The sequence below is a fragment of the Thamnophis sirtalis genome, unplaced genomic scaffold, assembly GCF_051295495.1.
Source record: "Thamnophis sirtalis isolate CommonGarterSnake01/CBP01778 unplaced genomic scaffold, rThaSir2_p1.2 scaffold_14, whole genome shotgun sequence".
NCBI lineage: Eukaryota > Metazoa > Chordata > Lepidosauria > Squamata > Natricidae > Thamnophis > Thamnophis sirtalis.
Genome location: NW_028261394.1, coordinates 35,475,155 through 35,763,512, shown reverse-complemented (window position 1 = coordinate 35,763,512; position 288,358 = coordinate 35,475,155). Strand labels below are relative to the sequence as shown.

General features: G+C 39.5%; 1 long non-coding RNA gene across 1 annotated transcript; it reads left to right on the top strand.

Annotated features, from left to right (window-relative positions):
• Positions 1–47,799: 47,799 nt before the first annotated feature.
• On the top strand, positions 47,800–279,937 carry LOC148042773 (uncharacterized). Its single transcript, XR_015698471.1, has 3 exons — positions 47,800–47,902; positions 54,892–54,918; positions 279,837–279,937. It is a non-coding gene; the product is annotated as an uncharacterized LOC148042773 (long non-coding RNA).
• Positions 279,938–288,358: the final 8,421 nt, after the last annotated feature.

Here is a 288,358-nt window from a genome sequence, read left to right as displayed (position 1 = left end):
TTTAGCATAACGTTGGGAAGTGCTTTGTTTGCTGCTTATAATGTTTCCCATTGTTAGCTTAATGGAAGCGATTTGCTAGTAGTTTGGCATTCAAAAGTGAGATTAATTTCATTGGCAAGCATTTGTTGTATGGGTAGCAGGTCAATTGCCTTCTCTGTTCCCATCAGCAGTGTCACTGAGTTCCCCTCTTAGGGTTAAGTGCTTTTCAGGATTAAGAAACTTCATTAAAATGGAAATATCCTTTAAAGACTCATTGTGCTTTTGTGCCAGCTTCTGTAATGCTAATAAAGGCCTTGATCCCAGACTTGTTGAAGTCAATAGGAAATATTCCATTATTATTTTGTTTTTTGCAGCTTGGGATAAGGGCAATGGCAATTACTCAGTTCTTAGAAACTTGAGTGGGGAGGGAAGAAAAGAGAAACTCAAAGTGCCTTAATTGGATTTTTAACATGAGTTTATGCAACACTGTCAACTGGACCAAGAAACATTGCTTACCAATGTCAATATTCAGATGCAGTTGGCTAGAAGCCGATATTGGACAAATCAGACAAAAGTTTCCAAAACCAAAACTTCAGATGTTGCAAAGGATGGAAAAGCTGGAGAAAAAAACTAGTTATTTGAATCTAAAACCGCTTTCATCTTTGTTTCTCTAAGGCCCATAGTTTCTAAACAGATATTTTCCTTTCCTTCCTTCACTTATCCTATCTATAACTTTTAGAGGATTCATTATTAATATAAATGAACAGAGAAATATGACAGACTTATCACTTATGATAACTATGCATTGAAAGCGGCCAGATTGAAAGCAAATGGATTTAGTTAGGCAAAAGATGTTGAATCACCCAACCTTCAAGTGGAGTTTTATTCATTAAACTTATTAGACCACCACTACTGAAATCACTCAGCAATTTACCGTAATGTGTAAAATCCAAAGTAAAATCTGAAACTTTAAATCCAATTCTTAAAAAGGCAAAGAAAAGCAATTCAATCCAACAGTTAGGTAAAGGTAAAGATTCCCCTCACACATATATGTTAGTCGTTCCCAACCGTAGGGGGCAGTGCTCATCTCTGTTTCAAAGCCAAAGAGCCAACACTGTCTGAAGATGTCTCCATGGTCATGTGGCTGGCATGACTAAATGCCGAAGGCACACGGAACGCTGTTACCTTCCCACCAAAGGTGGTCCCTATTTTTCTACTTTCATTTTTGCATGCTTTTGAACTGCTAGGTTGGCAGAAGCTGGGACAAGTAATGGGAGATCACTCTGTTATGCGGTGCTAGGGATTTGAACCACTGAACTGCTGACCTTTCTGATCGACAAGCTCAGCATCTTACCCACTGAGCCATTGTGTCCCTTATCTTACGTGTCCAACGGTAAAAGACTTTAAAAGGCTGTTAAATGCTTTAGAAAAGGCCCACAAATTTACCTGGGAGTGCTGTCCAAACTAGAGTGTCTAGATGGAAGACTTTAGAAGGCATACAAGTCTTTAGGCACTGTTAATGAACTTACTCATGATTACAATGGGCAAGGGAGACAATAGGAAAAGTCATTTTCTGAACTGTCTTTGACTTAAGCTGCACAGGTATTTATATGTAATAACCACTTGTCATTTTACCCAGAAGAAAATTGACATATCAATGCTACCAATATTTTATAATGATATTATATCATTGTACTATATAATTTTAAGCTATGACTGGTACTATTAAGAGAAGAACTTGATTAGGTCTTTCTATGTCTGTACAATCCTATACCTGCTCTTATTCTTTATAATTGGTTTTTTTTTGGACCCTGATGTGAAAAGATTCTGGCAACATTGGGGTAGTGATGAATCCAAGTTTTGTTGATAACATCAGAACAAGTCTAAATCAGAGATTTCAGATTGCCTCTTTAGAAGTTAGCTGAAGTTAGTTCAGTACCATGGACAGGGCTAAGTGAAGAAAGATACCCAGCTATATCCCACAATGCCTTTTGAAACGATGGCTATATTCACATAGTACACTTACCCTGGTGCTTGAAAGAGTAGACTTCATTAACCTATTTTCTGAATTTCTCAATCTCAACAAGCTGATATATAGTCTGTTTACTCTGAGAGGTGAATACAACCTCTAGGCTGAATTCTAGTTTTCTTCTTTGTAGTTCAATGTATGGTGGAAACATAGAACATTACCAAGGATCTCCATTTCTCTTAAGATTGCTGGGATAATTTGCTCATGAAATCTCCTCTCATTCACTTTCATACTTGGCATATACCAGGGAGCGGCAACCTTAAACACTCAAAGAGCCATTTGGACCCATTTCTCACAAAAAACAAAACAAAACAAAACAAAAACACCAGGAGCCACAAAACCCTTCCTGAATGGCCACAAAACTAGTATATGTAGTTGAATTAAACATTCTGTCTTCTTCTGAAACTTTTCTTGGATTTAACCATGGTTGGCCAAATGGGGGTTGAAAAGCTCAATAAATCACGTGCCAGCAGGTGTTGCACATTGGAGTTTGGGTTGCATATTTTGAGCAACAGAGAGTCACAGCAGAAGGATGAAAGAGCCACATGCAGCTCCAGAGCCACAGGTTGGTGTCTCCTGTGTTACACACTCACTTGGGATGCAAATATAGTTTGCTACTTTGAGATTTAAAATTCAGCATTGGAACTTCTTTATATAGCCCAATATCCTTTCAAAGAGGACACTCACTTTCATGTCTCTTATCCCCTCCCTGTCCCTCATCTCCAAAATACAATTAAAATGTATCCTCATGCCATTTCTGTAAATTTACTGCCTTGGTTATTTCCACTGGGAGGATAGAATGTTTATTCATTCATGAAATGTATAATTTGCCTTTCCACTACAAATACTTAAGTCAACCAGCAAAGTTAAAATTCAAGATGAAATACACAAGCATAATTAGAATGATGGAGCCAATTAAAGTGTATCCAATGAAAATGAAATAATACTACAATTTACAATACTAATGATAATATAATAACAAAATCCTTTCATGAAGCATCTAGGAAAATAAGAGCTTGCTTTAAGTTAGACTATTTGTTTGTGTATGTATTGTCTGTTTTTGTCGGGCAATGTTTTTGCTGTCTCCCAGCACCTGGTACCTAAAAGCTCTTAATTGGAAATGTTAAAATTGAAACTTTTATTCTGAAAGGACATAATCACAGAGCTGAATCATGTTGAGGAGAAAGCAAATAACAAGGCTGACATGGTAGCTTTTTTACAGACATTTTGTATAGAAAGAACCTTCAACCTACCATGGTCCTTATTGCTGAAATGTGGTTTTCTTCTAACAATTTAACAAACTTCTAAAAAGAATGAAAACACAGAGCGGTATAGTATACCAAATGTGATTTTTCCATAGTGATTTTTCCTTTAGAGCAGTGGTAGTCAACCTGGTTCCTACCGCCCACTAGTGGGCGTTCCAACTTTCATGGTGGGCTGTAGGGGTTTGCTGTAACTCTGCTTTATAAATTTTATAAAGTAAAGTTACTTCCCTGCTTTATAAATCACCATTACTGTGGAACCGGTGGGCGGTTAGAAAATTTTACTACCAACAGAGATACAAAAGTGGGCGGTAGGTATAAAAAGGTTGACTACCCCTGCTTTAGAGGGTCACATGGAAAGTTTGCATTACATTTATTTATTTATTTATTTATTTATTTATTTATTTATTTATTTATTTATTTATTATTGGAATTTGTCAAACAAAAATGTGAACAAGAATAAAAGAAAAAATACAGTGACGGGGATGATAGTCACATTAGTGCACTTATGCACCCCCCTCTACGGACCTCTTAAGTATGATATAAGGTCCATGGAAGTCAACTTGTGACTATAACTGTGAAAAATTTGTAGCTGAGACAACTGAATCAGGTAGGGCATTCCAAACTTTGACAACTCTATTATAGAAATCATATATTTTACAGTCAAGTTTAGAACGATTTACATTGCATTTAAAGCGGTTGTTTGTGTGTATATTATTGCGATTAAAACAGAAAAAGCCATTTACAGGTAAAACATTACTACGTGTAATTTTGCATGCAATACCCATAGGTATGACTGCAAGTGACTCAGTTCTAAGTTATCCAAACCGAGAATTTCGAGCCTAGTAGCATAGGGAATTCTATTGTTCACAGAAGAGTGCAAGACTTTTCTCATGAAATATTTCTGAAACTGTTCAATTGTACTGATGTCAGATATATGTTGAGGATTCCAAACAGTTGAACAATACTCTAAGATTGGTCTAGCATACGCTTTATAAGCTCTAATTAGCAATACAATGTTTCTAGAAAAGAAGCTTTGCAAAATTAAGTTGTTATATCATGGTGAGAATATGCAAGTGGGGTTTAAAAGATAAAGCATGCTGCTTCTCTTTCGGACAGAATTTACCTGCGGTAGATTAGATAGTATGTTAGCATTTTTTGCTCATGCATTTCCTTATATAGGGAAAAATGTTTCTGGCAGGCGCTTCAAAATTTCTTAAGTTAAATCAAAGCTTATGAGTGGAGACTAATAAACTAAACAATAACAGAATTTGCTATGTTTCATTCCCCCACCCCAGAGGTGATGTTCTTCCGTTTTGCCCTGGTTTGGGTGAACCAGTAGTGACGGCCCACCTGCCCAGACATCATCATGTATTGTATTGTATTGTATTTATTGTATTTGTATTTATTTGTCTTGTATGCCGCCCACTCCCGAAGGACTCCGGGCAGCTCACAATAGACAAGGGAAGGGTAAAACTAGACAAAGACAACACTTTAAAAACAAAAAAACGCAACATTCACAATTTCCGTGGGGCTGGATGTTTCACAAGCCCCCCCAGCCTGCTCGAGCAGCCAGGACTTGGTGGCTTTGCGGAAGGCCGGGAGGGTAGTAAGGGTCTGGATCTCGATGGGGAGATCATTCCAGAGGGCTGGAGCTGCAACAGAGAAGGCTCTCCCCCGGGGGGTTGCCAGCCGACATTGGCTGGCGGATGGAATCCGGAGGAGACCTAACCTGTGAGATCTAATCGGTCTATGGGATGCTATGGATGCTCTGCACATATGCAGAAGTGCCGTGTATGCAAAGCAAGTGGTTCCGAACCAGTAGTGAAGGTAAATGGATTTCATGCCTCCACCCCCCCCCAATAAAAGAAGGCCCAGGGCAGTACAACAGCATTGTAAGAAGAGCGTTAAGTTTAAGAGGCTACTTAAACTTGCACCAAGTTGAACTTTTTCACAGTTGAGCATGAAGTGCTTACCTATGTGGCATTTGAGTATATTTTGTATCTTGAACACAGAAACCTTTCCAAACCAAAGTATTGCTACAACCAATTCAGTATTGTTGGCATTAACTAGCAGCAACTAACCAAATAAATCATAGCAGGTTTTTTCTTAGCCTACCTTGGGAGGTGGCCAAGGTAGACTCTCTGGCATTTTGTTTTGTTTTTTAACAAAAAATTATGATTTAGCATTGGAATCCTTTCCATTGCATATTTTAAATGAGAGATTCAGTTGCTTTCAGACTGGTGTCCTGTTTCCTCCCATCTCACCCCATTTATATTGTACTTTAGAATGGGAATGGACAACTTGGTGCATCTTTCAAAGGTTTGGGACTTCCGTTCCTAACTCCCTTGGAGATGATCAATGGAAAGGGATGGTGGAAACTGAAGTCCAGATGAACTGAAAGACATCAGATCATCTAATTTCACTGATTTCCAAACATCGCACAGTAAAGATTCTGGGATCTTGCTTCTGCCTTTCTAAGGGTGAACTCAGGAGGTGGAAATAGTTATATTTTCCAATGTATGCAAAAGTGAGGAGCGTCCCTGTTAAGAGACATATTTTTAAAAGTGCAAAACAACACAGACTAAAGAATACATCAAGAAAGTCACACTGGTAATGATGGCAATGTCTTAGCAAACAGTTGGATCCATCTATGACCATCTAGTAGTAGAATGGAGACTGTCAATGAAACAGACTTACCTGCTTCTTTTATCTCTTGACCCCCTCTGCTTCTGTAAGTTGGAGCCTAAATACTATTGTAAGCATTTACTACAGGTTTTCTTTACACAAGATGTTTTCTTTTAAAAGTGTGTCCTTTCATACTTTTTTTTTTGCAGTTCCTTGAATAAAGTATGGCTTTGAAAAGTATTCAGTGATGTGTCTATTCATACAGTTGTGTCATTTTTATTCTTGCATTTTTCTACAGCTGAACCTTTCTATTTACCCTGGCAATTGTGCCTGCATTGCAGAATTGTATTACTGAGATCCTAGATGACAAATCGTTTCTTTGGGCTGGTAAAAAAAACAAACACCCACATATGATTGTAAATGCCATCAATAGAATATCAAGTTGCAGGCAGCTTTCTCTACCATGTATCCTTCTTTTCTCCCCACCCTCTTTAAAATAAAAATATATACTGTATTCAAGCTTTTCTGAGGAAAAAATTACAATTTCTCCACTCACTATCTCCTGGGTTTAAGGTGTCCATATTTGATGCCCGCTACGATTGATAACTGAAGAACTGGTATATTTCTGCAGAAATAGTTTGTTAGTAGTACTTTTAATAGCAGCTGCTGATAATGAAATGAAAACACTTGCATCTCAGGAATTGTAGCAAGTACTGTATTCTAAATATAAATGAAAATAGTGTCTAGCAGGTTGCTGAACCTATTTGCTTTTTGCTCCTGGGAGATGATATGAATATTTATAAATTTGATGTATAAGCTTGCTATTAATAGTTTGACCTCCCTGTGGAAGGAGGGATTTATTTCAGCCCATAAGTGCTTCCAAATTTTGCTTATTAACACTCATTGGAAACATGATTGCATTTAATAAGCTTAGTTGTTGCTCAACTTTTAGGCTGACTGTTGGAATATAAGTATTTTATATGAGGTAGCTAAGATAATAAAATATAATAAATTGAGGGACAGGAGGAAGCGACAAAAAAAAATAAAAAAATCAGACAAGTTAGGGCTCTATTAGTGGTAGGAGAATGTCAAGATAGGACATCTGAGAATGCAAGAGTGCAAATTGTCTTTGGGAAAATGGGAAGAAGATGGGAGTAAGACTTCACAGCTTAACCGGGAGCATGGGAAAACATAGATGAAGGCAAACAAGCTTTTGCAACATTTTTGAACCATTATACTAAATGTACAGTGATTAAGCTGCTGGGCTTTTCAGTTGGAAAGCCAGCAGCCCAAGGTTCAAGACCCAAGCGCCACATGATGGGGTGAGCACCTGTCCTTCGCTCCTGCCAATCTAACAGTTCAAAAGCATGCAAATGCAACCACTATGGTGGGAAGGTAATAGAGCTCAATGACATCATGTTGGCCACAGGGCCACAGAGATATCTTTGGGCAGCTCTGGCTCAATGGCCTTGAAACAGAGATGAGCATTGCTCTTCCACCCATAGTCGGCAACAACTAGCAGAGTAAAATCTGCAAGGACTCCTTTATATTGATTGCAGTGATTGCTAAGAGGCTAGAAGGACAGCAACATGTTGAAGCGGGGGGGGGGGGGAGGAAGTAGAGCAGTGGTGGCAGTTATGTGCCCATGATGCTTAATAACTTTAGAGTAAAGTGATCAACTTTTTATTTTATGGCTCCCAGATTTGCCTCTATAGTGATCTCAGATCCACTGAAGCACTTCTAATCTCCGAGTGCCCTGGAGCATCTTAACTTTTGTTCCCTTATAAGAGTACGTATGATTTTTTTCCCCATCCTAAATTCTCATCTAACTTGATTGTCACAAAATGTTTGGCCACTCTGATTCCCGTAGTTTGATTTTATTTAAAAAAACAAAACAAAAATTCACCTGGAAGGGTGGGGGGAAGAAGCATGGAACCTTAGACAACACGTCCTTTCAGTTCAGTACCCAATTTCACTAGGTTGGAGGGATCCCGTGTAAAATGGAAACACTGTGTTTTTGATATCAATCTTTCCAGTGACTGAAATGCTATCCTTCCATTATCTCAATGGGCTGGCTGGAAGACCATTTAACTTAGCAAATTACCAGTCAAGCATTCTGAATTGGACACACCGAAGAACTTTCTCCTTGGTGAGAGTTTATTTCCTGTTTTTCATGCTTTCAAAGGAGATATAATAATACCTTTAGCCCCAAACTGATTATTTTGCCAGTTACTGAATTCCATAGACTCAACACTTTCTATCTATATTTCCATTGCACTGACCTTTTAGTAGGGGTTTGCCATGAAAACATATCGGGCAAACACACGAATCACACCCTTGTCAAATTTTAAACCTGGCCTGATGAGAAAGCCTTCCTTCCTTTATCTGACATACTTTCTGCAATAACCAGAGAAGACCAGTTTTGTGCAACTATGCTGCCATGAAGACATGTTAGCTAGCGCAGTTGTGTGTTGGATACCTGAAACTTCAAGGGTTCCCTATACTTACAGCATCTCCTTGGTGTACCATTGACCTTGAGCTGCTGAGTCCGGTGACCTGGGATTGTGGTGAGGGAATCAGTCCTTGAAAGCAACTCTCAAAAACTTCTCAAAGAGTTGCTTAGTTTAGGCATACGTAAAGAAAGGCTAAATATTAATGAGGGTTAAGTGTCTAGCAGGTATTGGGTGCTTGCTAAGACAACAGAGTGGAAAGTTTGTTATCTTGCAGCTCACCAGAATAAATAGGAAGAATTTGTCTAAGCAGCCTTTCTTGCAAGGGTGAATTGAAAAAAATGCAGGTTAAATCATAGGATAGGACATGTAACAGTTTAGCTTTTCAAACTATTTGGTATCATAGATGGATTTTCTTCACACCAGGCATAAGATTAGTCAAGAATTTAAGTTCCTTTTTTTCATCGATGTCCTCCATTTTTCTTTGTTCATGTTTTTATTATTTTTGTTGCATTTCTCTTTCTAATTATTTTATTTTTTTGGCATTTGTAATGTTATTGTTTGGTTGGAGTGATAAAGGCACAAAGGGTCTGATAAGGAGGAAATGTGGCTTTGCATCCCTGCAGGGGTTTTGCAGTCTTTATGTTTTGTAAATCAATGATGGTGACAAGTTGGGGAAGGGTGCTTGGATGAGGAAATGTGCCATTGGGAGGAAGAACTTGTAATATCTAGAGCAGTGATGGTGAACCTATGGCACGCATGCCACAGATGGCACGTGGAGCCATTTGTCGGGTCACGCGAGGTGCTGCCTGTCAGCTGGCCAGCGTGCATGTGCGCACTGGCCAGTTGAGTGCACCCTTTTTTAAAGCCATTTTCACCCTCCCCAGGCTCCAGAGGCTTTATAGGAGCCTGAGGATGGCGAAAAGAGCCTCCCCCCACCCAGAGGCCCTCTGGAGGCTTCATGAGCTTCCCTGAAGCCTCCGGAGTGCAAAAAAGTGGCCCTATGGGAAAACCAGAAGTTCAGGAACAGGGAAGCCTCCTGAAGGTCCCTGAAGCCTCTGGAGGGCTTCCAGGGGGCGGGGGAGGCTTTTGCCCTCCACAGGCTCCTATAAAGCCTCTGGAGCCTGGGGAGGGTGAAAAAAGCATACCAAAATGGGGGGTTGCGCCTGTAGTGCGCCCATGCGTACTGGGGTGGTCGCACATTGTATTATGGGTGCAGCATGCCCACACACGACCCCCCTATGCTCCCCCCACTTATGGCACGCAAGCCAAAAAAGGTTTGCTATCGCTGATCTAGAGGGATTCTTTTATTTAGTTAAATATGTGAAATTTGCCAATTTCACCTATAGAAAGACACACTTTGCTAATTTCAACCTAGGTGTTAAAAGTCTTAATCCAACTTTTGTTTTACTGTTCAGAATTCACTGGAAGGTCAAGTAAGAAGTGTAGTAAAGATGGCACGGGGATAATAGTGGTCTTCCTACCATCTTCTCACACCATTAATTAGAAATGTACAAAATGGATCCTTTCTATTCCAAAACAACTTCGCGACTTTCCAAACTCTGCAGTGATGCCAGAAGGCAAAAGCAGGGTTTCTTTGAGTTTCCTTTTATAACAGCACATTACAAATAACAATAAAAGGTTTATTTCTTTGGGATCGGGAGAGGCTCTGTGCATAATCATAACCTGAAACTTTTTAGTGCGTAATTGCTGAACTTAGATGTTTGTTCCGCCAGGGATGATTCTGAATTCTTAAGGACTCTTCAAACACCATTGAAGATGCTATAAAATGTGAGAACGGGCTTTGAAAATTAGAAATGCTACAAAAGCTGAATGCTTCACTTAGTGCATTATAAAATAAATGAAGCCAGAGGGATGAACCAGCCGTGGGGGTGGGGGGGGGTGAGGTTATTGTGTTGCACATACTTCATTGCTTCAGTCACCCGAGCACAACGTTGCCCTCATAAACTTTCTGCCTGAAGACTTACAGGGAAGCTGCACCCTTTCTGCCTTGCCCCACATGCTAATGGTCCACTAGGGAGCCAGGGTTCGGTTTGGTTAATAAATGCTTTAATTACAGTTTCTCTTTGTGGTGGAGAAAGAGGCCACTGTCTTGAGTTCGGCGATATTTGGAGAGACATTATTGAAAGATTCCCAGGGGGAAATACTTGAGTTATGCAGCTTCTGACTGGCTGATAATTGAAAAGTAAATATTACCCTTTATATAGATCCCTCTGCGTGTGTGTCTTAGGGTGTGGGTGCGGAGGATTGTGGGGGTTATTGTTATTTACTTCAATCAATGCTGCAAAATTCCTGTAATTATATTCTTGTTTTCTTCTCCCCTGGCCCTCGATTTTCCCGAAGTAGCATGGGAAAAGCAAAAACGGGGTTGAAAGATTGTGGCTGGATAAATATTAGTTGCCAAATGAAGTACAGCAGCAGCAACCATCCACATTTTTGCTGTTGCTCCTGCTGTGATGCTGGAAGTCCTTGTTTAGCGACCACAATTGGGATCTGCAATTTGACTGTTAAGGAAAAAAAGGTTGCTGCAGAGAAATTGCAAGTGTACTTATGAGGCTACTTCATCTTTCTTTTGCTGTACAAAGCTGTGAACATCACAAATGTGTGGATCGGTTGCAAAATTACTTTTTTAAAAAATCATGGATGGCATTGTGAATCATGACTGTCCGAGGCAGTCACTAAACAAGGAGTATCTGTTCTGGAATCGAGGTTGCCATGAAGATCACTCTGTTCAAAGTTTTGAAGAAATCTAACTGAATGTCATAATCAACTGTAAGACTTAGACCTGGGTCAGCACTAACATTTGATGAAAATAAATGACTGTTTGAGTACCATAGCACCTCCAGCCTATCAAAATGATCAAGAACGCTATGCATATTTTCCAGGCTACAACTTCAGTCTTGGTTGTGCAATTTGTGACATGTTACAATTTTGTTCATGTTACTGCTGATGCAGGGGTGGGTTCCGGCAGTCACTACTGCCAGTTCACTCGTGGCTGTGCCGGGTGTGCATTTGCTGTGCGCGCATGTGTAGTGCAATAAAACTTGCTCTGCGCATGCACCGAAGCAAAAAACAAGATGGTGGTGCCTATGGCACCGCCCAGAAACTGGTTTGGGGGCATGGCAGGCCTGGGTCTTTGTCAATTCTAGTGACCCAGACCGCCAAACCACTACTGGTTCAGCCGAACCAGTGCAAACCAGTAGGAACCCACCACTGTGCTGATTGGTTCATATATTTGTATGCATATACATATTTTTTTCAATGACATATTTGGAAATCCCAAGAATGTTGGTTGAAAAGCCCTTTTGATTAAAGCAAGAAAAAACATATTATCCTTAAACTCCATTGCAAAGCCAAAGAGCCAGCGCTGTCCAAAGATGTCTCCAAGGTCATGTGGCCAGCATTAATAAATGGTAAAGGCACACAGAGTGCTGTTACCTTCCCACCAAAGGTGGCTCCTATTTTTCTACTTGCATTTTTATGTGCTTTCGAACTGAAAAGTTGGCAGAAGCTGAGACTAGTAACAGGAGCTCACTCCGTTATGTGGTGCTAGGGATTCGAACTGCTGAATTGCCAACTTTTCTGATTGACACGTTCAGTGTCTTAGCCACTGAGCCACCGTGTCTGTTTGTAAGCAAATTACTTCTGTTGCTGATCTGAAGGTCAACACCTGTCCCATTTAGCAGCTGCACAGGTGACAATTGGTTCATATAAACCTTTCTGAATGAATGCCACTGTTTTGTTCTTGAGACAATTAGATTTCAAGAACAAGATGTGGCTCATTAACGCTGTAGGGGCTTGGTGTGCAGAATGACTCCTGCTTGGTTTTAATTTAAAACATGTCAGGGAACCCGACATCATGTTACATTACAGAACCAGCAACACCGTTACACTAAGTGGTGCTAAAAGGGTGTCTTTGGAAGGACCAACAAAGTATGATATTCATTGAGCGTACATTCCCACAGCCCCCATCTCCTGTCATAACAATGCTGAACTGTATGTAGGAAGAAGAAGAAGAAGAAGAAGAAGAAGAAGAAGAAGAAGAAGAAGAAGAAGAAGAAGAAGAAGAGGAGGAGGAGGAGGAGGAGGAGGAGGAGGAGGAGGAGGAGGAGGAGGAAGAGGAGGAGAAGGGGAAGAGGAGGAGGAGGAGGAGGAGGAAAAGGAAGAAGGAGGGGGAGAAAAATAAGAAGGGGAGGAAGACTGCACCCAGAGCTTCATCCCTGGAAGCTTTCAAAAAGAGACTGGACTGCCATTTGTCAGAAATGGTGTAGGGTCTCCTGCTTGGGGGGCGGGGTTGGATTAGATGACCTACAAGGTCCCTTCCAACTCTGTTAATCTGTTAATCTGCTGTTTGTGGAATATGCTGTTGGATGTTTCTTCTCTACACTGTAGGTCTTTCTCTCCTCCCATCTACAGTTTAAACTTTGATTATCAGCTCCATTAAAGATAGGAAAGGATGGGTGAAGAAACACATAGCTCTCCCTGATTCTTAATCTGTATCCCATAATTTGATAAATCGTGTCTTGTTTTGGACAAAATAATAACTTTCAAATGCCTTGATAAACAGACATGGAAACTGCCCTAGACAGCAAGATTTTCATGTCGTTTGCAACGTGCAGTATATGTTTACTTGCAACAATATGTTGTTGCGAAAGGCCAATTTTTCTTTTAAGATAATCCTTTTCATTTTCTGTAGTCCTCCGGCTTTGGAAAATAACCTTCTAAGCCTGATTGATTGTTGTTGTCTAGGGATTGTCCAGAGAACAGCAGCCTTTTTCATAGTATTTAAAAGAATTATGTCTCATACTTGTTATTTAACAGCAGTATTCTATGAAATTTCCAGACATGCTTTATTCTCCAAAGTCAATTTAGGATTTTGTCATCTGGTTTTTTTCATTCGCAAGATTCCATAAGTTTGAATAAGAGATTCTCACCATCATTACCCCCACCTTCAACGTATTTGCAAGAAAAGAAAGATAATTGAGGAAATTCAGAGATCTCATTGTGTCTGAAACAGTGATCCCTGTTACATTTTTTATAGTTATTGTCAGCTCTTGCAACGTTTTGATTGGCAATGAAAATACCCTCATATTTGGATTTAAATAAACAGCCTGAAACCATTATTAGATTTTTTTTAATGCAGGATCAGTTTTCTAAGTTTCAGTTACCGTTCTCTGCTCCCCTTTGCGTGTGGCTAGGAATGCAATGGCTCAGTGGCTAAGACACTGAACTTGTCAATCAGAAAGGTTGGCAGTTCAGCGGTTCGAATCCCTAGTGCCGCATATCAGAGCGAGCTCCCGTTACTTGTCCCAGCTTCTGCCAACCTTGCAGTTTGAAAGCATGTAAAAAATGCAAGTAGAAAAATAGCAATCACCTTTGGTGGGAAGGTAACAGTGTTCTGTGTGCCTTCGGCATTTAGTCATGCCGGCCACGTGAGCACGGAGACGTCTTTGGACATCGCTGATTCACTCAACAACTGCAGTGATTGATGGGAAAGCAAAAAAGGTCATTAAAACAGGGCATGACTCACTGAATGGCTGCCTTGCATATCAACTAGGCTAGGAAAAAATGATTCTTAATTCTTGATCTGACTTGGCAAATGAAATCAGTTAACCATTCCATCAAAATGAATCTCTGAAGCCAAAAATCACACAACCTTACACAGAATAAAATTGTGGTTGATGGTAATACACAGAGGATAATCAGTACGCTTTTAAAAATAATGATACTAGAGCAGTGGTGAAATTCAAAAATTTTCCATACTGGTTCTGGCAGGCGTGGCTTGATGGGTGTGGCTTGTTTGGCATGGCTTAGTGGTCATGTGACTGAGTGGGTGTGGCTTGCGGGGTCATATGACTGGGTAGGCATGGCTTGGCAGTCATGTGACCAGGTGGGCATGGCTGCACAACTGACTCACACACAATGTAAAAGCAGCTGGACTTCACACAGAATGTCCCCTGCAACAAGCAGGAACCTCACAGAGTCACAAAGAGCTCCAAAACAAACCATCACACTTTCCCAAAAATAACACAAAAGCTACGCAACTGACTCCCACACAATGCAAAAGTAGCTGGACTTCACCCAAAATGGCCCCTGCAACAAGCAGGAACCTCACAGACAATCAGGCACAGCTGATTGTCACACAGTTGATTGGTAGTAAAAAAAATGCTTAAAAAAAGGAAAAGGGCCGAACCGGTAGCATTTCACCTCTGTAATAGAGATTTAAATTAGCAAGTAGGTATTAGCCAGCGAGTTCCTTGCTTGTGTGTATGTATTTGTATGCAGAGCTGTGTGTTTAAATGAAAGTCTTATTTGAAGGAAAACAGACACATATTTGTACACAGAATAAGGCTACCTACACAACCTCCTTACTAAAATAATTTGGCTCATTACCAAACGGAAACAATAATGTCAAAAATCTTCAAAGCATCCTAAACGAGGCTTTTTTTTCAGGATAGGTAAACTCCTCCTTACAGGATAAACAATATAAACTTCAAGAAAAACACATATTTTGTGGCCAGGTGCAATTTTGAATTTAATTGTCTGGCAACGATTTGGAGTTGTTCCATTCTGCATAAGTCTGAGTCTGTTAGACTGATCACTTTTAGATGGAAGAATAAAGAATTTTCTTGGCTGACTGCATTTCTCCCTGGACATGGTTAGGAATGGATAGAAATTAATGAACATAATGCTTTAAGTGTGAACTTAAATTTAGTGTGCCAGGTCTGATTATTTGCTAGGACTTCATTGTAACACCATTTTCGGTCCTTAAAAAAAACCTTGCACATGATGACAATGATAATAACAGTTTATTTTAAAAATAGATGTATTTTAAGTAGAATTAAAATGGGAACAGATGATCTAGATTCAGTTATTGATACCCACAGGCTGTCTTCATTTTTTTAAAAGTGGAAATGTGCAAAGTATTGTAAACTACTGCTGGTTTGAGAACATGCGCTGCTGTCTTAGTTATTTCAAGAAGTTATGACATTGTGGCTGTGGACTAATATTTTGCCTCTAAGGGGAACTTCAGAATTGCTCCTGAAGAGGAAATCAACTCATTCTCTTTCAGGAAAGCTAGATTTTAGCCCAAACTGAAAAGGAAATAAAAAAGTGCCTTGCCAGTTTGTTATTGAAGTTGACAGGACTGTTTTGCATAATATATTTGTAAAGTTCACATCACCCAGAAAAAGGTTTATCTTTACTTGTTGATAGCACAAATTGTTGATAGCACAATCTCCTCCAACTCTAACCCAAAACCTAAGCCTTGCAGTTGTCCTAACACACCCTATGGACTCTTATTGACTTAGAGTCAATTGGATTGAAATGGGCGGCTATAGAAATTGAATGAACAAATAAAAATAGTTAAAAAAATATGTCTGGCAGTCAAGAAAAATGCTAGGAAGTCCATACTGTTTTCACACAGAATAAATTAGTTTTCCCTAGAATGGGCACGTGGACTTTCACTCCCAAGATTCTTAGTAATGGCATTGAGGCTGAAACATTCAGGAAATTAAAATTGTTATCTTCAGATAACTCTCAGGTTGATGAAGCTGAGTTATGAGAAGCCATTCACACGAGTCAAGTCCTTTCTGCAGATTTATTTTATTTTATTTATTTTCCATAGTTTGTCAAACATGTACAAGATAACAGTTATAAGTATAAACATGTACATGTACAAAGGAAATGAGTACAAATAAATTTGGACAGTAGGCAGAGATGGTAGGCATGCTGGTGCATGTTTGCACACCCCCTTTATGGACCTCTTAGGAATGGTATGAGGTCCACAGTAGACAATTTAAGGTTAAAGTTATGGGGGCTTGACGATGTAACAATGGAATCAGGTAGAGCATTCCAGGCGTTGACCACTCTGTTGCTGAAGTCGTATTTTCTGCAATCGAGTTTGGAGAGGTTTACCTTGAGTTTGTATCGATTGTGTGCTCATGTATTATTGAGGATGAAGCTGAAGTAGTCATAGATGTTAGTAGGTTGAAGCTGAAGTAGTTGTAGATATTAGCACAACCTAGTTATTGCTAAACCTACTTTCCCTCCCAAATCACTGTTATAAACTCTGCTGATAGCCCTTTCCATCTCACTTAGAATAAGGACTGCCAGCTTGATTGCGATCTCTTTCTTCCCAGTAAAGGCTTGAAGTATCCCTCTTGATCCAGATAAAGAGCAAAGAATGGTTAAAGTTATCAGTTTGCTCTGGTTTTCCCTTCCGGGCTCTGTCCTTTACTCAAGGAGTCGAAGGCCTTAAAGAAGGCAGATAACTCAATGAAGTCCAAGATAAAGGCTTTCCCCACTCTTGGGGTGTGTTAGATGGCAACAGGAAGTGAGCATAAGAAGAAGAGTCTCTTCCAAAGGCCCACCTCCTCAGTCATCCTTTCTTCCCTTAGACCAAGATGGAAGAGTTCCTATTCATTGCTAAGCGCAATAATAAAATATATTCTTCTTGCCCCTTTTTCTGTACAGAGAAAAAGGCAAAAGTAGGAATTTAGACAAGGTCCCCCTTTTAGATTCTCTAGATTACTTTAAATGGGGCCACATTAGGCTTAAGGACCAAAGGTTTCTCCAACCATACCTCTACCATAAATTCTAATACACATCTCCCCTTTCTGATAATTCCCTTCAGGCGCTTTCACAATAACTAAGGCTCCTGTTTTCTTGTAAGGGAGATTCTCTCCAGTAGATTTAGGGCTGAAACTGGTTCTTAAGATCTCAGTCTTTCATGCTGATGACTTCATGAGTCCAACCGGCTCTTCTTCACATACTGGAAACCATTAGGGAATCTTGACTTGGAATTTCCATAAGTGATGAAACCCCTTAGGTTCTCACCATTCCCAATCAGGTCCACTCGCATTGACCGATTTGGAAAGAGTAGAGGAGACAAGCATAACAGAGACAAATGTTTAGAGCAGTAGAGCAAATAACATTATTGATTCTCTTGAAGATAAATGGATGCCTGCATCTGCTATTGCTTTGGGGGGAATCTGTAGGCTCATTAGATCCTACTGAGCACATCCTACCTAGCAGTCTTCATTAGGAAAATGCTTTAAAATGGGAACGGGATTCTGAGATATAACATTTACACCCAGATGAAAAACAGAAAATGATAGAAATGTTTTCTCCCATCCTAGGAAGAGGTCGATTTCTCTCCATACACGTGCATGGTATTGGCTTAGTGACCCTGACAGCCCTTCAAAGGCAACATTTGGAGAGAGAGTTGAACTTCCTTTGGAAGTCATCCAATAATGGGACTGTGTCACATTCTCCCCAAGGAAATTATCCTGTTGCCTGAATTAGCTCCTTTTAAAACAATTATCCCATCCCCTAATGCAATGCTTATCCCATCCCCTAATGCAATGCTTGACTTAGGTCTTGACCAGGGGTGGGCTGCTATGGGTTTGCCCGGGTTCGGGCAAACCCATAGCTGGTTCAGAGAACCTCCAAATCCCACCCCTCGCTCAACCCTCCCCTCCACCCATCCCCTCTCCTCCACCCCTTCCCTCCCAGGAGTCTCCACGTGGTCCATTTTGGATGCGAGATAAGTACAGAGCCCTCTACAGAGGTTCAGGGGGAAAAATGGGCCTCCCAGAAGTTCTGGAAACCTGGAAATGGGCCTCTGGAGCCTGGGGGAAGCAGTTTTCATCCTTCCAGAGGCTGAAGGAAAGCCTCTTGAGCCTGGGGATGGTGAAAACACACCCCCATCATGGTGCAGGAGGCTGACACACCCGCCATGGCCAATCTCTTGCTGAAATTTTTGAAGCCCACTCTTGGTCTTGACCTCACATCTTCCTTAGTCTTTTCACAGGTTGGTCACTCTAACTGGTTTTTGTCTGGAAAGCAATTACTGCATCTCTCTGTGTTTCTCCTTCCCTACCCCTGTTTTTCACACATTTTCCTTAGGTTGTGTTTGGTAGTCAATTCCCCTTGTCCATTATGAGCTCCTGATGCTATTTTTTGGAACCTAATTTGGGAAAATTTATGAGCATCACAAAATGAAATGAAGGAAAATAAAAATGGCATTGACTTTTTTTTAACCAAGGAACTTAAGTTCCAGGACTTTTGTATGCATCGATTTAAATAATCTAAAAAGATACTCCAGACCCCAAAGTACTGTATAGCTTCTAAATAGGAGGGTAATAAGAGTTCCATTGTGCTTATTCTATTTACTCTGGCTCTTCTAAAGAGGTAATTTGTAAGCGTTAAGATTATCCCAGTATAATTTATAATTTAAATGTCAGCCAAAATGTACGCTAAAATGGAGCTGATTAATGGCAGCTTTCTGATGGCAATTAATTAGTATTTCATCCCAAGGCCATATTAAGTTCCTGTGTGATAAAGAAAAAGTTATTCAGCAGCATTTGACTAAAGTGTTCCAACTGTGCACTTGGCTTGTGCTATTTAGGTTTGAGGCTTCTCTCTGAACACTAAGTGTTTTTCTCTCTCTCATATATATACAAAAACATGACATTCAATCAAAATAGGGATTGAACAGAAGCTCTTATATAAAGCAGTATGGAAATGAATCCTCCTCCCCTTTAGCAATAATTTGAAACAAGAAGTAAGTGACAACATATCTGACTTGCATCTTGATCTTAAAAATAGTGACTGAAAATAAGCCCCGCTCCATTTAGAAAAGTGCACTCCCAAAGGATTGCAAATTTAAAAATCACTTTTTTCCCTTTTGATTGGTGCACATTTTTGTCTCCATAATGCTTTTATTTTTCCCTTCTAGTCTACACCGTTACTTCTTCTTCTTTTTAAATATACTTTAAATATTTAAGTAGACCTCTTTCAAATAATTGCTTGGGAATACATAATTTTGGTGACGTTTAATATTTCAAGATGAAACTTTTGTAAATAATTGATTTTCTTGGTTGCTTTATGTCTTCCACATTTTGAGATTATCTTTTTGAGTGGATCAAATTCATTCTGTCGAAAGTAGTTCTTTGAAAAAAAAATCTAAACCCTGTAGGGAAAGTGTTAGTCTTAGATTATGATTAATGCTAGTGTGCTTGCATTTGTATCTGGTTTAGAGAGCCACTTTGTTCCCATATGTAAATAAGTAATAGAGCAAATGAAAATTCTACTCATTGCTGGGTTTACATCAACAGAAACAGTGTTTCTTTTGCACAATAGCAATTCATTCCATTTATTTCTGTCCTGCTTAAATATCTCTAATAAAGGAGAATGTTCTACTCATTCACATCATTTTCATTTAACTTCTGTTATCATTCAGAATTCATTTCTAATGTTAACCAAAACAACCTATTCTATAATTAAACTTGTGAGAGTCAATTCTGCCTTATAGCAAAACATAAATATTTGTGTCATTTATAGAAGAATGATATGGTATGATATGACCTAGTGGATAATATTCCATCTCAATTTTATCTTTTAAGTATTAAAATGATTTGGCTTCTTTTAATTTTCATGATAGGACTTTTTGGTCACATTTCTATGTCACTTCTTATTTTGTTCCAAATTTTGGTTCACACAGTGACTTGTTCACAGTCAACAAATTAGCTTAGGGGCTGATAAAAAAATGTCAAGTGTTATATATTGTTATGTCTTGTAATCTGTAGCTGAAACCTCACTTGTATGTAAATCAATACATCTGCCTGCATTTTTGTGTTGGCTTTCTATCTTAGGTGAGTGAGTCCAATCTGAGTCAGTCATTCTGCTGGTATGAATGGAAATATTTGATTTTCTTTAAAACACTTAAACTAGAAAAAAGAGAGAAAGGAAAGAAGGAAGGAAGGAAGGAAGGAAGGATTTCTATTTTTTTACAGAGAACTTATAGGGATTGGGAGGAGATCAGAAAAAGTGTCTCAAAATTTTTCCAATAATAAGAGGTTCAGTTCTTTTAAATGGTATTATAAATGATTGTTGGGTAGGATTCAATTGTGTGATTTATTTGCTTGAAGTTATAGGGCTAGCTATATATCCATTTTGAAGGAACCCTAAAAGTTTAAGAAGGAATCCTAAAAAATGATCTTGGAATCTACTCCAACTTTGTTGGAAAGGAAACTAACCTTTAAAATTTGGTGAAGGATGATTGAGATCTACTTCTCATAAAAATTGTTAGAACATAGAACAATAAATACTTGCTTTGTTATTGAACAATCTCATAGTTTTCTTAGAAACTTTTTGGCGTAGTTTCAATCGCTAAAGTTAGCCATACTGTTGCAAAATGTCAGCAGTGCAATCGCACATGCTGTGAATCAATGCCTCCTGTTTTTGTGTTTTGTCTCACTCCTTCCAGCAAAGAGAGTATCTGTGGAGTTTCAACATGTTTCTGACATGTGTCACTTTTTGACAGATAGAACATATGGGAAAATGCACTGGCAAACTCAAATTCTTTCCATAATTTGAGATCAGTTTCACCATGAATGATGTATGGAATGTCATGTTCTTTTCAGAATTGGCAAGGGTACCCATATTTTGAATGCTGTTCAGAAGGCTTTCTAAAGACGTTATCCATTAGTGATTTCAGGTTCTGTTTCATATGACCAATTTTTATCAAAGTTGTTGATCATTCTATTTCTACCCTTGGACAACTTAAAAACTTGCTGTTGTAGACCACAGGCAGATAACAACCCTCCCATTGTTTGTCTAGAAGACATCCTAAATAGAGACAACACTCAGCGTTGTCAAAGAATCATTCATGATGGTTTAAACCCAGGCAAGAAGCATGAGTAGATTTCACCCTTGAAGAGTTTTTAGTTCTTTTATTATAGATACACAGGTAAAAAGGTAACTACTGAGGTACTAAGATAAAGTAATAATCCTACTCTTACTTAACCTACTTTCAGACTTTCTCATAAGCCTATTAACTTACTAATGGACATTTTCATTAATTTCTCTTAGTTTTTGGACTCTGTCCAGCTCACATACTTATATGTCCAGCTCTCTGCTTTTTTAATCTTCCTTTGCTCTTTTAAGAGGTTTTCTCTCCCTCTTTTCCTTCTAACCTCCTTTCACTTTCAGTCTTTTTACATGAACCTTTCTTAGAGTATTGGCTCATACTTTAGCAGATGTATTACTCTTTTTCTTGGAGCTCGTAAAAATGTGTGAATGAATTACATTTATCTCAGACTATTTTTTCCGCTACTTCTATATATCCCCCAGCTAATTCTGCTTCTTTCTGTGGGTCCCACTCTAGTTAAGTTACCCTCCTGGTAAATGTCCTAATTTATCTCTTCCCAGGCTTCTACCTTCTTTTTAAATAAACTGATACACTCCTGGTTCAAATATGCCAGTTCATTCTCTAGCAAAACTCCAAATTCCACCAATACCTGCCAATCAGTATTCAGTAATCCAGTTAGTAATCTTAAATCCCGCCTTCTAGCCACAGTTCTATCTCTATTCATCAGTTAGAAATTGGCAATTAGCAAAGAACACACCAAGATTCCTATTTCTTCTAGAACTTTTGTGAATCTAGAGTATGAGGAAGATCATGTATCTTTCATAAACGGATTTCTCTTTAAAACACCAGGTGTTTCCAGGCTGTTACAGCTGTGTTTTTCTCTACCCTCCAATTTCTACTCTTTTTATGGGAGGTTTGTTCCCCAAAAGTCTTTTGTTAAATTATGGTGGCTATTGTTATCAATTGTGATCTTGGTAATGGGTAAGCATTCTTCTGGTGGATGAGGGACATGTAATATTTTTTGCAGCAAAGTGAAAATTGGAGTTGATATAGAGATAACATGAAATAGGTAGCATTAATTCTAGAGATGTTATGTTTATGTTTTTAAAATCTTTTTATTTTAAAACAAGCATTTTTGCCTATATCAAAGCATATAGCACATTTTTTTCAATTCAATACAGATATGACTAGTAAGAAACATCTGACATTCAGTCCAAAATTATAAAGCAAGCACAAAGATACTAACAAATTACTAACAGAGAAAGTGAAAGACACCTAAATTGGCTTCAGTAAGACTCCAGATAACAAAGTCTTACATCAACCTTGTACTGAACCTCAATTCTAAAGAAAAGCTATCCTATCATTCCATCATAGATATAGGATAGATGTAGTTGAGCTATTTAGTTGAGATAGGAGAGAGGTAGATGAGCCCTGCTGGCACAGTGGTTAGAATGCATTATTGCAGGTTCATCCTGCCCACTTCCAGGAATTTGATCCTGACTGACTCAAGGTTGACTCAGCCTTCCATCCTTTTGAGGTCAGTAAAATAAAGATCCAGATTGTTGGGGGCAATATGCTGGCTCTATAAACCGCTTGGAGAGCACTATGAAGTCGTATATAAGTCTAAGTGCTATGCTATTGTTATTTAATCTGGGATCAGACTATGTGCAAAATTATTATTCCAGGATTTCTAGGTAGAAAGTGAGCATTTCACATGAATCTACCCAATTGTTCAGTTTTCCATGGTGAGATGCCAAGAGGGTAATTTCATTTCAACTGTAGTATCAAATAGTTGTTTTCCCTTTCCCCTCCCAATACAAATGGATTACATGCTATGCTTCAAGACTTATTTTGAGTTGTCTTCAAGGGAAATAGAGACATCTTAACCTGGGTTAAGATGGGCTCACTGGACTCACTGCCAAGTCCCACAAATGAACCTCTACAAACCTTAGAATTAGAAACCCCTTCTAATTTCTTGCAGTGGTACTGGGACTCTTGCATATCTGAGTTTCCTCAAAACACGAAGCCTCAACATCATTACTTTCCAGGCAAATTCCATGACTCTAGAGATACTGAATTATGTTTGCGGGGATTTGCATCCAAACTTATCCTTTCTGAAGATTGCATCTATATTAAGAAACCGTATAAAAGCTGGCAATTAAACTGTCTTATCAAATGTTTGTAGCTTATTAAGTTGTTCAGCTGCACGAGAAAGTGACAGCTCAGCAGAATAAAGGGAAGGGCAAACAGAAGCATGCCCTCACACATGCATGTATCAAAAGTCCCCCTCCCACTATGATCTATCTGGAAAGCCCACCTGTTGAGCACATAACAAGACTTAAAGCATCACAAATCAGCTATTGTAACTCATGTGTGGATTTTAGCATCTGAATTCATATCAGCAAAAATGTCCTGCTTCATTTCCCTACTGATGGAATCCATGACCTTGGGAAAATGTAGAGGTTCTTTCTTTCTCGGGAATTGTTCTATATTCAAGGTCATGCACTAGAAGTTTTCACTGAGCAGATTTCATTGTTCAGAAATTCAGAGGAAGCAGTGATGATGATGGTGGACATGAGCTTCACAGAAATCAGATGGTGATGGTGGACATGAGTTTCATAGAAATAGGAGTATGCAAAGAGCTAGGGGTGCAATGATTATATTCTTGGAAAAATAGATAGATAAAGAGATAGATAGATAGATGGATAGATAGATAGATAGATAGATAGATAGATAGATAGATAGATAGATAGATAGATAGATAGATAGATGAATAGATGATAGATGCCACATTTTCTTCTGTTCAGAAATATTTTTTAAAGAATCATAATGATTTTCCCAATGCAATGGCTAAGATTCTTGTATTTTTCCTAGATTTTTCAGTGAGTCCAATCTCCAATTTTTTCTCCCTCCCTCCCTCCCTCCAAAAGACAATTTTATTCTATCTTTAATGTATGTCAATGTTGACTTTTGTAGAATGAACAAGCCAAATAAAATCTTTCTTGAAAACCTGAACTTTTCTTTTTCTTTTTTCTTTTGCTATTTTTTCCTCCGAGGTGTACCAAAAATAATATTGCACTCTTCTTTTTTGCTCACAACAAAAAGTGATTTGTCATAACTGTTAGAGAAAACTAAACGCTAATGAAGTGTGAAATAGCGATGTGTGAATTAAATTCTTTGTAAACCAGGATGTTGAATTTCCACCTGTAATCAAGTGAAATGTTCAATTTGTTTGATATATGAATTATTATTGTTCTATCTGGGAATCTGACTGAACATGCTACTCTCATCAATGAGAGCATTTCAGGAGAAATTGGATAGGATGAAATTTGTTAATAAACGTTGCATTTGTAAGATTCTTGCACTGAGCAGAAAGTTGCACTCCAAAAGATATTATATTAGGTAAACTGCCTTGTAAACATGTTAGACTAAATTGGAGATCAAAATACGCATATTAGCAGAAAAAAGACTTACAGAGTCACCTGTAAACATCTTTCTGCAGTGATCTGTTTATAACATGTTGTCAAAACTCTTCCATTCTTTGGATTGAGACAGCCACCCCAGAAGGCAGATGCCAAGAGGGGAATGGTGATAATCCCTCAGCTATTCTAAATTTGGAGGGAATTTCCTTTCTATGGAGTTGTATACAGTATATATAAATTACATGATCTGTCATCCCTTTAAACAAGACTATTATCTCACTTTGGGGAAGGATTTTATTCTAGTGGTACTATTGAGGCAATTGTTTAACTATCAGATTGCTTCTATACACAAACTGGGGGGGATCACTTCGCCCTTGTGTTGGGTTGGCCCAAATTCCAACTGTTGAATGTCATCTCTTGAAACCGAAGAGTGGAATTTTATCTAAGTCTCTTTATTCCTACCCAGGTTGCTCATTTGGAATAGACGACGTTTCCTTCAGTGAAACACAACATGTCACAACAAAAGGTAAGTTTGAGTATTCTGTTAGTAGCCTGTTGATGTAACTTGGTCAACGTATGGCTTTGTGTTGTTGCTTGGTCACCATGAATCTTAATCCACATGAAAAGAAAGAATGGTATGGTAAGGTGAGTGGTGAGATTGGGCTCAGAAAGGATCTACCTAGGACCATACTTCCAGGTTACATTAGTTTTTGCTTTCCCACAAAACCATATAAATGCTCTATTTGGAGATTTCATTCTTCTTTTATGAAGGAGCCACAGCAGATTTTCATCAGGTTTTGGATAATGTCATTTGTCAATTCCCTTTCGTTTTACTTTTCTTTATTTTTAAAAGAGGACGTCAACATGACATTTGAAGCTATATTATTTTATGTATGTACATTTGTTTGTTAATTTGCCTGATAAAAACAAATCTATTCTTTTTTTTTTTTGGAAAAAAAAATCAGAGATTCAAGCCAATTTAATTGAGTCTCTGACTCTGACTGATTTTGGAATGGGTAAGCCTATGAAAAACTGAGGCTACTTTTAAGCAGAAATATTTGCCTTGAGAATTCAGGGTGGGGAGGAGAATGTTGGAAAGAGGACATTCTGTGGCAAACATCATCTCCTCTCTTTTGTATGTATGTTCTGATGTTGCAAACATGCAGAAAAGGCACAGATTGTATGTTATGTGATGCCATATTGCTTTCATCACTTTAACGAAAGCATCAGATCCTGCAGGTGCCTTTGCTTTTAAGAAATGTGTACAGGTGATACATTTGTATTTCTCTGCTCTGCAAAGCATCTTTTCAAAATGAAAGTCCTATTATTGGTGCGTTGATGAATTGGTGATGTTAGTGCAACACAAATTTTTGTCAGATGCGGGAACATAATTGTACTTTTTGCAAGTTCCACAAGACAGAGAGATGCCAGGGGGATGCAATATTATCACTGGAGGTTAAGGACCAAATATTTCAGTGGTGTGTGTGTGTCTCTCTGTGTGTGTGTCTGTGTGTTTTGGCAGGATAGTGGGAGAATTTCCCACAAAATTCTAATTTTGATCATTTTATAAACTTACACAAGCCTCTGTTTGTGCTGAGAATAGTTGACAAGATGAACCATGTTTTCAGAAGCAAGTTTCCCTCAATATTTTTATGTCTACAGCATTTAGTAAAGATGACTAATAAACTGAACTGAATGCATTTAATGTTAAATTGCTCTGAGATTTGTTATATCTTAATCTATTTATGGATGGGAGGCTAAGTAAGCAACCATGATGTTTACCAACTCCCATTCTCATTTTTCTTCTCTTCCCCCTCGCATTAAGATGTAACCACAAATAAAATCATGAACATCTTCTAACAAAATAGATTGAGCAGGTCTTGAGTATTTTCTAAAACATCTGATTTGTGTGGTTTTTTTAAGCTGGCATTTGAATTGATCAACAATGGAGCTTTTCTTTCTGCAATAACCATCAACTGTGTGGCTCTCATTTGTTCACCTAATTTCCCCCACTTAAAAAAGCTGAGAGTTAGCTCTGATGAAAAAAAATCAAATTTATATCTGACTTCTGCCTTTTTATATTAACATGCTATTAAGGAGCAGCAATATTCTAATGAAATATTTATTATCACAGTTTGGGAGGTGGGTTAAACAGACAAAGGAACAAAAAATGAAGAAACACACCTTTCTTTTCATCCCAAAATGTTGTGATGGCTGCTTGAGAGAGATTTAGCAAATGTTATTAACAATTAAATCCCTGTATTGTTAATGTATGGAAACTCCATGTTCAGTTGTATTGGACTACCAACCTATGCTATTTTCCTTAATATCTGGTTGTGAAGCTTCTAGATACCTCTGTACCAGGGGTGGGTTTCAGGCGGTTCGCGGTAGTCCCTGCGAACTGGTTGGTCGGCGAACCCAGAAGTAAGTAACTTCCGGGAACGCCGAAGGATCCACCCGCCCGCCCGCGTTTCTTACCCGGTTTTGACGAGTTCTGCGCTTCCACGCATGCGCAGAATGCATACAGCGCCTGCGCGATCCTCCAGGAGCAGCTGGAGCATCGCACAGGCGGTTGGAATGGGGTGAGAAACCCACCCCTGCTCTGTACAGTTTCTATGATAAGACTAAGTTGAATTTTGGTTGTTCCAACAGCATTCATACATTTTCATCTTGTAATATAGAATAGTGTGGAAAATGATTTCTGCAGTTTCACTGTTCTTCACTTAACTGGGGGTGGGGTGGGGGTGTAGCAAAGTTCTCATGAGTAAAATGTGGATTTCTTATGCTTAGTTACAAAGGGACCAAACTGTCTTTCTGAATCTTTCATTCTTCAATAATATTTTTAGTAATCTGCAACTGCTCTGCCTTCCCATGCTTCAATTAATTTCCAGGGGAAGATTTGGCCATTTTTTTAGGTCAAAATGTGAAGGCAAAGTGATAGAGCAATCCAGATCTGAAATAAAATATACCGGCAAAATATACTCAGAAACATCTTGGGAACAAGGCAGAAAGCCATAATCTTTTGTTTTGGGAAAAAATTATTTTCAAGACAGATTTCAGTTCAATTTTAGCTCTCACTCACTAGAATTAATTCTACAGTCCATAGCTGGCAAAACAGTCTTGAATCTCAATGGTGCAGTGACGTGCGGTGAGTTTTATGGCTGGTGAGGCAGCTTTTTAGACTTGTGGACTTCAACTCCCAGAATTCCACAGCCAGGCATGCTCAGTCCCGATTTAAAGCGACAGCATTTTTTCCCTTGCAAAATAAGTTTTCCCATTCTTTTTCTTCTCCCTCCCCCTCCCTCCTCCCTCTCTCCCTCCCTCCCCCCTCTCTCAAACAGACACACGCACACAGAGAACTTGGATCCCTCTCTCACTCACTCACTCTCAAACACAAACACAGAAGTTGGATTGGATATATTTTCCAAAGGCTTGAAAGCAGCTCCTCTGCCATACCCCCCGTCCTTCCCCTGCTGCCTTCCGATCGGAGCCTTTGATTGCAGGTGAATCACGTTGCCTTTTCAGTGAAGCTGGGCTTATATACTTATCCAGCTCTCTCTCTCTCTCTCTCTCTCTCTCTCTCTCTCTCTCTCTCTCTCTCTCTCTCTCTCTCTCTCTCTCTCTCTCTCTCTCTCTCTCTCTCTCTCTCTCTCTCTCTGTGTTTGAAAAGGCAATGTGGGTTCTGCATGCAATGAAACTTTTTGAATTCTTCCCCCCTCCCCACACATGTACCTTTTCCAGCTGTTTCAGAGAGGATTTTAACTCTGCCCTCATGAAAGGCCAGAGCTCTGAGTCAGACTGAGCTAGTTGCTCCCAGAGAACTCTAAAAAGCCTCTAAAAATGCCCTCTACAGGAGGCGAGAGAACACGTGCCTCATTTGCATAAGGAATTCTTTGCTTTTTAACCCTTGGTTAACTCTTAAAAGGCGAAAAATTCCTTATGCAAAAGAACCCCCTAGTTCTCTGGCCTCCTCCTATAGTTAACACTAAGCGCTGTGACTTAGAATCTGGTAGCAACTACCTTGGCTTTAATTATTTTTTTAAAAAATCTTTAAAATTCTTTCCTTTTCTCATGACTGGTGAGGCCACGCCTCCCCTGCCTCTAGTGACTGCATGTCCCTGCAATGGTGGGATTCATTTTTTTTTACTATTGGTTCTGTGGGCGTGGCTTGGTGGGTGTGGTGGGGAGAAGGATGCTGCAAAATCCTTATTCCCACCCCACCCCACTAACCTGCTTTACAGCTCTGTTCTCCTGTGCAGGGCAACAAAAGAAGATCCAGACGATCAGCTGGGACTCAGGAGACAGAGAATAGATGGGGGTGGGGCCAGCCAGAGGTGGTATTTACCGGTTCTCCAAACTACTCAAAATTTCTGCTATTGCTTCTCCAGAACCTGTCAGAACCTGCTGAATACCACCTCTGGTCTTGATTCAAAAATGACATAAAATTCATAAGGCAGTGGATTTTAAAACAGATGTCAGGAGTCTTGAGAGTTGACTAAATTGGCAATGGCAAAATCCATCCAAATATCAGAGGGGAAAAATTGCCATGCTCATAGGAAGAGCTTTCTGCTATATCTATGCACAGCCTGATTCAGAACCCTGAAGGTCTCTATTGCCGTTTTAAAATGAATTGTAGCAAATATTTTTTGAACTACTCTTAATGAATTTGTGTTAATACCCACCTCCCCCTTTTTCTGCCTTATCCTCCCAATTAATTTTTGAAATTAGCCTTTTTATGGAGTCAACCACTGTTCAAGCCTACATGGGAAAGTGAAAATGAAATAGGCCAGAAAGCTTACTGGGAAAAGGAAAAGAAAGGCATGAGAGAGATGCTGAAGATATAGAAAATAATATTTTTGTTATTCAATTTTTATTTTTATTTTTGAATAAATGTTCTTTACCTGAAAAAGTTGAGTGTAACAATGCTTAAATGATTTAGTCTTAGTTCTTCTGAATAGGTGACCGTCTTTCTTGGAGTAAAATAGAATGTGCATTACAGCCATTTAGTTGTCATTTTTAAATTCTCCAATCCATTCTGTAAAGATTTCCAAAATTTTATGAAATTGTTCACTGAGCTCAACTTTCTTTTTTTTTTTTTTTTTTTTTTTTTAACTTTTTTTTTTTTTATTTTTCTTTAAAAAAAAACACAAATATGTCATCATTTGTCAATCATTAAAACATTGAAGTACAATTTTTTTTTGTGTGTATACCCCTCCCTCCCTCCACCCCCCCACCCCCCCTCCTCCTTCCCCCCCCCCCGACTTCCCAGAACCCGTACACGGTATAGAATTTTAACTAACACAGTCTAAAATCTATTGAGAAAAAAGAAATAAAGAAATTAATAACATTCTAGATTGACCTTAGCTTCTTCTTACTGAACTAACTTTAAACAATTTAAATCATTTCTGATCTTAAGCATAGGCTAACTGGAATTTCTTAGTCCCGTATTTATTTTGTATATAGTCAATCCATTTTTTCCAGTCTCGTTTATATCTCTCATTTGAATGATCTTTGAGATATGCCGATATTTTAGCCATTTCAGCTAAGTTTGTTACTTTCAATGTCCATTCTTGAATTGTAGGCAAGTCTTCCTTCTTGTAGGCAAGTCTTCCTTCTTCCAATATTGCGCCACCAACAGTCTTGCTGCAGTTATCAGGTGCAGAGTCAAATTGGTCTCTACCACTGTAAAGTCAGTACATATACCTAGTAAAAATAACTGAGGACTAAACTTTATCCTTCTTTTAAAAACATTTTGCATGACCCACCATATTTTTATCCAAAATGCTTTAACCTTTTGGCAGGTCCACCATATATGATAATATGTAGCATCGAGAGAACCACATCTCCAACATTTAGGCTGTACATTCGGATACATAGAAGCCAACTTTTTAGGATCTAAATGCCATCTATAGAACATCTTGTAAAAATTTTCTCTCAGATTTTGAGCTTGTGTAAATTTCACATTTCTTACCCAGATTCTTTCCCATGTATCCAACATTATTGGTTCCTCAATATTTTGAGCCCATTTTATCATACAATCTTTAACTAATTCTGTTTCCGAATCCATCTGTATTAATACATTATATATCCTCTTTATATGCATTAAGCTTTGATCTCTTATTTGTTTAAACAGATTATCCTCAACTTGAATAAAACCAATTTTTTGATCTATTTTCCACCTAGCCTGTAATTGCCCATACTGGAACCATGTTTGAATTACCTTCTCCTCTTTTAATACCTCTAAAGATTTTAATTGTAATACCCCCCTTTCCGAGGTAAGAAGCTGTCTGTAAGTAAATCTGTCCTGTTTTTGTGCTGTATTCATATTTTCAATTGCATGTCTAGGAATTGCCCACATGGGTATCTTGTCATTTAATTTATATTGGTATTTCTTCCAAACCCGCAATAAAGCATTTCTTAAAATATGACTTTTAAAGTTCTTATCCAATTTTTTGTTGAATAACAGGTAAGCGTGCCAACCAAATACCAGATCGTGTCCCTCAATGTTCAATATTCTATCATTGGTTAAATGAATCCAATCACTAATTACAGATAATACCACTGCATCATAATATAGTTTTAAATTAGGTAGTTTCAGTCCTCCTCTCTCACGTACATCTTGCATTATTTTCATCTTTACCCTCGGCTTCTTTCCTGCCCACACAAATTTATTGATACCCTTCTGCCATTCTAAAAGGTTCGCATCTTTTTTAAGTATAGGTAACATTTGGAAAAGAAATAAAAATTTTGGTAAAATGTTCATTTTCACTGCCGCTATCCTGCCCAGCAAAGATAAGTGCAATTTCTCCCATTTTTTCATCTCTGTCTGTATGCTATGCCAAAGTGGTTCATAATTATGCTTATATAACTTCCCATTTGAAGTTAAAATGTTAACTCCAAGATATTTGACTTTTTTAACTACCTCACATCCTAGCATCACTCCTAATTCTTCCTTTTGTTTAATATTCATATTTATAGCTAATGTTTTGGTTTTTCCTAAGTTTATTTTAAAGCCAGACACTTGCCCATATTGATTAATCGTATTCATTAAAACCATACTGGATTCCTGCGGTTGTTCCAATATTATGACCAAATCATCCGCAAAAGCGCGGACTCTATATTCTTGCTGCCTAATCTTGATCCCTTTTAAACCATCCAAGCCCCGTATTTTATTCAACAATACTTCCAAAGTTATAATAAACAATAATGGGGACAAAGGACAACCCTGTCTTGTACCTTTTCCAATTTGAATAGAGTCTGTTAAACTTCCATTGACTATGATTTGTGCTGTTTGCTGTTGGTATATTGCTTTAATTGACTGTAAAAAATTATCTCCTATCTGCATTTTTTGCAATATCTTCAACAGAAATTGCCAGTTAACTCGATCAAAGGCCTTCTCAGCATCCAAAAATATAAACGCAGCAGGGATCTGGTTGTTCTTTCCCAAATATTCTAATGCATTAATAATTAATCTGACATTACTTTTCATCTGTCTCCCTTGTATAAAACCTGTTTGGTCCGTATGTATCAATTGTTGAATGACCAACATTAACCTATTTGCTAATATTTTAGTAAAAATTTTATAATCTACATTCAGTAATGAAATGGGTCTATAATTTTTGGGTTGAGTAGTATCTTGATCTTCTTTGGGTATCAAAGATATAAACGCTGTCTTCCAAGATGGAGGGACTTTACCTTCCGTTTGAATCATATTAAATAATTCTCTAAGAGGTTCTACCATTTCTAACTGTAAGTTTTTATAGTAAACCGCTGTCAAGCCATCTGTACCTGGTGCTTTCCCTGGCTTTAATTGCTTAATTACCTGCAGGATTTCCCCCGAGGTTATTGGTTGATTCAATTTTTGCCTGTGTTCTTCTCTAACTGAAGGTATTTTCTCCTTGTCTAAATATTTGTCTATGTCTAAACCATTAATTTTATCCCCTTTATACAGTTCTGTAAAAAATTCCCAGAAAGCCTTTTGAATCTCTTCCTGTTGGAACACCTCCTTCCCTCTGTAAATCATTTTAGATATATTTCGAGTTTTCCTTTTTTTCCTAATCTGATAAGCTAACCATCTGCCAGGTTTGTTTGCATTACAAAAAGTATTGTGTTTTGCATATAATAAATTAGTAGCTACCTGGTCAGAGATCAACATGTCAAATTGAGATTTTAATATGTTAATAGTTTCCTTAACCTTTGTATCGTCTGGTTTCCTTGTTAACTCCAGCTCTTTTCTCTTAATTTCCTCTTCCAGTTCTGTTCGTTTTAACCCTTGCTTATTTCTATGTGTTTTATTTATATTCATCAAAACTCCTCTGATATACGCTTTGCTTGCATCCCATACAAATTCCATAGATGTACCCTTATTCATATTCAAAACAAAATATTCAGATAGTAATTTTTTACAATCATTAATATAGTTTTCATATCTAAATAAATTTTCATTCAGTCTCCAAAACCTTCTTGCCTGCACTACCCTTCCCAACTCCATCCAAACTGGGTTATGGTCCGAAAGGACTCTAGCTGCAATCTTTGTTTTCTTGACCCTAGAAAGCAAATCATTAGTAGTTAGAATAAAATCAATCCTTGAAAGGGATTGATGCCTGTCCGAGAAGAAAGTGAAGTCATATTCCTCTGCATTTCTTTCTCGCCAGATATCTCTCAATTCAAAATCATCCATAATGTCAAAGAAGGATTTGGGTAACTTTGCTCGCGTCTTGGTATTTAGGCGGGAAATCTTCTTATCTCTCTTAGTGTCTATCACTCCATTCCAGTCACCCAATAGTATACAGGAACTATAGTCCCACTGTACTAATTTAGCATGAAGATTTCTATAGAATCTATCTTGCTGTTGATTGGGTGCATAAATTCCCAAAAGTAATGTCTTTTTCCCTTCTAAGATCAAGTCTAAAGCAATATATCTTCCGAAGGGATCTGCTTCTATTAATTCAGCTTTCATATCTTTTCTTAAGTATACAACTATACCATTCTTCTTTTCCATAGCAGAAGCTGCAAAATGTTGACCAAGTTTTGAATTGATCAGATATTTTTGATCAGTTGACTTGATATGAGTTTCTTGCAAACAAATTACATCGTTCTTAAACTGTTTAAGATAATGAAATATTTTCTTCCTCTTCTGTGGAGAGTTCAGTCCGTTGACATTCCATGTTAAAATCTTAGTTGTCATCTTTGGTTGGTTGAAGCATTTTTAGAGCTTCCTGCACGGCCTGTTTAACCTTAGGTTTAGCTCCTCCCACTGCTTCCAGATTTGTTGTTGTAGTTCCTTGATCGATGGCCGATAATTGTTGATACTGTTGCTTCTTAGCTTGTTTCTCCATACGTCTAGTAGTCATGCGGCTAGGTCTTGGTTCCATAGCACCTTGCACTTCTAGAGAAGAGAGATGCTCCATCTTGTCTGGTGGTTGTGTAGTTTGCTGTCTATCCTGTCCTTCTTGTGGTCTTTCTCTAGGTCCAGATGGTGCAGGGTGTCCAGCCTTCAATATATTATAATAAAAATCTCGGGCTTTCCATACAGAGTTGAGGCGGTACCTTTGCTTATCAAATGTAAATATGATGCCGAATGGTGCATCCCATCTATACTGTATCTGACGGTTTCTGAGTTCTTCGACCAAAAAAGCGTAGTCTCTTCTGGCTCTTAACATTTGAGGTGGTATCTCTTTCAAAACAGCCAGGTCTTGACCGCCAATTTGAAGCTTAGTGTTATAAGACGCTTGCAGTACCATATTTCTGAACTCTCTTGTAGTAAAATATATAACGATATCTCGAGGAAGCTGCTTCTGCTTTGCCAGCCAGGAGTTAACGCGGTAAGCTTTGTCAATTTGCCAGCCTTGGTTGGTCCCTGGTCTTCCCATCAGGCGGTCAAAAGCTTCCGATAGGATCTGTTTCAGGTTCTCCTGTTTCTCCTCACGCAGCCCCCTTACTCTTAATGCAAGCTCCATTTGTCGGTACTGTATCATAATAATTTCTTTTTCAGCATTTTCCACTTTTTGTTCCACCACCTCTGTTTTCAATGTCAAGTTAGCATTGGCATCATTAAGAACCTCTAGAGTATCTTCCACTCCAGAAATATGTTCTGTTAATACAGTTACAAGACTCAGCATGTCGTCTCTAATTTTATCAACCTTAGCCTCAAATTTCTCATACAACTCCTGTTTAAGTCCTTTTATTTCACTTTTAATTTCACTTTTAATTTCTTCTTTCATTTCTTTTATTTCCTCTTTTCTCTCCTCTCTATTATCTCTAAATTTATCTTCCATTTTAATTGTCTGTGCATTAAGAGCCTCGCTTAGATTACTCAGAAAAAATTCTTTCGTTAATACATCCCCAGCAGGGGGCGTAGGAAGCGGAGGCTGCAGCTTTGTGCCAGGCACTGAGGGTGTACCCCTGGAAGTAGAGGGTGAAGACTTCAAGTTAATATTTGGTTTTGAGGCCATTTCAAAATTTGTCTGCCTGCAGTTAATAAAACTCTATCGCCTAAATATGCAGCTTTAAGTAAAGAGGCTTTTATTTTGAAGTTTAAGGCTTGGCAAAACTTTCAGTGAGTAAACATTGTAACAAGACCGTTCAACAGATTCATCACCATTTAACTTCCAAATAACAAAGTTAATGAAGGAGTAAAATTCTTCTATTGTGAAACCAAAACATTTGATAAGCTATCTCTTTTGTTTTGAATTCTTTTGAAGTCTTGTGAGGATTAGCAAAAAGTGTTCGTTATTACCGGAGAAACCAGCCTGCTCGGCGCCATTTTAAAAGCCTCTGAGTAAATAATTTTTCGGAGGAGAAAAAGAGAAGAAACTAAAATGTTGATAAGCAATTATTGTCCTCGCAGTAAACGGATTCAGCTCGTGATAAGATTAAATCAAACAAAACTTAGAGCAGAGTGGGAGAGACCTACTTTGTCCTGCACAAGGCAGTTTGAAGTTCCCAGCACGGACAGCCGTTCTGCCTTGGGCTCGCCCCCCTTTCCTTGCAAGCACAAAAGCTGCAAAAATCGAAGAGCATTTGCCAGCAGAACAGTTTCTTCTTTCCCTCTTGCCTGAAGGATAAGAAAACCTGATAAGACGTCAGATGGAAGATCCTCTAAACAGGTACGTAGCCAGGAATTCGGAGGCAGCTGATTTTTTGCTGCCTTCACCAGTAGGCTCCTCCCAGGAAGTCCGACTGAGCTCAACTTTCATCAGTATATCTTCTTCCAGGCCTCCAGAGAAAATAATCTCTCCCCTCCATTTTTTTTTAAAAAAATTGACCTTTAATTAATAGCCTACACAATTTTGATTTAATTGGTAGATGTTGTTGGGTTTGTGATTTCTCCTCCCCCTTTCTCTTCTCAATATTTCCGGTATTAGCAATGAAGGGGGTAGGGAAGCAATTAATTAAAGAAATAGGAGGTTAACAAATGAAGGCACAGAGGAGTTATTACATTGAGTGGAAAAATGACAAGCAAGGCCTTTCAAAGTGTGGGTATAATTGTTTCCAATTTCTTGTTTGTGCGGTTTGTGTGGTTGCAAATACCATGAAACTTTGGAAGGATGGTGAAGTGAGCCTTTCGAGCCTGGAAAGGGGAAAAAAAGCACCCACAATTATAACTATTCACAGTTTGCACATGGTATTACTTGTCAACCAAGAACGTAAGGATATCTTGAGATGGTTGGGCCAGTGCGGGGGCTCCCTCCCTGCGACCAATTAGATCGCATAGATTAGGCCTCCTCCGAGTTCCATCTGCCAGTCAGTGCTGACTGGCAACTACACGGAGGAGAGCCTTTTCAGTAGTAGCTCCGACCCTTTGGAACGATCTCCCCATGGAGATTCGTACCCTCACCACCGTCCAGACCTTCCGCACAGCCCTTAAGACCTGGCTAGCCCGTCAGGCCTGGGGACAAAGATAACTGTCCCCACCCGAATGATGAATGAATGTTGCTTACTATTTTACTTCTATGTATTGTTTGTGTCTATTGTCTGTATACCCCCCCCCCCTCATTTTATGTAAGCTGCCCTGAGGGAAAAGGGCGGCCTATAAGTATTAATAAACCGGGAAAAAAAAAAACCCAGCTCACCACGGCTTGTTGCAGAGGTGGGTTTCTGCTGGTTCAGCCTGGTTCGGGCGAACCAATAGTGGTGGTGGCAGGAGGCTCCACCCAACAGCCCCAAATGTTTTTGTGCATGCAGAACTGACTAGCAGTTCGAAAGAATGCAAACAGTGCTCTGTGATGTCATACTGGTCACATGTAGAAATGTCTTCAGACAGTGCTGGTTAAATGACCTGAAAATGGAGATAAGCTCTGCCCCCTATAGTTGGCAATGACTAGCGAAGTAAAATCTGCAGAGATTTCTTTTACTCAAGATAATGAATGTTTGAAGGTGGCAAAACGATTGCTGGTACCAAGATAGTTGTTAAATTGGACTCCACTTTTTATTGATCTGGAATTCAGGCTAGAGAAGAGAAAATACTTTTTTTAGTCAAGGTATAATTATATGAACAATGGGTGTGAAATATGCTAAGGGATTTGGATATGTTCCAAAACGATAGCCCTTTTAGTAATTTTAAGCCATATTCTATAGGTTTACTTTAATGATGAACATGATGATGAAGTAAGGGTGAGGAATATTTGAGTGAAAACTGACTTTTTAAAAACATTTGGAGGGAAAGGTAAGGAAAAAAAGTGTATCAGAATGATTCTCAGAATTATAGCTTTGGAAAAATTTAATCTCGGCCTTAGTTTGACCTAGCAAGATCCTTCTAAAGTTCTTATCTGAAAAGTAGTTTATCTGATTGACAAAGCTTAAATTCGCATGGTGTCAGGTGAAGAATCTTACCAATTTCCTCCTTTCCTGTATTTCTGTTCAGGTGTGATAAGGTTTCCCAGCATTTTTCTCCAATCCCCCTCGGGATATTAGTTATGGCACTATTTCTCAACGAATCATGACCAGAGTATCTTGGTGGATTGATAAAACATTCCCGAGCAGCCCTTGATCTTTCAATTGGTCTGTAAGCTTACTAAAGGCATCATTGTTGATGAAAGTTATTGGCTAGATGTGTTAAATCAGTCATTATTTTGAAGGCCTGATAGCTGGATTTGCTTTGCAGAACACTTTAAAGATTATCTGATGCCAATATAGTTTGCTATTCCAAGGCATCATCTTGGTTGCTCCAAAGGATCCCATTAAAGCTATTTTCATTTCCAGTTTCTGGATACACATTTTCTTTGCGGCTCAACCAGGTACAGAATAAGACACTGCCTATGTCCAGCCTACAATGCAGCCCTTTCAATAGTTCCAAGAAGATTCCACAACCAATTGCATCCTGATTCAGGTGACCCTGAGGGCACAGATAAACTCCCAAATGGTCCCTGTGCTAACAACCGGATGACCAGATCAGAGGTGGTATTCAGCAGGTTCTGACCAGTTCTGGAGAAATGGTAGCAGAAATTTTGAGTAGTTTGGAAAACCGGTAAATACCACCTCTGACTGGCCCCATCCCCATTTATTCTCTGCCTCTCAAGTCCCAGCTGATTGGGAGGAAATGGGGATTTTGCAGTAACCTTTCCCTGGAGTAGGGGGGGGGGAATGGAAATTTTACAGTATCCTTCCCCTGCCAAGCCCACCAAGCCACAGAACTGGTAGTAAATTTTTTTTGAAACCCACCACTGGACCAGATGACTGCAAAGAAATAAATCCCCACATCCTATCAGAACATATCCTTCCATCTCCCCCCCCCCAATCAGAACTGATGAAGCTTATTGGGTGAGAAGCAAAATGTTTTCTTCTTCTACTGCAAAGGGGAAAAAAACCAACAGTCCAGTTGCCTTTTGGAGGGGAAAAAAAGCACCTTTGAGATAACTCTGACATGGATGACTGAGAATCTCCACAGAGTTTGAAATACACATCAGGTAGTTTTTTCTTCATTACCAAAGAATGTATCTCCCACATTCTCAAAAGGTTGCTGAGCTCAGTTCCAGAGCATTCTGGTTCTACCCAACACACCAACTTTTCCACATCTATCACATAATTAACCATCTGAAAAATAATGAACACCCTTTGAAATAAAGTCGGTACAATCTAAGAACAAAGTTTTGTCGCGACCGATGACAAATATGTGTCTATGAAGTTTTATAACAAAGAACATGGTAGCCATGAGGGGAATTTTAATCTGTAAGGAATGCATGCTTGCCTGATTTTACGTTTTTGAACCAACCGTGGAAAGTAAAATGTGTTCCAAATAAGGCAGATAGTGGTAATGATTGGCAAAAGTGATAACATATTCTTTAAACAGCTTTGCAAGGCTACGGGATCAATATCCCTCAGGGATCAGATTAACACCTTTCTATTATCTCTCACATTTGACTGAATGCTTTGGGTGTGTTTATTTGATTTTACCATTTTAATGGTTTCATTAATTTTAATTTTTTCTTCATTATTATTTTGCAATTGCTTGTGGAAGTACAAAATGATTTTTAATAAACTTAGGGCTTGACTTATTATAATTCTATTCAGTTCAAGTCCTACTTTCATTCCAGACAATATAGTGTAAAATATATTTTCCCCCAATGGAACTCTATAACTTTATCTTATAACAATTTTGGGAGGCAGCTTTGACTGTAAATTGCTAACTGCTCCTCAAATCAGGACTCTGGTAGCATTTTACCCCCAAACAAGAAATAATAAAGTGTGATGGACAGTATAGAAATTTGATGAATAAATAAAATAAATAAAATTAAAGGCATAACCTTTTGAGATCTGTAGATTGCTTTCTCAAATGCATAAAGCAGTTAAATGGAGCTAGGATTTAAACTGGAGGCAGTAGTTGTTTTTTTTTTCTATCGAAGGCTGATAAAACACAAGCAACCCAAACACATTCTAGACTAATGTATTGTAGAACTCCCAGCCTCTGGTTCTTTAATTTCTCATTCTGATTAAATGGATGATTTGGAAATCAATGATCACTATGGTCTGTAATATTTCTTTCCCAGTTTTAGAAACAGAGGGTAAGGTGCTCCAGACTTCAGGTACTCAGTCAGCCATGTCATAAATCAATGCTTGAAGCTGAATGTGAAGACTCTTTAAGACCGAAGAGCTTCCCACCTGGAAATGTCTATAGTACCATCTGCTCTATTTAAGTGCTCAGTTGCTCAATGTAGCAACATTACTGTGGAATTAGTGCACCTGGTCTTCTTTTTCCAAGAACTAAGCCCTGATGTGCATCATCCACTGTTTTTAAGCTTCTGCCTCTTGTTATAGAATTTGTGGCTTCATCAAAACTTGCAATTTTGTTTCTGATTCCTTGCAAACAACTCTGATATCACTTTATGTTATTGGTCCCAAGCTGCTTCCTTGCAGCACAGGTATAATACCTAGCATTTTTCCTTCTCTAGGGCAGGGGTGTCAAACTCAGATTTGTCTGGTGGCATCATGGCATCATCACGTGATGTATCGGGACTGTTTCCCCCTTCACTAAGCCAGGCATGGGCGTGGCCAGTGCGTGACACAGAGTTTCACAGCCCTGCTCTAGGGGGAGATTGATGAGGTTAGACTGAATCTCTGCTGAATTAATTTTTCAGAAGTCAGTCTTGCAGAATTGGGAAGCCCTTCATACTGCTACTGCTGAGGTCTCTGGGCCTCCAACTGATAGATATCCTGATCTTAGCAGAACCAGATTTCTGTAATATCCACACTGAGAAGTTGAAGTTGAGTCTGAAATGTAGGTGCTCACCAAGCTACAAATCTTAGGTGAATTAAAAAGTAAAAGCATCTATTTTTTTTACAAAAAGTGTTTTATAAATATATCTACCAATGAAGTGGCCTTTTCAAGTGAGAGAGGTTGTCTTTGAGCAAGCTTCAAGCAGTGATTTATGGCATACCAATCCTGTCTTGAGTTGCTTAAAAACAGGCAGTTGTTTTATAGCAATAAAGTGTTTTTAAACATTTTAGAGAGTGAAAATGGCAATTACAAGAGACAAGGCCATATAAGCTAAGACAGGAAAGGTTTGCTCAAAACGGTAGAAATGGTGGTGGATTTTAGAAGAAAACCTCCTATACTATCACCTCTTACAATTCTAGACAACACAGTATCAATAGTAGTTTCTAGGTTTTATCATATCTCAATGAACACCTAACATAAAAAATGTCATCAAAAAAGCACAACAAAGAATGTTCTTTCTGTGCCAACTCAGAAAGTTCAAACTGCCCAAAGAGCTGCTGATTCAGTTCTACAGAGGAATTATTGACTCTGTCATCTGCACCTCCATAACTGTCAGGTTTGGCTCTGCAACCAAACAAGACAGATACAGATTTCAACTGATAATTAGAACCGCAGAAACAACAATGGCTACCAACCTGCCTTCCATTGAGGATCTGTACACTGCACGAGTCAAAAAGAAGGATGTGAAAATATCTACAGACCCCTCATATCCATGACATAAATTGATGACGCTATAGGGCACACTGCACTCCAGAACAACTAGACACAAGAACAGTTTTTCTCCAAATGCCATCACTCAGCTTAACAACTAATTTCCACAACACTGTCAAATAATTTACTAAGTCTGCATTACTATTATTCTTATCTTCCTTCCTAGTACCTATCTCTTCCTACTTATGACTATAACGATGTTGCTTGTATCTTTCAATTTATATTATTTTATTTGTTTATTAGTACGATTTGATAGCTTATTAGTAACTTTGACTATCACTAAGTGTTGTATCTTATTATTCTTGATGAATGTATTTTATTCTCCTTATGTACACTGGGAGCATATGCACCAAAGACAAATTCCTTGTGTGTCCAATCACACTTGGCTAGTAAAGAATTCTAAATAGCAAATTCTGTTATGAGTCAGCTTCCGATTTTCTACCTATCTACCTACTTATCTACTTGCTGTTAATTAAAACACAAATAAATGTTTAGAATTTTATTGGTAATATGTGTTTGAATCTGTATGTTGATATGGCCTATAGGCTAAGAACAAAAAAAATAACGTGTTTCTGACATTCAAAAGAAATTATGGGGTTTATTGATTGATATCTCTAATCTTTAATTGATGGAGACTATCACCTACATGGAAAAAAATCTATAACACCCTTGAAGCCAAAGACAGTATATTATGCCCAGTTTATCCAACTTCTAAAGAAGCCAAGCAATTTGGTTAATTCAATATATCATGGATTAGCTAACCATGGTGGCAGGGGTGGGTTTCTCGCCCCATTCCAACCGATTCGGTTGGAACGGGGCTGGCGGCGTCCTCGTTCACGCGCGCGGCGTACGCATGCGTAGTAGCATCTGTGCGATGCTCCAGCTGCTCCTGGAGGATTGCGCAGGCGCTGTATGTGTCCTGCGCATGCGTGGAAGCGCAGAACTCATCAAAACCAGGTAAGGAGTGCGGGCGGGCGGGTGGGCCCTTCGCCGTTCCCGGAAGTTACTTACTTCCGGGTTCGCCGACCAACCGGTTCGCAGGGACCGCCGCGAACCGTTTGAAACCCACCCCTGCATGGTGGGTAAAAATAAGTTTATCAAGAAGTCTGCCTTGCTGGTTGAAAAGTAGTCTTAATTCACTCTTTTTATAATTGTTCTCTGAAGAACATATTCCTTCCCTTTTCTCAATTTAATTCTCATTCGGTGAACATAACTGTCAGAGTAATAATATTGCCAGTGCATTGCAATTACATTACAGATCTACAGATCTTCCTGTGCATTGCAATTATATTACAGATCTACATTACAGATCTACAGATCTAATAATATTTCTTGTGCATTGTAATTACATTGGAGATCTACACTACAGATCTCGACTGGAAGGTTATGGAAGGCCCATAAATGTCTGCAAGTTCGCATCAATAAAAAATAACATTGCGCAGTGTTGTTAGGCTAAGGTATCTATATTTGATCAGTATGGTTTATTTCAATCACATGTAGAAGGAAAAAGTGAACATTAAGCAAATAGTCAGAAAGACTGTATGTATTGCAAACAATTTGAAAGTATTTCTCCCTTTCACTGAAAGCTATCAGTGGTTGAACAGTCATCCATTGGAGAGGTTATGCTTCTGGAATCCTTTTATTCCAAATATTGCTGAAAAGAATTTTAAGCAGTGGTGGACACTATTGTCAATGAAAAAGTCAATGAAAAAGTTTGCATAATTAGCACCCTGCAAAGGGGTATAAGTTTTATGTTCTTGAAATAAACGAGTTAGACTAGATCAGGGGTGTCAAACTCAATTTTATTGAGGGTCACATCAGAATTGTGTTTGACCTCAGGAGGGGCAGAGGGGAATGGCTGGGATGGGTGTGGCAGCTTGATGTCACTTGTGTCGGGGCTCCTGTGTTGGCCTGAGCACTCTGCCAGTGAAAATGGGCTCCCGAACCTCATTTCTGGCTGTGACAGCTTCCTGCAACCCTCTGCTAGCAAGAGACCTTGGGAGGGCCGTGATGGCAATCTGCAAGTGAAAACAGAGCTTGGGAGGGCTGTGTACCACCCTTGCAAGCTCTGTTTTCATTGGCAGAGGCACCATAGGCTAGTCTTTCACTATTTCCAGGCAGAATTTCACCACTGGTACAAACCTCTTTTATTTACTTTGGTAGGTTGAGTGATCTCCAGAAGTCTTTTGAAAAACATGTTCATTTGGCTATTATTTTGTATATATGTTTAAATATGCTTGTAATGATTCATGTTGTGGGACATATTAATCTGATAGTAAAGGAGCAATATTTACCAATTGAGGTAATGTTTGCATGTATATTTAAATTAAAAAATTTTTCCAAGTTTTTGTTTCTAAAAACTAGATGTATGATGGAAGTTTCATACACAGCATGATATTTTAAATGGTAAGGGGTGCTTAAATATGATTTTAGTCTTCTAACAAAGGAACAAAAAGACATAAAATATAAAGATGAAATTCTGAGGCAGGGACCTCTGCAGAAGAGGGTATAAATGGCCAGGAAGTTATGACTATGTCATCAAACCCTTGCCCCCTCCCCTTTTAATGTGGGCTGGGAATGGTTAAATCAGTCAAAATGGTGGTATCTTTTTTATGCTTCGCATGTGTGACACAAGAGGCAAAAATGTAGAACTCCAACTGCATTATTGTGACCACTGTCTTCACTTTTTAAAATCTCTGTGTGTTCTGTGGAAATAAAAAGTGGAAGTTCTTCATTTGTGTGGTTTTGGTAGCCATATTGTCTTTTCAAAGCCTCCACAGATAGCTCTGTATTCAGGGAAGATAGTTCTCAGTTGAAAAATATGAAATTTAAGGTTTTTTTAAACTTTTTTTTAAAGTTTTTTTTAAAAGAATGTGATACAAGGAAATCGACAAAATACAATATTGAAGGGCGAATTATCACCAGCCTGACATTTAAAGCCTGCCACTTTAGAATAGTTGACATGTGTTTGTCAATGCACAAGTGAGATTTAACGTTCACTGGGGAACTCACATAACCAACTAAGGGACTAAATATATTCGGACTATTCAGAAGATAGATGAGCCCTTTCTATCATTTTTAAAAGGCTAATTCCATTCCATTTATTATTCCATTTTTCCATTCCATTTATTAGACTTGTATGCCACCCTATTCCCCGGAGGGACTCAGGGTGGCGAACAGACATATGGGGAAGGGGACAATACAAAAACGAACGAAACAAGACAGGATACAAAGACAAATTAAAAACTACACAACAGTCAGCAATTCGAGTGGGGCTGGGAACTCATCAGCCCCAGGCCTGCCGGAACAGCCAGGTCTTAGCGGCTTTGCGGAAAGCCTGAAGGGTGGTGAGAGTCCGAATCTCCACGGGGAGATCGTTCCAAAGGGCCGGAGCAGCCACAGAAAAGGCCCTCCCCCAGGGAGTCGCCAGTCGACATTGGCTGGCTGATGGTATCCGGAGGAGGCCTAATCTGTGGGATCTGATTGGTCGAATCAACCTTCCTGGCAGAAGGTTGATTTTTGAGTAAAGTATGCCTTATAAGGCTAACATTTTACAGATCTGGTAAGATAATTCTTAAAGACATGAAATGAATTCTTCCCACTGTGTACCTAGTGACAGATGGTTTCAATTAATGGTATATATTAACCACAACATTTGGCTCAGAATCAAATTGACACTTCAGAAAATATCATAACATGACTTGATGGAGTTGGTGGACTCAAGTCAGAAGCAAAATTTCCACTGACTAGCTCAGGAAAAGGACCCAGTGATGTATTTACTGATGGCCACATTTCACCTTCAATTAATCGATGAGTAACCAATGCCAAAAAACTAACTTTGTTGGAATCTAGCTTCAGAATGGCCTATACTGTCCCCATGAGAAGTACAGATATTACATTATATCATGGTCTTATTTTAAGAGTTTTTAAAAGGCTTCCACACTGTCTTACAAGGGAAAGCCTTTTAAGTTTTTTTTTACACAGTGTATATCTTACATGGTGTTTTTATTGAACTTTGATTTTCTTTACTATTAATAGTACTAAATGTATTTCAATGGTTGCTCTTTGGTCATGTTTTCTGATACATTAAAAGTTTTATTCATTCATTCATTCATTCATTTAGTCAAACATGTAAAAGATAACAGGTATAAGTATAAACATGGACATGAACAAAGGAAATTTCTAAATAAATGGGGACAGTAGGGCAGGGATAGTATGCATGCTGATGTACTTATGCACACCCCCTTTATGGACCTCTTAGGAATGGGGTGAGTTCCATGGCAAACAGTTTAAGGTTAAAGCTGTAGTGTTTTGAGGATGTAAAAATGGAGTCAGGTAGAGCATTCCAGGTGTTGACCACTCTGTTGCTGAAGTCGTATTTTCTGCAATCGAGTTTGGAGTGGTTTACCTTGAGTTTGTATCAATTGTTTGCCCGTGTATTATTGAGGTTGAAACTGACGTAGTCATTGACAGGTAGGACATTGTAGCAGACAATTTTGTGTACTATGCTTAGGTTAGACCATAGGTGGCATAGCTCCAGGTTGTCCAAGCCCAACATTTCGAGCCTGGTGGCATAAGGGATTCTATTGTGAGCAGAGGACTGGAGGACTTTTCTTGTGAAATATCTCTGGATCTGCTCAATTGTATTAAAGTCCGATATGCAGTGTGGATTGTTCAGTGTTCAGTTGCTAAGTTGTGTCCAACTCTTCATAACCCCATGGACCATAGCATGTCATGCAGCGTGTTCACCACTGTCTCCTAGAGTTTGCCCAAATTCATGTTCATTGCATCAATGATACCATCTAACCTTCTCCTCATCTTTTTGCCTTCAGGGTATTTTCCAATGAGTCCTCTCAAAGTATTTGAGTTTCAGCTTCAGGATCTGAAGATAGACTTCCTTTAGGGATTACTGATGAGATCACCTTGCAATCCAAGGGACTCTCAAGAATCTTGTCCAACACCACAATTGGAAAGCATCAATTCTTTGACACTCAGTCTTCCTTATGGTTCTCTCATACCCATTCGGTACTACTGAGGAAACTATAGCCTTGACTACCGTATACATATTAAAAACAGAATTGGGTAATCACATTTGGGACTTTCTAAAGCCACATCTGAATCCTTCAATAGTTCCTTATATTGAGTTACCCAGGACTGTTGCCTCCGATTTAAAGTTACATCATTTGCAGCAAACATTTTATGGCACTAACAATATATTTCTGAGATAATTTTATTTGTCTGCATTTAACAAAAGATTTGGTTTTTAAACTGATGATTCAATCAGTTCAGATCAGCAAGTTTTTAAATCACTGGTTGATTCTCTAACTCGGTAACTAGGAGAAACAGATTTACAGTCCTGGCATGTCATGAATTGATAAAAGAATTAGCAGGTAACAAGCAAGTTGCAAAGAAATTACATTGGACCAAAACAGGGACCAATTTAATATTCATAGAAATTTCTTTTCCTAGCCAAAGAAAGAAGCTGCCCAGATTCGCTTTGGATAGTGAGATGAACAAAATATAAATTTCCTTCCTTCCTTCTTTCCTTCCTTCCTTCCTTCCTTCCTTCCTTCCTTCCTTCCTTCCTTCCTTCCTTCCTTCCTTCCTTCCATCCATCCATCCATCCATCCATCCATCCATCCATCCATTATTTTTTCATTGTGCATGGAACTCATGTAGCTGACATTTTTCGCTCTCTTACACAACGCTGCAGCATATTTTTTAACACCTGGCATATTATGCATTATTCTTAAACTGACACCCTCTAAGTGTTTCTTTTGCAATAAAGGCACAATTTATCTGGTTATGTTTCTGTAGCATCATCCAGCGCATTTACTTGAGGCTTTTGTGCAGACTTTGATCAATGGTTTGGTTTTATAATATGCAGGTACCTCTAGCACTCCTTAGCAGACAATGAAAGCAGACTCTTCCATGCTTAAAACATGAAGGAATCCACCTTGCCCCCATTACATCACAGAATTATTGTGCTGCAAGACACTCGTCTTTTCCAAAGTTCTTATTTTTTAATTGGGACCATTTAAAAAAAAAACCTTTGCTAATTTTAAGGTAGGAACTATTGTGGCATTTTTATCTTACATTTTTGAAATATCTTTGCCATTTTACACATTTCCCCATGGGATCCTGGGATTAACATAAGAAACAGAAGAAGGGCTGCCCAATCATTGAATGGTATACTGAAAAGGTCAAGGTAATGCATTATACCATTGTTATGTTTAAAGAATAAAAAAAGAGAGTGCAGCTGAATGTGAAAGGTGATTCAGGAATATTCTATATGGGAGCAGATAAGACCGCAGAAGTCCCTCCCCCCCCTGTGTGTGTGTGTGTGTGTGTGTGAGTGAGTGTGTGTGTGTTTTTCATCTGACAAAACTGAGGATGATGTTCATAGTTGTTTCAGTTTCTGAGAAGTCTTAAACCTTTCCTAGGCATGGGCATAACTGGTTCATTAAATAAATTTGTGTAAAAACCTTCCTGGCCACATCTACTATCTGCTATTACACAGAGTAGGTTAACAGCAAAATAATGTGTAAAAGTTTGGAATTCTTACTGAAAAGTTGTGCCCCTGTAGAAGGACAACTGGTGGAACTGATATTTACAAAGGCGGGTTGAATTATTAGGCAGCGAGGCAATTAATCCTTCTGACATGCATAACTGAGCAATTGGCATTTAATTAGATCAAGTGATCTGATCTTTTTTAGTGAAGAAAATCTAGTGCAGTCTTACCTAAACTGGGTGCCCTGCAGACAAGTGAATTTCAATTCCCAGAGTTCCCCAGTCAAGATACCATTGTGAAAGTCCACACATCTAGAAAACACCCAGATTGGGAAAGGCGGATTTAGGTTTTCAGGCATCTTCCCTGTCTATGAAGAATGCCTCAAGACACACAAATACTTATTTGCAAATGTCTGTCTGCAGATCCAAAGAATCTCTGCAGATGTCGTTTTTTTTTCTTCCCAGAGATGGCTGCCAGTTTTCTTCAAGGAGGTTTTTAAGCAGGGCAGACAAACAGCAGGTATTTCAGGCAAACTTAATTCATTATCCCCCAAGGAGCTTTTCTGAGTAATGTAGGCCTGTGGCTAAGAAAAGTTGCTTCCTACATAGAGTTCATCTGAATGACCTATTTCCTCCACAGCAGTAGATTCCTAATATGTACTGCTGTGTAATGGAGAAGAAATGTTGTCTTGTATAAAAGGTGTATGCTGATATTCAGCAGCAAAAATGTACTGTCACACAACAAGGAGGCCAACTAAACCCTACAAAACTTGCCTGTTTTAAGATATAGGCTTAGCAAATAATTGAAAGAGTAACATAGTAGATATGGCTATACTATATAAAAGAGTTTAATTAAATTAATAAGTAGCCCTGCTAGATAGTTAACTGTTCAGGCATTACTCAATCTTCAACTAGACATGGATTATAAAGGTAAAGGTAAAGGTTTCCACCACAAAACCACGGTCGACTAAAGCGCGTGTCACTAAAGCGCGGTGACAAAACCGCGCCGTCAAAACCGCGTGACAACAGCGCGCTGACAACAGCGCGCCGACAGAGGTGCGCTGTAACATAACCCTAAAAATAACCCTAAACCTAACCCTAAACCTAAGTAAACCTAACCCTAAACCTAACCCTAAACCTAACCCTAAACCTAACCCTAAACTTAACCCTAACCCTAACCCTAACCCTAACCCTAAACCTTACCTTAAGTTAAATCGCGCTTCTGTCGGCGCGCTGTTGTTGTCGCGCTGTTGTCGCACGCTTTTGACATCGCGGTTTTAGCGCCGCGGTGTTGTCGGCGTGCTTTTGACTTTCGCGGTTATGTCGTGCCACGAAGGTAAAGATCCTCTCGTAAATATGTGCTAGTCATTCCTGACTCTAGGGTGCGGTGCTTATCTTTGTTTCAAAGCTAAAGAACCAGCACTGTCCAAAGACGTCTCTGTGATCATGTTGCTATTGTAACGTGTGGGTTGTTGTTGTGAGGGAATTGACACGCAGGAGCCATGTGCAAGACAGATCTTTATTATAACACAGGTGACAAGCGATTCAAACATTCCCTGCAACTGTCAGGGTATTTATACTAGCACTCAGACCAACTGTCAAAACGACCAACCAATCAGGTCGCAGCTGGTATTTGCATATTGAATATGCAACACTCCTTCCCCCCAGTTCTAAAGACCAAATGACCAGCCAATCACGTCGCAGCTGGTATTTGCATATTCAATCTCTCTCCTTCCCCCCAGTTCTGCTGTTTCAAGATGGTGGTGAGTCCTTCGTAGCTAAATTTTAGAACCAGGAAAAAAAAACAGGTCCTTTGGAATCTTTGCAGCAGGGAGGCTCTCGTTGTGTTGTAGCTCTCGTTGGTTCAAGAAGCAAGCGGTGGCCTTTGCAGCGGAAGGAGGCTCATGGTGTAGAGGACAGTCTGGTGTATGTTGTGAGTGTGCTAGTGTTGGAGAGGCTTTAGACAGGCTGAGAGAACGTAGCCGGTGGTGCTAGGTGGCAGCTTGGAGAACGAGGCTGTTGTTGAACGCAGTGGTTGGAAGAGTGCCGTAGGAACAGCTGGTGGCAGGCATGCCGTAGGAACAGCTGGTGGCAGGCAGGCAGGCAGGCACAGCTGGCGCAGTTTAGCCATCATGGTCCATAGCTCGTCCCTGAGTAGCGGCGGCGGCTCCAGTCGAGGTTAAGCGTAGGAAGCCCGTCCCTCGGACGGATGGAGGCCGCGCCTGGGAGCTTACTGAGGTTGGCTACAACCGGAGGCCCACGGCGGTGGGTGCTGCTGTTGATGTCGCTTGCTGGCCATAGCGGCGGCCCTGACAGGCCCTCAATGTAGGAAAGAAATTTTTTCCTGCGTTCACTGCGTTCACGTTGGCTGATGTTGTTAGGCTCTGCGGGAATCGCATATCAATCCCATCCTCGTCGCCAGTATTGTAACGTGTGGGTTGTTGTTGTGAGGGAATTGACACGCAGGAGCCATGTGCAAGACAGATCTTTATTATAACACAGGTGACAAGCGATTCAAACGTTCCCTGCAACTGTCAGGGTATTTATACTAGCACTCAGACCAACTGTCAAAACGACCAACCAATCAGGTCGCAGCTGGTATTTGCATATTGAATATGCAACAGTTGCCAGCATGACTAAATGCAGAAGGCACATGGAACGCTGTTACCTTCTCACTAAAGTGGCCCCTATTTTTCAACTTGCATTTTTACATGCTTTCGAACTGCTAGGTTTGCAGAATCTGGGACAAGTAATGGGAGCTCACTCTGTTATGCGGCACTAGGGATTTGAACCACCAAACTGTCGACCTTTCTGATTGACAAGCTCAGTGTCTTAGCCACTGAGCCACCACGTCCCTCATAACATGGGGTATACCACTCTTCAAATAGATTACGGATTGGCAGCCTAATCCTAGGGATCTTCGTTCCAAAAACAGAACAGAACCAAACAAACAGAACAGAACCAAACAAAACTGTCCTGTATGGACATGAGACTTTCCTTGTCTGGTAGAAAGATGTTTAATGTCAGGATCTTGTCTTGATACATAATGAAGACAAGTGATGTTTAAGGAAGCCTGATACGCCTATTCCATTCACTCCCAGTTAGCAAATCCTGCAGCAGAGCCACTGTAGTTTCAGAATCATAATGCAAATTAACACCATACATAGTAGGAGTAATTTAACTTGGAGATTATCAGAACTCCAAGAATGAATGCTTTATCTGAAGCCATATTCTTTGCTTTGCATGCATCTCACTGATAAATTTAGAATTAGCCTATAGTCTACCGGCAAAGAAAAAAAAACCCTTCAGATTCTTGCTTTGTAAAATACTGGTTAAAGTCTGAAGAATGAATGGATATCCAAAAGGGCATGTTAGTGACTTCCTAGGCTTTTCTTTGTGGCCTCTAAAGATGTGGTATTCACAGCCTCTCATGTGGGAAACTTCAACCATCAACTGGCATTGGTTTTTAGAATTTTAGCAGGAACTCCACAGTTTTGTGGTTTTCAACCCTCTTGACTTGCCTCTTAAAATAAAAGATGAAAGCTCATTCAGGAAGCAGAACCTCAAACCTTTCATAAGAAAATAACATTACCTTGAGAATCATAATTTGTGGACCAAAGGGGAAAATACATGAAAGGTGGGAGGGAGGGAAACCATAGTGCTGGTAATTTGTGAACCAGATACCCCAGCATATACTTAGATGTGTTCTGAAACCAGCAGCTTCAGCAACATTTTGAGTTGAAGTTAAACAAAGCAAGAAATTGATGTTAAAAAGGATAGCTGACATTATTTTATGTTGTGTGGGTGTGTATGTGCGCATGTATATAGTACAATCATTGCAACAAAGACTCCTGGTGGCTCAGAGCTTAAAGTGCAGCATTCCAGGCAAACTCTGCCCATAGCTTTGAGTTCAATCCTCCTTCTTCTGTGTCTAGACCAAACTTTAAACTTCTAGAATGAAGCCATCTTCTTGGCTTTGATGTTAAGTCATTATTGGTACATGTTTCTGGTAGTAGCCCACATACCAGCAGATGGGCCTGGTTCTATGTCTCTCCATATTCACATAGTGTGTTACTATGTGCTAGGAGTCTCCACTTGAACATATTGACTTCAAATTTAGATACTCCAACTCTCAGCCTATTCAGGGTCCTCTAAGTAATATAATGGAGATCAGATCCTTCAGCCATATTCAGTCCTGACAGTTCAATCCTGACAAGGCTCAAGGTTGACTCAGCCTTCCATCCTTCCAAAATCAGTAAAATGAGGATCCAGATTGTTGGGAAGGGCAATATGTAAATAATGTTTACATTATTAATGTAATGTTTACATATATTAATGTCCAGAGAGTGTTATAAAGTGCTAGAGGGGAAGTATATAAGTCTAAATGCTATTGTTATTGTCTTTAGGCAGGATATTTGTACTGGAAAGAAGGATAGATCTATACATGTCAGGACTGATCTGTACATGCCAGCCAAACAATAGTTTCCAGTAGAAATGGTTTGGAATATCAGTTTTCAGCCATGGTCCTGGGGAGCAAGGAAGTTTTTTCACCTTTGTGAAATGTGTTTCTTTGTGTTGATGTTGGAAGACCAAATGAAAAGAGAGCAGGTGCAGTTCCTTGCACAACTGAGTGGAAAATGAGACAGAAGGATGGGGCTGCTAGACAGAATCAATTTTTTTCAAGGAAGAGAAAAAAATTCTACATCTGATTCAAGGCATTTTCATGAATGACTCTGAATGATTCTCTCATATTATTCACGGGCAAAAGTGAATCTTCATTCAGGCTAGAGTGCTTTAAAATGTAGATGAGGTTAGTTTCACATACACTCATGTACATTGCTTCGCTTTCCATAAACTAATTTTTTAGTGCGTGGCAGATGAAAGTGTGAATGTCTTCTTAGGAAGCTTTAGATCTTAACAGGCATTACATTTAAAATCAAACATGTTCACATCCTTTCCATCTCAATTTTTTTTTCCAATGGCAAAGCATTTCTCAAATGATGATCCATAGAAAATTCTCACCCACCTGCATTGACCAAATAAAATAAATGCTAATATTTTGAACATGAAGAGAACTGTACTATACCTATCTGTCCTTTAGCTACCCAAAATTAGAAGCCAGCCTGGGGGAGGGGAAGGAAACCCATACGACGAACATGAGATTCAACCCAGAATTGACTCTTGCTTGCTAAGTGCATGATAATCTTTGTAATAACATATTAACTGAAGAAGAAATGAATTTGAGGGGTGATTTTATTTATTTATTTATTTGTCTTGTGTGCCGCCCACTCCCGGAGGACTCCGGGCGGCTCACAAAAGACAAGGGAAAGGGGGAAAACGAGACAAAGACAACATATTAAAAACAAAACCAACATTCACAATTTCCGTGGAGGTAAATGCTTCTCAGGCCCCCCCCAGCCTGCTGGAACAGCCAGGACTTGGTGGCTTTGCGGAAGGCCAGGAGGGTAGTAAGGGTCCGGATCTCAACAGGGAGCTCGTTCCAGAGGGCTGGAGCTACAACAGAGAAGGCTCTCCCCCAGGGAGTTGCCAGCCAACTGGCAGATGGGATCCGGAGGAGACCTAACCTGTGCGATCTAATTGGTCTGAGAGAGGTAATGCTTATAGTAAACTTTCTCTGCCTGGATTTTGGCTCAGAAGCCCTGGGAAATAATCAAATTCCAATGGTCTTTGGTATATGGGATATCAGACTTCCAATATTCCAATATATTGGAGAGGAATAAAGGATTCTGAGATACTTTTCTCTCTCTTGATAATGGTCCTTTTCATAATTCAGGTGGCAGATTATGAAGCAAGAGACAGACCAAGTGTACAGAGTGGGAATGAAAGTTTCACCTAGACATCATGATCCAAATCAGAAAATAAACCAGGATAGGACTCAATCCAGGTTTTAGTTAAGAACTAAAAGTTACAAACTTCAAAGTTCAACTTTCTTCAGGTTTTAGCAGCCCCAGTGATAATGGGAACAGCACTGAAGTACACTTCTGTGAAATATAACTAAAAAGGCATGTTGCCTTCATTAGTGCCAAGATGACATGAATCAACATGGCATAAATACTCAATTGCAAGTTAACTCCATTCACTCTGAGCATTAAAAAATGCCACGGGGAGGGAATTATTATCTAATTAAAACTTTTAGTAAGACACTTGAGAATAATTTTGATGTTCACAATTTCCTCTTTTAAAGAAGCCAGTAAATAGGGAACAAGGAGATGAAGAAAAAGAAGGCAAGAAAGACTGACTTACACATCTTTGTATTACCTTGTTGCCAATTCATGTTATTACCAACAGAGAGTGTTTAAAAGCATTTATAGCAAATTAGCATCCTTGATTAAGTTCGCACACCACAAACATGTTTATCAGTGCTTTTCACACTGCAGTGATGAAAATGGCATCACAGGAAGAGGCTTAGGGTCAGAAGAAATGCTAACAAAGAACAAGCATTTAATTGCCAAGATGACTTAACCAAGATATTGATAAATAAGTGTGTTTGGCTATCAATGCTCTTATTGTCTTCAATATGCACAGCATTCCCTGGTTTGGGAACTGTTCAATGAAAATCTGCAAAACTATGCATTCTTGTAGAGAGCTGGTGGCTTCAAGCTACCCAAGTACCAATTTTGGGATTTTTAGTTGGATTGTGCATAGAAAAGATTTTGTGGACATGAATATCTTTCATCTGTTGAATTGGAGAAAGGAAGACAAAGTTTAAAGGGCTGTGGTCCTTTGAATAGCCTTTCAGTTTTTGGATGATGGCAGCACATCCTCTGGTCACTCTGTGATGTGGTTGGAAGGGCTATCACTGAATTTTTTGGGGACATACAATATATTGGACTTTTGGAGGAGGGAGGAATGAGGAATGATGATGGAAACCAACAAACCACACCAAACATTAAAACTTATGAAGACAAACCATACTAAACTTTAAAACTCTTCTGAATGAGGAAATAGATCAAAAGTCAATCACTTTGCACTGAATTTCAGCACCAGTAAAATCCTGGCGAGCTAAAATGAAATAGATTTTGAATCCCGGATCTGTTATGTAAGAGAGGAAATATATCAACAGCTTATTAGGAAAGACTTAATCAGCTCTTGTCTCTGATTAGTTGGAATATTCATTTTTTTCTTTGAAACAGCAACAATAATGGTATTAACAAAATATTAGTAGGAATCAAGATCTGCCTTGTAATTTCTCCAGTATTTTTTCCTTCTAAAGAAGGATCTCTCTTTCTCCCCCCCACTCTGAAATCCTTGAATCTCAAGTTCTTGGAAATTTCTTCTGAATATTTGAGCTTACTTGATTGTTGATATTTTCATGACCTCTCTACCTTTCTCAGTCCAAAAGCGTGTTTCTAATTTCTTCCCTGATTTAAGGAAAATTTGGGAAACCATCGCACTATCATGAAAGGTCTGATTGATTCACTAACCACCAAACATGATGAATTTAAATTGTATTATATATAAAATCCATGCCATTATTACTTTTCCTAGAAATCCCAGACTGAGGGTGCAGTTCAGGTAAGACTTTTAATTTAAAACACAGTTTTAAAAAAGTGACTAATTCAATAAAGTAGTCAAAGCTCATAACTCATTATTGCAATGCTCCATTTGAAGATGATGCAGAGAGTGCAGATAGAACAATTTACTATATTAAGGTGATTACCTGGAACAGGGCATTTTAAGATTATTGCTGCTAGGTTTTCTTTCTTTTTTTATAATGTTAATTGGTTCCTAGGATCTTCTGGGCTAGTTCGAAAAGTTGATAAATAAAGCACCTTGTGGCTTACAGTTAGAGTTTAGTTTAGTTTGTCATTGCACCTCGTACAAGGAAATTAAATGCCATTTTTAGTGTACATTATAACTATAAAAATAAAACACACACATCCTTCACATTCTATACAATTGAATTGAAAACCCGGTATTGCATTAATATTGCACTATACAGTAGAATCCAATATAGTTAGTGCCCTGGGATAGAACCTGTTTTTCAGCCTGTTTTTGTCCTTGTTTTTATTATCCTGTACCATCAACCAGATGGTAATAGTTTTTTAAAAAAGGGTGCCCAGGATGCAATGGATCTTTAAGAATACTTTGAACTTTCTTAAGGCAGCGGGAGCTATAAAGCTCTTCCAAAGAGGGGGAGGGCAACCCATGATCCTCTGGGCAATGGCATTAACCCTCTGGAGTGCTCTCCTATCTGCCATTGTGCAATTGGCAAACCATACACAGGCGCAGTAAGTTAAAATACTCTCTATGGTGCAGCGGTAGATGGTCACCAGCAGTTTTTCATTCAGTTATTGTTTCCTGAGAAGTCCCATCTCTGCTGGGCCCTTTTGACCAGTGCTGCAATGTGAGTGCCCCAGGTCAGGTCCTCTTTTATAATAACACCAAGAAGCTTAAAACCGACCACTTGCTCCACTCGGTCTCCATAGAGTGTCTGAAGCAACATGTTCTCCTATATATTCCTACTTGTGATGTTACAATAATCTTTGGAGGACTGCTCCGAAGGTTTTTCCTTGATCAAATGCAGGTTTCCCAGGAGGCTGTTCAGTGATAGCTCTCCTCCCCAACTATAGAAAGCCCTCCCCTCAATAAGGTACAGTATATCTGATTCCAGCCTTTGTCTTTTCATCATCAAAGATGTTATGAGTCTCTCTGGCATTGCATCTAATTAATATGCTAATTTTAAACATTTATGCTGCTTAAAAATGTTTAAACTATTCTGATTGATGCTTTTATTGTTTGGGTGCTTATATTATCATGTATTTAATTATCATGTTATTATATTTTAATTAAGTATTTTAATTATCTTGCATCTTTAATGTATGACTTCGGTGTCTTATAAGACATCCTTGGAAAATCCAGTTTTGAAAGGCAGCAGACACTTTTCAAAAAGGAATGGGCGAAACTTGCGTAACAATGCACTGAAAACCTTAAAGTCTTTAAAACTCTGTGAACACAGGAGAACTCTATTTTCCAGACACAAATATGTAACCCTAGCACTTACACAAACTCATGTGTCTAAGATATTGTAAGTTGGTACTGTTCTGACCCAACCTTAGCTGAAGCAAGAATCAGACCCCTTGTCCCGAAAACCCCCTCTTTATTTACCTCTTGTGAATTAATCGCATTCACCCACCGAAACGTCCAGGCAATAGTCCTTCAATGAGTTAACTGCAATAACAGATCTTATCAGTTCCTCGCAAGGAATAATTGCGAGGCTGTGGCTCTCAGCTGAAAGGCTGCAAATTAAGTTCTGGCAAGCAGTCTCTGTAACATGAAACATGAGGAGCAAAATCTTCAGAAATACAAACTGTTGTCTCCTACAACAACCACTCCTCTTTTCTTCTATTTATTCCCCAGCCAGGGAAGGGTCATTCAGTGTCCACGTGCATTTTGCTTCCTGAGTCGATTCTTTGTCCTCCGTTGTTCTCTTCTCCTAACAGCTCTGCACATATGTGCATCAGCCCCAGCTGTTCTTCCTTCTCACTCAGATCAGTCTTCAAAGGCAGCTGCCTCTCTGGTGGCTGGGAAATGTCAGACGGCCCTGGCTCTATCTCTGCGTCTGACATGGAGCACCCATCAGAGCCTTCCCTAGACTCCAGAACTGGCCCAAGTTCCTCCCCAACCTTCTCATCATCCGAATCTGCTTCCAGCTCTGTCGGCAGCTGGCAGCCCACACCAAATACTAAGTCTCCAACTTTCAAATATAAAATTGTTCTCTTATATTCCGCCAAATATACCAGTTCCTTGATATGATACCACCCTCTTATAAGGTTTCTCTTTGATCAACAATCCCAGCTGGCTTTCATCAAACTTCACCTAGATGGCTACACACTGTGTGTAAGCATAAGTTGTTTTAAAATGCAGAACATGAGGTCCGTGACAACAATTATTTCAAGAACAACCACAGAAGTGGTCACTCTGATCTCTGGGGGCATGATCTAAGATACGTGTCATCTTTTGAGGATGGTTCATCGCTCTCTGGAGAAGGAATTTGAATGCATTTCCATGGTAAGCAGGGTGATTAATATTTCCTTATGTGCTCTTTGATTCATAGGCAGTGTCTGCAGATCCATTTGAGACTTCCTTCCTGTGCTTTGACTGGAGGGAAGCCTAAAGAGATTTTCACAAATTTCTGTGCACTGAACAATGGTTTGATAGAAGGAATTTTGTCACAGCTTTGCTGCCATTCCATCTTGTCACACTACAGTTGTGCCTTCCCAGGTTCAATGTCAGTGCTACTTGTTAATTACACTAACATCAGTAGCCTAGACAGGAGGTTTTCACAGTTTGGCATTATAGAAAAAATGAATTCACTTCATTCCTTTTATATACATGCTGATTGTTGACTCTCTTGCTTTATTATTATTATTATTATTATTATTATTATTATTATTATTATTATTATTATTATTATTATTATTATTATTATACAATTGTATCACAGCGGCCAGTTGTTTCGCCGGATTTGCCATTGGTTACTAGTCAGGCCCCACCCAGAGGCCAAGGACGTTGTAACGTATTTTCGTAATATGCGTGCAGATCCAAGCAGTGCGGCTTTTTGCATTTGACTAATGGTGATTTTGTCAATTTTTAACTGTTTTAAATGTAATTCCAGTGCTTTTGGAATAGCACCCAGTGTGCCCATTACCACTGGAATTACCACTGCTGGTTTGTGCTTAGTCGTTGAATTTCGATTTTTTAAGTCCTGGTATTTTGCGATTTTTTCATGTTCCTTCTCGGCGACCCTGCTATCACCTGGTATTGCGATGTCTATGATTGTGACCTTATTTTTCTCAACCAGTGTTATGTCTGGTGTAGATTTTTGTTCTTTACTTCGATTAATAGATGTTCTTGACTTTCTTTTAAATAATCAGCCAGTGCATGTTTTTCTTCTTCAACTGTTTGCTTCACTTGCAATAATCCTCTGCCACCTGATTTTCGGGGCAGATATAGTCTATCAGTATCACCACGTGGATGTAAAATGTAGTGCATTGTCATTAGTTTCCTGGTTTTTCGGTCCAAAATGTCCAAATCAGCTTGTGTCCAGTTAACTATACCAGCTGTGTATCTTATAACTGGTATTGCCCAGGTATTTATGGCCTTGATTGTATTTCCACCATTCAATTTAGATTTCAAATTTTTCCTAACTCTGTTGGTGTACTCTTGCCTAACAATAGTTTTTACTTCCCCATGCTTGATGTTATCCAACTGCAGAATGTCTAAGTATTTGTAGGCTTCATTTTCGTTGCATTTAATTAGTTGGCCATTGGGCATTTCAATTCCCTCACATGCAGTGATTTTGCCCCTTTTTATGGATACAGTGGCGCATTTTTCCATGCTAAACTGCATTGAAATATCGGTGCTGAATACTCGGACTGTGTTTGTCAATGATTGGATTTCTATTTCTGACTTTCCATAGAGTTTCAAATCATCCATATATAGTAAATGCAAAATTTGTTCAGCTTCTTTGGCTGTTTGGTAGCCTAATTTCATTTTTTTTAAGATTACTGATAGTGGGATCATTGCGATGATGAAGAGAAGAGGTGAAAGTGAATCACCCTGGAAAATTCCTTGCTTGATATTAACCATTCCGTAGATCTCATTCCCTACTGCCAACTCAGTTCTCCATTGTTTCATCGCCTTTTCAGTAAAGGATGTAATATTTTTGCTAATGCCAGTTATTTCTAAGCATTTTATGATCCAACTATGTGGCAGTGAGTCAAATGCCTTTTTGTAATCAATCCAGACCATATTCAAGTTCGTTTTTCTGTTCTTACAATTTTCTAATATCATTTTATTAATTAGGAGCTTTTGTGCCCCTGCTCCTTCTTTTGTTGCCTTTTTGCTCTACTGGCAAGATGTTGTTTGTTTCCAAATAATCCATCATGTTATCTGCAATAATGCCTGTGAGTAATTTGAAGGTTGTTGGCAAGCATGTTATTGGTCTGTAGTTTTCAGGTGTTTTCCTTTAGTTGCATCTTTCTGAATCAAGTATGTTTTTCCAGTTGTCAACCATTCATCAATTTGGCCCTTTTGTAAAATTTCATTCAGTTGCCTGGCCAATATTGCATGTGAACTGGTCAGATATTTGAGCCAGAAACCATGTAATTGGTCCTTTCCAGGTGATGTCCAATTCTTTACCTTTTTTACTCGATTTTTGACCATCTCAGTTGTTATTTCTAATACTTGCATTTGTTTGTTGCCAATGCTTTTCTCAAAGTCATGTATCCACTTTGCTTCCTTATTGTAGTCCTTTGCATTTTCCCACAATTCTTTCCAGATTCTTGAGACATTAAATGACAAAGCAACAAATTTTGTTTCTGAAATCATCTTGTCTGCAATTTAATGAAAAACACATATTTTCACTTGGTGCAAGAATGAAAATCAGGTATAAGCATGTTTGAAAGTATTAGCTTGCCCATTTTACGTAACCCTCGCACTCTGGGATTGGGAGGCCTATAAATCTAATAAATGAAATGAAATTTCATTTATTTATTTAAATAAGCAAAAAAATATTTTTCTGCAATTGAAGAACTATTCCATTCAGAACAGGGGCTGTGGCCAGAAAGAAAGTGGTCAGTTAGGGAAAGTTGTTCACATTTGGGGATGCAAAGGAAAGGACTACACATGAAGAGGTACCAATAGATATGACATCCCACTTCAGACCATAATTATAAATAATAAATGAAACTGTTAAAATTAAAAAAAAAATGTTTCAGATATTATAAGGATTGATGCTTAACCTTCCAAGAAGTTAAGAGATCCAAGCTGAGAGAAGAGACAGTGAAATCTAGTTAAGTTTGTTCTCTTATTGCTTTCACTGGATGGACAGAATCTTGCCAGAGTAAAACTATAACATTCTAAGTTATTGATGTATCCTGAGTGATTTTAGTGTCTGGTTACCTTATTGATAGATCCTGAGGGATTCTAGGGTGTGGTTACCCTGAAACTCTTCTCCTCTCCCCCATCCAGCTCAGGACTCTCTTCCTTTGAACTTCTCTCTTCAAAAGCCATGTTTTCCCAAAGGTTTCCCACACCAACTGTGTAGATACACATCCAATCACAATATTCCATCTTTTCATCTAGGATGGGAACTAAGATGGCTTATATGGAGATATTTCTTCATTTTATCTTCATGATAATTAACTTGTGAGATAGACTGGACATAGACAAAGTGACTGCTAAAAAACTATTCAGCAGGTTTTCATGGCTGAGAATAGTAATAATGTGCCATTATTTGATCATTTGGACCAGAAAAAGTCCTGTTAAAACAATGCTATTTAAAAACAAATTTGTTTTTTAGAGACAAGAGTGTGGTATTCAAGTTTATTTCATGAACTTGATCATCTCTTCATTAATTCTGGGGATGAATTAATGTGAAATAGTTGTAGTTTAAATCCATAGCACATATAGTTGCAGTATGTAGAGGAGAAGAGTTGAATATATGAAATGTAAAAGGAATATTCAGTACATCTATGGAAAATGAAACAAATTTAGGAAGAAAATTAAAGGTTTAAGCTTGATCCTGTTGGTTACTATTGATTGATTGATGGATTGATTGATTGAATTTAAGAACTACCCATCTCCTTCACAGAAGGACTCTGGTGGTGTGCAATAAAATTACCCTCAATATTATTACACTAAAATTACAAACTATATACCTTGGTAAGTGGCAAGCTATAAATGTGTGTTCCATTAAATTAAAGATGGTGAGCAGTGATTTCTTTCCCTCTTTAAAGGATTATTTTGAAAATTAGAACATTTGTGCCATTCTGTACCAGAGTTTTAAGTTCTGTTTTCGGAAACAAAAAGGTAAAAGAGGACTTGTGATATTAAAAATAAGAATTTATCGTGAGATGAAGATCAGGATTCTAATTGGGTCTCTTGTGATTAGAAGCAATGAGGAAAAAACAATTAAGAAAGTCTTTAAAAAGACTACAGTAATATGAAGAGGGAGTAATGGGAACCAACAAATTACTATGTCATCATTGTGGAGATTTTTCCTTCTGTGATCCTGGGAGATATGTCTATTCACAAATAGCATGGTATCTTCCTTGTCAAGGTATACTCACAGTTCTGCAGCACGTGGCTGGTTCAATCAATGTCATATCTATTGTAAGCAGTAAAAAGCCATTCAGGAGTGGGTGGCATGAAAATGGAAAAGAAATACATAAAAATCTGGTAACAAGGCTCCAAAGTGTCAAAATGTTTATATCACAAGACTAATGCTGCCGCCAGTTTTCCTTTGAAAAGGAGTTTCTGTTTTTCCTTTTGTCATTCTCTTGGGTGCTTAAAACATTCATTCAGTGCCTACCTTGAAACCTGTTTTGTCATTATGAATATTGGTTTCTTGTTATTCTTTTTTTTTGGGGGGGGGGAGTTTAAAACTTAAGGATTACTTCATTGATAATGTACAGGATCTTTTAGGTGGTCACTACAGCAGCTGCCGGAATTCTTTGCACAGACATTCTGGTGGTGTGGGCAGGGGTGGGCTGCTGGGGATTCACAGGGATTTGGGAGAACCTCTAGCTAAGATTCTGTGCAGTTTGGAGAACCTCCAAATCCCACTCCTGCCTAGCCCTGCCCACCCCTCCCTGCCCCTCCCAGGAGTCCCACACGTGGCCCATTTTGGAGGCAGGTAAGTGCAGGGCGCACCCGGAGGCTCAGGGAGAGTGAAAAATGAGCCTACTGGAAGTTCAGGAAGGCCTGTTTCCAGGCTCTAGAAGGTCTCCAGAGCACGAGGAGGCCATTTTTGCCCTTCCAGAGACTCAAGGAAAGCCTCTGGATTCTGTGGAGGGCAAAAATCCCCTCCCAGCTATGGTGCAGGAGCCCAAGTAGGCCACACCCACCATGACCACGCTCACCCAGCAACCGGGCAGAGAACACCTTGCTAAAATTTTTGAAGACCACCCCTGGAGTGTAGTCCCTGTAGTCCTCTGCCAGGTGATCACTGAACTCCTGATAAGGAGATTTAGTGAAGGCAGTTTCTTTGCAGAGATCAGGGGTCAGATAACTGTAAGTCTTGGAGATAGCATCAACGGTGGCTTTAGCAAAATTGCCCAAATTAGCAGTGCAGCCCCTGGCTGAGGTATAGCAATCATCAATTCCCACCATCATCAATAGCTTCTTGGGCACAGGGGCAGACACAATCCCTGTGCCACGTGGGGCAGGAATGAGGTGAAACCAGGATGGACCCACAACGGCCTTTCACCATGCACGGCACAATGTGATTCTTGCCAATTGGTCTCTTGTTGTTCTGAAGTGGGAAGAGTTCACCCTTCTGTTCCTTTTGAAATGTCTTCAGGGTGTGGTCAAAGAAGTCCATATGGTTGCCCACAGTGAAATGATTGAAGCTTCAACCATTTCCCCCCCTCCGCAACCATGACACAAAATCTCACACAAAGAGCAGGCACAGCATCAGTTGCTCTTTCCCTTTTTGTTTCTCATCTCACCCGCCTATTGTGGGGACTAGGATGACAGTTTGTTTCTTGATCTGCTTGCTTTTACAACATCTTTGATTCCAAAAGAGCTCGGAGCAATGGAGAAAAATAACTACAGAAGAAACAGGCCAACGATAAAAAAAATAAAATTCTTGTAAAGCTAATTAATAAAAAAAATACAAAGATTGCAAATGATGTTTGTTAAAAAAAACCCTACAGTCTTAACGGCAGTCTTGTTCTGATGCAGTCCTTACCTTGAAAAATTTTGGGAGTACAAAGATATCATTTCAAGTAAGACAAAACCACTATGTAAAAAAGATGTTGAGAAGAGCATTCAGGATGATTAGGGGACTGGCGGCTAAAACATATGAAGAACAGTTGCAGACCTGGGCATGGCTAGTCTAGTGAAGAGAAGAACCAGGGGAAGGTAGCAGTCTTCTAATATCTGAGGGGCTGCCACAGAAAGGAGGGGGGTCAAACTATTTTCCAAAGCACCTGAAGGCCAGACAAGGAATAATGGATGGAAAATGAACCAGGAGAGATTCAACCTGGAAATAAGGAGGAATTTCCCGACAGTTAGAACAATTAACCAGTGGAACAATTTGCCTCCAAAAATTGTAAATTCTCCAACAGTGGGAGTTTTTAAGGAGAGATAGGACAAACATTTGTCTGAAATGGTATAAGATTTCCTACCTGAGCAGGGGGTTGGGTTAGAAGTCCTCAAAGGTCCCTTCCAACTCAGATATTCTATTCTATTCTATTCTATTCTATTCTATTCTATTCTATGCCATGCCATGCCATGCCATGCCATTCCATGCCATTTCCATTCCCATTCCCATTCCCATTCCCATTCCCATTCCCATTCCCATTCCCATTCCCATTCCCATTCCCATTCCATTCTAGTATCAGTCCACAGAGTTTATGTGTTTGGTGAAGCTTCCAATTTCTGTGTTTTAATCTTGACCCAAACTGGTGCTCACCTAGGAGAGAGATTCATAATCAAAGTACTACCACTAAGAAGGCAGTACACAATAAGCCAACAACATTGACATATTGAAGCAGAGAAAGTTTCACTTCACCTGTGCATTATAGGCAAGATCAACTGTTCAAGACACTCACTCACTCACTCACTCACTCACTCACTCACTCATTCACCTATGCATTATAGGCAAGATCAACTTGTTCAAGACACTCACTCACTCACTCACTCACTCACTCACTCACTCATTGACCTATGCATTATAGGCAAGATCAACTTGTTCAAGACATTCATTCATTCATTCATTCATTCATTCATTCATTCATTCATTCAGTTGTACATATTTTAACGGAAGGACACTTTCCTAATTTACTTCCTATATAAAACTCCATGTGTCTGTTAAGAAAAATGAGAGAAGAATCATTTTCCACCTCCTCATTTCCTAAGGTATAGATGTACAATGTGAAGTTTCAGGAGCTCTGCATGGGTTCTTTGCATAGCCTTCAGCTCCATCTTCAAAAAGATAGAAGAACATGGTATAGCAAGGGAGGGGAAAAATCACAGCTAAGTTTAAGATCTGTTTTTTAAATTCTCAGTGCCTATTTTCTGCATATTCATTGCTCTCAATATTGTCTAGTTTCTGCCTTGACTGTTCAAAATTTCCCTTTTGTTCCCAAATACTGTATGTGGTCCTCTAATAATATTCTGTATCCATATCTTGAGGCAAACTTGATAATCTTTTCCCTGCTTAGTTATCCACATTTATCAATATTCCTTTTTAGTTTACAAGATCAGGCCTGCAAGCATTACCAAGTAATTGAAGGAGGACATTGAAACAGATAGGACTTCAATGTTTATTCCTTTTTAAAAAAATGTTTTTATACTATAGGACTTTAATAATTGAATTTAACACTTTAGAAATCTAAACACATTTATTATATTGCATTGCTTCTTAAAAATGTAAGTGGGAGATAAATTATACTTGCACTACAAATACTTGTGGCTATGGATTGATCACAATCACCTTGGATATGGAGGAGAAGGATTTTATGGGCAGGATGAACTGAGCCTGTGGGATCGACCTGGCACAGGGATCCAGAGACCAGCTCAGGATCTAAGGCAGCTTTTTCACCTACCACATCTACAGATTCCTGATCTGAAATGAAGTATATCAGCTTCTGAAGCTTCAAGAATAGTGATGTCACCATAAAAAAAATCTTCTGTTTATGAGATTAAGAAGATAATTTATCTGCAACAGCTGAATGCAGAAATGGACCCCAAAAGACTTCTTTCTATTTAGAAAAGTACCCATTTGTCTGGTCAAGTAAACCTTTCCTTGAGACATGTTTGACTACTGATAAATTCACATACATTTACAGAGACGCTTGCTATTTTTCTTAGCAACAATATGGGAACGGCTTACCATTAATGTTGGCATTTTAGTAAACACAATACCCAGTGTAGCCTACAGGTCATGTGTTTCCCTAGTCTCCTATCAAAATATTAAACCAAAAAGATTTTTTTTAGAGGTGTTTCTTTTTAGATCAACCAAGACTGTCTAAAGGCTGCCAAGTGCTTTGGCCATTTATCCATTGTTTGCAGTCTTTCATACTGCAGTGTAATGTATGGTCTCACGTTGGTAAAAAGGCTATTTTTCTCCACTGAGTACAAAGAATAGAAAGTGCAAATGCTTGCCATGTATCCTTCAGTCTTTTCATGTTTCTGCTTGGTATTGTAGCAGGCACATAAAATACCCATTGCTGCTTGTTTGGCTCTGTGATTTTTAAAAAAAATATCTACAGGAATCCTGAACAACTTCTGAGCCATATAATATAGCCTTTGAATGAGTTCCAAACTTAAGTTCCTATATTTTGTTCTTGGTGTAGCCAGTATGGGTAGGACAAAAAGCAATAGGTGGAAACTAATCAAGGAAAGAAGCAACTTAGAACTAAGGAGAAATTTCCTGACAGCTAGAACAATTAATCAGTGGAACAACTTGCCTCCAGAAGTTGTGAATGCTCCAACAGTAGAGGTTTTAAAGATGTTGGATAACCATTTGTCTGAAGTAGTATAGGGTTTCTTACCTAAGCAGGGGGTTGGACTAGAAGACCTTCAAGATCCCTTCTAACTTGTTATTCTATTCCATTCCATTCCGTTCCACTCCACTCCACTCTATTCTAGTCTCCATTATCCATGCACTGGAGACAGAATATATATGTGTGTGTGTGTGTGTGTTTGGAAGAGATTCAGAGCTTTGTAGAGATAAAATATGGAACAAGCTCAAGGAATGAAAGTGGATTGAGTCAGAATGCATTCAGGGGACAAGACTATTAAGGATAAAGAAATCTAAAACTGATATATGTTAAGGAAGGAGATGAGGGGCTTAGAAACTAGAATCTTTGGGTGGATCTGGAACAGAACCATGCCACTCTTGCAATATTTTGCTGCAGATTTGACTCACAGAATCCTTCTTTTCTGAATCACAAGCTCAAACGGGCAATAAAAAACAAGACCTATATATTTAAGCTGTCTGTCTGTATAAAGGAACTTCCTGTCTCATTTCTCTTTAATCATCATTCTTATTTTGTCCTGGCTAAAGAATAAAAGCCACCACATATTTTGATGAGTGCAGATTTGCAGCATTGACTGAAATAGACCTGAATGCAACTAAAAGGGTGGAATTATACAGAATTCTCTGACATTCCTCTTTCCCCATAAATTTGTATAAGAAACTGTTAATTTAAAGGAGAATATTTGTAGCTCAGGGTTGAAATGAGGGGTCTTTGGTGCTCTCTGAGCTTAGTAGTTTTCTTGCAGATGTGGTTTCCTTGCTAGATCTGAATGGATGATGTTACCTGGTTTGGGTAATGAAACATCTGCAAAAAACAACCAGCTGTTCATTTGTAAAAGCCTTCCCAAAGTTCATCACCCAGGAAAGCATCGGCAGAATTAACGTAAGGCTACTTCAGAGAAAATATATGTAAGAAATACTTAATGACTTAATGATTCATTCGTTCCATAGTTGGGGGAAAGATACCAATTAAGACTGGCATTTTGGAAATACAGGCCATCCTCCACTTATAATAACCATAACTGAGCCCAAACTTTTGGTTGCTAAGCAAGACATTTGTTAAGTGAGTTTTGCCCCATGTTACGACCTTTCTTGCCAGAGCTGTTAAGTGCAGGTGTTAAATTAGTAACATGGTTATGAAGTGAATCTAGCTTCCCCATGGACTCTGCTTGCTGGAAAGTCACAAAAGGCAACACATGATCCCCGGAGACCCTGCAAATCGTCATAAACCTGAGTCCATTGCCAAGCATCTGAATTTTGATCACATGCCATGGGGATACTGCAACAATTGTAAGCATGAAAAATGGTTAGAGGTCACTCCCCACCCCAGTGTTGTTGTAACTTTGAACAGTCACTAAATGAACTATTGGAAGTTGCAGACTATCCGTCATTCTTACAAAACTTTGGAAAACTGAATGCATCGCAAAAGTTCCCAACATTATCTTATGAAAACAAATGAAATCAGGTCGATTTGGATCAAATCCCCACATTCCCTCTCCCTATGTTTGCCTTTTGATCCTAAAACCTCATATTCAGGTTGGAGTGGGGTGGGGGTGGAGGAGAAAGGACAAGCCAAGTGGAAGGGAAGGGAAGAGAAGCTGGAAAGCTGGAATAACATTCTGCTGCTGAGTATTAGGCAATTTATCTTTGAGGCAGCTGTACTTCAAGCTTCAGTGGATGTACTCAAGTTGAGGGTTTTTTTTTTCCTTTTTAGATGCAAGGACATTCTTGTATTCTTTTTTTAAACAACCCGAACACATCTTAGAGGAAAAATCCCTCTCAAGTGGAGCTCAGCTTGATTTCAGAAAGATATCCATGTGGTTTTCATGGCAGCTGCCTTCTAAAATGGTTTTTTTTTAAACTTCCCAATTTAGCTTTCTTCCCCAGGGCTCCCTCACACTTTCTCATGTAGTACAAACCAGGCCTGACTTTACTTAGTTTTTGGAAGAAAGATCAATGTGATTAGTTCTGTCACCTCTTCCCATTTTCCCACCTGTTTGTTACGTTTTCATAGTCTTTTTTTTTTTTTTTTTTGCCAGTCAAGTTTTTTTTCTCCTGGCAAAGAAAGTCTGCTTCACTTGGATCTGTGAGGCACAGAGTTGACCCAAATCATATTATTGAGATCCCATTGATTTTCTGAGATGACTCTAAACGCAATTAAGCTTAAAACAAATGTGTGCATGTTAGACTGGCTTAACAGTACTGTCAGGGTTCCAAGCAATACACCCATAGCAAACAGAACCCCAAGGCAAGTAGGTTCCTCAAAGAACAAATTTATTGGATAAATCATACTGGCACAGACTGGTGAAAATAAACTCTAAAGGTTCTGTGGTTTTCACCTAATTAAAAGTAAAAAATTTCTCCCCTTCCACAAACAATCAGTCACATTGTCCAATCAAGGTGATGTTCGTTTGTTGGGAAACTTCACTTCTCCTCTCATTAGCTACCTGTGAGAATGTCCTTGGTTCTTAGCGGAAACTATTTTGTTTTGGTTACAAAACCCCAACTATTTCTATTCCCCCCTCCCTATCCCTCATCACCATTGTGGCAACACGGATGGCCTCCAAGATGGCCTTAATCAGGCCAGCTTCAGAGTGAACAGGTACTTTATTTCATTTATAGAGAACCAGCTTGGTGTAATGATTAAGGCACCAAGGTAGAAACTGGGAAACCGTGAGTTCTAGTCCCACCTTATGAAGAAAGCCAGCCAGGTGACTCTGTGTCAGTCACCTCCACTCAGCCTTAGGAATGAGACAATGGCAAACCACTTCTAAACTCTTGCCAACCAAACTTCAGGGACTTGTCAGGAATCAAATATTGACTTAAAACTCCATTTAAAAAAGCATCCTAACTTTTATGGGAAAAAGTAAGACTCTATACATGTTTCTCCTTTCATTTTGACTCCCTGCTTTCTGACACATTGACTGAAAATTCTGAAGTGTTTAAAACAACTAGAAAATGCTTGGCTGGGAAAAGTGAATTTATGTTTAGGGATTCATTTACCATTGCAGGTGCACATTGTATATGGTGATGAAATATGGAGAAGGTGAGGCAGGAAAGGGAAAGGAGAGGCTCCATGCACACCATTGTCGTCTTTATTACCAAGATTGCTGTGACCAAACAATCCTAATCCCGAACCCCAAGAAGAAGAAGAAAAAGCTGAAAATGTTGTCACGAACAGGGTTTCTGAAATTGATTATGGTGATTGTTTAGTAATTTACTTCTCCTGAGTGAAGAAGTGAAGTGAAGTGAAGAAGTACCCTGCTGAACAATCAGCATCAGCAATTTTAGAAAAGAGTGGTTCTCCTTTTAAGTTCTTTTTCTTTGTGTGACCTCAACTGATTGGGGAAAGCCAAGCTTTCTGTAAATTCAGCTACATCTTTGGTAACAACGGAATCTCTTCCTGCGAACTGGCTTCTTTTATGCTTGCTTTTTAGTCATCTAAACATCAAGCTCTAGAAATTAAATGGCCGGAGGCTCAGCTAGCCACAGATGATTGCATAACATAAGAGCAGCTCAAAAACATCTTGCATATAGATTGACCCCGGATGACCTGGAAATGACAACCCACTAAAGCAAGCAATGCTTTTAAAACACATTCAGATACTTTCCCCCTCTCCCTCTGCCTCCTGTACACATAATAGCAAGCACTGTAGAAGAAAAGCAGACAGCAAGAGAGCATATCTCCTGTGTTAATTGTACCACAATCCAGAAGAGGGCAATCTATTGTTGTTTGTTTTGTCCTTTTATTACACTCTGGAAAAAGTAAGAAGGAAAAGAAGAGAGGATATAATCTTATCAGTTGATGGATTCCCTTTGTTTGATAGGGCAGAAAGCACTCTTGGGTTCTCCAAAGGATCTTCTTTTCTGAAAGAGGCAGAATTGTTGAAACACATTTATCAGTTAACCAAGTGAGGATGCTATAGATTTCATCACCGCAAAATTGTATATATTGATGGGTTGAAGTATTTATGTAGCACTTCCCATGATAAAGAGTGGCAAAAGTGTGGAGTGTGGAGCCCTGAATCATTCCATAGGATGAGGTATAGTGTGAGTGATGGCTTTAAAAGCACAAATGATAGCTCCTGTAACTTGAAAAGAAAAATCTAGGGCTCTTGGCTATGACTGCTACATGGAATAAGTATTCTTCTTTAAAATAGACTAGAACATAAATATTGTCCACTGTGTTACCAGAAAATTCATATGGACAATATCTGTACGTTTCATTGGGTAAAAGAGAAATCTTCAAACAACTCTTCAAGACAAGTTAACAGTACCACTACTGAACTTCCCCATTAGAGGAGTTATATTCTGACATTTTTGCTTGGGGGATTAGAATAGAATAGACCTGGAAGGGACCTTGGAGGTCTTCTAGTCCAATCCCCTACTCAAGCAGGAGACCCTATACCATTTCAGACAGGTGGCTGTCCAATCGTTCTTAAAAGCACTCATGATGAAGCACGCACAACTTCTAAGGGCAAGCTGTTCCACTGGTTAATTGTTCTCACTGTTAGGAAGCTTCTCTTTAATTCCAAATTGCTTCTCTCCTTGATTAGTTTCCACCCATTGTTTCTTGTCTTGCCCTCCGGTGCTTTGGAAAATAAGTTGACCCCCTCTTCTTTGTGGCAGCCCCTCAAATATTGGAATACTGCTCTAATGGCACCCTTAGGCCTTCTTTTTTCTAAACTAGCCATACCCAAATCCTGCAACCATTTTTCATGTTTTGGTCTCCATACCTTTAATCATCTTAGTTGCTCTTCTCTGCACTTTTTCCTAAGTCTCAACATCTTTTTTGTAATGTGGTGACCAAAGCTGCATGCTGTATTCCAGATGTGGTCTTAGTAACATTATATAAAGTGGTACTAGTACTCCACATGAAGTAGGGGAAGCCAGGGAGATTGCAGGGGGAAGAAAGGATGATTGCCTACAGAAAAACAAGGCATCCATACACGGCCATCATTATGTTTAGAAGAACAACCATTAGGATTATTTAAACATCTGAATCACCTATGAATTATAAGTTATTTAATTGGAATACCTCTTCAAGTTGAATCATCTAATCAAATTGCAGAACTGATCAGAATGCAATCAAGATGGCACAGTGGTTAAATGCAGCACTGCAGGCTACTTCAGCTGACTGCAGTTCTGCAGTTCGGCTGATCAAATCTCACCAGCTCAGGGTTGACTCAGCCTTCCATCCTTCCGAGGTGGGTAAAATGAGGACCCGGATTGTTGTTGGGGGCAATATGCTGACTCTGTAAACTGCTTAGAGAGGGCTGAAAGCCCTATGAAGCGGTATATAAGTCTAACTGCTATTGCTATTGCTAAATTTGGCACCTTTAAAATAATTCAACAATTCAATGCATATTTGTGTATTGTTAGGTGTGCACACAACTCTTTTCAATGGAATTGATGAGAATCCTTTATTGGGGTAATCCAAGATACCACTAATACCTGAGTTTTGATGGGTTCAGTTGCACATGTCAGTTGTGCTTTGCACCTGTGCAGTTATAGATGTTATACATATTTCAGATAACAGGTGCATGCAAGGTCCAGATTATGTGGCTCCTACTGTTTAAAACAGTAACATATCCTGTTTGGCATTGGGGAAAAATGTTTGTAGATTTTTGAACTTAAATAATTTTGCAGTTCTAAATTTGGGAGGAACAGTAAATGCTTTGTTGTATTTCACTGTAATCACATCACCTAATTAGATGAATTTATTATATCCCCTGGAATGTTAACTGTCAGCTTTCCTCTCTAGCAAAACAGATCGGAAACAATCAATTCAAACCACAAACTTTCAGAGCTCTGACTAGTAATATTAGAAAGAAAGTTAAGGTTACAATGTAGAATCTCTGCGAGCGATCTCTATTTTCAAACGAAAGGGAAAAAGCTTCTTTCGTTTGTGAAGATGGAGCATCTTTAAATATACATGATGCATTATTATAGTGTTCTGATTTATCTATTTATCTTCAGCAAGATGTATTCTGATTGTTCCTGAAATGCATTGAAGTAGTATGATAGTCAACATGTACAATGCCATGAATTGAAAGCACTCTATCCTCTGTCTTTTTATGATGATTTTCTATATGCAAGTGGTGTTCTGGCATTAAAAAGCATTCCAGATTCATACAAATGATAAAAGCAAGCTTCCAACCCTTTTCTTCATCAAATGCTCAATTTTTGAATGGCTTTTACCATGTAATGGAGGGTGTGTTGGCTCTAGTGGTGTAGATGCAGAAGCATTAGTTTCATTGAAGGCACCATGACGCACCTATGAACTTTATCCCCTTTGCCTGAAAGTAGGGGCAAGAGTACTCTGTGCCAGGTTTTGGGACTCTTCTTCTGGAAAAGAATGGGCATGCTAAGGCTAAATGTGATGATATACTTGACGTCTCCATGCCAAGGTAGGACTTCAAGTGCTGGTTAGATTTGACCTCCTCTGGAACACTCTTCACTACCAGCAATTCCATGTATATCATCCATTAGGGGTGCCTAATGGATGATATACATGGAGCTGCTGGTAGTGTATGGCCAACAGGGAGTCTGTATGATTTGTTATTGATATTACTCAGCTATTCAATAGGCAGACTGGTTGCAATTGTGCCAGCACTGTCCATATAGGTTGCCATGTAGGGTACGTAAAGATAACTGATGACCTAAAGGAATAAAGAAGGTCAAAGAGAGTGCGTGAGAATGAATGCTTCACCAAATGGAAGGAAGAAGATGTATCTTACCAAGTCAAAAAAATGGTTTCTGTAGGTATTGGTTGTCAGAGGTGCAGTGGCACAGTGGTCAGAGTGCAGTACTGCAGGCTACTTCTGCTGATCCCTGGCTGCCAGCAGTTTGGCAAATCTATAAACTGCTTAGAGAGGGCTGTAAAGCACTGTGAAGCGGTATATAAGTCTGCGAAGTGCTAAGTGTTAAGTGCTATTGCTATAGGCACTCAACTCAACCATTGTAATTCTTATGGAGGGGCCTTAGCATTATGTGGGAACTTAACCAGCAATGCCAATTGGTTAAACATGTACTAAAATTCACATGGAACAAAATGTTCCTCCATTCCAAGCTCCTATCCATTCTTAATAATACAATCCCAAAGTGATCATTCTGGTTAAGCTGACTTTTTCTGAGCAGGCAGTTTGGCTATAAATATAGTAATCTATCTGCCTGTCTATCTATATGTTTCCACATTCATATTTCACACACAGACTTCCAGCTGAGAAAACCCCAGTGATACACATGCACACCCACCTATGTAATAGAATGAATAAAAGTCAGCATACTTTTCCAGGTGAATGGAACTTTTAACTAAATAAAGATAGAGTAATTTGAATTACAGCTGAAATGATGAGTGGATGTGATTTCAGTTATAATATGGAGATCAGGATGTGCATGAAAACTTTTCTGATAGATTAAAATGTATATCTCTGATGATGTCGAAAGCCACCATGTCTCAGTGGACTTTCCTCTGAGCTTTCAGAACAGAGTCTATTCGGCACTTTTCATGGCCTGTCAGATACCATTAAGAAAATATTTGCTTTTCTGACTTGTACTTCATCTAGTTAATGAATAGGAATGAAATCAGTCCCATGTGAAATCTCTGAGAATTTTTCTGGGGATGGGGGTTGGGAAGAAAATCACGGATCTCATAAAGCAATGCCACACATTCCAGGAACATTTCAAGTGACCTCCAGAAAGCACCACATTCTTACTGGGGGTTGTCACAAACAGGTAGCCAGGTGTTATTCTGGCTTCTATTGGAAATTGAACTCACAGATCCTTGAATGTCATATGTCTCGTTGTTAGTTGTGTCATGTCTGACCCATCAAACTCTATGGACAATGTTCCTCCAGGCCCTCCTGTCCTCTACCATCCTCTGGAGTCCATTTAAGCTCACGCCTACTGCTTCAGTGACTCCATCCAGCCACCTCATTCTCTGTCGTCCCTTCTCCAGTGAGTCCTTCCTTCTCATTAGGTGGCCAAAGAACTTGAGTTTCATCTTCAGGGTCTGGCCTTCTAAAGAGCAGTCAGGATTGATTTCCTCTAGGACTGACTGGTTTGATTGCCTTGCATCATAGGTCTAGACATAGCATATTAATTTTAGGACCTGTCCAGATTTTTTTGGAAAGAAATTGCAGGGATGGATCTTACAAGCTCTCTGAATGGTTTGCAGATGGTCCTCAGCTTACGACTTAGTAACCATTTGAAGTTACAAGGGACCTCCTCGGAGCTACCTAGGGCCGTATTTGAAGTTTTGATGGCTACACCCTCTCCCATGGCCACATGATTGCTTTTTTAATTGCTCAGCAATTGGGCTGCATTTATAGCCATTTACTATGGTCCTATGAGTGTGAATTACTAACAGTGCCCTTTGCACCCAGAACAGAATGGTTTCTCTGTATACTTGGGTGACTGAATAATATTCCATTAAAAAAAAGTACAATGGTTTTGGGACCATTGGTGTTAAAGATCTTATTGTTTCTGACAACTATGACTAAAATTCACTTCTATTGACCTCTTCTATTGACTTCCAGGCACAGAAAAGGTACGTGTTAAGGTTCCAAATATACAATATCTGCAATCTTATCTCTTGCATATTACAAAGGGTGTGGAAAAGTGGGTGGGAGTCATAATGACACAAAACCCAAGTATAAAACAGTTCCTTAATTTCTAGTTTTTTGACTGAAGTGAAAAATGCTTTACAAAGATTGTAGACATTAAATGTACTACTCAACATTATCTCCTTATGCTCTTCCCTCCCAAAATCAAACATTATTGCAATAAAATAAATCTAGTACTAAGCTGTTTCTAGATGGTGAGATTTCAGAAAAAAAACAATCTTTCCTTTATAATATTTGAATTGTACCACTACGAGGCTTGCCTATGTGCTATTTTGTGATAGGTCTCCATTTTCAATCTAAGTTGGTCCCATTAATTCAGCTTCTTCAATATTGAACTTTAAATGTTGACTGGATTAGATTGAAGCCGATTTATACTATTTAATGAAAGAACATAAAGTGATTATCTGAATTGCAGTTCTGCTTTCTTTTCATCCTGGTGACAGACAGACAGACAGACAGACAGACAGACAGACAGACAGACACTAGATATACATACAATTTTTATAGTTCCCCATCTCACAACATAGTATCTCTAGGCACCGAAAAAAGCTAAAAAGGAGATAAAACATGAGAAAAATATATACACAAAGCACAATATTAATGATAACAAAACAACACAGAATGTTTTTAAAGGAATGTACATTAGACTGCTTATGCTGGAGATGTACAAAATTTGAAGGCTTTTTAATTTATGCAGTCTGGTCTTGTTCCATTATAGTTTTGTTGTGGATTCAAATGAACATGTACATCAATATAACTTTGGGAGGAAATATTACGCTTCCCAATTAAGGGTTGCAATGTGATGCTGATTGCTAAAATATGACATTTGCCTTCTTATGGATAGCTTTGGCTTTCTAAACTTGAGATACCGCAATAAAGCAATAAAGGGGATAAAGCTGGGGAAGGAGAAAGAAAATCACTTTCCTGGCATTAAGGAAAGGATCTGGGATGTATGTTTGTTACCTATTTGTGAAAAGTCTTTGTGCTTTAACATTGGAAAAATGGCACATTGTATTGTTTTGTTTTGTTTTGTTTTTGTTTTGCCTTTATTTGTATGCCGCCCTTTTCCCTGAGGGGACTCAGGGCGGCTCACAATTCAAAAAGGGAGGGGGAAAGACAAACAATAGACAATACAGCATGTTAAAAAACAGAAAACACAACAATCGCACAATTCGAGTGGGGCTAGAATCTCAACCCCAGGCCAGCCGGGACAGCCAGGTCTTTACAGTGGCGCGGAAGGACTGGAGGGTGGTGAGGGTCCGAATTTCTACGGGGAGTTCGTTCCAAAGGGACGGAGCAGCCACCGAGAAGGCTCTCCTCTGGGTAGTTGCCAGTTTGCACTGGCTAGAAGATGGAATTCGGAGGAGGCCTAATCGATGCGATCGAATCGGTCTAGTGGAGGTAATTGGCATATTGTGATATAATGTGGATGTAATAATAAGCTCAATGACTGAATTATTGTAGGTGATGACTAGTAGAGTCTGAGGGTGGGGTGAAACACATTGTTAGTTTGGAATCACTATGTTAAGACACCTAAATCTAGCCCATAGATCAGCAACCTTAAACACTCAAAGAGCTACAAAGGTCCTAACCGGAAGCCCCCCATTTAATTCTGGAACAGATCGGAAGTCCAGTTTCCCCATTATAGTCTCCTCCTAGTGCAGCATCCTTTTTCCGCTGCTGACCAGAAGTCGGTTCCCCCACCATAGAGTCTCCTCCTAGTGTGGTGTCCTTTTTCCTCTACTTGTCCTAACCAAAAGCCCTATCAATTGTGGAGCTGACTAGTGACATGGAGCCACAGCAGAGGGATGAAAGAGCCACATGCGGCTCCAGAGCTGCGGGTTGCTGACCCCTGGTCTAGTCCCTTTGACTTGTTTTCATTCTTATCTAGTGCCAATTTGCCTTGACAGTTAATAGTTCAGAGTCTTGTGTATAGATAGCATGGAATAAACTCATAGTGCTTTTGATCTCTATCCTGGCTCCTGATTTCTTGCGCCTGACAATTAGTTCCCTACAGGTATTTAGGCTTAATTAGATGTCTTTCTTTTTTTTCCTGCTATGTTTAGTAATTTAACCATTGCAATATATTTAGGTTTTTCTTTTCCTTCACCATATTATCACTGTTCAGTGTAGACTTTTTTCTTTTGTATTTCACTATTTTAGAAATAAAGAGTACCAAAATGGAAACGAATAGTAGCAGAACAACAGCAATTAAATACGCCTTACATCTTAAAGACTGTAACAATTGGAAAGAGTTGGATCAACTTAAATTAGCTGCAGTCATCCTGGCAATGATGGCAGCATTTCTCTACATGAGTCCTAATCAAAGCTGCATGAGATGTAGAGAACAGCTGAAAAGGCAGGCTGCTGGTCGGAGTGGTGCTTGGTACATGCAGATTGCCAATTCTCAAATCTAACATTGCTGCCTGCACAATATCACACCATGTTGTCAGCCATATAAACAGATCTGGCGGTCCACCCTGCGACTGTCAAGGGAAGAGCATATATTGGGGCGGTGGGGCTTGGACTATCCAGATGTTCCTGAACTATAACTCTGAGAAGGTTCAGCTGGCAAAACAGTGAGGGATGATGGAAGTTGTAGTACAGCAATATCAGGACACTCTACTTACAAAAATCTGAAATGATGGCACATGCCCACATGCATGGAGAGCCTGCCTGTTTTTATGGGCCCACCAAGACAGAGACAATGCCAGTTTATGTATTTATTTAATTTGATCCATACAAAATTCTATAAAAACCAGTTCTCCAGCTATTGTGCAGATAAAGATAAAATGATATAGTACAAACAGCTGAAATGCAATGAAACCACCGCAAGTGGTCCAAAAATTAGAGGATTGAAATGAGCAAATATAATTTCAAGCCAACTCTACGAAGCCTAAATAAATATATAAAGAGGAAGTTGTTGCCTGCCAGGACAGATGAATTAAAATCACGGATATTAAAAGGGATAATATTAAGAAAGAGCAAAACACTGTAACACTAACAGCAGCAGTAAAAGGGCTATGCGAGATTTGAAAGATTGGGGAGAATAGAAACAATATGATAACAGAAAGGGAATAAAATTGTCACCCTGTGAATGTTCATGAAGGAGAATCACGGAACAAGACCTATGAATGTAATGGGCTGACCCTGAGGCACATTCATAGAATCGCAGTGTGCTATTTTCCCCAACTTCAGATTATTAGTGGAATTACCAGTTTTGTGCAACTTTTGAAAGAAAAATAACCAAATGAATAAATCAACTTCCTAGGAGTATCTACAACAGTCCTGGACCTAGATTTATCCATGCTATTTTATTTGTGTTCCTGAAGGAGACAAATTCTGTTGGTAAAGTCAGCGGGCCTCCAACTAACTCAACAGACTAATTTCATTAAATAGGAAACCATGGCCAATAAATTTGGCTCTCTCTAGAAAGACCTTCTTTTGGAATCGGAATACAGCATGTTGATTTGTCATTAGTGATACTTGCTGCACAATTCTATATTTGTTTGAATAAATAAGCCATTGATTGTTTCATGAGTGCAGCTTCCCCGGTCACTTTCTTAGGGACTAAATCAGTGATAGCGAACCTTTTCGGCACCAAGTGCCAAAAAGGTCGCCTGGAAATGTTGTGTGCATGTGCGTGCGCTTGTCAGGGCTGTGCTCTGGAAAAGCCAAACTTCCGGGTTCTAGCCCGAATATGCACCAGAGGATCAGCTGACTGGCATGAATGTGCAGGCCAGCTATTGGCACTGCACATGTGAGATGGATCATGTTCCGGAAAAGCCAAACTTCTGGGTTCTGGCTTTCTGCTTTTTGGCATTGCTGTGCACGAGAAGGATAGCTGGTCATTGCGCATGCAAACAAACAGGCAAGGCCGCATGTGCTGGGCAACATGGTGTCATATGCCACTTTGGGCACGTGTGCCATAGGTTCACCATCACGGGCCTAGGTTAACCTGTGTAGAATATGCAATATGGAAATATAAAACCAGATCTAACCTTTGGTTTCAATTAAAAATAGTCTAAGCTCAACCCCTGTTTATAAGTGATAAATTCAGATCTCTGGCAAACTTGTGACAGGTGGTGTGGAGAGAGAGAGAGAGAGGGAGGGAGGGATGGAGGGAGGGAGGGAAGGAGGGAGGGTGGGAAGGAGGAGACAAAGGGGGGGAGGAAATAGTGGGTATGAAAAAGTAGATGTTAGCTCTACTCTAGATCTGTTCTCCACTTGATGGAACTCTGACTAGAACAATATAGAATTATGTCTCTAAGAAAAAAGAGTTTGCCCTCTCTGATTTGGAAGAAAATTTTAACCTGAAAACCAGAGGTGCTTTTTTGTCAAAAAATAAAATAAAATAATTTAATGTTTTGGAAGGTGAACAGGTCCACCTAAAAGTGCTCTGTTCAGTATTTCTCTTGGAAACTGGAATGAAATGAACTTCAGGCTCACTTGGAAAAAGTGAAGCAAACACAAAGGAATGATCAGATGGTTGGATTAGAAACTCTTCAAGGTCCCTTCCAACTCTGTTATTCTGTTATTTTCTGATTTATTCTGTTTGAAAGGGAGCTGAGGGAACAGGACAGGACATCCAGGGCAGAAGTGGTCAAACATGACAGATGAATGTGGAAATTGAAGTTCCATTGTCAGCCCTGGAGGCCATCTTTTCCTTTGGCTCCTCAGGGCTGCTACATTTAGGGCTCTGGGAAAATGGGAGGGGGATTCGCAAGGAGTCGGTGGAGATATGTAGCCATAACAAATTTCTTTTCTCTGGGAGTCAAGGACATTCAGCCTGCACCTGGAGGGGTGTGATTGGGGATCGTCTCCAGTTGGGACGGTGGATTGATTGGATCATGCAATGGACATATGGGTGCAGGGGATGGGACTTTGACCTTGTTTTGGGTGGGGAAAACCTGGGGGCTTTCAGATTTGGGTTTTCCCAGATGTGCCAATATGACATCTCTAATAAAATGGAACTTTGCAGAATTGCTGGCCTCAAAGTCTTCTTTAGTGGGGTGTGCTGCTTGGAACCCTGACACCCATCTCTTTTGTATGCATCTACAAAAAAGGGATGGGTTTTGAATGATCCATCATCTTGCAGGCTTTGACCCCTGCACCCAAGATGTCCATCGTATGGGTGAAAATAATGGACCCAAAAAATAAAAAATAAAGTAGAAAACAAGAAAGGGAAAGAAAAAATGTCAACCTGATATAGGAAAGCATGCACAGCAATAAATTTATTGAGTATTAAAGGCAACACAAAGCTTTTCTTCTTTTTTTGCTGCAAAAGAGCATTATGGCCATCTCTCTGGAAACATTTATAATGATATTAGCATAAATTATGAGCCAGGTAGAAGTTTTCTCTCACTGCATCAGTGCCCTCAGAGTGTTTTATTCTCCCCAACAGTGTTAATTAGCTACCATTTCTTTTTATCAAGGGCACAAGGCTTTGATAGCCCCTGGACTGCATAATACTTGCGGAGGGTATTGATGCCTGCGATCTATAAAGGAACGGAAGGGCTGTGTCATATTTTGAGAGGGAGTTTAGGGATTACACAGAGTAAACTGGGTGCCTCAAGTATTGGCAAGTCTCAAGATGCCCTTTTGCCAGTTAATTCCCCCCTCAAATGCAAGAGTGGGGCTTGAATGTTTTACAGGTTCACACTGAGGATTCTGTAGGCACTCAAGGGAGACTGGGTAAGTTTGACAAGGTTTTCAGATCATTATGTTTCTGCCCCTATGGACTTCAACTCCCAGAATTCCTGAGCCAATCATTCTCAGAATTCAGCCATTCTCAGAATTCCTGAACCAATCATTTTCAGAATTCAGCCATTCTCAGGATTCCTGAGCCAATCATTCTCAGAATTCAGCCACTCTCAGAATTCCTGAGCCAATCATTCTCAGAATTCAGCCAAATCTCAGAATTCCTGAGCCAATCATTCTCAGAATTCAGTCACTCTCAGAATTCCTGAACCAATCATTCTCAGAATTCAGTCACTCTCAGAATTCCTGAGCCAATCATTCTCAGAATTCAGCCAATCTCAGGATTCCTGAGCCAATTATTCTCAGAATTCAGCCACTATCAGAATTCCTGAGCCAATCATTCTCAGAATTCAGTCACTCTCAGAATTCCTGAGCCAATCATTCTCAGAATTCAGCCAAATCTCAGAATTCCTGAGCCAATCATTCTCAGAATTCAGTCACTCTCAGAATTCCTGAGCCAATCATTCTCAGAATTCAGCCAAATCTCAGAATTCCTGAGCCAATCATTCTCAGAATTCAGCCACTCTCAGAATTCCTGAGCCAATCATTCTCAGAATTCAGCCAAATCTCAGAATTCCTGAGCCAATCATTCTCAGAATTCAGTCACTCTCAGAATTCCTGAGCCAATCATTCTCAGAATTCAGCCACTCTCAGAATTCCTGAGCCAATCATTCTCAGAATTCAGCCATTCTAAGAATTCCTGAACCAATCATTCTCAGAATTCAGTCACTCTCAGAATTCCTGAGCCAATCATTCTCAGAATTCAGCCAAATCTCAGAATTCCTGAGCCAATCATTCTCAGAATTCAGCCACTATCAGAATTCCTGAGCCAATCATTCTCAGAATTCAGCCAAATCTCAGAATTCCTGAGCCAATCATTCTCAGAATTCAGTCACTCTCAGAATTCCTGAGCCAATCATTCTCAGAATTCAGCCACTCTCAGAATTCCTGAGCCAATCATTCTCAGAATTCAGCCATTCTAAGAATTCCTGAACCAATCATTCTCAGAATTCAGTCACTCTCAGAATTCCTGAGCCAATCATTCTCAGAATTCAGCCAATCTCAGGATTCCTGAGCCAATCATTCTCAGAATTCAGCCACTATCAGAATTCCTGAGCCAATCATTCTCAGAATTCAGTCACTCTCAGAATTCCTGAGCTAGCTGGCTCAGGAATTCTGGGAGCTGTACTCCACACATCGTAAAGGGGCCATAGTTGCCAATCCCTGTGCAAGAGGGCTGACTAACTTTTTGCCTCTGAGGCTCAGACCATTGTGAATTATACCATCTTCTTTTTTATGATTAAATGCCATCACATCAGTGTCACTCTTGGTTACTGTATAAATAGATCTTCTCCAGGACGATCTGTCACCAATCTGGCCCTTCAGGTCTTTCAACTAAGCACACATCACCTTTGTAATCTTGCTGTTCATCTTCATCTTGCTGTTGGTCATCCTCTTCTTCTCCTTCTTTGCACCTTTCCTGCATTATGGACTTCTTGAGGGTTGAAAGGCCTATACGTAGTGTGTCCATAATATAACAATCTGAGCTGGTCATTTGTGCCTCAAGTAAGAACACTGGTTTGATTTATTCTATGATTCATTTCTTTGTTGTCCAGGCAATCCTTGATGTTCTGATACCATCATTTACAAAACTCAGTTCTTGAGCCTAATCCTTGATCATAGGAAGGAGTATTGAACAATTTTTTGTAAAAATAAGATTTTTTTAAAGCAGTTCCACCAATTTAAGTGGGTTTTCTTTTGACATATTTCTTTCTGACAGGGCTAACGAGAACTGTATACTCTGATTCTGTCCCACCTCTCATTACATTCTCCCCTGAGGCATGCTTTTATACCCAGTTAATCTTCTGTCAGATTGCAAAAACCTTTGCAATAATAGATTATGATGTATATTAAGCTGACATATATTTGACTTATTTGTTTTAGATTATGTACAGTGAAATGGATTTTTTTCCCGTAAAGTCAGCAACCTATTACATAATTGTTTCCTTACTGCTGCTTCTGAGGGGAGTTAATGAATGAACTGCAAAGTGAGAGACTGCAAGAGCATATGGCTTGCCATTGATTATAACCTAGCAAAAATACATGTCTTCTGGTGGAGGAAGCTATTAATCGGAGAGGGAAAAAGCCACTTTTAGTTTCTCTTAGGGTAGTCTTTTCCTGAGAATGTGGTTCCATTTTACATCAGCACACAAGTGAATGCCTGACATATATAGGTAAAGGTTTCCCTCGCATATATGTGCTAGTCATTCCCAGCTCTAGGGTGCGGTGCTCATCTCCATTTCAAAGCCGAAGACCCAGAGCTGTCCAAAGACATCTGTGTGGTCATGTGGCTGGCCGAGGTGGTGCAGTGGTTAGGGTGCAGTACTGCAGGCCACTTCAGCTGACTGTTATCTGCAGTTCAGCGGTTCTAATCTCACCGGCTCAAGGTTGACTCAGCCTTCCATCCTTCCGAGGTGGGTGAAATGAGGACCCAGACTGTGGGGGCGATATGCTGACTCTGTAAAACTGCTTAGAGAGGACTGAAAGCCCTATGAAGCAGTATATAAGTAACTGCTATTGCTATTGCTATTGCACATGGGACACTGAACCTTCCCACCAAAGGTGGTCCCTATTTTTCTACTGGCATTTTTACATGCTTTTGAACTGCTAGGTTGGCAGAAGCTGGGACAAGTAATGGGAACTCACTCCGTTATGCGGCACTATGGATTTGAACTGCCGAACTGCCCACCTTTCTGATCAACAAGCTCAGCATCTTAGTCACTGAGCCACCACATCATACATATCTGCACTACATACATATCTGCACTACATACATATCTGCACATATTTTTCCTAGCACATGTAATATATGCATTTGTTTGAGCTGCAGTGTTTGACTCTGCACTATTTTCAGCATAAAACCATATTATTTTACATTACGTTTTGAAATTACAAATTAGATAAGTACGCACCAAAATCTGCATGAAAACAATTCCTTTAGCTATTACCCTATCATACAACATAGGTTGATTTCAAAGGATCTATATAAATGATGGTGCTGATCATTGCCATCTCACCTTCCATAGGCAAAATGGGGGCATTTTTTCAGTTCAGCTTCTTGGATGAGAAGCAAAAAGTTTTCAAATAAAAAAAAGAAGACGAAAATCCAGTTGCTTTTTGGAAAGGTTCCCCAACCATGATGTGGATGATTGACAATCATCATAGGCAACGAGTTTCTAATGTGATGTTAATAATCTGATTTCAGTACAGGTGGCTATGCCATACTCCTGAATTTATTTCAACAAACTTAACATTGCACAAAATTGCTACAATAAACATGTCTTAGAATGGTACTTCTAAATAAGCCCTGGAAATGCTCAAGGTTGCAGGTTTCTAGGATATTCATAAAACACCTACATATTGATGGCATTGATGAAACAGCTGCACTTGGAAAAAGTGCCTTCAAGCAGTCGAGTTTAGCTAGGATAAACAGAGACAATATTCCATCAGTGTATGCCAAGAATGGAGAGCAAAAACACATCAAGCATCATTTGTATTATTCAAACCTTCTAAATTGTCAATTAACCTTATTTTGACTACTCTTGCTTCCTGCTGCTTGAAGACAAAGGAAATCAAAAATATTTACAGAAGACCAGAGAAATACATATAATTAAGACTTTAAAATTTGTGACCCAACAAAGACGATGGAATCTATCTCCAGGTTACACAAATATTTCTCTCTCTCTCCCTCTCCCTCTGTGTGTGTGTGTGTGTGAGTGCGTGCGCATTTGTGCGTGTGTGTGTGTGTAAAAGGATAAAATGAACTTGTTAAGAATCGGACAAACTATGTTACGCATATTCAATATATTTCTTCAGTCATCCTCTTTCTTGCATAGATCACATCTCAATGTAAGTCACACAGTGGGATCATATTACAGAATTCCATTATTGTTCTTAAGATGGTCAGACAAAGAGATAGTATGCTTCAAGGACTCAAGATATACTTCATGAATCCATAAATATTGCTTTTAGCTAGTGCTCCATGCATGAAATTCAGGGCCATATCTGGGGGTTACCAAATTCCTTGAGTGTGGATTTGAGTCCCCAAATGCCTTGAATTCCCAACCTCAGAGATCCTTTCAACAAATCTCTGATTTGGGATTTTAAACGTAACAAAGTACACCTTCTGATGCGATGGCTCAGCGGCTAAGACGCTGAGCTTGTCGATCAGAAAGGTCAGCAGTTTGGTGTTTCGAATCCCTAGTGCCATGTAATGGAGCGAGCTCCTGTTACTTGTCCCAGCTTCTGCCAACCTAGCAGTTCAAAAGCATGTAAAAATGCACATAGAAAAATAGGAACCACCTTGGTGGGAAGATAACAGCATTCCATGTGCCTTCAGTGTTTAGTCATGTCGGCCATATGATCATGGAGACGTCTTTAGACAGCGCTGGCTCTTTGGCTTTGAAACAGAGATGAGCACTGCCCCCTAGAGTTGTGAATGACTAGCACATATGTGCAAGGGGAACCTTTACCTTTAGAACTTCTGACGTACATGATGAATTATTACATCTGAAATGAGTTGGATTTTGATTAAATCCTGACCTCCATCTTCCTTTGTCTCCATCTTGCTTATTCTTAGGGTGTGGGCCAGACACATCCTCCTTCCAAGGCCAATAAAAAAAAGTTGCATGCCTCTTCTCTAGCAGCACAGCAAGAACTTTTAACCTCTGCCATCTGTCATTTCCAAATGCTACAGAGCCCCTTGGATTGACTTTCTGATGCACTTCTTTTCCTAAATCTTTTTCAGCCTTTACGATTATAGGAAGAGATAGCAAAATACATGGAGAAGAGAATTACAGGAGGGAAAATATTGATGAGATTTAACAATCAGGCAGTCTCATTATGGCCCGAAGCTGGCATTCAATTTCTTCCGTAAATGGAAAATTGACATTGGAGCTAACCTTTCAAATAGCTCTGGACAGCAATCAGGATCACAAGATAAAGCCAACAAAGTTTAAGCCGAAAGTTGAAACTGCTTGGGGAAAAAAAGATTTGCAGAGGCTAATAGGAATAAAAGGGAACAATGGGATGTTGTGTTACCTCTCTGGGAGAGGAATGAATGCATCACATGACTTGAAGATGGTTTGGTTCAGCAAGATTCTTTAATTACTTCTTTTTTTCTCTCCTCCTCTCCTGCCTTCATCTTCCTTTCTTCCATTTTAGCATATTTTACCCAAGAGGCTGCTGTTGGGTCTAAATGTAATTCAAAGAAGATACGCTAGAGCAATTGAGTACTAATTATGAAGCAATGGTATAGCCTGTATGCAGTAGCAATTTGAGCTCAATTAGGTCAAGCACAACCTTAAGAACAAGGCTGATTCTTAAATAGCATTTCTAAAAAAGATGTAGGACCTCCTCCATCCCCTCCCCCCCAGCATATAACATCATTGAAAGTGTGAGGGTGGTGGATGGCTGTAATTTGGACAGGACTGTGCTGAACGGGTGTCAGATCCACATCTGTAGGGTTCGAACAACTTTGTTGTATTCTGCCTATAATGCAAGAATCTTCCCAGACTGCTTGCCTTTTCTTGGGACCAAACAGATAAGGTCCCATGGAAGTTAAAGGGGGATGGGGTTAAGTCTTAGGTTTATTGTGACTGCACAGTGACTCAAGGCTAATTCCCCAGTTGATTTTCCTCTTTGTCTGGCTGTTTCCCAACAACAGATAACTCCCTGCAAATTATGACATTTAATTCAGAGTGAAATAAGAGTATTGAAGCTGGCAGGGAGACATTCTTCTTCTTCTTCCAACAGTCATGAAGATAAAATGAACAGCAGGTAAATGAGCATGCAGTAGATTGAAAAGATATAAAAGTGAAGAGCCCAATTGAATTTATAGTGTTTCAGGTATTTTCAAAAGACAAGATGGGATTTTCATCAGACTCTGAGTTCCTTAGGTAGCGACCAAGGGTGCATTTGTTTAAACTTCCCAACCTAATAATGTATAGATTGGTAACCTTTTTAAGGTAGTGGAAGCTATACTTAATTTCTTTGAAGGGAAGGTAACACATATAGAGCTGATAGAGTAAAATCTCAAAATGGGTGGATTTGATTAGGTATCTTGTTTTGAAGGGTTTCTGGCTGTAAGGTATTTTTTATTATAGTTTGATTAAACCTATTCTACAGCTTGTGCTATAGTTTGGTGTGTTTCTTTAGGAGTGATGTTAGGAACTAGAGTGTTTCAGGGATCTACCATTGATCTAATTCAAAACCATGGGGATCAACTCAGACTTCAGATGTGATTTTCCGTTCATTGCAGCTCTTGCTTGGGAGAGACAGACAGAGAAAGAAAGAGAAATTTATGTCACTCACTTTGGGTTCTATCTTCATCTATCCCACTCAGTCTGCAACCATCAACATGACCTCTCCTGTTCTACAGGTGTATCGAAAAAAACTCCCTTTGAATAGGCAGAGTACACCTGCTACATATATTTTATAGATGCCAGGTAAAGTTTTAATTTCATTTGAAGAGTTAAACCTTTCCATTGAAACCATCAAGAAATCAGAGAACAAAGCTATCAGATCTGCACCTAGTTGAAAAATTGGATAGCAGCATTTACTATCCCCTGGATTTTTGGGGGGCCTCCCAGAATTCATAGTCCTATTCTCAAATCAGGTACAAATATGTTTTCTGGGACTGCAGCAAAGTTACTAAATATTGAGAAATGTCTTGGGCAAGACTGATTTAAAAAGTCAATATAACTTGCTGAAAACTTTACTTTTTGTAGGAAAGATAAGAACTATGAGAAGTTATTAACTCTTGTACTATTTATTAGTCACTGCAAAAATAAAAATAGTTACCCGTGGCAGGGGGAAAGAGAGAGGGGCATGGAATAAGAATTGATGCCTGCACATGATTGGTTTAGAATAATTGCCAATATGCTGTAAATGATTAAACTGACTAGCAATCCCAAAGGTTATCCAGTGGTTAATAGGTTTTTGGAGTCAACATCATTATTCATCCTGCACTGAAATCAGAACGTGGGTCAAAATATGAATCTGGAAATTTGCTTTATTAATTTTTACAGCTAAGCATATATAAACTTCTGTATCCTAGGGCCCAGTCCATTTTCTAAACACTAATCTGCTGGATGGAATAGTTTGACCTATTCACAAATGGTTCCCTAATTAAGTTGGCACTAGCTATTAATAAGGCTTCCATAGGTATGGAGCTCATGCACATTAATTCACGGAGGGAAGAAAATTATATGACCCACTGGTAGGTTTAATGTGGGGATCGTGGGATAGTTCTGCTCCGCATTGCACTGGCCAAACTGCACCTGGAATAGTGTGTCTAATTTTGTTTGTCACAATTTAAGAAGGATGTTGAGAGACTGGAAACAATGCAGAGAAGAGCAACAAAGGTGCTGAGGAATTTGAAGTTAGAGAACTGAGCATGTTTAGCCAAAGCAGAGAAGGCTAAGAGGAAACAGAATAGCAGATTTCAAATACTTGAAGGGCTGCTATGTGGAATATATTCTCCATAATGCCCAAAGATATGACAAGAAGCATTGCATGGAAGCTTTTCAGAGTGATCCAAACTCAAAATAATGGGTTATGGATGCTCCATCATTGGAAGCTTTGAAACAAAGATGGAAACCCAACAGTTGGGCATGATCTTTTCTGAGCAAGTGATCCCTTGCAATTCTATGTTTGCATGATTCTGTGACTAACAAATTCTATGAATAGTTTGCCATCTGTATCTGTCTGTGCATATCTACATATTGTGGAATTATAGTTCTCTCCAGACCTAAGAAACCTGAACAGCTGGGAACCAATGTTCAGCATCTGGAGAGTTGCAGTTAGTCTACAAATAACCTGTGGTCTGATCGTGAAGTTAGATTGGATGTTTCATTCTTAAATTTAGGTATCTGTAAGAATGAGGGAGTGAAGGGACACAGTGGCTAAGATGCTGAGCTTGTCGATCAGAAGGTCGGCAGTTCAGCGATTCGAATCCCTAGCTCTGCATAACAGAGTGAGCTCCCGTTACTTGTCCCAGTTTCTGCCAACCTAGCAGTTTGAAAACATGTAAAAATGCAAGTAGAAAAATAGGAACCACCTTTGGTGGGAAGGTGACAATGTTCCATATGCCTTCGACATTTAGTCATGCCGGCCAATGACCACAGAGACGTCTTCGGACAGCGCTGGCTCTTTGGCTTTGAAACAGAGATGTGCACCGCCTCCTAGAGTCGGTAACAAGTAGCCCATATGTGGGAGGGGAACCTTTACCTTACAAACAGTAATCATGATGTACAGGAATAATGACCTATCTGGATGCTTCAGAGGGAAAACATAAAAATAATTGTCAGACTAAACTGGTTTTTCCCTCATGTAAACACAATGCTTACTAAAGTTTAAAATGGGCTTATAGAAATGTTATGACATTACAGCATCCTACAACCTTGTATCCCCAAGGGGTATTAGACTGCAATTCCTCAAGCTCTCAGACTTCAGGTCAAAATTTGGAAAAGGCTGGCTGTTGAAAAAGACGGTGTTTGTTGAAAACAGTGCCACAATCTAGTTTCTTGGATTTTTAATGCAGATGACTAAAGCTGCCCTTCCAGAATTTAGAAAGAAAGTTGTTCTACAACAGACTATGAAAAACTTAAATATTATACAGTTACCTTCCACATGCTGAATATGAAGCAATACAGTAATGATATATTAATGTTTGTGAGTGGGCATTCTGATTTATCCGGAGGAGACACAAATAAGTCCATTTTTTACTCTGACATTCATCTTCTTTATGAATAAGAGCTGGGCTTGAAGTTATTAACATTTTGCAGGCACTCCTTGACTTACAGCAGTTCATTTAGTGATATCAGAATGGCACTGAAAAAAGAGATTTATGACCATTTTTCACACTTATGACCATTGCAACATCCCTATGGTAGTGTGATCAAAATGCAGGTGTTTGGCAACTGATATTTGTGATGATTTCAATGTCCCATATGATCCCCTTTTGCAATACTCTGACAAGCAAAGTCAAAGGGGAATCCAGAGTCTAACGTAATAACTTTAGTGATTCACTTAACAAGTGTGGCAAGAAAGGTCTTAAAATAGGGCAAAATTCACTCAAGGAATGTCTCGCTTAGCAACAGAAAATTATGGCTCAACTGTGGTCGTAAGTTGAGGACTACCTTTACATAGGTTGGCCAACCTGAACTCAAAACAGTCCCATTTAGTCTTAGCTCGGCAAAAGTTGAATATTTAGAATTTAATCTTCTTCTTGGATCTGACCTATCCTTTCAAACCTTGCTGATGTAAAACCTCGAAGCCCCGGGTTTTGCCATACTGTGGAAGGGAAGGAACACTGGTGATAGGGGATGTAGAAATCTGGAGGCTGCAGCGGCATGCTGATGAATGCCGGGGACCAGCTTCTTGGCAAAGAGCGAGCGGGGAGGTGGGCCAACGTGAGGCAAGTGGCATGCCAGGATTCGGAGCTCCAGTGTCAGGCCAATGAGCAGCTGTTCTGAGCCAACAATCAGCTGTTATGGCCCATGGAATGACAGGGTGGCATCCAAAAGCTCGTTCTGATGGGCTACTGACAATGGGGCGAGGACAGTGTCGACAGTAGGGTATGGCTCACCTATATAAAACCCTTTGGGAGACAGATGCTCCCAGCACTGACTTTACAACTTTGCTGCATTTTGCTGTTGGAACTCATTGTGTTCCAGTGTCTGGCTAAATAAACCCAGCTAGCCTTCATGCAAGTGGTGTTTTAATGCTGGTTTAGGTCCAGAACTCGGACCCTTGAGAGCTGACTCTTAAGCATGTTGGTTAAGGGACATCGGAGTAAAATCCAAGAGTTAACCAGGCATTCCCAAAGGATCCCAGCAAGAGCACTGTTTTATTATGGACAAGTTCAGAAAACAAGGGACTAGATAGTGAAGTCCGGAGGGAATTATGTAAAATGTCTCTTTGCTTAAAATCCATTGGCTTCTTTCTCCCATAGGAGAAGCTGTCCGTGAATGCTGTTTTCATTATGAGCCAGATAAAATGGTTCACTTAGGTTAGAGGTTGTCCCAGTTTAAATCTTGTCATCAGTTTTTTTTTTCCTATTGTGTGCTGATTTGAGCTACACTTAATGAAATGTTTCTTGGTGATGAGAGCATTTCTTTATTGCCACGATGCTTCCTCAATGATTATATAATAGAGCTGCAATATTCATAAAGAGCTTATTAAAGTCAGGATCGTGGAGTAAATAAATATTTGAGCATTCAATATTATGCACACATAATGATGCTCTATATTTTGGCAGTGAAGGAGAGGGAAAGTGCTGTCAGAATGTCAAGGAAAATAGAAGAAGTGTAAGGAAAATGTAACATCCTATCCAGCAAAATCTGCTCCTTTAGCCAATGGGCAAACATTGTTTATTATTTTTTTCAAAGGTAAGTAGCCTTTGAACTGATTGGAAGACATTCCCATGTATTTGATTCTCAGTATACAGGTGAGGCACTTCAATTCTTATCCATTATTAACACCCATTCCTTGAAATGATTTGGAAAGGGCCGTGCGAAATAGCTGCTTTCTATGCAAATCATTTCCAGGGTTTTGAATAATGCAGATTCTGCCATTCGGTTTTTAACAGCCGAACCAACCCCAAACTTGTCAGGAGAAACTGGCCCATTTGTGTGCATTTTTCTCCATTCCAGGTCACCTTCATAAGCTCTGGGTCTCCCTGAGACGTGAGGGATGTCATCCCCAGGTGGGCCTATTCCAAGTTCAAGGAGACCTCCAGTTTCCTGAGTGTGGCCTAGTTATAACCAGGATCCAAATCCTGACAGGTCAGAGGAACTCCAAACGACTGTTCAGAGAACAAGAGATGATAGGCTCAGATGAAAAACAGGCCCAGCGTGAACATCCACTCCTACTGTGGACCTTAGGCTGCTGTTGTTTGCTGCAATATCTTCTTTGATGTCTTACTTTAAAAAAAATAGAATTGGGGAGAGTGTGCTCTGTTGGATTTTCTATGATTATGGATTCATCAGCTTCTTTAAAAACACACACTTTCTTTTTCTAAAAAAGAATTCATGTTTAGCCCCAGAGCAGCAGAAACTACAGAAGTGCTAACCCACATTCATGTTGGTGTATGCCAAAAGTGAGTCTAAAGCCAATTGTGGGACCTTGTAAGAACATTAAGGATGGGTTCTAAAGACAGCTCAGCTTCAGTGTGTCTGGAGATAACCATAGTTTGGACTACATTGCGGACCGCAGCCTGCAGGCAGCAGAGTTTTGGTCCTTTCCAAGTGGCTTCAATTTCTAACTTTTCGGAATATTCTCTTAAAGGTAAAGGTTCCCCTTGCACATATGTGCTAGTTGTTCATGACTCTAGGGGGCGGTGCTCATCTCCGTTACAAAGCCAAAGAGCCAGTGCTGTCCGAAGATGTCTCTGTGATCATGTGGCCGGCATCAGGGGTGGGTTGCTGCCAGCGTTACTGCCGGTTCGGTGCACATGCAATTTTGCGTGCGCTCTGTGCTCGTATGCAGTTGTCCATAAATAGGTTTGCGCATACACAGAACATTAAAAAATGAGAAAAAAACTAGGCCGCACCAACCGGGGAACTGTTTTGGGAGTGTGGCAGGCCTGGATCACTGCCGGTTCTGGTGATCCAGGCTGGCAAACCACTACTGGTTCATCCAAACCAGTTTGAACCGGTAAGAACCCACCTCTGGCCCGCGTGACTAAATGCTGAAGGCGCATGGAATGCTGTTACCTTCCCACAAAAGGTGATTCCTATTTCTCTACTTGCCTTTTTTATATGCTGTCGAATTGCGTGGTTGGCAGAAGCTGGGACAAGTAACAGGAGCTCACTCCGTTACGCGGCGCTAGGGATTCGAACTGCTGAAACGCCGACCTTTCTGATTGACAAGCTTAGCCACAGAACCGCTGTGTCCCTATAATATTCTCTTATGAATACATTTTTATTAAGTTATAAAGTATTGTAAAATACAAAAGCAAATAAGAGGACAGGGAGAGGGAAGGGGAAGGGACAAAGAAAAGTGAGGAAAGGTAGGGGAAAAAAAAGAAAAAGAAGCATTGACTTTCAACTCTATCTATTAGAGTAGAATAAGGCATTAACAACATATCACAACTTTTTTGTTTTTCCGTAATAGTATGAACCAGTCATTTCTACAAAAGTCTGTTGGGCTGATCTGTAAAACCCAGAATCAAAGTTTCATTCTTTTCCACACCAAGCACAAAGTCCAGAAGTGGTTTCCGTGTGGAAACAAAGTACTTATGTCCTTTTCTTTGAGCAGAGTAGTCCATTTTGCCATTTTTGCCAATTTCAGAATATTCTCAAGGGAGATTCAGTCTGGGATATTGCAGAATATTAAAATGACAGCTGGCCAGAACACTCATTAATGCTCAGGACAGGTCTCAGGTCTTGAATAGATCTTTTCAGAGCTGAGATGAGGTTTGATGGTTCTCCAAATCCTCATATACTGATGCTGGAGCTAGCCCGAAGCTTTCATATTTTCCCAGCAGAACTCTTTCCATGAAGGAAAGTAACAATTTATTTCTCTCTCCCTGCATCATTTTTGGGAAGGCAACTCTGAGTTCATTCCTAATCTTCTGCTTGTGACGGAAGGGAAAAGAAGAAAAGATGGAAGCCTGGGGCATTGAGTCAGACTGGGGCTTCATATCAACTTAGCTTTATTTTGACAACAGGTCACCATTCTTCAAAAAGACACAGACAAACAGCAATAATCTGAAACAGAAATATAAATCTGGTGTTAAAACTGAATCAAATAAAGCCCTAACATATACAGCCCTAGAAACAGCAGAACAGTAAGCATTCAAAACCTGCCTGAGGGGGAAAAAAACCTACCATTGCTATAATAATAAGGATGGTATTTAAAATCCACCAAAAGTGGAAAAGAGGAGAAATTTGTTCAGTTTGGTATCTCTTCTGTCCATGTCTAGATCATCCTATGCTTTTATCCTGGAGGAATCTCATTCCATATAAAGTGAAAGAGACATCATGGGTGCATCTCCCACTTTATGGAATTCCTGCCCATTGAAATATGGGTCTGCCTACCCATCCTGCATGCTCTCTAGAAAAGTGCTGAACAAAAAGAAAGGTGGAAGGAATCAAATCAAATCTTTATTATGGTCATAGTCCAGCATAAAGATGGAAGGAAAGAGAAGAGGATGACCAGTGCAAAGGTGGATGGAGTCAGCTACAGTGGCAATGAGGACACTGTTGGGAGATTTGAAAGAACAAATTAGGGTGCTATCTAGCTATGACACCTGTGAGTCAGTATCAACTTGATGGCACCCAATGAATCAATCAATCTGCTTGCTGTTCGTGAGGCTAAGAAAATGAAACTTTTCTGATGAGCTTTCAGATGTGGGACTTGGACTGCCTTTTTAATCTGATCATATTTTTTTCTTGCAGGATACAGGTTTTTTTTGTTTACACTTGATTTCTTTCTCATTGGTACTGCCAGCTGTCCTGAGTCTTTTGAAGTAGGGTATATACAAAATATTTTCAAAATAGCCAAAGTTGTGTATATTTGCATCTCATTACTTGCCTGTATTGGATATGTTCTCTCTCCCCCCCCTCTCTCTCCCCCCTCTCCCTCTCCCTCCCTCCCTCTCTCTTATCTATCTCTCTCGTCTCTCTCTCCATCATCTCTCTCTAGGTCTGTCTCATGTCTCCATCATCTCTCTCTCTTATCTCTCTCTCCATTATCTCTCTTTCTAGCTTTCTCTCTCTCTAGTCTCCCTCTCTCTCTCATCTCTCTATCTCTAGTTATCTTTCTATCTCTCGCCAATAAACATTTCCTTTGATAAAAGCATATATCAGATTTATGTAAGATACAGGTCTACTAGAAAAAACAGATAATCATACTTTTGTGCATTTTTAAAAAATAATAACTTCTTAACACCACATGGAAACACAATGGCCCGAATGTTCATTCAAAGATTAACCCCATCCCTTTCAAGAAGAGCTACTCTCAGATAAGCAAATGTAGGACTACAAAATGGAATGTTCCAAACTATTACATAGAAGCTTTTGGATAAATTACGTCTGCAATTCATTGTATGAATGTAATCAAAGTTTAAGTTTCTACTTTGTAAATAATGGAATGGTAGGATATTTTCTGTGGAAAATATCAATTTTGCTGTATCAATTACTTCACTGTAAGGCCTTTGTATAGGTTAAACAGTCCATCCCAGGTGACTAAATTGAATTGTGATCTTTTATACAATTTTCAAACAGTTATTCACTTTAAATTGTGCCTTCTGGTATTTTTTTTAAAAGTTGCTCCTTGCTATCATTTAAATTTGAAACTGATCTATGGAGCCGTTCACTTGTTATTTTCTGCCTGCTGTTTAGAACCGAGGAGATCTTTCCTCATTGTTATAAATTGTATATGTAAGGTGATGTTTTGTTAATTCATTACTTATTGCTTTCTGGAGCCACTCTATTTTAATGAACTCATTACCCACAAAGAAGAGGTTTGTTTGGCAATAGCAAGGAGAGAGAGAGAGAGAGAGAGAGAGAGAGAGAGAGGGAGGGAGGGAGGGAGGGAGGGAGGGAGGGAGGGAGGGAGGGAGGGAGGAAGGGAGGGAAATTACTATTCCTCACTAAAATATTGCAACTATCAATACAGCCAGAGTAATTGCACTATTAACACAATCAACACCCTTGCTGTTTCTTAATGAGATATGCAATGGCTGATATTTTTCCACAGAGAATTGGGCACAAATCCAGTATTTTTCACATCCCATTGAAAGGAAATTAGGAATGACTTGAAGGTATGTGATTGCTTTGGTCAGTTTCAGAGCTGGACATAATTGGCCCATAAAATAATTTCCACCCAATATCGGGGTAGAGAAGCAGAGTAGAAAATTTGGGCAGCTAATGTACCTGAATACTGTACCACTACCTTGCAAATTCAATAAGGGTTGGGAACCTATGAGACTCTTCAAACCTATGGAGAGTTGATGAAACATGGACAATGGTCAGAGAAAAGAAATTTGAGTCTGAAGCAGGAATATAACTGGAGAAAACATTTCAGACTTAATCTTCCCAAATTCTCTTGTAGATGAAGGAAGAACTACATTGAGGTTTGCAATACTCTGTTAACTCTATAATCAAAGAACTGTTAGCCTTCATAACTTTGGTTTCTTAGTTTGATCTACCTTGAAGGGCTGATATTGTGTGATCGAAACCCTATCCATTCTGAATGTGTTGTGCATGCAACATACATAAAGCGATGAGACTTTATGCAGTGGTGTCTTATCTTTTTGGCTGAATTGACTCGCCCTGTAGATGTCTGTTGTTTGGTGTTTCCTTTAGATGGCATGTAAATCATGAGATTGCCCTTCTATTTTCACAATCCCTTAATGATATTGTGCTTCCAGCGAAATTGCTTCTTGTCTGCACAACACCTAAACACACAGAGTGAAATGTAGTAGAAGCAATGTATTAAATAGCATCAAATCACACGAGAGGCACTTTATCAGCCATCTCTCTGTCGGCAACAGTCTATAAACTTGCTTATCAATGGAGTAATTTGTGTACTTTCCCCCAGTATCTATTTAGGAGTTTAAGTTTACAAGTGGGTCTGTTTCCTCCAGAGAAATTATAACCAGGCAAGAGGCTGTTAGAAAGAACATAGTTCAAAGGAAATCTGACCTAATGTAATCAGCAGGCCCTCAAGAGGCTTTCAAGAGAAATTTTGTAGAGCCACGGATACCTTTTTAGAAGTAAAAACTCAGTGGATGAGCCAAGGTGAACAGAAAGTGCTTAGGGAAGGAGCAGGACAGAGGAGAACAATAAGACTTAAGATTAGTGCAAAGAAATATCTGAGGTCCACATTCATCCTTATTTCCTGCACAGCCTAACTTCTCCTATATTCAAATCACCATAGATACTGCAGAACACTGCAGAATATGGTCTAAGGTTGTAGTTTGGTTACTGACCCTCCTCTGCCATGTTATGGAAACGTATGACCACCCAGACAGCTTTCGTTTAAAAAATATTTTAAGGAAAATAAATGATGTGATTTGTAGCAAAGCATATATCCATCACCCTAAGGACTCATGAAGGTACACTGATTAGAATGCAGCATTGGAGACTACCTCTGCCCACTGCCAGGAGTTCGATTCTGACCGGCTCAAGGTTGACTCAGCCTTCCAACCTTCCAAGATCATTAAAATGAGGACCCAGATTGTTGGGGTCAATATGATGACTCTATAAATTGCTTTGAGAGTGCTATAAAGCACTATGAAGCAGTATATAAATCTAAGTGCTATTGTTATTGCCATCCTCATTGTCAGATGGTCTATGGGATCCACTTGTGAGGCAAGCATGATTAAAGGGCATAATTCAGAGTTTCTTTTGCAGCCGAACTCACTATCCCAGGGGGTGAAGTATTTGAGCGACGGGGGAAAGGTAAATGATGGAGGGTTGTATCAAAAAGCTAACTTCTCGACTGTGTTTGCTTATGTCAACTGTGGTGGCCATTTTGTGACTACTGTAGTCTTTGTAGCCATTTTGTAAGGGTCTTTTGTAAAGGACCTGCTTTTGAAATAAATTCAGGATTTGGGAAAATGAACCAAGACACTATGCTAAGAAGGCTTATAGGATATATTATTTATTATTCCTGAATGGGTCAAAAAACTTGAGAGATATTTTTAATTGGAACACAACCTGTCTAGCTATCTGGAATGACTGAGTAGAGTATTGTTGGTTGATATTTAAAGAAAGGAGGACTGAAGCAAATAAACAGTTGTCTTTAATGAAAAAGCTGGCCTAAAGGATGAGAATTAAATGAAAATTTTTGTTAACATGGGAACCTATGGGAGAACACTGTCCTGGACAATAATAATCTCCTGGTGGGAAGGTTGATTAAACCCATTATATCACAGAGTAAATAATGATCAGGAATGGCAGTTATTCATTGATAACAGAGCAGAGGTCTAATACATTACAATGTTATTTTCCCAAGAGAGCAAAATGAACTATTTCAAATAAGCATTGCAATTTAAAAACCTTGTAAAAAGCCATTGTAAGGTTCAGAGTAGAAAACATGATTTTCAGTCCAAAACTGGAGATTATGAAAGGATATATGTATGCAGTGAGGAAAAGAAGAAGAAAGGGAAAATTAATCTACACAGAAGCAGCCAATATTTCTAGGTAATAAAACAATTTGTATTTAAGACCAACATAGAACATGGATTTGATGTAGCCACCTTCCCAGCTCAAGACAATTCAGCTTTGTAAAAATTTGCTATCTTCTTCCTAGAATTGGTTGCCCTGCTGATTATTATAATTAACTTTCTCTGAAATGTCATTCTGAGCTGAGATGAATAAAGTTTTGCATCTTAAGCATCGTTCATATCCAGATAAAGAATGCAAAACTGAAACAGCGTTTTAAAATTAACAAATGCAAAGTTTATGAGTGTGGGAGTGGTGCAAGTATTGTTGTACGATTTTCCTCCAACATCTCCCTATTTTTAATCTGAAGTGATAGATACTAGCTGCCAGGTAATTCTTTGGCACATAGTGTAGCTCTACATTATCGTAAACTTGGGAAACTGATGATTTATTGGCAATCTTATAATATTAAAAACTTATGAGTTAGTATAAAGTATTTGTAAAAGCAAAAAAGGAAAAGTCAGTGCAATTGAAAATTCCATCAATAGAATTAGAATAATAATCCCCTTTTAAGTAGAATGTTTGAATATCAAATTTAACACACAAGCAGAAGTGGTGAACCATCCCTTTCTCAAGGCTTATACGTCACATCTGTGCTGGTAAAGTCCGTCCATGTGTATAATATTATGGCCTGCAACACTTTTACATGAGCTGAAACACTAATAAACCAGAATTCTTCCAGGTAATGTACAAGTTGTAGCAGAAGAGCAGGCAGTTCTGGGTGGTGGTGTTAAACATGTCATCAGTTTAGAGTCATCATGTTTCAAGCTCTCCAAATCCAATACCTCTTGAATTCCACTGATACTTATCTGGTGCCAATTTAGTGTTGGATTTTAGTTGCCCAGATTCTTATATTTAGGTTTGAATAAATCTTCTATGGTGCAACCTAACTGATGGCCCTGACTCTTTATGCCTGTCACAAGGTTTGAATATGTGCAGAGGTTCCACCTGCAGAAAATTATGCTGTATCCATAGAGGATTGGTTACTTTCTGAGGTCATCACAACCCAACTTCAGAAGGAGGAGGAGGAGGAGGAGGAGGAGGAGGAGGAGGAGGAGGAGGAGGAGGAGGAGGAGGAGAAGAAGAAGAAATTAAAGACTGCCACCTATTGAATTATTGGAATGAACCGTAATCTAGTTTAGTTTAGATAGCTGTCATCTTGAGAGCTATCTAAACTAAAGCGGATTCTGGTAGACTCTTAAGAAAAACTTTCTAATGGGAAGAGTGGTTGGCAAAAGAATCAATCAGTTAAAGGGGAAACTGGGTTTCTTTTTGTGTATATATGCAAAAGCAGGTGAGATAGATATTGTTGGGACTAATTTAATTTAAATTCCTGTGTTCATTGAACAATCACACAGCAGACCAGTCTCTAAAGACTGGAGTGCTTTAAAATAATAGGAAAAAAATAACATTTAAAGTTTCAATTTGTCTTCAGTTATGGTTTTTGCCATAGCTTTTCCCTTTTCCCTCAGGCATTAGGATGCTTGACAAAGTGAGTTAAGAGTGAATTATTTTTTCCAAGAGCTATCAAAACTTGTTTGCAAAAAAATTGAAAGGTTCGTACATTAAAACTCTCTAAACTGCTGTTAAAAGAAACTAGATTTTACTGTCATTGTAGTTAAAAAGGACTCTTTAGCCAGCAAGAGAATAAGTCTTAATGTTTTTTATTTGAATACAAGCTTAATAAGAAAAATGATATTCAGATGTCTTGTAAAAATACAAATGGATATTAGAAAAAACAATGTTTAGAAAGGCATATATTATAATAAAAATGTCTGAAAATGGATAAGTATGAATTTTTTATGTGCATGGTCTTTTAAAAAAAAATCTCAATGGACATTTGATAAACTGAATAATTGGAAAATGAAAAACTAAGCAAAACCAAAAAATTACAAGTTTGTTGTTTTCCTCTTAGCATGTAGCAATTTTAACCTTTTTTTCCCCCAAAAAATTACAAGCTTGAATAGAGAAAAATAAAAGAATAACACTTGAATTTTTTTTTCCAATTGAAGTACCGTAGTCCAATGGAAGAAATTAGTACTGTTGCTTATGATAAATACATGTTTCAGTAATGTGTTTGAAATGCGTACAGAATTGTTTGAAATAAACATTAAATCTTTGTTATTTTGTCAAGTTTCACCTTTTGAGACAAGAGTAGGTATTCCTTCTGAGTTAGTTTCATATTCAGTTATAGGCTTCTTTTTAAGTAAGTTTCAAAGGAAAATAGAAAAGTTTCTCTCCTACATCCATTTTTACAATACAATATAATACAATAGCAGAGTTGGAAGGGACCTTGGAGGTCTTCTAGTTCAACCCCCTGCCTAGGCAGGAAACCCTACACCACTTCAGACAGATGGTTATGCAACATCTTCTTAAAGACTTCCAGTGTTGGAGCATTCACAACTTCTGGAGGCAATTTCTGTTCCACTGACTAATTCTTCTAACTGTCAGGAAATTTCTCCTCAGTTCTAAGTTGCTTCCCTCCTTAATTAGTTTCTACCCATTGCTTCTTGTTCTACCCTCAGGTGCTTTGGAGAATAGTTTGACTCCCTCTTCTTTGTGGCAACCCCTGAGATAAAAATAAAAATCTTTTAAAATAAATCAATGGTCCTTTCTTGTTAAAATGAACATTTAGATTTTTATAATGTCTTTTTGAAATGCAGAAGGTGGGATATTATACTGTATTCTTATTCTAGGAAAGAAACAGAAAGTAAATTAATTTGAACTCCAGCAACAATAATTCTATGGGGCTATGGTTACTCTTATTCTTAATGGTTAAGCATTTGCTTGTCATATTGGATGATCCCACAATTAATGACTGCAGACTAGCTGACCAATAAATTATGCATACTGGACCCACATTTGGACAGCAGAAACATACCACCAAGAATTTGTGTAAATTGGTAGGCCTTCAGTTGTAGCCAACTGATGTGCTCTCCATTATGTCTATAGAAATATGGTTGCCACAGATAGAAAGCACTGCTTTTATGACTTGGTTTTGGAGATGTAATTTTTTAATTGGTAATTTTTAAGTGGTCAGAAAGAACCAAGAAAAAGTGCAGCACATATGAAAGTCAGAAAACTTCAGTCATCCTAAAATTCCAATCTCCATTAAGGATAATAAAATTGATGGTTGAGTTTATGATATGCAAACTTTATAAAACAAGGGACAGTCCAATATATGCACCGTTATGGTTTAATTTCTCAATTTAGCTTTTGGCTCAATTTTTCAGGCAAGGATATTTCCAAGTACTCCTTATTCCTTTCTGCCATAAACATTTGCAGTAGTGCAGCTAGAGACTTCAATCTTCAGACAACCTGGTTAGTTCTGGGGAAGTAAGAGGAGAAAGATGTGTTGGATACGTTTACCATCTTGAGTTATTTGTAAAAATAATAAAGGCAGGATACAAACAAGCAAACAAATAACAACAAATTGAACTCAAAGTTCAATGTGTGAACCCCAACAGCCATTGTTTTTTATCCAGTAAAGAAAATGTTCTGACCAAGGCTTCCCAAAAACATTAAGCAAATTCCTTGTCATGACAAAAAACCCTTTTATTAATTTAATGTGAATTCTGCTCATTCACACCCAACAAAGTCTTTCAAGGGAGGATTTACAATCACAGATCTTATCTAGCTTGAAGAGCTGATAGGTCGATATCTGCAAAACTTGACAAGGAATCTCAGAGAGTCACGAACCAATTAAGCGAACTAATTGTCTCCTGCAAACTCCACTCCCCTTTCTCTCCTCTTTTATTTCCTCTGGGAGGGGCCATTCATCATTCACCCGTGGCCTTACTCCCAAGTTGACCCCTGTTCTTTAGCTGTTCCCTAAATCTGGCAACTCTGCGCAGGTGCACAGTAGGAACAGGCTCCAGTTGTTCATCTGCCTCACTGATGTCTGACTCCGAAGGCAGTTAATAACTGTCACACAGCCCTGGCCCCATCTCTGCCTCCGACACAGAGCACTCGTCAGAGCCTTCCCCAGGTTCCAGGACTGGCCTATGTTCTTTCCCAACTTCCGCACTGTCTGAATCTGCTGCCGGCTCCACTGATTGCTGGCGGGCCACAACTGAAAGTAAGAAGAAAAATGGTTCAATGACAATGAATATTGTTTTGTAATTGCAATAATGAAGAATATGGTTAGTGTTATTTAACCAGGTATATAAATTTCATAAATGTCTATTTGGTATAAACTCTCTATATTCAGTTTCGTATATTTTTATTCTAACTATTGTATATTTAGTTTTTATTTGTGTTAAAACAGCAATTGGGTAGTAATTCAAACAAAGATTCACAACATTATGCTGAGAAGAAACTAGTTCTGAATAGATTCATGAGCCAGATGATAATCTATCTCTGAACTTTGAAGGAATAACCGTACTTTATCCAGGATTGAAAGAAATTGCTAAATTCACCCGTGTGCTTAATTTGATTACTGTTTTAACTCTGGACTCCCACAATGGACTGAATAATAAATTAGTGAAAGCCCTTCTCCAATATGGTTATGGCATGCATGCAGACTTTAAAACAATCACAGCTTAGCAGGTTGTGCGAATAGAGCTGCTCGGCCTTTCACAACCTCTTGAGGGGTGCCATGGGAACATTGCCACTCTGAAGAGAATACCCTGACTCCTTTTATACACATGATTTCATGATTCCATTTGATCTTTTTATAATAACCTATTATATTAACAGCCTCTCATGAGTAATGAAACAAGACAATTGAATACATGGAATGAATGAATAGTTCTCCTCCACAGACCTTCATAGCTTGATTAGATTAATATTGCACTAAGGCCAGAGATGAGCAATGGGGGCTCTTATTATTGTAATTGTCAAAAAAATGCTGGATATTTTCTGAAGAAAAACATGTAAAACTAAAACATAAGTCCTAAATTAAGCCTAATAAAACTTCGAAGCAAAGCAAAACATTTCCATAAGCCTTGTTTCCCCAAAGTCCAGGGAATAAAAAGAAAGCCAGAACTTATTTGAATTCTATTGAACTATTCTTGTTTGGCAGATAATGTCATAAGGATCAAACTCTTTGTAGTTTAATCTACAATTAAACAAACACTGGTTTATTCAATATTGGAACCAAGTCTCTTTTTATTTTCTCATTAAGGTAAAGGTTCCCCTCGCATATATGTGCTAGCCGTTCCCAACTCTAGGGGGCGCTGCTCATCACTGTTTCAAAGCCGAAGAGCCAGTACTGTCCGAAGACGTCTCCGTGGTCATGTGGCTGACGTGATTAAATGCTGAAGGTGCACAGAACACTGTTACTTTTCCACCAAAGGTGGTACCTATTTTTGTACTTACACTTTTACATGCTTTCAAACTGCTAGGTTGGCAGAAGCTGGAACAAGAAATGGGAGCTCACTCTGTTAGGCAGTCCTAGGGATTCGAACTGCCAATCTTTCTGATTGACAAGCTCACCGTCTTAGTCACTGAGCCATCGTGTCCCTATTTCTCATTAGACGATGCAAAAAGACGAAAATCCAGTCCCAAAAGGCCTGCAGGTGAAACAAGTTCTTTATTTCTAGTTTTAATTTCTCTTCCCATGTTACTCCCACCACTTTCAAGTAGGTTGTGTTCTAATAAGCATGTCTATTTCTTGTTCAAGCAGACAAGCTACATCATATCATATTAAACAATAGTTCTCATAAGCTGCCAAAGGATAGACAACAGAACCTTGGTAGAACTGATTCTGGCTTCAGTCAAAGGTCACAAAAGAAAGAGAACAAATACTTCCTATTATCTATATTTTATCATGGAGTACATTTTACTTTTATTTACACCAACATTCTCTGAACTAGGCTAACAACTATCATGCAGTTCATTCAATTAGATTAACAATAGTGTTCCAATCCTTTAGGTTTACAATCTATCATCTTGTAGGGATGAAGTTAATACAGGTGGAGACATTATCTGTCAACCTCATTCAATCTACTGAAAAAGAATTTCCCTTGTAATAGCGAATAGCATTAATGACGAGACAAGCAAAGGGTAGTTGTGATTGACATGCCTTTCATTGTACAATCACCTCACTTGTGGTCTGTAGCTTTCTATTTTCCCATTATGAGCCATGGTGACACAGTGGTTAGAATGGAGTACTGCAGGCTACTTCTGCTGCCTGCCGGCTGCCTGCAATTCACTAGTTCAAATCTCACCAGGCTCAAGGCTGATTCAGCCTTCTATCCTTCCGAGGTGGGTAAAATGAGGAACCAGATTGTTGTGGGCAATATGCTGACTCTGCAAACCTCTTAGAAAGGACTGCAAAGCACTGTGAAGTGGTATATAAGTCTAAGTGCTATTGCTATTGTTGCTATTAAGTGCCAAAGGAAGATAGAAAGAGAGAAGTCCTCCCACTGAGCCTGTTTTAGTAATCATGTTATTGTTAATGCTGAGTCCTCTTCTCCTGAAAAAAAATACTGGAGAAATTTTACAGTCAGTTCCTTTGTCTGCAAATTGTGGCCAGGTGATTTAAAAAGGCTTTTGTAGCCACCTATAAGTGAATTGGAAATGGACCTGGTCCATTGTCTTGCCTTGATATTTTTCTACTCTGCCTGTCTTGTTCTGAAATTTCTTATATCTTCTTTTGGGAAAATGGATATCAGGTTGCTTTATTTCAAAATGGGCTTTATTTCAAAACACCTGATTGTGGTTTCATAAGAATGCCAAAACATCCATTGGGATGCAGTGGTGGGATTCAACTTTTTACTACAGGTTCTGTGGGCTTGGCTTGGTGGGCATGGCAGTAGGAGGATACTGTGAAATCTCCATTCCTTCCCCACTCCTGGGCAAGGATATGGTAAAATCTCCATTTCCACCCCACTCCAGGGGAAGGATACTGTAAAATCCCCATTCCCTCCCCTTCCCACCCCACTAAGGTGCTTTCCAGCTCCATTCTCCTGTGCAAGGCAACAGAAGATGGCCAAGCCAATCAGCTGGGACTCTGATCAGCTGGGACTTGGGAGGCAGAGAATAGGTGGAGGCGGAGCCAGCCAGAGATGGTATTTGCCAGTTTTCCGAACCACTCAAAATTTCCGCTACTGGTTCGCCAGAAGCAGTCAGAACTGGCTGAATACACCTCTGTTGTGTTGTCACAATAGAAAAACAAAAGGGGTGGAGAATCAGAATGGGCATCAAAATGGCAGGACTCACATTTCACCATTGGATCTCTTGCTCCCTCTCTGTTTTCCCAACCCTCGCCTGATTCTCAAAAACTTCAGAGCTGAATATAACATTTCTTCTTGTCATTATATAATGTATGTTTTCTTCCTGAAAGCCATATTTACCTCTTACAAAGCAAGTTTAATACAGGTTGTAATCTTGTATTTAAATAATTTGTCTTGACTGGAAAAATCAAGTAATACTTTAATCACTATAATTATCAGAATTTTGAACATTACTGTATACAGTTGCCAATTAAAAAGCCAACATTCAAGCAGCAGCTAGTCTAGAGTGGTAGTGGATTTATACATCCATATCCAGCTGTGTTTTATGGTAAATTGATGTGCAGCCTTAAATATTTTTACATTGAAAGAGGCACCAAAGCAAGCTTCATGCACAGTATCACGTAAAACATTAGTCCATCCAGGTAGGTGGGCTAGTAGATGTTTCATTTGTTATGCGGTGGTGGTAGGAACAGAACTGGTTAAGGTTTTGTTCTGTTAGCAAATTCTATAGCAGCATTTTCCCCTATCCATTTTAGCAAACAATCCTATCAACTCTTGCCATTAGTAAATTAATTTAAGAGTCAGAAGAAGCAATGGTGTTGGGCCACGAGGGGGGATAAAGACCACAGTTTTATGGTGCCAGCTGAAAGTTTACCAAATATAGTATGGAAGATTTTATATCTCATCTTTTGCCCATGAACTGGGGTGGGGAGAAGAAGGGGAAGGGAAAAATATGGTGTTTAAACTCTATTTATATCAGGTTACAGTCTTAAAAGAAGTTTAATAGACATAAAAGTAGTGTTGGATTTCCTAACTTCTTATTGGGAAGAAAATACAAGCATATAATTGTTGGTTCTTTGTTTTTCAGAACATAAAATCCATTAGATAAATTTAAAACTGCCTTTGTCCCTTTCTTCTTGGAAATTTAGTCAGTGCATATTCTGGGTAATCTCTTTTTTATCATTCCTCTTTTATCTTGAGTTCTTTCTCAGTATCTGAATAACTTAGTGCAAACTTTGCACGGAATGTTAAATCCAGCTTTCCTGCTGTTTATCAGAATTCTAGATTGCATTGATAATAATCATTGTGGGAATGTTATGGCATGACTTATCCGTAGTTGGTTATCTTGCACTTCCATCTGGGATGCCACTAAGCTCTTCCTTGAAAGACAATTGTTATTTTCCCCCCATAATTGTATATTGCTATTTATCTTCTTCCTTCCTATATAAACTTACATTTATGCTCTAAATCACAAGCCATTGGCTAGGGAGAAAGCAATAGGTTCCAGAAAATTGGATGGCCACCAATTTTTCTTCGCCATTGAAAATGAAATCAGTTCTCAGTTTGCTACAGATTTCATTAGCAAAATGCCTTAGGAATCTCACTGGGAGACCAAATCACCCCACTTCTTAGTTAGCTCCATGATTTATCAATCTGTTTTTATATCAAGTTCAGCTTTGGGCCAAAGTATCTTAAAGCAGTGTATTGCAGTCTTGGCTACTTTATGATCTGGGGACTTCAATTCCCAGTGATTGGGAAATTTGGAGAGTTGAAGATCTTCATTGTAACATTGCCAAGGTTGAGAAACATTGTCTTAAGGTTAGTGGTTCTCAACCTGTAGTTCATGGACCCCTAAGGGGTCCGTGATGTCATCACAGGTAGTCTGTGAAGGCTTCAAGAAACGTTATGCTTTAAACCTTGAGTTAAGACTTGGGGATTGATGGTCATGATCTTTGGCCGCAAAAGGTATTTAAAGGGAGTCCACAGTGAAGAAAAAGTTGAGAACCACTATCTTAAGGGATACTTGTCCCTTCACATGTACTTACATACAGAGAATCTTGTCCACAAGTAGTCACCAATTGAAATGAGAAAGGTGGGCAGCTAAGGAGGAGAACATATGAAATCCTATTGCAAGTTTTGTGATTCTGATGAAACTACATGAGCACCAAGAACGTCAAAACTTCAGAAATAAATATATTCAATAACGGCTGTGGGGGTATGGGACTGATGCCATGCTGTACCTGTTTGTAGTTGCACCACTTTTCTCCTTTACAAAGGTTGGTTATTTTGGGCAACTTTTACTCAGTATGTTATCTTAGGGTTGGTTTTTTTTTAGTAGGCAGAACTTCTCCCACCAAGTCTGCAAAATATATTCAGTGGGTTGATTGTTCCAGAGTGTAGCCAAGCACAATCCAGGGATAGTTCAGGTAGTTTTGGTAGTTTATGCCCAAATAAGCAAAGAAGGAGAAAGGGAGGGGCGAGAAAGATGGAGAGAATATGAGAGAGAGAGAGAGAGAGAGAGAGAGGGAGGGAGGGAGGGAGGGAGGGAGAGAGGAATGCAAATATACACAATATGTTTGGAAGCTTTCCAGAGATAGGATTAGTAGTGGGAATAAGAGTTTAGATGGTTCAAAGTTCAGTCACTAGCAGCTATTTCTAAAAAGATTAGATAGGAGATGCTGAGAAAAATAAGAGATTGTACAAAACCATACCAGATCACAGTACATAAATGCCAAAAACACACTTCATCTTCTGTGATAGCCAGTGTAAACACGTATATTCTTACATTAAGAACATTAAACACACATTGAAGCACAGAGAAACAATTTCTGACTTATATGATCTGGCTTTGCCTTTTATTGTTATTTGCAAGGGGATTTGAGCCTTCTGCTGGCCTTTCCCCCATCTCCTTCCATAGGTCAAAACCAAGTTATGCATTTTTCCAAGTTAGCTTTCTCTAAATTGCATCCCCTCCAGATGCATACACTTTTAACTTCCTGAATACAGACTTGGATAGTCTGGGAGAGAAGTCCACCCATCTGGAAAGGAAATCTGTTTTCTTGTGGGTAAGAAAAGAAAGGGACTCTTAGTATTTCACTGTAATTCTGACAATGTCTGTGTGAGAATCATGATAGCAGTATGCACATTTTTGTAATGTTAAAAAAGGAATTCTATCAGTCTATTGCTTTTATGTCTGGTTTTATCCTAGGGAAATAGATCTATTGTAAAATCAAATATTTTAAATTTGAAGGGAACCATGCTATGGGTGAGCAAAGGTTTTTTTCCCTAATGATCAGTTGAAGGATATATATTTTCATGGCTTTCAGTTATTATGAATAGATGAGGTCAAAAGACATGCAAATCGCAAACTATGATTAGCTTTCTTTCTGATAGTGCAGGAATAAGAATGAAATCAAGTACTCCAATTTCCCTGATGTATTTCCAAGAAGCTTACACATATTTGAATATGTGTAATATTCAAATATGTGAATATTCAGAGAGTGGATGTGTACCATAATGAATCATCTCCTGATAGAATAAAATTAAAATCAATTTGAAAACTTATTTAGGGATCTGCAAAAATGAGTTTTGGAAGATAATTCTCTTCAGTGCCCAAGGAGGATGTTGTAAATTCACCTTCAGTGATAATGGAGTCTTTATTCATTATTTTCCAATGTGCACTTCTATAAAGCTCTGTTAGAGAAGTGAGAACTTCCATAGCCATATAGTTATTGTTGCCTTTTTTAATATAGTCCCCAGATTTATACTGTTCATTGTTCTGTAAGCCATTCACTTGCACAAATTACCTTTTTCTCCTTAAATCCAAATTTAATTTACCTTTTAAAACTATTTCCAAACCTGTATGACAAAGTTGAACACAAGTCTTGGCTAGTGAGAAATTATACCAGATATCAGAAGGACTCTTCCAAGCCCCACAAGATGATGTTCGTGTTCAAAGAGGACCTTGACATCTAACAGGTTGTGGGCTGTCCATGATGCACGTGTCCACAGGTGGCTGATAAGGCCTAAACGGGCACGAAATGTTCTGCCACATGTTGGGCAGACATGTGTGTGCCCCATTGTTGCAGCATTTGCAGCGTTGGCTTTGCGGGGTGCTCGCTTCTCTTGTGCTGTGGTTGTTCTTCTGTCCTCAGATGTCTGGCAGCCTTGGTGGATCAGCGTGTGCCATGTCGATTGATCTTGTGCCAGGGTTTCCCAGGAGGTGGTGTCGATTTCTAGGGACTTGAAGGAGGCTTTCAACATGTCTTTGCATCACTTCCTTTGCAACCCCCCCTCCATGCGATTGTTTTCCTTGAGACAATTCACCATAGAGGAGCTGGCCACACCGAGGCACACCATTTTAGCTTGACATTGCAACAATTCATCAGACTTGTTTGCCACTGCATTTCCCCACTGATCTATATATTAAAACTGGTTTGGCTCTTCACAAAGATCTTTCATGCAATTTCCATTTATTCAAGCCACACAGACCTTCGTTGCTTTCTTTTCTTGCTAACTGGAAGGCTCTTTCTCTGACTGGGCATGGATTCTATCTACTTGGCCTCTCCTCGACAATTCTTCCGGCAAGTCCCCTAGCCTCCCACTCTTTCTATCTTCCTTCTCTGAAAGTTGAGCCCAATTAACATACACTTTGTATGCTTATTCCACAAGTTCAGAGATGCCTTTCCTGCCCCCCCTTTCTGTCTTCTGTATTTTGTTTATTTATTTACCCTAATGTCATCTGCAGAGTGACCAATGAAGATCATATTAATCATTCCCAGGATCTGAGCTTGTGATATTTTGCCTAAAGGTTCGATAAATGCATTCTAGGATTTCCCCTAGATTTTCATCCTGTTCCTGTTGAATTTACTAGACCTTCCCTAAATTCTCAACTTTTGTTGAATCCTAACAAAACTAAGGTCCAGTACTTTTTCAGCTGAATGGACTAGGTTCCCAATCTGGTTCCTTCAGTAACCAATCTGCATTTTTTTTCATGATCCTTCTGCAAAGGCTTATTCATGGTTATCTTCACCAGCCTTCTTTTCTCAGGGGTTTATACAATTTCCATCAGAATTTGTATGTCAGCTTAAGCAGACTGGTGAGTTCAGAAAAATGGATGCAAAAATGAAATGCATCTCATCTGGAGTTTCTCAATAAGCAGGAATTTGATTTTTCCAATTATATACATCAGCCAGTGAGAATGGAGCATATCCACACTTTATGTAGCTCCCCCTCAGCTTCTGGCAAAAAAAGATCCCTTAGGGGCAACTTGAGTATTGTCTCAACTGCTCCCTTGGACCAGGTTTGTGGTCCACTTGATCTGGTTTCCTTCCTCCTGGCCCCACCCAATGGGACCGTTTGTTCATTCTAACCAATATCTGATTCCACTCTTTATCTCCCTGGGTCTCCTACCCCTTCAGTGTCAACAGGTGGAGGGCACTGATCTCAGAGACACACTCTCTCCTTCTCTTGACACCCTAAGATATGACACCCTATTTTCAGTATGATTAAAGTAATCAGCAAAACCTTTCAACATAAAATCCAACAGCGTGCAGGGCACACTGCCATTACCACCCATCCTAACACATTACCAGCAACCTGAGGCCCCAGAAGCTGGAACTCAATGGCCACCTGCAGGAACTGCGCTGGTTTAACTACCCACACAACCTATACGGACTTCATTAGGAACGCCGTCCCGAGTCCAGGGAGGTGATCAGGCCCCCCTCTTCTATCTTCAAATGAGATAGGTACAACACCAGTTACATATGCTCACCTGAGACATCTTCACAAAAGCCCCTTCCTGGCCAGGATACAGTTCAGACCTACTTTCCTTCCCTTAAGGGATCTTGGACTAGTCTTCAGCACCATTGGCCCCAACGAGGTACCACAGCCGTCTCCCGGAGGCTCAATCCCCCATGGCACCTGGAGAATGTTCGGAGGTGGTCCCCTGCAGGGTCCAAGGGGTCAGGCTGCCCTCAGCGAAACATCGCCTCGCTTAGCGTCCCGGCAAAGGAGTCGCCAAAAACTGTTGTAGAAAAAAACTGTTGTAGAAAAAACTGTTGTAGAAAAAACTGTTGTAGAAAAAAACAGGAGACGCAAGCCAGCTCTTCAGGGAAGAAATAGTTTATTGCGCAGGTCCAGAGACAAAGGCCTGAACCCCAAATGACATCAGGAAATTCCTTTTTATAGTCCTTACCAGAGAGGAGCTGTTTGGGGAATGTGATGGACTGGCATCCTTCCAAGCCCCATAAGAATGATTGAAGTGATTCCCCTACCTGTAACACTTAGTCTTATTAATAAAACCTTCAAACAATAAAATCAGTTATGGCATTATATACAGGTAGTCCTTGGCTTCCAATCATTTAGTGGCCATTTAAAGTTACCATGGCCTTGAAAAAAGTGACTTACCTCTGGTCCTCACACTTATGACTGCATATAATTTGATTGCTTATTAGTAACCTATGACTATCACTAAGTGTTGTATCTTATGATTTTTGATGAATGTATTCTATTTTATTTTTCTTTATGTACACTGAGTATATGCACCAAATATAAATTCCTTGTGTAGCCAATCACACTTGGCCAATAAAGAATTCTATTCTATTCTATTCTATTCTATTCTATTCTATTCTATTCTATTCTATTCTATTCTATTCTATTCTATTCTATTCTACTCTACTCTACTCTACTCTACTCTACTCTACTCTACTCTATTCTATTCTATTCTATTCTATTCTATTCTATGTTACAGATGTGCTTGTGAACCCTTCAAACAACCTCTTTGTCTTCCAAGCCAAAACACTGCCCTATTATGTAATACCACAATTCCTCATTTCATATTTCATAAACATAGAAATCTTCCTTATAGCAAGTTACAATGTTTTATCCATTTATTTGAGAACAGCTTCTGTCCTGACAGCATTAGGTATTTAAGATCACTGGCAGACATTATCTCGGTTGCCAGCCAACAAATATTTTTATTTCTACCTAGAGATTTCCACCCAGTGCTTTTATTATAAAGCCTAGATGGGATCCCTTTTTATAATAATAAAGAGGATCCTTAAAAATATTCGAATATTTTATTCCACAAAGATAGCAGTGTCTTCTTTATAACCTAATTTTCTTTGCACGATCAATCCTTTAGGACATGCTGGAGATCTTCTGAAGCTGAAACCAGGAAATGTGTCTAGTATGTCAGTGGTTAAGATAAGTGGGGGTTTTAAAAGAAAGAAAGAAAAAATCAGCTGGCCAAATTACTTTTTGTGCTTTTATTGCAAATGCACATATCAAACAAGGCCAACTGAAATGTCACTAATACAAGAGTGGCAAAAATGGGGGGGGGGGAGGTCCATAAAACTAGAGCTGTATCCTGGGTCTGCTGACAGCTGGCAAAATGTTTACCTTGAAAAGGCCAGGAGATGGTCTGTATTATTGAACAAGGAGACTAGGGTGGATTAGCTCATTTATCTCTCATTTGCATTGGAACTAAGGGGAAGACAGCTGGAGGCTCGTGTTTGCTATAGTGTAAATATCAGAACTGTAATACTCGATTAATTGGAACAAGTTCTGGAGGCCAGATACCAAATGAAGATTAATAACCCCAAAGCTGTCAAGAATGCTTTTCAGAGCCTATAGACAATTTCTCAAGCTTCCTCCATACATAGATAAAAGAGCTAAATTATTTGTTAATAGAACACGACTTCGTGAGGCAATACCTTTTCAGGATTGAGTATATTTAAACAAATATTGTGACTAGGAGGAATAGATTTTCAGAGACATTTGAGAAAATAAAAGCTTGGGGATGTTGTAAAGCATGATTAAAGGAGTCTGCAAGGCACCGAGGTTAGATAATTCTCATGTTTTCTCTAAAAGAATCCAAGGTAAATCTCTTCCCTTACATATACATCCATTTTTATAACAGTTACAACTGTTGAAGGACTATATATTAGGTTGTTTATATTACGGTGTTATTTTTATATATATATATATATATATATATATATATATATATATATATATATATATATATATATATATATATATATATATATATATATATATATATATATATATATATATATATATATGTATGTTTTTTTATTTGTGCTGATAAATAAATAAAGGGAGACTAGTATAGATCTATTTCAAGCTATTTAGCTCTCATCAGCTAGCCATACCCTTACTGGGATTTGAACCTGGGCTATATTACATCCTAGGCAAACTTCTTAGCCATTAGGCCACAGGCTCTTATCCGTTATCAGCGAAGCCAGGGTGAAAGGTATCTATTAGATTTTTTACAACCCCTGGTAAGCCCCAATTATGGGAGGAAGCTAACTGCTTCCATCATCTGTCTATCAGCTCGTCACAAGAGTCCATCACGACAGATGGACATATGTGTGTGTGTGTGTGTGTGTTTGTGTGTGTGTGTGTGCGCGCGCGCGCACAGGTTCTAATCCTAGTAAGGATATGTCTAGCTGATGAGAGCTAAATAGTTTGAAATAGATCTATAGTAGTCTCCCTTTATTTATTTATCAGCACAAATACAACACAAATGTAACAAAGGCAACAGTAAAAATATTGGGTTTCTGTCTGGATGGTCTCTTGTGATGAGCCGATAGACAGAGAAAGGAACCAGGGGTTGTGACACTAAATATCTATCTATCTGTCTGTCTGTCTGTCTGTCTGTCTGTCTGTCTGTCTGTCTCTGTGTGTGTGTGTGTGTATGTTTGTATGTGTATACACACACACACACACACACACAGACTATATATATATATATATATATATATATATATATATATATATATATATATATATATATATATATATATATATATATATATATATATATATATATATATATATATATATATATATATATATATTAAAGTCACAACCCCAGGTATGCCCAAATATGGAAGGAAGGTCACACTTCCACTCTCTGTCTTCGGCTCATCACAAGAGACCAGACAGACAGAAACCCAATATTTTTACTGTTGCCTTTGTTACATTTGTGTTGTATTTGTGCTGATAAATAAATAAAGGGAGACTAGTATAGATCTATTTCAAACTATTTAGCTCTCATCAGCTAGACATATCCTTACTAGGATTAGAACCTGTGCTGTATTACATATTAGGCAGTTGTGTTAACCACTAAGCCACTAAGCCATATATATATATATATATACACACACACATACATACATACATACATACATACATACATACATACATACACACACACACACTTGCCATCTTCAGGCTGGGTTTGGAGCTTAAAGATCTCGCTGAAACATTGCCAAGACAATCTCAATCTTACATGGGAAAAGACCCGAATACAACAAGACCAGCATACCTAGACCCGTGAAAATCTACACACACACACAAATATTTATTATTTAGTTATTTATCAAACATGTAAAAGATAACAAGTATAGGTATGAACAGAAACATGAACAAAGGAAATAGATACAGATAAATGGGGAGAGTAAGACAGGGACGGTAGGCACACTGGTCCGCTTATGCACGTCCCCTTTATGGACCTGTTAAGAATGGGGTGAGGTTCATGGTAGACAGTTTGAGGTTGAAGCTGTGAGGGTTTGATGCTGTGACAATGGAGATGGGTGGAGCATTCCAGGTGTTGATCACTCTGTTGCTGAAGTCATATTTTCTGCAATCGAGTTTGAAGACATATGACATATACAGACATATATAGCTAGTTGCTGAGGGATTGTTTAAAGTTATTATCTTGAGGCTAGTTAGGGCATGGATTTGAAGTTCAAATGGTCACGCACACCCCTTACTCCCAGCAAACACCTGAGCACATTTTACAACACTTTTACCAAAAACTGTTACTTACTTTCAGTGTTCAGAAGAACTGCACCCATAATATTGGTTTGCTTCATGACCATCATTCTCACTTAACAACTGTGATACCCACATGACTGCCCTGTTCACTTAATTACCATTACAAGAAAGGTCATAAAATTGGGTTGGTCATAGGCCAACCAGTTTTACAGCGGTAACATGACTGTTATGTGATCGGCACATTCATAAATCCGGTTCACCGCCAAATGCACGCTCGACAAAACTGCGCCGACAAAACCGTGGCAAGAAATCCACGAGATCAAAATCGTGCCCACAGAAGAGTGCCGACAAATGCACACCGATGAAAGCGCGCCATCAAAAAACAATAAAAACAACGTAATAACCCTAACCCTAACCCTAATCCTAACCCTAACCCTTACCTTAACCCTAATTGCGCTTTTGTGGGAGCGCTTTCGACGTCGCGGGTTTCTCGCCACGGTTTTGTTGGTGCGCTTTTGTCAGGCACGCATTTGACGGGTCACGAATAAATCCAGGTCATAAGTCAAGAACCATCTGTAAAGGGTCTGCCCATTGACTAGGCTCAACCTAGGCCAATCTGTTCTTAGTCCAACTCTTTAGTGGTACTGCAGTGATACTGGTATATCACGTACTTTCTCAAACCAAGCAGTGTTTCCTGCAGGTAGTGAAACTTATACAATCTCTTTCCTACTTAAGTGTTCTTATCAGGAAAATGAACCAGACATATAGTTTAGGATGAGATATAGTCAGAAAAGATAATGGACAGAGGCTATTTCCGAACATTTCCAAAATGACCTTTCTCTTAGCATTTATTATGCAAAATAAAACAAACAAAATATTTTTTTATAAAACAAACATGGGGAAGTAAGGCAAAAAGTCCATCATGAAGTTTCTGTTCCTTCAACTTGGGGTATAAGCAATCCAAAACAGTTACCGTGTTTTTACATAAGTGAGGCACATTTAAAATGCATCAATATACGGATGATATTGAATAGTACATTGTCATCCAAGGTTAGGCTGGAGATGTTATGGTGGTCCATGCTTAGAGGCTGTGGAAGATTGGATGAGGCAAAACAGTTAGAGGGACATGGTGTTCATAGACAGTAAGTTCTGATTCCGTTCTTGTTCCAACATTGATTCTGAACACGATTGTATTCTCACAGAAGGAGGAGTCCTTGATTCATAGCTGCATAGCCTGTAAAGGCTATAAACAAGAGAGGCTTTATCTAGAGCCAGCCGTATGTCAGTTGTTGATCTTTTTGGATGTAGAAGCTGTTATATAGGGATTCACATCCTCGTTGCTATATACTTAGGCTATAGCAGTGTATTTGACACAAACTGCCCTGAAGCCACAGTTACCTCAAACTGCTGCAGCCAGCTACTAATGGGAGGAGGAGGTGTAGTAGAATAATACCAATGCTTTACCAGTAGACGTCTGGATCCAGTTCAAAAGATTGGTTTGATCTGGAAAGCTTGCTTTCCCTGTACCTCCTGATCTGTTTGTTTCTCATGGGAGAGATTGTTGAGGGTCTCTACTTTTTTAAGAGATCTATGAGTAGGACATGCAGATCCTGCATCTCAGCAGTAATCCACAGATCATGGAAGTGTTTGTCCCTTGTGATATTGCTCCCCTATCCTTGTTACCTTTCAAAGGGCAATTAGGAACAAATTGTTCTGAAGAGCTTTTAGCTCTTCTGTATATGATAGATACCATATACAGTACCTTTATGAACTAATATTTTGAAGCTTGCTTTATGGCTGTTTTTATGGAGTTTCATTTCTTACAAAGTGGTTTTATTTATTGGTGGGATTGTGAAACATTCAATGTCTTTAGAGGGCTCAATATATACACTTGTATATCAATGTAAACAAGATAAGATCTAATTTTTGTTGTATTTGAAGATTTCAATAGAATGGCCTGAGAGATTTTGCAAGTAAAAACATAACATTTGGTTACTTTATAGTTGCCACCTGGATTCATGTCTATTAAAATAAGAGAAACATAACGTCTCTCTGAACACCTAGGAAGATGTGTTGGTAGAAATTCATTAAGTTCTATATAGAGATTCCTATAAAAGCAGCAACATAAAAAAGCATGACCAACTATTTCAGCTGCTCCCAATTCACAAGGAAGGCTCACGTCTTGTCAGATGGATTGCTACACAACTTTATTAATAAATCAATAAAATAAAATATGCCAAAGTATGCAGCCCAATGCCCTAAAGTTCTGCATGTGCCCCAATCCAAATATTACTACAAAATTGTAAAATTTATATGAGGGGGAGGGAATAATGAGAATCATGACAGTTAAATATAAACTCTATATTTAACTGTTTTAATTTAAATATTAAATATTGAAAGGGACATGGTGGCTCAGTGGCTAAGATGCTGAGCCTGTTGATCAGAAAGGTTGGCAGTTCAGCAGCTTGAATCCCTAGTGCCGCATAACAAAGTGAGCTCCTGTGACTTGTCCCAGCTTCTGCCAACCTAGCAGTTTGAAAACATGTAAAAATGCAAGTAGAAAAAATAGGGACCACCATTGGTGGGAAGGTAACAGCGTTCTGTGTGCCTTCAGCGTTTAGTCATGCCGGCCACATGACCACAGAGACATCTTTGGACAGCGCTGGCTCTTTGGCTTTGAAACGGAGATGAGCCATGCCCCCTAGAGTTGGGAACCACTAGCACATATGTGCAAGGAGAATCTAAACGAACACCCGGTAGGCCTGTTGGGATGTTTTTTGCTCTCCGTAGGCTTCAGGAGGTTTTCCTGGGGAGGGTGAAAAACGGCCCAACGGGCCTACCAGAAGTCCAGAGGCCCTGTCATATTGTCCCCCTCAGAGGCCTATGCACATGCACGGGAGGGAGCATGGGCAGTTGTGTATGCATGTGCGGGGGAGGGCATTGCATTATGGGTGTGGGCATGCACACATATGTGCCCTTTTGGCACTGGAGCAGAAAAACGTTCACCATCACTGCCTTAGTATCTTACAATTAAATTTATTCTAACAGGGACATATTGATTTTTTGAAAATTTTCCTAAAGAAAGGATAAATTTTGGTGTGAGTCAATGACTGAAGGGCACTATTTATGCTTCCATTGTAATACTACTAGTAATTTAAATATGAACTTCTTTAGAAAGTGTGAGGGGGCTGCTGTTTATTTTGATGCATGCTCAGAAATCTCTTCCAGCTACTGGAACTGCCAGTTGCAGTGAAGTAATGATGTGGCATTAGCAAATGGGAGTGAGTGAGGAGAACTACAGTTTTGAAGAACTGAAGCAGTTTTAAAGGAGTACTTTGTAAACTATTTGGCTGAAGTTAAACACCCTTTCAAACTTTGCAAGGCCTACAGTTTCTGGTTTTGAAGTGAACTGAGGAGACATTTTAGTTCAGGTGAACTTATATAATCATTTTATGGAAAAAGGTTCTGCTTCTGCTTTCTAAAGCATTCGGTTCTGGTACTTTTTCACTGAAGAATAACGAACTTTGTTATTTTGTCCTGGATTCACATAGGGAGGGCTATCTAAACCCCTGCTGGTTTAAGAGAGCAGCACCAGTGTTCTGCAATGCTCATGATGGCACGAATACAGGTATTTGTATTCATTAGTTTGTCAAACATGTACAAGATAGCAGTTATAAATGGATATAAATGAAATAAATGAATATAAATAAATGGGGACAGTAGGGCAGGGATGGTAGGCACACTGGTCACTTATGCATGCCCCCTTTATGAACCTCTTAGGAATGTGGTGAGGTCCATGGTAGACAGTTGAAGGTTGAAGCTGTGAGGGTTTGAGGATGTAACAACAGAGTCAGGTACAGCATTCCAGGCATTGAGCACTCTGTGGCTGAAGTCCTATTTTCTGCAATCGAGTTTGGAGCAGTTTACCTTGAGTTTGTATCGATTGTTTGTCCATGTATTATTAAGGTTGAAGCTGAAGAAGTCATTGATTTCTTTTTCAACCCAGTGGGGAAAGTCTTCATAGGTGTAACAATGAGAACAAGTGACTTGAATACAGCAAATGACAATTGGAGAACCCTCTCCATTAATATGAAAGGGATAGGATAATACAATGATGGAGAATAAAAGCTAATGAATCTGCTATGAAGTAAGAATCAACAATTTTTATGGGTGGAGAAGGTGACCTTGGGCAATGATTCAGATGCCTCCCTTCAAATAGTTCTAAAATGTCACAGATTTCAATCACATCTTGGTAAGATTTAGAATTTAGAATAACAGAGTTGGAAGGGATCTTGAAGGCCTTCTAGTCCAACCCCCTGCTTAGGCAGGAAACCTTCAGACAAATGGTTATTCAACATCTTCTTAAAAACTTCCAGTGTTGGAGCATTCACAACTTCTGGAGGCAAGTTGTTCCACTGATTAATTGTTCTAAGTGTCAGGAAATTTCTCCTTAGTTCTAAGTTGCTTTTCTTCTTGATTAGTTTCCACCCATTGCTTCTTGTCCTACCCTCAGCTGCTTTGGAGAATAGTTTGACTCCCTTATAAAATAAGGCTTAAATAAGGTTTTCTGAGACCTCATACAAATCTATCCAAATCTTGTAACATTTCATCATTCTCATACAGGTCCATGGAAAGTTAACCAGTAGTTTTGAAATCATCTAACAGAATGGTAAACATCTCATCTTTGTTTTTTAAACATATACATCTTTATTTGACAACATGTCTTGACATTTGGGCAAGCAATTGTATTACTGATTTCAGAGATATGCAAATGAAATAACTATTTGTGGACACTTGATTATTGGAGGGTTTTATATTGGTCATGTCTTCAGTACCTGCTTAATCTTAAGCATTTTATATCTCCATCAAATTGAGAAGACTGAGAATATTTTCAGCCATGATTTGTGCCTCTTTATGGCTTGCTATCACATTGCCCAGTAAATATTGTCCATTTTGTTTGAGAGCAAACAATTGTCTTTTTCCTGATGTGCAGCAATGATTCTTATTTATTTGTATTGTATATCTAAGAGGTTTGGATTGATCTCCAGCCTAAAACCGAGTTAAGCCCTGCTCAGTTGAATATATGGGTAATTTTGTCATTTAGCTGGCTAATGGTATAGGGGAAATTGAGCCCAGCCAACAGTCCAGTCCCTTCCATTCATCCCAGCCCAAATCAAAAGCCATTGTACAGTGGCATAGCAGATGCTCCCCTCTGATGAAGAAATGACTCATCAGTGATGGTGATGACCATCATGATGATTCCTGGAATGAAGGGAAAAATCCCAGAAGTCAGTGGGTAGCCTCTTCAAAAGGCAATCTTGAAGGAAACCCAACAGAAAATCAACAGAGGTCAGTGGGTAGCCTTTTCAAAAGGCAATCTTGAAGGAAAGAAGAAGAACAGAAGTAGCCTTACAGTGAGCAGAACCAATTTAATTGAATCTAAGTACAATGACAATAAAGATCATACTTATACCATCTTAACAGAAGCCATGGAGCATCATGAGAACATAGGCCCAATGCTGTTCTGAGATGGTCATAATTCTTTCATGGGGAAGGAGACTTCATAATGTCAGTGTTTTAAGGGTTAGAATCTCTCAGACAGCATTTGTCACCTCATCCGGTTAAAATACTTCTAAGTTATTTGAGGTAAAGATCAGCAGAAAAGGAGAGAGTTTGCAGAAACAGCCTTAGAAATATTGCTGAAATCTTTGAAGGTGGTCTCAAAGATATCTGAGATGATAATGGAATGCTATTATATGCACTTGATTATTGAGTTCCAACACCATGATGTCATCTCATCCCTGCGATACTAAATACACCCCCTCCTCCAAGCAGAGCAATCTGTCTGTAACAATCTATCTGTCCTACCTTCGCAGGTAAATAAAACCTCCAAATATCCAATAGCCCCTTCCCAGCTGTTGTAGAAATAGCAAAACATTGAAATAAAAGGTAGGATATTTTACTGCTGTTTTTCTCTGGATAGAATGATGCAAAAATTGCCACTTAAATTTGCTTATCCCCATCCAAAAGATGCTCCCTAAGAAGATTCTCCCCATTTTTCTACTTTGCTTTCCCTGACATAATGAGCATTTACACTTGTAGACTACAATTTTAAATGCCTATGAACAGATGTTTCTTTGAGAAAGTGACAGCTAGTGTAGTCAGGTGTATAAAAGCAAGAACGTTTAAATACACAGACACACACACACACAGCTTTTGTTACCTTGAAAAAGATTCCCTTCTTTAAAAGTGAAGGAAAATTGTTTCCTTGCTTACCCGATATTGAAACAATTGCCTTAGTTCAGCTACTGCGCATTTAATTTGGTTTCGTTTTAGGTGAGGTGAGGTTGAGCTAGGTTTCTTCTTCTAATGACAAAACCATAACCCACAGCCTAACTTTCAGATTAACTGGCTCCTCTTTCCACAACGGTTAGGTTCAATGGAGAGATTACACCAAATGCCACTTCATTACGTTTGCACACATCAGAGTATTGAGCCTTCAGCCTACAGGTACCAAGACTTTGTTTAAATATGGGAAGATCCATTGGAAGATGATAGAAAGATCCATAGAATGGTGGAACCATCTTCCAATGGAAATTGTGGCTTCTCCATCTCTGGAATTGTTAAAGCAGAGCCTAGACAGCTTACATGTCGAGGATGTTCAAAATGGCTTTACTGTGTCAGGTTTCTGAAAGATGCCCTAATTGATTCATGAGCATCGAGCCAAGTTTAAAAAGAAAACCAGTCTTTTATTAGGAGCACCATTTCGGCAATACCCTATTACAGTCAGAACTAAACCTCATTTGAATTATGGCTGAACTTTACTCCTGTTCCTTCCATCCCCTCAGTCTGTGTCATAAATCACATTCTCCAATGAGGTGCACTCCTCACAAGCCTGCTGGAGTAATCTGAGATCCGACTCTAGCCGAAAGTATGCATGGAATGCAATCCCCCGCTTTCCTCACCATGGCAACTTTATGAGTTGACATATTGCATATTACAGTGGGGTAGACTGGATGATTCTTGTGCATCCCTTCCAGCTCTATAATTCTCTGATTGTAATTATTTGGCCTGTGCAGCACCTGGACGGTTCCAGAAAGAAGCAGGGCAGTTTTAAGATGTTGCAGAAGGGTACCATGTTCATTCATTGACTTGTTCCAAAGGACTTTTGGAGATTGAAATCAAATTGCTGTACAATGCTATTCATACTTTAAATCATACATAATCAAATTAGATTCACTTCTACCGATCTATAAACAATGCTTGGCTGACACAGGAGTTCTCTGGGCTATAATTTTGCTTAGCCAGACTTCATTGAATCAATCACAATTTTTATTAAGCCATTAAATCTTGGTTTGCAAGATTCAGTGGCCAGATTCACACCATAGATTAATCTATAAGCAGACAATCCAGATTGTTGGTTTATTCAATGTCTGAACCAAGCCCTGTGCAAGATAGATCATGTTGTGAATGGAACTATTTTGTTTAATCGAATCACCAGAAAATTCATTTTATGGGTAGGTTTTAAACTTTGGATTTCCTGCCACAATCCAACAAAAACAAGCATGTGGATGTTTTGTTAAGTGAAGAAAATGCAAATGTAGGTTTATGGCAAAGTGAAATATAATTCGTCCATGATTTATTACAGTACCTTAATTGTGAGTATGTATCGTATTTGTCAAGCATAGCAAATAATGTGAGTGGGGAGACAGGAGCAACATTCTAAATGTTTGAGAGTTTGAATTGGATTTCCCAACCCATACATCTTGAGAGGAGCATCATACTGTCAAATTATTCAAATATGAAATGCATGATGCTACTCAAACATTCAAGATTGAGCCTATAGATACATATTAGTTCAGTGCTGGTTTGTAAAACTGTAATTTTACAGCTGGGAATGAATGACAGAATTCTATCTCACTCATCCTCCCTTTCATTTTTCTTGCTACCATGCTTAGTTCTTGGGCAAGTGAAATTGCTACTGACGGTTTGCAGATCGGGCACAATGCTTCTAGCAATGACTAGCTTTAATCGGAGTTTATTTTAAAAAGGCTCTAGGAAGAGTGCAGAGAAGAGCAACAAAGCTGATAAGGAGTCTGGAGGTTAAATTATGTGATGAATGGTTAAGGGAACTAGATCTGTTTGATATGGAACTAGATACGGAACTAGATAACAAAGAGAAGGCTTAGGAAAGATATGATAGTAGTCTCCTCATACTTGAAGGGGTGGCATAAGAAAGAAGGGGTTGGTTTATTCTGCATAGAGCCTAAAGGCAGAAGAAGAAGAAGAAGCAATGGGTGAAAGCTCATCGCAGGGAGATCTCTTGCCTCCCATTATTGTGGGTGCTGCATCACTGATTTTTTTCCGGAAAAGATTGAACAATCATTTGTCCAGGAAGGTTTATGGATTCCTGCCTTGGGCAGGGGATTGGGTTAGAAGTTCTCCAAGGTCTTTTCCAGCAGTGGTGGGATGCTGCCGGTTTGGACCGGTTTGGCCAAACCGGTAGTTCTGACGATCAGCTGGTCCCACCCACCCACACCCGCCATATCCTGTCCTATATTTCCTTCTTTCTGGCTCAGCTGATTCACATGGCACAGTTGCTTTCTGTGCCTCCACCGTTCTACTGCCTTAGAAGGTCAGCAACTGAGCTTCAAATAGCTGTATTTTGAATGCTGTGCGCAAGTGTGTTAGGTGCACGTGATAATTGAACCAGTTGTTAAACCGGTTGCAGCCCACCACTGTTTTCCAGCCTTATGATTCTATGATTTAAGATGACACATTGACTAGAATCATAGCTTGCAAGTATTCAGTAACCTGAACAGAATGTCTACTTGTAAATGCCATGCAGCCATAAACCCCAGTGTGGAATGGCTTGTGATGTACACACATAACCAAGGCAAAAACCCCAACCATCACTTCAAAACTCAGCCCAATGTATATGGGGTATCCAGTTTGAAGTGGAAAACTGTCAAGGTGAGCCTCTTAGATGAACTGATATAAAATTCCAAGGCTCTTGTTTCAGACAATCTGTGAATTAATATAGGATTTATCTGAATCCTTCCTTGCTGCTTTCAGCAGAGATGTGTTCTTTTTTCTGAGAAAATTTGGGAAAGTATCTGACAAGTCTCATTTGGGTTTGTTTTTTCTTGGTTTACTGGCCTTTGGTGGCCTAAGCTTAATTAAAACATTGAGTTTCATTGACACCTGTGATTAAGCTCAAACTAGTTCTTCTCACCTGGCTATCAACTCAGTGTGGAATTTCCTCAGGGCAACATTTATTATTTCTGTTTTCATACCAGACTGAACAGCTGGAAAAGTCATCCAACCTTAATACATTCTGACTAAAATAGTAACCGTAGCAGCAGTAATTGTAGAGCTGGGCTGCAAAGATCTGGATGGCCACTAGATAGAGTTCTCTCTATCTCTTTGCTGCCATCTAGGGATTGTCTCAAGTCTCACAACCTAGATTGGTTAACCCTAAATACCGTAGTAGTACAAATATTGTTAGCAATAACATTTTTTCACTTCCCCCTCCAAGAGGGGAAGGTGTATAATAAGCTGAAATTCGGTGGACTGTACTTTAACATGAGTTTTCTCTTTTACTGGATGAAATATTGTACTTGATAAAGGTGGAAAGAGATTAATATAAATGTTCCGTAAATTCATTCCTGATCTATAAAGTCAACAGCATTGATAAAGGGCATTTGATGGCAATGGAAGAACTACGAGAAATCTGTATATATTTTAAGGCAATTTATGCTGGATCATTTGGCCTGACATTATATGTCATGAAGCAACAAATCAAATTTCAGGAAGTTCACAAGCATGTAGACAAGATCCAGCCCTCCTCTAACAGTGGAACACATTAACTGACCTTTAAATTACATTCCCTGTGATTTAATGGATAGTCATCAAGGCTGATAACTACTGATGGACCTTTCCTCAATGTATTTATCTTACAGTCACTAAAAATTATCTAAATTGTTGGCCATTGGCACCTCTAATGGCATAATTTCATTATGACTCAAGGTAAGGCAGGAAGATTGCAGTGTCTCTATGGTGGTTTGCACATACTCAGAGAAAACTTTTTTTTCTAATCTTTTTCCTCGGTAATATCATTATCAACCTCAACAATAATTTGTTTTTGCTTTGGGAAAAGGAAAATGAGCTCCTAGTTTCTACAAAGTGTTGGAAATGAAGGGTGCCTTCCAGGAGTGGGTTCTGGCAGACACTACTGCCGGTTCGCTCATTGGCACACTGTGTAAACCTCATGTGCACTGTGCGCACATGCGCAGTGCAATAAAAATTGTTCTGCGCAAGCACAGAAGTGAAAAGCAAGATGGTGGTGCCTATGGCGCCACCTGGAGAACTGGTTTGGGGGTGTGGCAGGCCTGGGTTGCTGCCAGTTCCAGCAACCCAGGCTGCCAAACCACTACCGGTTCGGCCAAACTGATCCAAACCGGTAGGAACCCACCACTGGTGCCTTCTGCTAGATTTCAGTTGCACGCTTGAAGCTGTGGGGCAGACGATACATGTGAACAGATGCAAGTAAGCTTAGATAATCTAGCCTTGGACCAATAGGTGTTATGTAGTCAGACCTAGGCTGCAAAAATCTGGATGTATTTACTGTTTAAAATATAGCTTTTTAAAAAAGTGAGCAAACAATAATAGTTTTTTTAAATTGCAAATGAAACCTCAATCATATTGAAGTATACAGTCCAGCCTTACTTCTCTGTTGATAAAGAGGCAGTTCAAAGGCTGAAAGCTGTCAGATTTCATGAAGCCAAACTTTAGGACATTGATCCTTTTAAGAAAACATCTTTCCCACAACATTCCACTTTCTCAATCCTTTTATAAATAGAAACAGCAATAATATTTAGGCTTATATAGTGATCCATAGTGCTTTATAGAACTTTCTAAGCGGTTTACAGAGACAGCATTTTGTCCTCCAACAATTTGGGTCCATATTTTACCGATCTCGGAAGGTTGGAAGGCTGAGTCAACCTTGAGCCAGTCAGGACTGAACTCCTGGCAGTGGGCAGAGTCAGCCTGCAATACTAACCTTCTAATAACTGCACCACCGAAGACATATGTTCCAAAGAGATTGGGCAACCATTTGTTTGAAAGGGTATAGGGTTTCCTGCTTGAGCAGAGGTTTGGACTAGAGGACCTCCAAGGTCCCTTCCAACTCTGTTATTCTGTTATTCTGATTTGGAATATAATTCAACAACACATGAGCATATTTAATAATTAACTAAAAAGGAATCAACAGAGGACAAAACCAGCACATATGAGCTAACTTTTGTACAAATGTATTATGTCTCCAGGATGTAGAAACTCAGGTGGTGATTGGAAGGCAGCAAAATGGTTAAGAAAAAAAAATAAAATGTGTTACAGGCTGTCAGCGCTCAGCTGGAGGTTTGCAATCCTAGCAAAGAGAAGTTAGCTGGTTCGAAGTCTTGGGAATAGATTTGGGGACCAGTTTTTGGTGGTGTAGTCTTTTTTCTGAGCTTTGCCGCTTATAAACCAGAGCAAATAAGTGAAAATAGAGAAGAAAGGATGTGCAATCGAGCCCATAAAAGAAAGCCAAGTATTAGAAAGAGGGAAGAAAAGTTACCTTTTTGCAGCAGACTGCTAAATGTATAACCCCATTAAAAAAAATCCTTTTCCAGACCACCCAAGAATGTGAAGAAAGGCTCCTCCCTATTTTTAAAGCCCCCTGATAGAACAGAGAAAGTCTGGAGGACATGCAGATGACTCATAATTTAATTAAACTAAAATATAAGCTCAGAGGATTAAGGAGAGGAGGAGGAAGAAGAAGTAGTAACTAGTAGTTTAAGGTTGGCAGAAGGGAGAAAAGCCGGGCTATTTACACCCTCATTCCTGGCTGCAAAATAAACACTGGAATCATATTTCACACATGTATAAATCAGAATGGCAATAATTTTATATATTACCTTGCAGCATATATGTAATGTTTCATATTTTCTTTTCCTTCCAAATTGTTCATAATTCATCTTTGTGGTTTTTTTTTAAAAAACCCTGTGCAATAAAAATAGAATTAGAAGGAAAGATATGGAAAAGTTTTGCAAGCGCTTTCCTGTTCCCCTCCCTCCCCTCCCTCCCAGGATATTAATTGCAGCTGTGCTAAAGCTGAGCTCGATATAGAGGGAATGTCATTTTCTAAAACTGAGGCTTGTTGATTCCATATGTTTGTAAGTCAGAATTCTTCTGTGAGCTACATATCATTTCATCTTAATTTTCCTGCTGTGCTCCATTTTCTCTTTTTACGCACCATATGGAATCACTTATGCTGCACTGAAAAAGGATGTTAAGTGGTCCTAAGAATGAACAATGGTATTTTGTACTCACTCTTTACACTCTTTAACTAGCCCAATTGACTATGGGAATATTAAGTCTGCGGGGAATATGGCACATGCATATTCAAATTTCACACGCTACCAACAATTCATTCATCAGACGACGATATGTATGCCCAGCAAGAATGCTAATGATGGTTAAGTCAGTGAAATACCTACAAACTGCCCCTTCAGATTTTAGCTTCTTATTTCATTGAATCACAGAATGATGGTTACACATATATACTTTAGGATTTCTACCTGATACAAAATTCTTGTGACTGTCAAGTGCTGGAGAAATCAGGAAATCTAGACAGTTCAAATGAATGTAAAAGTTTATTGTGTGCTTAAGCCCTCTACAAGAATCTGAACTCTAATGGTCAAAGCAAATTTCAATAAGAGATTATAAGAGATAAGAGAATGGAATTCAAGGTGGACTTAGATCCCTTGAGGATGTGAAGGGATTTGAGACTGATTATGTGTTTGACCAGTCTCTTGGGCTCAGCATGGTCATCTCCTGCAGCAATTATCAACCACCGACAGATGCTTCAGATTTTGGTGGGAATAGCTCTGTGTATGTTAGCGGAAACCCAGGCCAGGTGTGGCTAACGTTCAATTTCCTCTTGTTGTGGCCTGCCAGTGGCCAGCAGACCTAACAGCAGATTCGGACAGTGAGGAGATTGGGGAGGAACATGGGTCAGTCCTGGAGTCTGGAGAAGGCTCTGCATCAGAGGCAGAGATGGGGCCAGGGCTGTCTGACAGTTATCAGCTGCCTTCAGGAACAGCTGGAACCTGTTCCCAGCGTGCACATGCGCAGAATTGCCAGATGAAGGGTGTGGCCCCTCCCATAGGGAATAAAAGAGGAACGAAAGGGGAGTGGAGTTTGCAGGAGACAATTAGTTCATTCCTGCTTGCCACAAATTGTGGAGTCTGAAAGATACCGGCCTGGCCACTCTCCAAGCCCGATAAAGGTCAGTAATTGTGAACTATCTTGAAAGACTGTGGGAGAGGAAAGACTTTGCTATAGAGGAATTCACTGTAAATTAAATAAAAGGGGTTTATTGGGACAAGGACTCAGCTTCATGCTGCTGGAGAAGCCTAGGTCAGAACACCTCTTCCTTTAAAAATGATACTTCCTGTTCACTCCAACATTTAATCAAAAGCCCCAAGATTTTCTATGTCTTGGGGTATTCCATCTTCTTCCTAGCACTAACTTGTACAGAACCCATTATATGAGAGACACCTTAACACAAATATTCATATTATACTGCCATGAAAACCATATTGTTATACACAGGGAGTTGTCATATTTGAAATTTGGGATCAAATTGTGTCTCATAGCTAAAACAAAATGGTTGCAAGTGTGTAACTTGGAGAACTGTGTGGCTTGACACTTTAGGGAATAAATAATAGAAATGTATTTATTTGTTAGATTTTTATCCTGCCTTTATTATCTTACAAAACGATTCTTTAGATATATATGGTTTAAAAGGGAGATTATATGTTAGTGGAGGATGATAATTTTATTTATTAGATTTATGTGCTGTCCATTTCATCTAGAGGTGATTTTGAGCAGTTTACAAACATTAAAACTGGGAGACCTGAAAATGACAAAACAATAAATACAACAATAAAATAAGCAGAGTTAAAAGATGGGGAAGAGAGGAAGTACTTGGAGAGGTCAGGAATTAATGGAATCTTAGAAGACAGGAAACTGAATTATTATTTTCATTGTTCTGAATTATACTGCCTCAATAGAAAATCTTGTAATTTGTACCATTTTGTACCAGCTATTCATTATCTATGTTTTATTGATTTAATTGATTAACTCATAGCAGAGAAATTTGGATCTAACCCCAAATCTGAACTCCCAGAAATATTATGTCTGTAACATAATATTAATAGGTGTTATCTCTATTCCTGACAATTATTGTTAATCATTATTATTTTTTTTTTATTAAATGTTTTTTAAGTTTTAGTTTAAAACTGGTACAACATCTTTCTTAATATATCAATCAATTACAGATAATACAGAAAAAAAAACAAAGACAACAATCAGAAAGACAAAACAAAACACAGGTGTCTATTATGAAAAAAATAAGAAGTATATCAACTGGTTACAACATGTTTTGGTGCTTCTCTTCGATTAACTCCTAATAATTCAAGTATCTTAACTCAAATATTTGCCATATCAACATCATTATACCTCCGGTTTTAATTATTATAATTATTTAAACATCCTTCATCCTTAGTTATGCTAAGGAATTAGTCCATGACACATGCTGGCAGTTCATTTACTTATTTGTAAAATCCTCTATTATCATCAAATCCTCATGTTCTATTTTAACTAAACATCCATAATATTCAGTTATATCATATATCCTAACATTTCCCCAATATTGATTAACATTTAATTATATGGATTTTATTTAATTTTTTAATAGTGCTAATTATTATAGTTAATACTCTTTATGTGTACCCTAAAGGTGTTTTCTCATATCCAATTGTTAGTTATCCTATCGACTCCACATTATATACATTAATATTAATATCAATTATTATTCAACTATATCTGTTACACAAAAAAGCAATTAGATTTAGCTAATTTTCAGTTATATTCATCAATCTATCAACCAATTCCAAATTATATATATTGCTATCTATATCAATCATTGTTCAGCTATATCTATTACAAATTGAAGTAATCCGATCTAGATATTTTAGCTAAACATCCATAATATTCAATTATATCATATATCATAACATTTTCCCAGTATTAATTAACTTTTGATTGTATGGATTCTATTTAGTTTTTTAATAGTGCTAATTATTATAGTTAATACTCTTTATGTGTAATCTAAAAGTATTTTCTCATATCCAATTGTTAATTATCATGTCAACTCCACATTATATACATTGCTATCAATATCAATTATTATTCAACAATATTTGTTACACAGAAAAGCAATTAGATTTAACTAGTTTTCAATTGTATTCAACAATCTATCAGCCAGTTCCAGATTATATATATTGCTATCCATATCAGTCATTATTCAGCTATATCTATTACATATTAAAGTAATCCGATCTAGCTAATTTTAAATTTTTTGTCAGCCTGTGTCCCTCCAGCCACAAGGTTTCCTCCGTCCAGTAGCCATTCGTTGAATAGATTTACCAAATGTTTCCATAAGCAAGTCCAAACAAAGATATTTCGGCAATATTGTTATTTAACAATAACATTATTGTTAATCATTATTAACTTCTAAAGTTAGAAATGTTTGGGATTTAGCTTTGTTGAAGAGGCTGGAGTGAATAACAGCATATTTCAAAGAATTTGCAAGTATTCAGAATTAATGATGGATTAATTACCTCCATTCCTTGTGTTCAGATAAAATTGTACACAAAGCATTTTGTCAATTATGTCTTATGTCACACCACTGCATCAATTAATTATAGCTTCCACAAAGTTATCCATCACACTGATTAAGGCAGATGAAAATAATTTCAAATAAATGGTGATTTGGAATCGGAAGTGAGTATGATAAGAATGGGAAATGAGTATGAAACTTACGGGGTGTGCATGAAAACAAACAAGCAAACCCTTTCATGGAGTGAGATTTTGAAGGACTTCAGTCAACTATCTGAATCTATTTTGGTTGATTCAAATCATGTCTATCAGGAATGAAAGTTTAGAACCATATGTGAAGTTCTAATTAAATTGATGTATTGCTCATGTTTATGCATAGGAACATATATTTTAATGGTTAGCACTGTTTTAGCATTAGATATATATTAAAAGACTTCAAGAAGGTTTGGACATAATCCACTTATAACTACATAGAGAGTCTAGGATGATTCCTCTTTTGACCCTGTCCCCAGGTTCTACTATTCCTTCTACCACAATATACTGGTAAATCAATACCTTGAAAAGCATGGATGTGTATGAAATCTTAGCATTAGTACTTATACTTACATACTGCTTCACAGTGCTTTACAGCCACTCTAAGCAGTTTACAGAGTTAGCATATTGCCCCCAATAACCTGGGTCCTCAATTTCCCACCTTGGAAGGATGGAAGGCTGAGTCAACCCTGAGCCTGATGAGATTCGATCTGCCAAACTGCTGGCAGCCGCTGATCAGCAGAAGTAGCCTGTAATACTGCACTTTAACCACTGCGCCATCACGGTTCTTGGATTTTGGGAGCATCTTCCTAAAATGGGCTGTTTGGTAATATAAGAATGGACAACCTTATTCACAAATACATAATCCTGCTCCCATACCATCTATTCCTGGCACAAAGCAAATACTCAGAAATCCATGTAAGTATGTCCAAATATAATATTATTTTTACCATGCTTTTCAGTAAGGACATCTATGTCATACGTTTTCATCCAAGATCTCTCTAAATTCTAACAAAATTTCCATGATATAATGAAGAAAGTAGTGGGAGATTAAAGCCAATAAAGCTGATATATTTTGAAAACATAAAATGAAAGAAAAAAAACCCTTTTTTCTTAATCATTTTAATTTTGTGTAGAGGTTCATATCATAATATCACTTTCAAATTATAATACATGTGTTTGCATTTTGTACTAGCAATGGTGACTTGCATTCACAATTGCTCAAAATGCCCCACTGGGAACTTGTATTATTTTTAAACTATACATTTACAATGTAGAGCTGAGTGTGATAATGATACAGTATATATGTTGTTCAACAATAGGTTTACCATTAATAATATTTAGGTAGCTGCCATACATCATAGAAGATGTTCACTTCAAATCCAGTGTGTGAGAGATGGTGCCCGTTGGGGGAAGCTGGGGTGATGGGCTGAGGTGAGGTAGCGGTTTCCCTGGAAAGACAGAGGAGATTTCATGAAGGGGGTTGTGAGACAAAAGGCAGCACAGTCAAGAACTAGATAAGAGACAAAGGAAGAGAGTAAGGACAGTCACTTCCTAGAATCTCCCAGGGTATGTCCATTAGGGCAAAAGTAGTCAAGGTTTAGTCTGGCAAGATTCTGTCTCTTGTCCGTAAGCAAATAAAGAACTGAAACAGTTGTTGAATTGCTCTTTGTCTTTCTCGGGTTTAGCAATTGGAGCAATGCTGGAGTTGTGCCAGCATTCTATCACAACAAGAAAACCCCAAACTCACTTTAGCATTTACAGATCAAATAAGCTCCATGCAAGGGTGGGGTACAGGTTGGAGGTTACAGCCTTAGAGAGGCTCAGCCAGAACTTTAGCTTGTTAAGGGGAGAACTTGTTTTGCAAATGATTTCAAGCTCCAGTCTTTTCTAACTCATATGAGGACTGTTTGGCATGAAAGGGAATCTATTCAGCCAAAGCTGTCACCAATGGTAACACTCAGGTTGTTAACTGGCATGGTTCCTATGGGGACTATTGAGTAAACAAGGATGCAACATCCCACCCTGGATCGGCCAGTTCACAATAGCTGAAGACCTGGCTTATCAGATATTGAAACCGTGATAACCAAGGAAGGAAAATGGACTGGTTGAGAGAAAATAACCTTATTGAATATTGGAAAATCTGTTGCTTTTCCATCTATCTAGAACCAATCAAGGAATCTCAGGAGCCAGATCATCTTGACTGACTTTATATGGACTACCAAAGACTCATCCAAACTCCAGTCTTTATGTGATTGGGAGTGTAAAATATGCTATACACTCAGATGGTTGGTGAATTCACACTTCTTAGCAGTCACACACTATGCAGTTCTAGCTCAGGCAGGGATGATCATTTTTGAGAGCATTTCAGATAAGAATTTTTGTGTTTGGAAAAGTAGGTGAATTACATTCAGCATATACCACCTGCAGAGGTCAAGTTGCAGCTGGAAGTAAGGATGGTTCATTTTTAAACTGACCTCCTCTTAATTATACAGATAGAGCTTTTATATGAACATTGGGATTTGGAATGGAACAAAAGCTGCAATTTTGTATAATAGCTTTGAGAATCTTGAGCTGTGTGACCTCATGTTTATTTAAAATGGAGGGGGGCATGTCTGACACTCTGTGTGTATGTGTGTGCGCGCACGCGTGTGTGTAGCTTGACACTTTCAAAGGAGAGGGAATATTTGCAGGTACAATGGAGATAACAGCTACAGTAACTAAAATTTGGTTTCGTGTTACCAAAATAAATGTAACAGAATTAAAAGAAGTTGCTACATTCTGCTAATATTTGACCTGAATTACGGTCTCCATTGATGAAGCTAAACCAGTTGAACCATAAGAATATGCAAATGAACCTTTACAAAGCAGTTTCTCTTAGAGAAAAAAGAATGATGAAATGCCCCCCCCCCCAATTGTCTTCCATCAAATACAGACGAGAATGTTGAAAGACGCTTTGTGCCTAGTTCTTCTTTAAGTTGAAAGGGCCAGAAACCTAGAGACAATGGAATATAACATACATGGAAAAAGAGATAGATGCTCTCCCTTGTTTTCTCTGCTCTCCTCTTTTCCAGATAATGTTACAGAAGAACTGAGACAGACATTAAAAAATGTCTATATAGTACAAAACTCCAGGGCACAGGAGCATTTTCTTCAAATTGCGCTTTGTATACTTGTTGACCTTCACAGTCATAGAACACTTGAAAAGTTAGTTAAACAAACTGAGGGTAGAAAAAACTATCAATGTGTGTTGGATCTGCCAACTCCACAGGACCACTGTATACCCATTGTTGGGAGCAGGCAATCATTGTCATGTCCTGGAGGTATCTGGTTGACCCCTGTTTGGAAAGGAGCATGCTCATCTAAGATAACGTTGATCTGGTCTAGAAATTTTCTTCTTACTTGCTTACGATTTCATGTGTTTATCAATCCATGCATGTGCTATCTGATTGAATGAACATCAGTGTGCTGTAGATATTGTGCCTACCATGCTGCTTGCTTTACCTAAGGATATCTTAGGCACATATCTTTCTTATGTATCTTGCTCAACAAGTTGGTACACTGCAAGGCAAAACACCAGCTTCCTGGCAGTATCTTTATTTTGCAAGAAAATCTCTGTTTCCCACATAGGCATCCTTCAATTTCCATCCCAACCTTTTTGCCTACCCCTGAGTTAATGATTGTTTAAACACCATGTAATGGCATCTTAGAATTATCACATGAAAGGGCTATTCCTCCTGCAACTTGTATATGGGAAAGTTATGATTCCTCTTCAGTAGAGTGGGGATTATGGAGGAAATTTTTAATTCATTTCAATGGAATGGAATGGAATTCAATGGATTTTGAGGGTGCCTGGGCAGCTTACGATATTTAAACCATAATTTAAACATAATGCAGAATTTTAAAAACAGGATCAAAGAATTTTAACCTTTGGAGGGCTTTTTGCTGGGTTATTTTTATTTTATTTTATTATTTTTTTCTTTCTTGGCAGCATGTCTTCTCTTTGCTTATAATGAACCCTTCCTTCCTTCCTTCCTTCCTTCCTTCCTTCCTTCCTTCCTTCCTTCCTTCCTTCCTTCCTTCATTTCTTCCTTCCTCCTCCACCTCTTCTCCTTCTCCTCCTCTTCTTCTCTCCTCCTCCTCTTCTTTCTTTCTTTCTTCCTTTCTTTTCTTTTCGTTCTTTCTTTTCTTTCTTTTCTTTCCTCCTTTTCCAGTACCAGCCCACTTCCTCCATTGATCACTTAGAGGCATTATATAGGCACAGTTAGATGGGTGTAGCCATCATAATGATCTGGCAAGTGAATCTGACAAAATGTCATCCCTCCTAAAGTTCTATAGTGGCAAACATTTATCTTCAGCTGAGCAAAATGTGATCGTTTCCCTCTGCTTGATTCCCAGCTGCTTGTACATTCTTTCAATGTGAGTGACACATCCCACATTTAAACACAGCACAGCATCTTCCAAGGTTTGTGCTCCCAGCAAGGGAGGAAAATAATAAGCAGCAGAAACACTTTGCAGAAAAGGTAATTAGTAATCTGCGACAGATTCCGCCTAACCTCAAGTCAACTTGTGTTGATTTTCATAAAATAAAAGGGAACCTTTAAAAAGTGAACACCATACCACCCAAGATTGGGTTGGACTTGACTTGGCTTATCTCTAGGAAAACCTTGAAGATCTGGATGATTTTCCCAGCATGTAGGCCAGGAGAATAATTGAGTCCACACTGCTGGAGTGCAGTTTTTTGGGGGAGCCACTTTGTGTTTTAGTTGGTAGGAAATGTATTTTTATTTACTGTATTTACACAGTAAAATACAGTCTTGCATTTTTAAATGCTATTTTCAGTGCCCAGAACAGTATTTATAAGATGGGGAGATGTATAAATCAAAATCAATCAATGAATGAATCAATCAAACCTCTTCTTCTAGTAAGACCTCACTTGGAAAACCTCACCACAGAATATGCCACAGAGAAGGGAGGGGGTGGGGTTTCTACCTATTTTCCAAAGCACTTGAAGGCAGGACAAGAACCAATGGGTGGAAACCAATCAAGGAGAAAAGCAACCTAGAACTAAGGTGGAATTTTCTGACAGTTAATCAGTGGAACAACTTGCCTCCAGAAGTTGTGAATGCTCCAGCATTGGTAGTTTTTAAGAAGAGATTGGACAACCATTTTGTTTGAAATGGTCTCTTTCTTGAACAGGGGGTTGGACTAGAAGATTTCCAAGATCCCTTTCAACTCTGTTATTCTGTTATCTGCTATTCTTAGAACCAAGCTTAGCTTTGCAAAACTCTCTTAAATGTCTCAGAGTACTTGAGAGCCCTTATGTTCTGCATTAAGCATTAAGCCACACACACATGTATGTATGTATGTATGTATGTATGTATGTATGTATGTATGTATGTATGTATGTATATTAAATGTTATGTCAAAGCACCTTGTATGCCCAAATATGGGAGGGAACATACTGCTTCCCTTTTGCCTTTCAGCTCCTCCCTAGGAGCCTTCCAGGCAGAAAACCATTTTTGTGTTGCATTTGTGCTGATAAATAAATAAGGGGAGACTAGTATAGATCTATTTCAAGCTATTTAGCTCTCATCAGCTAGCCATATCCTTACTGGGATTCAAACCTGGGCTGTTTTAAAATATTAAGCAGTTGTGTTAGCCTCTAAGCCATAAGCTCTCCTCCCTTATCAGCTGAGCCAAGGAAATGGTTAAGTGTGAACTCAAGTGTTAAAGCTTGTGGCTTTTTGGACTGATGACAGTCCAAGAGGATAAGGAGGTAGAAGCAATTTATGACTGACATGACTATCTTCTAATTGAACCATAGTTGAGTCCAAAATTTCCATTGCTAAGCAATTAAGTGAGTTCTGACCCACTTTGCGACCTTTCTTGCCACGGTTGTTAAGTGATTCATTGCAGTGGTTAAGTTAGTAACATGGTTGTTCAGTGAATCTGGCTTTCCCAGTGACTCTGCTTGTCAGAAGGTAGCAAAAGGGAATCCCATGACTGACAGGACACTGTAACCATCATAAATGTGAGTCAGTTGCCAAGCATCTGAATTTTGATCATATGACAGTGAGATACTGCAACAATCGTAAGTGTGAAAAATGGTCGTAAGTCACTTTTTTCAGGGCCATTGTAACTTTGAACGGTCATTAAACAAATGGTTGAATGTCGAAGACCATCTGCAGTCAAATAAAAGTTAAGGCGTGTCATTTCTCATTTACTTTCAGAAGAACAGCTTCAACAAGCCAGGTCTTAATAATCCTGTGGAATAGTCTTAGAGACAGATCCAGCCTTATCTTGAGGGGTATTAAATTCCAGAGAAGGCAGCCCATCACCAGAATGGCTTCCATAACCATTACACCATACTACACATGCTCAAAAGCAAAGATGAGGTTGCAACATCTGGCTAAACCTTACACAGCAGCTGCAATTTCTGAAGTTAAACCTACACTCTTTCTTTATACTCCCAAAATGTTCTACCAGTCTCTTCCCTTTTCTCTCCACAACCTTGCAATTAATTGGCCACAATTAATTTGGCACAGATTTCATCATTTAACATTCTAATTATTTGTCTTATCTGGAAGATAAATGGAGTGATAGCATAGAAAAATATTGTCCTGTTAAAAACACTTACTTCTAAATTCTTGCCATAAATTTCATTTACGGTCATTTACATCACAGTAATAGCTTAGGAAACTCCACCTCATGCTAAAAAATATGCTGAAAAATGTGAAAAACTAATCATGCATTAAAGACTTTTTAGAAGATACTTGGACAGTCTGTTCTAGAAAAGCTGAGAATATCTGAATATAAGCACACACTGCCATTGTTGTTTTATAATATTGCCTGTCAATTTTAAATTAAATTAAAAAGATATTTTCCTATTTTCATTTGCAAATCTAGCCCCTTGCATTGATTTTAATGGCTATAGGTGCAAAGAAAACATGTAACAGAAGGTTATATACCTAAAGCACTAAATTTATTGTTAGAAACAGGGTCAGCATGTGGGAAAAGAAGGTTTAACCTTTCCCTCTCCAGTCATGAACTCAAATCTCTCCTTGCCCTCCTTCCTTTACTGGCATTAATCTTAAAAGGAAAGATCTTGGTTGCCAACATTTTCAGGCATTTTCATTCTATAATAAAGATGTCTTCCCGACTAGGTAGACCAAACCAAGAGATCAACTCCACAGGAAGGCTCTTTGAACATATTCAAACATGTTTGGTTCTTTGTTATATTTCTTACTTCTTAATTGCCCATTTCCCACATGCCGATCCCAAAGTCCACTTGGCCTCACCATAGCCCATTCCTTGCAGGAAGTACCTGAGCACTTCACTCAGTTTTTCAGGATGATGAAAAAGCAAACCATGGAGATTCGCACCCTCACCACCCTCCAGGCCTTCCGCAAAGCCCTTAAAACCTGGCTGTTCCGACAGGCCTGGGGCTAAAGAACCGTGCCCCTATCTCGAATGGTATGATTGTTGCGCTTTTTAAATTATGTACTGTTTTGTGTTGTTGTTCAAATTGTCTGTATCCCCCTTCCCTTGTTTGAGTTGTGAGCCGCCCTGAGTCCCCCTCGGGGGAAAAGGGCGGCATACACATGAAATAAACATTCAAACATTCAAACATTCAAAATAGGAGAGACAAACATGAATGTTCAACTATAAATTCTAAAATTGTGGATTGTGGGTTGCTCCATCTCTGGAGCTCCATCACTGAAAGATTAGCTAGCCATTGTCTGGAATGCTATAGGGCAATGTTGTTGCACCTTTTCAGCACTGACTGCTGAAATAGGAGTGCACATGCGCACGCCAGAAACCAGAAGAGCAGCAAGCTCTGCTCTCAAAAATCTGACATCAAGGGATGTCAGATTTTTCCCTTCAACAAAATACATTCTGTGAAATAAATGACTGTGCTAAATCCTTCCTTTCTTTAGCTCCCAACCGAAAGGATTACCATGCTAAATTTCAAACATTAGAAAGTCAGTAAATGAAAAAGGATCACTATTATCTATGGCAAGACACTTTACCTTTTGCAGAAGAATATCAGAGTTTAAAAATTAGTCTCCAGATAAGGTCTGATATAATACTACACAAATTACTATGCAATAGCAAGTCCCATTGGACTTATTTTCTTGTAAATATGTATAAGGTTGCACTATTATTCACCTTACTTCTTTCAAGCTTTACCAGTTTGGTAAAACAAGATCCTTAACAGAAATCTAAGGGTTTAGAGAATGTTAGGAGTGCATCTAGTTTTTAAGAATCACCTGTTGATACCAGAGCAGTCCTTACTTCCTTATGTAATTGGCACAGCTAAATGTTTGCAAGGAAATCTAAGTATCTGTAAGAGCCATTAAAAACTGGGATTCTACTGAACTCTGCTTGGAGGTAGTGAAAATCCTTCTGGACTTCCTAGTTTAAGGGAAATGGTGGCAAATAATTTAAACAAATAATAAATAAAATAAATAAATCTAGTCTGAATAAAGTCACTTGACCGATTTTGTGTCTGAAGGTTAATTGCTATTTGCTTAAAAGCTGAGTATAACTAGCTTTTCAAAATTCTCTGCTAAGTCTGTAAGGAGATGAATTAAAAAGGAAGGAATATAGAGCGTGTAATAAAGAGCATTTTATTTTCCATGCATAGCCAAAAGTTGCCCAACTACAAATCTTTCTCTGTCAGATCCTATTCATCCCTTTAGCAGTTGCCTGATGGAAAAAAGATTAACTTGATGGCAAGGATTTTCTGCTAACAAGTTTACATCCTTGTTGAAATAAGGAGAAGACTTCTGGTTGAGATCCTGTCCATTCCTGATTAAGGCAAGGCCCAAAGTGGTAAAAAATAACAGCCAATCATTAGCAAGCCTGCAGACACGTCAATCAATTGTGCTTCTTCACACAAATCTTTCATTTTCTATTTCAACTTATCTTTTGTCTCAAATAATGACTCACTTTCCCCACAATATGGAACTCACTGTCTATAGAGATTCTCAGTCATACAGGTCTTGGTTATCCCAAAGGTGCTTTTTCAAGAGACAACTGGATTTTCTTTGTTGTTGTTTTTAAGACGTTTCGCTTCTCATCCAAGAAACTTCTTCAGTTCTGAAGAAGCAAAACATCTTCAAAGAAAAACAAAGAAAGTCCAGTTGCCTCTTGAAAAAGCCTTTGAGATACCCTGTTTTCCTGAAAATAAGACCTCTCCGGTTAATAAACCCAACCAGACTTTTGAGCACATAAGCCCTCCCTGAAAATATTGCAACACAGCAGCAGCCATGAGGTGACCAGACTCACCACCTCCTGCATCTCAAAAATAATAAGACCTCTCCAAAAATAAGTGTTTATTTCAGGGGGCCAAAGATAATAAGACCCTGTCTTATTTTCGGGGAAACACGGTAGAACCCAGTGATTGTTCAATAAATGAAAGTCATGAATTTAAGATGGGCAGACATAAATTGAAAGAAAGGAAAGGAATAAAAAAGACAGAGAGAGATAGAGTGAGAAGAAAGAAACAAACAAAGAAAGAAAGAAAGAAAGAAAGAAAGAGAAAAGAAAGAAAGAGAGAAAAGAAAGAAAGAAAATAATTTCTTTCCTTCTCAGTATTGAGAAGCCGAGGTGGCGCAGTGGTTAGGGCGCAGTACAGCAGGCCTCTTCAGCTGACTGTTATCTACAGTTCGGTGGTTCTAATCTCACCGGCTCAAGGTTGACTCAGCCTTCCATCCTTCTGAGGTGGGTGAAATGAGGACCCAGACTGTGGGGGCAATATGCTGATTCTGTAAACCGCTTAGAGAGGGCTGAAAGCCCTATGAAGCGGTATATAAGTCTAACTGCTATTGCTATTGCTATTGCTATTGACCTCCATTCTTCTTCATCCAGCACCGGATAAATTTTCTTACAGATTTTCAAGGACAGTTTCCCTAGCTATGATGATAGCATCCCTACTGAAAACAGACCCACAGGAGAAGGTCTTTTGATATCTCCTCTTGGAACACAGGAAGCCAAGAAACCTTGAGCCCATTGGAAACACAATTTTTGTACATGTCTCTCAGGCTCCCCATAAAAAAAAAACCTGTGTCTTCCTTGAATATCATTTCTAAAGCACATCTTCTTTGAAAATGTGAATTTAATAGAAATTGCTAAGAAAAAGAAAGCACTCTAGTCAGCACTAACCTGACTTTTGTCACCAGTCAGAAATCAAAATGATGTCAAATTGTCAATGCTAGGGCTAAAACGTTCTTGATCTCCATCTGCTGTAAAAGCATCTTTAAGTTAATTCTGCAATAGAAACTCACACCTCAGAATGCTTGGGGATAATATGCAGCTGTACACGATATTTAATGGATGCCTCCCCTATTCAGTATAAATATGAGAACATCTGGTCTTTTTTTTACCTCTATCCCCTAGTCAATTCTCCCAGGGGCACAGAAACCTGCTTGACAAAATACCTTTGTGATGAATTCTGCTTTAATAAATGTGCATTCTGGAGATGATTCATGAATTCTATGATTTCATTGAATTATTTTTCATACAGCTCATGCTTCATTTCATCAAGGGCTTTAATCAACACTGACTGATTAATTACCATACCACTAGTAGCCTTTTTGTTTAATAAACACTCATAATGAGCATGTTCAGTCTTGGCATATATAAATGTCAGTGAGATAAAACTGGAAAGGAGAGAATGGGAATAAGGGTTAGCGCTTTACAGCTGCCCTCGAGTGGGAAACTTTTCCAACATAAACGCCAGAGGTAGAGAAGAAACTAGGAGGAAGAGGAAATGTGCCATTGTGAAGGGTTGGACCAGATTCCTCATTTTCTCTAATAAATTCCCTCTCATTTTTGTTGTCCTTCTTTTAGGAATCGTAAAAGCGGAGGAAAGAGAAATAGTGTGGGAAGTCCTCAGACTTCCTTATATTGTTCTTTTCTTTCTCTTGGAAATTATCCCCGCTCACTATCATTTTTTGTTCCCCAATCTTTTTTATATTAAAAAAAAAGCTATTTTGGAAACTATTCATGGTTGTGATGTCTTCCCCTGTCTTGCAGTGGTGAAAATCATGGAACAAAGAATCACTGCCTCACATTCTCTCACTCCCCCAAGTGGGAAATAAAATTAAATGGCTTGAGGTTTATGGTCCACTTTCTTGGTGTATGAACAAAGAGGGGAACCAGTATTGTTCTTGCAGCATTGCATATCTATATCTGTCTGTCTGTCTGTCTGTCTGTCTCTCTCTCTCTCTCTCTCTCACTCATCTCTCTCTCTTTATCATCTATCTATCCATCCATTGTCTGTCTGTCTACCTACCTATCTACCTATCTACCTATCTACCTACCTACCTACCATCTACCTATCTACCTATCTACCTATCTACCTATCTACCTATCTACCTATCTACCTATCTACCTATCTACCTATCTACCTATCTACCTATCTACCTATCTACCTACCTACCTACCTATCTACCTATCTACCTATCTACCTATCTACCTATCTACCTATCTACCTATCTACCTATCTACCTATCTACCTATCTACCTATCTACCTATCTACCTATCTACCTACCTACCTACCTACCTACCTATCTACCTATCTACCTACCTACCTACCTATCTACCTATCTACCTATCTACCTATCTACCTATCTACCTATCTACCTATCTACCTATCTACCTACCTACCTACCTACCTACCTACCTAGCTAGCTAGCTAGCTAGCTATCTAAGCTATCTAGCTCTCTCTCTCCCTCCCTCTCTCTCTCTCTCTCTTTCTCTCATTTGTCTGTCTGTCTATCTACCTATCTATCTACTTGTCTTCCTACTCTGGAAACTTCTGGCCATTGATATCATCAAACGAGGAATAGAAATTCAGCATGATATGTAGAAGAGTGATGAAATTCTTAAGTTACATTCACGTGTCTTATGGAAACCATGGTTATTTGAATCATGATTTGCTTAAGATAGTCACTAATGACACTGCTATGAGCCCCTTATAATGATCACATTTTAATTTGTGGGGCTCCAGACCTGGAAGATATAACACATAAAGTATTTGAATGTCAGCTGTATAAGAAAGAGAGAGACCAGTGTCTTGGACTGCACATTAGACAGATAACCTACTGGGATCCTTAAAGTAACATAGATCATGTGTGGTCAGAATTCAAAAATCACATACGACACAACTCCTTATGCAAATAAATCAAATCAGTTCCAATCTGCATACGTGGTCTGATTGGGGTAAATTGTAGGGCTGGCATAGAAACACGATTCACATTCAAATCAATTGAAAATAAATGGACTCTCTTGGTAAATGTTCTTAGACAAGCCTTAATGTATGCCTGATTGCTTCTACGTTTACAGAATGTAGCTTATAAATGATTAACACCTTTACCTTCTGGAAATCTGGAGATCTATCAGTCATGATTGGCGTTTGACAGCTCAAGGCTACATTGAAAGAATAGAGTGTTATTATCTTTGGTGGAGTATATCACACAACCACAGAAATGACTTTTCTGAAGAGCTTCAATGCAGGAACTCAATTTGGACTCCCATCATGCAGTCAGTGGGTGTCTTCCAAGGAACTCTGAGAGATGCCACTTTCAATTACTGAGATCAATAATCATATTAAAAATTGCACTATTGTTTATTCCGAGAAAGCACTTTTGCTGTGCTTTTTAGCCGAAACGGCTTCCAGAGCAGTTTAATCAATAATAATAAAAGAAGATAATCCCCAACCCTCAAACCGCAGATTGAAGAGACCAAAAAGAAAAAGAAAAGAAAAAAGAGGGGGGATGGAAAAAGACGGGGGGGGGGGGGAAGGAAGGAGGAAAAGCAAAAATAAAGACCAAAAAAAAAAAACCCCAGCAACCATTCTTAAAGTTCCATTTTTTTTAAAAAAAAGGACTAAGGATTAATGAGGCAATTCAAAGAAGATATTATTCCAGCTGATCTTATTTATTGGCTGCTGTCAATAGCAGTGATTTGAAAAACGAGGCCCCAAGAAACTTTTCAGCTAAAATCAATGGTCAAAGTTTGTCATACAGGAAATCCTGGACTTATGACAGGGGTCAGCCACCTGCGGCTCTGAAGCCGCATATGGCTCTTTCACCCCTCTGTTTTCAGTTTGGGGGAGAGCAGGGCATGACAGGAGCAGACTCAATGGCAAGGGATGGGTTTTCCAGTCAGCTTCACAATTGAGAGCAATGCATTTTGACGAGAAAGTTTTGTCCCAGTACTTGTCATTTTTTTGGGGGGTATTCAACATGTAAACTAGAACTTGTCAGTGTCAGTTGCCTCACTACACTCTCCAGCTGAAACAAAGAGTGACACATTAGTCAGAGGGTGGCTCCTGCCCTGAGCACATCCCCTGGCAGTCTTATCTTAGCTTCTGTGATCATTTTGCGTATTTTTGCAGTTTTTTCCTCTGTACAGGTAAAATGGAGTTTTTATTTTATTTAACTCTTTATTAATTTTTAGGTTTATTTCTCATGTAAAGTAACAATATACAACCCTATCTTTTTGCATGTTGGTTTAAAAATGCACATTGTCTTTGGTTTGGGAAGCATTAAATTTATTTACATTATTCTTTATTGGAAAAGTTTGTTTAGGTTTATTATTATATACATCTTGCCTCCCAGAACCAATCAATGAAAAGTATCAAGGTTGTTGTTGTTAGTTGCGAAGCGTGTTCAACCCATCATGATCCTATGGACAATCTTCCTCCAATGTTCCTCTACCATCCTCTGGAGTCCATTTAAGCTCACGCCTACTGCTTCAGTGACTCCATCAGCCACCTCATTCTCTGTTGCCCCCTTCTTTTTTGCTCTTTCCCAACATTAGGCTCTTCTCCAGTGAGTCCTTCCTTCTCCTTCCTTCTCATTAGGTGGTCAAAGGATTTGAGTTTTATCTTCAGGATCTGGCCTTCTAAAGAGCAGTCAGGGTTGATCTCCTGTAGGACTGACAAGTTTGATTGCCTTGCAGTCCAAGGGACTTAGAGGAGTCTTCTCCAGCACCATAGTTCAAAGGCCTCAATTTTTTGGCACTCAGCCTTCCTTATGGTCCAAATTTCCCAGCCATCCATTGCAACTGGGAAAACCATAGCCTTGACTATACTCACTTTTGTTGATAGGATGATGCCTCTGCTTTTTAGTATGCTGTCTAGATTTGCCATAGCTTTCCTCCCCAGGAGCAAGCGTCTTTTAATTTCTTGGCTGCAGTCCCCATCTGCGGTGATCTTGGAGCCCAGGAAAATAAAATCTGTCACTACCTCCGTTTCTTCCCTATCTATTTGCCAGGAATTGAAAGGACCAGATGCCATGATCTTAGTTTCCTTAAGTACCAAGGTACCACTGTAGTAACCAGTTGGGCTGTACAAAGATTTAAGCAGGTGCTTCACTTCCAATGTTGCTTTTAGAAGCACCCCTCTGATGTTCTCTCTGTAAAGAAGCCATAGTATTTCTTTGATTCACTTTACTTTGGTGGATTGATCCAACACTTCCAATAACCAGAAGAGAAAACAATTCTTTGCCTTAGTGAGGAAAAAAATATCATTGCTTCCATGGTACAAAGTGCTTCAGAAAAGTGAATCCAACCTACTTCGTGTAGCCTTCCCTTCATTGCATTTATCTCTTGATTTTTTCTTCTTCTTCTGCCTAGCTGTATTTTGAAGAGCAGGCACATTTATTTTTGTTTTTCTTCCTGTGCCAAATTCATTCCCTGCATAAAAATCAGGAATGGGGAGAGGAGAACACACCAGTTTATTCTACCCCCACCCAACTTTAAAGCGAATGAGGGAACAATTCCACCAACAGCAATTGTCGTCCCAAACCGGGGCAAACTTTGATGTTCCCATTATGACAGCAATTAAGCATATGGAGAGTTAGTTTTTATCATTGGCTTAGAATGGGAGAGCAGATTCAATCTAAACCTATAATAAGAACAAAATTGGTCCGAGATGGAAGCCTATAATATGCTTGAAAATTAGATGCTGTCTGCAGCTAGATTTTGGCAGACTTTTGCTATTGAAAGGGTGCCATTAAAAACCGCTGGCATACCTTCTCATTGCATAGTGGAAAACAGTCATCACTTCAAATTTATATACACACAAACACACACACACACACACACACACACACATTTAAAATGGATCAATATTTGCCTTTATCATCAAATTACTCTTTGGGAAAGGAAACCCAAACAAATATGGAGCAAACAGGTTTTGTAATCTGCAGATCACAGAGTATACAGAGACCAACTACGGATAGAAGAATGACACAGGAAAATTGTTCTGGTTCAAACATGAGAAGCAAGGGGAGTCCCCCTTTTCTTCATTTGTCTTTCCTTGATAGTCTGAGAATACTAAGAAAAAGAATTTAGGATATGAGAAATAGATAATGGGAGTAGATAAGAGCCCATGTTACAGGAAATAAGGGACAAAGGCTAAAGACCATGAAGAAAGAAGGAAAAGGAAAGTGCTACTCTCTTTTCCTGAAAATAAGATAGGGTCTTATTTTCTTTTGACCCCTGAAATAAGTGCTTGGCCTTATTTTCGGGGAGGTCTTATTATTTTTGAGATGCAGGAGGCCCCTTAACCTCGGCCTGCGGCTCTTGGATCAGCTGATGCAGAGAGGGCCGGGAGTTCTATCTCTGTTTCTGGCACACTCTTGCCAGCCCTAGTATCACTGGGATTGCCACTCTTTTTGCAGCTGCCATTAAGAAAAGGGGCATGGTAGCTAGAGTTTGCTTCCGTGAGACCATTCTGTGTGGATGGCAGGTGCATGTAGGGGGCGTGGGGCATGTTCCCCCCTCTCCCCAGAAAACTACGGGGACTGGCTGTGTATGCATTTAACTATTTTTGGGAAGGCCTTATTTTTGGGGGAGGGCTTATTTTAGCACCTGCGCTTCAAAAGCCCGATTGGGCTAATTATCTGGGGAGGTCTTATTTTCAGGGAAACAGGGTAACAATGGATCTGGTTGTCTCCTATTACCCAGTGCCTTCTCAATTATACAGCATACTTATATGTGAAAAACTTATGGTTTTTCTTTTTCGTTATTCCCCCCCCCCTTACTTGCATAGGGATTATTCTTTATACTATTTATGTTGTTTGTATTTTATGTCACAAATTGTACCAGTGAGGCTAAAACCAATTTCATTGTACACATGATGTACAATGACAATAAGGGCTATAATATACTACATAAACTTGGTGCATTCAAGCTAGTTTTGATTCCTGGTGACTTCTTGGCAATATTTGGAGGTCTGCACTATCCACAGCATTCACAGTAAGTTTTAAAGAGTCCTTCAGAAGGCCTTTTCTAGGCTACTGAAAATCCTGCCTATTCATTTCCTCTTCGACCGCCAATAGTTCCAGACAATGCCTATCTAGAACTGGATATTATTAGGGCCATTAAAGAACCTCCAGGGGAATTCATTTAACAATAGAAAAGCTGAAAAATGCCAACCACTCTTTGCCTTTGTATGAGAAAGTCACAGTATTGCTCACCCTGCAGTCTTGCTCACTTCAAAACAGGGTCTCTATTCAAAATTAATTGCTGGCCAGGGAGTTAAAGATGATTAACATTGCTATTGTGTATTGCCATTCACTTATCATGCATAAGTTGGAAGCAATTAAGTTGATTATGAACTGTGAGGCACAACAATGCCACCTTCTTATACTTAATGTCCTTTTGAATTTTCCTAGAAAATAAGCATGAATGATGAAAAGCTTTTCAAGGCTCTCTCTCACTCTGTCTCCCTTTTACTCCCACCATAGTTGCTTTTGTCTTTTAAACATTATTATTTAATGCAAACTGTCATCTGTTGCTTACTCCTCTGCTTTCAGATGGATTAATCAGCTAGACGTTTCCAAGGACCAAGAGATGAGAGGTTGAGAGGACTTGAGAATGAAAATGCAGCCACCTATTTTTTCCCCCCTGTCCTCCTGTCTGCCAAATTGTACATGATATGCTTTTAGCACAAGTTTATGGCAAGAAGAATCCTGCGCTCCCAAATGCCATTTGTGGCTGGGGTCTGTGTACTTAACCTACTTCTCCCCCTTTTTATTCATTCTTGCATGGTCATCCTCTCTATAAAATCCATAGTCAGCACCTCACTTCCTAAAGTTCGACTCTAATTCTCATCTCGTGTTAGCCTTTCCAGGTAAATCAGACAGAAAATATGAATAGTTAAAACAAATTCTACTTTATTGTAAGGCTGCATTAAGAGCTGCATCATGCAAGTCTGAAAGTAGAAACTTCTCACTGCCACTTTTAACCAGCTGATCATTAAGACGGGTCCTTGTTACATTTCTTTCTCTGACTATTAAGCTTCTGGAAGCACCTCCCTTACTTCTCTGATTGATTCCTAAACAGAATCTTTCCTCATATCCGCCAAGGTCAGGGGTGGGCTGCTACAGGTTTGCCCAGGTTCGGGAGAACCCGTAGCTAATGTTATGGCCAGTTCAGAGAACCTACAAATCCCACCTATGGCTGGCGCTGCCCACCCCATCCTGCCCCTCCCAGGAGTCTCCATGCAGCCCATTTTGGATGCTAGGTAAGTGGAAGGCCCATGTGGAGGCTCAGAGAAGAGGAAAAATGGCCTCACAGAACTTCCAGAAGGCCGGAAATGGGCCCATTGCCGGCCTCCAGAGGGCCTTCAGAGCCCAGGGGAGGCAGGTTTCTCCCTCCCAGAGGCTCAAGGAAAGCCTCCAGAGACTGGGGAAGGCAGAAGTGCCCCCCCGCTGCCATGGTGCACTAGGAGGCAAACTAGGCCACACCCACCATGGCCACCCAGCAACCAGGAAGAGAACCTTTTGCTGAAATTTTTGAAGCCCACCCCTGCCCAAGATCATCCGTAAACATCTCATCAATGACTATCTCAATCATCCAGGTCATAGTTGTCACTAAGGTGCTGTTAAAAAGACAACTGGACTTTCTTGGCTTTTTCCTGGAGAATGTGACGCTTCTCATCCAAAAGGTTTCTTCAGTTGTGGCTGAATGGGTGGGGAGAGAGGCCATCTTTATTAAAATTGAACAGAGGGAGAGGATATGACACCATGTATCTTCTGTTTACCATACAATCCTTTCAGTAGTCCCAAGAAGTTTCCACACCCAAATGAGTCACTCTGATTCAGGTGAATCCCCAAGTAGCCTCAAAGGACTCTCAGAGAGCTAATGATCAACCTTCAGAGTGCTAACAGCCAGTTGACTGCAAAGAGTATAAATCCTTCAATTTCTCACCAAGAGGCTAAAACTGAAGAAGCTTCTTAGATGAGAAGGGAAATACTTTCAAGGGGGGGGAAAAGTCCAATTGCCTTTTGAACAGATCTTTGTGATATATATCTCCTCAAGAATAAGCAATCCCAAAACAGTCATTGCTTAGCAAGCAAACAAGAAGGTTGTTTCTTGTTATTTCACTGTTCCTCAAAAGACATTTTGCTCTGCCAAAATTTACACTTTTCTTTAAGGGAAGGACATATAAGTCAATACCCTTCCAAACAAATCAGCAGGCTTGATTTCTATTTTCAACAAACTTTATGAGGCATGTGTGCTTCCCAGAAGTATTTTTGAAAACTAAAAAAGAAAAATTTGCTTGAGGTTGCTGCTGGCATTTTTTTTAAAAAAAATATGAAATTGTAGTCAATAGTGAGCAGGTGAAGCAAGAATCTTGAAAAATTGTAAGAAAGGTGTCCAGTGGCAACTGTTTGATCATCTTTGTACTAAGAGTATGGATGAGTAAGGATGACTCCTTCAGCCTAGATGGAAGAAAGGATCAATTAAAATATCTCTGTTTGCTCATTTAATGTTGCAAAAATGAGGGCAAGCAAAGGAGCAAGGCTGACTTTTTCATTATTACTATTAAAAGCTCATTTCTTATTCTGGCCACATCAGGCAAATACATTATCAGGCGATCTAATGAATCCCCGGAGTGGGGTTTTCCCCCCTCCCTCTTGTTCCCCAAATGGCCTTGATATAGCTTGAATGTGATACGCAAAGTGCAGTCACTGCTACTGCTGAACATGCAACCAGCAAAGAGTTGAAAGTTTGAGCGGGCTGATTTTTCTGCTCACGTGGGAAGGCAACAACGGCATGGCACGGAATCGTCTAATGAGTAATTGAGATAATTGAGCAAATTTGGCAATAGGCCAGGGAATTCATTACTACTTTATTGGAAGTAAAGGGAAGAAGAGAGTCTGGAATCAAGGATGAAATACTGTGGTTGCAAGATCTGTTTTCTGTTTATGTGCGATTGAAAAAAATGCTAGTTCCAAACCTTTAGACTTGTTATGTATGTAGATAAGTATGCATCAATATAGAATAGAATAGAATAGAATAGAATAGAATGGAATGGAATGGAATGGAATGGAATGGAATGGAACGGAACGGAACGGAACGGAACGGAACGGAACAGAACAGAATAGAATAGAATAGAATAGAATAGAATGGAATAGAATAGAAAATAATAGAATAGAAAAGAATAGAATAGAATTGAACAGAATAGAATAGAAAAGAATAGAATAGAATAGAATAGAATGGAACGGAATAGAATAGAATGGAATAGAATAGAAAATAATAGAATAGAAAAGAATAGAATAGAATTGAACAGAATGGTATAGAATAGAAAAGAATAGAATTGAATAGAATTGAACAGAATGGAATAGAATAGAAAAGAATAGGAAAGAATAGAATAGAATAGAATAGAATGGAATGGAATGGAATAGAATAGAATAGAATAGAATAGAATAGAATAGAATAGAATAGAATAACAGAGTTGGAACGGATCTTGAAGGTCTTCTAGACCAACCCCCTGCTCAGGCAGGAAACCCTGCACCACTTCAGACAAATTGTTATAATATAGCCATATATTTTTTTTAAGTATCCACCCAACCTGTGATTCAAGGAAATGCTAGTACTTACCAATTTAGAGTAGATTATGTTCATTTCCTTTTGTAGCCAGAGGCACATATTTTTTTATGGGATCCTCATCCCTAGATTGTGTTCTCCGACACAATCTGTTTTTGCCTACTGAAGTTGCTAAGCATGCTAATAGTGATGGGATTAAGGAAATCAAATTATGATAATAACATTCACTTCTCCTTTGTTGTTTCTACTTTGTTCTTTCTAACAATTTGTAGTAGATGTAGGAACTCAATGTACAATGTTCTTGAGTTTGGAGCAAGTGGGGAACATATATGTCCTTTCCAACCATGGAGCAGTGAGTCAACAAACCCTGTTTACGAGCGATATATTTCTTTGGTTTTCATTGTAGTGCAACTTTTAGGTTATTTAAAAAAATGAGAAAAATGCATCCCACTATTTGTTGAAATTCATCTAGAAGGGGCAGATAAAGCAATTCAGCTTTTTGAAGGGAAAGGGACATATTACCCGCTTCTTAAAGCTTATTTTGCCCTGACATGTAGAAATGTATTAGGGGTACAATCTATCCTGCAGGGAATAGAATTGTCCTGCTTAACCTTCTGCATGATTATACAAGGAGGTGTTTAGAAACTGCTTTCTCTAATGTAATGTAGCACAGAATGGTGATTTCTCTTTGCTACCTGCACTGAAAACAATTAATCCAATGAATGAGACGCCAAGAGTGCTGATTAATAACACTTATTAGAAGGAAGGTAACATTTTAGCAGAAGAAATAACTCTTGCACAGAGCTAGCAAGTTTGAAGCCATGATGGACAACCAGCTGGAAGATAGACCACCATTTTGCAAATATCTGGATCAGCAGGGACATATCCATATTATATGTGCAGAAGGCAAAACATAAGTGGGTTCTCTGGGGAACCCTTTGTGATTCTCTGTCACCTGTCATTGGTGCTTTACTTGACTGCAGTGGTACCACTCATTTGCTAGCAACTTGTGATGATTGCTATATATTAGATTATCTTTACTATGGAATTTCTCCTTCTTTTTAATTAGGGTGGCAGATTTCTCAGCATAATGAATTCAAGCTGAATGTTAGGATTGATTGTTAAAAAAAATAATGATAGGAAAAAACTACAAAAATTAAGAGCATCTCAATAGTTGCTGTGCAAATATTTGGTTTGGAGATTTAATTTAAAGGTGGTTCAATTAAATCCATGAATTGGTTCAATTGTTTTCCAAATTGATTTGGAAGCTTGAATTAAATCGGTTTCATTATTCAACTTGAATGTCCAAATCAAATTAGATCAAGCTTGTGAATTAAACTGGAAGTCTGAATCAAGCTGATGATTTGGATCTGATTCACACATTTGTAGGTAAATTTCTAGGGCAGCACTGTGGTCCTGTTGATGGAATGGATTCAAGCAGAACCATTGGTAGTATAATTTGGATTCTTAGGATGAACATGGGGTAGATTCAATTGCTTTAAAGACCTTTTCTAAAACAATGATTCTACAATCTTATGGTTCCAAGACTTATTAAGGTTATAAAGATAAAGGTAAAATTTCCCCTCATAAATATGTGCTAGTTGTTCCTGACTCTAGGAGGCAGTGCTGATCTTTGCTTCAAAGCTGAAGAGCCAGCACTGTCCGAAGATGTCTCCATGGTCATGTGGCTGGCATGACTAACTGCTGAAGGTGCATGAAACGCTGTTACCTTCCACCAAAATTGTTCCTATTTTTCTACTATTAAGATTACCCTCGGTAAGATTGATATTTGTATAAATTACAATCAAAGGAACGACATAGTACACCAGCACTCTGCTGCTGGTAGCTGGGTTGCAATGGCTCCTACTTGCTGTACAGATAGAGTATGAGCTCACTTGGACCCTTGAAGCCTGTGCTGCTTCCTTCCTTCCCCGAGACAGTTCCCAGTGAAAATCCCCATTTACCCTCTTACTTACCACTGGGGGATGCAATATTCTGAATGCCTGATATTCAAAGTTATTATAGTGTGAGACAATGATTTTCGGGTCACCTGTTTTTCTCCCTTAGCAATAGCACTTAGACTTATATACCACTTCATAGTGCTTTACTGCCCTCTCTAAGTGGTTTATGGAGTCAGCATCTTACTCCCAACAATTTGGGCCTTCATTTTACCCATCCTGGAAGGATGGAAGGCTGAGTCAACCTTGAGCCTGGCAAAATTTGAACTACAAATTGCAGGCAGCAGAAGTAGCCTGCAGTACTGCACTCTAACCACTGCATCCCTTCTAAGGGAGAAAAGCATATCTCTAAGGCTGTGTGAATAAACCACTGTTCTCTATGTTGCTTTCTGAGGGAATCATTCTTGTTTATTTTTTAAAAAAAGATTTTCAATTAGGTTGTCCTATTGAAATCCACATTTTTGCCTTCGTGTTTCATTTCTTCCATTAACAATCATGGATAGGAAAACTATCCTGTTTCTGGTTTATGCCATTTTCCCATTTCATCTGCTTTTTAAATTATCAGATTTACTTAAATGCATAATTTAAATATATTTTTTCTTCCAAAATTCATCATAAACACATTTTTCTCCAAATGTGATTTTTTTCTACTTCTGACCATTTTGGGGGGAAAAGACCAAAAAAAACAGTAGATAACGATTCCAATCCACCTGCCTTGAAATGCTGATCAGGATTAGATTAAATTGAATTCTTCGAGCATCCCTTTCGATGGTCTCAGAACAAGCGGCATGTTCCCATCGTTCTCATTTTGCAGACATTTGAAACCATCTATCTTGTTGAACTTGATGTCTTTCTGCTGCCTTCCGGATGTCTTATCAGATTCTTGTAACTTACTTGAGCAAAAATTCAAATTCTGAGCAGCTCCTCTTGTAAATCGGGCAAAATGCTTGGCCAGAATCAGGAGAAACGATCCAGATAACTGGACTAAAAATGATTGGATGCCTGAAGGCTAAAAAGGAACTCATCTTGCATCTTTGGCCTTGCCAAAGAGCTTTTAATAACATTTTAAAAGATTAACAGAGTTGGAAGGAACCTTGTACTGTTGGTCATCTAGTTCAACCCCCCTCCCACCCACCCAAGCAGGAAACCCTACACCATCCCCGACAAATAGCAGTCCAATCTTCCCTTGAAAGCCTCCAGTGCAGAGGTGGGTTGCTGCCAGTTTGACTCAGATTGGGAGAACCAGTACTAGCAGTAGCGGGAGGCTCTGCCCACCCACCTGGACATTTCTGTGCATGCACAGAAGTGTCGCATACACACACGAGCTTGCCCAAACCAGTAATAAAAAAATTAGCAACCCACCTCTGCTCCAGTAATGAAGCTCTCACAACTTCTGAAGACAAGCTGTTCCATTGGTTGATTGTTGTCACTGTCAGAAAGTTCCTTCTTATTTCTAGATTGAATCTCTCCTTGATCAGCTTCCATCATTATTCCTTGTCTGGCCTTGGAGTGCCTTGGAAAATAGCTTGACCCCTTCCTCTCTGTGGCAGCTGCTCAAATATTGGAAGACTGCTATCATGTCTCCCCTGGTCCCCCTCTTCTCTTCACTAGCCATGCCCAGTTCTTGTCATGAATAATTGAGTAATGGCACTGCAACTAGTATCAAAGACAAGGATGAAGAATATTAAAACTTGCAATTTGATGGCAACTGAGTCCACATCTAAATATGAGTCTACATCTAAAGCTTGAGATGAAGACAAGCAGATGGCTGTAAGGGTAGGCAAGTATCTTTGTGAACAAATACGGTGTCATTCACTAACATTTTATCACTGAGTAAAATTGATGAAATGACACACCTAATGACCTCTAGTGAGTGTGATGATCTATAGCTCTTCTCTTTTTTTTAGAACACTGTAATTTTATCATTATAAAGAACTGAAATGATTATTATTTTTTTGCATTAGGACAAAAAATAGCTTTGGTATTCTAGCATTCATTTTCTGAGTAGAAAATGATCAGGAAGTAAAACTACCCTAGTATTGCCCTTGAGACAGAATAGGTGAAATAAAGAAAAAAACTGCATTATGTTTAAATATTAGTATAAATGGAGCTTTCCTTTGACACTCAGCAGTTGCTGGAATTCTTTCTTAAGGACCTCTTTGCTTCTCTACAATAAATTTCTTAACTGAGTTCCTAAACTCTTGTTTCGTTTCGTTTCGTTTTCCCTTTATTTGTATGCCGCCCTTTTCCCTGGGGGGACTCAGGGCGGCTCACAGTTCAAAAAGGGGGGGGGGGAGACAAACAATACTCCAACATGGAGACAATACAACATATTAAAAAGAGAGCACAACAGTCACACAATTCGGGTGGGGTTAGAATCTTAACCCCAGGCCAGCCGGGACAGCCAGATCTTTAAAGCGGCGTGGAAGGACTGGAGGGTGGTGAGGGTCCAAATCTCCACGGGGAGTTCGTTCCAGAGGGTGCTTGTGTGCTTGTTCAGTTGGTTTCAATTCAATCTTGCCATGGAGAAGCCAAGAGGTAGCTGAGAGATACAACAGTAAATATTAATTCTATTTTTATTGTAAAACTATGTTATCAGACCTTTGCAACTCAGAAAGTACCTCTCCCTTCCCTCCCTTTTACTCCCCCCTAAGAAGGATGCCTTCTGAGACATTTTCTCCACTCCTCCTTCTTCAAGCTTAGACTCCATTGATCTCACTATTGTCTAGAACAGGGTTCTCCAAACTTGGCAACTTTAAGATTTCTGGACTTCAGCTCCCAAAACTTCTCAGCCAGCCATGACTGCCACCTGAAACAGCTGATCAGCGGTATTCCGGGAGGCTGATCCAACTGCTGATAGGCGGTGGTAGAGAATGGTGGCAGTGGTGAGCAGCAGCGATAGGTGGCAGTGGCAACAGTCCATTCATTGCTTCTGCCTGTTGCAGCTGCCACACCAACCCCCCCACGCCGCCACAGCCTTGTCTGTGATGCAATATTCACTTCATAAAATGCACAGACATTTCCACCCACTTTTGGGGGACAAAAATATGTCTTTTGGAGTGAAAAATACAGTATTAACTATTTAGACTTTCAAGGAGCAACTTTCAAACCTCATCCAGGATAGTTCATTCAAGTATTCATGAAACTACGCTGACTTGGTAGAAAGCAAGAGGAATGCAGTCACTTTTGGCAGCAATAATTTTAGGATGTGTCCTATTTTATAATTCAGGTAAGGATAAGGAGTTGAAGCCACAAATTACAATGCTGTCCAGAATGTTTAAATGTCGTCTGGAAGTAGGGAAAAACGCAGAAAGCAAGCTCAAAATTGAATTGAAATCAAGCTCCTCCCTCCCTTTTAAAGATGTTTTTTAAAAAGTAAAAATATAAGAATCTGAAATGATACAGTCCTTCCCACTACCCCATCTTTTCCCCTTTCCCCAAAATGGGAAATCCAGCCAGTGTGTCTTGGAGGGAAGGAAAAATAGAAACCCAGTTTATAATCAGTGGCCTTTTTGTCACCGATCAGGTACCTTCAAAACCTTGTTTCAATTCTGAATTGTTAGTTTGTGCTTGGATCTGATATCTGGTCAGCAAATTGCCACTGCAGAGTCTGAGAGAGAGAGAAGTAAAGGGATTTGAGCACTAAGAACGAGAAAAAAATAAAATAAAAGGAGAGAAACTGAGTAGCAATTCTCTGACAAATGTAACCATGAATGACCCAGAAGAATGTGCAACCATGACATGGCCAATGTCACTGCCCTTTCCCAATTGCAATCCCTAACGATGCCATTTTTATCTCCCAACCCAACAGATATTCAATAACCTGCCTAGGGGAAGAACATTTCTTTATCTCCTTTTCTTTGACTGTCTCAAAAGTTATTGCGGCTTGTTTTTTTTTTTTTAACCCTCCCTTGTCCTCCGATCCAGTCCCCCATCTGACTTATTTTATTTATGTATTTATTTTACTTATTAGTTTGTCAAATGTGTACAGGATAGCAGGTATATGTATGAACATGGACATGAACAAAGGAAATATAAGTAAAGGGGGACAGTAGGTCAGGGACGAAAGGCACACTGGTGCACTTATGCATGCCCCCTTTCTGGACCTCTTAGGAATGGGGGGAGATCCACAGTAGACAGTTTGAGATTGAAGCTGTGAGGGTTTGAGGATGTAACAACAGAGTCAGGTAGAGCATTCTAGGCATTGACCACTCTGTTGCTGAAGTCGTATTTTTTGCAATCGAGTTTGGAGCAGTTTACCTTGAGTTTGTATCTATGGTTTGCCCGTATATTATTGTGGTTGAAGCTGAAGTACCTGTTGACATGTAGCAGACAATTTTGTGTACTGTGCTTAGATCATACTGCAGGGGGTGCAGTTCCAGATTGTCCAAACCCAAAATTCCGAGTCTGGTGGCATAAGGGATTCTATTGTGAGCAGAGGAGTGGAGGATTCCTCTTGTGAAATACCTCTGGACCCACTCGATTGTATTAATGTCCGATATACAGTGTGGATTCCAGGCAGATGAGACACTTCATTAACATGCTTTGTTTAAAGATGAGAAGGAATGTTAGCCTCCACCTCAACAGCTGGTAATCCAAAATCAAAATTGAGAGAGGACTCTGTAGGGATCGGGTAGTACTTGTCAGGGGGTGATGGTGGGGAGCTGGGAGAGAGAGACAGAGAGCGTACCGAACATGAAATTAAAATGTAAATCAAAAAGTAATTGGCTTTTTGTGCATTGTTTAGATAAGATTTACTTGTGAAGAATGGCTTTTCCTGTCGGAAACTCAGCAGGCTCAGCTCCATGTGACACAGTTGCATTTAATAATGGCAACCCATCTAGGCCATAAATATTGCAAACAATGCCATTTGAATGAGAAGCTCCGTGAACCATAATAAACCCCCTGTGATTAATTCCAAAACGGCTCGCTTCATATTAGACCTGCGGTGGCATCCCCAATGCGATCAATACAGTGTAGCCGAGTGATTCTAATAGAAGTGTTATTATCTTTTAATCTTTAGGAGAACAGTAACTTTCTCCTCTTGCCTCCTCTCTTTCCTCTCTTTCAAATACTTCGGCATTACACTCTGCTCATTCCTTTTCTCTGAGCCACCTTGAAGATCGTTATCTCTTTTATCTTTTTTAGGCTGCTTCCTTTCCCCCCACTCCACTTCCCTGCACTTGTCTTCTCCTGAAATGAAGACGCATTCAGTTTCTTTTTCAAGGATTTATTAATAAGATGACATGGTCACCGTTTGGCGAACCATTGGCTAAAAGGCGCATTTGTATGCCTCGATTTTACAATTGGTTGCAGCGACCTTTCCTGCCAGCCACGATCTTTCTCCCCCCTTTTCCTGGTAGTTAAATGCCCAAGGTGAATGAGGAGTAAAAAGGACAGGCATTTGGAACCAGAGAGAGGTCTTGGACAGAAGGAAGGAGAGAATAAAATATGGCAAAACATTGTTCTCTTGAGCAGCCAGAAACAATTTGTGATAAGCCAGGTTGCACATGCTGCATTTAGCATGCAGCCTTTTTTTTTAAACGGAAAAACAAAACCAGCTTACAACTGTCTTTCATTAAACAACAGGAGACAAGGACACTATTAAAATATTGGCTGCAGTGACACCAATTAGTTTTATAGTTTGATTCCCTCCTTTTTCTTGTTTTGGCAAGTAGATAATATCCTTGTCCTGCACCATCATCCCGGAGAATATCTATGCACGTGGTCAACAATGAAAATGACTTGATGGCACATGATTAATATGTACCATTTAGTCCTTGATCTGCCTTGTAAGACCTGCTAAATCAGGATTAGGTCAAATGCAACCCCTTTAGTGGGCAGAAAGGGAATAACCTAGCTATTTATTTTACAACATGATTCAGAACAATATGGACAACAGATAAATGATCGAAACTAGCTGATTTCTTGTAAAACCAATTTAAAATAGGGAACATCATTAAAAAGGATTAAGATTGCTCAGAATTTATTGATGGCTATAGAAGACTTCCTTACAAGGAACTTTAGAATATATTCTAAACATATTCCAGGGGTGTTAAATTCAATTTCATTGAGGGTCGTATCAGGGTTGTGTTTGACCTGGGGGGAGGCAGGGGGGGCGGCGTGGCCAGGTGGATGGAGCCAGCTTAACATCACTTGTGTTAGGGGCACCTGTGGTGGCCCAAGCACTCTGCCAGTGAAAATGGGCTCCCAAGCTCCATTTTTGGCTGCGACTGCCTCCTGCAACCCTCTGCCAGCAAAAATGGAGCTTGGGAGGGCTGCCCATGGCCCTCCCAAGCTTCATTTTCATTGGTAGAGGCACCACAGGCCAGTCCTTTGCTGTTTCCAGGGTGGCCCCATGGGCCAGATCTAGGCAACCTGTGGGCTGGATCTGGCCCTTGGGCCTTGAGTTTGACACCCCTGCCATATTCAGAGGGACTAGAGGAGGACAGAGCAGCTCAGAAATGAAACTGAAATCCAACATAACGGAATGGCTCCAGTTAAATTTGGTGCTAAGAAGTGTGAATTAGATTGTCTCCCAAAATTAATGCTAGGAAATTTGGCCTTTCCTGTTTGATACTCTCCAAAGGTATTGCATCCTAAGTTATTTCATTCTGTTCTGCAGTTTATAGCACCCCCAGTGCCTCCTGGAAATTTCTCTTGGCAGTGATGATGGCAATGAAATGCTATTGATAGAACTGGAAAGTCACAGAACTGAATAACAGCCAGGGCTGAGAATGTTGATTTATGAATCTGTATAGATCGTTCCTATCTTTTCAAATATGAAGGAGATCGATAAGGATCAGTTGAGGGCCTTGAGTAAGCAAGTCTCCTAAACAATTTCACATTAACAATGCTAAATGGGCTTTGCAGATGTAATCCTCCTCTTTAGTTGAGCATAACAACTCCAAAGGTACATTGTCCCTTACTTGCTGCATAATGATTTTTCAAATGTGTGTATGTTGTGCTTTGCAATGATAGGGCCCTCTTCCTACTTTGCAACAATTATAATTTATATTCCTCTTCCTTTTTCGTGCTTTTAAGTTTTTGCCGTTGTTAATTGAAATGATTTTTCCCCAAGCCAACACAGATGCTATGTTTGCAACCTTTAGAAAATTATTATTCAGTTCAATAAATTATGTCCAGTTGGTTAAAAACTGGAGCAAGATGTGCTGTATTTCTCAGTATTTTAGATTATTAGAATTTGTACCAGGCATCAACACTGACCTGAAGGCATAATTGTGAGGACAGAATTATAAAGACAGAATACCTAGATCAGATTGGGGTTAACTGTAGGGGGTGACAATTTATTATGATGTTTTGTTTTCTTTGTAAGTATTTGCATTTTTTCATCCATTTTTTAATTTGATATGATCAATTGATTTAATTCATAAAGTAGTCTCCTCCTCTTCCTCCTTCTCCTTCTCCGTGAGTTAAGATTGTACTGGATCCAAACAGACAGTCATCCTGTTCATAACATGCCTGCTATAACAGTTATTGTAAAGGAGAAAGTTTGGTTCATTGATGTTCCTATACCGAGTGATACAAGGATTGAGGAAAAACAGTTGGAAATAATAATAAAATCCTCGGACTTGCAGCATGAAGCCAAAAAAAAAAAAAAAAAAGAAATCTGTTGTTATACCAATTGTGAATGGATCTCTTGGAGTAATATCTAAATGTTTTTCTTGATATCTGGAAATATTGAACCTCAGAAAAATCAGAATTCTAATAGCATTATATTATAATAGGCAGCATCAAATCTGTGGGTAAAAATTAGCCAATGCAATGCCCATTTTTAGCTAGGAATTCAACCTTAAAGATAACTAATGATGAGTTGTATGTAGAATGTTTTTACAAAGGTGCTACGACTTGAGATCTACAATTTGAATGTTCTCCCTTGGCTCTTTTCTGCCCCCTTCCTCCACTGTTTTACTCAGATAAATTTCTGTTTTGTTCTAATGTTCACTTTTTCATTTGTTTATAATACAAATCTGTACTTTATCATACAACGGAAACTTCCATCTTTGCCATAAATATTACACTGATTGTCAGTGAAATCTTCTGCTACCGAATAGAATGATTTCCACTTCTTATAAGCATCATTTGATTGGAAGGTGAGATGCAGAAAATGAGCATATGAATGAAGGACAATGGATGATACCCAGTGCAGTTCCTCTTCTTAATGAATTTTTGTACATCTAGATGCTTCATTTATTGGTTAGCCACATGTGGTTTACTAGGAGTTGCTATGGTTTCATAGCTCTATTATCACTGCATGTTTTCAAGTCCCAGAAGAAATGAATGAAAAAAGGCTAATTCCTCCTCCTCCTTTTTTTTTAAAAAAAGCAGAATTCTGTGCAGTAGTGGTATTCAGCAGGATCTGACCAGTTCTGGAGAACCAGTAGCAGAAATTTTGAGTAGTTCAGAGAATCGGTAAATACAACCTCTGATTGGTCCTGTCCCCATCTATTCTCTGCCTCCCGAGTCCCAGCTGATCAGGAGGGAATGGGAATTTTGCAGTAACCTTCCCCTGGAGTCTGGTAGGAATGGAGATTTTACAGTATCCTTCACCTGCCGCACCCAAAAAGCCATGCCCACCAAGCCACACTGCCCAAGCCACACTCACAGAGCCAGTAGTAAGAAAAATTAAATCCCACCACTGATTCTGTGGTACATTCACAAAAGTTTGTTGAATAGGCTTATATGCTATCCTAAACTATAAAAATAGGGACATTTTATAAGGGTATTGCATGAGGCTATATTTTATACTTTAATACATTATCTCAATGGAAACTATTCATTTAGTAATCCATAGCTTACCATAATGTATAAAGTGAATCAATAATAATACTGTTGGTCGAAATGAGTCAACCATGATTTAGGAACACAATCTATTTTTATATATAATTTCCTAACTGGTGGGGTTGTGAGGATTTATATGTATATATCAGAAGTGGGTTCCTACGAGTTCGCACCTATTCAGTAGAACTGGTTCGTCAAATCTACCGAACCGGTTAGAAGAGGTTCCACCAGTGGACCCGGAAAGCAGGCCACACCTACAGAAGAGGTTCCAAAAATTTTTGAAACCCACCACTGGTCCTTGGATATGATTATTCTACACTATCATGCTAATATTTATAAAACTCAGTGCCTCTGTGAAAGGTAAGGATGACTACTGCGTTTGTGGTGCAATCAGAACATTGCGTGTGTTGAAGTTGTTTTAACGCAAACCAAAGATGCCTTTTAAAAAACAAGTTTGCAACATATTCTTATGCATGCCAGTGCTGTGTGTGAGGTAATTTAAGGTGGTTCTGACAAGTGTCGTCGGCATCTTCATATCTGGTCACATGGGCGGCAAGCCACTCCCATCCGGTCACATGGGCAGCAAGCAACTCCCACAAAGGAGGCCACACCCACAGAGTAGGTTTGAACAATTTTTGAAACCCACCACTGGTATATATACTTTTTGATGGCTATGACTGGCCTACAAATTGATAACTAAATAAACAGAATAGGAAGATAGGTTGAACCAGGGGTGAAATTCAACAGGTTCTGGAGAACCGGTAGCGGAAATTTTGAGTAGTTCAGAGAACCGGCAAATACCACCTCTGGCTGGCCCCAGAGTGGGGAGGGAATGGAGATTTTGCAGTATCCTTCCTCTGCCACGCCCACAGAACTGCTACAAAGCCATGCCCACAGAACCGGTAGTAAAAAAAATTGAATTTTACCTCTGGGTTGAACAGACAAGAAATCTCATAAAGGGACCTCCCCATAACCACTTTAGTTCAAAACCTAAAAGAAGAGCTGGATTCATTTAAAGGAAATCAAGTCTGGGGCCATTTTGAAATTCTGGGAGATGTTGTTGCAGTGGGCAGAGATGGTTGAATGACACCATGGAGTTCTACAAGAAGAACAGAAGAAGCAAAAATGGTCCACTTGTCCATTTGCTGTCTTCAGGATGTTTCTCCTGCATCATCAGCTCAAGTATATTTTCTGCAGGGGAAAACAGTTGCTGTAGGGCACATTTATCAATGAAGGTACCAGCAAACCGAGATGCTGTTTAATAAAAGGAAAAAGACATGTGCATCACAATAACACTAAAGACAGAAGGAAGCAAAGGATTGTTTTTGAAAGCAAGTGTGAATCTTGGATAAACGCCAAGAAAAAGAGTGGAGAAGAAAACTTGATGGAGAAAGCCATTGAACACTCTAAATGCACTTGGGATGTGTCAAAGTCTGGGAAGACAAAACTTTCATTGGTAGCCTCCTTTCTCTGGCTCTCAGATAGTGTGGTTTTGTTTTATTGAGGATATGTCTTCCCATCAGAGCTTCTACCTCAGTGCTAGATTGCTGCTACAATAGACTGAAGCCAGATCAGGGTGATCCAACAAGAAAATGATTTTTTTTCCATGGGAAAATAGAAAAAAAACAACTGTCCTATGCAAACACTCTGTCATGTAGTGAAGAAGCCTTCAGTGATTTAGCAATAGCAATAGCAGTTAGACTTATATACCGCTTCATAGGGCTTTCAGCCCTCTCTAAGCGGTTTACGGAGTCAGCATATCGCCCCCACAGTCTGGGTCCTCATTTTACCCACCTTGGAAGGATGGAAGGCTGAGTCAACCCTGAGCCAGTGAGATTTGAACCGCTGAACTGAAGATAACAGTCAGCTGAAGTGGCTGCAGTACAGCACTCTAACCACTGCGCCACCTCGGCAGATTTGATCCTCTGATGGGCAGTAACTGGCCCAGTGTGGAACTGCCTTCATCCAACCATGTGGTTCTCTGCTTTTATGACCACCAAATAAAATTCGGAAGCTTTCATTTATTTAGAGATAAAACTGTAGAAAACATGAAACTCCCCCCCCCCCAAAAAAAACAGTTGGTTTGAAGGAAGAAAGTGAAAAGCAAAAAGAGGTTAACAAAAGCAAGTTAGGTACATGAATTACAATAATCTGAACCAATTTAACATCGATGGGAGATAATTTTCTCTGGGTATATCTGCCTTGCATTCCAACAGGAAGGTCAACCTGTTGGAAGTTACTTGCACCATCTCTGCCTGCATGATTGATTCTGGGCCAGCATGAATGACTTCAAAACATGGTTAACCCAGGTTACCACGAATTAATCATTTTCTCTGGAATTGCACAACAAAACTGCAGCTGTTAGGTTTCTAACTGGGCTGGTTAAGCACACGACACGGACATCGCAGAGAGTTAACCAAGATTTGATCCTCTTAAAGCACACGAAGTCTTAAGACGGGATAATCTGAAGTTTCTATTAGTCACTTGCAGGATGAGTACATCATATGCCCAGGTGCCTTACTGCAAACATTTGAAGAGGTTTGAAAATTGTGTCCATTTGAATATGCTTATAAAGCTGTAGTGATTCTGAAGCTTAATGTGCGCCTTTAAAATACCATGTCCTCCATTAACATATGCGAAGCACAGTTCTATTGCAGGTGTGCATGTCATTTTGTTTGCCTTGAAATCACCCATTCAGGAATTGTACATGGGAAGTATTTCCATTAATCTCTCAAAAGAAAGCATAACAATATTCAACAATTCAATGTCACAGTTGGACCTAAGAAAACAAATGGCACTGGCAGCGGAGAATTAATGAGCTGCTCTTCCACTTGGTGACAACAATATTGCTTTGAGAAGGACAGAAATGCTCCCTCTTAATAAATGGCAATGTAGAATGTTTCCCTTTTTTAAAAAAAAAATCAGTTGCAGTCTTTTTTCCACAATTTTTGCCCACTAGGCTTGTTTCATTAATAGACAGACTTCAAATTACAATCACCAGAATTTTCATGGCTAAGCAAAGCGGTTTGGAAAGTGAGTCATGCCTGACTTTATGACCTTTTTTCCATGGTTGTTAAGTGAATTCCTGCAGTTGTAAAGTAAACCATGTGGTTGTTAAGTGAATCTATTGACTTTTCCTGCTGGAATCTGACGAAGAAGGTCATAAATGGTTATCACCCTGGGATGCTGCAAGTGTGAGGACCATTTCTAAGTCACTTTTTTCACTGCCACTGTAACATCAAACAGTCACTAAAAGAATGGCTGTAAGTTGTTATTAGGGCACCTTGAATATAGCTTGTCTTTTCAACTTTTTGTTTCTGGTCAAGCTGTATGTTGCCTTAGAGAATGTTCTTTAGATTACAGAGCCTTGCTTACAACGTGGGAATATTTTGGGGTGAAATTGAACTTCACGTATGGCAGTCTGCCCAAAATATGCCAATCTTGCATGAAAATAAATATAGTATTTTAGATATATGTATAGTCATTTTACTGGCAATCTGAATAGGGAAATGGCTATTATAAAGAGAAAGGTTCCCCTCATATATATGTGCTAGTTGTTCCCAACTCTAGGGGGCAGTGCTCATCTCCATTTCAAAGTCGAAGGGCCATCGCTTTCTGAAGACATCTCTGTGGTCATGTGACCGGCATGACTAAATGCCGAAGTCGCACAGAACGCTGTTACCCTCCCCCAAAGGTGGTCCCTATTTTTCTACTCACATTTTTACATGCTTTCAAACTGCTAGGTTGGCAGAAGCTGGGACAAGTAATGGGAGTTCACTCTGTTATGCGACACTAGGAATTTGAACTGCCGAACTGTTGATCTTTCTGATGGACAAGCTTAGCCACTGAGCCACCTCTTATACTACAATCTATTTCTTTTTAAAAAAACTGACTTTTTTCTCAGGGCGGGAAGAGGGAGATGGAAATGGAGATGGAGATGGAGAGGGAGAGGGAGAGGGGGAGGGAGGGGGGAGGGAGGGAGGGAGGGAGAGAGAGAGAGAGAGAGAGAGAGAGAGAGAGAGAGATTTCATGCTAAATTGCCATAAGATCCAAATGAATTTGGTCTCCTGACTTTTGCTGCCAATGACCTGCATTAAAAAAAAAACATGAATTGATAATGGCATCTTGCAATAATCATGGAATAAGAATTAGCAGAGAACTGTATAGAACACAGACAAAAAGTAGGCATAATCCCTCTCCTCTTACATAGCTTGTTGTTTAAGTTCCATTACTGTCAAAATAATAGATGAGACACAATATTTCGCAGTACTTTGACAGCTAATGAAACCAATATTGTTGTCAGTGGCAATTCAGGCAATGGCAAAACTGACTTATAGTTCTTAGCAACCTTTCTGACAAAATATCTGCTAGTTTTCTTTAAAGCTCTTGTTTTTGTATGGTTTTCACTTTCCAGCAAGTTTGCATACAATTTGGGCACATGTGGCACAGGGTGTACGCTAAATATAGTTTCCTGGGCATCTTAGAAAGTTTCTAGTAACCTGTATTTGAAGATATTGCTGAAAATAATTTTAGATCGATACTGTTTTCTTTCAGATTATATTCAGTCAAATAAAAGAATGTTTGCTTTATAAATTCTATTTAAAAGAGGATGAGCCGCAGTGGCACAATGGTTAGAGTGGAATACTGCAGGCTGCTTCTGCTGATCACTGGCTGCCAGCAGTTTGGCAGATCGAATCTCACCAGGCTCACGGTTGACTCAGCCTTCCATCCTTCCGAGGTTGGTAAAATGAAGATCCAGATTGTTGGGGGCAAGATAATGACTCTGTAAAACTGCTTAGAGAGGCTGTAAAGCACTGGGAAGTGGTATATAAGCCTAAGTGCTAGTGCTATGGAATTTTGATGAAATTCTCATAAGTACAGAATTGTGTTCTTCCCTTATTTAGGTGAAAGCTAGCAAAGGGATCTGTACAAAAAGAAATCTTGTTTTTCATTGAGTTCAGTGGCTTTCCAGTCTCCCTGGCTTTCTACCCTATCATCAGTTCCATCATAAGAGGTCTCCTCCAACTGGGCTTTTTCACTAAGGAAAAAAGAAATCCCATCCTCATAACGCTGTTCCTCTTTCCAGTTGAGAAATCAGAAAAGATCATCGACCCAACTTTTCTGCCCACGAGTGGAGTGAAAATTTCAAAATGTGATTTGTCTTAACTCCAGCTGATATGATGTAATAAGTGCTCAGTGGAGAATCTCCATAGACAGTGGAGATTACTGACAACGCAATAGCTGGAACAAAGTCTGCTTAGCATCTTATCCTTGAGGAGGCAACTGCAGTATAAAATGGGTTTACTAACTCTAACCATACCTATTCTATGCCTGGGTCAAGTATTAAGATGGGACATGTGTTATGGTCCCAGAGGGCTTATTACTCTCAATTTTCTGGGATTGCCAAAAACTCCTTATTGGATAATCAACACAATATCCTTTTCCTTCTGCAAAAATACATATTCACTTTTCCTTTTCCTTCTGCAAAAATACATATTCACTGTGATTCAAAATTCAATTCATAATTCAAACCTTTATTGTCAGAGTACAACATGAGATTGGCTGAGTCTCCCTTCGTGCACCCCCACCACAATACAACTCACAGTGAAAGACAAAAACATCCCTAGCCCAGTGAATCCTACTAACAAACACCCAGTCCTATTGCATTATGTGCACTTATTGCATGTCACACCGGCCCCGCAAGTCTATGTTACAACATCGTACTATGCTGCAGTAGAGTTATTTTTCATTTAGGGGTCTGACAGCCGACAGATTAAAAACTGTTCTTCAGCCTGTTTGTGTGGCTGCCTATGCTTCTATATCTCCTTCCAGATGGTAGGAGAATAAAGAAGGGCTGACCAGGGTGTGAGACAACCCTGAGGATATTCCTCACTCTTATAAGGCAGTGAGCCTTAGCGATGCCGTCTAGTGCAGTGTTTTTCAACCTTTTTTGGGCAAAGGCACACTTTTTTCATGAAAAAAATCACGAGGCACACCACCATTAGAAAATGTTAAAAAAATTTAACTCTGTGCCTATATTGACTATATATAAAGTCTTTTTCCAACGGCACACCTTACACTATGTCACGGCACACTAGTGTGCCGTGGCACAGTGGTTGAAAAACACTGGTCTAGTGGTATCAGGGGACAGCCCATGAGGTTTTGTGCTGTGCTCACCACCCTCTGTGATGTCTTTCTATCTGCGGCTGTCAAAGCAGCATACCACACCATAATGCAATGAGTGAGGATGCTTTCTATTGTGGATCGGTAAAAGGAAGTCATCAGTTGTTGTTCCACTTTATGCAAGCATGCCCAGTAAATTCCTCTCCATCAAAATCAATGAAGTTGACCTCTATGGGACATCCACAGATTGATTTAATTGTTTATCTGTTGGACTCCGAATTATTTACTATACAGTTAAAAAAAAAACTGTAAACAAGCTGCTTTGATGAATTGCAGGTTATAAATCTGGAAATTATTACAATGCTCCCTTTTCTCATGGTTGTACAGATCTTATTTTAGTTGGTGGAAATGTGAAAGAAATAGACATTTAATCTCACAATGCAGGATTCATTTCACTGCCTTGCTCACACGGAGATTTCCAATACACTTTCCTTCTAGCATGAGTAGCAACAGGTAACGCAGGAGAAGACTCGCATGGCCAGGATATAAAACATTAGCTTGGTCTTAATCTTTACCAACATTTATGGGCTGTTCAAAATGTCAGAATGAAGAACAGGCACCTTCTTTAGTTGATTGTAATGGTTCTGGACAGATAAGCTCCAACAATTATATCTATCTATCTATCTATCTATCTATCTATCTATCTATCTATCTATCTATCTATCTATCTATCATCTATCTATCTATCTATCTATCTATCATGTACAAGATAACAAGTATAGGTATGAACATAAACATGAACAAAGGAAATAAATATAGATAAATGAGGACAGCAGGACAGGGATGGTAGGCATGCTGGTGCGCTTATGCACGCCCCCTTTATGGAGCTCTTACGGATGGGGTGAGGTCCAGTTTGAGATTGAAGCTGTGAGGGCTTGAGGGTTTGTATCTTTGATGCAAAAGGGGAAGGAAGTCAGGATTTGCACTCGTCCACTCACAGGACCTCTTTAGTCTAATACCTGCTGACATGTATTTTGTATTTATTGCAGTGTCCTCTATCTATTATATTTTAAAATATAATATTTTCTCGGTGGCTTCATGTATGCAATTCCCATCTGAGAATTATATGTATGAAATATGTGCGCATATACTCTTGAGAATTGCTTACCTGGGAATATGGAAAACTTGTAGAAGATGGTTAAGAACTGACTCTCAGAAAACAATAAAAAAACATGTCAGAAACAGAATAGGTGCCCACACCTATTTCCCACAGTGCTCTGATCTTTCCTTGATTTACCCCCTACCTACAATGTGACTGCTACTGATTTGCCTCTGAGACAATAAGGCTTTGACAAACAAACAAAAAAGTACATTAAAGATTGATCAAATAAAGCACAACTGACTGAATTTCCATAATACACAAAGCCATAAACCATGTTTTACAAAACCTAATGGCTGGGTATGCACAGCATGCTGTCTCTCCACTAAACAAAGCATGTGATTGATACTTCCTGAAATTATAGATAGGATTTTTTTCCATTCCTATCAAGCGTGGCATCAAGGCTGATAACACTGAAATAATATTCAACAGTCAAAATCATTCCAAGCGTGTTATTTGTCACTGAGCCACAGCATTTCCTGTACAAAGATTATATCTAGGATTTTCTGAATATTGACTTTTGCCAATGACTTAGGGCAAAACTCTCATTCTACCGTTAAATAGTTGCTTTTTTTCTGGTTCATTACTCCCCCAAATGAGGTCCGATGTCTCAGTGACTTAATGATGCTGGAGATGGTATTTACTCCAGAGGTTTGAGTCTTAGCACTATTTGGTGGGATGAGCTCCCCTCACTCTGCTCCCCTAGATGTTTAGATGCTCTATGCAAGTGGATAAGTAGGTACCACTTCAATGGTGTTGGGTGTTTCGTGTGGATGGTTGGAATCCTGTTGGTGCTGGACCTTCCCAGTTGCAATGCCTATTTGCGAGATGGCTTTGGTGGAAGGAGAAAGCCCCAGATGATTGACCAGGAAAGCCATTCTGGTGCGGAGCTAGCTTGCCCCTTTGGGTGCACCTTGGGCAGTGCAAGAGCATGAACCAAAGTGTTGTGGTCCTCCAGCAGCGAGAAGAGCTGGCAGCAGATTTGGACAGTGAGGAGGTTGGGGAGGAATATGGGCCAGTCCTGGAACTTGGGGAAGGCTCTGATGAGGGCTCTGTGTTGGAGGCAGAGAGAGGGCCAGGACTGTGTTGTGGCCCAGCAGGAGCCGTTGGAGCTGCCACCAGACTCCAACAGCGAGGGGCCCCATGAATCGGCTCTGGAGGATGTGGAGGACCCTGGACAGGGTTCCAACTCCGAGCAGGGCGCAGAAAGGCTGGTTGGCCACCAGGAGGCGCCTGAGCCTTGGAGCAGTGGGGAGGAGACAAGGGAGTGTGATCCTGACATCATGCATTGGAGCAGTGGGGAGGAGACAAGGGAGTTGGTCCTGGATGCCCGGCAACGGAGGGCTAATAGGCGTAAAGAACAGTTGCACAGTTACAGGAGATAATTGAACTCAGCTGGTGGTAATTAGGATCCTCTCAAGACTATAAAAGGAATTACTTTCCACACACTCATCACAGGACTCAACGTATTGACTAGAACTGGAAAACTCTCATGGCTAGCTTGGCAGGCTGGATTGCTGCCAAGGTTAGTCTGTGCTGGGTTGCTGGGAAGGTCTAGTCTGTGTGTTAATAAATCCTTGAAGTATCTTTGTCTCGGTGTGCTTTGGTGTTGGACAAGGGGGGTCAGAACAGGACTGTATGCCAGTTATCAGCTGTCTTCAGAGTCAGACATCAGTGAGGCAGATGAACAGCTAGAGCCTGTTCCCAATATGTGCATGTGCAGTTTCCAGATAAAGGAAACAGCTAAAGAACAGAGATCGACTTGGAAATAAGGTCACAAGTGGACGATGAATGGCCCCTCCCAGAGGAAATAAAAGAGGAGTGCAAGGGGAATAGAGTTTGCAGGAGACAATTAGTTCACTTAATTGGTTTGTGACTCTCCGAGACTCCTTGCCAAGTTTTGCAGACATCGGCCTGGCAGCTTTCCAAGCCAGATAAGATGTGTGACTGTAAATCCTGCCTTGAAAGACTTTGCTGGATATGAATGAGCAGAATTCACATTTGTCGGAGCCAGGAGTTTGCTTCATGTTCTTGGAAAGCTTAGATCAGAACACAAACAGGGTTAGCAGTCTCGGGCAGGCAAACTACTACTCTGTATGTAGCATGGGCCTTTGCTAAATAACTAATAACGCCCCTGAACAATGAAAAGCTTCTTTCAATAGTCTCAAGACTCAGCGCTAGATACAACTGAAGCCTTCTGTTCTGCACTTTTCATATTGGATCATTGCATTGCCTTATAGTATTCAAGCAATCTGTTTACCTTGAAATCACTTTGTTTCAGAGTCAATGAATAAAAGCAATTTACCCATCTGTATGCATACTGATTTTAAATTGATGATGTATGGCCATGCTTTATCATGACCAGGGTGTCAAAGAGTCTACTAGGCTGGCCTTCTAATTCTTGTTGTAAATGTTTACATTTCTATGAAGCTTTATTAAGCAAACACAGAAAGGTCACCCTTAAATCTGCAAAGCCACCAATGCATAATATGGAAATTAGGATAAGGGAATGACCTTAAGATTAATTTATATGTCCTGTTGGCGTAATGATGACAGTGAAAGGGTCAAAGGGTAAGATGTCTTTATCATGAAAAAATTATGCCCATCTTAATCATTGTCCTTCAAATAGTTTGGTGCCAAACATGTTCCTCTAAAGATAAAAGCAAGAGAAAGGCTATTATTTTTATACTGAGCTACTAAAATGTTAATTTCATCCTATTTATATTTTGCATTGTGCGTGTGTGCATGTCCATGTGTGTGTGTGTATGTATTTATGTATGTGTGTGTGTGTGTATGTATGTGTATATATATACATATATATACATACATACATACATACATACATACATACATATATATATACACACACACACACACACACACACACACACACACACACACACACATATAGAGAGAGCAACTTAGGGAGGGTAGGGAGCAGTCATATATATAAATATATATATATATGTATGTATGTATGTATGTATGTATGTATGTATGTATGTATGTACGTACATACGTACGTATGTATGAATGTATATATATATATGTATATGACTGCTCCCTACCCTCCCTAAGTTGCTCTATTTGATTTAAAGTTGGCACGAAGCAAATACTTGAAGTATGTCTAAGATCATTGCATATTGTATATTGGATTGAAAAATAAAGGCTTTTGAAAATATGTACATAGGAGGAAATATTAACAATTTTAGTTCCCCTGGGTTATAAAATAACGTTTTCTAAATTTGGCTGCTTTGTAATTATGGTCTTAATGCTCTAAAGTCTGTTCAAATTAGAAAGAACAAAGAGTCCATATAATTAATGAACAATGAAATATGTATTCAATGTTAAAGAAATAATTGGGAGAAGGGAAAACACTGAAGCATGGACTAAGATCCAAAGAGCCATTTGTCCAGGGACATGGAAATAAAGATGCCTTCCAAACTTAAGATTTTGTTTCCTAATGTAGTATGTGAAACAACAAAACACAGACAACAACAACAAAATGACTTTAAAGAATTGTTGTCTTGAGTGGCATGCCAGGAAAGAAGGAAGGAAATGGAAGCATGCATTTTTGGCTTCCACTTTATGAAATGTGTTAATTTATTGAACTCAAAAATTTAGCCAGGCCTAATTTTTGAAAGGGACTCAGTGGCTCAGTGGCTAAGATGTTGAGCTTGTTGATCAGAAAGGTCAGCAGTTCAGCGGTTTGAATCCCTAGTGCCACATAACGGAGTGAGCGCCTGTTACTTGTCGCAGCTTCTGCCAACCTAGCAGTTCAAAAGCATGTCAAAAATGCAAGTAGAAAAATAGGAACCACTTTGGTGGGAAGGTAACAGTGTTCTGTGCGACTTCGACATTTAGTCATGCCGGCTACATGACCACAGAGATGTCTTCAGACAACGCTGGCTCTTCGGCTTTGAAACAGAGATGAGCATCACCCCTTAGAGTCAGGAATGACTAGCACATATGTGCGAGGGAAGCATTTACCTTTACCTAATTTTTGAAAGCATGTTCCTTGTAATTTCAGATGCTCTTATTCCATTCTTCAGACTGGACATCATTGCATCTAATTCAAGTAATGTAATGGTTGCAGTTTTTAGCTCTTGCAACCCTGACACTTTTAGTTTGCTTCAGTAGGGAAGAAGCCCATTAAAATATTTTTTCAATAATTAACATTTCCTGCAATGTATAGACACTAGGATGCTAAAACACACTTTTTATGTGTCTGCATTGTCTGGATAAATGAATATGCTTTCAGCAAAACATCTCAGGTTCTGCTTTCAACTACAATATAACCTTTATTTATCCTCCCCACCTCCACTTCCATCCCCAATCCAAGTAAGGAAGAAAAGGGTTTCATTTAAGCCTTTGATTTTGCTGGACTTGGAGTCAACCTCCCATTCTTCGCTCCATGTCCTTTTTCTTAAGCTACCGAGACAAGAACCAAAGTGAGCCAAATGAGTGGGTGATTGTCATGAGTCTTAAACTGAAAAGCTTGATTAACCAGCCCATGTGTGCTGTCATTTCATCTCTTCTCCACCAGTTCCAATTTCTGAAAACCAGAGCATGTGTTCAAGGTCACAGCAGCTAAAATGATGAAAAGGGGGGCAGAATCAAAACAGGCAAGGTTGAAGGTATCAGGATATTCAGCAGATCTGGCTGCAGTACAAGCAGAAAGTGACTAACTATTTAGCAATGAGAGAGCAAACAATACTGCTGTCGCTCTTCATTTCTTTAATGCATTTGACTCACCACTTATTGTATTAGTTATCAGCCGAAGCCAAAAGAAGGGCACAGCAAAGGTAGCCAAAGTCCAAGAAGGTTGCCCTTGAAACATGTACACTTCGCGTTTATGGGTAAAGAGTCTAGGTCAGGGGTGTCAAACTCGCAGCCCGCTGGCTGGATACGTCATGCACAGAACATGCCCACACCCGGTTTAGCGAAGAAAAAAAAGTCGCATATGATACTGCTATGACACCGCAAGTTTGATACTGTTGTGGCCCGCAGAACTGGGGAACACTTTTAATTGAACAAATTGTCCATCGAAGTTTGTTTGTTTGTTTGTTTGCCCTATGTATCTGCTGCCTCACCTCATCTTTCTTCGTTAACTCCACTAATTGTCAGGGGTCCTGACATTGCTGTTCTTAAAAGAATCTCTGGAAAACTCATCTGAAGCTATTGTACTTCAAGGGATAGTAGAGTTATGACTGAGAAACCTCTGTTGTGGTCCACCAGCAGCCACTGGAGTTGGTGGCAGACTCAGACAGTGAGGAGGTTGGGGAGGAACATGGGCCAGTCCTGGCGTCTGGGGAAGGCTCTGATGAGGGCTCTGCATTGGAGGCAGAGAGGGGGCCAGGGCTGTCTGACAGTTAGCAGCTGCCTTTGGAGTCAGAGATCAGTGGGGCAGAAGAATAGCTGGAGCCTGTTCCCAGTGTGTGCATGCGCAGAGGTGCCAGGAGAAGGGAGCAGCTAAGGAACAAGGGCTGACTCAGGAGTAAATGCACAGGTGGATGGTGAATGGCCCTTCCCTTACGGAATAAAGAGGAGTGAAAAGGGAGTGGAGTTTGCAGGAGACAGGTTGAAAACCTGGCACTGCCAACTTTCCTGGGTACCCGATGAGAGCATGTCATGCTGGAGTTGGTTAACGGTCTCCGTATGCATGTTGCTCTCTTTGTTAATTTTAAGTCAATATTAACATTGATATTTATTATTTTAATAGTTTAATGATTGATCTTGTTGTTTTTACTGGGTTGTGAGCTGCCCAGAGACACCTTTGCTGAGATGAGCCGCATATAAATGTATTAAAGTAAAAGAATAAATAAAGAGGAGTTTTCCATGGTAATGGAGACAAATTGGGAATCACACACATTTGTTTCAGTACAGACAACATTTTTAAATGTTTTGGCATTCACACAAGAAACCAGGAATCGGCAACCTTAAATACTCAAAGAGCCACAAAGGTCCTAACCAGAAGCTCCCTCTTCAATTCTGGAGCCAACTGGAAATCCAGTTCCCCAACCATAGAGTCTCCTCCTAACACGGCATCTTTTTTTGTCTGCCAAACGGAAGTCTGGTTCCCCCATCATAGAGTCTCCTCTAAACGCAGCATCCTGTCCTAACTGAAAGCCCTATCAATTGTGGAGCCGACTGGCAACGAAACCGCAGCAGAGGGATGAAAAAGCCACATGCGGCTTCAAAGGCGTGGGTTGCTGATCCCACTATAAATGATAGTGTAAGAATGTTTCCAAAGAGTAAAGTTTCTCCTCATATACTGTCAATTGTGTTACATATGTCAGAATCCTATAGAGATTTAGATAGCAAGCACAACTTCAAAACTCTGTGGTCCAATTCACTTTGATCAACCCTTCAAAATAGACTCGAAAGAGCTAATTCATCTGTCAGTTCCACCTGCTAGGAGCTTTTCTTCTCTCATTACATTTTGAAATCAAACCTCTCTTGCCATCCTTATGAAACTTTCATTTTCTTAAGCATCAGTGAGCCTCTGCATTTCAAAGCTCTTTATTCACTACAAAAGATAACACATTCTATATTTTCTCAATCAAACATCGACCAAAAATGAAGAAATACGATTGTCACCACTGTTCGTGGTTGCAAAAAAAAAAGTTAAAAAGAGAACAGGAACATAATGATTCAGACATCAAACCCCTACTATTCCTTTATCTTTCATGCCATATTATAGAATTGTTGAAAGCTTAGTCATGTTTATTCCTCCCCTAATAATCAAGGTAAGAGATTAAGAGTTTATTGAATTTGGCATCTTGTTTGAAAAACTAGAGTACTTCTCAGTTTGGGCTGCATTATAATCAGATTTCTGGAAGAAATATTGTAATTTGCATTCTTTTGTGTACATACATAAAATGTGGAAGATGGTGTTTTCACGTCAAAAGAAAAATAACAGCAAATATGACCAGTAATACAGTAAACAAAACAAAAAGAAGCAAGCAAAGAGGATGGAAAGAAATTCTTAATGATCCTGAAAATGAGCTGGAAAAACAGACATTTCTGTCTAAGGGGGGGGAAAAGCTTCTGTGTAATAATGAAGCCAATTTTGGCACACTTTTATACTCCATATGGCTGCTTGGGAATGGAAACAAAACTAGGGAAAACATTTATTTAATGCTGTTACGTATCATTTTCTTTCAGGCCTTCCAAGGTGATTTATTTGCTATTTTGTTTTTAAAAAAAGAAGCTGGCCTAGGTATATGCTGGCAATTGATTTGGACTGTTGATAGATCCTTTCCAAATATGTGTGGATTACATCATTATTGCCTTCAACCAGGACAAAGGGTTTTTATATGATTGCAATGAGAAATATAGAAAATACTCTACTGCAATCCATTTTCAGGAGCTGATGCCGTAACCTGTGCCAATTCACACTTGTCTCTGCAAACAGGCTTTCTGGAACAAATAGGGAAGGCCTGTAAGAGGTACCAACAAAGGGGAATATTTGCATCTCAGGGAGGGAGGGATCCTTGGTGGCCTCTGAACTTGGTTGTTTTCTTAGAGAAATATATTACCTTCTTAGGTTACCTCATCAGTGCTAGAAGGGACTGTGGAGAGGAGGAGGAGGAGAAGGGAGGGGGAGGAGGGGGAGGAAGTGAAGGAGGATAGCTATGGGGTCCTTGATGCTCTCTGAGCTTGGTTATTTTCTTGCAGATATTTCATCTCCCAAACTAGGTAACATCATCAGTGCTACTAAGTGGTAGCATACCCTATTCCTTACTAGCACTGATTATGTTACCTAGTTTGGGTAATGAAATGTCTGTAGGAAAACAACCGAGATCGGAGAGCACCAAGGACTTTTGTTGTTAGTTGCAAAGTCATGTCCGACCCATCACAATCTCATGGACAACATTCCTCCAGGCCTTCCTGTCCTCTACCATCCTCTGGAGTCATTCAAGCTCACACCTACTACTTCTGTGACTCCATCCAGCCACCTCATTCTCTGTCATCCCCTTCTTCTTTTGCCCTCAATCTTTCCCACCATGAGGCTCTTCTCCAGTGAGTCCTTCCTTCTCATTAGGTGGCCAAAGTATTTGAGTTTCCTCTTCAGGATCTGGCCTTCTAAAGAGCAGTCAGGGTTGATCTCCTCTAGGACTGACTGGTTTGATCGCCTTGCAGTCCAAGGGACTCCCAGGAGTCTTCTCCAACACCATAGTTCAAAGGCCTCAATTCTTTGGCGCTCAGTCTTTCTTATGGTCCAACTTTCCCAGCCATACATTGCAAATGGGAAAATCATAGCCTTGACTATGCACACTTTTCTTGGCAGGGTGATGTCTCTGCTTTTTAGTCTGCTGTCTAGATTTTCCATAGCTTTCCTCCCCAGGAGCAAGCGTCTTTTAATTTCTTGGCTGCAGTCCTCATCTACGGTGATCTTGGAGCCCAAGAAAATAAAATCTGTCACTACTTCCATTTCTTCCCCATCTATTTGCCAGGAATTGAGAGCGCTGGATACATGATCTTAGTTTTCTTAATGTTGAGTTTCAAGCCAACATTTGCACTCTCCTCCTTCACTTGCAACAAGAGGTTCTTTAGTTCCTCCTCACTTTCTGCCATTAGAGTGTTATCATCTGCATATCTGAGGTTGTTGATATTTTTCCCAGCAAAGGGTTGTAGATGTGGTCAGCTCAGGCCGTTGATAGTCTCATCAATTGATAACAGCTGAGCTTCTTCTCAATCTTTCTGACAAGATTCATAGTATGGAATCTTTCTAATTCCAGGCTGATGTAGCTTAGACAAATAAGAAAGAAAAAAAACTGGGATCCTTGTTTCAGGCCAAGGTGAAACAAAACAAGTCTCAAAAATAATTTTAAAATGCTAGAAAGTGAGAATATGTTTTTTTGGGGGGGAGCAAAGAGGGGTGTCATGCACTCTGAATGCTTTGCTAGGGATTGGCTTCATTAGCATTGCAAATGCTTCAGTCTGCATGTATTGGAGATATTCTTTTCAGAAACTCAGATGAAAATGTAATTAGAACTGTAAAACAAGTGCTAAGAAATGCAGTCTTTTAAGGTACTATTGGATTAACATAAGGCTGAATGGAAATGGTGCTTTCTTTCCTTTTTTATTTTTTAAAATGTCACCCTTTTAAAAAAATCTCCCTCCATCACCCCTTCTTAAGAATTACGATAATTTTCTGTTTGACTGTCTTAGACACAGTCAGCCATTAGTCACCCTGTAGTGAAATCTCACCATAAAGACCAGTGGTTGGTGCTGATTGTACCTTTTTAGGAAGAAGAATAGTAAAGCAAACTTCAGAAAGGATAAGGTTATTAGGACAAGAGCAAATTTGATTGATTGCCTGCCTGTCTGCCTGTCTGCCTGCCTGTCTGTCTGTCTGTCTATCATCTCTCTCTCTCTCTCTCTCTCTCTGTGTGTGTGTATGTGTGTGTGTTTGTGTGTGTGTGTGAATTAAGCAATCCTCAACCCCCCTCCCTGATCAAAATAGTCAATAGGACACTATATTAAGGCAATGCCATTTGGATCTCAGCATTATGTGAGACCCAACTCCAATTACATTATATCGTGAGCCACCCAAATTTAGAATAAACATTTCATATGGAAAAAAAGGCAAGCTATGGAGAGAAGAGATGCCAAAAACACATTCCTGGATAAAGGAAAATGAGGTTATTGAACAACCTTCTCTAAACAAATGTTATCCAGATATTCTGGGATTAACACCAAGACTTTTATGGACTTCAGTGTCTAATGGGAAGAGATGCTCAGGATGTTACAGAAGGAACAAGTACAACCCATACAGCTATAAAGGGGGGTGGGGGGACACCACTTTTGGCCCTAATACCTTCTTTAGATGATGAGTTCTGGTTATATGGACACTTCCATGCCCAAAGTTATTTCTCCTACACATTAAACTATATATAAAAAAAGATTCCTTCTACACATTAAATATGTGTCCAGGTTAGTCACAAATTAGTTATCCTCAGCTGAAGCAGTCAAGAATTAGAAGAGATTATGATCAAAATAAGGTGATCTTTACAAATTAGGGCATTTTTAGGAAACCTTACACCTTCTTGCTTGGATCTAACTGCAACGAAGCCTTTGCATCTTATCAAAGGACAACCAGCTCAGTTTCAGATTCTAGCATCAAAAAAAAAAGAAAAAGAATGAAATGACAGTATCAGAGAAAATGCTTAAACCTTTGGGAAAGACAAGAAATATTGATTGCTGCCTTCCAAATAATCTAAGGGGTTGCCACAAAGAAGAGGGGGTCAACCCATTCTCCAAATCATCTGAAGGCAGAACAAAAAGAAATGAATGGAAACGAATCATGGAGAGAACCAAGCTAGAAAGAAGGAGAAATTTCCTGACAGTGAGAACAATTAACCGTGGAATGGTTTGCCTTCAGAAGTTGTGGGTCCTCCATCATTGGATGCTTTTAAGAAAAGATTGGGCAATTGTTTGTCTGAAATGGTATAGGGTCTTCTGCTTGAGCAGGGGGTTGGACTAGAAGACCTCTAAGGTCCATTTCAACTCTGTTATTATGACATTTCACAAATCTACAAAAGGATTTCAGGAGGAACTACTTTCTTAATGAAAAGACCCCATGTGGCTATGAATCCATGGAGCAAATTCACAGGAAAATTGTTTGTTATTTGTATTTTTTAAATATATATTTTATTTCTATACTGCTTTTCCTCCACAGAATTGCTCAGGAGGCTTTACAGGAGAACAGTCTTTAAAAAATGTTGAATAACTTCAGCAAATATAACAATGATTAGTTCAGGAGAAGAACATAAAGTCATTTTTCTTTAAAAAAAAAAGCAGAGAAGCAAAATAGTCTCATCCTAGAGTAGTATTTATCCCATAACTGTTTAACTGAACAGCTGAACAGTGCACAACGTGAAAGAAGACAGCATGGGGACCGGTTGAATATCCCCCAGGAAAGCTTACTAGCACTTCATAGATCTGAAAAAACCCCAAACCAAATTGGATTGTTTGGAAGGTAGAACATGAATTTGAGTCAGGCACTGTTGCTGCTAGCACTCATCTCACCGTGGGCCGATTGAGAGAAGACACCTGAATTCATTCACAGAATGTTCCATGGCAAGTTTCTCCTACGTCTATAACCCATCACCACATGGATTACTATCCTTGTAACTTTGTTTCTAGGGAGTTGTAGGCCCCAGAAGGAGATCACAGCTGTGATATAAGGATATCTGCAAGAGGGATCTAAAGGCCTTGGGAATGGACATTAACAGCTGCGAAACCTTGACCTCTGATCTTTCAGTTTGGAGGCTAAAGTCGCAGCATGGCCTTCTCCAATTTGAAGAGACACTTGTTTGGCAAGCTGAGGCAAAGGGGCAGTCCCAGAACCAACGAAATCTGGGAGCTGAGCAGGGGACAGCATGTATCTGCCCTCAGTGTGGAAAGGATTGCCTCTCCCGAATTGGACTTTTTAGCCACACCAGATGCTGCTTTAGCACCTCTTTCCAAAGCACGATACCATAGTCTTTTGAGACTGAAGGATGCCAAAGATAGGCCCAAACATGGCTTGCAAATGGAGAAAGAAGAAGGTCTCGTTATAATCTGCACCTGCATGGGAAGAAGAATCTGTGATTAAATTAGAGGGAAAAGTCATGAAAAGCAAGGAAGTGTTCCCATGGTCTATTCGTGTGCTAATGCACCACTATGCTTTAGAAGCACTGCAAATGGAATGTTTAAACTGACCTTTTCCCACCAGGTTGCCTCACCTTCCAATAAGAAACCAGGTATTAATAATACCACTGGAGACAGACTCTGCAGAACACATTGACTTGGTTGGATCACGGGACCATGGCCGTGTTTAAAGTAGCCTGACAACAGCTACCTGCTAAAACTGGGAGGCTGTTCCTGAAAGTCAGACTTTGTATCTACTCAAGAGAACAGCCTCTGAAGACAGAGGAACATTTTGTCAGATATCAGTTTAGCTGAACATGATATGGGGAACACTTTCAATTAAACAAACTGTCCACCGAAGTATAGTTTGTTTGTTTGTTTGTTTGTTTGTTTGTTTGCCCTATGTATCTGCTGCCTCACCTCATCTCTCTTCATTAACTCCACTAATGGTCAGGGGTCCCAACATTGCTGTTCTTAAAAGAATCTCTGGAAAAGCCATCTGAAGCTATTGTAGTTCAAGGGATAGTAGAGTTATGACTGAGAAACCTCTGTTGTGGTCCGCCAGCGGCCAGCGGAGCTGGTGGCAGACTCAGACAGTGAGGAGGTTGGGGAGGAACATGGGCCAGTCCTGGAGTCTGGGGAAGGCTCTGATGAGGGCTCTGCATTGGAAGCAGAGAGGGGACCAGGGTTGTCTGACAGTTAGGAGCTGCCTTTGGAGTCAGAGATCAGTGGGGCAGAAGAATAGCTGGAGCCTGTTCCCAGTGTGTGCATGCGCAGAGGTGCCAGGAGAAGGGAACAGCTAAGGAACAAGGGCTGACTCAGGAGTAAATGCACAGGTGGATGGTGAATGGCCCTTCCCTTACAGAATAAAGAGGAGCGAAAAGGGAGTGGAGTTTGCAGGAGGCAGGTTGAAAACCTGGCACTGCCAACTTTCCTGGGTACCCGATGAGAGCATGTCATGCTGGAGTTGGTTAACAGTCTCCGTATGCATGTTGCTCTCTTTGTTAATTTTAAGTCAATATTAACATTGATATTTATTATTTTAATAGTTTAATGATTGATCTTGTTGTTTTTACTGGGTTGTGAGCTGCCTGAGAAACCTCTGTTGTGGTCCGCCAGCGGCCAGCGGAGCTGGTGGCAGACTTAGACAGTGAGGAGGTTGGGGAGGAGTATGGGCCAGTCCTGGAGTCTGGGGAAGGCTCTGATGAGTACTCTGTGTTGGAGGCAGAGGTGGGGTCAGGGCAGTCTGACAGTTATCAGCTGCCTTCGGAATTGGAGATCAGTGAGGCAGAAGAACAGCTGGAGCCTGTTCCTGATGTGCGCATGTGCCGAGCTGCCAGGAGAAGGGAATAGTTAAGAAACAAGGGCCAACTCAGGCATGAAGGCACAAATGGACGGTGAATAGCCCTTCCCATAGGGAATAAAGAGGAGCAAAAGGGGACTGGAGTTTGCAGGAGACAATTAGTTCAATTGATTAGTGTGAAGATTTGTTTGTGACTCTCAGAGACTCCTTGCCAAGTAGTTTCTTGTACAGCGTTGCATTTGGAAAATATCGGCCTGGCAGCTCTCCAAGCCTGATAAGGTCTGTGGTTGTAAATTCACCCTTGAAAGACTGTTTGCTGGGACTTTGCTGGATGTGAATGAGAGGAATTCACATTAGCTTAATAAAAAGGGGTTTTGTCAGGACAAGGAGTCTGCTTTGAAAACCCTCCTACTCCTTTACCATTTTAATTAGAAGGAAAATTCACAGCATTCCTTCTTGATCTTCAGATACTGGACAGGTAGAATCTACCCAGAGCAAGCAGTTCCAAAAAATTTGAGAATCCAAGTCAACAAAATATTTACAGACGATAGGTAATCTGAACCTTGAATAGGACCTGGAAGTCCATAGTAACTGATACAACTTACCAAAAACAATGTTACCTCACCATGCCAGATTTTACTGGTCAAGAGTTGGGCAGCTATGGTAGTGTTAGCTGCAGCTTCTTTGAAAGCTTCTGGTTGACATATAAATTGTATTCTTGCAAGACAAACTTTCTGGCTGTTTAGTTACGCTTGACATTTAAATGTCGTATGGGAGACCATACTTCAAAAACTAGCAGGCAATTCTGGAACTGAAAACAAATTTGATTTCATGTTACATGCATTAAAATTCAAAATTTGAAATTAAGAGCTACAGTCAAGGCTTTTGAGATCTCAGGTTGTGCTCCTCTGTGATAAGCCATGTTTTATTTTATATGTGGCTTGTCAAACGAGTTATGCTGATCTTGTTTACATTTAATAGTAAGCTATCAATGATAATTTATAGATCATAAGGGTTAGATTTACATATTAGCTAAAAGGAACATGTGATATATTATTTGGATACTTTTGGTACATCTGAAGGATGCTCAGTTCTGGCACTGCCCACTATCAATCTCTTTACTAGCTTACACTGACATATAATCAGACAGCTGTCATTTTTATTTTCTGTTATGCCTCTGGAGCTGTTAACAATTTTCTATCACCTTTTGGAACAGTGGCAAACTTAAATGTTCCTCAGTAAGTCCACAACAGTATCAACATTGGAATAGAAAATGTTGAGCTGAAAAGAAGAAAAACAACAACACCTTGTTTGTAAGGAAAGGATGAAAATTGACAAGCTTGCCATACTGGCAGAAAAAATGAAGTATTGAACCCAGCCCACAGCTGAATATCAAAGCACCATAATACAGAAATAATTCCAAAAATGTATATAATATTGGACTAGAGATTCTGACTCATATTAAGTACTGTTAGATAATATTCTTAGGTCCTATTTCTTTAAATTTCTCTTCTCTCCCATGTGTAAGAAGTTATTAGCCTTAGGTGTGCTGAGATACATTTTTAAATTAAGGCATTTTTTTAGGTCCACAGAGGAGAGAGCTGGAAATGGCTTATATGTTTTTCGTTTGCTCCTTTTTTTCTTTTCAAAATTCTACTTTTTATTCCGGCATCTCCTGGATTCTCCCTTTAGGATAGTTGTACAAATAAATGTATCTTCGCATTTATGGCTCTTTCTACTTCCTTTCGCAACTGTCCAGAATATCAGGTTCTCAATAAACAAAGGCTGACTAAAAGATCAATGAAACTTGGTCTGGTAAAACTCCAGACTGTACAAGCATGTCATTCTGAAGAACTTTATTTAAAAAGAAAACGTGAGGGGCATACACATGAGCTGGCAATCTTGAAACTCTTGTGCAGGAGAATGAAAAGCCAAAATGGTAAAACATGGCCAAGATCATGAACATTTAGCCAATGTATAAGAAGACAAAGAGGATTAACACACCTGATTCTGAATGGGATTATTTATTTCAGTTACTTTAGCGGATGCTCTCAAATTGATATTTTGGATTTCAACTACCATTAACCCCAACCCATATGGACAATGGTGGTGTCTGTGAAAGCTGCTGCCCCAAACATTTGGATTCCAACATCTTGTCTATCTCTGCTTCTTTCGGCTAGTTTAATTTAAAAGTGATTCAGTTTCTAATCAATTTTATTGAACTACTAGCTGGATACTCGTGCTTCACAATGAAACTATGTGATCGGGCAATGCATGAGAAATCCAGTTCATTTCAGTTCAATCCGTTGACTCAGTGGTGGTTGGTGATTGAAACACATAAGGGAATATCACTCCCACCGCCTTGGGCGGCATATAAATTTATTAAATTTACAATTTAAATTTGAGTCCAGAAGCAGTTTCATAGGTGGAAGGCGTAGACATTTTGGTGAGGTACCAAGGTTTAGTACTGTAAGGAGCCCCAGATGGCTCCTGAGTCAAGGAGTGGAATGTCTGCCAGTTTGAACCGAGGCAACGGAATGTGAGGCAATTGACAGTTGGAACAGAGTTCTTTCCAGGTGGGGAGAGGGAGTAGAACTCCTTAGCATCAGACCACGTTAATTAGTGTATAAGAATTACTAATGAACTGATGGTCATTTCAAAAAATCCTTTCTTAGCGAGCACCTGGAAGCCAAGAGCAACATACGTGCCAAATTTCAAGTTTGTAGGCTTTACAACGCTGGAGATTTCATGATGAATGAGTGGTATTTGGCTTAGAAAGAAAGATACAGTTTTCAGAGTTTTTTTGGGATTTCAAAGTTATACTCTAACAAAGAAGCTGTCATCTCATAATACATTCTCCAACTGTCTAAGATTCTATTTTGTAAAATTACTCAGGAGACTAAAGGCCAGTCTTCCCCACCTGAAAGTGGGATGACTGATTTCTTATTTTACTAGATTCTATCTGCTCCCTTCTTTAAGGCTAATTTCTTCTGAGAAGACTGATTGTGGTGGCTTCTTTAAGTAGAACAAATCGATACTTACTCTGGTTGGAGAGGCAATGAATGCTGATGAGGAATCAGTAAAAATTACCAGGTTGAAATAGGATGAGATTTGAAACACAAAACCAAAAACTAGATTAGAATCCTCTTAATTAATATGAGGGAGTAACAGTACGTTATAGTGACTTTAAAGATTTAGAACGAAATGTTTAATCCTGAAAGACATGAATTGATGAAAGTATTTGTTGTAATGTGATTAAAAATATTGAATGCAAATACTTTGATTCCATAGCTATTTACCTCAATTCTGGTTTGTTTTCCTATCTTCTGATATATTGTATTGTAGTTTCCTGGGAAAATGGATCAGCTCTGATGCTGTCCAACTGGTTATCGCAGATTATTGATTTGTTTTGATTCAGATACATTGATCAATTCAAAAAATTCAGTTGAATCAATTTGTCCAACTTTTTTTAGGTAGATATATGTAGTTAGATATTTAAAGGCTCTACTTATATACAAAAAATTGAAGTGGTTTGACTCTCTTAATTCAACTTTGAGATACAATCAAATGACCTAATTGAATATCAATATTTAAGCTTTTCATTTATTTATTTAAAAAAAAATACCCAAACCCATCAAACAAGAAGCCCTGAATACATCATAAGACAGTCTTAACTAATTGGAATTCAGAGATGACAGTGGAAAAGGTGGAAAGAAATAAAATGCGTGAAAGTGTAGTTGCTGCATTTTTGTCCAATAAAGGAATCCCCAGCTTTCAAAGTGACTTTAGCTTTTAATGGGCATTTTCTTTCCAAGACCTATTTTGCATATATATCTTCTGGGATTACAATGTTGATTACTCTCAGGAACATTTCACAAGTGAATCCCCTTGTCATTTCTAGCGTACAAAATAAATCTAAAAGAAATTCATAGCATATTTCCTTCCTTCCTTCCTTCCTTCCTTCCTTCCTTCCTTCCTTCCTTCCTTCCTTCCTTCCTTCTTTCCCAATCCTATCTCCTACCTTTGTTCCCATTCTCATCTCCTTCCTTCCTTCTTTCCCCTTTTAAACATACACACACTACTCTGTTTTAGTTCTTTTTATTTTTTATCACACCTTTATTATTTTTATAATTAACTCAAGGTCATGAAAATACTTAATATTACTTCATCCTTCTCCCGATTCTCAACAATAACATCGTGAGATGAGTTGGGTGAGAGAGAGTGACTGGCCCAAAGACACCCAGTGGGGTTTCATGCCTAAAGCGGGACTAGATCTCCCAGTCTCCCAGTTTTCAGTCTGGTGACTTAACCACTATTTATAATCATCACCAGGTTCTTAATCCCAACAAAGTCTAAGAAGGCTTCATCAATTGCATATCATTAGAACTACTGGTGGTTCTTTTTCTACTTAGTTCTATTAGGTCTATACAATAGAAGTAAAATTGATTGATTGAAATACATCTTTGTATACATGTATGATAATGACAGTAAGGAATGGCATAGGATCTCAAGCTATGGAGTGAGCTACTTAGCTGCTTTGTTTACCAGCGTGCTTTAAACATCATAGAATAAGAGGGTGAGAAATTTAGAACTTAAAGACATGACAAAACACTGCCGGGCAGCAATTGTTACTCTTGTATTTACTAAATCAAGAGTTTGCCAGCAGTCTGCATGATTTATAAAGTCCTTAAGTCTTTCTCACTGCTAGTGGAAGACACAAACATTGCATTACCCATTATGTTTCAATTCATAAACTCCAAGGACTAAGGCTGAATGAAAAGAGCTGGCCACATAAGATAAAAACAAGTAATATTTTAGTTCAAAATAAATATCCCAAATCTGATGCCCAGTATAGGGACTTATGCATTTTTTTATTCAGAATTTCTCTTTTGGAAACGTAAGCAGCAAGATATTTTTTGTGGATTTTTTTTTCAGAATAAAGTAATCTTAAATTTCATTTATAAAAAAAAAACCTCAGCATCATGCAGATATTTATTTAGTAATTCAATTTAATGTATTTATTTATGATAAAAAAAGACATTATCTGCTTTCCCTCCAGGCGACTTACAACAACCCATTGAAACAGCCAAAGGAAGAGTTATTAAAAGATAAAACAAATTACAGCAATAAAAAATAAAGCAGTTGTAAAAGAAAAAAAAAGCCTAGATAAATAAGTTGGTTGCTTCAGCTCCCAGCAAGATGTTATTTCCCAGCACGGCCTCATCAAGGGGAGAAAAAATTATTGTTAATAAATGTACGTATCTGTATTCGAACCCACAAAAGAAATCCTTTGAGTGTGAGTGCAGGGAAGGTTATACATAAGTAAACATTCCTTGGGGGCATGTTTGGACATATGCTTACATTTAAAATAACATTTAAATTAAGTGAAGAATACCATTTTAAACCCCTAGTTCCATTCCCAAAGTTTGCGTTCAGATTTCTCCCCCTTCTGTGAGTACATAAGTACATCATCTTTAGCAAGGCTGTCAAATTTGGGGACTGAATAAAAGAAGATTAACAGATTAACAGAGTTAGAAGGGACCTTACAGTTCATCTAGTCCAACTTCCCTCTCCCCGCTCAAGCAGGAGACCCTACACCATTTCTGACAATGGCAGTCCAGTCTCTTCTTGAAAGTCTCAAGTGATGAAGCTCCCACAACTTCTGAGGGCAACTTCTATTCCATGGGTTGATTGTTCTCACTGTCAGAAAGTTCCTCCTTATTTCTATGTTGAATCTCTCCTTGGTCAGTTTCCATCCATTATTTCTTGTCTGGCCTTCAGGTGCTTTAGAAAACAGCTTCACCTCCTCCTCTCTGTGGCAGCCCATCAAATATTGAGAGACTGCTATCATGTCTCCTCTGGTCCTTCTCTTCACTAGACTAGCCATGCCCAGTTCCTGTAACAATTCTTCATATGTTTTAGTCTCCAGTCCCCTAATTATCCAGATTACTCTTCTCTGCACTTTTTCTAGAGTCTCAACATCTTTTTTATAGTGTGGTGACCAGGGTGGGTTCCTTCCGGTCCACCCCGGTTCGCAGCATCCTAGCTTTCAGAAACTTTAAAATGTATTGTGCATAGAAGTTTTTAAAATAGTTTTACTTAAAAGCATTGAGTGTAGAATATTTTTAATGGTTTCATTATTAAGCCTGGTTTCACCCAGTTTATATGTGTACTTTTGGGTTTTCTTACCTAAGTGTAGGATTTTACTTTTCTCTACATTGAATTTCATTCAGTGTAGGGGCCAGTGTTCAAGTCTGTCAAAATCCATCTGGATCTTGAGCCTATCTTCTAGGGCAGGAATCCACAAACTACCACCTGTGAGCCGCATATGGCCCACTAATGCAAAGTATCCAGCCCATGGAGTGGTGGGATGAAAAACAGCTGCCAGTTTGTGAAGAAGTGCTTTAAAAGTCTTTAAAGGTCTTTAAAAGTCATTAAAAACAGCCTTTCAGATGTTTTTTCATAGCCATGTGATCCATTAAAAGACTTTAAAAGTCTATAATTTAATGACTTCAAAAGACTTTAAAAGATCACATGGCTGTGAAAAACACCTAAAAGGCTGTTTTTAAAGAATTTAAAAGACTTTAAAAGTCTTTAAAAACAGCCTTTCAGATGTTTTTCACAGCCATGTGATCCAGGGCTGGTGGGTGGCTAGGGAAGTGGCTGCTTTTAAAGTAGCACTTGGTTGGTGGATGGGTGACATGTCTCCATGTCTCCTAACTTTTTCAAAATCAGCTGAAGTTGGCTAACACTAATTCAAATGTAACCACAGTATAATACCTGAAGGAGAATTCACCCACTGCTTTGATTCTTCCCATAAATAAAGTACATCCACCAAACTGGTTACTGAACAATTTTGGTAGATATTCATGTATGTATATACACATGCACAAGTGTGGCAAAAAGCAAAAGAGTTTGTGAATTCTCATCCAGGCTTAAAAGACCTTTAGCCCCGAAGTACCAAATAAGCAGGTCCATATTTCCCATTGAATTAATAGTATATTTATGTTGGTTAAAATTGTTCTTCATTTAAAATATTGTATTATTTCGTGGGGGTTTTTTGCGCTACAAATGAAGATATGTGCAGTGTTCATAGAAATTTTTTCATGTAGTCCGTCCCCCAACAGTCTGAGGGACCATTATCCCTCCTTAATTCACCATTGGAGGCTGGGTTTGTGTGTTGATTCTCACCTTTTTCCACCTGCTTCCAATGTCTCTCAATGCCCACATTGGGAGTTTTACTTGCAGTCTTAATTGGTGGAGTTCTCAGTCTGGTTTACTGTGTGGTCATCTGAAACATATGATCCAGGAGTTATTTTGAAGGAAATCCTGTTTGTTTTATTCTTTTTTTAATGGCCTACTTTAAGGAGCCTGAAGCTGCCATTGTAATGAAATTAGGCAAGTGGCAAGAAAGTTTGCACTCTTTTTCCCTTGGGGGGGGGGGTTCTTAAGTAAATAGATTCCATGGGTTGAGCAAGTACAGCAAGAACAAAGGCCAAATGGACTGCTAAATGGACCGTCACATGACCCCCTAGCCACACCCAGCCAGCCACATGACCACCTATCCAGACCCATCTAGTTGGTCTGGCCACCCAACAGTGTGAGGGACTGTGAATTGGACCCCTGTTCAAAATCTTTGAGGACCCCTGTTCTAGGGTGTTAGCTATTCCTTCCACCTTAGTATCTTAGTATTTTAGTAAGAAGGCAGGGGCAGGCTAAAAATAAACAAACAAACTGTATTTAAATGACATGATTGTTACAACTAGGTTACATGCATTAAACGCTAGAATTCTCCATGTAAATAATTTCCTCTTCTTTTTCAGATTATTTTTTAAAAAACCTAGAATTTGGTATGACCTTAGCACCATGGCTGTGCAGTTTAGATTTCACAGAAGGTAGACGAGAGGTAAACCTTGATGTTACTTGTGCAATTAATTAATTGCTTCCACAAACATTAAAGGGTCTCAGCTTATTAAAAGCTAGCATGTCAGGGCACAGCTGGGCTAGAATCTCTTTGGGTTAGATGAAGGCAACTCTGTCGTTTTCATTTTTCCATGTTTCAAGCATATCTTTATCCAAAGTTGGTTAGACAAAAAGCAGAAAGATAAATTGAGCTGTAAAATGAAACAATCCATTTGCTGAGATTTCTGTAAACTTTCTATATTCCTTCTGAACACATCTCATTAAAGGAAAGTGGGACAATAGGATATTTAGTTGTCTATGCCCATTTTATGAACATAGTTTATGGTCCATTTATGGACATGGTGGCTCAGTGGCAAAGTGCTGAGCTTGTCGATCAGAAAGGTCAGCAGTTTGGCGGTTTGAATCCCTAGCGCCGCATAATGGAGTGAGTTCCTGTTACTTGTCCCAGCTTCTGCCAACGTAGCAGTTCAAAAGTATGTAAAAATGCAAGTAGAAAAAATAGGAACAACCTTTGGTGGGAAGGTAACAGCGTTCCATGCACTTTCAGCGTTTAGTCATGCCGGCCACATGACCACAGAGATGTCTTCAGACAGCGCTGGCTTTTCGGCTTTGAAATGGAGATGAGCACCGCCCTCTAGATTCAGGAATGACTAGCACATATGTGTGAGGGGAACCTTTACCTTTACCTTATGGCCATTTTACAGGTGCGGTAGGAATGTTAAAATTGGTAATATGATACACACAAGTTCAGAAAGGGTGCATAGGTGGTCCTCAATTTACAACCCTTTGTTTAGTGACCTTGCAAAGTTATAACAGTGCTGAAAAAAGTGACTTACAACTGGTTCTTACACTTGGAACCATTGTGACATCCCCATGGTCACCTCATCAGAATTTGGGCCCTTGGCAACCAGCATATATTTAGAATGATTGTAGCATCCTGGAGTCGTGTTATCACCATTTGTAAAGTCAACGAGGGAAGCTACATCTATTGACTTCAATGATTCGTTTAACGACCATGGCAAAAAATGTTGTAAAATTGGGTATGATACATTTAAGAACTGCCTTGCTTAGCAATGGAAATTCTGGCCCCAATTGTGATTCTAAGTTGGGAACAATGTATTGTGTATTATGTATTGTACTCTGTTCTGACCCCTCCCCCGGCCTGTGAATAAACCAGAACACAGGCTTGGCTGTTTGCCACTATTCAATTACTGAGATAACAAATCCTTTGGCTGGGGCCCACGCAACTCACGTTCAATAGAATAGCTCTGCAGCAACCCAGATAGTTCAAACGAAGCAACGCAGATAGTCCAAACAAACAGACACGGCTAGAATACACAGATAGATTTTCTTAACTACTAATTTGAACGGTTGTTTCCTACAAATGTCCCCTCCCAATGCCTCACCTATAATCTCTCTTGGGAGGGGCCAATCAACAGCCACCTGTGCTTAATCATCTTCTGTGAATCTGCCTACGGACTTGCTGATTCCGTTTCTCAGCCCTTCTCAAACTAGCATCAGGGACAAACTGCCTTTGATCCTCCTCACTGCTCCATGCCTCAGGAGTCTCCTGGTGGCCAACCAGCCTCTCTGGTCCCTGCTCTGAGTCTGAACTCTGCCCAGCGTCCTCCACATCGTCCAGGACAGACTCATATGGTTCCTCACTATCCGAGTCCATAAGCAGCTCAACCGGATCCTGCTGGGCCACAACAGTACTCTATCTGCCATCTTTCTCCCAGATGTTCACAAGGAGATGGAGACTCAAATTCTCCCCTTGTTGGTTCCTTTTCAATTGGTATTTGAAGACAGGTTACCTCTAACCTGTAGCAGAATGGGACAATGTGCCACAGCCAACTCACCATGGTCAACTCGTCACCAGACATCTTGCTGTGGGACAATTTCACATTTCAATTTAATTATTTAAAATAAAAAAAAGAATTTAAGTTTTGTCATTCACATTTCATTCTGCCCCTCCTTTTTGATCCTTTCTTTAATGATTCTATTCCACCATTTCATTTTTAGTGTAACTCTTGTCCCACAGCAAATTGTCCCATGGTAAATTGGTTATGGCAAGTTGTCCCCATGGTGATTTGGCTGCAACAGGTTGGCCGTGGTTAGTTGGCTATGGTGATTTGGCCATAATAAGTTCATCACGGTGAATTGTCATAGAGCCAACCTGGAGATAACACAATCCTTAAGACCAGAAGTTGTGGGCACTCCATCACAGTAGGTTTTTAAGAAGATATTGAACAGCAATTTGTCCCAAATAATATAGGGTCACCTGCTTGAGCAGCGCTTTGGATTAAAAGACCTCCAAGGTCCTTTCCGACTCTGTTATTGTGTACCTATCTTGTTGATTTTGACCCCAACTATAGATGCCAGCAAGTCAGCTGTCAAGAGTTCAATGTGTTGCCTGAACTGTTTTCATCTCAATACTCATTATAAGAGCTAGAGTTTGGATTTGCTTGTTTCTTATTTCTCTACCACTAACACTTAGCTTATAAGTCTGAAAGAAGAAAGTATCTCACATCTGCAAGCTGCTGTTAAGCTGCTAAGAAGGATCTTAAAATAAATCTAAACATAAACGTACTCCTAGGCAGGTTTATTAAGTAGTAAGTCCCAATGGGTTCTTTTTACCTAACTTTCTAAAAAGCATGCTTATTGTTGCCATCAGATATTCCTAGGGCAGGGGTCAGCAACCTGCAGCTCTGGAGCCACATGTGGCTCTTTCATCCCTCTGCTGTGTCTCCCTGTCACTCAAGATATGTGTCACAACCGCCAATGTATGACACCTGCCGGCATGTGATTTATTGAGCTTTTCGACTCCCAGTAGGCCAACCAAATCCAAGAAAAGAAAATTTTCAGAAGAAAACAGAACATTTAATTCAACTATATATGCTAGTTTTGTGGCCCCTCAAGAAATAGTCAGGCACAAGAAGGGTTTGGGGACTCCCGGTGTTTTCTTTTCTGTGGGAAATGGGTCCAAATGAAGAGTTTAAGGTTGCCTACCCCTGTCCTAGGGCATTGAGAGTGGGTCTCTTCCACAGCAAAGTTTTATAGCTTCTTTTTGGATCAACTGACAAGACCTTGACAACGGGTGTTTCAGATGGACACTTTAATCATAGCTGTTCTGCATTCTTGAATGAAGAATAAAAGCCCTTTAAAAATGGTTTCAGGAGTCAATAAAATTTCCACATTCTGGACATTTTAAATGCTGTTTGCAGTAATACAGTAAACATTTAAAGTAGCCCTTTTTTACTTGCCTTCCAAGCAGTCTGGATAGATGCTGAGACTTTAAAAGTTGAGAGGCCACCAACCAAGATGAATTCTTCATGGTTTTTTCTGATCAACCCATGTGTTCTTCATCATTTGAGTTATGATAATTATATATTTACACTGCAATTACAGTGGTCCGATAAGAAAAGAATAACCAAAAAGAGGCTATGCAAAGAGTAAATACTGCACAGAGAACAAATTATTCACCCAGGGGGTGACTAATTCAGTTCCTGCTGCATTGTGACCTCAATGGAGAAATGACGGGGATTTAATTCTGAGAAATGGCTGCAGAAAACTGACTTGGATAGTGGTCTAAAACCATAGGGTAATTTTAGTGCTGGCTTTTCCTGTAACAGATAATGTCCAAAGCAAACCAAATCACGTTAATTGTGAAAGCATTTGACTGTTTTCCTGTGTGTCTGAAGTCTTCATAGCAGCTGGTAAAGCCCTGAACAACTATTTAGCAAATATTGTAAAAATGTTTCACTCAAATGGTTAGATTGAGATCACAAAGGAAGCCTAGCATACAGTTCTGTTTGGACCACCTTTGGTGGGAAGTGCCTTCAGAAGTTGTGAATGCTCCAACACTGGAAATTTTTAAGAAGATGTTGGATAACCATTTGTCTGAAGTGGTGTAGGGTTTTCTGCCTAAGCAGGAGGTTGGACTAGAAGATCTCCAAGGTCCCTTCCAACTCTGTTATTCTATTCTATTCTATTCTGTTCTGTTCTGTTCTATTCTATTCTATTCTAAATTCTCCTTAATTCTAGGTTGAACCTTTCTTTGATAAGCTTCTATCCATTACTACTTGTTCTGCCTTCAGGTCCTTTGGAAAAAAGGTTGACCCCTGTCTTCTTTGTGACTGTGTCTCAAATTCTGAAAGACTGCTGTCATGTCTCCCCTGGTCTTTCTTTTGTTAGACATACCCAGTTCCTATAACCAGAGTTCTCTACAGATTCCTTTCTTTGGGATATACAGTAGTTTGGGACGCTGCAGAGTTCTGGAGGGAAGATTGGACAATGAAAAGCAAAATATTTCACATGACCCCTCTTGATCCAACTTCTCACTAAGTAAGAACACCCTTTACTGTCTGGGAATAGTTAATCAAAAGTTCTCTTTCATCAAATTGAATAAGAAAAGCAGTTCTTAAAAATTGAACAAGGGCAATAAAATGCAAGGAAATTCCTCTGCTCTGTTCTGAAATAAATTATCTTCCATCTGGACATTTGAACATTTCAGATGCTTTGTGCTTCTTGGATGTAAGTCAATCAAGCCTTCTCTTTGTGGATGCTTTCTCTTTTGAGCCACCCTAAAAGAAATCCCATCAAGTGTTCTAATTAGTTGTGTTTGTTTCTCAGGAATGTTAGCTGTAAATCAGAAAGCTGAAATAATTTCTTCTCTAAGTCCTTCATTGTGCAGACCTTGAGGGAACCAAAGATACAGTCCAGGGTTTGTGTTGAAATAAAACATATTCAACTTTATTTTTTTTTAAAAAAGGAGGCTATTCAAAAGGTTTATTACAAGTACCATGTAATTAGTGTGGCTTGAGTATCCACTGTTAATTGGTGCCTGCATCACAATGTCTGGGCATTCATGAAACAGTCTCTGTGTTTGGCTTTAATTACTGAGAGTTACAAACAACCCTCAGTGATTACTAAACCCCAGTAATGGAAGAGGTGTGTTTGTTTGTTTTTTATTTTATTTTAAAGAGAGCACGTATGTCATCGTGTATATACATACATTCCCAAATATATTCTGGGTTAGCCCCATTCAGCAGATCCTAACTGTCCCTTCAAAAGGGTGGGAATAATGGCAGTGATTTATTCTTGGTCAAGAATCTTGATGAAAACAATATCTATTTGCTAAATGAGTGCTATTGTCTTCCAACACATAAAACCTAGAAAAATAGGGTCTTCTAGTCCACCACCTCCCCTGACAGGATAGCCCATACCATTTTGAGTAAATGGCTGACCAATCTCTTCTTGAAAACCTCCAGTATTGGAGCACCCACAACTTCTGAAGGCAAGCAGTTCGACTGATTAATTGTTCTCACTGTCAGAAAATGTCTCCTTAGTTCTCGGTTGGAACTCTCTTTAACAAGCCCATTATTTCTTGTCCTGCCTTGGAGAATAGAATAGAATAACAGAGTTGGAAGGGACCTTGGAGGTCTTCTAGTCCAACCCTCTGCGTAGGCAGGCTACCCTACACCAGTGTTGGAGAATTCACAACTTCTGGAGGCAAGTTGTTCCACTGATTAATTGTTCAAACTGTCAGGAAATTTCTCCTTTGTTCTAAGTTCTCTTCTTGATTAGTTTCCACCTATTGCTTCTTGTCCTGCCCTCAGGTGCTTTGGAGCATAGCTCGACTCCCTCTTCTTTATGGCAGCCCCTGAGATATCAGAACACTGCTATCATGTCACCCTTAGAATAGAATCAACCCCATCTTCTATGTGATATCCCTTCTAGTACTGGAAGATTGCTGTGATATCACTCTTAATCCTTTCTTTTGTTAGGCTAGACATAACTAATTCCCTCAATTGTCCATCTTACAATTTAGTATCCCGAGCCCTTTTCACTTTGTTGCTCTTCTCTGATGCTCTTTGTAGTGTCTCAACACCTTATTTGTATTGTGGTGGCCACAACTGGACTCGGCATTCCAAGTGTGGCCTCACCAAAGCAGTATAAAGTGATACTAACATTTCATGTGATCTTGAAACTATCCCTCTGTTGAATGCAACCCAGGACTCATTAGCTGTTTTGGCAGCTGCAAGACACTGTTGACTCATACGTCAATGGTGGTCTACTAGGACACATAGATCTCTCGCAGAGTTACTACTATTGAGCCAGGTACCACTAGATTCTTAACTTCCTATTTTTGGAAGTAGTCTGGATAAAGAAAAAAAAAAGTGACTCTCACCACTGACAAAGTTTTGCCTTGTACACAGTGGGCATGTATAGAATTGGCACTCTTGTGTTAAATGTTTAACAAATATTCTTTGTCTGATCTTTGAGCGAGCTTTTACTTCTGATATAATTTTTTTCTACATACTTTGTTAAGGACTTTATTAAGAGTTCATTAATGCATAAACAACTTGGTCCCTGCCATTTTCGGAGAAAATAGAAGCAGTTTCACATATTCTCTTGCAATGCCCTTGTACACAATTGGGTGACCTGAATTAATAATATCTCTCTTGACCGACAACCATTCTGGTTTGGGGGAGATTTCCCCCCTCCTCCGAATGGATAGATCACTAAATATCTCCAGAAGGGTCATGATATTTGTTGAAATTGCTATTGCTGTTAGACATTTAATTGTCTCTGAGTCTTGGCTGTTTGTTTCTGCCTCCAGCTGATTTACATTTTATGTATATTTTATTCATCACTTTTTGACTGTTTTTAATATGTGGGCTTCTTTTGATTCCTATGTTTTGGTCTTGCACCATAAACACCAATAAAATAAAATAAATCAGTGTTCCCTCCCTAATCTATAATGTTGACAAAAGCTTCCACATATTCTGACATCTTGTTTTACTGCTGTCAGCTAACATCTAACCAGTAATATCATCTGAGGAAATGTTATGACACAAAATAATGATGACAAAATACCTTGCCCAAGGATATACGCTGGTTCTGAAATTTGATAGCAGGGATGACTCAGAATTGAAAACTAATTAACAGCTGTAGATGCATATGACCTAAGAACCAGGTAAAGCCAAATAAATTCCTATCTTGGTTTGGGTATATTTGGTACATATAAGCTTGGTTGAGTTTCTAGAATTCTTTTCAGTCCTGGGGTGACAGAAGCTGGGACAAGGTACAGGAACTCACTCCGTTATGCGGCGCTAGGGATTCGAGCCACCGAACTGCTGACCTTTCTGGTCAACAAGGTTAGCATCTTAGCCCCTGAGCCATCGCTTCCCCTTTCAATAAATTTACACAGTGCTTAATTCAGCCTTTGTTAATACCAACATGGTGTCTGTCCCCCTGACCCCTCAGTAGCATAATATCTTCACTTGATACCCAAAGTAGTTGTTTTTTAATTGGCCATATTATGTGAGTTTTTCCCCTCAAGTGAGTTGGCTATTCATCTGTGTCACATGATTATGTCAATCATGTCACCCACCACAAATCAGATCATACCATAAACCCAGTTACGAATGTACCAGCAAGTATCTTGTTCTATGAAACATCCACATTTCTGCCTAGCTTTGGATCTGGTTGATGATAGATATTTGTAAAAACAGCAGCTACATTAAGATTCTTTTAATAACAATAAGGGTGCACATTTTGTATGCATGTGTATTTTCCATCAGCAGAAAAGCCAGTTTGATTTCTGTGGAACAGCTCTGTGAGTCCCCACCAAGTGGAAGATGATTGACAGAATTAAAGGAGAAAAAGCTGCTCTGTATTTTCCCTACAGGCATATATAAAACATGCAAAACCTGATGGAGTTGGCACAACATCATACATTAATACCAATTTACTGGAAGCTTAGCTCCTGTCTCACTGGTGGCGTCTGAACCAGGCATGGCTGAGAATTTTAGTAGCTCTGCAGCTACAATGTTTAGGGCAATATTTGAGCAAAGAGTGATCAAATGTATCTCTGAAGTTTATAGTCTGGCTCTAGAGGCTGATACAGAAATTCACACATTATGCTAAATCATACTGTGTTTTGTTTGGATTCGGCTTAATGTGATGTATAACTAAACTATTGTGTTTTGTAAAGTATATGGAAGGATGGTATTAGAGAGCTGTGGAATGGCTAGGGAGGGTAACTCTGTGATTCTCAGAAAGGATGCAGCTATTTTAAAGAGTGGCAAACAGTTGGGACGTGGTGACTCAGTGGCTAAGACGCTGAGCTGGTCAAACAGAAGGTTGGCAGTTCAGCAATTCAAATCCCTAGTGCCGTGTAATGGACTGAGCTCCCGTTACTTTTCCCAGCTTTGAAACGGAGATGAGCATTGCCCCTAGAATTGGGAACAACTAGCACATTTGTACAAAGGCAACATTTACCTTTACCTAAATAGTTGTTAAGTTTGTATCGCCACCTATTAAAGCACCTTTTGGAACTAAAAGTGGAGTGTTTCGCTAATCCAAGATGATACAGTCAACCCAATAAAGCTTCTCTTAGTATGGTCAAGATGATTATCAGACATTTAAAAGCTCTGAAGTCAAACCCTAAGCTTTGATGAACACATTTATCAAATCTCCCTTTGCCATTTTTTCAATTTTGTGGGCACACTTATTTTGGAAAAATTTACAACCCCGCGCAACCTGTCCATTTCAGCAATAAATACAGGGTCAGCCTTTTGTTTCTTAAACCTGTTTTTCTGTTTCATATGTTGAGAAATTCAGTGGCTTTAAAGGTGAAGCACTGTCTGTGTGATAAATATTAGTGTCCGATCCCTCCTTTGGCACTTGCCATTTTCCTTCCCCATACTTAATTTTTTAAAACATTCTATTAATGCAATTGAAGTTGGCCTTCTGAAGAATAAACATGATGACACCAGCATCCTTATATTTTAAAGATAGTACCTGGATACCATAAGGACATTTGAAGGGGGGAAAACTATGATCAGGTGTAATAAGACAGATGGTCAAAAGCATCTTGAGGGCTAGCAACATTTCTGAGGATAATTTTTTGAGCTTTCTGGGGCAGACCATATCTCCATCCTGGGAATCAGATGGCTTCTGTGGACCCTATTTTGTGAGTGTGCCCATGGCATTTTATCAAATATTCACATAAGTTTACCAGCCTCAAAAAAAATCATTCAAATCTGATCTGGCATTAAGATGATAGGCGACCTCTGCTTAGGCTGAACTGGCTGTTCTGACCCAGCCAGCTCTCCAAATATGACAAACACTCTGACATGAATTCAAAAGATTCCTTTATTTGGAATGCTGGCAGCCCCGGCAAAATGTTTCTCTCGCAGGCTAACAAGTCTGTCCGGCAGAGAGATGAATAGCTGTCTGCCACACCTATTCATCTCTGCCCGCTGCCTTGTTCCCCCAGAGCTAGGGTGGGGATTTGCTAGCAGCAGTGGCTCTTCTCTCCCAAGGACCGGCCTATAGATTTCCACTGCTCTCCTCTCCTCTGCCTTCTGTGCATCCACGCATCAGGCATTGGACCCAGATGTTCCTACTCTTCTTCATCAACTGCCTCCAGACCTGGAGGCTATTGACTCTCCATCTGAGGGCTCTGCCTCTGTCTCTCTCTGTGCCAGCTCCATTCCCTCTTCCCCTTCGGAACTCTCAGGTTGCCTTGATGCTGACCCTGACTCGCAAGCCTTCCTCCTCCTCCTCTGATTTGGCTGCTGGAGGGCCTGGCAGCTGATAGGCCGCAACACATGCTTGAGTGAGCCAAAAAACTTTCATTCCTCTAGGTAATATATTGCTTTCCAATGTCAATCACATTTGAATACACTTCATGGTTGTGTTATGCCTCCTCTTCTGGAAGCAGACTGCTTTTTCAACAGCATCCACTTTTATAGCTGAGTTGTAATCATAAATGAATATCAGCTTAGCCTCCTCTTATCTATATTTATTGCAGAATTGCTCAGTAAATAACACTCCTTTTGCCTTGGTTTGTTGCTTTTTGAAATGAAATTTCTTTATTGAAGATAGTTAAATTATTGGAATTGCAACTATTCAGAGGGTGAGAGAAAGAGGGAGGAAAATAAAATTACTGATAATTGGACTTCATATATTGGCACCAAAGTAGATACGATAAGAACAGGTTTGTGTGCACTTCTTTTCTTTCAGTTTTACAAAGCTCCAGATGAACAGATCTCTGCTTTAAAAAAACAGCAACACATAATAATATTGGGAATAACACCAATGGGTTATTTAAAACCAGCAATTGAACAAGGTCCAGCTGAACTAAATGAGTTTGTCAACATTCTCTTCCTTATTACTTTTTTTTGCAAATGCTGCTTATTCTTGAGCATCCCTTTTCCTCACTATTCACAGAATAAATTAAAATTTATCTTCAGTGCCCATTCCACTGCTCTCTAATTTACCAATAGTTCTAGAGAAACAGAAAGAGAGAGAGAGAGAGAGAGAGATAGTTAGATAGATAGATAGATAGAGAGAGAGAGAGAGATAGAGCCAAGGTGGCGCAGTGGTTAAATGCAGCACTGCAGGCTACTGCTAGATCAGCAGTTCAGCGGTTCAAATCTCACCGGCTCAGGGTTGACTCAGCCTTCCATCCTTCCGAGGTGGGTAAAATGAGGACCCAGATTGTTGGGGGCAATATGCTGACTCTCTGTAAACCGCTTAGAGAGGGCTGAAAGCCCTATGAAGCAGTATATAAGTCTACTGCTATTGCTATTGCTATTGCTATTGCTATAGAGAGACAGAAAGATAGATATGATAGAAAGATAGATAGATAGATAGATAGATAGATAGATAGATAGATAGATAGATAGATAGATAGATATAGAGAGATGATATAGATATATAGGTAGATAGATAGATAGATAGATAGATAGATAGATAGATAGATAGATAGATAGATAGATAGATATAGAGAGACAGAGAGACAGACATAGAGAGATTATATATATAGTGTCACAACCCCTGGTATGCCCAAATATGGGAGGAAGCATACTGCTTCCTTTCTCTGTCTATTGGCTCATCACAAGACAGAGACCATCCAGACAGAAAGCCATTATTTTTACTGTTGCCTTTGTTACATTTGTGTTGCATTTGTGCTGATAAATAAGGCTTAGTGGCTAACACAACTGCCTAATATGTAATACAGCACAGGTTGAAATCCCAGTAAGGGTATGGCTAGCTGATGAGAGCTAAATAGCTTGAAATAGATCTATACTAGTCTCCCTTTATTTATTTATCAGCACAAATGCAACACACACACACACACACACACACAAACACACAGACAGACAGACAGAGACAGAGAGACAGAGAGACAGAGAGACAGACACACACACACACAGAGAGAGAGAGAGAGAGAGAGAGAGAGAGAGAGAGAGAGAGAGAGAGAGAGAGAGAGAGAGAGAGAGAGAGAGAGAGATGATAGATAGACAGACAGACAGACAGGCAATCAGTCAAATTTGCTCTTATCCTAATAACCTTATCCTTTCTGAATCATCCCTTGAGTATTTACTTGTCCATAACTAGTGACATCTGCCTTGAATTCCATCATGCTCTGTTTTCAGGTTTTTCTTCCTTTTTTATAAATTGGCTGTTCCCAAAGGGCAGCTTTCAGAAAATCTTAATATTAAAAAAAAACAGATATAAATGCTTTTATTATTTTTTAAAAAAATACCGATGTAGTCATTCCATTAAAGAGATTAAAAGAAATTTGCTTGGGAAAGCATATTAGAAATCAGACTTTGCTGATGTTGGAAGAAAACCCAAGTCTTTTGAACTGCTGCTAGCATCTTCCTGAAAGATATCTGTAGGGGTGGGTAGTGGGATGCTTGCCTGCACTATTTCATATTTTTTACAGGTGAGATGGTACATGAGTGGAAGGGATGATTGAGCTTCATTTTATAACTGGAAGGAATCTGAGTTGGGTAGACTCCATGCCAGAATCTTATCCTATGGGAAGTACGCAAATCCTTATTTTAGGAGATATAATGGCTTGTTGTACTTACTAGTGAAGGATAATTTCCAAACTACTCCTACTGAGAGTTAAAGAGAGAATCTAATTTAAAAAAATCCAACTTTGCTTAGCTTGAGCTATGATTTAAATAAAAATAGAAGGGATACTATATTTCTTGCTTCAAATACAAAATCCAGATGTCTGCTAATTTCAAGTAAATGCCACAACCGAAGTTTGTTCAACATTGATCTCCTCTATATATTCTTCTTCCAGTTCCCAATTTTAGTTAGAAGATGGATGGGTTATATTCATTTTTTTGGATGCATGTCAAAAATGGGCCAAAGTTTCCATCTTGCTGATGCATGGCACACAGATCCTCAGGTTACTCATTGACTTTTCAAGTGAATGGCTTAGGAAGTAGATGTAGATATTTCATGTCTTTCTAAAATGTGAAATACTGCCAGTACCATAGCATCAATACACTATCTATGTTTGAAAAGAACAACATACATACTATGATGTCATCATACAAATCTAGGTGTCTGTATCAGATTTCAAGACCAAATTTATAACTGCATCATGCGGGCATTCAGATATCATCATGACTTGATAAAAACTCCTATGTTGTCTAGCATTTGATCTCAATATGTACAGTATCCTTTACATGCTAGTACTCCAAGATAGTCCATTGGCAAGCATGCAAAGTTGGAAAGAATTGATGTTATGCTGTCTAAATGATGTCAAGGGGTAGGTGACTAGTTACTGTTTTGCAATTGTATGTGTTGTTGTATTTTGATTTAAAGTTGTCCTTATAGTAACAGAAATAGTAATAAATGACACCTAATTTGGAGAATATCTTAAGTTAATGTTGAAGAATAAGACTCATACAGAAGAATCTAAATTAGAAAATTGGAAAGCAATTTTAATTTTCTTGCTTTGAATATTATTCCTAGACCCTAAACCTAGAATTCATTTCTCTGTCTTCCGTAGCCTTTCCCCCCGCTCTTCCCTCTCATTTTCTCCTCCTCCTCCTTGTCCTTTTCCTCCTCCTCCTTCTTCTTCCTAGACAGGCTTGAGGAAGAACCACTAAATTCAGGTCTCTGCTAGATCTAATGGGGTTGGTTGCTAGGTGTTGTGGGTGATGTCACTTGAAATCTAACCTCAGAAATGAATGCTTGTGCAGAGCAGGAATCAGGTCAAAACCTCTTCTCCCTTGTTCCAGAGAGCAGGACACACCGTAATGGATTCACAACAAGGGAAGGCAGATTCTGATTGAAAAACATTCCAGCAGAAAGAACACTTTGACATTGAAACCAATTAACCAGAGAAGTACTGGGCTGCAGTCAGTGTGTTTAAACAGAGGCTTGACAGCCATCTGCCAGGGATGGTTTAGTTTTGGATTATTGCACTAGCCAGGAAGTTGAACTTGATGGTTGCAGTGGCTCCTTCTAACTCTAGATTGTGTGGCTTTAACCAATGGAAAACACACGCATTTCATTAACATTGTGAAACAAAGTTTAAACAGCTTGAGTCATGTCCCTTGAATAAGACTAATGATGCTGAATGCTAGTTCTGCCTAACTTTTTTGTTGTTGCTTAGAGAACATTATGAAAACCTATGGACCACATCTGAGTGGGAGTAACTGCTTTTCTTATAATTCACTCTTCTATAGCCATTACCCCTTTACACAAGCTGTAATGATAGGTTTGATCATCTGTTTCCATGGAAATATTTGCAATGCCACAAACCCCAGTAAATGTGCTTATTGGAGTGATTAGATTCAGTGTATACAGAAGCAGATTATTTTCTGCTGAATATTTTTGCAAAGGAAATAGATTTACAAAATCCATGGAAGGTGGGACAAAAAAATCACATAAATAGAGGAGGAAGAGAAAGACAAATAGCAACTTCAACAAGTCATGATTGTGCAGAGTGACTTTCAAAAAGTAAACCCTTTTATACAATTGCTGATTGGGCAAACTTCTATGGTTTCCAAATAATGCTAGGCCCTGCCTGCTCCTTGTTTCCTAAATTAGCACGGAGGGTCATCTTATCTAATCCATGCCAAGTGATGTAACTGTGATATGTTTATGTTGCCCAAAGTATATGAATAATATATGTAATCCAGATAGCTGTTGTGGCCTGCCAGTGACCAGCAGAGCTGGCAGCAGATTCAGACAGTGAGGAGGTTGGAGAGGAACATGGGCCAGTCCTGGAGTCTGGGGAAGGCTCTGAGGAGGGCTCTGTGTTGGAGGCAGAGAAGGGGCCAGGGCCATATGACAGTTATCAGCTGTCTTTACAGTCAGACATCAGTGAGGCAGACGAACAGTTGGAGTCTGTTCCCAGTGTGTGCATGCGCAGAGTTGCCATACAAAGGGAACAGCTAAAGAACAGGGGTCGACTTGGGAGTAAGGCCACAGATGGGTGATAAATGGTCCCTCCCATAGGAAATAAAAGAGGAGGGAAAGGGCAGTGGAGTTTGCAGGAGACAACTAGTTTGCTTAATTGGCTTGTGACACTCCAAGACTCCTTGCCAAGTTTTGCAGATATCGGCCTGGCAGCTCTCCAAACCAGATAAGGTCTGTGACTGTAAATCCTCCCTTGAAAGACTTTGCTGGATGTGAATTAGCAGAATTCACAGTAAATTAATAAAAGGGGGTTTTGCCGGGACAAAGAGTTTGCTTTATACTCTTGGGAAGCCTACGTCAGAACAATAGCATTGCAATCGATCAGGCAAGAAGGAAGTACTTAAAAGATAAAGTTAAAAGCTTTTCAGTATGGTCCATTGAGGTTTAGGATCAGCTAGGGAGTCTCTGCTTATGTTCTTACAGCTGGTCCAGCTCACAGTGCAGTTGCTGTGTCTAGGAATAGACACTACTCTGTGGTGGCATTGTGATTATGGAACTCCACTCCCCACCAGGAAATATATGGTTCCTCCTTACATGTCTCATTTATAACTGGAAAGCCCATTGGTTGTCATTTGTAAAATTTGGACTGGGTGGTTCAGATTATGTCCAATCTCAGAGGAATTCACCAGATGACTCAGTTGGATCAATCACTCTAGCTTCATGAATGTGCTCTTTTAAAGTTCAAAGAAAGAAGATCCCCCTTGAAATCTCCTTCAAGTTCTGCAGAAAAGGCAATATATAAATGTAACAAATTTCTTTTGTACTTTTGTCAAGAAACAAGATGCCAACGTAGTCACCTGGAGCAAAATTCATCTCTAGGCATTGTTTACTTTTAATCTCATGCCTTCATGTTAGGATTACTATCTACTGAGGGTTTCAGGGATTGGAATAAATGCATAGATGTTTCATGTACTTATGAATTCTTAAAAAGATTTCTGAGCATGCTAACCCATAATAGTTGACAGCAGTTAGTCAATCTTGGCACCTAGCTTCAAGGTCAGAACCGATTAGTTCTTGAATGGGAAGCTGAGGCCAAGTCCTGGAGTCACAAAATAGACTGACATTTTGAAAAACACCCTGGAAGAAGACAGTCACAAACTATCTTACTTTATGGCAGGTGAAGTAACTTTTATAGTAAATTGTTTCGTTAGCCAGGAGACCATAATGCTATTGCAGAGTAGTAGTTTGGCTTACCAAGGTACCAAGCCTGTTATAGGACACACTTGTGTGTGTCACAGGAGGGTGAGCTGACTTTGCACCATAGAAAAAGATGAGTGGCTCTTCCTGCAGCATCACCCAAGGCTCCCTCCCTTCCAGGACCTGCCTCGCAAATGGGAACCACAGCCAGGAAGGTTCGGAGCTGTCAGGAATCTGACTGCCTGTACAGAGCACCAATGCATCTCCCCACCAAAGTGGTAACTGTCTATCTACTTGCATAGAACATGCTTTCAAACTGATAGATGAACAGAAGCTGAGGTGAATGACAGGAGCTCATCTTGCCACATGGTGCTAGGGCTAGAACCATAGGAGTGTCATTAAACCACTGAGGCACCACACCTCCAATTAACAACTGAGAGCAGTTTAAACACACAAGGAATTACACAAATTTAGTATAAACTTAAGACACCTCATGAAAAGTAGTGAGATATGATGTCCCCCAATCCTTTTAGTAGATATTTACAAACCTGTAGGTTTGTACAACCAGAGGATTCCTGAAAGTCTTACAGATAATCTAGGCAGAAAGACAAATAAGCAGTGGATTTTTTTTTTAAAAAAGACGATAAGCATTTCTTCTTTTATCTAAGACCAAACAAGAAAGACAGAGCAGATGTAAGATATAATGTTGTGATTTCCCTTTTATTCTTAGTAAAGTAGATTTATGAATTTAAGGTCTGGATGATCCAGATATGACTATTATGTCAGAGGAAGTATCTACTCTTTTTTTCTCATTGTAGATGCCACTGCAATTAATAGAGAATTTCTTGCTTGGCTCAATAAACTTCCAGAATGACTGTTAAAATATTAAGATATCTATTCTATCCACATTGCAATGGAGCTCCGTATCACAGTCATATTAAAGGTAAAGGCTCCCCTCACACATATGTGCAAGTCGTTCCCGACTCAGGGGGATGGTGCTCATCTGCATTTCAAAGCCAAAGAGCCAACACTGTTTGAAGACCTCTCTGTAGTCATGTGGCCAGCATGACTAAATGCAGAAGGCGCATGGAACGCTGCTACCTTCCCATTAAAGGTGGTCCCTATTTTTCTACTTGCATTTTTTACATGCTTTTGAACTGCTGGGTTGGCAGAAGCTGGGACAAGTAATGGGAGCTCATTCTGTTATGCAGTGCTAGGGATTCGAACCGCTGAACTTCCAACCTTTCTGATCAACAAGCTCAGTATCTTAGCCACTGAGCCACAGTGACTGTTTTACAGTCACATTACTATCCTGTTATTCCTATTGCCCTCAAACCACCTTACCCCCTCCCTTTCATATCCTCACTTTAATGAGCCATTAGTAAACTTTTTTCCCAGTCGAAACCCAACTTTTTTCTTTAACGATTCCTTGAAAGTAAGAGAGTTGTTAGTGTTACACGGAGAGTGACTTACAGGCTCTGGGTTTCATAATTATGGGTATGGCAAAGAAAACATAAACAACCTTTATGGAAATCCTCTTGAGGCTGTAGTTCTCTATTAAGCATCAGATTTTATAACTCTGGGGATGTTTTCAGGAATGGAAGCTTGCTGTTCTACTCGCTTTTTTAAATCTTTTTTTTCTCAACTGAATTAAAATAAAGTAAGAGGTGTATGTGCAGACTGAAAAATGTGAAGCGTACTGAAGGGGGGGGGTTCCCCAAATGGTGACTTTTTCACTCACCTGGTCTTGATTATGCCAGAGACAGGGCAAGAAAACATGAGAGCCCTCCCCCCCCAAAAAAACTCAGATGAAACCAGAGCTGTGTACAAAGCATTTGTTCAGCTTTCCACTTTGCTGATGCTTAAATTATCTGATACTGCTACAAAGCATAGATTTCTTTGCTGAGGTTTTAAAAATAATTTCATAAGAACTTAGGACTTGCCAGCTAGGCTTTTCTTAAGACGAGCTAGTCAAAGATCAAAAGAAGAATTCTCTTCAAGGGGAAAATTCTCCCTTTTGCCCATTAATTTAGATAAGGAAGGTGAGAGCAGCTAACAATGGGGAATTTAATCCAACCCTAGGGATTTCTCACCCTAGGGTGGGACAATCTATGTAGATGGCAGAATCTGCATGACTGGAGGCTTGTCAAAGGGTACAGAAGGGTACAGAACAGTGATGGGTTCCGGATCCAGTCGCAACCGATACACTGCGACGGGGCCGGGAGTCCACCATGTCCATGTGCACTGCGCACGCATGCGCACCCACTGCCCTGCGACGCTCCAGCTGCTCGGTGTTGCGCAAGCACCATATGCTGCGTGCAAGTGTGCAAATGGCCCGGTTGGGTCAAATACAGGTAAGAAAGGTAGGATGGTGGGCGGGCCCTCCACAGCACCGTTCCAGTATGGTGCCTGCTGGTCCCAGCAGGCACCGGTCTGCATGTACCAAGGCGTACCGTCCGGAGCCCACCACTGGTACAGAAGCTCTTTGCTGCTATCTACTGTCTGTCCCGATTTTGGCATCCAGCTATAGTAGCCTTAGGTCTTAGGTCTTTACTAACTTAAACTTTCGAGAAGCACATTGGGAAATCCCCAGCCAGGCAAGGAGCAGGGATCATTTGGGGAGTTGGCCTTGAGTCCATGAGTAGCCACAACAGACCAAGGGATGAACCTCCATTAAATTCCACCTTTTGTTCCCAAGGGAAGGTGAGCAGCCTGGGGAGAGCCTTATACTATATGTAGAACGCAGTGGTGGGATTCAGCCAGTTTGCATCTATTTGGGAGAACCGGTTGTTAACTTTCTAAGCAGTTCGGAGAACTGGTTGTTGCAAGAAATCTCCTTTTGTTTTTTCCCACTTTTACAGGGCTAATTCCTGTAAGGAAGGCAGGAAGGAAACATTCTGGTGTTGTTTCTAGCCTAATCTTTATTGCCCTGTTTACAGAAACTGCCTCTCCCATTAACATTATATTGTAACAGCTAAGGCAAAGCATCCATCAACATGAGTGACGTTGAGTTGGCCATGCCCATTCAGTCACATGACCACCGAGCCCTTCCTACCCAGCTGGTCATTAGGGCAGAGATCGGGTTGTTAAATTATTTGAATACCACCACTGGTGGAACAAAATAAAATAGGCAACTTGAACCTTTCACACGTAGATCTGATTGGGTCTGACAAGTAGGACTTCAGATTATGGGCCTGGATTCTATGCTGACTTAGACAGGAGAAGAAATCTCTCTGATATTCTGGGTCCAATCTGTTTAGGTCTCTTTAGATAAGAATTATCATCTGGAAGTGCTTAGCAGAAACATTGGTAAGATTGGCATTATCGATTCTATAGATAACAGATAAACATCCTTTTTTCTGCTATTTTAAACTATGGGACAGTTTCCTGAGTCACTCATAGTGTTGGCCCTGATACAGTTTGGGACTCTGTATGCTGATTCTGTCATGAATAAAAATAGGCAGGGTGGTTGCACACCCCATGAATTATACAGATTGTTCTTCTGTCCTTGGAAAAGATGTGGAACATGACATTGAAGAAGGGATTAATAATCACTACCCAATCAATTAGAGTTAGATTTGCCCCAATAATTTTTTCTTAATCAAATGTCTTCATTTTGTCCTACAATGGGAAAGGTATATTGGTATCTTAGCCCTGCAGGGCTAAAATCAACTTAAGAAGTATTATTTTGATAAGAAAAGTAGAGAAAGAGATAAGGATGTCCTTCTTACTTATGTCGACAACCTCTCCAGATTTTTATCATTTGACTGTTTAAAAATGGAAAGAAGAAAAATTGTAGCATAGGATTGGCATAAGAGACTACTGAATATAAGATGAGAACATGTTCTCAGTTAGCACATTGCAGTCTATTTTGAATGGGAGTTTTTCTCTTTGCCTATTACTAGAGGTGTAAGTCATTTTAGACCCTGGATTAATGCTATTATGGAGATGGTCTTTTAAAGCAGCCATGTTGCAGAATTTCAGTTCTGAAGCAAAGCATGAGTATTTGTTTCATTCATTTTCATGGTGCTTATTACATATTCTTCCTGGTGCTTATCATATATGTAGGTGAAGTGATGTCCACAAGCATAAGCTTTGTTAAAGGAAAAAATGGAAACCAAGTCACTCCGTTAGCACAATGTACATTACAGCAAAGGTGTTTTGGGGAAAAATATATGAAGAGAGCACTATGAATACCAACTTATAAAATACAAATGTCAGGACATAAATGGAATGAATGAATGAATGAATGAATGAATGAATGAATGAATGAATGAATGAATGAAATATATAGCCAGTTTTTAATGTACTCTCAAATACTTTAGACTGAAAAAAATGAAGTTAAAGGATGTTGCAATCAATACTGGTCCACGGTATGTCCCCCAGTTTATTTTTATTATTCTATTTATATCTGGCCTTTGTTTTTTTAATAAATAAGTCAAGATGCCAACATGACTCATAGTCCCTTCTCTTCCTATTTTCCACACAACAATAACCATGTGAGATGTGTTGGACCAAGAGAGAATGGCTGGCCCAAAGTCACCCTGCCAGTTTTAAATGTCTAAGGTAGGACTAGAATTCACAGGTTCCTGGATGTTTGCCTGATACCTTCACCACTAAATGAGACTGGCTCTTTGCCAATTCCTTCATCACTTGTCTCTCTCATTGTCCTCTTTGGCTTCCAATTTTCAAGAAACTGCATTATAGCCTCTAAATTCAGCTCTGGTTGTATCACTGCTGCAGCTTTGAAACTGAGACTTAAACTGGGGACTTTATAAAGGTAAAGTTTTCCCTGTCAGTCATATACGACTCTAGGCAATGGTGGGATTTAATTTTTTTACTACCAGTTCTGGGGGTATGGCTTGGTGGGCATGGCTTGTTGGGTGTGGCAGGTGAAGGATGCTGTAAAATCTCCACTCCAGGGGAAGGATACTGCAAAATCTCCATTCCCTCCCAATCAACTGGGACTCGGGAGGCAGAGAATAGATTGGGGCAAGGCCAGTCAGAGGTGGTATTTACTGGTACAATTTTTGTGATCATGTGGCCAACATGGCTAAACACCAAAGGCACATGGGACACAGTTACTTTCCCACTGAAGTGGTACCTATTTATCTACTTGCATTTGCATGCTTTTCAATTGCTAGGTGGGTAGAACGGGATCAAGGAACAGCAGCTCATCTCATTGCGCGGAGCTTGGGTGTCAACCCCAGGCTGACAGCTCTGCAGCTGTATTTAACCACTGAGCCATTGTGCCCTGGGGATATTATACCTGCTTAATATTTGCTATACAGTACTACTGTATGTGGGATGACAAAAAGTCATGTTATTTCTTACATTAGGATACACTATATTTATTTGTTAGCTTTCATTCTACCTTTCATTCAGGAACTCAAGAAATTGTACAGAATGCTATTTTCTCTCACAACAGACTCACAACGTAGATTGTGCTTGGAGAGATGGTCTGGTTCAAAGTCACCCAGGGAGCTTGCATGACTGAAGATGTAATAGAATGTAGGGTTTTCCTGTTTCCTAATCTTACACCATAACTGCTATATCACACTGACTCTTAGCACAACATAATTTAATGTCATGCAAGCTCAGATTTCTTCCATGCAGAGTCAAACCTTATTCTTAACAAAATGATTTACTTATGTGTTCAAACATTTATAAACAACCTACAGTACTTCAAAAGAAGTGCCAACAACTAATCTTATTATTCCTGCTTGGAGAAAAAAAATAGAATGTATGCCTACTCACTTACCTGGGAAGGAGCCTACATTCAAGTTTTCCATGAAGAAATGTTTCCCACCAGGTTATATTTATATTTGTTTTTATTTACGAACTGGAGCAAACATACCTTTCTTATTTTATATCTGGGCCCTCCTGTATTGTTGCAGATTGATTTCAAACCAGATAATGTGATATTTGAGATGATTTCCTCAAGCATCTTTGTTGGCTTTCTTCTTGGATAGCAATTGTCTCATTGTTGCAGTGCTTCAAAAGCACAGAGAGAAAATTGGGCTATTTTTATTCCCTATCAGTGGAAAAGGGCCAGAAAAAATTGGGCAGTTAATGAATGTTTGTTTTATAAGTGGTTGTATGTGAAGAAGTGAAGAGGAACTAAAGAGCCTCTTGATGGGGGTGAAGAAGAAGAGTGCAAATGTTGGCTTGAAACTCAACACTAAGAAAACTAAGATCATGGCATCCGGCCCTTTCGATTCCTGGCAAATAGATGGGGAAGAAATGGAGGTAATGACAGATTTTATTTTCTTGGGCTCCAAGATCACTGCAGATGAGGACTGCAGCCAAGAAATTAAAGATGCTTGCTTCTGGGGAGGAAAGCTGTGGCAAATCTAGATAGCATACTAAAAAACAGAGACATCACCCTTCCAACAAAAGTGTGTATAGTCCAGGCTATGGTTTTCCTAGTTGCAATGTATGACTGTGAATGTTGGACCATAAGAAAGGCTGAGCGCCAAAGTATTGAGGCCTTTGAACTATGGTACTGGACAAGACTCCTGCAAGGCGATCCAACCGGTCAGTCCTAGAGGAGATCAACCCTGACTGTTCTTTAGAAAGCCAGATCCTGAAGAGGAAACTCAAATCCTTTGACCACCTAATGAATGGAATGGAATGGAATTTTATTATTTATATGCCGCCCTTCTCTGGGAGGACTCAGGGCGGCAAACAATTCAAAAGAGGGGAAAAGGGGAACATAAAAACGAAATACAGATAATAAAATAAACAACAGTCGCAGAGTGTTGTTTATGAGAAGGAAGGACTCACTGGAGAAGAGCCTGATGCTGGGAAACATGGAGAGCAAAAGAAGAAGAGGACGACAGAGAATGAGGTGGCTCGATGGAGTCATTGAAGCAGTCGGCGTGAGCTTAAATGGACTCCAGAGGATGGTAGAGGACAAGAATGTCTGGAGGAACGTTGTCCATGGGGTTGTGATGGTTTGGACATATCTTTGCAACTAACAACAACAACAATGTGATTTTTGTCAACTATCAGTAACAATGGAAACAGGTAAAGAAAAAGCTTCTCAAACTGGGAGTAATGAAGGAATAATTTTCTACTGGATGATTGGCAGTGCAAACCCATAAAAAACTCCCTGGACATTTTAATCAATAGAATTCTAGCCTTAAAATTTCATTGTTGCATCTCACATCACTTCGTCTGCCTCCAAGGCTGCCTGGGGTAATAAGCCAGAATGAACTGGTGGCTTTTATGTCCCTTCTGAAGTTTAGTTGTCTCTGGAGCATTCTTAACTAGCAATAGTTAAATTCTGAAGCATTAATGCTGCTGGAACATTCAGTTTCAATCTGATGGAAAAATAACTTATTTTCAACATTTATTTTCAAGGAGAAGATATTTTCAGGAGAGTGTAGTTTCTTGCACTTACTGAGTTATAGGCTTGATAGTTTATAAATGAAGATGCTGGCTTTTGTTCAATATTTCTAGTAGCATGGAGTCTACCTTGTCTCTGAATTTCCTATGCTTCTTTTCTTTCCATTGGTAAGAACAATAGCTAGAATAATTAATCACTGGAACTGCTTGCCTCCAGAAGCTGTGCGCTCCATCATGGAGGTTTTTAAGAAGCGATTGGACCACAATGATCAAAGCCCTGCTTCTATTTTATGTGCATTGATTATAGGTACAAAATGGGTGTGGCTTTGATCAGATGATCCCTGGGAAGATGTGTCAACCAACAAGCTGCTGTCCTCCACTTGCCCTTTAACAAAAAAACATTCATAGAAATATGTTAGGGAAATACTTTAAGAGCTAACCAGCTGCCATGATGCTGTTAATGCTGTAATGCTGGTGCAATGGAAGGAACAAGTCAACAGGGTTATTTGACTGTTACCACTTTACCACTCTGTTATTATAAGAGCCAGGGCATCTCTCTCTCTCCCTCCCCCCTCTCCCTCCCTCCCTCCCTCTCTCTCTCTGCTTCTATCCTATAAATTGCTGATTGATTATTTGACCTTTGCCTAGTACATGTATGTACATTCTTTTGTAGAGATAAACCACTATTTATTATTACAAACCTCTGTTTACTGTATTTGCTCCTGGGTTGTCTCACATAGTCACACTGTGTGCACTCTGTCAAAATAACCCACCAAATGCTTTGAAAATGAGGTTGAAAGAGAAAGAAAATTAAGGTATTTGTTGGGCCCCAAACCAAGAATGACACATGGTAATCCTTCCAAGGTGAGTTCTTTCTTGTTTAACATCTATAGACAGAATCTTGCCAGACTGAAGACTACTACATGCATCTACAATATCTACAAAAACTATTAGGGTGGGGCTGTCTTCACTCTCTTTCTCTCACACATCATATCCAGGCTGTGTTGCCTCTTACTCCTCGTTGCATCTCTCCTGGAAATCCACCTCCTCACTACATCCCATTATAATATTTGCATAAGATGAGGTAAAGAGACATTAAAGAGACATAAAGCTATTCCTGTTTCAGTCTATTAGAGGGGAAACACACCCAAAAGCAAATGGGTTCCTATGTTACCCATTCTGCATTCCGGCCAAAAGTGTATATACACTGTGAGCATTGTAATGTTGCATATCTACTCAATAATATAAAGGATCTTGCTGGTGTTGCTCTTAAAGCTTGCATTTTCAAGTTGCCTTGATACCTTGACAATTTTATTCATCATCCCATTCATTTGTTTGCTGGTACTACAATTGTGGAATTGTGGGGGAAGGAAAGAGAATTGTTTTATCTTTCCCCAGGAACAGCATAAGCAAAATTGGCAAGATAAGTGCTCAAGTGTATTTGCACTCTTTTTCTCTCTTGTTTAAAATTGTTTCGAGGGTTTTCATTGTTATGAGAGGAGTTCACCTTTGTTTCACTCATTAGTGTGGTCTTCAGAGCCAATCTAGATGTGTGAAAATGGATGTGGTATCCTTTGTTTTTTTATGCTGCAGTAGGTTTTGAAAATCTTTCTTGCAAAGAAACACCCCAAATTTATCTGTTAATTATCATGTGTTATGGAGGTACATTCTGTCGCAGTATATTGGGAATGTAATTCTTGTTTTATTCTGTACCAGGGTTCTTTATTGCCTTGGTGGAATTATACTGTAAACTGCCATGAGTCTCCTTGAGTGTGGTGCCCAATTCAAAGAAATTTTAAAAAATTACAAAAGATAGAGTAGATTTAACATTTAAAATAATGTAATACTCTTGGAGTCATATTTTTTTTTATGGTTCTTCATTTAAAAAACAACAATAAAACAGAATATATCCAATATGTCTAAAGCAATTTAGTGACTTCATACACTTAAGATAACCAGAACTGGAACAATTTCATTTCATCTCCCCAGGACCCTAAATTTGGATCTCTAGAATTTTGACATAAGAAATAAGTTTGGGAAGGAACTTTGACATCCTGGAGATGGTAAAGATGGAAATTGAAGAAATGTATGTCCAAGAAACCTCTCATTTCTATCCTTAAAAGGTAAAAGTAAAGGTTCCCTCGCACATATGTGCTAGTCGTTCCTGACTCTAGGGGGCAGTGCACATCTCTGTTTCAAAGCTGAAGAGCCAATGCTGTCTGAAGACATCTATGTGGTGATGTGGCTGGCATGACTAAATGCCGAAGGGGCATGGAATGCTGTTACCTTCCCACCAAAGGTGGTTCCTATTTTTTCTATTTGCATGTTTACATCCTTTTGAACTTCTGGGTTGGTAGAAGTTTCTATCCTTAGGTTTAAGAAAATCCTACAATTTTTTTTTTAAAAATGGCCTCCAAACTTGAATCTACTCTTTTGGTGGCATCAACAGGGGATCAGGGAAACAAACTGTACCAAAATCACATTAGCCTGACCTGTAGAAGATCTTGGTATGGAGGAAATTCAGACCCACTCAAAGGAATCTGCAGGTGGCAAAAACAGTATCACATCATTGCAACACAGGTCCGGCATCTTTTTCGAACTACTTCTGTTCTTTTTTGCCCTAAAAGATGGATTGTTGCTCCTACCAGGTCCAGTAATTTCCTATAGTTTATCATGCACTTTCTTGGCTGGGTGTGTTCCAGAGGCCTTATTGGTGAGGAAGCATTGAAATTAGCCTTAGTGACCTACTCACCCACGTACAAAAAATAAAACAAAAGCAAATCAACTTCTATTCCTTTTTTTGAGAACTGTTGCATCTTGAATGTTGTTAATGTTAGCAGATTAGCCGGGAGATTACTGTTCCACATTGTGTGAGCCCTGAATAATTAAGATTCATGGAAGTGAGGTTGATGTAGTAACACCTAGAAAAATGTTGCTGTACCTTGAGACATCAGCTACTTTAATTCTATGAATTTCCTAAATTGCTTTAGGCAAGTTAAAGTCTCTCATCCTGGACATCAACTTGTATTTTTTTTTTGCTTGCTTGTTTGTGGAGAGATCACAAAAAGACATTTCTTATAGTTTTTTTTCTAAAATGTTGTATTCAGTTTGATTTCAAATAACTCCGTTGCACTTGAAGAGTTAGGTTTCACATCTCCCAGGTTATTTCATTGTTTCTTTATTTTACTATTCCTTTTCCCTTGTAGATTTTAAAATAACCATTATAATCTCTCAGGATAATTTCACTTATTATGGAGATTAGAAATACAATACTACTACTAACAGCCATAATAATAATAAAAAAAACTAAAGCATTTTTACACTTCAGTTTAGAAATGCATAGTACATTTCAAATGGGACAAACACAACACCTATTAAGGCACTGACAGCCCCATTCCCCAGTATTAGAATGTAAAAGATGTGATTTCACAAAAAGGAGGGACAGGGGAGGAATGAGAAAAAAGCGATGCTAGGCATTAAAGGTAGAGGTTTCCCTGTCTAGTTATGCCTCACTGTAGGGCTCAGTGCTTTGCATGCTTTTGAACTGTTGGATGGGCAGCAGCTGGGGAAGGAACAGGAGCACATCCTGTTGCTCAGTGCTTGGGTCTCAAATCCAGGCTGTCAGACTCTTTAATCACTGAGCCATCACTGCTACTTATAATTTATTATCCTTATTATCCTTCTCTTATTGGTATCATTATTACTATCATTAGAGCCACGGTGCCGCAGTGGTTAAAACGCAGTACTGCAGGCTACCTCTGCTGCCTGCTGGCTGCCTGCAATTTGGCAGTTCGAATCTCACCAGGCTCAAGGGTGACTCAGCTTCTATCCTTCTGAGATTGGTAAAATGAGGACCCAGATTGTTGGGGGGAATATGCTGACTCTGTAAACTGCTTAGAGGGGGCTGTAAAGCACTGTGAAGTGGTATATGTCTAAATGCTATTGCTATTAGGATTATATTATTTTGTGGTTTGTATGTACACTTACACTAAGAGCTTATGCATCAGAGATGAATTCCTTATGTGTCCAATCACACTTGGCCAATAAAGTATTCTAATTTCTACTCTACTCTACTCTACTCTACTCTACTCTACTCTACTCTACTCTACTCTACTCTACTCTACTCCCTGAGGTGACCAGCTGAGGTGATGAAATTTAGGTAGCTGAATGATAGAAGAAAGAAAAATAGGAAATAAAATAGCTGAAAACATCCTTTTGAGACTAACATGCATTGAGATAAGGCTACAACGGATGATAGAGATCAGAAAAATCAAGATGTTAAATGCAACCACAAGACTGTAACCTCAACTTAAAACAAACCAACTATGATTGACTATGTCTCTATCTGTGTATCTACCACTAAACGAGCATTGTGCTGCTGTGGAAATGAAACACCTCCAAAAGTGGAAGTGGATCTAAACAGTCGGATAATGAATTGAATAGAAGTGCTACATATTTTAAGGCATTTTAACCCCTACTTCTCTTTGCTAAGACTTAGGCTTCCCAAGAGCATGAAGCAAACTCCTTGTCCTGACAAAAAACCCTTTTATTAATTTACTGTGAATTCTTCTCATTCACATACAACAAAGTCTTTCAAGGGAGGATTTACAGTCACAGACCTTATCTGGCTTGAAGAGCAACAGGCCGATATCTGCAGAACTTGGCAAGGAGTTTCAGAGAGTCACGTATCAATTAACCAAACTAATTGTCTCCTGCAAACTCCACTCCCCTTTCGCTCCTCTTTTATTTCCTCTGGGAGGGGCCATTCATCATCCACCAGTGGCCTTACTCTCAAGTGAACCTCTGTTCTTTAGCTGTTCCCTTCATCTGGCAACTCTGCATATGCACACACTGAGAACAGACTCCAACTGTTCATCTGCCTCACTGATGTCTGATTCTGAAGGCAGCTGATAACTGACATAGGGCTCTGGCCCCCTCTCTGCCTCCTACACAGAGCCCTCGTCAGAGCCTTCCCCAGACTCCAGGACTGGCCCATGTTCCTCCCCAACCTCTTCACTGTCTGAATCTACTGCAGCTCTGCTGGCCGCTGGAGGGCCACAACATGTAGTGGCTGGTACAGTTTCATTAGCAGTTCACCATGTCTGTGGAAATCCCTTAAGTTTATTGACTTTGTCTTTCACTCCTGCTGAGAGAAATCCTAGGATGGCTGTTTTATGTAGCAGAGCATGAGAGGTCCCTTGGGTCAGAATAAAGGAAACTAAAGTTCAAAACATGCTATCTCAAAAGACTGCAATAAGAGAGAGGAAAGGAGCATCAACATCACCACAAAAAAAATAGAGATATAAACCCCAGGGTGATTCTGAAATAGACTCTTGATTTTCATCCGAATAATTTTAAGCTTCGTCGCAGAAGTCTTGTATTTCTGTAATTGGGGCTTTCTTTTCAGTAGAAGTGTCTCGCTTGTTTTCTTCTTCCAAAGACCTCAGCCTGAATAGATTGAAAGCATTAAAAGATGAAAGCGTAAAGAAAATAATTTTCCATTGCTTGTTTGTTCGGGTTTCAACCATGATCTTGACTCTGCTCGCCAGTTTTGTAACCTTGCGCTTGGCAGTAGCCTTATCTGATGAACTAAAAATGATACATGCATTCCATAAATGTAGCAGACAAAATACCAATTATTCAGACAAATTTCTGTTTATCCTGGGGAGGAAAGAAACTTAGGAGTGAGTGGCACTTTTTAAAAATTACAGTGACAACTTTCTCCTCAAGCCGTCCACATTGATAAGTACCATATTTGTGTGCTGTACACTTAATGGCAAAAAAGATTTTGTTGAGTCCGTGATGGGTAAGTGATCTAATGAACTCCTAAGGAAAGAAAAGAATGAAAGAAGCAAAGAGAAGTTAAACTATTGCCCTCCTCTATTGCTGGAGTTTAAACATGTCCATATTGTGCTTAGCATTGATGCTAGGATGGCCATCAAAACATACAGCTCAACATTTCAGGAATTTTTCAGTAAGGGAAGAAGTGGAATATACAGAATCTAGGATGTCTGTAGGAAAAGTGGGAGGGCAAGCAATGTTATATTCATTATGACATCATCATACAAATCACACAGCTCACATACTTGGCACAATGATATTATATACTTGTGATCATTGTGGTTCATACCACATACTTATGTAAGGAAGGAATTGAGAAACGAAGTGTCCTTGGTACTCTCTGAGCTCGGTTGTTTTCTTGCAGATGTTTCATTATCCAAACTAGGAAACATCGTCAGCTCTAGTCACCTAATTACCTAGTTTGGATAATGAAACATCTGCAAGAAAACAACAAAGCTCAGAGAGCATCAAGGGCCCCTCATTTCAACCCTGAGCTCAAATATTCTTCTTTATTGGATGGAGCAAGATTGCACATCTCTGTTCTCAAGCAGGTTTGGGAAAATTTTTGGTGTTTCAGAAATCCCAATAGCTAGAGAGGGATCCTGAAAGTTGTATTTTGGCAACATTTGGAGGGTCATAGGGTTGAGCTTGAAATTTTCACTTTTAAAAGTTATATAAATGTAATTCTGAACCAACATCTGTTTTGCAATTCATAAGAAGTTGTCTTCTCCTTTAAAACGCCTTCTGTTTTCTTTTTTTTTCTTTTTTTCATTCGTCTTCTGTTTTCTTAAGGGCGGGTTTGAGTTTGCTTGATTATTAAAGGTGGTAGAGTTGTTTTGTGATTTTCTGTTTTCTCCTTGGGTTGCTTTCTCTGATACATCTTTCCATCACTCTGAAGCATATTATTTTTTGGGCTTTCTACAATTTGCATTTTGGGAAAAAGGATCATCTTCTAGATCTTCCCTTTTGTGTAAACTGAAATATAGGAAGCCATAAGGGGCTGCAGAGAGTTGGAGAAATGACTACATCATGAAAATAAGACAAGACATGCAATTCTTATGCATTTGTTGCCCCAAGCATGCAAAAATATTATACTATACCCAGGATAATTTCACTGAAATTATCCTTGTTTTGAAATAAATTTCAGATTCAAAAGGCAGAATCTCCTTCACCAAATTGGGGAACTGATATGTCTAGTCTAGTGAAAAGAAGGACTGAAGCAGAGGTGGTATTCAGCCGGTTCTGACCAGTTCTGAGAACTAGGAGCAGAAAATTTGAGTAGTTTGGAGAACTGGAAAATACCACCTCTGGCTGGCTCCGTCCTCATTTATCCCCTGCCTCCCAAGTCCCAGCTGATCTGCTGGATCTTCTTCTGTTGCCCTGCATAGGAGAACAGAGCTGGAAAGCAGGTTAGTGGGGTGGGGAGGGAATGGGGATTTTGCAGTATCCTTCCCCTGCCACGCCCACTAAGGCACACCATGTCCATGGAACCAGTACTAATTTTTTTTTAATACTATCACTGGACTGAGGTGACAGTATTCCAGTATTTGATGGGCTGCCACTAAGAAGAGTGGGTCAACTTATTTTCCAAAGCACCAGAAGGCAAGACAAGAAACAACGGATGGAAATTAATCAAGGAGGGAATCAACCTAGAACTAAGAAGAATTTTTTTGACACTTTGTCTTCAGTAGTTGTAGGTGCCCCATCACCGGAACCTTTAAGAAGAGACTGGACAGCCACTTGTCTGGAGTGATATTGAGCAGGCGGTTGGATTAACAGATCTCCAAAGTCCCGTCCAACTCTGTTATTCTGTTGAAAATGAAGGAGAAAACTAGGTCGGTTTTGTGCACAACACTAGTTAAGACATGAAGAAGTAATTTGAAATGTGATTTCTCCTTAACTTTGCAGTGAAGACATGAGAGGCTTTACATATTAAAAGCACATTCCTGAAAAGAAAAAATCACCCCGCTGCAAACTGACAGCCAGCACAATAAAGAGAAGTCTAGGTAAAAATGAGGGAAATACCAAATATTTACATATAGAAAGCATTGAAACACAACTTACTTTTCTTTTTCAACGTCTCTGAAATTATCTTCACATTTTTCCTGCATGTGCATTGGTTTGATTTCAAGAGTTCTGACATTTTTTTTAAAAAAGAGTATGTTTTATATACTCTTTTAAAAGTTTAATTGAGAATGGTTTTATTTCTTCAATTGATTTTACCCCTCAGTCATTTGCACAGCTATATTTATAAGAGTGTAAGGATGGCTCAGTGGCTAAGATTTGTCGATCAGATGGTTGGCAGTTTGGCGGTTCGAATCCCTAGGGCCGTGTAATGGAGTGAGCTCCCGTTACTTGTCCCAGCTTCTGCCAACCTAGCAATTCGAAAGCATGTAAAATATGTAAGTAGAAAAATAGGGACCACTTTTGGTGGGAAGGTAACAGCGTTCCGTGTGCCTTTGGCATTTAGTCATGCCAGCCACATGACCACGGAGATGTCTTCAGACAGCACTGGCTCTTCGGCTTTGAAACGGAGATGAGCACTGCCCCCTAGAGTCGGGAATGACTAACACATATGTGCAGGAGGGGAACCTTTATAAGAATGTGATTAACTGCACAATACTAAATGTTAAGTCGTTATTTCTAGGTTTCTCACTGGGTGACCTTGTTGTTGTTGTTTTAAAAAATAGATATAAGCATTTTGTTTTGCCAATTATTTTCTTATAGGTTATGATTAGCTTGTTCATTTGTGCAAATGTCTTGGTCTTTAGGCAATTTATAACATAAAGTGATGAGAATGAAAAATGAGGGTTGGTTAACATGAACGGCATAATCCTTTCTGATTTCCCCCAACCCATCAATTGATCTTTCATCAGCAATATGCTTGGTTGAAGGATGGTCGATTATGACAATGCAGCCAGTTTATATTGAAAGGTCAGAATCTCCCTTAGTCAAAGATGACACAACAACAGAATTATATCTCAGATTCTTTCCACCTCCTGGTGAAGGAAAGAGTCCTAAATTCCATCAGTTAGGAATTTGCTTGAGAAGAATGTATATGTCAAGCACAAACAACCAAAGCTATAAGTTAAGTTCCAATTAAACTGATGTATTGCTAAATCACCTTTGCTAAATGCTAAATCACAAGAAAGTCAACTAATGGTTAGATAAAGGTTAAATAGGGGTTAATTGAATTCAAGAGAGGATGCACTTAGTCCATTTATGGCTATGTCAATACTCTAGGCTGATTCCTCTTTTGGCCCCCTGCCCCTGATGCTCTGCCGCTTCTCATACAATATAAGACCAGAAGTGGGTTGTTGCTGGCATTACTGCTGGTTCGGTACCAGACGTGCACTCCATGTGTTTGTGTGCATTTGCACATAAACTGCTCTGCATGTGCAAAATGTTAAAAAAAATGAAAAATGAAATAACATTTGTGCAATGAAAATTGTTCTGCGCATGTACAGAACCAAAAATCAAGATGGTGCGCCGTAGGAAAACTGGTTCGGGGGCGTGGCAGGCCTGGCTCGCTGCCAGTTCCAGCGATCCAGGCTGCCAAGTTACTACTGGTTCGGCGGAACCAGTCCAAACCAGTAGGAACCCACCTCTGTATAAGAGGCATGGTCATGCTATTGAGAACTTCTGAATAGCCTGTTAAAAGAGTGAGGAAGATGTTTATGTTTTGTTTGACATTTTATACTAGAACCTCAAGGCAACGTACATGGTCTACTCTTATTTTATCCTTCTACAACACACTCAAGAGGAAGATTAGCTTAATGTTTTCAGTTCACTAATGAAATGAAAATGTGAACCTGGACTTATCTAGTCCCAGCCCAACAGTTTAACTTTGTAATTGTACTACATTGCTTTGCATTATTGGCCATTTGCTAAAATATTAGTTGAATGAAGATTCTGGAAATTGTGTGGGGAGGATGATGAATGAAAAACATTCAGAATTATATATATTTGCTAGCCTGTATTTACTGTCCACTTAGACAGCAAAAGGAGGATTTAAATGGATTAATTCAATGAATTATTTAAGTAAAGCCCACCTCATAATTTTATTTAATTCAGTATTAATATAGCTCAGTCATAAGGCTTCTGATTTTATGCAGTTTTTACATCCCTTGCATTTTTTTAAGGTCACTTATGGTGTCATAATTTTTCACATTAACTTACTAAAGTATTGGAAAAAGTTCCAAAATTGGGTTTAGAGATTGAGATTTGAGATTTATTAGATTTATATGCCGCCCTTCTCCCAAGGACTCAGGGCGGTGTACAACAATTAAAAGAAACACATAATATAAAAGTTAAAAAAAATAAATGGAATATCCCAAACCCAATTAAAATTGACAGTACATTTTTTTTAAAAAAAAATCGAATTAAAATTAACAGTGATCAATACTTTATTTTGTTTTGTTCAGGCCAGGCTGGCTTGCTGGAAAAGCCAACTTTTTAGGGCGCGTCGGAAGGACCGGAGGTTGGGGATTATACGAAGCTCTGGGGGCAGCTCATTCCAGAGGGAAGGCGCTCCCACAGAGAAGGCTTTCCCCCTGGGGGTCACTAGCCGACACTGTCTGGCCGACGGCACCCTGAAGAGGCCAACTCTGTGGGATCGCACTGGACGATGGGAGGCTACTGGTTTTATTTCTTTGATTTATTCCTGTGATTTATAGATCCTCCCATCTCAAATACATAACTCTTGGAAGTTATGTACGCGTGGATATACTTGGTAAGATACAAACAATTGTATTTCTTCACAATTGCTTGTGATCTTTCCCCCTGCCTTACATTTTTAAAAAAATTAAAAACCAAAACTCTGTCCTCAAAACTGAAGTCTTAGATGTTCTGCAGGAAGGAATGATCCAAAATTGCAGGAATAAGACCTATTTTTCCACATGAATACATTAGTGTGCTAAATAGGAGACGATTATATGCACATCTTCTAATCGAAGTAATTGCAGCTATTTTATTATTTCAATGAGTCCTTAAAATATTGGTGATGAGCAGATGTCATCACCACGTAAAGCTGGGGGTTACTTTTTTGGGGAATGGAAGGATTTATTTCATCTCCCTTTAGGCACTAAGCAGTTTTGAGCAGCGGTAGTGAGCCATTGGATTTTTGCCGAGATTCGCTTTGGTTTTCAGAATGACTGCTGTGATGCTGAACGTCAGTACAACAAGCTATGACTACTTTGTTGTCCTTTGCCTTTATTCCCCTCTCCAGCTGCTATGCTAAAATTCTGAGCACACTCTTGAATGTCACATAGATGCCTCTTTGATTAAGGTGTGCGGCTGGCCAAGTCTATCAAGCAGAGGATTATGGCTTGGGTGACGTTTCAGTTGTAATTGAATCATAAACTCTGGAAGAAACCATTGCAGACTCTCACACACGGATTATAAATTTCAAAGCGAGCAATCCAGGGAAGAACAGGAAGGCAAAGTAAGAGCCGTGGTGGTGCAGTGGTGCAGTGGCCTTTCAGCTTCAACGGGCCTTGGAGGAAGCTAGCTATCTTGACCCCTTCCAGTCCGGCTTCAGACCTGGTTACAGCACAGAAACCGCTTTGGTCGCATTGACCGATGATCTCTGGAGGGCCAGAGATGGAGGCTATGCGTCCATCCTGGTTCTCCTTGACCTCTCAGCGGCTTTCGATACCATCGACCATGGTATCCTTCTGCGACGACTGCGGGAGGTGGGAGTGGGAGGCACTGTTCTGCGGTGGTTCTCCTCCTACCTCTCGGACAGGCCGCAGTCGGTGTTGGTCGGGGGGCAGAGATCGTCCCTGAGGCCCCTAACATGTGGGGTACCTCAGGGTTCGGTCCTATCCCCCCTACTATTTAACATATACATGAAACCGCTGGGCGAGATCATTCGGAGGCACGGGATAAAATACCATCAATATGCGGACGATACGCAATTGTATCTGTCCGCCCCGTGCCAACTCAATGAAGCGGTGGACGTGATGAACCAGGGTTTGGAGGCCGTTAGGAACTGGATGAGTGCTAACAAACTGGTACTCAACCCGGATAAGACCGAGTGGCTGTTGTGTTTCCCCCCCAATAATTTGGCTAATATACCAACGCTTAGGCTGGGGGGTCAAATTTTATACCCCTCAGATAGGGTCCGCAACTTAGGAGTCCTCCTGGACCCACAGCTGACTTTCGATCACCAGCTGTCAGCTGTGACCAGGGGGGCATTTGCCCAGGTTCGCCTGGTCCGCCAGTTGCGGCCCTACCTAGACCGGGGGGCTCTCACAACAGTCACTCGAGCCCTTGTGATCTCTAGACTGGAATACTGCAATGGGCTCTACATGGGGTTGCCCCTGAAGTGCATCCGGCGACTGCAGCTAGTCCAAAATGCAGCCGCGCGAGTGATAGTGGGCGCACCGCGGTTCGCCCACGTTACACCTGTCCTCCGCGAGCTGCATTGGCTGCCTGTTGGTCTCCGGGTGCGCTTCAGGATACTGATGACCATCTTTAAAGCACTCCATGGTAGCGGGTCTGGGTACTTGAGAGACCGCCTTCTGCCGATTACCTCCCTAAATCGACCAATTAGATCGCACAGACTGGGCCTCCTCCGAATTCCATCTGCCAGTCAATGTCGACTGGCGACCACACGGAGGAGAGCCTTTTCTGTTGCCGCCCCGACCCTGTGGAACGAGCTCCCCATGGAGATCCGTACCCTCACCACTATCCAGACCTTCCGCGCAGCCCTCAAGATCTGGCTCTCCCAGCAGGCCTGGGGATAGGTTTCCAATTACCCGCCCGAGTGTTTGATCGCTGAATGAAAGTTGTGTTTTATTATTTTTTCTTTGTGCACATATTGTTTTGTTTTTGACCTTGCACCCCCCTCCCCTGTGGTTGTAAGCCGCCCTGAGTCCCCTCAGGGAAAAGGGCGGCATATAAATCCCAATAAAACCTAAAACCTAAAACCTAAATGCAGTATTGCAGGCTAATTCTGCTGACTGCCGATTGCCAGTAGTTTGGCAGTTCGATTCTCACCATTTCAAGGTTGACTCAGCTTTTCATCCTTCTGAGGACAGTAAAATGAAGGTCCGGATTATTGTGGACAATATGCTGAGTCTGTAAATTACTTAGAGAGGGCTGTAAAGCTCTGTGAAGCGATATATAAGGGACCACTTTTGGTGGGAAGGTAACGGCGTTCCGTGCACCTTCAGCATTCAGTCATGCTGGCCACATGACCACGGAGATGTCTTCGGACAGCGTTGGCTCTTCGGCTTTGAAATGGAGATAAACACCACCCCCTAGAGTCGGAAACGACTAGCACATATGAGTGAGGGGAATCTTTACCTTTACTTTTACAGAGATTCAGTCCTGAAGGAAGAAGATAATTTTCTTGTGAGGCTTTTTCAACGGTGATGTCCTGCTCTTGAGAAATTGCCCAATAATTTCTCCTCCTTGAGAGAATCTTGGGAAATGCAGTCACTCAATTTCATTCATTTCATTCATAATTTGGGGGAGATTTTCAGAAGGCTATTTGTGCATAACTCTATTTAGAATGCCCGGAAGCTTGTTGCCTGTCTATGGAGATGACCATGTGTTTGATGAATCAAATCCCCTTCCCAGGTTCCTCTCTTAATGAATAGTTTGTAGGGCACTTGAATCTTTTTTTAAAAAAAATCTTTCCTGAAAGCATAAAAAAGGCACGGCCAGAGATTAAAATGAATTATGAGGATGCTGTCAAACATACAGGAAAGCAAATGTCTTTTGAGATCACTTCATAGATTTAATGAGTGCGCTAATGCACCTCTGTTCTATCACATTTGGTGTATTCAACAAAATCACAATGACGATGACAGCATCAACAAAAGGAAGAACACCGCAACCTTGAAGACTGTGCCAAAGAATTAATAGGGAGGAAAAAAATGGTTAAAAAGAGGGGCTAGCAACAATATGCACTTGAAGAATCACTTTATGTGGAATTTATTAATATATGGAAAGCAACGTGGGAGGCCTTGAATAGGTAACCTTATAAACATTACGTAAAATCAAACAAGGCCTCTCTTTTTTTTAAAGTCAGAATGTGGGGCTGAGAAGTTGCCCTTAAACAAAACACTTCGAAGTATTCTTGAAAGCATTGCATTGAACTGAGCCCAGGTTATTTGATATCGGAAACCTGGAGAGAGGCCAGCGTGAAGGATTATGCTTTCTTTTGCTTTCAGACAGACACAGGCTCACATATCTACAAAAAAGGATTTGCAATTGTTGCTTAGGCACAAAATTCACTGTCTAAATTGGGGGGATTAATTTAACCATCATCATCATTTAATGACCCCATAATCCCTTGCAGGGTGGAGTCTTGGCAACTGAATGGAGCTAGCAGAGTGTTTTAATGGCCAGATGCCTTTCCTGTCACCAATGAGGAGCTTTGTTCAGCGGATATATTTTCCTTGTGCCCAGAGAGAGAAATATTTGCCTTTACCTAGGATCAAATTCACAGCCTCCTGATTGTCAGGAAAGAGCTCTACCTCTAAGCCACCACGTCACTCGAGGAAATTGATTTAATGATAAATTAAATTAGAAGCTATGGAGCTTCAACCTGTCCCATCCTAGCCAAATCTGTAACCAACCATGACAATCCGCCATGGTCAACTTACCATGGCCAACTCACCATGGCTAACTTGCCACAGCCAACTTGCTGTGGTCAACTTGCTGCAGGACAACTCGCTGCGGTAGAAGAGTTACGCTAATATCAAAGCAGTGGTGGGTTCCTACCGGTTCGGCCCAGTTCAACTGAACCAGTAGTGATTTGGCAGCCTGAGTCGCTGGAACCGGCAGTGACCCAGGCCTGTCATGCCCCCAAACTGGTACCCGGGTGGCGCCAGCGGTGCTGCAATCTTGTTTTTTCAGTTCTGTGCATGCACAGAACAATTTTAGTTGCACTGAGCATGCACATGCAGTATGCCTCAAGCGCACACACATACAAAGCATGCACACAAGTGAACCAACAGTAGTGCCTGCCAGAACCCACCCATGTATCAAAGAAATAGTGAAATAGAATCATTAAAGAAAGAGGGACAGAGGGAAATGTGAATGGCAAAAATTAAAATATTTTTTTTATTTATTTTAATTAAATAGGTTTGTTAAATTGTCCCATGGCAAGTTGTTCCATGGTGAGTTGTCCTGCAATGAGCTGACAGTGGCAACCTGTCCCATTGTGACCTCTGGAAGAACTCCAGATGTTGGGTTTCACTGCCAGCTCCAGCTACCAAGAGAACCTTGGAAAAAAGATCTAATGTCAAAGCTTTCCCTGCCTGTTGAGATCTTTGCCTTTGATGGAGAAGAGGGAAAACTGACTAATTTGACAGATCCTGGAATACAATCCTAAACAACCACCACCACCCCTCTATAGGGTGGGATTCTCCTGTCCCTATAGTTTGAGGACTGAACTGTAATATCTGTTGCAAGCAGAGTGATAGAAATATCATCGACATTACCAAACTTGGACCAATCAGCTAAATAGCCAGCCCAAACATAATTCAAAATTAAGTCCTAAAGGTCATTAAAAGCAATAACCTCATGGTGGATTGAGAGGCTACATGACTGCAGATTGACCCACAAAGTTGATAGCCATGAGATGCTGTACTAAGCATCTATGATCATTACCTGAAGTTCTGGTGTGACTATAGATGCTATTTTACCTGATATCAAAGGGCAGGAACCTGTGTCTTTTACTCATGCATAAGCCGTGGTACCCAAATACCTGAAATTATCATTTGTATGATTATCACTTTTGCTTTAAAACAACAATGAACCTTTGGAACACAGAAACTCAGTTTCCTTCATTCCCAAAATTCACTGGGTGACTTTGGATCAGTTGGTTTTTCCAAAAGGTTTGGTAGGTGCTGAGATAGGTGAACTCTAGCTCAGCAGGAATCTCCTGAAGGAAAGGCTATGATTGAAATAATCTCATGTAGAACCCATCAATTGTGGCTGGTTCAGTTAGCTGTGGTTATTCATAAAACTTCTAAAGGAAATCAACCTTGACTGTTCTTTGAATGACAGATACAGAAGCTGAAGATCAACTATTTTGATCCACCAAATGAGAAGAGAGGACTCCTTGGAAGAGATCCTGTTGGGAAAGATGGAAAGCAAAATAGCAATAGCAATAGCAGTAGACTTATATACCGCTTCATAGGCCTTTCAGGCCTCTCTAAGCGGTTTACAGAGAGTCAGCATATTGCCCCCAACAATCTGGGTCCTCATTTTACCCACCTCGGAAGGATGGAAGGCTGAGTCAACCCTGAGCCGGTGAGATTTGAACCTCTGACCTGCTGATCTAGCAGTAGCCTGCAGTGCTGCTTTTAACCACTGCGCCACCTTGGGGGATGCCAGAGGATGAGAAGGGGATGCCAGAGGATGAGATGGTTAGACAGTGTCATTGATGCAATCAATGCAGTGTTAGGGCAAACTCCAGGAGACAGTGAAAGACAGAAGGCCTGAGGTGCTGTGGTCAGCGGTGGGCTTCAAAAATTAGAGCAATGAGTTCACTGCCCCATTGCTGGGTGGGCATGGCCATGGTAGGTGTGGCCTAGTCGGCCTCCTGCACCATGGGGGGCATTTTTCACCTTCCCCAGGGTCCAGAGGAATTCCCCTAGCTTCTGGAAGGGTGAAAACTGCTTACCCCGAGCTCTGGAGGCCCTCTGGAAGCTGGAAACTGGCCAGCTTCCCGACTTCTGGAACCTCCAGTAGGCCTGTTTTCTCCCCTCCTGAGCTTCTGTGTGGGCCCTGCACTTACCTGGCATGATGAATGAGCTGTGTGGAGACTTTTGGGAAGGGTGGGGGGGGCTGAGCATAGCCAGTCAGGGGTGGCATTTTGGGGGGGGTCACCGATCTGGGCAGAATCCTAGCTAGAGGATCGCCCGAACCCATGCGGACCCCCAGCAGCCCACCCCTGGCTATGGTCTATGTGAAGAGTCAGCAACAATGAATTCATAAAACCAAGTCTCAAAAAAGGGCAGGAGAATGACACCCCATGGAGAAAAAAGTAAAATTTCTAGACCGCTCAGAATTGCTTTGCCCAAAATGGGCAGCCATATCAATGTGATAAATAAATAAGTAGCAAAGATGCAGAAATCCAAGCCAGGAGACTGTTTGCACTTAAAGTTCACACAGCCTGAAGGATCATCAACTTGTAAAACAACATGCCCTGCTAAACTTTATTTTGCAGCTTATCTGAAAAACAGCATGATTCACACTGGGAAATGGACTACGATCAAATTTCCCTTCATTGGAGAGTTCCCTGCATCAGCCATCCCCCTGCCGTTTTTTCTATTCACGCCTTCTGATGGCTTTTCTCTTTGCTCAACAGTGTTTTCATGCCCCTCCCACACATTTATTTTCATTTTCTTTTTTTAAAAAATTATGCCATACTGCCCAGCTCTGGGAAATCCACAGGTTAAAATGCTTATACAGAATATGGGGAGAAGTTGCTCAAAACTCAACGAGGACTACAGTGAGGGCATTATTAGCTGGGAAAAAAATATATGTTTGGTTATACAGTGAATGGGCTTAATTGAATTGGTACATGATACTAATGAGACAAATCTAATCCTGACGGAATTTTCTTCCATTAAACCTCACTTGAAAAAATAATGAGCAAATGCTAATCACGGAATGAGCTAAGTGTGCTAGCTAGAAAGTAAATTACTCTGAGGTTGCAAAAATTACTTTGTCTGAAACTGAAGCATACTATTTGCAAGATATAGATTTTCCTAGGTTTTGGGACAAAGTTTATTTATTTATTTAGTTTGTCAAACATGTATGAGATAACAGGTATAAGTATAAACATGGACATGAACACAAGAAATGGCTATCAATAAATGGAGACAATAGGACAGGGATGGTAGGCACACTGGTGTGCTTATGCAGACCTCCTGACCTCTTAGGAATGGGCTGAGGTCCACAGTAGACAGTTTAAGGTTAAAGTTATAGGGGTTTAAGGATGTAACAACGGAGTCAGGTAGAGCATTCCAGGCGTTGACCACACTGTTGCTGAAGTCGTATTTTCTGCAATCGAGTTTGGAGCAGTTTTCCTTGAGTTTGTATCTATTATTTGCCAGTGTATTATTGCGGTTGAAGCTGAAGTAGTCATTGACAGGTAAGACGTTGTAGTAGACAATTTTGTGTACTACATTTAGGTGAAACCTTAGTCGGTGTAGTTCTAGGTTGTTCCAAGCTTCAAATTTCAAGCCTGGTGGCATAAGGTATTCTAATGTATTAGGTCTATTTTGTTAGGTATTGGGTTAGTTCTATTATGTTAGGTATTCTAAGTTAGGTCAAAACAATCTTTCTCTTTATGCTGCTTGCCCTTCAACTTGGCTTTTTGTCAAATTGTCAAGGGCTAAAAAAATCTTCACCTAAGTATTGGGGTTTTGGTGTAAGAATTGCTGATGCATATGAGTGAGAAAGAAGTGTGGATTATAGTCAGAGAATTTTTGCATTAGTTCACTAGAAAGAGACTGACTAGAAAGAGAATTAAACTATCAAGAGATATTCAGTTGCAGTTCAGTTTTTATATTTCAACCCAAGTCTTAACCCAGCCATTGTGAGTTGTGAGTGGTTTTTAAGTTGTGCAATATGGAAAACCATCCAATTTTAATGTAGCAATTGTTTGGTAAACAAACCATGGTGGATTGCACAATGGGAACCCAGCTACTGAATTTCATCACTTATTGTTGGTGTTGAGCAGAAACAGTTCTCCAGGGTATTTCAAGGAAAGTTTCACAATAAGGTCCATAGTTTTGTATTACATTTTGGTGTTGAGAGTTTTGAAAGCAGAAACGTCATGTAAGTAAATCAGGTGGTTGAATCATTTGTCGAATGACCAAAGTTCTTCATAGATTACATGGTTAACAAAAAGATTTCCAATGCAATAAAATGTAACTGTATATATTATAACAACAGAAGGATTTGATTGTTTTTATTAATGAAATGAAATACTGTTTATTTGGCCAATGACCAAAATCAAATAGATGAATTAAAATACTAGCATAACAAAGATATTCTTCCTACTCTGTATAAATATGAGCTTCCCTGATTCAAAAGTCATATAAAGGTAAATGTAAAGGTTCCCCTCACACATGTGTGCTAGTCATTCCCAACTCTAGGGGGCAGTGTTCATCTCTGTTTCAAAGCTGAAGAGCAAGTGCTGTCAGAAGATGTCTAAGTGGTCATATGGCCGGTATAACTAAATGCCAAAAGCGCCCGGAACACTGTTACCTTCCCATCAAAGTAGTTCCTATTTTTCTACATGCATTTTTATGTGCTTCCGAACTGCTAGGTTGGCAGAAGCTGGGAGCCTGGGACAAATAACGGGAACTCACTCCGTTACTTGATACTAGGGATTCGAACCGCTGAACTGCTGACCTTTCTGATCGACAAGCTCAGCATCTTAGCCACTGAGACACCGTGTCCCTAGCATAACAAAGATATTCTTCCTACTCTGTATAAATATGAGCTTCCTTGATTCAAAAGTTATATATACTTCTGTCATTGTTTTTATTAATAGGATTTGTTCCATTGTGGAGCCTACAAACTGATCCAGTAGAAATCTCAGTAATGTTCACGCAAAGACTGCTATAATATTCTCAATTTCAGCTTTCTATCAGATTAAGAGCTGATTCACCAAAGCAGAAGACAGATCTGAGACCTATCCGGCTGTTGTGGTTTTCAGACCCAGAGGGTTAGACACTGCATCTTTGTCTCAGGAATGTTAGGTGCAATTTGATATCGGCAGCACGTACTCGTGATTAATGGACTCAATCTCCAATCTCTAGATTAAGACTGACTATAGTGCAAACATCACAGCTAAAACATCTGCCCTATTTTGTGATTTCCCCCCCCCAAATCCCCTCCTAGTCTTTATTGCTTTGTATCATTTTGTCAAATGAAGCGTTCTACAGAATTCCAGATCTTCCATAGTCTTCTGTGAAATTTGAATTCAGTTGTTGCCTTCCTTTGACTTTTGAGTTTCTTTCTTTCTGTTCTTGGAAATGACATAATATGACTTTCTTGTATACTGCACCATTATTACTCTTATAGTGATTAGTCCCTTGGGAGTCTAATGCTGTCTAATGAACTCATGGCTGAAAAAAGCAGAAATTCTTGACTCACAGTGGTGTCATTTAACTATTATACCTTAGTGGCCTTGGAAATAAATCTATGGCATGTATTGTGAACATAAGGTTATTGTATAAAACTTTTTCATGTATTTCCCATTGGAAGTGGAAAACTTGTGGAAAAAGATTCTAGGATCACATTCTGCTCGATTCTGATTACATGGACTGTTAGAAATTCTGTTTATATAAATCACCACACAGAGCAAACAAAAAGTACACTCACTATGTGCTTTCCTGCTTAACTGTTTAACTGTAACAGGAAACTCTAAGAACAAAAGAGCATGAAGTATATACAAAAGATCCAAACTTGTAAATATTATCATCTACTGGCTGGAATACTACTGCAGTTGTTGCATAGAAATACATTCCAACAATAAATTTCCAACATGAACTGAGTAGATATTTGAGAAGTGATCCTTGGGATTTTGAAATGCAGATTCCAGCGCCCGAACTGGTAGTGAAAAAACCCACCACTGAGATATATGTGTGTCTCCAAGATTTATAATAGATCCATCCTAGATGTCTCTTCTTTCTCTTGCCCTCCATGTATTGTGATGTGTGTCTCCAAGATTTATAATAGATCTATCCTAGATATCTCTTCTTTCTCTTGCCCCCCATGTATTGTGATGGATTGAGGACCATTTCTTGAGGTACAGTGGGCAAAACACCAGTACATTATTATTGTGATCAATCACCTTGCCCAAGATAATTCTCCCAGGAGTCCAAATTGGACCATTTTCACAATTGTGCCCATGTGTGCTTGTGTAGAGATGAAATAAGAGTGAAATGATAATATCCCAATCTACCACCCCAAATAGATTGAAAAGTTCAGCCATGCTACTTCCAATAACTTCAACCTGGTCTCTTGTGGTGCCTCAAAAAAGTCTAAGACTGAGTCGTGTCCCTCAGTTCTTCAGAAGACATCACCTGTTGGTCTAGACTGAATTTCTCCAATCTTTTCAAGATTTCTAACTAGTTTGCTGAATAGCAAGGATCTGGGAAATTATATTTAACCCATGAATAACACGTCAGGCTGGCTATTCCCAAATTAAGAAAATGTATGAACCCTTCTTATAACTGTGACCAGCAGTTCACATACATTAGGATGCAAAGTGATGGTTTGCAACCCTACTAAGGGATGCATTAAAAACAGAAGCTGAGTTAATCCACCTGTAGAACATAGGCTCTGTTGCTGAGTTGTGATTCCTCGGGAAATATGCATTTTCAATGTATGGGAAGAAAATGCCATGTATCCACAAAACAACAAAACACACAGGGTATATTATACCTTGATTCTGCGATAAACTGCATTTCTTTAAATTGCAGATAGCAAATGCAATTCAGTACTGTCTTCATATTTAATGCTGTCCCTATGCTAGGAATGAATACGGTTATGCTGGAAACCCATGTGATGTTTCCTTACCCAGCATGATTGCCAAGCTATGTTAATCTCTGTTCATAGTCAACTAGAAATAAGACAATCCAATGACAGCTGGATATATTTTAATCCTGCTCTTAAAGTCTTGCTTACAATTTTCTGGTTCAGATGGCTGAAACACAGTTTCTGCTGAGCTCTGTGCATTAGCTTCTGGATTTATAACCCTTTTTAGGATTTTTACCGATCTCGGTGCTTACTCCATGCCGACTACTTTATTACTGTCAATAATCGGTTTATATACCCTACAATGTAAGAATGTTTTTTTGTGTTTTTTTGTTCAAAATAATTTTGAAAAGCTATTATAAACTGAACTGTGATTTTGAGCAGCGTGATGGAATTCCCCATCCTGTTGTAGGTCAAACTCAAGAGGCAAATGGGGATTTCTGGAAGAAAAAAATCTGACTTAATGTCCTTGCAGTATGTCACAGACAATGCAGCCCACTTCCGTTATGAAAAAATTGGACATTATGTTAATAGCACATTATGAAGAAGGTATTGTTACATTCCATAATTATTCAGACCAGTAACCATAGACATGATTCTAATGTTTCATTCCCATGGTTCTCAGCACTCCCTTTAATAGGATAAAAAGTAGCCATCTGATGTTGTTCCTGCAGAATTGCTGAGAATGTCTATCTACTACTTCCTTTGTTTATGAAATTTTATCCTGTACTGTAAGATAATCCTGTATCTCTTAAAGGATAATCCTTTTGTCTTGTACAGCAGGATTTTATCCTGTACAACTTCCTTCTTTAAAAAGGATTCTTTCGTTTCTTAGATAAGCCCAATGGTCTTTCTTTTGAGTAGATGTTGAACGGGACCTTGGAGATCTTCTAGACCAACCCTTTGCTCAAGCAGGAGACCTTATACTATTTCAGACAAAATGGCTTTCCAGTCTCTTCTTAAAAGAGATGTTCAGCATTCAGCTAGATGCAACTGTATTCAATAACCTCAGAAGGGAGGAAGTGGGATTGTAGATCATTTTTTAAAAAATGGGGAAAGCCAAAATGGTACTGGAGTTTGAAAACAGAACATTTTCAATATTTACTTATTTGTCAATTAAACTTTAAATTTTAATAATCATCTGTCAAAACAAGGTACTGAACTTAGTATAGTATACTATACTAAGAATTGAGGCTTTTGAACTATGGTGCTGGACAAGACTCCTGCGAGTCCCTTGGACTGATAGGTGATCAAACCGGTCAGTCCTAGAGACATCAACCCTGATTGCTCTTTAGAAAGCCAGATCCTGAAGAGGAAACTCAAATACTTTGGCCACCTAATGAGAAGGAAGGACTCACTGGAGAAGAGCCTCATGCTGGGAAAGACTGAGGGCCAAAGAAGAAAGGAATGGCAGAAAATGAGGTGGCCAAATGGAGCCACTGAATGAAGCAGTCGGCGTTAGCTTAAATGGACTCCAGAGGATGGTAGAGGACAGGGAGGCCTGAAGGAACATTGTTCATGGGGTCATGATGGGTTGGACACAACTTCCCAACTAAGAACAACAAGATAATGAACAAGATTTAAAACTCAAATGTTAGTATCAACCTCCATTAAAACAGAAAAAAAGAACAGAGCTGAAAATCTCATACTCATTGATAACCATAGCAGTTCTATTAATACCCTGGCCAGATCTTCATTTGCTTTTGTGGACATGCCAGAATAATTGTTAAACAATTAGCCATGAAAGAGAAATAAAGATTGCAATCTAACCTGGAGTGCCATCCTTTTTTAAAACAAAAACTTTTCTATGGCATTAAAATCAAGTGTAAACAAGAATCATAAAGATTCAAGCTGAGATGTCAGTACGTCATACGTTTTCAATCTTAACACCAGCTTTTCAAATTTGTTCCGCCAAAGAATAACATTAAAAAAAACAGGACAGCAAATAATAGATTTTTTTTTACTGTTAAATTCCTGCATTTGTAGAATCCTGTTCCATAAAATCCTCTGCACAAATAAATGTTTTAAGAAACATGTTATGGAAAATAGGTTGCTGGACCAATGTTTTCTGGTTCACTTCAAGGAACTAATATTCTAGATTTCAGTGTTTCAAATACGCAAAACGGAAAACACAGTTGGAAACTGAATCAAAGACATTTGCTTTGTTGATGTTCACTTCAGCAACTGGAGTCTTTTTTTCTCTCCTTTCCAAATGAAAGAGTACTGTCATTCATATCTCTTGCAAGAATGGTTGTTAAATATATGGAAATTGTCTCAAGCAATAGGTCAGTTAATTACAGCATTTTAATGCTTCCCTTGTAGAGCAGCAATTAATTTAACAGCATTTTGCTGGATTTCCCCCCCCCCCCCTCAGCATTATCAGTTTTAAAATCATCATAATTTGAGGCAAATAGTGCGGTTTTATTTTATGCGATTGTTCCTTCAAAGATCTTTATTTAACAAATGTCAGGGCTGAAGGTCTTTTTTCCTTTTTCTTTTCTTCTTTAAAATAATAACGGTCTTCTGCTTTATTATTAGCAGAACCAGAGGCACGTTGAGAAGCTGAACAAAATTGGTATGAGCATACTGTTATGCCTAGATTGAAGACTTCAAGTAAGACATGAGAGAGACATGCAGGAGATCTCATTTGTTTTTCACTTATCTCTGGAATGGAGACAGGAGACATGGTAAATAGGTTGAACTAAGGGGCCATGACAGTATTAATATACATGCAGGCTTTGCAACATTTTTAATTAGCTGAAGTCAGCCTTCCTTAGCAAGGTGAGCTGGAAATGACATCTCCTGCTGCTTAACTCTTTGTTTTGCCTTGCCAAAACAAAAACAAAAAAACCCCACCACCCCGAAAATAGATCTAGAGGAAAGCAGAGTTTCCTAGAAATTGCATAGATACGTTACACCAGAGAAATATATGGCTACATTTTGGCTAATATGAAAGAAAAAATAGATCGCTATTGCAATGGTTGGAAGATTGAAAGTATTTTTTTGTGGGGGAGGGTCTTTCCTCTTTTCTCCTCTAAATCGGAGGAGTGCTCAAAATAGAAAATCCTTTTCTCTCTATCAAGAGGCAGGGGTGGGATCCTGGAGACTCGCAGGGGTTCGGGAGAAACTCTAGCTAAGATTCTGTGCAGTTCAGAGAACACCCAAATCCCACTCCTGGCTGGCCCCACCCCACCCACCCTGTCCCTCTCAGGAATTCCCATGCACCCCATTTTGGAAGTGCAAGACACGCATGTAGGCAAAAAGTGGGCCTACTGGAAGTTCAGGAAGGCTGGAAAGGGGCTCGTTTCCAGAGGGCCTCCGGAGTTTGGGGAGGCTGTTTTTGCCCTCCCAGAGGCTCGAAAAACAGCTTCTGGAGCCCAAGGAGGGCAAAAACTCCTCTCCGCCATGATGCAGGAGGCCAACAAGGCCACACCCACCCAGCAACCAGGCAGAGAACCCCTTGCTAAAATATTTGAAGCCCACCCCTGATCAAGAATGTCCAGTTTTGGCATTGAAGACCTGTAGACTTCAACTTCCTGAATTCCTCATGCAGGTTGGAGAATTCTGGGAGTTGTCAACCATGGCAACTTTAAGTCCACAAGTCTTAAAGTTGCCGTTTTTGGACACCCTTGCTCTATATGGTTATGATTATTTTTCAACTGGTTGTGTGAAAACATCAGACAGGAATTCCATATATATTTTTTTGAAAAGACAATAAAGTCAGTGTTTAATTGCATAGCCTATCCTATGTGGTTCAGATGAGTAAAAAAATATTGGAGTGGACAAAGTGCACAGAAGCCCAAATTAATTGTTCTCACTGTTAGGAAGTGTCTCCTTAATTCTAGATTGCTTCTCTCCTTAATGAAAGGCTGAGTAATAAAATTATTTTAATCTGTTGAAAAGCACAGTTTGAGGTGATAGGACCCATACTGGTTGTTCAAACATAAATGCATCTAAGGATTTAACCTTTTCTTCTTCTTTTTTGTTAAGCTTCCTTTTGTTCTCTTCCCTTCTTAATGGATTTGGGCCATTGTTTAGCTGGGCCCTCTCTCTTCTGGGGTACATGGTACATAAACAGGGTAATTCAGTTGTATTCCTTCTTTATGGAACCCCAGAAATTCCTACAAATTCTATCTTTCTGCCTCTTTGTAAACAGATTAAAACAATCTTATTACTGAGCCTTTATCTCCATTTGAATGAGGCCACTATGATGGTTCTGAATATGTGTTTTAATTAGTTTATTAATAATGGTTTGTTTTAATGCTTTGTTAGTGTGCCACTGTTTGGCATCCAGAATCCATGGGGAGGTGGCCTAGAAATGCTGTCTTTATGTATGTATGTATGCATGCATAAATAAATAAATACAGAATTATTTCTCAAAGATCAGGGTAATTTCTCTGCCTGCCAAATGCACACACCTTTTTTAATTGGGCGGATGGTGACTGACAGAAGTAAGAGCATGTAATAAGGAACACCCAGTAGGGATTAGGATGTGTTTGCAAGAGAGAAGTCAGTGGCTTATGCTGTTCTGCTTCCCCTTTGCTCTTTCCTTTGAAGCCATGACAGAATTGTAGCAAATGCCCCAAACAAAAGAAAGCAGACTTATTAGAAATCTTCCTCCAGCAGGGAACGATGCGTCTTCTGCCTTTGATTTAACAGGCTTCCTCCTGATGTCTTCTCAGATCTCCTGACCATGTGAACATGCCAGAATTTTGATGATGCGTTGTTGGTTAGATTGGGTTAGAGGAAATAAAATGAAAAGGGTGTAGGAACTCACCCCAGCCCTGAAATTTTCATTCTGTTAAGCAGTGTCATTGATGTTTAGACTTTTGTTGATGAAAATTGAGGGATCACCAACACTTAGAAAAGAGATTTCTTTTCTTTTTTAAAATGTTTTATTTGTTAACACTCAATTTTCATCAAACAGTGTGTATTCTGGGTACTGTTATGTTTAGATAGTCATATCTATACATCTTCATTATATTTAGTCAGCGCCGCAACCACCACCACCACCACTAAGGTAGAGGAACCACCTAATGAACCTGAGTATGTGACTCTTCTGGAATTATCAGATGAGTCACAAAGGGGGGAATAAAGTAGTCTGATAGACCCTAATTATGGCCAAAGTTCTATAGTCCCCATATTTAATATCAAATACTCTGATCAAAGTTGAGGTTTTGCACCATTAGCAGAAAATAGTTGCTGACAGTTGCTGAAGTGTCAGTAAGTATTTTTATGCATCCGGGAACAAGCAGACCCAGACAGGGAGTTTCCTGTTATTCTGCAAGATGTTTCTTGTTTTGCTGCCCTAAGCCTCCCTATATGTCACCCATGATCTATAATGTGCTGACCATGTATATTTTTGGAATAGTAACTGTTGGCCACCTGGCATAGACATTTTTGGTTCCTCTTATTACCTTATATGCTTAGACACTGCCTCTACAGTTGTTTACGTAATTTGCACTATAAATGTATGTCTTTAGGAACCTTTCGGGGTTCAAACTTTTGTGCTTGTTTGGCATGTTTGAACCTGCACATTCAATAAACTTTTCCTTCATTACATCGCTTGGCTTGATTGTCTCTTAATTCTACTACACCACCACCACCACCACCACCACCACCACCACCACCACCACCACCACCACCACCACCATCATCATAACATTATAAAATACTAACCTTAATACTTAATATTTAACATCATCGTCTTTAACGACTCTCCTCTAAACCGTTACTTCTCTTTATATCTTCTCCTTTCTCACTTCTTTTTCTATTATCTAACAATTAATAAAATGTGTCCCATATGGAAAAAAAAACATATTCCATTTCTTCTTTATCCTTAATAGCAAGTGTTAAATTATCCATTTCTGCAGAATCTAATATTTTTTTAAATTACAGTCTCCTCAGACGGGATCACATCACTTAGAAAAGTACCCCACACCCATTGTTGGCATGCCTGTAGCTTTTTTATGTTTATTAATATATATTAATATAAAGGTTGCATCAAATTTATTTATTTTTTCCAGCCAGTATAGTACAGGTTGGACACTTCTTTGGTAGTCACATTGGACAGTGGGGGAAATGCAGAAAAAGTGAAATTGTGGTTGCAGGAAACTTGGAGGAGGTATTTATTTATTTGTGGAATTTAGAAAGCCACTTTCAGCTTTCCAGGGAGCTCACCCCATTGTGCAGTAGTCAGGTCTCAAACCCGAGCTGTCAGCTTAATTGTTGAGTCATTGTGGTCCTTCAAAACAAGGAGTACCCAAATGATATAAGTGAGCAAAACCATTTCGTGCTTAGCTGAAACTAGAAAACACAGATATTTGCTCTCCAAACAGAATGGACTCTGTCATTATAAGTGCATGAGAGCAAAGTTGGGCAAACCAATTTGTACTTCAGGGAGGTGCTCATTTCAAGGGCAGGTGGAACAACAGAAAAGAGAGATATTCTAGTTCCTATTAGATTAGGATACATTGGGATTATAGCCAGTGGTGGGATTCAAATAATTCAACAACCGATTCTCTGCCCTTATGACCTGCTAAGTAGGTGTGGCTTGGTAGTCATGTGACTGGGTGGGCGTAGCCAACCCAACATCACTCAGGTCGATGGGCGCTTCGCCTTAGCTGTAACAATGTAATAAGGGTTAACCGAAGGGGCAGTTTCTGTAAGCAGGGCGATAAAGATTAGGCTAGAAACAAGACCAGAATGTTTCCTTCCTGCCTTCCTTACAGGATTAGCCCTGTAAAGTGGGAAAAAAACAAAATGAGATTTCTTCCAACAACCGGTTCTCTGAACTGCTTAGAAAGTTAACAACTGGTTCTCCTGAATAGGTGCAAATTGGCTGAATCCCACCACTGATTATAGCAATAATTTTTATGAATTCCTATATTCCACTTATGCTCCTGGTAATATTTTGGCCCTGTGGAAAAAACCAAAGGCAAGCCAACTATCTATTCACTAATTTCCTGATTAATTGGATGGGCAACGTTCCTCCTTTTTGACATGGTCTTTCGAGCCTGGGATTGTATTTTTATAGTAGGCACATTGTTGCTCGTACTTTACATATAGATGGTATATATTGCACAGGAAAAGTGCATCATAAAAGTCCTTGGTTGTCATTGGTTATGGCAAAATGCAATAAATCATTCACATTTTCCTTTATGAATTGTAAAAACTACCATAAGTTTAGAGATAACTCAGGCCAAGATGGTAAATTTCAGAGTTTGCCCCATGAATTTATAGCGAAAGGGAGAAAAATGAGTGCTTATGCAGCTTGGAACGGTGGGGGCCAGGAATCATACTATGATATCAAGTGCAGTACTTTGCCTTCAATTTGCACTCAGAACTCCCAGGGACATCAAGGATGGTACATAATGCAGGGAATAAATTTTCTGAAGAATGAGGAAGAAAATATACATGAGAATTTGCAGTCCTGTGAAAAATCATTTTACACATTTTAAAGCTTCTTCTTCTTCTTCTTCCTCCTCCTCTTCCTCTTCCTCTTCCTCTTCCTCTTCCTCTTCTTCTTTCTTCCTCTTCCTCTTGAAAGAGTAGAGAAAAGAGTAATTAAAATTATTAGGGGACTGGAGGCTAAAACATATGAAGAACAGTTGCAGGAATGCCTAGTCTAGTGAAAAGAAAAACTAGGGATGATGTGATAGTAGTGCTCCAATATTTGAGGCTTTTAAGAAGAGACTAGATAGCTACTTGTCTGGAATATTATAGGATCTCTTGCTTAAACAGTGGGGTTGGACTAGAAGATCTCTAAGGTCCCTTCCAACTCTATTATTCTGTTATTTATTTTCAAGCCCTAAAGAAACTTTGAAATGATGAACTATATTATTATAGTATTATAATAGAATATTTTAAATTAACTAATGCTTCCCATGAACTGCAGAGATTTTTGCTATCACAAGGGAAATGGAAGGATACAGAGATTGTTCTTGCCTCTTAAACTGGTCAGTCTCCTATGCAAGGATGGATAAAACTCATTTTTTTTCCATTGAAACCTTTGTAGCTCTCCCCATGAGGCCTTCTTCCACTCATATTTGACAAAGCTTTATGTCTGCAATCAAAAGCTCAGGAATTTATTTTTTATTATCTTGGCATTAAAGGTTTTACAGCTCAGAAGTGAAAATGAATCTTGCCGCTATTTTCTTTAAATACTGTTTGTTCTTTATTCACTAAGAATAAACTGAAAAAGAAACCACCATAATTTCAAAATTAGCTGAGACAAGTATTCAGAGCGCTGAGGGGAAAAAATACTCTTTTATTTAATGCCCTGGGCAACCAGCATTTGGGGCAGCCAGTAAGATGGAGCATAGGTAAAGACTGCTGATCTTAGCCTGTCTAGGAAAACTGTTTTGGGGAATTCTCCTAAATCAGGGATCAGCAACATGTGGCTCTGGAGCCGCATGTGGCTCTTTCATCCCTCTGCTGCGGCTCCCTGTCACTCAAAATAGGTATCATAACTGCCAATGTGTGATACCTGTCAGCATGCAATTTATTGAGCTTTTCGGCCCTCAGTAGGCCAACCATAGATAAATCCAAGAAAAGAAATGTTTCAGAAGGAAACAGAACATTTAATTCAACTACATATGCTAGGTTTGTGACTGCTCAGGAAATAAGTCATGTATGGGAGGGGTTTTGTGGCTGCTGGTGTTTTATTTTCTGTGGGAAACGGGTCCAAATGGCTCTTTGAGTGTTTAAGGTTGCTGACTCCTGTCCTAAATGCTCACTACATCCCATGTTAATATAACTAAAATGTAATCTTCTGAAAATTCTGCTTTTTCACCTACAACTGTGCAGTACTTAAGGTCATCTTGAATATCACATGATCGAGAGACAGGGTGTAAGAAGAGCAAACATTCTTCTAAGTTAGATTTCTGTACTTCTGAGGGAAAGGTATGGCAAATTTAAACATCTTTGCAAAAGTGGAGCTGTTCTGTCCCCACTGCAGATTAGTCTCTGTGCAGCTCAACGCAGAGTTAAATCCACCTACGTATCTTCCAATAAAGCAGACCATGTGTGTAGATCTGGATGCTTTATTGAAAGAACAGGATATGGTGAAACTGGGGAAAATAGGAATACATACAATGAGAACCAAATACAAGATAGGCAGTGCTGTGTTGCTGATGAACATAACAATGAATAAACACAACCAGGTTTCTCCTTGGATGATCATGTGCCACAGAATAAGATAGATTCTTCTTTGTGCTTCTGCCTTCTCCAAATGCTAAAGAAAATGGAGTCTGGCTTCCCAGCATGCACCTGTTTGGAGAGTACAGGCTAATGGGCAATGGGTTGGGTCACCTTCAAACAATATACTTGGTATTTTGTCTCTCCAGCCACTAGATTGGGCTAGAGAGAAACAACAGTGTATAAAGGTTGTATACTGGGGCATGACAGAAGCCAATGACTCTGACAAAGAACAAGGAATTGATGCTTGATTCCTCAGACCTTTTCCAGATAAGAGAGGATGAGAAATGACCCACATGTACTGTGGACCAGGGGTCTCCCACCTTGGCATCTTTAAGCCTGGCAGACTTCAAGTGCCAGAATTCTGGGAGTTGAAGTCCTCCACGATTGCTATTTTCACATTCTAATCCGTGGTGTTTATACTTGTGATAAAGGTTGGAACTCAATTCTTTATACATTTCTTTTTTTATCTATTAGCTTCTTTCTTTTGTTTTTCTTCCTTTTCTTTTTTACTTGCATCCCAGCCTAGATTTTTTTCAACAGTCTTGGGACCTCTTCAATTTGTTAGAAAAGTGTCATCTACTTCTTGATAATGAGAAATGCACATAAGTAGGCATTTACCATATCCAATGCTGAAGAATTAGTTCAGAAGTTCAAATTTTTATGAAGGTGATGGTTTTGTATGCAGGGTACAAAGGATAGTTTCTGATTATTGAATTTGATCATATCTTTACTTTTAATACTTTTTGGAAGTCATTTCTAAACAGCTATGTTAGCCTTGTCTCTGTTCTCCTATTACCATCACAATCATTAGTTTTAGCCATGGAGATTAGAAGTACAGTATCTTTGTAAAGGTGATTTGACATCCAGTTGGAAACTGTTGGAATATTATTATGATTCTCCTACTTTAATCACCAATATAATTATAACACAGCTGGTTTTAAACAAATAAAAAAAAGAAAACAGCTGTATCAACACTGAATCACACTTGCACAGGAGTAGGTATCAGTACTATTGAATTTTCAAGATTTTAATACCATAAAGATTTGAGTTACGTACTTCAATGAGTATTTGTTTTTGAGTTCAATCCTATAATATCTTCCAAATAGTTCAAAGTCACTTTGAAATCAACAGGATGTATGCTCAGCTGCAGCATCAACAGTATTGACTGGTATATGGGTAAATAAAACATAAGAATGTTCAAGATCTTTCAAACTTGCATAGCCTGAATTTTTAAAATTTATTTAGCATATGGCTATATTACATTAGCCAGGAGACTACAAGCTAATACAGATTAGTTATTTGGCTACCTAAGACCACTGGCCCATTCAGTTTACACTCATACACCATCCATCCAGGAGACGAGCTACCTCTGCACCATATAGTCTGATAATGAAAAGGAATTCAAACCAATGTGGGAACAAAACTAAACTCAAAGTAAGAGTACAGAAAAGCTGATATGAAAAACATACTGCATCCTTCTCCATTTGGGGACATGTCACATGTGAGAACTTCGACTCCTAGGATTCTCAGCCATGACTACCCAAATAGGTGGAAGGCTGATCTCTTCAGAAGTTAAGTACACAGTAAGAATTCTGCTTATTGGAATTAGATTAGATAGACCCAAATGCTATCAACTGCCATATCCCTTTCCTACAACATTCTGCCTCATGCTTTCAGACTGAGGATTCTCAATTATGGCAAACCACAGGAAAGGTATTGAAATATCTACCTCTGCAATACAGAAGAAAGGTGTCTGGCACCTTAACCTACTATACGAGGCTGAAAATACAAATGCCAGCCAGGTTGTATCAATCTGTACAGCAATTTATTCCCCAACTTTATCATGTGTCATCTTCTGTGTCACACAGTGTTGCCAGGCTCTGTGCAGCAGCACTCAAAATTCACCAGATGATGAATTTGATCTAATAGATCTAATGAGATCTAGATCTAATGAGCACCTAATTTATCAAATTAGAGTGCTCTGCCACTTGATATAGTATATCATCTATCGTATATGATAGTTAGGATTCTATACATACTTTTAATACTCCCCTACATCCATGTAGTCTTCCTACTTATTCTGTTTTATATCTTCTAGCTTTTTTAGCTTTTTATTTTTATCCTCTGTGCCTTTTAATGACTGTGTTCCCACCTCTTATGCCATAACCTTATGGTTATGACTGTAATAAAGATTTGATTTACTTTGTGTTGTTAGTTGTGAAGTCGTGCCCGACACATTGTGACCCCATGGACAATGTTTCTCCAGGCCTTCCTGTCCTCTACCATCCTCTGGAGTCCATTTAAGCTCACGCCTACTGCTTCAATGATTCCATCCAGCCGCCTCATTCTCTGTCGTCCCCTTCTTCTTTTGCCCTCCATCTTTCCCAGCATGATGCTCTTCTCCAGGGAGTCCTTCTTCCTTCTCATTAGGTGGCCAAAGTCTTTGAGTTTCATCTTCAGGCTCTGGCCTTCTAAAGAGCAGTCAGGGTTGATCTCCTCTAGGACTGACCGGTTTGATCACCTTGCAGTCCAAGGGACTCGCAGGAGTCTTCTCCAGCACCAGAGTTCAAAGGCCTCAATTCTTTGGTGCTCAGCCTTTCTTTTTTCACTTTTTTGCACATGTTTTACTTTTTTTACACCAATTCTTTGGCACTCAGCCTTTCTTGATTGACTTAGTGTGTCATTAAAAAAACTATTGAAAAATTCTTCTCATATACCACCAAGATGTGTCAAACCAAGACCCTCCCTTTTCAGTTCAGTTTTCCACTTTACAATAGACCTATCCATGCATACAGCCAAAAAAACAACTGCTATTGCTATTAATAATAATGCTATTGAAAGAGGCAGCTTTATTTGGACCAGCTTACATCCTGCAATGATACCTTTAAAACCATGGAACCAAAATATCTGCCTATCACAAGTCCTTGGGAAGGACTAGATAGATGAATAAAAATGCCAAATCCAGTTTAAATACCTGGTTGCAAGAACTGATAGGATGTAAAATAGAGGAAATCGTAGAAAATGAAGAAGCTAAATTGTCCTGGGACTTTAGAATTCAAACAGTCAGGCTTTATAACACCCCGGATTTTCGATAAGAAAGACAAAAATGTCTGGCTAGCAGATGTGGCAGTACCTGGAGAATAGAGGAGAAAGAATTAGAGAAGATAACAAAACACAAAGAATTAGTAGAAATAGAATGTCAAAAGCAAGCAAAGGTAATGCCAATAGTAATAAGTACCTTGGGTGCTATCACAAAACAACTGGAACACCATCGGCATTGACAAATTCACCATCAATCAATTGCAAAAGGTATTTTTTACTCAGAACCGCTTCTATCCTGCAACAATATCTGTAACACCATCAAATATCCACATCTGCCTCTCCCAGGTCCTTAGAAAGGACTTGAAAAGTAGACAAAAATGCCAAATCCAGTCTGAACATCTGGATGACTGTGTGAATCACCATCACCTTCCTTATCATTATTCTGCCCACCAGAAATTACATGGATAATATTCAACACTAGGAAGGACAAAAGCCCAAGAAATATGAATTACTCATAATAATAAATGTATATGTAATAACTTGTACATTTGGATGCTAAGTGCTCAGTGGTGGAGGAAGGGTGAAATAATTCCCAAAGGGGACAAGGCAATTCTCTCACTCAAATGAACTTCCTCCATTAATCAAAGATTATTCCATCATGAATCTATTCCATATTATTAACTCCATAACAGTAAATATAACTCTAATGAAAGTATGTATGAATAGCAATCAAGTCCAGTCATCTTTCTCTTCATTATAATAATAATAATAATAAAGACATCAAAGCTTAGTTTAAAAAAGAAAAGAAAAAAAGAACCTCTTTCAGTTCATGTAAACAGACCTCTAACCACAGGAAGTGTTTACTTCTTTAAACATATGTCCTTTGATGTATTTATCAGTGAAAACATGGTCATGGTCACATATGGAAGCATATGCAGAACAATATTCTGTTTGATACAAAAAACTAAATCTGATATGTTAGATTTTAGACTTTACGGAGATTAAGCAGATCGACAGGAAAATCTATTTTTGTGTTGTGTTTTTATTTATTCAAGCTGCTAGGATGTGAATGTCCTCAGATTATTAGCCCTAATAACTAAGAATGCAATAAATTGCAAACTAAGGAGATATCCTTAGGATATCATCAAGCAGTGCTAAAGAGGCAAATAATGTAGGAAACATAAATTCAAACCGATACGGAGGTAGACCAACCCAGTGTGCCAAGCCATAATTTGCTTTACTTATGGCTTATTGACTAAATCAAAATTGGCTTCAGATAACATGCTAAGTCATAAATCTTGATTTGCAAATTTCATATGGCTCACTGAGCTGCAGGAACCCAACCAATCCCATCCTTCACTTACTTATTTACTTTATTTATTTAATTTTCTTTCGGTTTGCCAACATGCACAAGATAACAAGTACAGGTATGAACATAAACATGAGCAAAGGAAGTAAATACAGATAAATGGGGACAGTAAGACAGGGATGGAAGGCCTGCTGTTGCACTTATGCATGCCCCCTTTTAAGGACCTCTTAGGAATTATGTGAGGTCCACGGTAGATGGTAGACAGTTGATGTTGAAGAGGGTTTGAGGCTGTAACAACGGAGTCAGGTAGAGTATTCCAGGCATTGACCACTCTGTTGTGGAAGTCGTATTTTCTGCAATCAAGTTTGAAGCGGTTTAGCTTGAGTTTGTTCTATCAATTGTTTGCCTGTGTATTATTGTGGTTGAAGTTGAAGAAGTTGTTGACAGGCAAGACATTGTAGCAGACTTTGCTTTCCTCCCAGATACTTTAGGATTATAATTCCCAGAATTCTTAGACAGCTGAAGTTGAACTGAACTCTAAAAAATGCCCTACATAGCACAGGAACAATTGAAAGCTGTATTTATAGGTTCTGTTTCACCCTCAGAATTACGGTATTTCTGGACTTAAGCTGTCTCCTATAACATACTACATGTTATCCACAAATCATCTTGATGAAGGCTCAGTTTATATATGGGGTTACAGGCATTTCAGTCTCTAAAATAATTCTATAACAATAGATCATTCTAAAGTTGCCAGTTGGATCCAAGCTGACAACATTGTTAATTTTAAATAACAGAGGGGAATGTGTGCGCGTGTGTGCGTGTGTGTATGTATGTGTGTAAGGAACAGAAATGCCAACTCTTTTTTTATGAAGTATAATATTTCATGCTGATCAGCATCTATAGTTTGACAAATCTGCCAAGAATCCAAAATTTAATTTAGGGTTTGCTTTTGATGTTCTCTGCAAATATTTCTCTCCGCCCCCAGATGCTGGAGACTATAAAACACATTATATGCCTTTTTTCAAGCAAGGTAAAAAAAGTGTCTCTTGTTCCCCGGGATTAAAGCTAAAACAAAACCAAGCAACCAAGAGAGTTGCAAAGAAGCCTTTGAAAAGATCCATGAGATTGTCATCAATCAGAATGGTGGGAAATTTAAACAAAATGGTATTTATGTGTATTCAGTCAGTGGGAAGAGGGGTGTCTGGTCTTTGAAATGGAATATCCAATGCCAGTCAGAAATAGTATAATTCAATTACTTTCCTGCCAACTCAGTCCTATTGAAATCAATGCTTATAATTAGAACCAGCCCCAGCATAGGGAATAGATTTGTTGACTGAATGTAAGCAATCTAAGATTAAGTCTTTGCTTCATTATGAAACTTGGTAGGTAATTGTGGACAAATCAGTATTGTTTATCTTGTTATACTTTTTAAGTGTTATTAGAATAAAATACTCTCCTAAATGGAAACATTTCTGTTCTATCAGAACAATGGTCCAATCTAGTCTAGCCTACAGATGCCATAGGAATCAATAAGATGGATGGAAGGCCAACAAGCTGGACATGAGCATTGGAGCATTCTCCAGCTGATCTATCTCAGGAACTTTGAAATACTGCCTCAGTGCTAGATACCATATATTAACATCATAATTAGTTGCCACTGATAGTCTTGTGCAACCTGAATTTGTCAGTTGTAAAAGTTTATGGAGAATCTCATCATCCAAGTCATGGTTGTCCCAAAGGAGAACTGAAGATGCTTCTTGGATGAGAAGCAAAATGTCTTCAAGGAGAAATAGAAAAGTCCAGTTGCCTCTTGAAAAAACATCTTTGGAGCCGAGGTGGCGCAGTGGTTAAATGCAGCACTGCAGTTCAGCAGTTTGGCTGTTCAAATCCCACCAGGCTCAAGGTTGACTCATCCTTCCATCCTTCCGAGGTGGGTAAAATGAGGAGCCAGATTGTTGTTGGGGGCAATATGCTGACTCTGTAAACCGCTTAGAGAGGGCTGAAAGCCCTATGAAGTGGTATATAAGCCTAACTATTGCTATTGCTATTGCTTTGGGTCAAACATAAAAGCCATTCAAAAATACCTAACAAGCTACACCATCGCATAAGGGATGCTGGGGCTAAGAAGCCAAGCTTGTCGATCAGAAAGTTTGACAGTTTGGTGGTTCAAATCCCTAGTGTCGCATAGCGTGGTGAGCTCCCTTTACTTGTTCCAGCTTCTGCCGACCTAGCAGTTCAAAAGCACATAAAATGCAAGTAGAAAAACAGCAACCACCTTTGGTGGGAAGATAACAGTGTTCCATGCACCTTCAGCATTGAGTCATGCCAGCCACATGACCACGGAGACGTCTTTGGACAGCACTGGCTCTTCGGCTTTGAAACAGAGATGAGCACCTCCCCCTAGAGTCAGGAATGACTAGCATATATGTATGAGGAGAACCTTTACCTTACACAGTCTTGTAACAGATTCATTGGAAAAACGGCACAAGGAGAATAAATGATTGTCTCAAACCCTTCCATCCTGCCCCACCCAAAAGTAACAGTCTCTGCTTATGCCATTCAATTCTTTTTTAAAAAAAACCTTCTGCATAAAGGAAAGATGCTGCTGCTCTTTCTGATTGGTTCTTTCAAATACTTCCCTTAGCAATATCAGCATATCTGATCTGATTCATTCCAGTGCATCTTGCCAAAATAAATATTTTCACATCTCTCTATTAATTCTTTTCATAAGTCACAGCCATAAGGGCAGGCAGGTTCAGGTGCATTAGCAGGAGGAGTGATGTTGCCAACATGTCCAATTAATTGATTCAAAACTGGGTATAATATAATATATGGCATAATGGTCAGAGGTATTGCATACTCACCCTCTCACCTAACCTTATTGCTCTGGTTACTCATTACTTTCTACATGTGTCCTCTCGCCTCAAATAACCCCGCCAACATCTTCTGTTAGGATTAGCTGCACGTCAACGGGAATAAAAATTGAGTCTGCTTCGGCTGTTGTGATGCTGAACAAACTGACAGAGGAGAAACATAAACTTGTTATAGAAAGCATTTTGAAGACTAAATGACAGGCACTGCAAATAATGGTCTGTCTGCTAAGGAAATCTACTCCTGCTTCCCTTCGTTCTTCTTTAATACCACGTATCCTGCTCGGTCAACCCGTTTCCCTCCGTATGAATTTTAAAGGTCAATCAGACTTGCTTTGATCAGTGGCTTCACTTGGATGGCTGGAGTTTTTGTCCATTCACAAAGCCAGCTTATTGTTGTTGTTGTTGAGCAAAGTCAGATCATGGATGGAGCCAGGGGTGGGATTCAAACTGGTTCTCTGCCCTAATGATTTTCTCCAACAACCAGCTCACCAAACTGCCCAGAAACTTAACAACCGGTTCTCCAGAACTGGCGTGAACTAGCTGAATCCCGCTGGTTGGAGCCCTTCTTCTAGTTGGAATCAAGGTGTGGCAAAGATTAAATAAGACATTTTAAAGGGATACTTTCCCAGTATGATCCCAAATAGCTCTTTGAGAATCAATATAGCCCTGGAGGTGTGTGTGTGTGTGTGTGTGTGTGTGTGTGTGTGTGTGTGTGTGTGTGTGTACTGTACGTGTTCATGTACATACATATAGTAGTATACATATGTAGTATACATATAGACATGCGTACGTACGTGCGTACGTATGTTTGTATATGTTTGTGTGTGTGTGTGTATCTCTCTCTCTCTCTATCTCTCTATCTCTCTCTCTCTCTCTCTCTCTCTCTCTCTCTCTCTCTCTCTCTCTCTCTATCTATCTATCTATCTATCTATCTATAGCAATAGCAGTAGACTTATCTATCTATCTATCTATCTATCTATCTATCTATCTATCTATCTATCTATCTATCTATCTATGTTTTTTACAACCCCCGATATACCCAAATATGGGAGGAAGATCACTACTTCCATTCTCTGTCCTTCGGCTCGTCACAAGAGACCATCCAGACAGAAACCCAATATTTTTACTGTTGCCTTTTTGTTACATTTGTTGTATTTGTGCTGATAAATAAATAAAGGGAGACTAGTATAGATCTATTTCAAGCTATTTAGCTCTCATCAACTAGCCATACCCTTACTGTGATTTGAACCTGGGCTATATTACATACTACATACACACACACACACACACACACACACACACACACACACACACACTCACACACTGGAGTTGTTCCACTGATGAATTATTCTCACTGTCAGGAAATTTCTCCTCACTTCTAAGTTGCTTCTCTCCTTGATTAGTTTCCACCCATTGCATCTTGTCCTTCCCTCAGGTGCTTTGGAGAATAGCTTGACTTCCTCCTCTTTGCGGTAACCTCTGAGATATTAGAATACTCCTATAAGGTCACCCTAGTCCTTCTTTTCATTAAACTAGACTTACAACTGGTCCTCACACTTATGACTGTTGCAGCATCCCCACAATCATGTGATCAAAATGTAGGCATCTATTTATGATGGTGGCAGTGTCCTAGGCTCATGTGATTGCTACTTATGACCTTCCCAGCTGGCTTCTGACAAGCAAAGTCAATGTGGAAGCTGGATTTCGTTAATGGCACTGCTTAATTGCAGTGGTTCGCTGAACAACCATTGCAAGAAAGAGTTGTAAAATGGACATGACACACTTATCAAGCACCTTGTTAAGCAATGGAAATTCTGATACCAATTCTGGTTGTAAGTTGAGCACTACCTATATTGTGTCTTAGAAAATACTCTCTCAGAAATGCTTGTCTGGAAATCCTCATTAAGATAAGAAATGCCCATTTTTTAATAGAAAATCAGTTCATGAATTGCTGCTGTGATTGATTTCTAAAATATTAGGTAGCATTTTTTAAGAACTGTTGCTATTAATAGCTGGCTTGGAACCTTGGGGTGACATTTGAGTAAAAATATTTGATAAAAATGAATATTTTCAAGAATTCCAGGAATTTGAAACTCATTCTTACATTGGGATGTCTCTAGTATCTTCCTATGGTGACTCTATATAGCTTTGTACACCTATTCAACTATTCCAGGGGTCAGCAACCTGTCGCTCTGGAGCCGCATGTGGCTCTTTCATCTCTCTGCTGTGGCTCCCTGGTCAGCTCCCCAATTGATAGGGCTTTCGGTTAGGATAGGTAGAGGAAAAAGGATACCGTGCTAGGAGGAAACTTTATGATGGGGGAACTGGAGTTCTGGTCGGCTTCAGAATTGAACAGGGGCTTCTGGTTAGGACCTTTGTGGCTCTTTTAAGATTGCTGACCCCTGAACTATTCAATTCAGGCCTTTTGAACAGACATCCTGTGAGTCCAGAGGTGTAAGCGATAATGGGGAGGCTTATAAAAAGAGGAAAAAGAACAGAGATATAACATTGAAGAGACAGCAAATAAGTTAGTTGACAACTCAGCTTAGCCCAGGTGGAGAGAAAGCTAGGAAGAATCATTTGAAATCATTCAGAGAGATTGTGCCTTAATTAACTCACCATAAATGAGACTGATAAATTCCCATTAAGTTTCCAGAGTCTGGATTTACTCCAGAGAAGCATTAAGATAGCATGCTGACATTTATGTAGTTGGTTCCTTAGACTTGCCCAGCTGTGTAGGCCTTGATGAAAGGTCATTGGCTAAAGCTTTGCCCAGAATTGTTCAAAATAAGCCACCGTAATTGTATCTTAGATCAAAAATACACTATTCTTTGAGCCAAGAATTGAATTTGGCCTTTGGAAAGTATGCCAGAAGCAATCTCTCAAAATGTGAGTCGGTCTTGGCCAAAATTAGACATGATGTGATTTTTGAATCCATTTTAATTTTTAATTATATTTACGAAATACAATAAATATGATGAATTGCTATATGTTTAACTCTACCTTATTAAAAATTAAACCTCAGTGGTAAGCTTTGGAGAATCCCTGGAGATACAACAAATTCTCTGGGAAGGATACATGTGATTCTGGACCATAGTTTATTCCCCTTTACTTTTTAAGCACTTTCTCCTTCTCCTCATTTCTGTTCTTACCTCCTGAAGAGCATTGAGGATGTTACTTAGTTTGGGTAATGAAACATGTTCAAGAAAACAATCGCAAGATGAGAAAACACCAAGGACCCCATAGTCATTGTTGTTGTCATCCTCCTCCTCCTCCTCCCAAACACCACTCCTTCTTATATTGATGATGTTACCTAGTTTGGGTAATGAAACATGTTCAAGAAAACAACCACAAGATGAGAAAGCACCAAGAACCCCACAGTCCTCCTTATCCTCCTCTTCCTCCCAAATCCCACTCCTTCTTGTATTGATGATGTTACCTAGTTTGGGTAATGAAACATGTTCAAGAAAACAACCACAAGATGAGAAAGCACCAAGGACCCCACAGTCCTCCTTATCCTCCTCTTCCTCCCAAATCCCACTCCTTCTTGTATTGATGATGTTACCTAGTTTGGGTAATGAAACATGTTCAAGAAAACAACCACAAGATGAGAAAGCACCAAGAACCCCACAGTCCTCCTCATCTTCCTCTTCCTCCCAAATCCCACTCCTTCTTGTATTGATGATGTTACCTAGTTTGGGTAAATAAACATCTTCAAGAAAACAACCACAGGATGGAAAAGCACCAAGGACCCAACAGTCCGCCTCCTCCCCCTCCTTCTCCCCCCCCCCCACAACACCACTCCTTCTAGTATTGATGATGTTACCTGGTTTGGGCAAAGAAAATAAGCAAGCTCAGAGAGCAACAGGGACCCCACATCTCAACCCTGAGCTACAAATATCCTGCTTTATAAATTTACCTCCTAAATTCGTGGTCTATTCCTTACTCCAAGAATGTAAGCAACAGATAGACCAGTTTACATTCACGTTTACATCTTACACAAATCAAGGGAGGAAAGCTCTCTGCTCAAGTCACTTAGTAGGCTAACCTCTGCATCTAATACAAAGCCCGAAGGTAACAGATAGGTTTGACCTTTTGTCCCGTCCCTCCCCCCTCCGTCTTCCTTCACTTTTGTGATGAACATTTTTCTTCCTGCCTGCTGGCTTCCCTATTCCCTCTGCATTTATATTTGGAGCCTTTCTGTTTGTCAGCATGAATGACACTTGACATGATTAGTGCTTTATGGAAATATGCCAAGATTCTTAGAGGGAGCAACTTTAGCCCAGAGGCCTTAGGAAATCTATTGTAAGAGGCAAACTTCCAAACTTTCCCTGGAACCAAAGTGAGGTGATGGCAAACATTCAAGAACAAATTATGAATGAAAGGCAACAATCATCGGTACTGATTCTCCCACAGTTTTAATTAGCCATCCAGTGGCTTCTACGTTTTAGTGGAACTGGAATTTCTCATTCATTAATCCAGTTGTCAGGGCTGCTTTCTTTCTGAACCCCTAGATCAAAATACATTAAAATGGATACTTCTAGAAGCCAATAGTACAGAGCGAACAATATATACATTTCCCAGGCTTAGTTTAGTAGGAAGAGAAATTTGTTCAGCTGGCGCTGGAACGCAATCACAATTACTTTACCACTTGCCTATCAACATGTGATCTGACACACAGCCATGCTTTGAAATGTGTATGTGGATTTTACAGCCTAGTTCTCCAATAAAAAATGTGTATATGTACAAATCCATTTGTAGCTAATATTGTATTATTAAAAAAATGTTAAAATTCCCCCAAAGTCATGTGGTGGGATAATTCTTCATGAAAATGCTTGAAATATTCTTGGAAAAGCAAAACCAAACAAAAAATTGTCATGGAAATGGTGTCATTTTCATTTGTTCCTTAGCTCTAGTTTTAGTTGCATTTCATGTAGACCTGTGGAAATCAACGGGATTTAAATTGGTCAGGATTCAAATAAACTCATTGACTTCACTGAACCTAATGAATGGACTTTCTGGAATCTCTCCATGTCACTCCCTTTATTCTTGACTATAAAGAGTTTCACAGTTCTATTTTTTTTTAATTAAATGTCCAGATGAAAGAATAAGAAAAGCTTTAAATCTAGATCAAACCAAACTCTTACACAACTCTACACTTATCTCGTTGTCATGTCATAGTGACCAAGAAGAAACATGTGAGAAGATCACAAATGTGGACAGAAAAGTAATTGTTTGCTTCCCTTTGATGCTTCTTATCTAACGGTACTTGTAATTCAGGATTCAGATCCCACTGTGATACTTTTCTCTATCATTGATAATCTATTCTTCTGTATTTAGTCTCTTCCCTTTTTTTAGCCATTTAGACTGATGGCCTATGACATATTTGATGGTAGCGACTCCCATCATTTCACTAGATGTTCTGCAAAGAAATATGTCATTGTATAGTTCTTGTAGAAGGGACGGGGTGGCTCAGTGGCTAAGATGCTGAGCTTGTCGATCAGAAAGGTTGGCAGTTCAGTGGTTCGAATCCCTAGCATCATGTAATGAAGTGAGCTCCCGTTACTTGTCCCAGCTCTTGCCAACCTAGCAATTTGAAAGCATGTAAAAATGCAAGTAGAAAAAATAGGACCCAACTTTGATGGGAAGGTAACAGCATTTCCTTCTTTTGGCATTTAGTCATGACCACATGACCATGGAGACGTCTTTGGATAGCGCTGGATCTTTGGCTTTTAAATGGAGATGAGCACTGCCCCCTAGAGTCAGGAACGACTAGCACATAGGTGTGAGGGGAACCTTTACCTTCACTATAGTTCTTGTATCTCTCTGTTTCCATAGAATTAACTTTTGGGGAAATCCAAATCAGCATATATTTGAATAAACTGTAGTTGTCCAACAAGCAGCATATTTCAGATTTTCCTTTTATGCAATTTTCAGCCCATTTGTTTTTAAATGAACGCACTTTTCAGTTCAAATAAAAAGAAAAACTGATAAGACCATCATTAGCTTCAGGGATGAGCACTGTTATTTCTTCAGCCCCACATCGAGGTTTTTACTTTGCTTAAAAGAAACATTAGCTCATGCTAATAACTCCTGCAGCATCTTCATTTACATATTAGATGAGATAAATATCAAGCAAATTAATGTTGAAGATGAGCTTTCGTTCCACCGTTGTTTTCTTCAGATGCTATGTACACAGAGTATGTGCAATTTACATGAAAATGGTGGAAGTCTATTTAATAAATGTCTCTCCTTCCCCCCCCTCCCTTCCCCCCTCTCTCTGTCAAAATAGCAACAAAGAAGGGAGGGGGAGATCTATTTGGCACCCTAATGCATTTGTTTTTTCATGCAAAGATAAGAATATATTTTCGCACACTTTCCATTTGTGTTGTGCTATGAGTAAAATTAGGCTTGCAGAGACAGTAACAGCTATCCAAATGCACGGCTGGTTATTCCTGTCTAAAATAAAGCCACAGTGTGAAAATGCATGCCCACCAGGTTATTAATCTTAATCATGAGGCTGAAAGCTCTTCCATTTGGAAAGCTGTGTTCCCCAGGGAGACAGCTGCCAAAATGTTGCTAGAAAGCTGAGGGAATCATGCACAGAGGTGATGCCCTCCGTTCCGCTTCCCTTGTGAACTGAAATGTTGAATGAGGCTCAAATGCTTAACGTGCTTGGGGAAGGGGATGAAGTTGTGGCTATCACACAACAGAAATGTATGTGTGTGTGAGTGGGTGTGAGTGGGACGGGACTTTATCTGTGGCAATTTTTGAAATTCCTGTAATAATGGGAAGCCGAGTAAGCTTCAAAAGAGAGAACTAAAATGGAAAACAAAACTCTCAGCTTTTTATACTCGGAGTTGACAACAATGGGCAAAGATACAAATTGGGCAAGATGAGGTTAAGGCAGAATGGATAGAATGAGAATTTTGTGATTATTATTTTTTAAACCTATACCAAGTTTCAAACCAGGGGTAGTATTTGCTTAACTTCCCTACCGGTTTGCAAATGTGAGCGCACATGTGCCCACCTCCGCACATGCGCACAGGCTTCCACGCATGAGAAAAAAGGGCCTAAATGGGATTCCGTAGAGCTAGGGTGGGTGGGTGGGGCCACCTGCGATTTCCGCTACTGGTTCGGTAGAATACCGCCTATGTTTCAAACCCAGAAAAAAATTGTGTTAACAAAATTGTCATTAGTTTAATGAAAAGAAGGACTAGGGGAGACATGAAAGCAGTGTTCCAATATCTCAGGGGTTGCCACAAAGAAGGGGGAGTCAAGCTATTATCCAAAGCACTTGAGAGCAGGACAAGAAGCAATGGCTGGAAACTAATCAAGGGGAGAAGCAACGTAGAATTAAGGAGAAATTTCTTGACAGTTAGATCAATGAATCAGTGGAACAACTTGCCTCCGGAAGCTGTGAATGCTCCAACACTGGAAGTCTTTAAGAAGATGTTGGATAACCATTTGCCTGAAGTGATATAGGGTTTCCTGCCTGAGCAGAGGGTTGGACTAGAAGACCCCCAAGGTCTCATCCAACTCTGTTGTTCTGTTCTGTTATTAATAATCATTATCATGTTTCTAGTGTTGTTCCTGCAGAAGCAGGGTCTGTTTTTCGAATCTGTGAATGCCATCTTACAAGATCAAACACAGCATCCAGGTCATGTATGCATTTTGACAGAGATTCACTGTAGATCTATAGCTTGTGTGTGGGGGTGGGGAACTTGACTGACAGGCTTGTGACCTGGGCCTGAGGTTGATTTGGCCTCTGTTCAATTCAGCAGTGCCCTGGTGGGTGGGTAATAACCAGAGGGACCATTAAGAGGAGCAGACCTCACGGTCAAAGGGTGGTAATAATATGTCTTATGTTCAGAGGTGGTATTCAGTCTGGACCGGTGGACATGCCCCTCCTCACGGCTCTATGCCATCCTATTTAGGCATGTTTTCAAGCCGTGCACATGCATGCAAGCCACATGCACGATGAAAGAGCATGCACAGAAGGCTGAGCGCATGTGTGGACGGGGCTTGTGCGAGCACATTTGCGAACTGGTAGGAAAGCTAAGTAGAGACACAGTGGCTCAATGGCTATGACGCCTAGCTTGTGAATCAGAACAGTTGGCGGTTCGAATCCCTAGCGTCATGTAATGGAATGAGCTCCCGTTACTTATCCCAGCACCTGCTAACCTAGCAGTTTGAAAGCACATTAAAAATGCAAGTAGAAAAATAGGAACCACCTTTGGTGGGAAGGTAACAGCACTCAATGTGCCTTCGCTGTTTAATCATGCAGGCCACATGACCACGGGCAACGTCTTTGGACAGCGCTGGCTCTTTGGCTTTGAAATGGAGATGAACACCGCCCCCTAGAGTCAGGAACAACTAGCACATATGTGTGAGGGGGACCTTTACCTTACCGTTACCTTAAGGAAAATAAGTGAATACCACCCCTGCTTATGTTATAGTGTTAATGTGGGATCCACCTGGTTGAGCCTGTTGTTTCTGATAGTTATTGCACATTGGCATATTTTGCATTTGAGGATACCTTTTGGATGCAGACCTGCTCCTTCCGCTCTTGCTATGCTAACAAAGATATCTAATGAAAACGGAAAGTTAACATGAAAGCAATTTGGGATAAATTGGTAAGACAAACATCGGACTCCTGGAAAGAAACACAAGACTGCATAAAAGCCAAACCAGGTAACTGGGTCAAGAGAGAGGTATCTATAGTTAAACATGCAGTGAGGTTTTGCATGCATTTGAATCAAAGGAAAGCAGAGATATGGGTATATTTAAATTAACCCTGGGAAGCAGAATTGTTACACAGAAAACTCTCTCTCTCTCGTGTTGGTCTTTTCAGGGATTTAGAAATGTAAAATAAATAACAGAGTTGGGAGGGACCTTGGAAGTCTTCAACTCCCTGCTCGAGCAAGAGACCCTGTACCATTCCAGACAAGTGGTTGTCCAGGCTCTTCTTAAAAAACTCCAGTAATGGAGCACCCACAACTTCCGAAGGCAAGCTCTTCCACTGGTTAATTGTTCTCTTCAATAGGAAATGTTTCCTTAGTTCTGGTTGCTTCTCTCCTTGGTTAATTCCCATCCGTTGTTTATTTTTATGGCATCTGAATTTTAAAGTAATAGTAGAAAAATATCACTCACCATCAGTTTCAAAGTACGTGTCATTGTTTTTGGAAACTCTGAAGGTAAAGGTAAAGGTTCCCCTCGGACATATATACTAGTCGTTCCCGACTCTAGGGGGCGGTGCTCATCTTTGTTTAAAAGCCAAAGAGCCAGCACTGTCCGAAGACGTGTCCTTGGTTATGTGGCCAGCATAACTAAAGCCCGAAGGCACGTGGAATGCTGTTACCTTCCCACCAAAGTGGTCCCTATTTTTCTAGTTGCATTTTTACATGCTTTCGAACTGCTAAGTGGGCAGATGCTGGGACAAGTAATGGGAGCTCACTCCGTTATGGGGCGCTAGGGATTCGAACTACTGAACTGCCGACCTTTTGATCAAAAACCTCAGCATCTTAGCCACTGAGCCACCATATCCCTGAACTGGGGGGAGAATTATATTGGTTTACTGGTTTTGGTACCAGAAGGTGGATACCATGATGGTACCAGAGGGTGTTTACAGCCAGTGTAGAAGGTATAAAAGTGGCAGTGTAGGATTGAAGTCTAGTTTCACCCCTAGACACTCATGTCCTGATTTACTCTCATTCAGCCCAACTAAGTCATAGGATGCTGGGGTGGGACAAAAGAGGAGAGTTATGTACATTGCCTTGAGCACTTGGAGAAAAAAAAACATTTTTCTAATAATTCTTCTGGGCAATTTCTGGGTTGGGGGAAAGGTTCATTTCTTGAAGAAATGTCATCACAATTCACAAAAGTCTTTGCAATCAGAGAAATTTGCAGAAGAAAATATAACAGACAAATCTAGTTTAGCAACATAGCGCTTTATGCTTTTGTTCAGAATTCTTTAGTACCAGACATGTTGGAGACACCAAAGAATGGCTTCTGCTTGTTTATTTACTAAATGTTTGATTGGAGCAATAGAACCTGCAATTTTGCATAAATTACACATTTTAAAGGGAGGAAAAATATAAGAGTGGAAAAAGCAAAAAAGAAACACTTTTCATCTCGATCCACTTTGTAGGAGATAGAAAGAATTTAGTACTTTCCAGTTTGGAAATTGTTGCCACTGGTTCACATGGATAGTTTAATATTTAGCAACATTTCTGCAGGACCAAATGAAGCTAAAGTTTAAGAAGTTGGGTGTGCCAAAAAAGAAAAAAAAAGAGAAAAAAACCCCTCTGCATTTCTTCAATCAAGGCTACAAAGTTCCAGAGTGATTATATGATGTTTATGAAAAATATCAAGAGGCCTTTATGACATGGATATGAGGAACTTCATATAACATTCATGACATCTAACTGGATTTTCATATTTAAGGTTATCAACAGTAAACCAAGCAATATTCAGCAAAGCCCCTGCAAACATGCTCCAAACATTGCAGCATATCTAACAGAATCGATCTTGTATCAGACATGATGGGCTAAACACACACACACACACACACACACACACACACACACACACACAAAAGCAGGCAAATTATGTTAATTCCTTGCAGATGAGATATTAAAATTATCTGTGAATTGCATTTTCAGATTTAGGCTGCAACTCATGTGTAAATAATACATCTCTTGCTGTTGGATGTGTTGCTGATTCTTTGTTAGATGCTTTCATTTCAACCCCTAATGTAATATTTTCTAATGCAAGAGGGGGTGAAGTAGCATTAAAAAAGGATGGGACATATTTTCCCAGTGTATTTGGCAGATGTCACAGATGATCAGAAGCAGCGCATGGAGTGATGGCAGAATGTATGGTAATAGTTTTATGCTGCTTTGATGTTGTTTTCTGCTTCCTAATGTACATAGCTTCTGTTACATCATGGCAGGGATTATTAAAGCAGAAAACCAGATAACTGCCAGCTATTCACCATAGACCCATAGAGACAGTAAATGTCCCCCAGTTAAAGTCTCATGTCTCCTTTTCCTTCCTGTGCTCTCAAATGGATTGAGACAAGATGACTGGCATCTTGCCTAGTTATTGTGATGTACATATCTGATTTCAGGCTGTTTGCTTCTGATTTGATTCTTCTAAGTCTTCACAGATCTGGTCAGAGACAGTGGTGGGATTCAAATAAGTTAACAACTGGTTCTCTGCCCTAATGACCAGCTGGGTAGGCATGGCTCGGTGGTTATGTGACTGTGTGGGCATGGCCAACTCAATGTCACTTAGGTCGATGGGTGCTTCGCCTTAGCTGTTACAATGTCATAAGGGTAAAACTGGAGAGGCAGTTTCTGTAAGCAGGGCAATAAACATGAGGCTAGAAACAACACCAGAATGTTTCCTTCCTGCCTTCCTTACAGGATTAGCCCTGTAAAGTGGAAAACAACAAAATAAGATTTCTTCCAACAACCGGTTCTCGGAACTGCTTAGAATGTTAACAACCAGTTCTCCCAGACAGGTGCGGGCTGGCTGAATCCCACCACTGATCAGAGATACACGTTTTTGGTGAAAGGTGTTCAGATAGATAAGAGCCCACCTATTAGATTCCAAACACTGTGTTGTTGGAAAGAAGAAGTCCCTTGCATCTCTTAGAGAATTTCAGCAAGAGAAAAAACAATCAAAACTTTTTTTGGCTTGCATCTGTCAACTGCCGGAGCATGTTATTTCTGTAGCAGTAATCCAGTTTCTGGCATTTCCAGCTAGGGCTTGGATTGCAACCTGGGGAGAAGGTATCATCCAGTATCTGCAATGCCAAGGTAGACTGATCAACCCTCTGATTCTTTATTAGGTGTCTTGATTTGTTCAACTAGCTTATTAGAGACGTCAGTGCCAAGTAATTATTGTTAGAATGAAGAAACATGAGTTTTTTTCCAGAGCTTTCTAATTTGGAGTTGATATCGCTTAAACCCATCGTAATTAAAGGATTTGCCATGATTGTTATTATTTTTTTGCTCAAGAAATTTATGATCTGAGCAGAATCATAATAAGGAAATCTATAGAACCCTGATAGGAAGAATAGCATACGTAGGTTCTAGAGTCCCTGCAGTTCTGTGCCTCTTAAATAAAAATGTAGAGTGGCTAAGCCCTGAGCAATATTTGGAAGTGTGCCTGTCCCTTTTCAGAAGGGAATAAAGCAGAGGTGGGTTCCTACCAGTTCGCACCTATTCGGTAGAACCGGTTCGTCAAATCTACCGAACCAGTTAGAAGAGGTTCCACCAGTGGACCCGGAAAGCAGGCCACACCTACAGAAGTTCCAAATTTTTTGAAACCCACCACTGGCAAGGATCTTGTAACCTGACAGCTTTAAGACTTGCATGCTTCAATGCCAGAGTTTCTGAATAGTTACTTGGACCAACCTAAGTACTAATTCATAATTTCATATCTGGTCACATGGGCGGCAAGCACTCCCACAAAGGAGGCCACACCCACAGAGTAGGTTCCAACAATTTTTGAAACCCACCACTGGAATAAAGTGGATGTTGGAGAAGGTCTTGGAAATCAAAAGAGGGTGTCAAGAAACCATCTTTTGGTAAATGTTTGGAATCCAGCAAGGTTCACTGCTGCAGGTATTTTTTAAATGTGAAACTCCCACCCAGGTGTCCACTCACCTCAAAAATGATTGCCAGCCTTAGCATAGAACAATGGCATTTACAGATCAAGACTACATTAATACAGGTTCTGGAAAAGACAACATCCTCATCTATCAATCATCATTCTTGGCTATTATGTTCAAAATGGAGACCTTTAGAACATAGTAAGAGATGAATAATGCTGCATATGAAACAGCTTTAACACGGTGATTTCTAGGCTAATACTTTGTTTTGAAAATAATAATAATAAAGCACATGGCCAAGAATATGTCAGTGCTTATTCTATAGATTTATGTGTCAGACACCTATATAGCAGTGGTGAAATTCAAACTTTTTTACTACCGGTTATGTGGGTGTGGCTTGGTGGGCATGGCAGGGGAAGGATACTGCAAAATCCCCATTCCCTCCCCACTCCTGGGGGAAGGATATTGAAAAATCCCCATTTTCACCGCACCCCGGGGTCAGCCAGAGGTGGCATTTGCTAGTTCTCTGAAATATTCAAAATTTCCGCTATCAATTCTCCAGAACCTGTCAGAACCTGCTGAATTTGACTCCTGCTATAGAGTGAAACATAAGCAACTGCTTTGCTATTAGCTTGCTCAACCAAGGTTTTGGACAGAACTCTTTCCTGGCTATTCCTTGGTGATGTCAGGAACTGAATCAGGATGATTTGTTTTTTCAACCAAAAGATGTCTCTGCTAAAAAAGGTACACCCTGCTTGCTTTGGGGAGTTCATAGTGGAACAGATGCAATCAAGGGGCTATTAGATATACTTCCAACAGGGTCTAGATTGAACTTCAGTGTCAGCAGCAAAGAACCACGAACGTTCACTGAGTTCAAAGCACTGAAGACTTTATTAATGCTACCTATTCGCAGCAATCTAGTCAACTAATGGTCAAAGCTCAATTGGCACTAGATGAGGGTCAACATGGAGAGCTGGACTTGGGTCTTTTGTGTGAGTCCAAAGATTCCAAACTGATTACATGTTTAACTCCATCTTCCAGCTCAGGCTCCTCCTCTCCTGCATTCAGCAAATTTTGAATTGGTAAGGCAAGAAGAAAATTGCAGTGGAGCTGGTGGGATATTACTGCCTAGTCCTTTGAGAAGATTGAGCATCTGTCAGCTTCAAGTATTTGAAGACAGTGGGTTTCTAACCAGCTTGAGAAAGCACCCACTGAGGAATGTCACTGGAGGTCAGCAAAGAGCAATTCTGTCTTCTTAAAATAATGAGACTTGATCTTTTCAAGTGTTCAGCTTTTTCTGGGTCTCATCTGTTGCCTATGAAAAACAAATACAAAAGCTCTGATCTCCTTTTACAAGCTGGTCTTTCAGAGTCTCTGGGTTTACTTGACTTGAGTTCACTGAAGTATGCTAGATAGCCTCTGACATGTTCTTTTATTTCCTTGACCTGAATTCTTCCATTCTCTTGGCTTATGTTTATTTTCTTCCAGTTCATTCATCCACACACTGATTGATTGTGGAAATGGAAAAAAAAGAAACTTTCAGTGAGCAAATCCTGTATTATTTTCTGTTTAACAGTTTGTGGTGCCCGTAAATGGTGCAGCTACAAGTGTTTGGATATGCATATTTAATGAAGGATAAGCTTTTTATTGAGCAGCTCTGCAAGTGGCTTGAATCAGCCTGGTGCATTTATATTTCAAGCTAAATCTTGTGATATTCATCCAAGCAGGTAGAGTTATGCAGAAGAAACCAAGGACCACTTTTTGGACACAATGCAGACCTCCAAGTTAGGAAGTCTCCAAGAAAGAAAGTGACCAATAAAACCAGATCTTATGATCAATGTAAAGAATAGAATTCTTTATTCTCTATTGGCCAAGTGTGATTGGACACACAAGGAATTCGTCTTTGGTGCAGATGCTCTCAGTGTACACAAAAAGACATTCATCAAGAATAATAAGGTACAACACTTAATAATAGTCATAGGGTACAAATAAGCAATCAGAAAACTATCTATATCAATATAAATTGTAAGGATACAAGCAACAAAGTAACAGTCCCACAGTCATAAGTGGGAGGAGATGGGTGATACGAACGATGAGAAGATGAATAGTAATAGTAATGCAGACTTAGTGAATAGTTTGACAGTGGTGAGGGAATTATTTGTTTAGCAGAGTGATGGCGTTTGGGGAAAAATGTCCTTGTGTCTAGTTGTTCTGGTGTGCAGTGCCCTATAGTGTCATTTTGAGGGTAGGAGTTGAAACAATTTATGTCCAGGATGCGAGGGGTCTGTAGATATTTTCATGGCCCTCTTTTTGACTCGTGCAGTACACAGGTCCTCAATGGAAGGCAGGTCAGTAGTAATTGTTTTTTTTTTTTTTTGCAGTTTGCTTGTTAGGAAAGCTAACAATAAAAAAAACTAGACAAATGTGGATTTTTTTACATCTCAAAAAATCTGGCAATTGAACAGGAGTGTGTAAACCTTGTATTTCCACTGTACTGTGGGAGAAATTCTCTCCTGCATTTTCCTTTATGACTTATGAAATATGGGCAGCCACGAAGGCTGCATAGGGCTGCAGAATTGAGTCTGCAAGTGAAAGAATGAACATTTATATGCACATAACTCTTGTCTACTTTGTACATAATGCACCTATGCAGAAAAAAATGCTTTTTGGCCATGAGAAAATAACTGAAATAATGTTCTCATCTGAAAATAAATTCAGTAACAAATTTTTCCATCATCTTGAGTCATGAGTAGAAAATAATGCAAGATAATATTTTGCTAGACCCTAAAACCAAACTCTTTATGCTATTATAGTTTCAATTTTTTCCTTGATCTTTTATCTTCTTTCCCCCATACATGTGCCTTTTTTCACATTCCCTTTTTATTAAAAGCACTTTTGCACAGTCACAGTGACCTCTCATGAATTTCTTGAACTGTCTTTATAGATTAGTACATAACAATTCTTTCATAAGGAGTTTTTAGATCCTTTCTCTTAACTATTTCTGTTCCTGCAACCTTAGTAACTTGGGTTGCACTCCAAGGTCTTTGACATGCATGAGGCATTGATTTTGTCTATGAGTTTCAAATTTGGCCATTACTTTTGCTCAAGGCAAGAATTTTATTTTATATTTGCAATCAATTATTTCTTAACAGCCATCCATCCCTGCCCGGGGTGAAGCAACCATCTCAGGCAATAGATTTATTATTCTTATTATATAGTGTTATGAAATGATCACAATTTATTAGATATTTGATATTATTTGAGATAATTTCTTAAGAATGGGGAGAAATGCTTGAGGGATTTTGAGCCTTGTGCATCAAAATAGTATGATGTCTCTCCAACAGTCTATCCAAAAAGCATCATTTATATACTTTGCCTTGAACAATACGAAGTCTTGAGTCTCGATGGAGATTCTCAGGCATCCAAAATATGGTTGTCCCAAATTGTTGAGGAAACTAGATATGCCTATCCTATCAAAGAGAAGATTTAGAGATGACATGACCACTGTTGTCTAGTAGTTGAGCTGTCAGAGAGAAAAGGGAATCAACTTGTTCTTCAAAGAACCTGGGGGCAGAAGAAGTAGTAAAGGGTGGGAGATCCCTGTGATTTGTCAGAGTTCCAACAGATGCCCTAATTAACTCATGATCCTTAAGCCAAATTTCAAAATAAATCCAGTTATTTATTAGGAGCAACATGTGATTTATGGTTCAACTGTTACCCTGTTTCCCTCTCCTCCCAGAGTTTTCTTTAATCACATTGTCCAAAGAGGCACTTTCGTGGGCTGTAAAACCCACACCTTTCAGGCTAGCTCCGGTAATCTGAGATCCCTCCTTCAGAAAGGAATGTATGGAATTGTGCTTCTGACCATGGCTGCTGAACTGCTACATCAGTTCTCCCTGCTTCCTGTCCATGGCAACTCGAGAGCAGATCATGATTGCTTTGCAAATTGACATTTGGCTCCCCTCATTTCCTGAGTGACTTCACTAAGTGTTGTATATACTTCTTGATGAATTATTCTATTTTATTTTTCTTTATGTACACTGATAACATATGCACCAAAGACAAATTCCTTGTGTGTCCAATTACACTTGGCCAATAAAGAATTCTATTCTATTCTATTAAAGAGAGATCCAACCCAGAACTAAGAAGAAATTTCCTGATAGAACAATGAATGGAGTAGCTTGCCTACCAGTGTTATGGGTGGTCCATTACTGGAAGTTTTCAAGACTGGATTGGACAACCATTTGATTAGGATGCTCCTGCCTTGAACAGGGGTGGACTAGAAGACTCCAAGGCTCCTGCTAGACCTATGATTCTATGCTCTAATTTTTAGGGGAAGTGTTTCTATGTGTGCTGGATGTCCCCTCTCTTCGTTTATCTTTAGTTCTTCTAAAAGCGCCACTGTGTTAATCTATCTCGGGAGAAACAGAGTACTTGTTGCACATTAAAGACCCCTGTTGGGAGTTTGTGCTGCAATAAATATTTTAGCCTGTGAAATGCCATATTGTAAGATTAGCTGGTAACCCTTCGAGCTAAACTAATTTTCTTCTTTTCCTTTGCCTTGAGTAACAACTTCTCAACTGATTTGCACAACTGCTGTGTCCCTTCACAGTTTGGGAGAAAAAAAGTTAACTCTTGTGGATTTTAAACTTTGACCATTTAACTGAGCCAGCTGAGGGAATATAATTGTGGAGTCTGACTTCATCTTGAGTCTGTTTGTTTGTCTGCTTGTCTGTGAAAAATTAAAGCCAAAATTTAGATGAATGAGAATTTAATTTACTTTATCTTCTGATGAGATGTTACCACAATCTGTGTGTTTATCTCTGTAGACTGGACAGATTGTTAAGCGGGAAGCCTAATGGATCGTATAAGATTAATTTCTGAAGTACAGAGTTGAAATGGCTATGAGTTCATTGCTTGAATTTACAGTGATATCACTAGTAGTATAAAAAATTCGATTTCTCACTTCTATCCAGTATTTTAAGAGAGCCTTCCTGATGATCGTCAAACCTACTAAGATCAGTTTGGTAGAACTTCTTCAGCTTCAGCTTCTGGATTTGACATTGACACTAACTTTCAGGGTTAGCGTGATATATATTAGTATTATCTTCATGCTGTCCTGTTAGATGACACCAAAATGATAAAGATTTTTTTTTTAAAAGGCAAGATTATTAAAAATTAAATTTTTGTAGAATAAGGTGTTTTGTAGAATAAAATGTTCATTTCAGATTACTAAATACATCGCATAATTTTTAATGATCTTTAGGGGAATTGAACTTTATCAAAATCTGTGTATATTCCTTCCTTCCTCCCCACCATACCCCCCACCCACACGTTCCAACACTTTCTTTTCTTGTTGCTTCCTTCTTCTGATGCTTATCAGGTGACTTTGACATAGCTTATCCATTTGTTCAACAAGAAAATCCTTGGCAGTCATCAAGCTCACGCTCCCTGCAGGACTCAATCTAGGAAAACTGAATTCCTCTTTCATTCTTTATCACATGTTTGCTGGAAGATTTGGTGTAAACATATCTAAGGGTCATTTTCTCATAGCTATCTATTTCTCAAGTGTGTCATTTTTATGACCTCGACTTTGATCACGGAGGCTGATATTAGGATTTTGTTTTTGTTTTTTAACTACAGGGGATGATGCAGTTTTATGGCTTTCATTGTTTCTGGAGGTGCTACACATAACCACATTGGTCAACTAGACAGATTCAAAAAAGACTGAGGAGAGCTTTTATAGAAATTGGAATGATATTTCTTCCCTCTCTTTTTCTGGATGTCTGTGAGTGAAAGCGAGAGAAAGAAAGAGAAAGAGATTGCTTTCTTCCTAGAGCTGAGAGAGTGGGTCTGAATCAGAGGTGGTATTCAGCCAGTTTTGACAGGTTCTGGGGAACCGGTAGAGGAAATTTTGAGTAGTTTGGAGAACCTTCAAATAGACTGGCCCCAACCCCCCATGCCTCCCAGCTGATCTTGTTCTGTTGCCATGAACAGGAGAACAGAGCTGGAAAGCAGGTTAGTGGGGTGGGGAGGGAATGGGGATTTTGCAGTATCCTCCCCTTGCCTTGGCCACAAAGCCACGCCCACAAAGCCACACCCACAGAACCATAGTAAAAAATGTTGAATCCCAGCAGTGGTCTGGATCAAGGTTACTCAGCTGGCTTTGTGTTTAATGTGGAACTAGAACTCAAGGTCACTCCTAGTTTCTACCCTGATGCCTTAAGCACTCCACCAAACTGGTTCTTGTACTTTAGACTAGCCAGCTGAAATTTTCTAGTGTTTCAAGCAGAGAGGCTAGCTAGGATAGTTAATGGGAGATTCCTGTGAATTAATTTGGAATGCTAATGTATGTAGTTGTATAGGACAATTGAGACTGACCACTTTGTCACTAACTGAAACATCACCGTTTTACCATCTTAGTTCATCTTTCGCTTGCTTTACAGATTGGTTGCAAAACTACATTTTCATCACTGTTGTATTTTCAAGTGATCACTAAATGAAGCAGTTGCTTAATGAGGACTGTGTTGAAAGTCACAGATTTTCAAACTTCCAAATCTTATAGAGAAGAGCAATCAAGGTGATTGGGGGACTGGAGGCTAAAACATATAAAGAACGGTTGCTGGAATTGGGTATGACTAATTTGATGAAAATAAGTACTAAGGGGGACATGATAGCAGTATTCCGATATCTCAGGGGCTGCCACAAAGAAGAGAGAGTCAAGCTATTCTCCAAAGCACCTGAAGGCAGGACAAGAAGCAACGGGTGGAAACTAATCAAGGAGAGAAGCAATCTAGAACTAAGGAGAAATTTCCTATCAGAACAATTAATCAGTGGAACAACTTGCCTCCAGAAGTTGCTCCAACACTGGAAATTTTTAAGAAGTGGTAGAGAGTTTCCTGCCTGAGCAGGGGGTTGGATTAGAAGACCTCAAAGGTCCCTTCCAACTTCTCTTCTCTTCTTTTCTATTCTGTTTATTATTTGCAATGCATGCAGTAGCACTCTTTGGCTTATTGTCTCCATCAATTCCACTTCATATTTTTTAGGCTCTGGAGGCCATATGATTTGAAACAGAGGTATATACTTTGAAGCCTCAGTCATAGGTGGTCCCAGAAAGTTTTGGATGCAGTTCCTAATGCCCTTGTCTTTTAGATCTTCTGGGAAGATCTGGCCAGGAAACAGGCTCTACAAGGATGATTGAAAATCTATTCTTGCAAGTATAATAATAGAATTGAAAGACTTTCTCCTCACTATTATATCAAAGAGAGTCAAGTCAGGGCAATTTTGAACATCGTTCTCACACCCTCCTCTTTTTCAGGGCTAAGATGTTGTCCTTATAATCTGACTATCATTTTTTCTTCAAGGTTATCTTGCTATTCCTCTATTAGATCTCACATACTGTACACCCTTGCTGATAGATAAAACATCAACTTTAGATAATGTTCTCTGTTCTCCCCCATTTTTATCACTGTGATGAATTTTCCTCACATTTCAGTGGCATTGAGAACTGTTGACAAAAGTTATTGCTACAAAGAAAAGTAGAACATGCCATAAAGCCAATGCTAATGATGAGTTTCATCCTCAAGAAAACAAGAATTTCTTATCTTCCCTCACATTCTTTTCATTTTTTTCTTCCAGTATAGAATAGAAAATATTAATAGACTGTTTGTGCCCATCTTAAAATCTCCTTACATTACATCTGGAATACACACACACACAGGCACTCCTTTAATCCATTAATTTGGGGTAGATGACTAGATGGGCCTGAGAGTTTTCAGGCAGTATGCAAGAGCACATCATGCAGAGTTCAAGCAGATATTTTTTGTTTGTGGCCTAGGAGATTAACTTCTGTAGCTATATGCATGCACGCACACACATGTGCGCACACACACATCATAGATAGATAAATAGTTAGATGATAGATAGATTTATTGATTGATGGATTGATTGATTGATTGATGGATAGAAAGATAGATTGATGGATAGAAGATATAAATAGATAGAAAGATAGAAAGATAGAAAGATAGAAAGATAGAAAGATAGAAAGATAGAAAGATAGAAAGATAGAAAGATAGAAAGATAGAAAGATAGAAAGATAGATAGAAAGATAGAAAGATAGAAAGATAGAAAGATAGAAAGATAGAAAGATAGAAAGATAGAAAGATAGATAGAAAGATAGAAAGATAGAAAGATAGAAAGATAGATTGATGGATAGAAGATATAGATAGTTAAAAAGGAAGAAAGATAGATAGAAAGATAGAAAGATAGAAAGATAGAAAGATAGAAAGATAGAAAGATAGAAAGATAGAAAGATAGAAAGATAGAAAGATAGAAAGATAGAAAGATAGAAAGATAGAAAGATAGAAAGATAGAAAGATAGAAAGATAGAAAGATAGAAAGATAGAAAGATAGAAAGATAGATTGATGGATAGAAGATATAGATAGTTAAAAAGGAAGAAAGATAGATAGAAAGAAAGATAGAAAGAGAAAGATAGAAAGATAGAAAGATAGAAAGATAGAAAGATAGAAAGATAGAAAGATAGAAAGATAGAAAGATAGAAAGATAGAAAGATAGAAAGATAGAAAGATAGAAAGATAGAAAGATAGAAAGATAGAAAGATAGAAAGATAGAAAGATAGAAAGATAGAAAGATAGAAAGATAGAAAGATAGAAAGATTGATGGATAGAAGAGATAGATAGATAGATAGATAGATAGATAGATAGATAGATAGATAGATAGATAGATAGAAAGAGATTGATGGATAGAAGATATAGTTAGAAAGATGGATGGATGGATAGATGGATGGATGGGAGATATAGATAGAAAGATAGATAGATGGATGGATGGATGGATGGATGGATGGATGGATGGATGGATGGATGGATGGGTGGATGGATAGGTGGGTGGGTGGGATGGGCTGCTGGGGTTCAGTAGAATCTCTAGCTAAGATTCTGTACAGTTCGGAGAACCCCCAAATCTCACTCCTGGATGTCTCCACCCATCCCTCCCAGGAGTCCCCACACGGCCTGTTTTGGATGCAAGTAAGTGCAGGGCCCACACAGAGGCTCAGGAAGGGCAAAAAATGGGCCATTTTATAATCTGTTTTGGATTCATCTCTGTACATCATTTGGCATGACTCAACTCAGTCGTTCAAAAGAAAGACTGATGGAGCTATCTCCAAATAGCTAACCTGCAGATAAGACGGTCTTCATGTTGTTTCCATTGTTTCTCTACTCAATCCCTAGATTTTTTTAAAAAAGAAAGCATATATACCTGAAATAAATCATTTTTCCTTGATAATTGCATTAGGGAATTCCAATATGTTTCTTATTTTTTAATTAAGTTTTTTTTCCCTCTCGCTGTTAATGGAGAAAATGAAGCCAGCTGTTTAACAACGCTCCCATACGTTTGATCACAGCAAAGATGCTGGGGAGATGGTTTGTAAAAACATTTGCCAATGCACATTAAAAGGAGAGAAGGGAAGAGATCCATGCTGCCTTTTATTTTTATTCATTTTACTAATGAATTAAAGGGAGCTGAGAAAAAGAATATCTCCTTGTAAGTCGATTAAGCTTTATTTCTTGCTACCTGCTTCTATTTTGTTCTATCGTCCAATTACTTCATTGCCGTACATAGCACAATGTTCTTTTAAAGGGACTAAAAAGTACTGACTTCATTGATGGAATCTTCCACTAATAGTTGAACGCAGCTAGTAGTTTCCCCTGATGGCTATTTGTGCTGTTAACCGCAGAGAGACAAAGAATTCAACATCCTCCAATCATCTCAGTATAACAGAATATCAGCGTTGGAAGGGACCTTGGGGTCTTCTAGTCCAGCTCCCTGCTTAAGCAGGAAAACCTATACTGTTTCAGACAAATGGCTCTCCAGTCCCTTCTTAAAAGCCTCCAGTGTTGGAGCATTCACAACTTCTGGAGGCAAGCAGTTCCACTGATGAATTGCTCTAACTGTCCTTAGTTCTAGGTTGGTTCTCCGCTTGATTAGCTTCCATCCATTGCTTCTTTTCCTGCCTTCAGGTGCTTTGGATAATAGGCTGGTCTCCTCTTCTTTGTGACACCCTGTTCTGACCCGCACGTTGTCCGTTCAGAAACGAAAGCCAAACAGAACGTTCAAAGGAATGTTTTTATCAGTCCCGGCTCTTGCTGGCTGCGAGCCCCAAAATAAACACAGATAAATGCTCTGGCAAAAGTCCTAACTCATAAACTGCTACAAAACAGGATTATATAAATCAAATCACTTATCCAAGTGCTTGTCTCGATGATTGCACACAAACGGAGAACGTTGACTAGAACAGAAACAGAATGTTGACTTCTGCAACCAGGGCATGGCACCATCAGTCTTTTATCCGCAGAAGGAGATCCTAACGAGCAACAGCTGCTCGTTATCATCTCCTGTGAGTCTTCAATTGTTCCTTACGTTGGTCAGCCCTTCTCCTGCGTGCATCCCTAAACAACTCACAGGAGGTTTCTGTGTCAGCCTCTCTAACTGATCCAAGGCTCAGTCATTACTTGGGGACCAACTAGTCTCTCTGAGCCCTCCTTGGAGTCAGAACCCTGTCCCTGTCCCTCTGCCTCCTCCAGGCCTGACTCATAGGGCCCCTCGCTGTCAGAGTCTGATAGCAACTCCAAAGGCTCCTGCCGAGCCACAACACACCCCCTTAGATATTAGAGCACTAATGGCGCACGCTGATCCACCAAGGCTGCCAGACATCTGAGGACAGAAGAACAACCACAGCACAAGAGAAGTGAGCACTCCACAAAGCCAGAGCTGCAAATGCTGCAACAAGGGTGCCCACACATATCTACCTGACATGTGGCAGAACATTTCGTGCCCATATAGGCCTTACCAACCACTCGCAGACACATCATGGACAGCCCACAACCTGTTAGATGTCAAGGTCCTCTTTGAACATGATGGACAAACATCAGAGCACTAATATCATGGTACCCCAGTCCTTCTTTTCATTAAGCCAATTCCTGCAACTGTTCTTCATATGTTTTAGCCTGAAGCTCGTTAATCATCTTGGTTGCTTTTCTCTGCATGCTTTTGAGAGTCTCAACATCTTTTTATATTGTGGTGACCAAAACTGGATGCAATATTGCAAAGTGAGGACTTAGCAGGGCATTATAAAGTGGTACCAGGAATAGGTTTTGTAGAATGTGGGTTATATCATGAATAAGGGCAAAGCACTTATAGGTCTTGGCAACAACATTCCTTCATACCAATGCTTTTCAATTTCCAGGGAAATTGTACTAGGAAAATAATGTGATAGAAGAATATCACATCATGATTTCTGCCCCCTTCTCCTCCCCACATCTCTGATAAAAGCCAAGCTGCTCTTATGAAGTTGTAGATTCTTCTTTTTCCCCATCACCTTATGCATTATACATCAAGCTATTCGGAGGCAGAAGGGAATTCCTGTCCTTACTAAAGGGCCTTTGAAAATAGCTGTTTGGTAAACATACCAAGCCTCAATCTGTCATTCTCTTCTTTCCATATGGACTAACAAATGCATCGGAGGTGGGACATGGCATTCGTTGATTGCAATTTGTCTTCTAAATCTGCACCATGGGCCCAGCTCCTTCCTCCTCTTCGTGTTCCTCCCCTTTTAATTTTATGCTAGCCGAAGTTCTTAGGAAAAAGAATAAAGACAATGACAGAAAAAGAAATGAGGAGGGAGACAGAACCCCCATACACACACGCATTGCTCACAAGCAATTTGAAACAATATTAAAGGGTAGTGTTTATGACAGTTTGTTTGGCAAACTGCCAGATCCGTTTAGAAACAGCAAGCATCTGAACCTGGATTAATGGCATTTTTTTTTTGCTGATTTAATCTGGTTATAATCAGAGAGGGAGGGTTGTTTTTACAGTCTCAGTTGAAAAGCTTTTCAGAACCTCTTACTGATGGCACTGCATGAGTGTATAAGAGGTATTGTGAAAAATAAATCACCCTTGTTCTTTGGTGAATAGATTGTACTCTCACACTGTGCATAAACTGGGGAAGAAAATGCTAGCTAGGAAGTGACCAATGGATGAAATCCCTCTGAGGAGTAAAGTTTAATGTCATAACAGCCTTTCAGAAGATGCTAACCAGCTGTTCTCAGTGTCTGTTGGCTTAAGCTGGTGAGAGTCAGTGTGAGCATGACATGTTGTTGAGTTGAAGGATTGAAAAGTACCCCAAATTACCATACTTCCCAGGGACTTGTACAGGCTTCTTGCTTTCTCTAACCATGGACAGTTGCAGTCTTACCAGGATGACTTGAGACCTGTTGTCCTTGGCCTCATTTATAATGGCTCCTGAAAAAGTTCAAGTTTGTGCTAAGAACCTTCTCTCCCCCCCCCCCCCCGCTTCTTCATGCACCACTCCATGGAGAGAGAGAGAAAAATGGCACAGTTCATAGCACACAAACATGAGTGCACAGCCTGCATTGGCTTGAGGGCAACTTGAGGATTATGGTGGTATAATGAGGGAATAGTTTACATTTTGGGAGGGTTGGAGAGAAGGGGAAAAAGCTTTCAAAGTGAATACAGTACCTTAAGAATCAGAACATTTGAAAAATTGAAGAGTGTATAGTAAAACAGATTAAGAATTTTGGTAATAATATACAAACTGATCAACTGGGGAAATATGTGACAAGTTCTCATTATGATATAATTTAAAAGTATGCATGTATGTGTGTGTGTATGTGTGTGTGTGTGTGTGTGTGTGTATATATATATATATATATGCTATATTTATGCTGATAAATAAATAAAGGGAGACTAGTATAGATCTATTTCAAGCTATTTAGCTCTCATGTGTGTGTGTGTGTGTGTGTGTGTGTGTGTGTGTGTGTGTGTGTATGTATTATAGGAGATGAGCCTGAAGGAGGCGTCAAATATGTTATCAGTCATGAGTCACTGCATGCCCAAAAGAGATCTAAGTCAAGCCCATTTTGAACTCCTTTCTTAACTCCTGCTTTTCTTTGATGGTTAGTAGTTCAGATTCTTATAGAGAAGGGTTCCCCAACCCTCAATCCATCGACCGGCACAGTACATGGCCTGCCAGGAACCAGGCTGTGCAAGCAAGTGAAGCCCCATCTGTGCACATGCGGGATGCAGGCAGTGCATGAAACATACACACACAAGTCATTGAGAAAAAAACTCTCCATGGAACTGGTCTGTGGCACCCAAAAGGTTGGGGGGTCACTATTGTAGACAGCAGAAGCTTGCAATAAATATTTATGCCCATTTGAACTGCCTAAATCTCCTGATTTCCCTGGTGCTTAACTTGTATGTATGTATGTATGTATGTATGTATGTATGTATGTATGTATGTATGTATGTATCTATCTATCTATCTATCTATCTATCTATCTATCTATCTATCTATCTATCTATCTATCTATCTATCTATTGTTGGTAGATAATACATGAAAAACTTTCTGGAATGTATAAAGGAACTTCTAAATTATATTGGAAAATTAGAAAACATGAAGGGTATTGTCATGGCTAATGGATGTGTAGAAAAGCTAGGAAATTTTGGATTCAAATATGCACAATAATACTTTTAAAATAAATAATATTCAACTGAAACAACTTTTTTGTTGAGACTGATGGATAGACAATTAGAAAAGATCTGTGGAAGATTGTTTTTGTACATGATAATTGCAGCGAGATAATTATATGCACAAAAAATGGAAAGACTCTCAAATAGGGTGAGATGACAAAATTTGCAGAGATGGCAAAAATGACTTGCTTGATTAAGGAAAAGACAATAACTACATTTGTCAGTGCCTGGAAACACTTATGGACTTTTTGCTGAAAACTGAAAAAACTGAACTTGTGATTTATGAGTTTGACAATTAGAAGGAATAGAATATGGAGAAAAGTTATGATGTAATCTTAGAGAGAGGATAAAATTTAAATGCATTTATAATGGTGGTAAAGAAGATTTTCTTTTTTTCTTATTTATGTTATGTACTCTTTTTACTTTCTCTTTAAATTTGTATTGTTTTTGCTCAGTTAAAAATTCCAATAAGAATCAATAATAATAATAATAATAATAATAAAAGATTCAGGACATCCTAAAATACTTATTTGCCCATTAATCTCCTCCCCAAAGTGAGGAGGGAATATGAGTTATTGGCTTGCTTAAAATGATAATTTCTTGCTGTTTTTTTCCCATGGTGCTGACTTTTAATTTATAAGATTAAATTAAATCCATTTCCCACCTCTTTATTTGGAACTGCAGTCCTGAAGCAAGTTCATAAAGCAAAGAGTTAAGATTTGAACTTCTGAGAAGTCCTCAAAAAAGTATGGATTCATCTTTAGATAGGAATGGACCAAAGTCAGCAAAATGTAATGGAATGGAGATGTTTTAAAAATCCATTGCAGGAGAGAGAGGAAAAGAGAAAGAGATCTTTATGTAATCCAGAAACCAAACCAGAAGTAATACTAACTTTATTGTAAGAATACAGTGACAGAATCTTGCAAGTTTGAGAGTCTTTCCTTTCTCCCCAACCTTTACGTCCCAGAGGACAAAGGGAGGGATGATTCTGAGATGCTCTCTCCATCCTCATTCCTTTGGACTTAGATGTCTCTTATCAGAGCATTGTCCAGGCTGTGGCTCACCCTCTTGAGTTTCTCACAACCCATTTCATAAAATGCATCTGCCATAAAAACATGGCGGGCTGGCCACACTAAACCTGGAAACTATATAAATGTATATATAATAAAGAAATCACTGACACCCTTCCATAGGGAAATTGAAATTTGAGCAAGTGAAGCTAGAATATTTCTAGTTCTTTTCAAAGATATGGATATGCAAAAACTTGAAATCCAATTTTCTTGGATGAAATTTGAAATTATGAGGATAGGGAAGGATGATGCATCTTTCACTTCTTCAGCCAGATATTTATATTTTTCAAAACAATGAATGCAACCTAGAAAGATATTTGCTAGGAAATAATATGGCCTTCAACTTAGATTCCAGGTCCTTAATTAAAGGAATTCCAGATCTTTAGAAGGTTCCTGAGAATTTCATTTGATCTACATTCAAAGCAAACAGACCCTGTCTCTCAAAACAGTGGGCATCTGAAGTTTTGTGTAGGCCTACTTAGCAATAGCACTTAGACTTATATACTGCTTTACAGTGCTTTACAGCCCTCTCTAAGCGGTTTATAGAGCATATTGCCCCCAACAATTTGGGTCCTCATTTTACCCACGTCAGAAGGATGGTCCTTTTCAAGGACTATCAGGAGGTCTGTCACTTGAGACAAAAATGATGCCACCTGCATTTATGCCTCACTGACATTAATTACAAATTTTGCCTGTTTTAATCACCTAAGGAGATGAATATTGATTCATAATGTATTGGTGTGTGTGTGAAGTGTTTAAAATCTGGAATACTGGCATCCCATGGGTCCTAACATCCTGCTTAACTATTTTGTTAGACTTCTTAAAAAACCTTCACTTATTCTCAGAGTGGAGGGAGGACAATTCAATAGCGAAAAGAACAAAATGTGATATGCACATTTATACAAATATAATATATCCACTTCATGAACACACAATGGCCAGTTTTACCCATTTTACTAATCCACAATGTAACTTCTTTGTTAATCCGGAATCAAGTTGTTTTTAAGACTGTGTGAAGTTCCAGCCTGGAGATTCAGATTAAATGTTTTTTATGATCTCTATTTTTTTTTCTAAATTTGGATCAATAAGTTAGTTCTAATATTTGTATTGAATGTCTCCAAAACCAATGCTGGATAATTCAGATGGCCTCTGATCAGCACATTTCCCTTTGCAGATTCATTTCAAATGATAACAGCTTGATTCAGATATTAAAATCAGATTTTCTGAATTGCATGTGTGTGTATAATACACAAGTGTGCATAGTACACAAATTCAAATTGAAACAATGATATCATTTGAATTTTGCCAGCTAGATAAGCCAATTCTATCTATTAGGGCTTAGCATAATGTCTGAACTGAATTGCAACACTGTAGTTTAGATATGTCTTAGAATGCGGGTAGCAGACCACTATTAAAGCAACCCATAGTGAGTGGAAGAATAGTGAAAGCAACCCAATTTCTAGTTTAAAAACATTTATATATCTTTAAACTTTTTCATCAGATATTGTACAAATCTTGTTATTGAAATGCATTTACAGTATGGTCCATGGAAATGATAAACTGGACCATTATTCTCTGGTTCTTTACCAGCGATGGCTATTTATTCAGGTTTGACCCAGTGGTGGGATTCAAATAATTTACCAACCGGTTCTCTGCCCTAATGACCAGCTGGGTAGGCATTGCTCGGTGGTCATGTGACTATGAGGGCGTGGCCAACTCAACATCTCTCAGGTCAATGGGCATTTCGCCTTAGCTGTTACACTGTAATAAGGGTTAACTGGAGAGGCAGTTTCTGTAAGCAGGGCAATAAAGATGAGGCTAGAAACAACACCAGAATGTTTCCTTCCTGCCTTCCTTACCGGATTAGCTGTGTAAAGTGGAAAAAAACAAAAAAAAAAAAAGATTTCTTCCAACAACCTAAACTGCTTAGAAAGTTAACAACTGGTTCTCCCAAATAGGTGCAAGTTGACTGAATCCCACCACCAGTTTGACCCCACATATCTCCAGAAAGGCAATATTTAAAACACATCATAGAAGAAATATGTCAGTCTAGATCATACTGGTAATATAAAATATAACATAAAAATATTTGTTAAAAATTCTACAAACACTCTAACTCCAGGTCCCAGATCCCAGGCTCTAAGGAGCTCCTGGAACACTTGGGAAGTGGGTGCCATGTGAAGAGGAATGTAGTTCAAGAAGGCAGGGATTGCTTCCTCAATCCCACAAGACAATCACATATAAAGGAGATGATCTGGAGTTCACTGGGTTATATCATGTTATTCTGTGAAAGAAACTCACCTGCTACGGGGTATAGATTCATCATAAATTGTTCAATATCCTGAATTCTGAGTCACATATTGCACTAAACGACGATATATGGTTGCTTTGACTTTGCCATCAGAATATTGTTTGTATACATGGCTTCTACGGTTTATGAACCACAGATTATGGTTTAACATTCTTTGTGAACCCCACTGTGTTTCCGAAAGCATCCTTAAAACTCTACTTTGGCACTGAATATTAACAGGTCCTTGGTGTTCCATATATTTCAAGGACACTGGCCTAGCCTCAAGCCTTAGGAGCAAGACTCCATTTATAAACACTTGTATTCATGCCCTCCATAAGCAGAAATTCATAACAGCCTTTGGCCCTTTTCATTAAACAGTACTTGCAAAAATGATGCTTTCGCACAGCAAACTGTCCACATAAAATATCATCTCGGCTGAAGAGTCAGCTCCTTTCCTGCTAGTCATCCTGCTTTATGTCTCCACAATAGAAATGTCACCTGAGCGCCTGGGAAAAAGATTAATAACTCTACCAATGATGTGCTCAGCCCTTTCTGCATGTTGCCAAGGGCTTGTACGCCTGGTGAGAGGATGCCAACGTGACCGAATCTATCAAAAGATTCTTGGAGAGAAGCTTTTAATTCTGTAGATAGCAAAGGCAGTTTTTAAGGTGAAAGGGTGGCAATGGCAATAATAAGTTGCCAATAGGGATTTAAGTAAAGGGTGCAGAGACACAGTGAGTGATGCGCTTCTCGGAGCAACTCATAAAAGTGACAGACAACTAAGGCAGTACATGTATTTGTTTATTCCTTTGCAAGACAATGTCTGGTCTGCCATTGCAGTTCTTTTGTTCTGGCAGAAAATACATGTGTCGTGTGTGTGTGTGTGTGTGTGTGTGTGTGTGTGTGTGTGTGTGTGTGTCTGACATTGTCCTTTTATTACCCAACAGAGTGGAGCAATGAAAAGCACAGAGCGCTTGTGTTCCATGAGCAAACTGCGGCACAAACAATCATCGGGGCATCTGCGAGCCAATATCATCGCAATCCAGCCAAAAGGTAGGGGTTGTCGGTATATATATTGTATATTTTTAAAAAATGATTGAAGGAGGCGAGACTGCCTCTATCTCTCCAGCAAAGGCCTTGCTTGATTGATGTCAAATGAGTCCCAGTGACATAACAGGGCATCATTTGGCACTAATGCAATGTCAAAATGGCACGGTATCCTGCAGACATTACATTCGTTTTTGGAAAGGAAGATGGATTCCTCTCCATCTTTGTCAGCCAGAGTGTTCGCCGGAGTTTTTGATGATCAAAAACTCTGGCAAACACTCTGGCTGACAAAGATGGAGAGGCAAAGGGTTGGGTTCTGTTTTAATGGTGGAAGCAGATTGCGGGTTTCTTGTCACTGTTCTTTGCAATGGATGGAAAGGGAGAAATGTTTATGGTGTTCTTGGAAGGGCTTTGCTCACTATCGGTTGTGTAGGCTAGAGGAGAAGTTACTGTGTACATATGGACAACAAGTTAAGCTCATGAGTAAGATGCTTACCCATTGATAACAAACCAGGCAACGTAGCAAACCACTCTATGGAATCTTGCATTGCATTTTAGACATCTTAGACAAAAGAGCCGAGATGGCGCAGTGGTTAGGGTGCAGTACTGCAGGCCACTTCAGCTGACTGTTATCTGCAGTTCAGCGGTTCAAATCTCACCGGCTCAAGGTTGACTCAGCCTTCCATCCTTCCAAAGTGTGTGAAATGAGGACCCAGACTGTGGGGGCAATGTGCTGACTCTGTAAACCGCTTAGAGAGGGCTGAAAGCCCTATGAAGCGGTATATAAGTCTAACTGCTATTGCTATCTTTACCAACTCTGGCTGGCTCAAATTACATGGAGACCCTAGTTATTAAATGGACACATTTTCTGACTTTGCAGCATCCACTGAACGTTTAAAGCAATCAAGGAACAAGCTTATATGACTGTGATGGAGAACCTATGGCACGTATGCCACAGGTGGCACTCAGAGCCCTCTCTGCAGGCACACAAGCCATCACCTGGGGGGGGGGTCGTGCCTGCATGGGTGGGGGTGGGGGTGTCACACACATGCATGGGAGGAGCACGAGGGAGGTCATAGGCATGTGCAGGGGGTGGAGCCCATGGCATGGATGTGTTCCACGCATGCCCATGATTTGGGCACGCGAGGAGAAAATGGTTAGCCATCACTGTTATATGACCTGCTGTATAACAACCTGTGCAAAAACAATTACAGGGTTTTCCCTGGACTTGGCTACATGAATACAGCCCATGCATTTTTAGAAACTCTTTCTAACCCCACAGAATGTTGGAAGGAGCTCTTGCCAAAGGGCTTAGGTAGGACTCTGTTCTTCTATCCACTAGCATGACTGCGGTCCAAAATTGAACAGAACCAAATGCAGTCTGAGGGGTGAAATCAGTGGAAGAAAAAATAAATAGGAAAATGGGCTGGATCAGTTTGGGGAATGAGGAGTAAAAAATGCATCCCTGTAAGAAAAGCAGTTGACTATCAGCTTGGAATGGCAACTTGGCCATCCTTCTGTCTTCACCCTGCCAGGCACATGACCCAGTAGAGAACAGGCAATCTACCATGTGCTCCCCAATGCACAGATACATATAACATATGATTGTACTGGAAACTGATGGGAAAGAATTCAAGGAGCTTATACTTTTCCTATCTATCCCTGTGAGCTGTGGTGGCACAGTGGTTAGAGTGCAGTACTGCAGGCCACATCTTCTGACTGCCGACTGATTGCAATTTGGCAGTTCAAATCTCACCAGGCTCGAGATTGACTCAGCCTTTCATCTGAGGTGGGTAAAATGAGGACCCAGATTGTTGGGGGCAAGAGGCTGACTCTGTAAACCGCTTAGAGAGGGCTGTAAAGCATCGTAAAGTGGTATATAAGTCTAAGTGCTATTGCTATCTAAATTAAATAACCCCCTTTGTTTAAGCAGGGTCAAGGGTTAGATTATATGGGGTGAAAAGTAGGTTGATCCAGTTTGATTCATGCTAGATCCTTGATTTAAGCACAGCATCTCCATGGAACAGAATAATATTGGGGAAAAGCAGAGAAGTTATGGCCCTATTTTGAAGCACCTTCCCCAGGTCCTCCTCCCCCTATCCAAGTTTGAATGATGTATGGAAGCATGATTAAGCTTAGACAACCTTCTGCAAATTACAGGAACAAAATTAAAAAGCCTTAACAAAATTAAATAGCCCTTTCTGCTATTTAAGAGGCATGAGTCAATTCAGAATCTAATTGAAAAAAGTCAAATCATTTCAATTTAGAGTTCCTGGAACTCTGCTTAATATAAAAAAAGAAATCATTCAGGCTTTCAGATGAGATACTTGGATTAATTGATGAAAAGCTTTTTTGTATGAAAAATCTTTGTCTGAATTTGAGCCTGAATCTTTTGGATTCAGGGGCATCTCATTTGATTCCATACATCTTAGCAAACAGATTATTTGATTTGAAGGAGTTCTCTGATAGAATCACCTTTGGCATTCAAAAAATTAATGCTCCATTATGTAGATTTTTCCTTAAATGAAATCTCTCTCTCCCTCTCCCTCTCCTTCTTCCCGCCCATCCCTGTGTGTCTGTGTGTGTGTGTGTGTGTGTGTGTGTGTGTGTGTGTGTGTGTGTGTGTTCAGGCATGGGTTGCTGCTGGCGTTACTGCTGGTTTGCAACCCATGTGCAGCGTGTGCACATGTGCACTCTTCAATGCACTCTGCATGTGCAGAACAATTTAGAGTGAACTGCACACACAGCAGTCACTGAAATTCAAAATGTCGGCAGCCAAGCGGTAGTGAGAGAACCGGTTCAGGGGCGTGGCAGGCCTGGGTCACAGAGGGAGGGGGGAATACATGTGTAATAACTCTATGAGACTAAATAGAAGACTTCAACATGCTCATTTCTCTCTGTAATATTCATGGTATTTCAAACCCAACACATCTTCAGGGCACTAGTTGACAAAAGCTGTATTTAAAAGTAATGTTCTTTTCAAATATCCAATTGGGTATGTTACAGTAGCTTTGCACTGTAACATACCCAATAATCAGGTGGTCCACCTCCAATTTTACTCTTTCTCTAGCAGGAAGACCAAGGACAACAGCCACAAAGAAGCTCTTTAAAGTTAATTGCAAGTAAAAATGAATACACAGGAAAAGGCAGCCAGACTGGGAAAGGGCAGGAAGAAAAGATTTGAAGAAAGCAAGATATATTATTGTGAGGTCAATAGAAAGAAGGATTCGATATGAAGGGCAGAGAGGCAGCGTCTGGGGTCAAGGCACACATAAGGGCTTTTGAAGGAAGTGAACAGTATCTTCTATCAAACAATATCTTGAATGAATAATCCTAGCAATTGAAGTGGAAGGGGAAATAAATAAATTCAAGAAATCCCCAAACTACCATCAGTTTTCTAAGCTGAGATTGACAAAGACCCGATATGATCCACTGACAATATATCTAATTGGAACCAAGGAAAACAGTCTATTGGTAAAGAAATCTGAACTTTACCTTCCTCCATCACTAGATTTATATCTTATTTTTCCCCTCAAATGGTTTTCTCCAGCCTGCAATCTTCAGATATATTGGTAGCGCAATTCATAGCTTTCTGAGAACGCACCTGAAATCCCTAACTTGGAAAAAAGATGGCTAATTAAATGTTTTATTAATGGAACATTTCTGGAGTATTATGCAATCTGTTAGCTGCACATCTCTGCTGCCACATCGTTTTCAAGATGATCTTCTATCTGCATTTCTTTATCTCTCTAAAGAGGATCCTTCTGTAACTGTCAAATATACAAGCAGTGCTTGATTTCCCCCTATAAGGCAGCTTGGTTCTGTGTTGACAAAGTCTTGCACACAATGAAGGTGATTGAATTCACTTGGCTGAGATGAGCTGCAATGAGGCACTAACCTGCCGCACTTGACATTTGCACATAATTACTGACAACACTCATCTTTGCCTTGACTACATGTATCTTCAAGGCGCATCAGATTGTCCAACTTAGTCTTGGCCAGAGTTTCTCAGACTGGTTAGCATTGACTCCCAAGGATTGATGGGCTATCCACAGTCTTGTTGCTGCTATTAATATTTCTTTTATTCATTAAACATGAAACTCAACTGAGCATTTAAAGATGTGTCAACCATTCACTGGTGCTAATAGTTGATATGGGTTGCTGCCAGCATCCTATGTCTTTTAAAATGTACGATGTTCTGCATTGCATAGTTTTTTGCAGTTCCGCTAGTGTTATTGTAGGAAGCTGCAATTTGTTGATGTGTTTTGTAAAATTCTTGGACATGGTACCAAGTGCCCTGATGACAATGGGTATCACTGTTGCATGTTTCATCCATAACTGTGTAGTTTCGATGGCCAGGTCACAATATTTCGTGATTTTTTCCAGTTCTTTTTCTTTGACTCTGGCATCTCCTGGTACCACAATATCAATAAATTGTATGTTTCAGTTTTCAACAACTGTGATATTTGGTGTGTTGTGTTCCAAATGATGATCTTGTCTATATTCCAAAGTCCCACAAAATCTTCACCTTCTCATTTTCGATACCTTTTTCCACTTTATATTCCCATTCTTCTTCTTCTTCTTCTTCTTCTTCTTCTTCTTCTTCTTCTTCTTCTTCTTCTTCTCCTCCTCCTCCTCCTCCTCCTCCTCCTCCTCCTCCTCCTCCTCCTCCTCCTCCTCCTCCTCCTCCTTCTGATGTTGTTAATCTTTGGTGAGATTCACAGCCTTTGGGGCTGGTTGGTAGCTCAACAGTTCGAGTCCTAACCAAGGACCTAGGAACTGTTAAGGTAACGTTGGAGGATATAAACTGTTCCAAGTAGGGTGGTTTTTTGTAGAATCAGAATGTTCAAGTCAGGTAAATTTAGAATTTCCAAATAGCAAGGTAGCCCTTTAGGTATTGCTCCAAGGGCTCCAATTAGTATCTAATCACAGGTATAGCCCAGGTATTTATGGCTTTTATGATGTTTCCTCCACTCAATTTGAACTTTAATATCTTGCGAATTTGTCAAATGTACTTGGCTGAAGTTAATTCCTTGACTTTATTATGCATTAAGTCAGAGGCCTCTAAAATCCCCAAGTATTTGTAGCCTCCTTCTGGTTTTACAGCCTTTATCATTTCTTCATTCTCAAGTTCTATTCCATCATCTTTTATGACCTTGCCTGCTTTGGTTGCCATTGTTGCACATTTGTCAATTCCAAACTGCATACCAATATCTTGGCTAAATTCTTTTGTGTTTTCAATTAATAAATTCTGTTCAGCTTTTGTTGTTGTTGTTGTTGTTGTTGTTATTAATAATAATAATAATAATAATAATAATAATAATAATAATAATAATAGCAAAAGCAATAGCACCTAGACATGTGCTCCATCAAGATCGAACTCCAGACTGTGGGCAGAGTTAACCTGCAATATTGCTTTCTAACCACTGTGCCACACAATACTATTAGTTAAAGTAGGACTTAGTAAATTATGTTTGGGGGTCAATGAACAATCTGAGGCTGAGCTGAAAACCTCTGGCCTAGGTAGAAAATTGAAATGTCTGCCTCTGGTTTAGGTAGACACTTCAATTTTATTTTGTTCTTTAGCATTGCATGAGTTACTGGCATATAGAAGTGAAGGCAGTGGTGGGATTCAGCCAGTTCGTACCACTTCAGGAGAACTGGTTGATAACCTTCTGAGCAGTTTGATAAACTGGTTGTTGGAAGAAATCATTAGGGCAAAGAACCAGTTGTTAAATTATTTGAATCCCACCACTGAGTGAAGGTCTTTATTTTCCACTCCAGGGTGCCTGCAGGGGAGACAAAAAAGTCTGACACACATTAAGGGAGGGGACTTTGGTACTGGCATCACACTTGCAGCTATCCAGTTCTCATTTTAAACTATCTTTATTCACAAACATAGACATCCCTGGGTCCATCCAGACCTGGCAAGAGAAAAATCACAGCTTCTAGGAAAAGCATTGGTCTGAAAAATCAATCCAACTTTGGGGATAATAAAACCTGCAAAACAATAACACAACTATTGGGACTGTAGCAGTTTCAGTTTTCTTACTTATTTACTTTCTCTCTCCCTCCATCTCCCTGCATCTTTGTGCCTTAATTTTTGGATTGTAAATCTAATGTTTTTATTGAACTGTCAATGGCACTGGAAACTTTCTTGGCTAAAGAGGGGTAGATAAAAACATTAAAAGAAAGAATAATCAAAGGTGTGAAACACAGGGGAGAACTTTCTAAGGCAAGTCTCTGTCCTTAAACAGGCTTGGTTACAATTCACTGAAGCTGGAGAAGTATCTGTAGCATCCCTACAGGTGAATCTCTAAAACAGATAACTCTAACTGAAGGAGATGCTACGGCAGTCTTATTCATTGAAAAGCAAAGCTCCAAGTGCTCTGTCAAATTGACTAACTGCACTGTCAAGGCTCCAATTTTGTGTTCCCTTATCCATTCTGACTGGGCCTGGCAGAATAAAGTTCCATCAAGAACCCAGAGACATTGGGTTATCTTTCTCCTGTCTTCTACAAGGTCAGCCTTTCTGTGGGTCTCAAATGTTTCTTAACATGGGACAGGCAGTATCCCTGACAAGCCACAGAAGCCAACTAGTTGACAGCACGACTCAAAATTCCTATCCTGCTTCCTATGCTGTCAAATACACCAGCATTTAGATTCTAAACAGGCTAAAAAATCCACATTTTTACCCAATTTCATTTAAAATAGGGTGCACAATAAGAGGTTAAAGCACACTTCACATTTGCTGCAAATTATTCAAAGCTGAAGGAGGGTTTTCTTTCTTTTTTTTTCTTTCCTTTTTCACATTTCATTTAAAGCATATATGTCTCCATTGATTGCTTTAGGCACAGGGAATTACAGCATGCTGCCTTTCTTTACAGAAGAGCTCGGGTGGAGGGGGGGAAATCTGAACCACAAGAATTTATGCAAATTTAAACAGTCTGTTTTACAAGTGAATGCCCTTTTAAAATGTGGCATTTAAGGACCTTCCATGTTTCTCATTAGATTTCATAAATCTACGACTGGAAGATGAGGAGCTGCCTCATATTTGCATCCCTGTAGAGGGGAAATCTTGCTGCATCTACAGGGTTTTGTGCACTTCGGTTGAACCAGGAGAAATGGGAAAGTGAATTATTTGTGCAAATATATCTCCTCCTCTTAGTTAGGCATCCCTGATACGCCCATGTCATCTGTACAAACACTACGGAACCAACTTGACCAGGTATCTATAGGGCTTGTCTGAGGGGTCTGGGACTAGAATGCATTGATGTTTACTAGGTAGATTTTAAGTGATTTTTTTTGGAAACCATTGCCCTCAAAACCAAGTTATTATATGGTATTTCTTGGATCTCCATTTTATTTTCAATGCAAACTCTATGTGGAATATCTGGGTGAGGCCATCAGATTTTGGAGATGGCTATCTTAAGCATATTGGTAACACTTGGGTTTAGTCAAATAGTCAGATAATGACATGGTTCCCAGGAATGCCTGTCTGAATTCAATAAAGGGATGAATTGGTTCAACAAGAAGATAAGGGCTCAGTGGCTAAGATGCTGAGTTTGTCGTTCAGAAAGCTCGGAGGTTCAGCGGTTCCAATCCCTAGTACCACGTAACAGAGTGAGCTCCCATTACTTGTCCCAGCTTCTGCCAACCTAGCAGTTCGAAAGCATGTAAAAATGTAATTAGAAAAATAGGAACCACCTTTGGTGGAAAGGTAACAGTGTTGGCATTTAGTCATGCCGGCCACATAACCACAGAGACATCTTTGGATAGCACTGGCTCTTCAGCTTTGAAACAGAGATGAACACTGCTCCCTAGAGTCAGGAATAACTAGCACATATGTGCGAGGGGAGCCTTTACCTTACAAGAAGATAAAATTCTATACATCTGGCAGTTTTCTCTGTTTTGAATGGGGATGTAGAGGCATAAAAAATCTTCTAGAACTGAATCTCTTTCCTTTTGCAGATAGTCAGAAATGACTTTACAACTTTGGATGATATTGCAGGGGTCCTGTTTCAGGATAAGAATCACTGCAGGCCCTGCTAGTTGCTGGATTACACTTTTATAAGACATTTAAGATGGGATGCCTTTAAGCTGATTTGGAAACTTCAGCTGGCATGCCACTCAAAAGCCAATGTGGTCAGTGATCAAATTGCAGGCATGTTAAAGGCACTGTTCTTGCTGTCCATTTTTTCCCAGGTAAAATAGAAAGTGCAGGTTATTACCTTTAAAAATGGGTTAGATGGGTTCAGTCCAGGTCACTTGAAATAATGCTTCTTTCTATACAACACCGGAATTGTTCACAGGAGTTAACTGGAGAGGTTGAACTTTGGCTGTCGTAGAATCAGTTGAATGACTTGGGATGAAGCCTTGTTTTTAGCTGTCCTCATTCTTCGCTACGTATTTTCTGATGAAT